This window comes from Paramisgurnus dabryanus, chromosome 2 (assembly GCF_030506205.2).
Source record: "Paramisgurnus dabryanus chromosome 2, PD_genome_1.1, whole genome shotgun sequence".
Taxonomy (NCBI): domain Eukaryota; kingdom Metazoa; phylum Chordata; class Actinopteri; order Cypriniformes; family Cobitidae; genus Paramisgurnus; species Paramisgurnus dabryanus.
Genome location: NC_133338.1, coordinates 27,850,232 through 28,138,589, shown reverse-complemented (window position 1 = coordinate 28,138,589; position 288,358 = coordinate 27,850,232). Strand labels below are relative to the sequence as shown.

Genomic DNA, 288,358 nt, shown 5'->3' with positions numbered 1-288,358 from the left:
AGGACCTACCCTTTTCGACCATGCGCTCGGCGCAAAATCCATTTTTCCCGTCGTTAAATTAGCAAAAGTGGATTCGGACACGCCCATTTAGATGTTGCGCTGTGCGCTTTAGACAATGCGCTTAGATCGTTAAAATAGGGCCCTTATTGATGGACAGTTTCAGTTGCATATGTCTCAATGTTCAAACCTCGCCCAACCAGCATGAATTCAACATGTCATACCAAAAATGCTTAATAGCAACATCCCACAAACCTTGAGCTTCCATAAACATTCTTTTTATCTATCTCTGTTTACACAGACAGGACAGCTCATGAAACTTCACAAATGTGAGACAATTATAGGACTGAACAACAATGAAATCAATAAGACATATAAAATATGGAAATATAATGAATGAATGAATAATATAATAAAATATAGAAATAAAGGGGTGGTTTCCCAGACAGAGATTAACTTAAGCCAGGACTAGTCCTTAGTTTCATTAGGAAATATAACTAGTTTGTAGAAACATGCCTTACTAAAAACATAACTTGTGTGCATTTTGAGGCAAAACAAAGGGCACTGATGTATTTTAAGATATTTCAGTGCAAGTTGTTTTCAGTTTGGACAGCTCTTACATTTATTTTAGTACATGACTAGTCTAATCCCTGTCCGGGAAACCGCCCAATAATGAATAAACGAATGAATAAATGAAAAGAAAATATAAATTAATAAATGAATAGAATATAGAAATATAATAATAAATGAATAAACAATAATATAATGATACAATTATAATAACGAAATTGATAATAAAAATAATATTAAATAATAATAAAATCAACAATTATATGGATAACTTATGATTATAAAATGATTATGATGATTATGTAAATAAATGATTAGGAATAAACTAAAAAACACAATAATAAAAACATTCTGCATGTGAGGATCTAAAGTAGGAGGATCCTTCAACCCTTTCCTGTGTGTGGATATTCTTTAATAAAACCTGCAATTGGAACCCGTTTCACATGCATGACATTTAGCTTCAATGTAGAATCATAAGTAGTGCTATAGTAGGGCTCACTCAGAGCTCAAGCCTCTTGGAACTGAATAAGTTAAAATAATTAGCCATTAGTTTTTATTAATCTACAAATGCTACTGCACTTACCACAAACTGCAACACACTCTAATTTACCTTTGTATTCATACTTATCTTATGGCATAAACCCTAGATGTGTGTAAATATATTCACAAGACCTGACAAATGTCAATGAGTAATTAAGAGGAAGAACAAAGGGAGTTAAAGGGCAAATATGGCATGCACAATGTATTAGAAGGAAAAACAAGAAAGGAACTACAAAATAGGATTTACTTTTAACATCAATTGAAACACATTTTAAAACAAACAACAACTATTTTTCCTTGCTTTTTCTATTAAGTGTCTATTAGTCAGAAAGAAATATTTGTTTTACAGAGATTAAACTTAAGTGAGCTCTTAACAAAATTAACAGATAACATTGTTTTTACAAGACAATTGATGCTGATATTGTCCCTTTTTGGTCCTATATCCCTTACAAATAACTTAACTGATGAAGCGGTAACATATTCAACTTTATAAGTAAATCTAAAGTGACATGAATACAATCTTCCTAAAAATTTTGTTTGTTACAGCCATGTTAAGTCATGTGTCCTAAGGTGTATTGCAGGGAGCAGATGGCCATGTTGACAAACAACTTGTTTAATTTGCAAATCTTTTAACAGTATACCTAAGTTTGTCACACAGCAATATAAAATATATATTTCAGGAACTTAATCATTACCCTACTAATTAATTATATTTCAATTATATATGCATTTACACTTTTTTTCATATGTCATGTTTTTTCTCTCGTTGTCTTCTTAAAGCCTTTGAAATAGACATGAATACATTATTATGGTATACTTAAAAAAGTACTGCAGTATCTATCTACATTGTTGTCTATTATTATGTAATCATCTCATAGTACTTATACTGAATGTAAAAATACAATGAGAAAATATTCACACAGAGTGTGAAAGCATAACTTTATGAACATACTGTAACATGGCATTACTCACTGGTTTGACTTACCTTCCTCTCTAATAGCATACAAAGTTCAATGTCTTCCCACAATCTTTGTTGTCCCAACTTTGAGTCTTGTTTCGAGCTCCACAATTAGAGCAATTGGCAGGGCATGGTGGCAGCTGGACCAGGTTTCCCAAAGCTTCTCCACTCACCCAGAACCATGAGCCTGCCAGGAACCGCAGACCTGTCCACACGCTGGGGGTCTCAGCGTTAGCAATGGTTTGGTTGGCTTGAAAAAGATGTGAATATGTAGGCAGACTGGCCAGATCAGTGTAGTGAGTCCTGCAGTGTTGTAATGCGTCCTCCCAGGTCTTGTTCTCTTTAATCAGAATGAGTTTAGGTAGCCACTTGTAGCAGAAAAAAGCTTGCTGGCTTACACAGCTGTAGTCAGACAGCACGCTATACTGGAATTTAACACAACGGTTCGTGTAATAAGTGGACGTTATCCCTAAATTAGGATTGAACAACGTTCCATCACTCCACTGCCAGTTATTTATAGTAGTAGAGGTCTTGTTTAGACCAATCCAGGCTGCTGTGTTGTAATAAGGATTGTCTGTGTTCGTAGCAGGACTGCTCTGAGGGTTCATGACATCTGTTGCAGTTTTCAAGCTCCAAATTTGATCTGCACCCTCCAGACTGGACATATCATCATAATTCTCCCTGCAGTATTGTAGAGCTTCGATCCATGTCTTGGCTTGATTTATGAAATAGTGTTGCTTATACTGAGCTATTGTCAGCTCACAATGAGCTGTAAGGAAAAGAGCAAACACGACAATCTGCATCTCTTCTCTAAAGGCAAGTCAGTCAGTACTGTCTAAAGAAATGCTTATATTTTAAGGACAATTTCTAATTTGTTAGTCAGCAAAGTACGCAAATATTCACAGTGATGTAAAGTAACACTCAAACAGAAAAATGCAAAGATATTGTAATGATCCAACTCATGCAGAGATCTCAGGAAGCATTTTCATATTTTGTTGAGGCTATTTTTTTATGTCTTCATTTGGCCACAGCTTTCTCTGTGTTTCAGCAAATGGAATGATTTTTGGTGAGAAATCTTATATTGACACATATTTTGAGAAATTGCTTTGAAATTTTTCAAAAACGTAACAATATACCGTGGGCAAATTTACTACCCTTTTGGGTTGTTCGTGTACCAAAAAGCCACTAAATGAAATGGCTGTAAAAATTCATCAGATTAATATTTTTTCCAATTTTTTTCATAAATCTGTTAATCACCCTCAGTACTGATCAAAACTACCAAATCTTCACAAAAATTCCATGATTTTAACTCTTGTCACTGATTTGATGAAAAAAACACAAAAATACAGATTTTCTATATAAAAAGTGATTGTGGACTGGATTTTTTTACCATTTCACAGTCTAGGGCATGCCGAAGATTGGCAAAAACATTGGCTTTAATGTATTTTTAGTTTTTGTGCAGCATCAATTTTTTTTTTATTTCTCCCTAATTAGTTGAACATGGCTTTTTTTGCCCCATTGACTTTCATTAAAAAGACATTTTTTGATTGCAAAGCAAATACACCTCATTATCATGCATTCTTGATTGTTGGTGGTTTTTCCTTTTGCTAAGAGGTCAAATTTGTCATTCTTACTGTTGATCACCATGTGGCACCATTAACACTTTTGTAGGCCTTTGCAAAAAAACCTTATTTCTGGCTTGTACATTGAGTTATGGAGTATAACAGCATATGTGTGTGTGTGCGTGTGTGTGTGTGCGTGTGTGTGCGTGTGTGTGTTCGTGTGTGCGTGCGTGCATGCATGCCTGTGTGAAAATAATCTTCTCTGCATCAGATTTATGAACATTTATTATGAACCAAAATGCAAAACAACTTCAAATAATTTGAACAATGAAGCAAGAGTAGAGGATGGATGGAGAACTAAACAATCAAACTAACTTTTGGTATGTATATGTGTATGTGTGTGTGTTCAGTCTTTCCAGCAGGACAAGTAGCATATCACTTGGTGATCTCTGCAAGTGTGTCCACCACAACAGATGCAAGTGCTGACTGTTCTTTTTTTTGTTCTGTGCACCACTTGTATGTTCCCCTCTTTACTCCTGAGCTGCTGTTGCCTACTGGTTTCTGTGGATTTGTGTCTAGAGGGACAGCTACTGGCTGAATCTCTCACATCAGTGCAGTTGCAACAGGTGCACGAGGGAGGTGATCCTCAATACTAACCCTGCACACACATGCACACACACACACACACACACACACACAGACACACACACACACACACACACATGCGCATGCACACACTTTCTCTCTCTTTCTCTCCAATATGCTGTTATAATCCATATAACTCTATGTAAAAAGCCAGAAATTAAGCTCTGTTTTTTGCACAGGCCTACTAAAGGGGTTAATGTTGCTACATGGTTATCAAGAGTGAAAATGGCAAACAGTAAATGAGGGGGAAAAATTTAAATCTGATGCTGCACCAAAACTAAACATGCATCAAAGCCAATGTTTTTACCAATATTTGGCATGCACAAGACTGTGAAAAAGGTTAAAACAATCCAGTCCACAATCACTTTTTATATTGAAAATCGGTCAATTTGTGTGTTTTTTCCTCCAAATCAGTGACACCACTAATTAACTTGGCAATTAAAGAGTTAAAATCATGGAAATTTTGTAAACATCTGGTAGCTTAGTTCTAAGGTTGATTAACAGATTTATGAAAAAAAGTAGAAAAAAAATCTGATACATTTTTACAGCCGTTTAATTTAGTGGCCGTTTTTGTACACGAACAACCCGAAAGGGTAGTGAATTTGAACTACCAACAAGGGTTAAACGAAAGCTCCAAAAATCACAAAATGTTCTCATGAATTCACTACAAGCTTTTTTGTTACATTCTTGACACGTGTAAAAGGAGTGAAAATCTTGTGTGTATAATCCCAACATGCAGTTGTGTGTGACACAGTTGAGTTGACATCAATAAATACACTATAAGCCTAAGCAATAATAACTCTTATAATTACAATACGGTATAAACAGTGAGTTCAGTTATGCAACTGTGTTCACTGCTCTGTTTGGGGAGAGAACGGTCTCAAATCTGTTTAACCGGGATTACTGCAGTGCCCCCTTCCTAGATGGAAGTAGTGGAAACATTTTGTGGTTAGGATTGTGTCTTTGATAATTCTCAACTTTGTCAGTAAACGTTTTTCAAAAACCTACAGTGGGTCTTCTAAAGAAAAACAAAGTGTTTGTTTTAATATAAACACATCAGCAAAGTAAATTCAAAATTGTTGCATGTAGATAACTTTGAATATTATTGTTACTTCTGTGTTTGTGACTATTGTCATATGTGTGTTTCATTATGTGACCCGCAAAATCACTGATGACTGATGATTGAACACATGCAAACATTAGCTTTATGAAAAATACAAACCTCATGCAAAAACATGTAAAAAGCAAATAAGAAAAACTTTTTAGATGTATCCTTTTTTCTCCTTAACTGTAGAGAAATGATTAGCTATTTGTAAATAAGAAATATATGTTTCTTATTTACATAAGACCATCTCTTGTTTCCCCAACAAACACCACATGGCAAAGCTGAAGTCCGGCCTGTCACAACCAACCATACAACTCGGACATCGGCTCAAATTCGAATGAAAATGGCACAGTATGTGTCTGGCCATCATAGTTATTAAAGTTATTGATTAGTCCCGTCTGTTTCTAGTTTGGTTCCCTCATCCCTGTGTGTTTAACATTAATGATTCCTTTAACATTTTAGTTCTTGGTTATTCTTGTTTTGGTTTAGTGTGTGTATCAGCTGTAGTTAGCTATAGGTTCCTATTAAAAATATTTTAGTTTATCTTTTGCATTTGGATTGCACACACATTTCAATAACATTGATTATATTGTTCCAATGGCACAACTCCATATGTTGGAAACCATGTACTCTGGAGTGAATTTTGTGCCATATTTAAACAAACAAATCCAGCATGTTGCAAACAAACTCAGTCTGCTTTGCAAAGGGAAAACACGACTTGCAAACAAACAGAAAATGCTTTGCAAATACATAAGGTAATTTGAGAGAAAATGCAGAGGTGTAACAAATATGTACTGTGTTTTGCAGCATAGATTCTCTTAGCTTGATTTTCTCACAAATGTGACCATGATTTTGTTCACAAATGTGACCATAATTTTCTCACAATGTGACCATGCATTTTTAAAACAGCAGATGGCGCTATCAGGCATTTTCATTCTCTCTGAAAAGCCCTGGGGCCTCATTTATCAACAGTGCGTAGAAAATGTTCTATATTTGTACCTACGAATGAAATTTAGAATGTGCCTAAGTACAAAAAAATCGGGATTTATCAAACGTGCGCAACGGGTTCGTACGCACATCAGTAAGTAATCCTTGATGATAAATCCCACTTGTTCTTAAGCACCATGCTCGTGCACGTTCATTTGCATTCCGAAACGCCTCCAATGAACCATATATGGTGACAACACCTCCCGTTATAAGTCACGTGGTTGTGCTTTTTCCCTCATCGCAATAATGGCAAAGAGAGCGTAAAAGAGGAACTTTACAGACACAGAAATTGAGCTACTGGTGGATGAGGTTATAATAACACATCTGTTTGGTTCACTTAGTACGGGAGGATGTCTAACAAAAGAAAACAAATCTGCATGGGAACATGTTACCAGTGAGTTTAATTCCGTTGGGTATGAACAGGGCCGGATTAACATAAGGGCTAGGTGCGGCTGAAGCCCCAGGGCCCGCGGGATTTGGGGGCCCGTGATTGGCTGGAGGAAATGAGATTGTCAAATCATAGGTGGTTGATTTGTGTATAATAAAATAACAAGACGTTATTGGAAAATGTGACTTGAATGATATAATTCACCGCCCAATCAAATTAACTCCACAATTTCGCCACGAATAGATTTTTCATGATTACCATTTACATTTTTATTTTAATATTTAAAACGGCTTCATTCACTATTGCTAGGGCTCAGCGGCGCCTCTCTCGTGCGCACGCGCTCTCTCTGTCTCATGCTGTGTGCGGCACCACGACAGTGCATCTCTCACATGACACTGAGTGAAAGAATTAAAAGTTGGCGGTGTTTTCATGTCATTTTTCAATGTACTTGTATTTTCACGTAAACGACAACAGATGTTACTGACAGAGAAGACGGCTGACAGACTTTATCATAACTTAACGAAAGGTTAGTAGTGTTTTCCCACACACACATCGGTTCTCTGTGTGCGAGCTCTCTCCTTCCCTATGGTGCGGTGCGTTATGCGCGCGTGTTCTGTAGTTCTGTGTAACAGTGTATTCTCTCATATTTTTGAATTTGCGCTTAATTGTCTTCGCCATTCGCCAGATCTACAATCCAACTATCACTTGCATTTAAAATTAAAAGCGCTCATAAACACAACAAGATGAGAAGATCATCAGTAGCCTAAAGCTCTGCAATGCTTCAGAGGTAGTGTAGCCAAAATCACTTTGTATATCAGCTCTTCAAAAAACTCTTCTAAAATAACAATCATAGCATTTATGTAATTGTAAATGCAGTGTAAATATAGGCTATTAATAACCGGCTCTCCTGATTTTGCCAAGTGGTTGATGTCCTCAAGGCAACATTATGTTGACCCTGGGACAACATTTCAATCAACCAATCAGATTTCAGAAATAAGTTTACAGTTTGTTTTAAGTTTAAGCTTACAACAAGGATTAGCTGTTTCTAGACCATTGTTTTTCACTTATCATGTCCCTCTGATTTTAGGGTTTGGTTATGGTTAGGGTTTGGTTATCTGTGCAGTTGAGGGTTACTGTGTTAAATAGCCTGAACTCTTTAGTGTGCAAAAATAATAATAAATAATGTTAAAGAAAAACACTAATTAAATACATTGATTAATAACAATAAAAAATATGTAGGCTATTGCGGTAGAAGACTGGCTTGGCAATCAGATGAAGGGGGGCCTTTGGTGTTTGCTATAGCCCCAGGGCCCAAAGTCCTCTTAATCCGCGCCTGTTATGAACACTTCTAGAAATAAAAAAGTGGTTTGACATTAAATTATCAGCCAAAAAAAAAAAAAAAAAACGCGTCACAGCACACCGACGTGAAATCTGTAGGAGGACTGACAATGACAGAACTTTCCTTGGACAGCCGCATAACCAGCATCATCAGCGCGATCTCTGAAAATGCGCTCCCGGCGGAATGGATGATTTGCCAAGTCTTCCAATAATGCAAGATAAGCCAGTGTGTCAAGCATTTGATGGAGCTTTCTAATATAGGGTTAGACACTAATTTCATGAATTAACTTCAACACTGATTTGCAGTTACTTTATTAACAGTAATCATTTTTAACACCTTGGGGTGGATAATAAATAGGCAAAGTGTTCTTTTAACGCTGGGGATGGACGGTCCTGTGTAGTATCGCTATTCTACCACTAGATGCTCTGCGTACGCATACTCCCGAGGTGTGCGTTTATTTACACACATTTCTACGTATAAGTTCAATTTGATAAATTCCACACTTTGCGTAAAACTGTTCCTACGCACACTTTACGCACACTTCTGTCCGTACGCACGCTTGATAAATGAGGCCCCTGAATTTTACCTTACATACCACCCCTGCCACCAGACGAGACACTAAGATTGGGTTCACGAGAACGAGGCAAGATTTTTAAACTTTTTAAGAAACCCTCAATGATAAATTAAATGAATGGAAAACTGAAATCACATTATTTTGAAATGTTTTACCTAATCTAGGACTGTCCCTAACAATTATTTTGCTAATTTATAATGAAAGTATTTGATTTTTTTGGTAATAAAAATAGACCCAAGTGAGCAATAACCTTAAAAATTACATAATAATGACGATGCATTAATAATTGGTTCAAATAAACAAGTAAACATTACAGTAATATGTAGGTATCCTTTGTAATAAAATCAGCATTATGTATTATAACAAATGCCTGCAAGGGGGCACTAAAGGACCCGCTTCTGTTAGTTTTACTCTAGAATCTAAAGTTTAGTTGCTTACTTTTAGCCAAACAACTTTAAATGCATTTACATCTTTAATTTTTGTCCAATTCTTTACGATAGAAATGATACAGCCACTGTTATTCTTGAGCAAGAACATGCAGACATTAAATCATGTAAACTGAACTCCAAGTGAGACTCCAAGTGAGGTTTATTGACACTGATCAACAGACATCACAACGCATTTCAGATGAACATTATTGGAAACCCAAACAAAAAAGCACACGCAGTAAAAAAAAGCTGCATCCTGCCCCGTATACATTTGCAATAAACAATCCTAAGAGAATCTTCGCTGCAAAACACAGTAGGCTACATATTTGTTACACCTCTGCATGTTTTACACAAACTCCTTTTGCAAAGCGTTTTCTGTTTGTTTGGGAGTTAAGTTTTCCCTTTGCAAAGCAGATTGAGTTTGTTTGCAACAAGCTGGATTTGTTTGTTTAATTATGGCACAAAATTCACTATATATCATGTTTTCTAAAGAAAAACAAAGTGTTTGTTAAGGTAAACACATCAGCAAAGTAAATTCAAAATGGTTGCATGTAGATAACTTTGAATATTATTGTTTCTTCTGTGTTTGTGACTATTGTCATATATGTGTTTCATTATGTGACCCGCAAAAAACCAGGGAGATTCAACTTTATCACATTTAGCAGCTCCAATCACTGATGACTGATGATTGAACAAATGCAAACATTAGCTTTATGAAAATACAAACCTCACGCAAAAACATGTAAAAAGCACAAAAGCAACTTTTTAGATGTATCCTTTTGTCTCCTTAACTGTAGAACAATAATAGCTATTTGTAAATAAGAAATATATTTTTTATTTACATAAGACCATCTCTTGTTTCCCCAATAAAAACCATACAACAAAGCTGCAATCTGGCCCGTCACAACAAAGGAGAATATGACTCGGATATCGGCTCACTTCCGATGAAAATGGCACAGTGCGTGTCCAGTGGTAGTGTGTTTAACATTAATGATTCCTTTATCATTTTAGTTCTTGGTTGTTCTTCTTTTGGATTAGTTTATGTATCAGCTGTTGTTCTTCAATTGGTTACTAAGCACCTGTTCCTATTAAAAACTATTTTAGTTTATCATTTGCATTTGTCTTTTGGATTGCACACACATTTCAATACTGATTATATTGTTCCAATGTTTGTTGGAAACAAGAAAAATTGGTTAGCAAAAAATATAAGTGACTCACAAATAGTTACGGCTATCACAGTAGAAAAGCAATAGCACTAGAGAGTTTGATCCCGGTCCACCACCAAAAGCATCTACCATTGAGCAGCTGAAAGGGTTGTCTGGTCTAGTGAATCACCTTTAAGATCAGGTGCATGTGATGGCAACATAATGTACTATGGGAAGACTCCAGGCTAGCTGAGGTAGTTTAATGCTTTTTTCAGCTGGGAAGCCTGGCATTCATGTAGTTACTTTCATACATAATACCTACCTGAAGTAAAAATTTAATTACACCCCTTCATGACAATGGTGCTGCCTGATGGTAATGGTCTTTTTTTCAACAGGATAGTTCACCATGCCATACTTCAAAAATGTAGAAATGGGTTATAGAACAATGAATATTGTTCCCACTCAAAATTCCCAGATGTCAACCTGATTTACCTCTATGGGATGGGCTGGGCCAACAAATCCACTGATTCACTCAAAATTTGCAGGCCTTAAAATAACATTTACAGGACTTCAAAGGGCAGTTTTTGCATGATTCATGATGCATCTGAAACAAACAACTTTTCCACTACACTATCCAATCAGTACACATTTAGTGAAAAGTGCAAAAATGCAAAGCTTAATTTTATACAAACAAATACAAACTTTATGCAGAACATGTCATTGCAAGCAAATGCAACTTCCCCAGGTCGGGTAAGTAAACTCAGAGTGCATAACCTCAACTTTAAAGGTAACACATTTGATCCTGAAACAATTTTAGTTATGCTGGTTAAAAGTCTCCTCACATCCAAGACTAGGCCTTAGTTATTTTAGGACATTTACATAGTTTTACAAATATACCCTCCAAAAAAACACTGGCTATGCATATTATAATTTTAAAGCATTATTATGGTTACAGTCATGCCCAACTTGAATCAGCTTTAAAAACTTTTATGATTTGTACAATTTTTAAACACAATAATCTTAATAAAATAATATAAATAAGTTGTTCACAATGAAGTAGTCTGAGGCTTTATGTGTTTAGATTAAATATGCATACTTTTAAATGTTTAATATTAAACATAAATGCATATAACACACGTTACAGTACTGTAAAAATATAATGTATTGTTCTTAATCAGTAATGTAACTGCAGGAACAATATTTCTCTCAGTGTAGCTTAAACAATAAATGCACTGCTCTTACAGGTGATATGTGATTCATTGCAGATGTTTCCATGTTTGTAGTTCTGTTATTTTATTGGTTCTTGTCTGATTGTCTTCCTAGGTGTTTCTCGTTTCCTTGTTACCCTTTTGATAGGTCTATATTGTCACGGCTGTGATTAGACCAGAGGCACGATGCCGCAGGCCGAGTACCCAAAAAGGTACATCGACATTTTAAGCTTACAGTGGAGTGGCCAAAGACTCCGACTCCTGCAAGGACAACAGTTAAAGAATTGCAGAAACTTGTTGAATCTTGGAGTTATCTTGTTCAGATACATAGCATTATGGAATCAATCAAATACTAACACACATACAGATGCTCCAAAACAAACATCAAGATCAGCACAAGTTGGGGTGACTGAGCACAAAATTAATGGGTCTCATTCACTATGCATTCACTAACATTTAAGATACATTTTAGTATGAAAGTTTTTGCTTAATCATGATTTGTAAGTTAAAACGTCCGTACGCACATTTTACAAACACATTTGTGAGTATGCATGCTTAGTGAATGACACGGCACCCAATATCCTGCTATGGTCATCTCAGTGTCTTACCTGAAAAAGGTAGTAGTCCTAGTCTTAAAAGCACTAGTCCTTTGCAATAATTGTAAATGTAGTAATTAGATGCTACAGTATCTATACTTTATGTTGGCAGATACTATTTCTACCTCAGTATTTTTGTACATTAACAGGATGCCATAATAACATAGAGTGAGTATGATAAATTATTGTATTTATTAAAATTATTAAATGGATGCTGCATCATTGGGATAATAAAAGCCCTTCCGGCACTGACCCCTAACCCTCCAATAGGTTATTTTGCAAAGTATTTTTTATTCACACATTATAAATGTATTGCTTAAACACATAGTAAAAACAATGGAGTACGGAATTGTGGAGTTACACAGTTCAGTTTCTATAAATTTCTGAGTGTGTTAAGGATTATTTGGCTTGCATAACACAATCGCAAGCATCCATTCAGGTTGTAGCAATATTTCAAAGTTGAGAGACAGGCTGCTTTCACGCGAGTGGGTGTGGTTTTAGCAGACACGCCCCCAGCGTTTGAAAGCAGAGAATGATTATTCTCTCACAATGTTTATTATTTTACCAGAATATAGTATATGTCAGAGCCATTTAATTCTCAGTATATAAATGTTTCATTTAAAAAAAAAAACACGAACATAATAAACATTCATAAAGGTAATCTATTGTATTGATACAAATGGCTCGCAAACTATATAGCAAAACATTGAATTTAAGCGTCAGACTTATGGCTTTGTATTGTTTCTGATTCAATAAAATTTTTGTATATCAATATTATTAATATACACTTATGAGATGAAATAATATGACCAAATACAGGTGACGTGAATATCGCTGGTCATTTCCAGGTATTTTTTATCTGTGTAGATCAGATGGTAAGCAAATAATCAGTTCTTGTAATTGTGATTGGACAGGAATGAAGATCTGATATGCCACTTTAATAAGAGCCAAACTGTTAAAAGGCGACTGGGTCAGAGTATCTCTAAAATGGCAACGTTTATGGGCTGAAAAGACCGAAATCACACATGGTCTCAAACAGTAGGTGTATTATTTCACAAACAAAACAAAATTTTAATGCTGATAGTATTAGGCATGTTTCACAACAGCACATTTCATGTAATGTAGGGCTGCACAGCTGCAAACCGGTCATGACACCTCTTACCACAATCAAAAGTGCTTACAATGAGCATGGAAATGGAGCACAGAGCAGTGGAAGAAGGTAATCTGGTCCATTGAGTCACGTTTTCTTTTACATCACATGGACGTAATATTTAGTTTTAGTGTACTGACTCAATTCATATTAGTTTCATGTCCATATCTGCTTAATTTCACTTGATGGGAAGGGATGCAGTATGAGGAGAGGGGGATCTCTGTTTTGCTATGAGATTTTAGTTAAGTAAGTTCCAGGGACCATCCCACATAATCCATTTTTCCATGCTGTCCACCACCCGTCTTCACCTTGCTCAGTTACTATGACAGTGTCTCCTTTATTAATAGACAGCTCATCTGCTTCCTAAAAATAAGACAGGAAGTAAAATGCACAAAAATGTTACAATTAACCACTACCCAACTTTGAATTGTATGTATTTATTGTATTGTAATTATCTACATAGAGAAGTATTCATAAGTATTCAATGACTAGGTTAAGAGACGTAACTAAATTAACTGCTTATCACCACCTGACTGCTCTTATCATCATCTTTGTACAGTGTTTCTCTGTACTGTATAAGTTGTCTAAACGTTTAGAGGAATGCTCCCATCTATCCATCAACCCTTCTGATTGCGGGGATGCAAACACTTGAGAAAAATGTGTGCCATTTTTGCGGGGGATCGCTCTGAATGTATTTTCATGCTTATATAAAAATGCTTCTAGTATTTTTAATGCTTTAAATAAAAAAATTTAAATATATAAAATGAATGCCTTTAAAGAAAACGTTAATGTAAATGTTAAAAATCTATTTACCTGAGCTCTGAAACTATACAACACCATGTACTTCTCAGATACGCCTCCTCTTTCTTCAGCAGGGGTAAATGGTCCCCCCGAATTCCTGCTTGCTTCTTGGTTGTCTGTGATGTACAGATAAATACAGCAATGCTTAAGAGTCCTTCATAAAATAAATCAGTGTAGTAATAATTCTGAATGCTACTGAACTTTAAACATGTAATGTAGTTTAACTGCAGTAATACTGACCACAAAAGGGCGCCCTCACCGGCAGCACGACAGATAATCTACAGAGATATCAAAATTCACAACAGTTCCAGAGTCAAAGTCAAGTAAACTTTATTTTTACCATAATACTGTGGGTGGTTTAGATGTTTACCTGTTTGTTTCAAACCTCCTGGCACTTTGATTAGAATTCACTTCGCTGTAACACTGAAACTCGGTGAGTGCTAAATAAACATGGAGGAAAGTAAAATTATTATAAAATCAATTCATGCATGTTTTATACTTTTACATGGTATTTTGACAGTCCCTCAAAGACACCAGTGAATTTTAATGATGATGAAGTTAAATGTACCTGGTGGACGACAGCTGGTCTTTTTCATCTCAATGAAGCAGTTGTTGTCAGCAATGATGTCACACAACTCTAAAACCTTCCTTACTTCTTCATAGCACTGCCAAAGAAGAAATCTGTGTACTCAACTAGTTTAAGGTTATATAAGTAGTTGTTGCAGTCGGTGTAAATAACCGAATTGCATAAGCTTTGAATTATACAGAGATACAATGGGCAAAGGCTGACATTTACATTTACCTCATCGTCATTCACACACTGAACAGACAGCAGATTGCAGTGATCCCATAACACACAGCGTAAGATATTAATGCGTTCAGACTCCTGCTGCTGAAACACCTGCAACCACATGCATAAAAATACAAATAATTTCTTTTGTAAATGATTTTCAGCACATACATTTTGACTTATTTAAAACTTGCTGTGACTGCTTTAAAGGGCACCTATTATGCAAAATCAACTTTAACAAGGTGTTTGGACATACAGTTATGTGTGTTGGCAGTGTGTACAGTCCTGCATTACCATAGTTTCCACCCTGAGCGAGTTGGACTCTGTCCACTAAATACTATTGTCTCAGACTGTTTTAATCAGATCTATTTTAACTGAAAGCGCTCACTGTCTGTTTGTAAGGAAGTGAGGAGCTTTAGCTCATTTGCATTTAAAGGTACAGACATTAATAACTCTTTCGCCGCCATTGACCAGATATCTCGTCAATCAAGAGAAAACACTTCCCTGCCAATGACGAGATTTTCTGTCTTTCCGCAATACCGCTATTATCCACCATCCACCGCAACTTTTTAAACCCGGAAGTATTGCCCTATGGCAAGCTGCTGCATGTCCGTGTCTGTTTTAAAGATCGCTCTGAATGTGATCCGTGAGTCCGTCACAAAAATGGAATTATCTCTGCATTTTGCTCAAAATGTGGTGTTTTTGCAGAAACCTACCCATATTCAAAAGCTGATTACAAAAGAACCACTGAAGGTAGGATGAAATATTTTTTGTTGTTTGAAAGCAGAGGGTCTGTACTTTCATTTGGTATATTGTATGTTTATATATTTAAAGAAGAACATTTTCTGGAAGGCATTAAACTTTGGTGAAAATCATGAAAAACGCTGGCGCTGGCTGGCAACTTTATTTAAAAACGCTGGCGGTGAAAGAGTTAAAACACATTTTTGCTCCTACCCAAACAGTAGGGTATTTTGAGCTGAAACTTCACAGACACATTCTGGGCACTCCTAAGACGTATATTACATCTTGTAAAAAGGCCATTATAGGTGCTCTTTAATACATGCCTATTTATTTAGCGTTCTCTTTAAATAAATATTGAAGCTTTGCTGATTATTAATTCCTGATACACATTATTGGCTTTGTTTGAGTAAAATTTTAATGGCTTATTCAATTGCATGTTTTGTTTTATCATGCGTGTTTGTGTGTATTTGTGCTCTGTACCTCACATGCACTCCTATATGTGCTTTCCCAGTCCCGAAGAGATCTTTCTAGCTGTTCAGCATTCCATGTGTACTGCTTTTCTGAATCAGCAAAATTAAATTATTATTTGTCACTGTGCCAAGTTGTATTACTTATGAAGCCTATTTTAGCCAGATTTATGTTGTTTAAATCTAATTTAATTAAAAAAAAAATCACAAAGCTCTTTAAACAAGCTCTCAAGTTGAATATCTCTCCATACATAATAATTTCATTATTTTGAATCTGTTCTCCTGCTAACATGATTATAACAAAAACACGTTTTAAGCACAAACCTGCTAAATTGGCTGATTGCCTGCATATTCGGGCCCTGTTCAGCACCTACAACATAGTACAACATAATGATAAATTAAATATACATTGTATCTGAAATGTTAAAAGAATCTGATCATCAGAAATGAAACTATGAATGGCTAAATTTGCTCTAAGAGCAACATGAATAAAAGCAAAATGTGCAGAATTGTTTAGGATGATTTCAGTGTTACCAATCTTTTTTCTATTCCCCCCAAAAAGTGAATAAAAGTGACTATTTCTTTTAGTGACCATTTAACACTTTTTATAATTTAAATATGCTAAGGGTCACAAAAAGGAAATTGTCTTTTTGCAATGATGTCTAGTCATACTGAAACACACTAGCATTGCTTTAATCCTTTTTTGGCCATACGGTGACCACACACCTGCCAGAGGTCATTTTTTACAATAAGATTTTTATGTGTATATATATATATATATATATATATATATATATATATATATATATATGATGATGATATATATGTATATGTATATATATATATAGTATATAAATAACGAAAATTATATCGTTATATAGAGATACAAATTTTTGTGCTAATATAGCAGAATTGAATCTTATAATTCAGTATTTTTTAATGCTTTAACAAAACAGCTTTTGCATTATCTGCCCAAATGATTTGGAGCACAGCAAGAAATTACAGTTTAATTTCCACTTGAGCACAGCACGAACTGTTCATGGACAGTTAAGCTGATTGCACTGCTACACAAATAGGGATGGGACAACCAAGTGGAAAATTGCATTTCAGGCCACCACACCTTTTCTGATTGCCGGTGGGTAGAGGTGGTCACATTTGTCTTCTTCCCTATTGCTTGCTCAGCTTCATCAGCCTCTTTACATCTCTGCTCATGTAACCTTTTTGACTGAAACATAAATAGTGCAAAGTTTAAAATGACTGAAACTTCAAAGTGAGTGAGTGGAAAAAGACAACAGATCTAATCATATACACATGACTGTGGTATTTCTGTGCTGTAAAGCACAGGAAGTTCAGGTCTTAATATATCTAGGGTTACTATAGCTGTTAATACACAAACAAACCCTTCTTTGTCTGTTTCTATTTTCCTTTTTAGCTTTCACTGTCCCGTCTCTGTAAATATGTTATTCTCTTTAATGTTTTATGTTTTTGTAGTCAAAATAATTATTTAAACCCTAAACAAATAATAAACTCTGCAGTTATTTTTAAGTGTGATATGTTAATCATATCCAAGAACATTCTGCAAATACAGTCAATACATAGCCAGTGCCTTCTGCTTTCAGTTTCTGCCTATCTTCCTCTTTTGGCTAATACTGAAATTTGGAGTCTGAGAAAAATGTGTCATTAAGGCCTTGAACCTCTACGGCTAAAGGGGAAGTCAAGTGACCTCAAGTGGCTATAGAGTATCCTACAGTGTCTTACCTCCATGGTCTTCTTGTGCAATGCCATCTTAGACTTCTGAAGTTTTTCAATAATCTCTTCAAGCTATTTGGGGCAGAAAAGACACACTACATTCATGTAATTATTCATTTCATTCATTAAAAATCTTTACTTATAAAAACACATTCATTAACCACAGTTAATGCTTGTGGTTCATGAACTTGCCCCTGAGCAAAGCTATATGTGCACCATAATAAAACCACACAAAAAATGACAGTTTCCTTCCTCTTGCACATAGACCAAAACGCTAAAGTGTAAGAAAACTGCATCATTTAATTTGATACATATTTTCTACCTTTTTTCTCTGTTCCCTCTGGTGTTCTCGAAACGCTTCGACTTTCTGGACATCCTCCCTTATCTTTTCAGATAGTTGGATGTGCAGATTACCTGACTTTTCCATCTCTGAAAAAAAAAAACTCAATTTAAGTACATGACAGTAGCTTATTTTGTATAAATGCCATATGGTTTGTAAAAGGGATTATATGATTTCACATACCAGTTTTCATCCTGTCAAATGATGCTTTTAATGTTCTAAGTGTAAAAATAAATAGATATTAAAACTAAATGACAAAAAGATGCAGGGTATAAATACATAGTTTGCATATTTCTGGGTATGTACATCAATTATTATGCAGCGATTAACGGATTTACGTAAATTCAATAAACAATGCATACCTTTCCTTTCTGGACTACTTTAATGCTACGTGATGCACTTTGAGAGAGTATTAGGAGTAACGTGATGGTCCTGTATAATAGTTGTATTGATACTGCATACACTATAGATTAGGTTTTTTTCTACCCAAATGCTGGGTTTAAAGCAAACAATGTGGTGTAAAAATGTGACAGTGTTAATTTCATGTAAACATAGAGCACATTTTTCCATTACATAGGTCTACACCACTTAAGCAGCTCTCACAATACATGTCTGACACTTTTTTTTGTCCAGGTCAACAATCAAAATTACTCATCCTCCACCTCAAGTGTGCATACAGCAGTGCTAGGCCAAGTTACTTGTCGTGAGTCATTTTGGACCATTATTAGAGGACCATTAAAATAGCTTGAGTCAGCAATTTTCAAACAGATACACTTAAAGGGACACTTCACCGATTTGCATTTACCTTTGTATCGGTAGAAACCCAGTCATGTTTTTAAATGGTCGTGCATCATTCTCTCAGTTTCCCCTGAGACGGGAGAAATACAGATTTCAATGTTGCACTTCCTTCTTTCAATGATGGGGGGCTATTTGTGGGACCCACTCCCGCTACAGACCTATTACAGATCAGCATCTGCCTCTGTTGCATAGAGGAGCCCAGACTGGCGCGAGCTTGGACGGACTAGTAGTGCCTGTACTCTCGCTGTGTTCCTTCTGTACGAAATTTCTGCATCACATCAGAATATGGACGTTTGTGTGGTGAATGGTCCCGAGGAAGAGAGGTACTTTGTTTGGTTCACAGATGCGTTTCGGCTCACGAGCAAAGGGACTGAGCCGGTGCGTCTGTGGAGTAAACATATTGTGCGGTGGACGCGTTTGTGTGCATTATTTACACGTTTGGCCATGCACTCTCAAAAATAAATAAGAAACTGACACAATTAGTTTGTGTGGTGAACCAACCACCCAAGCTTCGTACCGTATATATATACACAGTGGCGTCATGGATGCATATTTTAGAATCCTAAACTGGAAGTGACAGGACGGATGTCTGACTATAAAGTGAGTGTTTCTATTTTCTTTCTATACTAATGTGGCATGTATGTACACAATAGCATACAGCTGAGCGGTGTTCTGGATTAGTGGGAATGGCTTGCAGAGTTTTGCATTGTGGGAGTTGTAGACTACGTTTACATGTGGGTGGCTATTTTCATACTGTAAACAGACATTTCAACCTCTCCGGTTTCAAAAATAACTTTGTGCACACATGTCAGTTTTCAGAAAAGTGTTCATTGACACGTACCCGTTTATATATGGTGTAACAAGAAGCTCAAGCCCACGTAAGCCAATGGCCCTGTCCCAAATGGCACACTCAGGACTTGTGGTCCTCCTCAGAGTCCACACTTTGATGACATCATGTAGTCCACACTTTGGGGACACTTGATGCGAGTCCACGTAGGTGCACCGGAGTCGTGTTTTGGGACAGACTCGAGCGTCACGCCATATATGCTGTAGGAAGAGATGTTGCCCGTCAGTGTGAACTTCTCCCTTCCATCGTCTGATTGGTCTGATTACTCTTTCGCAAGGACTTCTGGGTTGGTAAAGTGGGCAAAGCCTGTTGCAGCTGCGAAGCCCGCATCAAGGGGGCGCTGATGAGCACACTTCAAAGCGTAAAAATGACAGATGGGACACCCTACAGACTCGTAGACTAAGCGAGCATGCGCAATTTAAGGCCACAAGACCGAAAGTCCACATGAAGTGCGCTATTTGGGACAGGGCCAATCAGAATCCTGAAAACAGCGACAAATCACTTCCTGTTCCCCTTTTGAACAAGGTCGCACTTTTGACATAGGTGCAAGCTCTGGTGCATCCTGTGAAGTTGGCTGCCTAAACATCCGTCTGTCTCAGTTTACGTGCAACCAGAGATTTTCAAAATGTCCACTCTGGCCGGAGTTTTTAGAAAGAATTGGTTTCAGAGGCAAGAAATGTCTCAGTTTTTCAAAATAACCATAAATGTGTAAACAGGGCCGTAGCTTTCCATACAAATGCGTTCTCAGTCAAATAGGCACCATATTCTAAATGTATGTTACATTTCTACTGCAAAATGACCCACTTTCAATAAAGATTAATGTTTCTACCGGTGAAATGTCCCTTTAAATCATATCTATTTATTCTGGTGAAATGTTTATAAGTGTAATTTTATGTCAGCAATAAGGCAAAAGAGGCTGTGATGTATCGGAGGATAAAGAGTTGTTAGGGATGAAGGGCCATGACTTTTTCTTGATACAACACAATACAAATATTAAAATAAAAATATGGTGCTATGGTGCTTTATTTATGTATATATTAACCCAGCGTTTTAATAACAATGAAGCCATCTTTTAGTTTAAAAACCAAAAGGACCTTTTAGTTCAAATGTGTTTTGTGATATATTTATTATGCCTTTGGCCTAAAAACCCAGTTTGGGTTGCTTTAAACCCAGTGTTTTAATATTGTATATTTGCACTTGTTGAGCAATGATCTGTTCAAAAACCAACTTACCCAATTTCGGTTAGACCTTCTGCTTTCCGAGCAATGGCTACCAGCTCTCTTCCGTACCTCTCCTCAGCCATTGCTCTGCGGGTGAGAGTAGAAGTCACACAGAGACTTTCATAGACACGCACACTGACAGATTTCTTTCATACCTCATTTTAAACAGCTCTTCCACATCTTTGCACATGTGTCTGCCATCCTGTAACCTCTGCAAAATGGCTTCATAACCTGATTGGTCAGTAAAGTCAGCACCCTGGAAGACACCACACATTAGAAGCATATACAGCTAGACACCCACTGGAGAATAGTGACATAACTTTATTTAACTGGCGAGTACAGAAGATCGTGCGGTGAACTCTGCTATGTTATAAAAACACAATGTAACGTTATTCACTTTAAACGGGCAGCGATATTAGTACATATCAAACTGGTAACACTTAATGAATTATAATGAACTAAGACTTGAATTCCTTCATGTTTTACTTAATGATGACTCTTCATTAATGGTACATGCCTTAATTCATCATTAGTTCATATATATAAGTAAGAATTGCTTTAGGCTAGTTCATTACACTATCAATGTGAGATACTTAACTTATAGACTTACCCAAAAAGCATCGCAAAACTTTAAAGCCATCGTGTAAAATATTTTGTACGTCAAATTAGTCCTTAAACGCTATCTTCGTAAGGCGTATACAGACACCGCTGGGAAAGATTAAGTGTGTTTTAAAAAGTTGTGAAGTAAGCACACAAAGTCGCGCTGCAAATCAAAAGGCAAATGAAGAGTTTGAATTGAGGAAGAAACTGAACGACGCTTCAGCTTTGACGTCCTCCTGACGGCTACTTTTTAAACTTAGAAAGAGGAAGAATAAAAATGATGTCGGCGACACAATGCTTCATTTTCTGAAAAGATGTAAAGGTTTTATTTTAATATGTTATCTATATTATTTCTACTTACATCTAGGTTCGAAGTGGAACATTTCAAGCTTAACTAGAGATGTTTTATTACAACACTTAACAACTGTTAAAAATGGATATCTGGTATGTCTGTGAATATTTTAACCTTTATTATATTAACTTCTTTCTATTTATTGCTGTAATACACTTTAGCCAAAAGGGGGGGACAAAACACTGTGCAGAACAGCGTTTTTTACAATGTTGCATCAAAGCATGCAATCACAGGAATTTTTTCAATATATAGCATACATATATATTACATCCTTGCAAATGTTATTAATTTATTTATCCCTTTAGTAATTCACTAAAGGGGTTATACTGTTTTTGAGACTATTATACATTAAATCATTCATTTGAGTAAATAACAAAACCAGTCATGCCTTTCCAGCTTACAAGGAAATGGCCTTTTAAAATAGAGAATTATATAAGAAAGAAGTGTTACATAGAGAGAATTCGCAATAATACCATGGAATGAACCGATGAGATTGTAGATCATTGTAATAAAAAGCAATAGCAGAATTTACCAAACACTAATCTAGGGCGACAGTGACAAAGAACCAAAACTCCAAATGATGTACAAATGCAGAAATGGGTGAAGTATCGCACATATTCTGTTGTGTGGTAAAAGGTCCCACCCCACATGAAAAATCATTAAGTGTGAATGGGAATTTTGATGAATGATGACAATCATATTGTTGACGGTACCATTGACTTCCATTGTATTTGTTTTTCCTGCTATAGAAGTCAGTGGGGACCATCAACTGTGTGCCTACCATCATTTATAAAAAATATCCTCTTTTGTGTTCAACAACTAAATTTTCGGTGAACTCTCTCTTTAAAAAAAAAAAGGAGATTTACACATGAAAAACATTGACTGGGTCTGTATTGGCTGTGAGTACATGTGTGTGTAAAGCTCACATTCACATGCTCTTTTTAGTTTGTTAGTGGTGTGTTTAAGTGGAGACCAGTTTGCAGACAATTGGTGTAACCTGTTCACTGACTGACAGATCTGCAGTTTAATTCTCTGCAGTACTGCTAATGACTTGAACCAGCTGGATCTTAAAACTTGGGCTAGGGATGTTCATATACAGTATATATATGTGTGTGTGTGTATAACATTTGTTTTTTATATTTGTGGTCGTCTCACTTTTAACACTACAAATGAGATAGGAAATGTAAACCACCAGAAAGCACAATGGTAGCCTGATAAATGGGTCAAAACACAAAACTGATCTAGGTCTGTTGATAACACGGACAAGTAATTCGTTTTATAGACAGCACTATACCACTACTAGTTTTTTACAGACAACACCACTACTAGTTATTTTAAAGATTTGTCATTTTAATTCTTCAGATTCACAACTTTTCTAACATAATTGTGAGAAATAATACTAAGTTGTGGTGTGTTGGTAACATCTACCTAAATCTGGTGTTTTTCTCAAATGGACATAGGCCTACTGTTGTTTTCACGGTGGTTCAGTTGCTTATTATAACTGGGTGATATCTATACTTTTTCAGAAGATATGTTCTTAAACTCATACACTCTGTGGTACCTAGTGCACATTGCATAATGTTGCCTATAGTACATCATTTGGGACACAATCTGGGTTTTCCCCTTTTTGCATGGGAAAATACGTCATCATCTTTATCATTTTGTCTCATAATCTAAAGGGCTGCTCGATCAGTTGTATTTTCAATCATTTACTTTTTTTATGTCATACAGTAAATGAGCTTCTGTATGTGTGAAGCCCCACTGTGTATATTTCAAATGCTAAAATGTGTTAAGGATATACAAATTACAAAAGGGCCAACAGATCACATCAAGGGTTTGGGAAGTCATGAACAAAAAAAAAAATGGAGTTGACTTGAGAACTTCCTCATTAATCATCCACAAGACTCGACACCCTTCAGTGTGTGCTGAGTTATTAACCCTCCATATTCACTTGGTCTGTTGAACCATCTGCAGTGCCAGTGGTAGATGACTGGATCACCTCTCCATTTCCTGTGGAAACCACAGATAAACATTTGTTTCTGTTGTTGTCGCTGAAACCGTCTATATAATGACTTCTTGAGCATCAAAATTCTCTATCAGTAAGGGTTTCATTGTTATTTTTACTAATAAGAAGTACAAAAGACGAGTAATTTACCACAAAGTTTGCATATCCTCTTGTTTTAGGTTTTATGATAGACTGACTTAACCATCAGAAAAACTTGAACAAAGTCATGTGACCCAAATACTGTAACCCACACTGTAAAAATGCAGCATAGAGTTAAAAAAAATAACTTGCTTATGCAAGTCAATTCAACCTTCTATTTTAAGTTTTGACTTGTGATAAGTTGGCATAACTTATTGAAATTGTTTAAGTTGAAATTGTGAACAAAACAAGTTGAAATTGATTAATTAATTTGTTAAGGTAAAGTAAAATAAAAATATATTTTGATTTAAAATAATATTTTTCAATGCAGCTATGGTAAAAATAATATTATTAAAAATATATTAAAATAAATAACAGGATTGCGGGTAAAACTTTATTCTAATACTTTCTACAAGAAACTAAAAAGTATGTATCTTTTGCACAGTAAAAGTTACGTGTTTAAAGAGTTGAATCAAGAATATATATTTTAAACATAAGACAGTTTTTGAAATAAACACAACTGCTATGTTGATCTATGTGGTGGTGTACATAACTATTGATCGATGTGATGAACAGTGTGGTGGTGGTTTGTGTGTGTGTGTGTGTGTGTGTGTGTGTGTGTGTATTGATTGCTCTGTTATACAGTATGATGCTGAGCGTGGCATTGTTGACTGCTTGCGGTCACCTCAGCAAGCAAGAGGATTGTGGTTAAGATGCAGACATACTGACGTACTGTAGTGTGTGTGTATATATATATGTGTGTGTACTGTGAAAGTCCGCTTTGAAGCAGTTAGGCTCTCTCATGGTTGAAAGGAATAATATATAGGTACTCAAGTCATATAGTAGTTTTGAAATAAAGAGAGAGCTTCATATTGCAAAATGGCAAATCAATAAAGAAAAATATATTTGACTACAATATCATCAGCACATATCTGTTGACTGTGTTATTAGATTTAGATCATTAGATAAAATTTCTCAATATTGCTGCTTCCTTATTACAAGGCACTCTGGAACAATAGGAACAATCTGAGGTTTGTTATACCTAAATAACGGCTATCTGAAACTGATAACACAGCCCCCTATCCAGGTACTTTGAGTCATCTTGACAGGTGCAATTTAATACTCAAATAAATTCAATAGTTTTACGACGTTTATGGAGAAGGAGCAGGCATTAGACTCTTTAAGTGAAACAAAATGATAAACTTTAATTGTAAATACAAAGGTTAAGAGACAGAAAGTAAACATAGAGAATAAATACAATGATCAAAGGACAAGGGGTGGGGGGAACAGGAGCATATACATAGGGTGGAGATAATGAGGATTATGGCTGGCAGGTGAGGATGATGACCAGCACAAAACAGGTGAGGAAACGCGGAGGATAATGGATAATGTAGTCCAGAGGACGATAACGGGTAAAAAACTGGCAGGAAACAGACAGGGAGTGACAAATATAAACACAGTAGCTATGTATAGTTGATAACATATAGAAGATTTTATTTACAAATGATTAAAGGTGCCTGAGAATGCACTGAATTAATGTGTTACATTTTTCTTTGATATTCACGTAGATAGAGGGTTTGTAACTTTATTAAAGGCAGGGTCTATGATCTCTGAAAGCCAATGTTGATATTTGAAACCACCTAAACAAACAAGCCCCTAACCCAATAGAATCTGGACCTTCATTTGATAGACCCGCCCCATACATACGCAACCCAGGCAATGATGTCGTTTAGTAGGCACGCCCCATTCTGTTAATTGGCTACAAATGTGTTTTGGTAGTCGGCCCGACTCCCTTTTCCAAAGTGTTTTTCAAAAAACACGCACCCCGCCTTGAAGTACAAAAATTATACAGAAATGTTTTTACATGTCCATACAACCCTAGAATTTGTCTTTTGAATGAAATGGTCTAATTTTGCCCTATTTGGAAGGGTCATGAATAATAATATTGAGCTCTGCTCTCTGCTCTGCGGCTCATTCCAGCTTACATTAGTAAACAGACCTTATATGTTTGAGTCTGTATCAGACGAAAATACTGATTTTGAGAGACAACAAAATCTTGTTGAGAGATTGTTAATGGATGTTTCTGAGTGGTAAGTTTGTGTTACGTAAATGCCTAAATGCTAGCATACAGCATTAATTATGCGACTGCTGAGCTTTGTTTGTAGCATTTTAACAACTTTGTAATTAATTTATTGTGTAATTTAATTTTGGGGGCATAGATCTCCACTGTGACATCACAGTCGGTGATATGTTGAGATTGGACTATTTTCTAGCAGTCTCTTGCATGCACAAAGTTTACATAAAATGAGGAATCAAACACGTTTGACGCTCACAATATGTTATTACCATGTACAGAGCTCTTTTCATCTATGCCTAAATACAGTTTTTTTATGCAATGACACCTTTAAACTTAATGCATATTCATCCTTTAATTAATTAATATTAATATTCGTGACCCTGGACTTAAACCCTGCCTAAAAAACAGCATACCAGGAAGACCAGCATATGTTGTGTTTTGGTTTGCTGGTGGTCACCAGCATACCAGCATCTCATGCTGGTCATACCAGCAAGGTTTTTTCAGCAGGAAAATGGGTCATATGGGTACATTTTTTGAAATTGAGATTTATACATTATCTGAAAGCTGAATTAATAAGCTTTTCATTAATGTATGGTTTGTTAACATGACATTGTTAGCAGAATTTTGTCGAGATACAACCAGCGGCGGCTGGTGATTGCTTTTCCGAGGTTTGCAAATTCAAAATATGTGTTCGGAGGGTCATGTCTGTGAACCATGTGCATCGCATGTTTTGTAAAAATAAGTGCCTGATGCACACGCGTCAAAACCATTTATGATAAAAGAGACGCTCACGTTCACAAAATACATGCAAGAGACTCCCTTAACAGTAAACTCATGATTACACATAAGATTATGCGAGTATCTGGCAAACACAAGTGCCTCTTTTATCATAAACCCTTTAGACGCGTCTGCAGCAGGCACTTATTTTGACAAGACACGTGATGCACACTTGATGCGCAGAACACATATTTTGAAATGACGAACCACACACATGACGGGCTACACACATGATGTGATGAACTTCTCATCGTACGCCTTGGATACAAGTCACCACAAGGAATCTGAGGGTGCAAAAATGTAAATATTAAGAAAATTACCTTTACTGCATCTAATAAGAAAATTTGTTGTTTTGATATATTTAGAAAATTCACAAAATATCTTCATGGACATTGATCTTATGAATATCCTAATAATTTTAGCATAACATTTTTTAATTTTGACCCATGCAATGTATCTGTGGCTTTTTCTACAAATATACGTGGTACTTATGACTGGTGTTGTGGTCCAGGGTCACATTTTGTCATACATACTCATGTGGCAAGTAGCTTTGTGATAAGTGAGATAATCTCCAGCCAGCTGGTTGATATCAGAAATAAATCTCTTTAGTGTAATACAAGACCCCTCCACTTCGAATATTCTGTGATAACAACCTGGCTGTACATTATCCCTTACTTATTCCTAGAAAGCTGTATCATTATACACAATGTTAGCGCTTCTCAGTATGTGGGTGTGTCTATGCCCTTTGCAGGTGTATTTTTATCAGTATCGATCTGACATTCCTCACTTCTAATGGTTGAGGGATGACCTTCAGAGCAGTAGGGGCCAACAAACCACGCACAAATACATGCAAGTTCAGTGCCAGCAGTAAGGGAAATAATCTGCTACTTGCTAAAACCTCAAAACCGTAATATAAACATTTATACAAGCACGCACACAACCTTCTTGTTCCCTGCCTGTCACATTAATATACATTTACTTGCAATGATTACCATTAACCCCCCTCTCAGATGATTTTGGGTTTTCAGCTGGCCTGCAGGTGCTCTGTGTATGGATGTGCGTGTGTGTGTGTGTGTGTGTGTGTGTGTGCGTGCGTGCGTGCGTGCGTGTGTGTGTGTGTGTGTATTGACGCGGGTGCTTCCCTTGGGCTCTGTTTGCTGGTGTAGTGTATCAGTCGGCCAGCAGCATGGCGCCATCCGTCCTGCTCCTGCTGACAGTCCCTCGAATGCATTACACACCAATCGAACACAGCCAGTTGGGATAGCTCCAGTTTTACCTACAGGACAGCACTGCTGTTAGGGGCTTTTGTCCTGCCTCTTGCTCTTTCTGGTTCCCTCTGACTTGTTCCCCCCTTCTCTTGTGTATTTTCTGTTAAAGGGATCATGTATCACAAGCTGTAGTGGCCACCTTAGTGACATGTTGTGAGGGATCTGCATACTAACACACACACACAAACATTTATTATTTGCAAAATAACAAATAATCAACAAATAAGCCATTGTTATTATGGTTGTCATGGGCCGTTTCTCAAGTGCATCCTTCGGAGGTCGCATTTGTAGGCTGCATATTCATTATCTTATTTCAAAATTTTAGCATTTATAAAGTTTACTTTTACACTTATTTAATCATAAATTGTGTAATATGCTTATAGCTTGCGAATGTAATGCTCAGTTAATTGAAATAAACCAGGCTTAATCACGACACCCTGAGGATGAAGCCTACGTTGTCCATGTACTCCAGCACATCACAGGGGAATATGCATGCCGTTTTAACAGAGTTGTGTTTTCGGAAAAGATAAAGTCATTGTTTTCAAAAACGTGCATTTTGAAACCATTTTCAAAAATTTTCACTTACAGGACACCAAAAGCTGTTGTTATGTAGACGAAGAGCCAAAATAAAAAATGTTAAACATAAATTTCCCGCTTTTGGTTGAAAATGTGTAAAGAGACCCTAAGGCCATGTCAGTTGATTTGTAAACAAATGATGGCTATACTTAGTGGAAATATAGCTGTATAATTTTGTAACATTGTAAGATCATTTTGTCTGTGTCCATCGCATATCACAACGTTTTACTTCCTCCCCAGTGTTTCGTGTAAATGGTGATATCGGATACAAGTCGCTTTTAAAGGTGATGTAAGCAGGTCGTCAAAAAATCGGATATAGTCAACAAATCTGAGTTGGGCATCAAGATCTGCAATGTAAATCCAGCCTAAGTGTTTTAGATAAGCAGCGGTGTGCTATGACCTTTGCTGCCAGTATGCTTGTGCCCTGCTGCAGACAAGGAGCTTGAGATATCTAATGCCTCAGTCACACCAGGAAGCAGACCAGAATAGCTCTCAAAGTGTGAATGAGACTGATGAGTGTGTTCCGGACTGTTGTGTGTGTGTATTGCGTGAGTAGGTGCATAAGTGTGTATTTGTGTCAAAAAGATTATAAACAGGGCTTAGCATTGTTCTGTGAATTACAACGATGCAGATAGGCATTTAATATCCTTTCATTGATCAATGATTTGAAAATTACTCTGTTGTACCCAGTTTAATATGTTTTTGTTTATATTCAGCATTTAATCGCCATGGAAATATTCCAGCAACCATGCCTGCACTGTCAGCATCCATTGACATTTTAGGACATAAATGATGCCTGACTGTCGAATTATTCACTCTTCCCCAAAGGGACAATGGCTTAAAAATAGAAACCAATACATAAAATGACACAAATGTATGCCTTAAAGGACTGGCGTATAATATGCACGCAAAATAGGACTTTGGTGTATGCACTGCACAATTTTTTAAAAGTTGTGTTATTTATACTGATGAGACTGGGTAGGCTGTACATATTGTATATCATGTAAGGAATAATTGATGACGGGCTGTTGAATTATTTGAAAATAATGCACGCCCAAGGTGATAATGCAACACAACGGAGGTGGTTATTTTAAGACATTTGACAGGTCAGGTGTGCGTTAAACGAAAAATAAGTCATACACGTGGAACATTTCTCAACCAATCAGAATAGAGCATTAAACGTCCTCATGGTATGATATTATTTCCTGCATTGTTATGTATAGATTTTTTTTTGTATGTCAGTGTGGTTTTTAGTAAACAACTCGTGTTTTATATTAATATCCTTATGAAAACCAACCCCTCAGTATAGATATTGATCAGGGCGACCCTTGTATTCGATTGTGCCAAGATTGCCAGCTGGGATCTGTATGTGATCTTATGGTCTTGTGTTTGTTGTGAGTTGGATTTATTTAGAATGACGACATTTAGAATTCATTTGAATTAGTGCTGGGCAAAGATAAACCGCAATTAATCGCATATATACACTGTCAGAAAAAAAGGTACAACACTGTACTTTTTTGTCGCTGGGGTGGTACCCCAAGGTACCGTTTTGTACCTTTACAGGTGTATAAACATAACAATGTTGTACCTTTTGAGGTAGATTTCTGTTCCTTAAGGATCGATTGTGTACCTTTAAAGGTACAGTTAACTGTTTTGTACCCCTAAAATTTAACTGGTACAAAATTGTTCCTTAAGGTACACAATTGGTCCTTAGGATATAATATTGTACCCCAGAAGGTACAACATTTCAATGTGTTTTATACCCATAAAGGTACAAAAAGGTACCTTTTAGGGTACCACCCCAGCGACAGAAAAAGGAACAACTTTGTACCTTTTTTTTCTGACAGTGTAAATAAAAGTGATTTTTTGCATAATATATGAGTGTGTGCTTTGTGTAATTATTATATAAATACACACACATTCATGATATGTATTTAAGAAACATTTACATGTGTGTGTATCTATCTATCTATCTATATATCTATCTATCTATCTATCTATCTATCTATCTATCTATCTATCTATCTATTTATCTATCTATCTATCTAATTATTTACTAAATTATTTTATTATTATTTATTTATTTATTTATTTTATTATTTATTTATTTTTTTATTTTTTTATTCTTTTATCTTATTCTTTATTTATTTTATTATTTATTTATTCTATTATTTTATTATCTTTTAATTCTATTATTTTATAATATTTTTTCTATTATTTTATTATTTATTTATTCTATTATTTATTTATTCTATTTATTAAACCTCTGAAATTGATATATGTATGTATGTGTGGTTATATATACGTAATAATTACACTCAGTACACATATATTATGCAAAAAAATCACTTTTATGTTGTATAAGATTAATCGAGATTAATCTTTGCCCAGCACTAAAAATGTTTAGGTATTGGTTAGAAAAGAAATGGTAATTTTTTTTGTGTAATAATGTTGTGGTAAACATAAAACAGTTAAAAAGAATCAAAAATAAATAGCCAAATGTCAAAAACTGCCCTATTAAAAATCCTTTCAGAGATATACACACAGACACTGTCAGGTTGTGTATGAATAATTCAGTTGATGATAGATGGATGGGTTTGACTGATATCCTGAAGGCTATGTGATCATTGATTACTCTGTTAGAAGGCATAAGATTACCTCACCTCTCAACAAGTGTGTGTATTTGTTTGTGTATGTCTGTGCTTATATCTTCTTGCCTTTGTGTCTCTTTGTTCATTCTTTGTAGGCAAATTATTTTCCAAATCATTATGTTTTGTGCATATACTCTTCCTACACTGTAAAAAAAAATGCAGCATGAAGTTAAAACAACTTGGTTTTGCAAGTGAATTCAACCTACTATTTTAAGTTGACATAACTTAAAAAATCAAGTTGAAAGTTACATAAAAATATATGTTGATTTGACAAAAATGCTGCATATTTTTTACAGTGTATGATTAGGTTATCATGTGTCAGATGGTCAAATCCTCTCTGGATCGAGTTTCTCGTCATGTGATGTAAAGCTCCATGGATCAATAACTCCACTGGGAGTGCCATGAAAGTGTGTGTTTGTGCACTGCCTAACTCTACAGTATCTATTGCTTATACCACTGCTTTGAAATCCTAAGTATTTCATGAAATATTTAATGCATGTTGTGTAGAAATAAATGATATCTCAAACTGGGTGGCTTGTTGAGGGTTGGTACTTTTTAGATGTGCCTATTTCATCTAGCAGATTGGTAAATAATAGACTTTTCACAAACTTAGACAATATCAATGAGCCACAGCATCAGAGGCAACGTTTGGATCAGTAAGCAACCACCCAGAATACCTTGGCAACCATTTACAACATCCAAAGATCGTGCCAATCCCTAACAATTGAGCTACTGGAGCAGGAGGATGGCTACAAATGATTTTTGTGATCAACACCCACTGTGTGAAATTGTTCCTGATTCCTTTCAACTGTTTCTTTCATCTCTATCTGCGCAGGGATCTGTAACATGTTCCCGTCTGTGTGACAGGTCACAAAATGCTAGCAGACTCAATGATTCTTCAGAACTGTCTGTTGACTGAAGCACTTAATGACATGTCAGTCTGTGGTCTACGATGTCTCTTTCGCTCCCTGCCACAGGTATTCATATTTCACCTTCTTAAACCACTATGTCATCATTTACTGCTCACTGAGCTAATCACACCTAATGTGTTTTCATATATTCCCCATGTCCACCTAAATCTGACAATGGAAGGGAAATACAAGATAATGCAGGGATTTAAAGTTTATTTCAGAAACCGTTAACAGATAAACAAATTGCTTCCAGTTGCAGTAAAACTGATAAAGAGGTCAAAACCAATAGATTTGTCTAACTAATAGCTTTTAACTGTAGAGAAGGCAATTGAAGCACTAGACAGCAGATGACTTCCCCGCACAGTCTTTCTTTTCATCACAGAAGCACTGATCTGAAAAATCCAGTTTGCTAATGTGTTTCACTTTAGCAGTGAAGCAGATAATCTGGCGTCTCAGAGAGACAAAGTTCACTTCTTTTTCCTCTTTAGCTTTGCTTTCCATTCTCTTTCTGCTTTCAGTTCACAAGTCTGCATTCACATAAGTCTTTATTGCTTTAGCCAAATCCAAAATTAAATGATTGGAAACTTGCTTGAATTTAAATTGTGCTTAAATACAGTAGGGCTATAGTGTCACTTTGTGAAGATTGGGCTATTATGTTTATAACTAGTAATGTCTAACAATCATTTTGAGTAGTTGTAGATTTCTTTATTTATCCATTTATTTTTATTTTTATTTTTTTGGAAATCACATTGTGGCTTATTATGTTTGGAACATAATATAGTAATACAGTGTTTTTTTTTCTAGACACTCTCTGTATCTACGATGAGTCCGTGTCTACAAAAGAGTTGGGTTTCAGTCTTGAGTTTTGTTGGTTCAATTAGATTATCTAAATTATTAATCTGTGTGTATGTAGAAATTACAGCGCTTGACGTAGCGATAACCTTTAAATCTAGAGATTACAAGAAGTATGAAATGTCAAATGTTTGGTGCTATAACTTAGTTTTGTTAAAGGAATAGTTCACCGAAAACTGAAAATTCTGTCTTAATTTTCTCACCCTCATGTAGTTCTGGGCATGTATGAATTTATTTTATCTGATGAACACAAAAGAAGACATTTTTATAAATGATGATATTAAGAACAGATAAACCATTGACTTCCATCTCTTCCGAGCGGCGCGAATTCAAAACATCTACAGTATTTAGCCCGTCATGTGTGTGGCTCGTCATGTCAAAATATGTGTTCGTTGCGTCATGTGAACCATGTACATCATGCGTCTTGTCAAAATACGTGCCTGTTGCACGTGCGTTGAAAGGGTTTATCATAAAAAAGACAAATAGTGACACTAGGCAGTGCAGTCGCCTGTCAATGACGTTATTTCCACGTGATCCTTTGTTACTGCCTTTACTGACGTAAAAACCACATGACAACAGTGTCTTGGACAAATGCGGAAGTATGCGTTAGGGCCTGTCGAGTTCTGGTGCTTGTTTACGGCAAACGATTTCTCTTTACAGTCTGCCACTGGTTGTGCAGCAAAGACAGCTCCCGTTAGCGTACGGGCCAACCAAATGACCTGAAGACCAGAAGAGAGAATAAAGATCAATACTGGTGTTGCATTATCATTTTGGCCAGGTCACTCCAGGAAAAAAGATGTTTAATTTCAGAGAGTCCATCTGGTTAAATAAAGGTTAAATCTGGATGGAGGGAGCTTCATGACAACCTTTAACTAGATAGAGATGCTGATCTTGCTTGTGTTTTATTCGACAGGTAATTTGTATTGATTTGTAACCCTTCAAAAATCTTATGTTATTATATCGATCACAAGATTACGTGTGTAATCAGTGCGTCTTCCCGCGGACAATTTAATGCACATCAAGAGGTATTGTATTGCAATATAACATAACGCAACATTCAATGGTGTCATGTCAAATTGGTCATTTTCAGACACTTACTAAATATAGTAGAATTTGATACTGTACAGTGTAGCTTTTACATTATAACCTCACAATAAGATTTGTACTATTCAACATTATGTGAAAATTAATTTTAGATTGTAAGTTTGAACACTTAATTCATTGCTGTGTTAACACACCATCATATTGGACTAATATTGTAACAACTATGACTAACAATTTAGTTTTGAACATAACATGAAACCTTTTATAATGAAATTAAACGATGTCATCAAACGCAACATTTATAAAACTTGATTACTTTACCATATCCATCAACATGATTTCTCGTTCCCGTCTGATTGATGGCCATAAGCGTTTGAGTTAAAGACAACAAATCTCATAATTTCACGCTGCTTCAGAGCGTCATTAATCTACGTCATTGTTATTGTTTTAATTGTTTTGGCGCCCTGTAGCGGCAAGTTCTACATATTGTACCTTTAACCCCAGATTTCCACCGACTGCGGAACGGCTGCGGATCCGTTGTGGAACGGCGGCGGAGTCAATCGGTTTCCATTCAAGTCAATGTGTGTATTTCCACTGACTGCGCTCCAAATCCGTCACAGCTCCGGCCATCCGCAGCCCTCCGGCACAAATACGCAGAGCTTCTATTTTTGACGGATGCCGGACAGCTCCGCAGGGCGGAGCCATGACTTTATCACGTGATCATACCTGAATTCGCGAGATCTCGTGTTTTTTTCCTTTGTTAAATCTTTGCAATACAAACATTACAAAGTCATTAATATAGAAAAAACAAATAATAGACAAGAACAGAGCTAGGGGTAGTTAAATGATAAAGTATATGGTATAATAAATACATTAAAGACAGAGCATAAATAAATGGTTTTAGCAGCTTTCTTAATTTTTGAATTTTGGATGGATTTGATGTACTGCTCTGTCTACGCGAGATCTCGTGTTGTGATCTGGGCTGGTTTGTTAAAACGTCATAATTCAAGTCATAATTGGCGGAGACAGAACTAGGTATCGCGCGATCATCACGTGAATTTGCGAGACCTCATGGGTCCTCGTCACTTCAGCACGCAGCCGCTCTGCAACCAATACGGAACTGGTGGGTATTGGCGGACGGCCGAGTGCGGAGCCGTAACGCAGCGGAGCAGATCTGCAGCCGCTCCGCAGTCGGTGGAAATCCGGCGTAAGAGGGTATCTGGCAAACACGAGCATTACTTTATCATAAACCCTTTAGACGTGTGTGCAGCTGGCACTTATTTTGACAAGAGGCATGATGCACATGGTTCACATGACGTGCCAAACACATATTTTGACATGACGAGTCACACACATGACGGGCTAAATACATGTTGTGACGGGCTTCGCATTGTGCGCCCTCGAAACAGAAGTCACCGGCCGCCACGGTTCCATAGTTTAAAAAACAAATCCTATGGCTTCCATCAGCTTTGTGCTTACCATCATTTATCAAAGTTTCTTTTTGTGTTTATTAGGAAAAAATTATTTAATATCTAAAATCTAAAAAAGATCTAAAACAACATGAGAGTGAGTAAATGATGGGTGAATTATCCCTTTAAGGGACGTTAAGTGCCTGTTTTTTATAAATTAAAATGTTTGGCTTGAATGTGCTGTAATATTAGATCTTTTTTGGTACACACTGTTTATTGATTGTACCCGCTGCAGCTTTTATCTTGTTCTTCCACACAGTCCCTTAGCTATACACAACAATTATTACTAATTGCTATTAATACTCCTAAATTATAGGCAATTTGAAATGATTAAAATTACAAATTATGTCCAAAAGTATGATGTCATCTGAGATACCAGCGTCACTGGCCTCAACTGGAATGGCAATGAATCTTGATAGAAGAGAGGTTAACAGCTGCCTGTCTGCTGCAGTCAAAACAACCTAGAGCTAAATATGCTCAAGAGAGTGGTGATGAAAGTGGATTTTACGAGAAACACAGCACACACCAGGTCCAGGAAAGGTCGTACTTTCCTCATCACCATGGAAGTTCAAGCCTGCACTGTAAAGTGGCTGTCTATCCAGTATGTCTTAATGTTGTATTTGGATGTATGTAAGCTTCTATTACAAAGATATTTCCCAGGGTGTGCATACAAACTTGACATTCTGATAATAGCACCGTTAGGGTTCACTTCTGAACATAGAATTTTGTGTTACTGTAATTAATCACATCTGTAATAGAACAACACGTCACAGATGTACTCTCCTATATCAAGTGCTGACCTCAGACTCAAATGCTTTAAATTTTAGCATAGTTGCACATGAGTCATATCATCCTTGCGGTCTGTCTCAGTTATAATGACGCAGTTAGGGGTCAGCTGGCTCCTAGTCACCTCCTGTAACACTAACAAACCTCATTTCAGGAACAACAGTCAGTTTATGAATGTAGGTAACTCACTGTACATCTGAACTCGACTCCATGTGATTCAGGTAGACAAGTCTGACCCCTGTCTGACACCATAGGCATAGTTGACAGGCTCACTGGTAAAGGCGCCATGAAGAAAGCTTTATTAATGATTGCGATTTATAGGACCAGCTCAATAACTTCAATGAGTCACGCCACACAGAGTTTTTTAACATTCTCTTCTTTAGGGTTAGATTTGTTAAATGTTCATTTTTCTGATAATTTCATGATTTATTATAAACATGAGACATTGAATTCAAGCTGTTTATAAAGTATTTCAGAAAGAAACAGAACAGAAAACAGGTAAGAAAAACAGTTCAACACTAAAAGGTTGTGAAAGTGAATCTTTGCTCTGTTTGAACCTGCGTCACCAAGTATAATGCAACCAAGATAATCTTTCACATCTATAAACACCCCTTACCATAACTTCCCTACCATAAATAAAGCATGACACAACTATTATTTCTTGTAAGTAAATTAAAAGGAATGACTTCCCATGCAGGTTTTTTAAGTGTTGAGTATTTTTGTTAAGCAACATCTCTGTCGGAGATGGGAAATATCGTGGGGATGATTCACATGGATTTCAAAAGGGAATTGAAACAGATGGTATAGAGTTTCAAGAGGCTACAGTGTATAATTCTTGTGCAATTCTCTTGTTGCAGACGATGAGGCATGGTGTGGTATGGTTGATGATGTGGTTGCCTAAAAAGCAGTGGGGGGAGGTAAATGATCAGAGAAATGATGCTGTTAAAGGGGACAGAGAATGAAAAACCATTTTTACCTTGTCTTTGTTGAATAATGGTAGTCTACCCGCATTCACAAACATACAAAAAGTTCTAGACATGCTAAACATCTCAGTCTCATAGAAATTCCTCTTTTAGAAATGTCAGCCATAAAACGGCCCAATCTGAAAAACTGATGCTTATGACATCACAGGCATCTCCCTGCCCCTCTACTTTAAAATAATTGGCTACATTTTTTGAGTGGCAGCCAAGTCAGCCAATCAGTAATGAGATTGCAAGTTAAGCCAGTAGGGGGAGCCAAAGAGGTGCAAAACCACTTGTTTAAAATCCCCCACCCTAATAGAGCTATCTGAGAGAGGTTTTTAGGAAGCTTCTAAGGCATTACAGACCCAAACAAAAACATTTTTGTCTACATGTCACATCACAGAACAAGGATAAATACCCTGTTCAATCATTCTATGTCACCTTTAAACGCCATTCTGATCTCATTGTTTTATTTGTTCTGTAATTTTATTTTTTGCATGGATGGCCACTGACATGGTTATGGCATTAACTCCACCTTGGATTTAACAACATTCAAACAAGTTTTTTTTAAACCCTCTCTTTCGTTGTGTTATGTTTCTGTAATGCAGTCAGATCAAGTCGGATCAAGTCAGATTTTCGCGATATGTCCCCTTTAAGGGTCAATTGATGTACAAAACAGCATCATAGGTGAACAATACAAAAACCTCTGCTACATGTAAAGGGCATATGAGCTTTATGATATAAAACACAAGGGACACATCTCTGTTTTGCACTTATCGAATATTCCTCAAAGTATAAAATACTGTTTCCAAAGCCAGAAAGTTGATATTGGTGGTTGATTTAGATAAGTATTTTTTACCTATAATATTAAACAATTAGCTGTCCTAATAAAAATACACATCTTTTGTAAGCTTTACATTCCTTTCATTTTCAAAGTAACATATGTATTACCACCTATACATCTATTAAAGTTGTCAGCATGAATTGTATTCTTTAAAAATATATATAAACATTATGTCCATTTTAGTTGCAACAATGTCCATTGTGGCTGTCTGTACAATCTTTTAACATAAAACACAAAGCCAATTCAAGTGTTTGGAAGTAAGCAATGCAATAAATTACACTGTGCCATTAGTGCACAAAGCCATCATTGTCAGAGTCTTAAGTGTTAAGTTGTTAAATGATGGTTAAATGACACTGTGTGTGTTTGTGTGTGTGCTTGTGTATGCGTTCACAAACTTACAGATGAGACTCTCAGATGAGATTCATAGCCACTCTATGTGATTGAAGCATAAAGCTTGTGATCGATCCATCTGTTTCACACCTTTTAGGAGCTTTTCTGCTAATTGTTTGCCACCATCCCACTGTAACCACGCTGACTTCAGCCAGCATATGATGAAACACGAGGTGATGTCTATCATTAAATTGCTGTTTCTTAAACATAAGAACATATTTCAAATATAATAACTATATTGATATAATATAATATAATCTGTATAATATTCTTATCAGTTTTTAACAATGTATATCTATATTTTGTATAAACCTTGTTTAGAGCTCCATCAAGTAAAGAGGGTAAATGCAACACAAGTCATTTTCTATAACTGTCACTGATGCACACATAAACAAGCCACAAATGTCAAGTGCACCCAGCTAAAGTCATGTTTTGTGATTTACAGTTTCTACATAAATCCATCCTACATAATGCAAAGAGTACTCTGTGTAAACATAACCTTGATATTTAAAAAAAATGTAATAAATTAAATCAAACTCTAATTAGATTATGACTATTTAGCCTGTATTTCACAGACAGGGTCATATATGTCTGACTAAAGTGGAACAAAAAATTATTGCTCTGTCAGAATTAAATATTAAAAATAATGCACATTTTCAAAGTGTTGAAACAAGGCTGTTATTTCCTAAACTCTCTTGTGATGCAGGCTCTGCTATGTTCATCTGTCGAGGATGCTGAATGACTGATCTCTGGTCAGTGGTGTCACCTGGCGTCTGTCTGCCTCCTGTTAGCGGAGGGCAATTCATCAGTCACATCAGCCCCATACTTTTAAGCTGACTCTCTTTCACACAGACAAGAGCATTCTGCTAATATAGGACAAACAACGCTGTGGGCCTGAAATACTATTCTTTCTTCATGAATGCTTTGGTGATTCATAAAAATTGTGATTTAAGGAGTGTTAATAATTCTGATTGAGTCAAGTGTTGTCAGTTTGGCTGATTGAGGAGTATAACATATGTGAGCAGAAGTTCACAGTGTTGGCGCCAAAGCCCTATAAACATTCAACACGTGCACACCCATTCTGTCTTCTCCCACATCCTTGTGACATTGTGAGAAATAAATGCTGATATGTGAGTGAGCCTGGAGGAAGCCCAGCTGTTTGGCTGTCAGAGAGAGAGAGAGAGAGAGAGAGAGAGAGAGCAAAAAAGAGAATGGGGGAGACAAAAAAAGTCTAACGATAAATGTTTGGTTTGAGTTCTTTGGATCAATGCCTCTGTTTGGATTATACTGTTTCTCTCTCTATATATAAATAAATAAATAGCATTTTTTAAAGTTTAAAAGGCTCTCTAGGACGCATGCAAGCCCACATTTTGTGTTTTATATACTTCACATGGAACTGGATCAAATAAAGCAGATAAAGTAAAAAACGCTCGCTTTAAACAGGAATGCAATGGCACTATGTAGTTATTAGCATCTCCATTGTTCAAAAAAACAAATACATCAGCCTTTATGGGTTAACCAGTGATGTATTTGGCAGATACATCAAAGGCCATTTCCAGGTTGTTTAGGGGATAGACGAGAATGAGTTGAATCCTGAACAGGCAGGAAATCATAGACAGGGTAAAATAAACAGACCAGCATCGCTTGACCTTTCCTATTACTCACCCGACCTCTGCTGACCCTTCCTCCTCTCTTATCTCTTATCTACCCCTTATTCCGACACTGAGGGTGGAGGACAAGTCGTCTGTCCTTCATTCTCACATACACACACAGGCAGACACACAGATCAATCAATCGCTTCTTTGGCTCTAGCTGATGTGCTCGGTTCGAAAGCCAGTGTCTAAAGAGTAAAGCATGGTAATAGCAGGTAAAATTACAGCTTCACTGAATTAAATTCAATTAAATGTGACAGATCAGATGTGATCCACAGACCCATTATAGAGAGCATGTCACCTATTAAAGTGATGTCAGTCACTAAGAGTGACTCGCAGGTGTGATGATAAAAGAGAACAATTGGAAAAATTGCCAATAAATGTGTAACGATAGCGCTGTGATTTGGGAACACTTGAATAAAATAAAATAAAATGGGAGGCAGGATTGGAGACGGTGCAAGCAGAAGGACCTTTGTGTAATAGGAGAAGAGAAATGGGGGATATTGAGGCACCACAAGCTGTCATCCAGTTGGAGAGGGTCAAAGGTGAAGGGTATCGTATAGTGCACTGCTCTCGACCGCAAGAATTTATAGAAAGATGGAAAAGGGACAAACATAAAATGTTTAATTTTAATAACAATTTTTTTAATGTTATTAGCATTCAAAAAGGCTTGCAATTTGTTGTTTAAATCTAAGGCATCCAGTTGGAAAGGGTCAAAGGTGAAGGGTATCGTATAGTGCACTGCTCTCGACCGCAAGAATTTATAGAAAGATGGAAAAGGGACAAACATAAAATGTTTAATATTAATAAAAAAAATTTTTTATGTTATTAGCATTCAAAAAGGCTTGCAATTTGTTGTTTAAGTCTAAGGCATCCATTTAAACTCAAAATCACTCAGTAAAAGCCATTCGAAACAATTAGGTGCCAATAACAAACTAAATGAAAGGACTTTGCAAGATAAAAGAGAAAAATATGTCTCAAGACAAACCATGCACAATTTGGAACACAACTGCTGACATAGTACAGGCGTACACATAAAAAGATGTAGCTTTCAAAATGTTTATTTTGAAACCTTGCATCCATCCACATGTTTCACAATATTATGTTATTAGTTGTGTAACAGAGCTGTAACTTTATTACTGTTATGGGAACTGATTGCTATCCACTAGGTGGCAGCGACACTGTGAGTCGTGTGTTTATTCCCTAGTGGCTGAGAATCTTAAATCTCACCAGTTTGGAGAGTCTTAATGTAGTATTTGTTACAAGAATTTATTTTCACAGAATCAACATTGTGCATAGATGAAGGTGCTGTATGGTTTATGGTTTCTTGTGGTCGAAACATTTTAGCTCCCTCAAACAGGCTTGCTATCACTTCCATTGACACACAAACCAAAAGTCATTTGATTTTTATTATAGTAAGCTGTGGGGTGTTATTGATTAGTTGTCTGTGTTCTATCGAGTCCTTCTCGTCTCTCTGTTGTGTCAAATTACTGAACAATAAGAACAAGTAAAGGAACCTGCGCTCGGGCACACGCTCATTCAGAAGCCATTCATGCAGCTATCACTCTGTGGTCTGCACTTTTGAAGCAAAGCCGTGTCATGATCTCATTCATAATTCTGTTTTACAGTCAGATTCAGGTGTGATTTGAAACCTTATGATGATTCAGATTGTGAGGACCACTGACAAGATGTTATTTGATACAGTATGTTTCACTGACACTTTCATAATCCCTGATCATCAAATAAAAACATGTATGATATGTGAGCATCTGTCTTTTTTTCTTTCAACAAACCATAAATGATAAAACATCTCATTGCCAGGAAGTGTTTATGAATGATTATACAAGCTTTATATGTTCTGTGTTGAGCATTTGGCAGATCTTTAGAGACACTTGCAGTGTTTCATGAGAATGAGTTTTTTAATTCATTTGAGAATGAGGGGTAGCAACGAAACAAAAAGAAAAAACTAATAACAAGTGAGAGAGGCAGACAGAGAAGGCCAGTGATGGAGTGAAAGAGAGATGCCATGGGTAAATCTCTTCTCTCTGTTGGGGCAATGTGATCCCCTTCTCTGCTTGGCTGCTTTTGACTAGAACTCCTGTTCTTCCCTCCCAGAACAATGCAGGTCAGCTTAACTTTCAGAAGAGAGGTGCACACTATCTGCTTTATCCGCACACACATACACACCTATGTGGCATTACCTGAGGTTTTTACAAATGCAGATACAGTCTGTCCTTCTTGCTCTTCTTCTTACACACACAAATACATAAAAAATCACTTTAGGAAACTATAATGTTTAAACTGAAATGAGATTATACAGTAGATTCCTTTTAGCATGATTAAAAATGTAAAAATGTTTATTTGAGAGGCTTATGTCACATTACAAAACATTGTGTTTATGTGTGTGATATTTGTAAAACTCCACTCCACCTATAGATAAGTCATTTTTTTAGTGTATGTATTAATGTACTTACACCAGCTGGAAGCAGCACTGAGCAAGAAAAATCTGCTGACAGGAAACAGTAAATATTTACTTAACACTTTACAAACACAAATTTACCTTAATGTAACCTGAAGTGACAGTAGCTCTAACATTAATGCTTGAGTATTAAAGCCGTCTTAATACAGAACAGAAAGCACATAACACAAAAATGTCAAATTAAGTCATTCAAGAAACACAAAATTACCAAAAAGATAATTTATTTAACATAATATATACAGTATAAAATAAAATTTTGTAAGATCTGCTACTAAAAAGTCACAAAGGATCACTAAGGACATTTGAACGTGACGAATTACAATGTACATTTAAAGAGTTTGGTTCCGAAAACCAGATCTAGTTTTTGATTGTGCATTAAAATGTTAATGTTAATCAAACTGCAGTTGGTTTGTTTTGATTTAAAGGGATAGTTCGGCCAAAAATGATATTAAACCCATGATTTACTCACCCCCAAGCTGTCCGAGTTGCATGTGTCCATCGTTTTTCAGACAAACACATTTTTGGATATTTTAGAAAATGTTTTAGATCTTTCAGTTGATTAAATGTAATGTTATGGAGTCCACGACCTTCAAGTCCAAAAAAAGTGCGTCCATCCTTCACAAAATAAATCCAAACGGCTCCAGGATGATAAACAAAGGTCTTCTGAGGGTAATCCACGCGGTGGTGTTGTAGAAATATCCACATTTAAAACTTTATAAACTAAAATAACTACCTTCTGGTAGCACCGCCATAGTCGCATCCGCATTCAGGATGAGAGCTTACGCAGCCTATGGAGGCTACTCTGCTGCTGCTCTGTGCCCCCGCCCTCCGAATTTGTTATACGTCACTAAGAAAAGTGCGTACACTACGCTAATACTCTCTTCTCCTGAATACAGAGGAGTCTAAGATGGCGGCGCTACCGGAAGGTAGTTATTTACGTTAATAAAGTTTTAATATGGATATTTCTACAAAAACACCGCGCGGATTACCCTCAGAAGACCTTTGTTTATCATCCTGGAGCCGTTTGGATTTATTATTTTGTGAAGGATGGATGCACTTTTTTTGGACTTGAAGGTCGTGGACCCCGTAACATTACATTTAATCAACTGAAAGATCTAAAACATTTTCTAAAATATCCGAAAATGTGTTTGTCTGAAAAACGACGGACATATTCAACTCGGACAGCTTGGGGGTGAGTAAATCATGGGTTGAATATCATTTTTGGCCGAACTATCCCTTATAAGTAGCACATTAAAACACAATAAAAACATGATAACATAATAATAAACATGTTTTGACAAAACATAAAAAACTGAGTTATAATTTTTGAACCAAAGTCTTCATTTTGACGACTTATACATTGTAAAATAGGGTATATGGTTGTGTTCATCAAAGGCAAAGCAGCCCTTAACTGCTATGGGATTGAAAGCTTCTTTTTATTTAATTAATTTATTTGTGTCCATGGCACAAAATTCAGCTTTTTCGTGCCTTGAGCACGAATCTCTTTTTCGTGTCACTTGCACAAATTTCTATAAATTGGTTTTCATGTCCGTGGCACGACTTTCTTTTTCGTGTCATTTTATGCATTGTTTTCTCATTGTTTTTTCCTATGTTCTTACCATTGTCACTTGGGGTTGGGGTTAGAATCACGTTCTGTTACATTTTTAGACATCTTAATCCAAACCCCAACTCCAGGCGAGAATAGTTTTAAAAGCAGAAGAAAAACTTGTAGAAATCAATACATTAAAATACATCCTTACCCAAACCCCAAGCGACAATGGTAAGAAAATTAGAAAACAGTACATAAAATGACATGAAAAAGAAAGTCGTGCCGCAGACATGAAAAACTATTTATAGAAATTCATGCTGAGTGACACAAAAAAGACATTCGTGTTCATGGCACGAAAAAAGCAGAATTTCATGCCATGGACACAAATAAATTAATCACATTTTTCGTGACTTTAACACGACTTGCCATGAGATCATTTTGGAAAGGTTCCTTATAGGTGGCTATTTAATCTTGTCAGCACTCCATTTTTCACAATTCATATTAATCTCATCCCTTAACACATACATAAACACACTGGCTTCCTCTCAGCCTCTCTTACACATACAAACATGCACAGTCTTTCAGTCAGGAGCCACTCTGAAACTGAATCCCACCACTACAAGATAAGGCAGAATTACTGGAAGATGAACAATATGGCTGTTGTTCAATGGCTGCCAGCCATAAGAGCTACACCCACCGAAGACAGAGAGAGTCCAAGGAAGAGTCCGCTTGAGTGAGCCTAACACTATCGGATGTGAACTCTGACAGCAGGTCTGGAAGAATGCAGCAGACTGTGTGAGCGCATTTGTGTGCTTTTGCACATTTGGAGCTGCACCAAGTCAACTGCGCATAGTTGACCTGTAACAAGAGAAGGAGAGGCCTGTCACTTTCCCAAATTGCTACTCAAAAGCTTTGACATGTCAGGTCAGAAACGGTGTTGAGGTACAGGCTGTGGTTAGGTGGGTTTGGTCCCACATAACAATCATCAGCCTGAACTGCCATTCTGCTGTTTAGACGTGTCTACGCTATTTTGTGCCAGAGATTAGTGTTAGCTTTGGTCTCAGTGTTATGCGACTAATATCTTAATTTGCTGACCGACAACTGATGTTTTTGGGGACGCTGCCTATGAGACATTGCACTTGAAATCTGTGTTTACTTGATTTTGAGAATTTTTAGGTACATTACAAACTTAAATGTATTTCTTCTGTTGTTACTGTATTTCCCATTTAAAAATGCAGGAGCCGTGAACGGACGTTCTGAGATGTCTGTTGCTGTAGGACAGTGGGAGAGTGAACGACTAACTAATAACCCAATTAGCTGTGATTTGTTACATGGTGGGTGGAGAGCAAATGAGCTCCCATGACCTGTCATTCAAAGACAAATTAACCGTTGCTCCCATGATGCACTACTGCAGTTGGCTTATGCTGAAAGGGAAGCTATCAGATGTCTACTTCTCTATTGTACGACAATTCCCATGAATTCCTTTGTAAATGTTTCAGAGGTCACATCCTACCCTGAGAATCTAAGCTTTGTCTAAAATTATAGAGTGACTAGAAGTGGTTTTGGAAGGTTTAATACTCCAATACATCAGTTGCCTTTGTAATGGAAGGTGTTTACACACTTAAAAAACATTTCTGTATAAAATATTGTCTGTGAAGTCTCAAAATCTTATGAGATTAGGAGCATCAAAGTTTGATTTTACTCATTGATTTCAATTTGTGACATGGCCTTACTCAGTCAATGTTAAATATACAGGAGTTATATTTTCACAGAATAGTCTTTACTTTTCAGGATAATGGAAAATATTAAATGACTTTAGCTGGGTTTTTAAAAGTTTGTGAGGTATTGTAGGCCTAGCAGTGCAAGTGTATTGAGTGTGTTTTTAATGTATTACAGTAACTGCATGCTGATGTAGCCTATGTTGATGTGATGTCATCAAACAAATAATATGTCATTGACAGCTTCTTCTTGTTGCTGACATTTTTATTAAATCCCTTTTCAATGTTTTGTAGCTGTCAACCATGATATAATTTTAAGAATCTGTCAAGATAAAACAGGATTGCATAATTGTAGGGCTATAGTAATTGCATGTATATGAAGAATTCAGATGCAACATGATTGTAACCGAATGCTTTCTGCGTTCATCAAATACTTTTGTGTCAAATCCGCTTAATCCCGCCCTCAGTCCAGTCTGAAATACCGGGTTTCGGGCAGACTCCATTAAAAGGGTTAGTTCACCCAAAAATTACAATTATGTTATAATTCACTCACTCTCATGTTGTTACAAACCCGCATACATTCTTTGTTCTGATGAACACAAAGGAAGCTATTTTGAGAAATGTTTGTAACCAAACCCTTTGTGGACCCCATTCACTTATATAGTAGGACAAAAGAATACTATGGAAGTAAATGGGGTCCACAAATGGTTTGGTTAGAAACATTTCTCAAATAGCTTCCTTTGTGTTCATCAGAACAAAGAAATGTATGCGGGTTTGTAAAAACATGAGAGTGAGTAAATACACTAATGACAGAATTTTCATTTTTAGGTGAACTATCCCTTTAAGAGTTTGATAAAAAAAAATGCTAATTAACACGAAATCCACTTAAAAATAAAAGGGAGGCTACTGTATACTGTTATTTAAAAATTTAATTTTACTATATTCAAAATCTACCAAACAAACATTGCAGAGTGAACACAAAATTTGTCTACAACAAATATCTACATTTTTATATATTTAAATTGAAGGGTTTTTTTTACTTTTAAAATTGATTAAAATTCAGGTGTAAGCCAGTTTAATCACGTCAGAACTGCTTACACATTACCTAAAACTGTCAAATATTAGAATCGTAAAATTGTAATGGTTTAGAGACAAATCTTGAATATACTGTACACTGTAAAATGGCCGGGTTATTTTTGACCCATAATGGGTAGATATTGGACAGAACACACTGCTGGGTTAAGATTTTCTCAATGCTGGGTTGTTTTAAGACAATTGCTGGATTATTGTACTCCAATGTTGCATGACATCAACTAAACATTTGGGTCATTTTTAACCCAGCACGGGGTAATTTTTAACCAAGCATGTGTTCTGTCCAATATTTATCCATTATGGGTCAAAAATAACCCAGACATTTTTAGAGTGATGTTAATTTAAAACGTCAATTTAAAAGTTAATCTCTAGATGCATCACTATTATATTTTATTTTAAAAAAGCCAAACTTTATAAAGCACAATTCCACACAAGCATAGTTGCATAGTAGCAAAGTGCTTTAATGAAAGATATACTAATTTAAAAAGTACCTATGTATTAACACAATTATTTAAAAGAAAGATTTCATTAGCTTTAAAATGAAATAAAATACACAGGAGAAGTTGTTCTTGTTAAGTCTGTATATATGAGTGCTGCATTTATTCCGCTGAGGTTCTTGGTAAAAAGTAAAATCTTTATGTTTCTAGCGTTCTTAATCTTTATATAAAGAGCACCCTGTCCACGGCTAGCCATGCAGTACCGGCGGGTACTTGGCAGTGACACGTTATCTAATACCAGTCTCAGTGAGCCTAGCAAAGCATGAAGTGTGACCAGAAAGCTCTCCCAGCATCCCGTTCACTTACAGTATCAACACTTAGTTCCTTTCCTCAGGGCGCTGCACTCGGCTGGGTAATACATACCTATGGCATTTAGAAGAGGAAGTGGGTATTAGTGGTGGAAGCTTGCTCACAGCTGAAATCAAAGGCTGGTATTAAAGCGCTACATATTGGCCTTGCATTTGACTTGCTTCTTTAAACAGTGAGTAAACACGTCTGTGTTTATGTATGCTGAGTGTCTGCCTCAAGCTACATCAGCAGGTTTTGGGTTTTAATGGCTCAGACTAATTACTTGATTAGTTTATTAGAGTAAAGTATCTGGGCTTTGGAAAGGGTGTTTAGCTTTCACCCGGAGAACAAGAAGGTCTCTTATCTAATAACCTTCTGAAGTCTGCAGCAGAGAGGCAGTTAGTTAATAAGCTCTCATTTTTGGATCTCCGGTTTGGCTTGGAATAAGATTTTGACAGCATATGGATGCTGATGTTCTCCCATGATGCCCAGCAGAACAGCATGGGAAGGGGGCTTTAGCACATCCTAAACTAACCAGTTTTTTAAGTGGAGGATTCCACTCTTCAAGTATTCTGGTCAAACAGAATGGGACTTCAGCAGAATTGTAGAGATTACTATTTGGCTAAAGGAACACTGTAATACTGTACAAAGCTAAAACTTTTTAAAGGCAAATAAAGATTTTACCAATGTTCGGCTATAAATTTTTGCCTATACACACTATGTGCTGTGTTTTGATGTTTCATGTCACAACTGAGACGTCTTCACACATACAACATACCTGAGGAATATAGTACAAGTGTATGCATCTGCTGTAAATTATTAAACATGTCCCAATGCATCAGTATGTATATTTTCAATTAGTTCATGTTTGCATGCGCCATTTGACTCTGTCCTTCCATGTTCCAATAAAAGAGATGTCCTCATGAGACCCAGCATCACTTAGCAACTTACAGTCAGGTTACAGCTTCAAATAAAATCGCTTGACCCGTATTAAAGAATATGTTGTCATTTTTATGACATTTAATGGCTTTCCTCAAGGTTTTAGCTAGTTTCATAGTTTTTAATTTATATAAGCTGATTGAAATGATAAAAATTAAATGAGATATTATACTCAACTGGGGAATGATGATTAAATGATGATAGATTATTCACACACCTTTTGTTCCATAATTATGCATCCATAAAAAACTGACAACATTTTGACATATACAAAATGTATACCAAATATCTACAAATATGTTACATATGTTATATTAATCTTTTGTTTATGTAATGTTTCATATGAAAATATATTTCTTATATTCGTATTTTTAGATTTTCTGCATCTATTATTGTATATTTATTTATTTATTTTATATTATTTTATTTTTTAATAAAATGATATAATTCAAGACAGTATATAAAAGACATGAAAACAACATCCTCTTCCAATGATACATGCCTGATTCCTCTCTGATGTTTGCAATACCATGTAGCAGTTAGTTGCATTCACATCTGTCTCCATTCTGGTAATTTTTTAGTTTTGAATCGCCATTTCTCTCAGAAAAATGTCACAATATGGAAGTTAAAATACAATTTCTAAATCACATTAACTTCAAATGAAGGAAATATATGCAATGTGTATTAATAAACCTCTAAACTTTCAGATTCTGCATTGAGTCTATTTTGTACAAATTTAACAATTAATCTGGAAAAACATAGACCATATGCTGTCATTATGGAGAGCTTACCTGTCGATTACTCTTGCAGAATCTCTTACACCTTCCAACCAAGTGTTTTAGAGTATGCCCCACTGCTGATCTACAATACTACTCTGTTTTCTTTCCTTGAGTTTTGTTATTGGTGAAGTTCATCACAGAGCCATTTTTACGAGTACCCATCTCCTATGTTTGATGTTAAGGGCAGTATCGGTCAGTTTAGGCTCCTGGAATGTGTTGGCTTGCAGGCTTGAGACTGGATAAATGTTTGGCAGGGAACATGTTCGGCTTCTTTCTTCTCTCCCAGGATAACATAAACAGTCTTGGCACAAGAAAGCAACGCTGACCTCAAGGCCAGCTTCTGACACAACCCATTCATTCAGTACTTGCCTGTATGTGTGTGTGTGTGTGTGTGTGTGTCTGTGTGTAATATCAGAGGACCGTGATAGGAGGAAGATGTGCTCTGTTGCAAAGTATACACGTATTTTGAGGCTTTATGCTTGTCCTTACTTACATCCACAGTACAAATACATGTTCCAACATCACACACAACTTCATGTATGCAGCAAAAAAAATTGGCATAATGGATATCTACATGTAATTATATTATATTAGAAATGCTTGCATTTTTAAAAAGTTGGTGTGGACGCAGTGCCAATTGTATTAATTATAAATTAATATCATCTAAATGGTTTATTTTTAAGCAGACGGCCAGTATAGCAAAGACAAAAGAAAGTTTTTAGAGTTGAAAGGCAGTAAAATTCGCAAGCAAAACCCTGGCTTTACATTTTCAAGTGCAAGCCACAGGTCTCTGGGCAAGATTTAACCTTTAAAGTATGTGAAGTGCATAATATCTTGCCCCTAATGCACCACTAATTTGATATTATCCCTATATATTATATATTATTATATATTTTTAGAAATGATTGCTTTGTGTCAGCCAGTATGATCATACTATACATACACTGTAAAACTTAAAAAAATTTTGTTGAATCAACTCAGATTTACAAGTCATTTCAACTTACTATTATTTATCTTGACTAGAGATTAGTTGTTATAACTACAGGTGAGTTGTTATAACTTATAAAATATAGTTGAGAAAAGTGAACTTAATTTTATAAGTTGTGACAACTCATCTCTGTTGACATGACTTGTAAATCTGAGTTGATTTAACAAAAAATTTTAAGGCAGCAAAGTATTTTTTACAGTGTATGATTTAGTCACAGATTTGTCTTTAAGATTCACATGAAACAATCAATCACTCAAATTACACCCACTGTGGCAAAAGTATATTAAATATATTACTATTTTTATACTATTTATACTGTTAATACTGTATGTTCATCTACAGTGAAGTGACATTGGTAATTTTCCTTAAATTCCTGGTAATTTTGTAAAATAATGATTACATGGTTGTATTTGTTAACATTAGTTAATGCATTAACTAACATGAACTAACAGTGAGTAATATCTCTTTTTCAGCATTTATTCATCTTTGTTAATGTTAGTTAATGTCAATTGTTATTCATGTTAGTTCATTATGCATTGGCTAATGTAAATAGTTACAGCATTTGTTTTTAAAAATGTTTTAGTAAATTCTTAAATTAACAAGAATAATAAATGCTGTAGAAGTACTGTTTATTGTCAGTTCATGTTAGCTAATGCATTTACTAATGTTAACAAATACCACCTTATTGAAAAATACTACCGAAATAACGTAAATATAAGGTTGCTATAAGGTTAAATTCCCACATGTTCAATATAATTCTTGTTGTCATTTTTCTTTTGCTAACATCTATTACAGACATTTACAAACATTAAACAATTTCATGTTAAAGGGATGGCTCCAATTTGAGAATGGTTTGTTTGCTTTGACAGTAGCCATTAATGTGAAAGCAATATTGCAGTGACCCTTTGAACGCCGCTGTAGAACATTCTGAGTTCTCCCCATGCTGGAATGATAAAAAACATGAGTTATGGGTGTGTTTATCCCGCTCTTAAGACCCTGAGTGCATTATCAAACACAGAATGCATTAAGGTCGGTATTGTTAAAAGTGTTTTTAGAATCTAATAAATCCTGGTTATTTATGAAGCCATGGTTTTGCCACTTCACCCCCCACCCACTTCTTTAATTTGGCTTGAGCTCTGTACCTATGTGGGACTAAAATCACACTAATTTCAGAGTGAATGTGTGTGAGTGTGTGTGTGGGTTGGGGGGGGGGGTTATACATGTTTTACATTTACTTATTTTGTCTGATCTTATCTATCCATTTATTAGGAACCTTAAACTAATTTGTGTCTTGAAAAGGAATTACATATTGTCACAAAATTTGATATTCACTTAAACAGCAGATGTTTGTATTTCTGCTTGTAAAATGAATGCTTAAGTGATTGTGGACTGTGTTTTATAGTCTGTTATTGTAGAGTGGGTGGCTTTAACCTCCCTTTATGCCGCTAATGGCACTGTGTGTGTGTGCGTGCGTGCGTGTGTGTGTGTGTATCCTTGTAAGTGTTTTTTCTCCTTATGGGAATTCATGGTTGTATTTTAATGTCATGGGTGGGGTTACTTTATTTATAAAAAACGTTGCTGTAAGATCTGGGTGAACATTAACACACATTGCTATTTAAAGCCATAACACAATGCGTAAACTGAATTCAGTTGTGAAACAAGCAGCAGTGCCAGCATTTGACTTATTTCAACTTGTTATTAATATCCATTTTAGGTGATCTGATCACAAATACTCAGTCGTAAGTGAAACATTTTGAGGTCTTATCACCACATTAATAGTCAGAATATCACTTGATGAGCATACAGATTTATCCTAAATGCTTCTCTTGAATTTCCAATTTATCTTCCAATCAGTGTCTTCCTACCTTTCTGTTTCTGGCTGATTGATTACATCACTTAAAAAAACAGAGTAAAGATCTGCTAATCCTTGTCTTGTGCTTGTGCTGGCCTGTGTTAGTTTTCATCTGTTGCATGTATAATAGCATCAGTCTGCTTTGCAACTTTAATTCCACCTTCTGTTATCCATTTTCACGTATCTTATTGTGGCATCAGGTTTGAAATACCACTTTTCTGTTTGTGGTAAGAATGATTTGATTCATTTTTTGTTCACAAAACTTAATAAATGCTTGCCCTTACTTAATTCTAATATCAATACTGTACATAAACGCTTATGACCTAGATTTGGTGTGTATTAATGTATTGTTAGCATATCTTTGCCTTGCACTTTAAAAATGCTGGGGTTTTTTTTCAAAAAAGCAAACACTCCAGCATTTTGAGTTAAAATAAACCAGCAATTTCAACCTAATGGCTTGGATTCATCCCTTTTGTGACCCAACCCTTGGTTGAAAATAACCCAGCATGTTTAGGAGCTCTAACAATTTTGGAAGTACTTAGTTTTGATCTACTGTAACAACATTTTTCGTTTCAATCTGATTCATTAGCCTTATTTTATAATCTTTTAGTTTATTGTTGTGATATAGGCCTGTTTTGAATTTGGGTGTAAACTAACTCTCCTTAAAAAACACGATTTTTTGAGGTTTTTTTAAAAATCAGTTTTAAATTTAAATTGCTGAATGGCGCTTTTAATCTTATTTTATATTTAAAATGTTAAATCTCCAAAAAACTGTTTTACAAAATTTAGATAACAAATGTAGGTCCCTATAGCATTTCTTGCATATATTTATTCCATGTTTGTCATATGTTTAATATGTTTTTAAATTCCTTTATTTAGCCTAAAGCATCTGCACGTTTTTAATGACTTAATGAAAAAGATACGTAATATAAAAATAAACGAAATGTGCCCAGATTTTATTTTAAAAAAATGCAATATTGCAACAATAATTAAGTATTATTATTAACCGTCTGTAACGCAACCTACTTCTTCTCTCGGTTTGTCTACACAAATAAAACTTTTTGATTAGAGTAATTTGAATTTACTTTCAAATCAAAAATGTAAGTATAATAATTGTGCTGATGTTTTTTTATTTTCTGCAAATTCGTGTGACAATAAATAACAATAATTTAATTTTGTTCAGAGACTGCATCTACTAGTACATTTCACAGGGGAAAAATCCCATCTTCTGAAACTGAGTCTTTCGAAAAGATATTTTTCAAAAATCCAGAAACCACAAATAATAACGCTCATAACGAATATCCATTTGGAATGAGTTTGGTCCCTCATTTACCGAAGGTCTACTTTCCATAATCTTATTCCAGACACACCATTTGGTGACGTATAAATGGTTCCTCTGCCCTCAGTAGAGCTGGTTGCAAGACGTTTGATGAAGCAGTCCGGTGATAGGCTACTAATATCATTTCCCACGTCCGTGATGAGGATTACGGAGAGTTTGATTTGCAGTAAAACCGACGACCAGTCGTTCTCACGTCTCTACCGGGCTCGGTACCATGCTGTTCGGTGTGTCTGGTAATTGTGACGAAAGAGAGGTCACATCGCTGCCCGAGGAGTTTCCTAAAGAACCGGTTTCTGAGAAAGAGACCTGCAAGTGAGATATTTTTTTTGTATTATTATGTATGCATTTGGCAGATATCCAAACCGACTTAAAATACATTCAAAATATATGTATGTTCCCTAGGCATCGAAGCCTAACCATGGACAATAACACAGTACCAATTAAGCTACATAAACACCTAGAATTTTCTTCTCAAGTAAATATATAGCTTAAATACTTATTTTTATTATTTATTTATTTTTATTATTATTACAGTCATTCAGTAAATATAAGTAAGATTATAAAACTGGGCAACCCTAAAAAGGAAAATGCCAAAAGCGACGTTAGAATATATCTGAGTCTTCACTTACTAGCTGTTGAAAGACAGGCTGATCTAAGTCACTCTGGAGTGCAAATTCACTGAGAGCTTTCCAGGGTGGATGATAAGTTTGCAATTCCACCTGGTGTCCCGGCACTGAAGGGTTATGTCTTATTGGGCTGCCTGCAACCAGCGACGTACCCGTTATACCCTGCAGATTCTGAACCAAAAACACTGTCAAGCACAGAACTAAACAAACCTGTTAATATTGTTTATATTTATATAATAGGTGGGCTAGTCGCAAATATAAAAGAAAGACACTTACACATTTATCGCCATGTTGCTGTTGTAACTGTTTCATGAGAATTGATCTTTTTTTGTCCTTGCAGCGTTTGTTTTGGAACCAAACTCGAATGACCCGCGGGCTCAGGCCTGTCATCTCCACCAGCTGCTCCTTCATGAGCGCATCTGGACGCGGGTTTGCGTTATAGCACGTCCGTAAAGTGTGCAGCTGTTTTTCGTTTAGCACAGTCCTTACCCGTGTGGTCTTCTCTGACTGCTTATGCATGTGGTTCCGTCGGACTGACACTGGGTCAGCTGAAAAAGTCAAAAAAAGTTTAGTTTGATGAGAAAATTCATAAATAATTATTGTTATTGTCATTATTATTATTGTCATTATTATTATTATTATTATTATGTTTTGTTGTTGTTATATTACAGTGTGTATATATATATATATATATATATATATATATATATATATATATATATATATATATATATATATATATATATATATATATATATATATATATATATATATATATATATATATAATAGTTATTAGTATTTTTATAAAGGCTATAGTGATTTGTATTTAATTAAATGTATTTAGAAACATTACACATTATTTTTTAAACATTACTGAACTTTTTACAAACCAACCAAGCTGACAAAAAGCTTTTCAAAAATAATTTGTAATGTTTTGTATATTATTGAGTGTAAATATTTAAATGCAATTTAAAAAATAATTTTAAACTGATTATAAACTGTATAACCTACTAACTCAATGGCCTTAAAACCTTTAAACACCATTGTGAGTATAGTAGCTTACAGCTCTCCGTCTTTAGGGCTCTCCTGCTCAAGCTTATCAGCAGTTCACTAAACAAAGTTATCAAGCGCATCGGACTGTAATTAGCCATTATGTAACAACAGTACAGGATTCCTCCCACAGCAGCTTTAATTACATATCAGTTTACCCTGTTATGACGGGGGAAGCTTTAAAAAATAATTATTGCAAAATAATCTCCAGTTTCGATATTTCTGAATATCACTTTTTTTCGTTAGGTTAATAGTTTTTTATATAAGCTACGCATTGTTTATACCCGACAAAGATATGACAATAGTAGGCCTAATATCTACATTTACAGGAATCCCAAAAAATTAAATTTTACTACTAACCTGCCATATGTAAGGATCTGCTGTTGATGTTTCCCGGACTAAGAGGACTGCCGTGGTCCAGAGATATACCGTGGTCTGCTCGACACAACAGTTCATCATCCCGGACAGAGAACTCATCCCCGGGTAAAAGCTGCCGGCTACACACCGAGCAGCGAAAGCATTCGATGTGATAAACACTGTCCCGAGCTCTCATGACCAAATCACTGCTGCTAAAGCCCAAACTGCATTTTGCGCATTTTATGCCGAACAACCTGTATTAAAGAAATTACATTTAGTCTGTGCAATTACTAAACTCGTGCCTGTTTCATTTTAATTGTAAAAAAAAAGTTTCGTCGTATAGAAATTGTCGATTGTTAGATTATTTAATTGCTTAAATAATTTCTTAAAACCATGTTCAATATTTGGTACTCATGAAAATGCTTTGCAAATAATTCCAGATTTATACAATAACTTTTGAATACAAATTTATACAAATGATTCATGTTTAGTCCGAACCACCAAACAAAAACCTACCTTACATAATCTCTTTTGCAGTATGTTTTTCCGTCCCGTACAAAGCACGTGCATGTCTCATCCAGGTATTGACTGCACTCTACACATTTTAAACAAGCTGCATGCCACTCCAGATCAGGGGAGACCCGCAGGATGTACTGATCATGAATCTGACTGCCACAGCCAACACACATCGCAAGTCCGGACTTCTCTGTAGGTACATCAGTACACCAGATTGAGTTAGAGCCTTAAGTTATTTAGGATTTAATTAAATTGCAATTGCATCTTTAGGTATTTTACTCCATTAACAGCAATATCACAGAAAATAAAGTAAACATATTTTGCTTTTTAAATTTTTTAATTGGGCAAGTGTAAAATGAAGATATAAAAAAGAGCAGATACATATTTTTAAGAAACTTATCCGAATGACTGGAATCAGGAAAATGGTGATATTACAATGGCAACAGCAATAACTGATACTTTAAAACAGACACATTCCTTAGCAAAGGATCATTTGTAAACACTTACTTTTGGAGCGATCCCCCATATCATCCAAAAAAGAAGAGCTGAATATTATATCCACCATACAGGTTGGCTGTGAAGACTGCGTGTAGACTATAGAAATAAAGAGAAAAGGTACTGCTCGCTCCCGGCTGTCCCGCAACTTCAGTCCAGAGTGAGGAGAGATGGAGAAGGGGGTAAACGCGGGGGGGGGGGGTTGGGGGGGGCAGAAAGCGCTGTCTACCACACGAGACGTGACGTCAGGCGCAAAGCCAACTAAAATGCGCCAGTAGGGGGCAACATGTTACAGTGTACTAGTTAGCTTTTAATTCATACAGTATCCTACCACTACCCAGACATAATCACATGACAGCCTGATGTTTCATAATAATCTGAAAACATTTAAATTCATAGCGCTGTGAGGTGGGCTGTGTGAGACACACGTTAGACACACATTTTTTATTTTGGGTATTTAAATAGATTTATTTCATGTTTTTGGGGGGCAATGCGACATTATGCTTGCCATGTGGCTGATTGGCCAAATCAAAGCACCAATACGGTGACATCTGCTGGTTGAAAAGCTTAAGTACATAGCCGAAACAACCTTAACAGTAAAAATTAAAGTTTAAACCTGACCTGTCCAGCAAACCGCAAGCAAAACGCTATGCAAGGTTATTGTTGCTAAATTAGGCTACTTGATTTAAAAAATCTGAAAAGACAAATCATTGTAGTACGCCATTTTTATCTCAATAATAATTTCGAGCAACATTATTTCCAGTGTGCATCACGGAGAACAGTAAACTGTTTATGACGAAAGAGAATTGTTTTTGATCTGCCAGCGGCCTGTTTGGTTCCGTTTATTGTTTTAGGATGATACAACACCGTTTTAATTTACACAGCTTTCGTTATTCTTTCCTTACAAAGAATTCAAATAAAATGCATCGAAACAGCATAAAAATATGGCTTTTAATTATTGAGAATGAGGACATGCGTCACGGTAGCTTGCTGTCACGTGACAAATTGAGCCCGTCCACCATTTTGGGAGGGCACGCTAACGGTTGCCAGGAGCAACAGTGTATGAGCAATTCAAAGAGGGAGCGGGAAAGAGCAGAAATTGTAATATAAATTTCGAGGAAAATTTAGCAGAAATGGAGAAGAATGCGGCAAAAGGGTCCTTACAGGGAGAAGCTTACAACCAATGCCAAACAGAGGTATTTAGAGAAGCTTTGCGGATATTAAAAACGTTGATCCATACGAGGTGCCTGCAGCTGAATGGAAGAGAGACCTAGACTCTATACCACTGCACGTATTTGGAAATTGTTAATTACTTGGTTTTCGGCATCAGTTATTACACTATGCAAGAATTTAAAAGCCTGAAGTCATTGGAAAGCTACGAAACATTCTGCTGCGGCTGGGTGCGCGACTTGGTCATCTTACGTTAAGCCTCAAATTGGGAAAAATAACATTGTACTGGCAAAGGTAAGTTGCTTCACCTTTAGTTAAGTCACTTTTATTTATATAGTGCTTTTTACAATCCAGATTGTATCAAAGCAGCTTAACAGTAATAACAGGAAAATAACAAAGTTTGCTTCTGTGGATCAAACAGTGATGTATCATCCAGCTCAGTTAAGTTCAAATGAAGTAGTGATATATATATATATAATGTTTGTTAATGTATTACATGCAGTGATGTACATTGTATGTCTTTGTAAAAGAGTACAAAAATAGTGTCAATGCAGGCAGATTAAATTTTTTTTTATTGAATATAAGGTGAATATTATTTTGTATGTTAATGAGTTTTAACACACTCTCATCGACTCGGAGATGCGGTCAAAAGTAATGTCCTTTCTTCTTACTGCAGCCACCCAAGAAATCCGACGTCATCTTGTCACATCGGAGACATGCTCTCCTTGAAACTTTTTCCATTTAGGGAAACGAAAAAAACGTAACAAATGGTTCCTAGACTTTCGACGACAATCGTGGGAGACACTGGTGCAAATTTTTTACACAACAGTGTTTTCCAGGCATTCTAAAATAGCGCGACAAACTCCTCTACTACCAATACAAACAATGAACGAGTTTGGCAGGTTACCACCCAAAATGGTGGAAAGGGGAGGATGACGCGGTCTCTGGGGGCGGGGCACTGTGTCGTGACGACATCTCCTCATTCTCAATAGCCTACTTACAATGAGTAAAAACGCTTTAATTTAAACGTTTGGCAATGTAGCGATGTATTTTTCCTACTTTTGTTAGTTTTTTTTAGCTCCGTATGTAACATTAATGATTAAACAAGATATCGTTGACATTTAAACTAATTCACATACTGACATTTCTCATGCTTATGGTTTTCATATGTAAGTTTATTTGATCTGTGTGGTCAAGCAATAGAATTGTAAAAATGTGTATTGTTTTGCATTAATAGAAAGCTTTCTTCACTGTGTCATGAACATGCATGCATGTGTGTGCAGATGAAAGTATAGAGTTAAATTGGTGTTTGGCCTTTCTAGTAAATTTAGTAAGATTATTTAGAACAAATGTATTGAAGATGGCTGTGATTGCTGAACACAAGGAATATTTAAATAAATCTGTCAGCACACTTGTACTTTCTTCTGTAAAAAAGTGACATTGAAATGGATGCATGGAATGATATTGACATTAGTTATGTATTATAAACTTGCAAAATTTTCTATTGTAAATTAAAGCTATACATTTTTGCAGGTGCACCCTTCCACCTTTCTTTACAACCTTCACTAGTTATTTCAAATTAGGTGCTAAAGAGGGATCTTTGCAGTGATGCCATTGAAGCATTTTTGGTTCCCCAAAGAACCTTTTAGTCAAAGGTTCCCAAACGACCATTTGTTCTTACCTTTTGTAATCATAAGTATACTACAAAGAATCTTTTGAGCAACAGAACAAAATTGTGTATATTAAAGTATTTTTAAACCATAATGCCAGAAAATATTTAAGAAAACATTTATTTTTGTGAGTGTGGCACCGCTTGACTGACAATGTCTTTGGTAAAGACTCCACATATTTATCCACTCTCTACTAGCAAAGTCCAGAAAAAATACAAAATTATACAATAAAAATAAAATTATGCAAAATGTAATTGGTACAATACATTTGCTGACAACTACTTTTGTCAGCATAATGCCCAGTAGCATATGAGATGGCAATTTTGGAACTTGCACTCTAACTCTGCTTATAGGAAAGATTAATAACACTTTTTACTAAAAAATTACAATAATGTACATTTACTTGAGATGAAGACTCCAGCTTAGTGGACTAATTAAAGCCATTTTCTTGTGGGTCATCTCATAGGGGCTGCTTTGTTGAGATCACAGTAACCCTTTTACAGATTACAATAATGGGCACAACCACTTTTGCATTATGGTGAACTTCACACGGTATCATATACTGTAAAGCAATACTTTAATTTCATATGTTTTTATGTGATTACCGTGTACAGTTAAAGTAATCATTGTGACAACTATCCCTGATCTTTTTTATGGATGTAAAGGATGGGAATCTGTCAAAGAGTATAAGCAGGACAGAAAATATCATTAGAGACTTCGTTGTTTACTGTATTAAGATTTGTCCTAATCATCCTTCTCAAAGACCAGGGATTAAAAATGATGATACTTTCTAATATTTGTTTAAAACACATAATATTCTATTCATGCTATGCACAGTGCCTGTTACTCTATATGTCATTCTAAACATATATACTGCTCTAATGCTATGTTCTTTGTAACATGTAGTGTGAGAGCATGCATGGTTGCAAATGTATGATGGATTTGTTTCCCATGACATCCAGGTCAATCAGAGTGAGTCTGTATCACCTATTAATAATTATGAAATACTGAAATGCTAAATGCAAGGATTAGAACTAAATAATTACATTTTAAGACACCTTGTCATAACATGTATGCCATGGGAGCCCCCCCCCCCCCCCAAAAAAAACTTTATTCTCAGTCCCCCTATAATGTTGCTATGTTAGCTCGTAAACTGTACACGGACTCGTGATCTCTTTAAATTTCAATTGAAAACGGCAGCAGGGCAGACTTCGTACCTTCCCTCTTTAGCCCATCTACAATACTCCAATGGGTGGCGGAGCTAGAGGGGTGTCTGGGTTGTCCAAATTGAATGCGCTACTTTCACTCCCTCCAGTAATATAATCGTTAATTTCGACCTGCGGCAAATTGTTAAAAACAAATATTAAGAAAATATATACGTTGAAAAGTTAAGGCTACGTATAATTTCACCTAGGCTATTGAAGAGGGTGCAGTTTGTCTCTTTCTGAATAAAGTCAATGCTGATTGTTCTTTCATTTTCTCTTGGCTACTGTTTTACAACAAAACTTTACGGCATGTTTTTATTCTTGAAGTGATCTTTTTATTGTATGAGATTAGAGAAACTGTGTGGACTGGACTGCCGTCTTGAACTTGAATACGCGTCGACCATCGTGTGCGCAGCACGCAGCTTCCTACCCAACAATAGCGCGCGTGCACATATCTAAATTCTTGTCAGAGTCTTTTTGGTTTACAGACAAAAACACATGAACATCTCTCAAAATATCTGTCTTAGTGAGTATGATAGTAAACAATTCATTATTTTAACCGAATGTAAACATTTAGTTGTCTCTGTCATTAAAGTAAACTAAATAAGAAGAAGAGAAATCACTCACTGTTATGACTGGTTAACTTTGTAACAAAAATTAATCCATATTAATTTTAAATAGTTTTAATTACTTTTTTGCCCAAAAATCTTAGTGTTAAGTTTAAGTTTTATCGTTGAGTTTAGATTTCCTCAACAACTTTTAAGAAAGTTACTGCAGTTAACATGAGATCGTTTGTTTCATTAACAGACAGACAGTAAATCAGATGTGAGAAATATAAGTTTAAAATTCTGCCTAACATTGCAACACAGACTGGGTTGAACATTATGCAGTCCTAATCCATGCATGCAGTGCAGTAATCTATAATTGTCTAATGTGGGGTAATATGACGTAATCCGTAATCATGAAATTCATTCTTGCTTTTTTGATAAAGGCTGCACATCATTTTCTTTCATGGACTATGGACCCTAAAGTACACTGTAAAAGATTTACAAGGCATTTTAACTTACTATTATTTATCTTGACTAGAGTTATTTAACTTATATTCAAACATTTCAACTTCATTTTATAAGTTGTAGCAACTCATCTCTTGTCAAGATAAATCATAGAAAGTTGAAATGACTCTAAAATCTGAAGGCAGCAAAGCATTATTACAGCCATAGGCCATCCACTGGCCAACCAATTTAATTCTAGCTCTGCCACTGTCCGTATACACGCCTAACCTGCATTAGAATTTTTTTTATTTTTTTTATTTGTTCTATTTTATTGAGCACCCCCCCCCCCCCAAAATGAAAGTCATATAATCCCTCCTGATGTACACCCTCTAGAATTGTTTTTGTACATTGAACGGGTCTTAATTTGTGCATGTGTCTATTTAAGCATAAAGTACTGTAAAAATTTTAACCCATGTTACTTTTTGCAACGGTAAAACCAGTAAAACGAGCAAAAAAAACCCACTCTGAATGGTACTTTATTATTTCATGCAGAACCGTTTGATCTGTGGTCCCATCCAATAGTAGGACATAGGGCATCTGTCAGGGGTCTGCATTAACAGAGTTAAAGTGGTTAATAGCAGTTTTAAGCCCTAAATTATTTACTGCTCTCATTAGAAATGAGACTTAAAGTGCTGTGTGTTCAGCCAGCCCAATGGTTACATGTGCCAAAACCACAGTCAAGATTCACAGCACATAGCCTACAGTATTTTCAAAAGAAAATTACCCTGTGCATATAAGCATATAAGCAGCACTGATAAGGATCACCCAAGCCTGTTCATGTTTTATTTTATTTTCAATTTCAAAAATGCATGTGAATCTCTCTCTTTAGTTTCCCTTCCATATAAAGAAACCTTTTAATACTTGCAGTATATTAATAAGGCTTCTTATAAGATTTCCATAGCTTCTCAGAATAACAGAGACATGATAAAAAAACAACAGGTCCTCATGCACACTTCTCTAAAAGTAGAATCATGTTGCTTATGATTAATTCAGAAGATGTCTGATTTAATGCAGCATTCACAAAATAATTACTATTAATTTTTGATTGTCGCTTCAGGGCCTTTCGGCTTTGTTGGCAGTGGAAGAAATTAAATTATCATCATAACAGTGTTGCTGTCATTCTGGTCTTTTATTTTACAAATGTGGAGCTTGTATCTCTGCTCCATCCAACAGACAACAGCTCTTGTAATTTCATTAAGAGTTGTTACAAATGTGTCTGTCACTCTAATGAAGGTAACAGCTCCTTTGCATACTGTCACAATACAGTGTGCAGCATTGTTGGTTCTCCAGCGGTTTTAAGGGGTTCTTCATAAAGTCTTGTAGACAAGAATTGAACCTTTATAGTTAGAAAAATGTATTGTGTTTAACTTTATTGTCTAATTACTATCTGATTCTATCATGTCCTCAATACATTGTAGTGTAGGTCAATGTATTTATGTAGTATTCATAATTAATATAGTAAATAAAAATGTTAGAATTCAATTTACATTTTAGTAATTATTGTGATTATTTGGAAATCAGTTCTATTCCAATACCGACTACCGGCTGTGTACATTCCCCGACACTCAATGGTTTCTTTTAATATGGTATGGTGACATTGAGACCAATACGCTATAATAAAGTGTCATTAATATTAAGAAAATGCATGGATTTCTTTGTGCCATTACATCATTATTTTAACTTAGTCTGCACTTACTTACACTAAAAAAATATGTTGAGTTGTCTGAACCCATGGTTGGGTCAATTATGGACATTTTCTAGGTTTATTTGCTGGGTTTTTCAATATTTTACTCAACCATTGGTTGAAACAATCCAGCATTTTAAGAGTGTAATAAATTCATTAACTGAGTACTTTTAGTTTCTGATCAAATGTTTGACTTTTATCCTTAGATCTTTGTTATGTATTCACTAACAAGCACTGATTAGGACAGGTTAATAATTATTGCCATGTGAAAAGCCTGGGATGCTAATGTTTTTACATTTGGTTGAATGGGGTATGTATATCTCTACAGTAGCAGTTTCCCACGGGACCAACAGGCGGTGTCTTTTATATTCCCTGTTCTGTACCATGTGCGTGTTTTAGCAGCACCATGGGGCCAGAATATGAACACACTATCACTGCCCTCTCCACCGCCTAACAGACGGCAGACTGCACAGCAACAAGCGCTCTGGGAAAAAATGACCAACCAGAGATAAACTGCCAGGCCATTTGTCCATTTCTGTACTCAGATATACTATATTTTTTAGCTGGGGTGGGGGTGGTCGGAAGAGTTTGTGCAGGAGAAACTTGCCAAAGCTATCTGTTAGTAGCTGGGGACTGAGGGTCTGGTGGGAAGAGAAGCAGCTCTCACTCTGGATTATACGTCCTGGCTTTTAACGGCATGTTCACAAATTGATGCCGGGCTCCTCAGGGGCTGCAGCAGGGGCATTAAGTGGCACTGAAATATTAATATGTGAGTGCATTTAGAAGTGCACAGCTGATGGGGTGGCTCCCAGGAGGGGTTACAGGGAAGTGCTGCTGGGCTCTGATCCCTGCGCCGTCCCCCACCTCCCCCCCTGCCCCTGCCACCCTCAGACTCATGTGCCTATGGAGAGCATCTGCTGTCAAAGACCTGGTTTGGTTGGAGGTCCATAACCATAAGGCAAGATCTGTAAAGTTCAATCTCTATTTTTTTGCTTCACTTTATTATTGTAGTTTGTATTTGCAATCTTGTCTGTGAAATCCAGCATAATAATGAGATCCATAATATCCATAAATAATTTTGAGATTAGGAGCATCAAAGATTGATTTCACTCATTGATTTCAATCTTTGATATGGTCTTACTCAGTCAGTATCAATGTTATATTTTCAAAGAATGTTGTTTTGTTTATGGTTTTATGCAGAATAAAGCACACAAATTACTTTTCACAGACTGTGACACATATATTCTTTTCAAGAAGGTTTATTTTGTTGAAATATATTGTCTGCAGAGTAGTTAACCCTATATAAGATGTAATGATTTTATAAAACGCAACCTTCATCACAAGAAATTTGATTAGCATAAATCCAAAATGAATACACAAGCTAGAACAGAAGTGAAATGCAGAAGTTTTTTTAAGATTAGATATATTCCTTTGTTTGTGTATTAGTCAAAGGTTTGCTCTTGACACAATGTGTCCTTGGCAGTTTCTTGAAAGTTGTATAGTGGTTTCAGAGTTTGACAGGTTATTGTACCAAAGAGGACAGGTGAATGTTTTGGAAAGTGATTTTGTGTATAGGCCCAACCGGTTTGTTTATTGACTATGAATGTCAGAATAAGGGTGTGCAGAGCCAGTGACCATCCTGAGCTCCACTGACAAGGCCTTGAATTTGAGAAATCAAAATCTAATGTACTGTCATGTTAGTTTACCTACAAAATTAAATTATGTCATTCACTTACCCTCAGGTTGTTTCAAATTTAGTCTTGAGTTACTTTCTTTCATGGACAACAAAAAAGTAACATTACAGACATTACATTTTCAGTGAAAATGAATGGCGACTAAAACTTTTAGTCACTAAGATCTTATTTTGTACTTCACAAAAGAAAGAAAGTAAGTTTGGAAGTCTGGAAATGATGACAGAACTCTAATCTCTTTTCTGCACAAGAGGTAATTTTTTTCTTGTCTTCCATAAAGACGTTTTTTAATGTAGTTGTGGTGAATGTTAGTAATGTAAATCAAAAGTTGATAATTTATAAATTGATAAAAATAAAAAATAAATGTTTTAACAATTTATTAAAAAGTTCCAAATTATTCAAAATAATTGTATTATATAATTTGGTAACCGTCTACTATAAAGTTGCATTTTGATAAAGGGGTCGTTACTATAAAAAAACATTGTTTTGTGTTTTTGGTCCAATGCAGTGTGTTTACAAAGTTTAAGGTTCACTTACCATACTTGGAAAATCAGCTCCCAAAGCACAGCGTCTCCAAGACATGCCGGTGGCGTCAACAATACTACAGCGAGAATAAAAGTTATGCCTTTTTTCTTTGCATGTACATTTGGGCAGTGCAAAACCTGACAAACCAGAACAAAACCTACCTTTGTGGACATCCTCATTTGTGAATATGCTAAATAGAGTTTTTTTTTATTGTAAAAGTGCTTAAAGTTTTCTGTTAGGGTAGAGGTCTGTGTAATGTCCTGATGTAGACATATATGTATTTATTTAGACACAAATTTTCAGTTAAAGCTCACATAACAGACATTTTTGCCAATCTAATAATAATCTTGGTTACCTATAGAGCAGTATTTCATCCTTCATATGTCCAAAGAGTCTTTCGTGTTGTTAGATTATTAAAAGACAGAACGGCCATTCTGTTTTTTCTGGAGAAAGACGAACAATTGAAGGCGTACAGTGGGCGGAGCTAAAGAGTTGCAGCCTTTGGATACTTATCTAACAGCTGTGATATCGATGGAAATCAAACTTAAATAAAAACATTTTACAGTCAGATACAGCCTTACATACAGAATCGGATACTGAGTCAGTAATTGATCAACAGGAACAACAGCAGCAACGATTACAGCAGGGAATTTCTATCTGGTAATTAATCCTTGTTTGTTTATCCTATTTTTTAAAAAAAACGACGTAAATCTTCATGTGTTTTTTCTGCATTTGCCCAGGTTAAAAGGTGTCAACACAAGTGCAGTACAATGCCAACTAAGGTGGAAAATGCTTGTTGTTGTTAGTGTTGCACATGAGATTTGAGCTCCATCAGTTGTAAACAAGTGGCAAATCTGCCATCAAACTGAGCCTTGTTTGTAAAGCAATCCTCTCCGAAATGCTGCTGAGGAACAAACATACAGTAAACCCCTTCGCAATTATGTTGCTGTCCGGGAAAAATGAACTGCATCCTTAAGACATGGAAAACTAAATAAGGGTTTCTTCTCCTTACATCCAAAAACACACTTCTTTTGTCAAACCATCTTGATAAAACAAAGTTGTTGCGTGTTGTGCAGTGATACGATACTCGACGGAGAAATGCTAATGCGGGTTCTCGCTCTCACTTGACATGCAGGCACGCTTTTCTGGTGGGTAAAGGCCCATAAAAGGAATATTTGGTCAATCTGTCATAACGGATACCCCGTTCAAAAAAAAAAACTTTACGAAACTTGTAGGCAAACGGAGACTTGAGTTTCGCCCAGAAATACTCAGTCACAAGCTTAACTGCTTTGCTTATGTTAAGCATGTTTAGAGGGTTACAACTCTTAAACTGTGTTAAGAAGTCTGAATGCATGAAATAGCATTAACCCCCCTCCCCCTTTAATGTCATCCAGAACAAACACAATAAAATAACAATTGAAATGGATAGGATGTACATCACTGAAGTTTTCCATCAAGTCTCACAGTAATCTGATCAAAATCAAAACAATTCACTAGTGTACAAACAATGTCCTGCCCTTTCACGCTGTTCAGTTTTATAGCCTATGGTGTGTCACTGAATTCTTATATCTTGAGATATGGGTTAGGGTTAGCCCCTATTCCTCCAGCTCAATCCAGCTTTCCTACATAAATCTCTCAGCTTCACTTTATTTGACTGACCCACTTCTTTAACAGAAAGTGTGGAGGATAAAGTCCTCCTCCACCCAGCGGAAAACTTTTATGTAAATGTAAAATGTAAAAACTCCCATGTAGCCATGCTAACAGTCTCTGGAGTAGCTGTCTTCTACAGGGCAATTTCACTTTGCTGGGATGTGGTGCACTTAAGAAGAATGTTTTAAAAGGAAACCTGAGAAGCTTTTTAAAATATGTATAATTTATTTGCATTTCCTCCTGGTTCAGATCTCTTCGGAAGACTCTTTGGAATTAGATGTGATGGCCACCACTGTGTGCTACAACATACGGTATATTCTTGTCTAGGTAACTTGTACATTAATTTGCTATGAATCCAGATTTTTAAAAATACTTTAAGGTGTTTAGCAAAATCATTGACTACAAAGTAATTTAGAATTGCTTTTTAAAAATTTGAAAAAGGTCCCAAAGTGATTTTCTATATTGTTAAAAACAGCCTTGTGACAGATCCAGGTTTTGTTCACGTACATCCCATAAAATATAAACAGCATGCAAAAGTCTTAAGCCACCATTAATTGGATTGTTTTCAGTCTCTTTATTAGAAACACAACCAGAAAATACAGGAAATGTGTAAGTATCACTTACTGCAGACTCTTTTTAACATAAAAGTGTGAGTATAGGACTTCCGTCTCCTCAAAAGAATTCAAGATGTGTTTATAGTGCCAAGAGAGGTCACACTTAAACCAAACCTTTGGCTGAAAAAGCCATTATGTTCAGAAAATTGTGGGTTCTGTTTACATTTCGTCTACATTACTCCTGTATTTTCTGTACTGTATCCTAATAAAGAGATCGAAAAACATGTTCATTAAAATGTTGCTAAAACAATAAGGCTAAGGTACAATATACTGTTAAAAACTTTTAAATGTAGTCATGCAATGTTAATGTGAGTGGAGTCACAGTTCAGGTGTGTCTGTTATAAAAGGTCTGAATTATTGAGCTCTTTGTACAATGGTCAGATCAGCAGCACTTGACTGCTTCTGATTGTGATGTCACATATCCACCCTCAATCTTTTTGATGTGTGATTTACTGTCTTTCTTTGTCAATGTCAAAGTATCTCAGAGGTGTTAAGGCCTGGTTTACTTTAGCTAAAAAAGGTGGTTCGAAGCAATGCTATATAGAACAATCATTTTTGGTTTCCCACAGAACCTTTAGTTGACCTTTCATGCTTTCTTTCTTATATTATTCTGAACCCTTTTTCCACCACAGATAAACTTTGATGCAACAGAAAGGCTTTTTATAGAACCCTACAGCCCAACAAAAAAACCTTAAGTGTAGAACTTCAATCAAACAGAAAAGACACTTAAAATGATATCAATATCTATAAAGAATCTGTTTAATACTTAAAGGCAGGATAGGCAGGAATTATCTAAAAAACTTTTTTACAAATTTGTTTAAACTGTCTTTATATACAAATACATAATTAAAATGTAAGTACTCTGAAAAAGAGAGTATAAAACTCGAGTGTCTGTAGACCTCTCACCACTGTTTTAAACACAGCTCATTATTTCCATTCGGGACGAAACAAATGATTGGCTTGCGCGACTATCACTCTCTCGCGCGACCATGGCACCACCCCTGTTGCTATGGGATCTGCCCACACATGCGTACACCCAAATGATTTGAACGTGCACGAGGCACTCTAGGACGGGCAAAAGTATGGCAGAGAAAGAGCATTCAGAACTCACAGTACCTGCATATGCAGTCAGCGAAGGCAAACAAGGCAAACAAAGGAATAAACAAAGCAATCAAACGAGAAAAAATATCGCCAGGCTTTTCCTCGAGTCGACGATGCAGTAGCGGTATTGTCTCCGGAGTGTAGTCCTCATCAGAGTCAACAATGCTTTCATCACGGAAACTCTTCCATGCAAAACACTGGCTTAATAGTGAGTTCTAAAAGCCATCCTATTTGTTTATATTCATAGTGATAAAGTTAGGTGTATTATTACATGTGATTCTGACATGATGTTACTACATGCACCGCGCTCCCAGTAGAGCCGGTCAGCGTCGCACGTTCATGTGTTTTGGGGGCGTGGCTTTAGAAGAAACCCAGAAGGGAGGGGGTGGAGTGAATGGAAAAATGAGCTGTGTTTAAAACAGTGGTGAGAGGTCTACAGACACTCGATTTTTATACTCTCTTTTTCAGAGTACTTACATTTTAATTATGTATTGGTATATAAAGACAGTTTAAACAAATTTGTAAAAAAGTTTTTTTAGATAATTCCTGCCTATCCTGCCTTTAATTCTTAAAATCAGTTATACTTACAGTTAAATATATATATACACACATTAAAGCTACACTGTGTACTCTTTTGAGTTAATTCTTAGCAAAAACCCATGTTTTCTTTCAAAAGTATACTCATTCATGTGTAATTACTTCCACCCACTAATCAAAGTATTCTCGTAAGTGTAGAATCTGCTATTTAGAATACATACGGTCAAGTCGCTCGACTGGCTGAATCCATGTTGTGCCTCCATCTTTGAAATACATTCGCTGATGAGGGACATTCCGGAAATTCAAGCTCTGCCTTTCGCGCTTTCAGACTACACTCATGCTGGTCGCTAGCTGAAAAACACGTCGCCAAGGGGATTTAAAATGACAACGTGACAGGAAAAACAACAAGACCAAAGTCAATATTGGAGTAATGTTAGATTTCCAAGATGGGGCTCAAGGGACACCGAAGTTGCTACTTTCTATCTTCTCCACAGGTAATTCAGCATATTCGTTTACATCTATACAGTCTGTGTTGTAAACTTGAAGTTTTATAGTTCTTTGGCTAACTATAGCATGATTATGCATAACACTTAGTGTAAACACGCATGTGGTTTAATGTGTTCGAACAGCCACACGCCGTCTCTCCGCCCATTTATGTAATCTGAGGTACTGAGAGAAATGTTTTTCATCTTTTCTGACCTCTAGCACAAACACACGGTGACAGCCCTATTTTTAGCCTTTCATTGATAAAACTAACGCCGCTGATCTGCGCGTCTTTCGTTTCATTTTACAAGCGTGTGAAAGTTGAGCGATCCTTTTTCACCAATAACAGAGAAAGCTCTTACATATACACGGACATGTAACATTTACTTAAAACATAAGCATTGGACTCTGACATAATATTAGTTCGCGTCCATTTAAACCCGTCATTACTCCCGCTCATGATTAAATGACAGGAGAGGGACTCGTCCACACACCATCCCCTCAGTTATCTGGAGAGAAGCGGTCGAAAATGGACAAAAAGAGACGGATTTAAACACAAAGTGTAAACGTGATGTGTCTCTGTCGTCCACTTGTGATCCGATCGACGAAAACACATCTTATACCAAGTGTAACAGCCCCAGGGATATTTTTCCTCGCGTCGATGAAAAAGGAGTGTCTAAGCTATGTTTATGGTTGCTTTTTGTATGTGATTTTAAGCGGACATATCATGACAATCAGACTTTTTCCATGTTTAACATAAATCTGTGTGCTTTGACGGATCACAGGCAAAGGACATTGCAAATTGTTCATTTTTTTCATTGCTTTTGCTTTGTAGCTACTGAAGGCCATGTTAACCTTGGCATGACACGGCCACCGTACAGGTCAAAACGCGTTCCGAATGGGGGGGGGGGGCTAGAATGTAAAATTCAGTTGGTTGTCATATAGAATTTCACCGCTAGATGGGAGTAGATCCTACACAGTGGAGCTTTAACAGTTATATCCACTTTTAAAATATATTGTAGGAATATAATACAATATAAAATATACCCACAAAAGGGAATAGTTTATGTCATGAAAAAAGTGTCTTTGCTAATTTAATGCTGTGTCTGCATTGTGAATACACGTATGATTTTAGGCTAGTTCACTTAAACTTTTATGGGGTACATGAGCAGGCCTGCAAGAAAAAGTTTGATCTGTAACCACAATCACTTGACTGACCCAGAGTTAGTCAGATGAAACATGTACATACATCCCCTGTGAAATCTCAACTGTCCATTATTCCACCCAATGGTAATGTAACTCTGCTAAATTATTAAGATCTTGGATTCATCCATTTAAAGAACTGAATTTTGGGTACACATATAAGTAGGGCTGGAACGACGCGTCGACGAAGTCGATTACGTAATTACGTCGATTTGCCGGAAATGCGTCGATGCGTCGCATTGTTTACGTTTTCAAATGAAGGCGGCTTCAGCTCCGACCGGATAATACAAGTCTCAAGTCTCACGCATTCACCGTGAGAATCACGCAATTCAGTCAGTTCACACGCTCACACGCCACACCTTGTATTTCTCACGCTGAAAAAATAAGAAAACTTTTCCCACTCTATACAATTAATGAACGAGGCACAGGAGATAAGTTCTCTGCCGAGTTCATATCTGTCGAGCCGCGGACACGGTCACACTAGACATCCTGATATAATTGTCACCTACCAGCCAATCAGAAATCAGAATTTGTTGTTTCTGGGTAAATTTCGTGATCCTGCTGCAAGCACATTCGTTACTAGGCAACATAGATTCTCACGTCACACAGACGAAGTGGCAGTTGGAAGAGAAGAATCCGATGAAAGCGGTAGGTAACGCATTCTTTTTTATAGCAATTTGATTTTACGATTCTTGGATGACATCACAAAAATGTGATCAAAGATAATAAAAACTGCTGTTGGGAAATATAGCCGAGGTAAATTATTATTGATTAAAAAAATCGAACTGCTTTGCAATCAGAATTAGCTTTAACTTTAGGAAAGTACTAAACACTAGAGGCTACCTGAAACAATCCCAGGTGAAAAATATTATAGGAAATACTATAGTGTTTTTGAACCATACTAATACTGCCGTCCAAAGCGAAAGCGCAGTAACTACACACTTGGTCGAAATTGAGTTAAGGCTTGAAATGAGCTTTATGACATCTGTTCTGTCTTGTGACAAAGTCTCCTGGTTCAATTTTGTCCCGTTTCAGAGAAATGAGGGTGTCAAAATTGCAGTAACTACAAAATCCATGCTAATACCAAGGCAAACCGCAGTAAGTGATGTTACTGCGTTCTGGCTTTGTTTTTCCAGCTTTGATACCGCAGATACTGCGGTTTCCCCCGATCGTAACACACAGAAACAACAAACCATGGCACAATCCCGCGGCCAAATGATGGTTGAACTCGCGTTAAAACGCAAAAAAACAAATACTGGTAAGGAAGATAGCTAAATAATACCTCATGCTAAGGCAAATTACAGCTTTATAAGTAGTTAACATTGACTAGCCAGCTGCTAGCAAGTTTTGACCTACCTGTGCTCGTCCATTGAAGGCAATATCCTCTGACAATAATGATATAATCCGATTCAAGCGCATTGGTGTTTGTTGATTCGAACATCTCTCCACTTTTTAGGCAGCTAATCAAATTGTATTGACAGGGGTTACTCCTTCAAAAGTTTGATAAGAGTCTGGTAAAGTTTTATTGTTAGGCAAAGATAGCGGAGCCCAGTCAAACTGACGAGCGCAGCCGGGCCAGCAGAAAGCACACTATGTGAAAAAGTACACTTCCATAATAAGTGCTCTTTCTCCACGAACTAATTTTGTAGGCTACTTACTATTAAAACATTTAGTTTAGTACTTCTTAAGCAAATCTTAAAAATATCTAAGTTTACATAACTGTGCTACTTTGAGATGAAAATTAACTAAAATGCTCAGGGCAAGTTCTGCAATGTTGCTGTTCAGTTGGCTCATTTGGGGCAATTTTTTATATATTTGTATTTTTGAAATAAAACAATGTATTTAATTTCTATGACTTTGTCTTTAATTAGATTTCCCAACTGTTATAATTTCTATTTGTGCTAATCAATTATAAACAATATATTAAATTTAACTGCTACCAAAAACCTGAGAGAATTGGTTGGGGCCGAGGGGTCGCTGCTGCAAATATTTAAGTGGCTCCTCCCCTAACAGATGAAATCTCACTCCAAACTTTTGATAAAACTTGAGAGCCCTGCAAGTGTTATACACCAAACAGCCAGAACGTGATCAAAAGTGTGGGAATACTTTAAGCAGAGACCAAATAAAACACATACTGTGTAAAACTGAAATGTGCATGATCATCTTAAAAGAAAACAACCTGGAGCTCTCCGACCTCAGAATGACGCGACGGCAGCGTAAGTATTTGAATTTTTACAGAAAGTTTTTATACAACAATAGAATCAATGCAGGAATATATGGTGCTTAATACAGCTGTGTTTACATCTTAGTTTAATACGAGCTGCGAGACGCCTGACAGACACGACATTGCATCGCGTCTGGGCAGTATGTTGAAACAGTAAATAAAGAGCGGGACAAGTTTAACTTTTTATATTAAGAAGTTATGAAATAATAAGTTACTGTGTTACACTGAGATAGGCATGTGCCCGCGTGCACTGAAAGCCAGCTGGCAGCGCGGAGTTCCCATAGCTTATTTTTTTGCTATGTGCGCAGATATTATAAAAGCTCGTCTCGTTAGGGGTCAGGGGATCTTTGGATAATCCGTAATTCGTTTGTAATTATAAAACGAAAATACCGCTTTTCTGTTTTTTGTTTCAAAACGAAAAACCAAATAACCGTTTTTGGTGTCAGAATCAAAAAAAGAAAAACCAATTAAAAACGTCCCGTTTTTCGTTATTTGTCGATCATTTTATCGTTATTCCTTTTTGAACAAAAAATGAAGAGTGTCTTTGAACTTCAGTCAATTCGTTTTTCGTTTATTGCAAGTGGTGCCTGCTGCAGAGCCAAATGGGCGGAGCTGGAGCTCTAGCGAGGCGGGGCACCCTCGCTGGATCTAGTGGGCGTGGCAGCATCAAGTGCGCAGGCGCAGATAGAGTTTGTTTAAACTTCATGTACAGCCTGTATCAAGTACTCCGGAGTATTGCACGGTAATTTAAAGATAAACTGAGCTTTAATATGTATATTAAATCTTAATCTTACAATTATCGCTGTCTCGACGTGATTTTCGGGAGTATATTGAGTTTCGCGTTTAACACTCGATGTGCTAACATTCTCCCGTCCACCACAAGTGGCACGTAGTGTTTTTATTGTAGTTTTTATTTTTTTTATTTAAATATTTGTTGAACCTGCACAGGTGCACCAGACAATACTTTTGCGAGGACAGGATCTTCTGCTCTCTATATCACGGTGCCTACTGTAAATAAGCATTTACACGAGCTCTGAAATCATGCAGTTCAACTAAAAGGTATGTGTGTGTGAATTAAATATTTTAATTATACTGTGTGTGATAAACATCATGTTTGTTGAACCTTTCTGTTTGTGCATGTCATAGTAATTTCTTTCTTGCATTTAAATCTAAAAACATATTGTTCATTTAATATTTTCTGGTGTTGTGAAACCTTTGGGATGTCTGAATTTAAACTACTTTATTTCAGTTGTTATAATAGTTTTTCTGCGTTACATTACTTATGACAAGTTAAAAACATGTATAGAAATACTCTTTATGTTGTGCTCTTGAGCAAGGTGATTCATCACAAAAGCTGTTTATATGCAATGCACTGTACAAAACATGTAAACAAGACAATGATGCTAATTTATGCTTTCTATGTTTTAGATTTTATCATCAAGCATGGTCTCAAGTGCAGACGATCCCACACTTTCACTGCTGTTACTGTACATCAACATTTTAAAATGTGTAAAAATCCAGCCTCTGGACAACCTTCCATTGGCTGCAACACCACCTTCATCCCCAGCATCAGCATCCCCACCTTTATTTCCCCTCGACATTGGAACATGTCTGTACTGATTTTGAGGTACAGCTTTTTAACTTCTTGCTGCTTGTAAACTTGTTTAAATATCTTTAGTGGAGTATTAAGAAAGAACAAAGTACACAGTTGTCACAAATAACCCACTGAGGGTCAGTTAAGTAAACCAAGTACACATTTTTAACAAAACTGTAAACAAAGAGAAAGACTTAACTTAAAAAAAAAACAATCCCTAGATGTGACCGCTATTTACTGTATTAATTGTATATCTAATTGTATTGTCTATAATTAACAGGGTGCCCCTCTACAGCTAGGAGGAATTGATTGTGGGGTATTTATGTTGATGGTAAGTGGTCTTTTATTTGCTGTACACCTGTCTCTGTGTACTAAACACAGCATTTGGGAATATTGTTTTGTTTTTTCTATGCACTCTATGTTATGACTGTGAGAAAACATAAAAAAGAACTATTCAGATTTTCGATTGCTATCTTTTGCCAGTCTGACACACCAATAATCATAAAGTGGTGGTGCTCAGTTAATTTAGACATTTCCTCTGACAAAGTATGATATTAATAACTATACTTCTGATAAAACCTCCATTATGTGCATTTCCAGTATGCAGACAATATATATAAATTAAGCAATGCATGCCTAAAAACATTCTAATGTTTGTCTCTTCTTACAGTCAAGTCCCACAACTACTCACCCAGAAAGTAACATATGCAGATAACATGAAATTCACACCACCTGAGTCAGATGTCATGGAGATCATCCAGACAACAGAAGTAGATGTATGTAGCGGGAATGTTTATGTACTGATTGACTTGTTTAACTTGTTAATGTGTGTATTAACCTTTCCTGTTTCATGAATTTGTTTATGAGCAGCACATCATTTTAAATTATATTATTATTGGAATTCTTATATAGCACACAGGACTCAGCGGTGATGAGAAACATTCAGCTGACCTGTGAGTGGGTAAAGGAGATCACTTGCTGGGAAGATGAGCTGGAAAAGATCTAAAGGATGATGTCCTGTTGGCTATAACAATGTTGGACTTGTTTATAAACACCGTGTTTTATGAGGGTGAAAGGAATGAAGAAGAAATGTCGACTCCCTTCCCTTTTATATTTTAGAGAAGAGCAGGAGATATATGAGACAAAAGAGTTATTCGTGGGTTTTGTTTACACAAAAAAACCCTGTCTTGTGAATCTACTAGTGGGGATAGACTAATGTAAAAATTTATTTTTTTGATTGGTTTTGTAAAATACCATTAAACGTTTGTGTGAACTGTAAAGTGATGTGTTCTTGAAATAAATGTATAATATTTATTATTGTATCTTATTATACCATTAAAGTGTTCTTGAAATATTCATGATATTATTTTATATCTTCTTATTATAACATTTTATATAGATTTCTTTTATGTTAGATGCATATTTTGCTAAATTTGGGTTAATAGAAACCAATAAATCCACTTGTAGGACACTGGAGTATGTGACTATTAAATTACATTAATCTTCTACAAAAATGTAGTTGAATCGAATGCTTCACTAATGTCAAAGCACATCGTATATCCTCTACTATGAGAAGTCACATGGTTGGTTTTAGACTACTTGTCTGCTTATTCGTTAAAAATAGCATAATGCATAGCCTATCACATAAAGGTTGAATCTTTTCAAAGTTACAGTCAATATTCCATTTAAATTTGCAATATCATTTTTACACCATATGCTTTCACATTTACATACAATAAGGGCAGATTAGGTAACCTAGTCTTATTTATTATTGTATTTATTTATTGAATTAATAAGATGATTTCGTAATACAACAAAGTTGTATTAAACATTAGTAAATGCATTAATGGCCTTGTTGTCACTTTCAGATATTTACATCATGGTTTATGGTAAGCCACAGGAACTAGCATAAATGTATAAAAGTATAATATAACCTTAACATTATAACATTTACAGAAGGTTTTAGTCTTCACTCATCCACTATGCTTGTAAATCATTTAAGGGCATATATGCAAGTGAAAGAGTTGCAATGCAGAGCCCTGCTTCACTGTACTGTTGTACATTTGTATTTAAAGACATCATTTGACATCATCCAATTCCACAAAGTAACACAATTCAGAAATGTGGCTTACCATAAACCATGATGTAAATATCTGAAAGTGACAACAAGGCCCTTTTATGGAGGAAAGAGTTGTGTGCTGCTTTGCCAGTGAAAGCTTACTCTCTGTGCACCCCTCTTTATTTGTGTCCACCGCAACGTGTGGGTTGTGAACTAATCTAAATGATCGATAACACTTTACAACAAGATTGTATTTGTTTAGATTAGTTAATGCATTAGCTAACATGAAGTATCAAATAACAATACTTCTACAGCATTTATGAATCTTAGTTCATGTTAATTTCAGCATTTACTAATACATTTATCAAGCGTTGTAACTGTTAACATTAGTTAATGCATGAACTAAATAACTGTATTGACATTAACTAACATTAACAAGAATTAGTACTTGCTGAAAAGCTATATTGTTAATTATTTTTCATGTTAATGCATTTACTAATGTTTAATACAACTTTGTTGTATTACGAAATCATCTGATTAATTCAATAAATAAATACAATAATAAATAAGACTAGGTTACCTAATCTGCCCTTATTGTATGTAAATGTGAAAGCATATGGTGTAAAAATGATATTGCAAATTTAAATGGAATATTGACTGTAACTTTGAAAAGATTCAACCTTTATGTGATAGGCTATGCATTATGCTATTTTTAACGAATAAGCAGACAAGTAGTCTAAAACCAACCATGTGACTTCTCATAGTAGAGGATATACGATGTGCTTTGACATTAGTGAAGCATTCGATTCAACTACATTTTTGTAGAAGATTAATGTAATTTAATAGTCACATACTCCAGTGTCCTACAAGTGGATTTATTGGTTTCTATTAACCCAAATTTAGCAAAATATGCATCTAACATAAAAGAAATCTATATAAAATGTTATAATAAGAAGATATAAAATAATATCATGAATATTTCAAGAACACTTTAATGGTATAATAAGATACAATAATAAATATTATACATTTATTTCAAGAACACATCACTTTACAGTTCACACAAACGTTTAATGGTATTTTACAAAACCAATCAAAAAAATAAATTTTTACATTAGTCTATCCCCACTAGTAGATTCACAAGACAGGGTTTTTTTTGTGTAAACAAAACCCACGAATAACTCTTTTGTCTCATATATCTCCTGCTCTTCTCTAAAATATAAAAGGGAAGGGAGTCGACATTTCTTCTTCATTCCTTTCACCCTCATAAAACACGGTGTTTATAAACAAGTCCAACATTGTTATAGCCAACAGGACATCATCCTTTAGATCTTTTCCAGCTCATCTTCCCAGCAAGTGATCTCCTTTACCCACTCACAGGTCAGCTGAATGTTTCTCATCACCGCTGAGTCCTGTGTGCTATATAAGAATTCCAATAATAATATAATTAATAATGATGTGCTGCTCTTAAACAAATTCATGAAACAGGAAAGGTTAATACACACATTAACAAGTTAAACAAGTCAATCAGTACATAAACATTCCCGCTACATACATCTACTTCTGTTGTCTGGATGATCTCCATGACATCTGACTCAGGTGGTGTGAATTTCATGTTATCTGCATATGTTACTTTCTGGGTGAGTAGTTGTGGGACTTGACTGTAAGAAGAGACAAACATTAGAATGTTTTTAGGCATGCATTGCTTAATTTATATATATTGTCTGCATACTGGAAATGCACATAATGGAGGTTTTATCAGAAGTATAGTTATTAATATCATACTTTGTCAGAGGAAATGTCTAAATTAACTGAGCACCACCACTTTATGATTATTGGTGTGTCAGACTGGCAAAAGATAGCAATCGAAAATCTGAATAGTTCTTTTTTATGTTTTCTCACAGTCATAACATAGAGTGCATAGAAAAAACAAAACAATATTCCCAAATGCTGTGTTTAGTACACAGAGACAGGTGTACAGCAAATAAAAGACCACTTACCATCAACATAAATACCCCACAATCAATTCCTCCTAGCTGTAGAGGGGCACCCTGTTAATTATAGACAATACAATTAGATATACAATTAATACAGTAAATAGCGGTCACATCTAGGGATTGTTTTTTTTTTAAGTTAAGTCTTTCTCTTTGTTTACAGTTTTGTTAAAAATGTGTACTTGGTTTACTTAACTGACCCTCAGTGGGTTATTTGTGACAACTGTGTACTTTGTTCTTTCTTAATACTCCACTAAAGATATTTAAACAAGTTTACAAGCAGCAAGAAGTTAAAAAGCTGTACCTCAAAATCAGTACAGACACGTTCCAATGTCGAGGGGAAATAAAGGTGGGGATGCTGATGCTGGGGATGAAGGTGGTGTTGCAGCCAATGGAAGGTTGTCCAGAGGCTGGATTTTTACACATTTTAAAATGTTGATGTACAGTAACAGCAGTGAAAGTGTGGGATCGTCTGCACTTGAGACCATGCTTGATGATAAAATCTAAAACATAGAAAGCATAAATTAGCATCATTGTCTTGTTTACATGTTTTGTACAGTGCATTGCATATAAACAGCTTTTGTGATGAATCACCTTGCTCAAGAGCACAACATAAAGAGTATTTCTATACATGTTTTTAACTTGTCATAAGTAATGTAACGCAGAAAAACTATTATAACAACTGAAATAAAGTAGTTTAAATTCAGACATCCCAAAGGTTTCACAACACCAGAAAATATTAAATGAACAATATGTTTTTAGATTTAAATGCAAGAAAGAAATTACTATGACATGCACAAACAGAAAGGTTCAACAAACATGATGTTTATCACACACAGTATAATTAAAATATTTAATTCACACACACATACCTTTTAGTTGAACTGCATGATTTCAGAGCTCGTGTAAATGCTTATTTACAGTAGGCACCGTGATATAGAGAGCAGAAGATCCTGTCCTCGCAAAAGTATTGTCTGGTGCACCTGTGCAGGTTCAACAAATATTTAAATAAAAAAAATAAAAACTACAATAAAAACACTACGTGCCACTTGTGGTGGACGGGAGAATGTTAGCACATCGAGTGTTAAACGCGAAACTCAATATACTCCCGAAAATCACGTCGAGACAGCGATAATTGTAAGATTAAGATTTAATATACATATTAAAGCTCAGTTTATCTTTAAATTACCGTGCAATACTCCGGAGTACTTGATACAGGCTGTACATGAAGTTTAAACAAACTCTATCTGCGCCTGCGCACTTGATGCTGCCACGCCCACTAGATCCAGCGAGGGTGCCCCGCCTCGCTAGAGCTCCAGCTCCGCCCATTTGGCTCTGCAGCAGGCACCACTTGCAATAAACGAAAAACGAATTGACTGAAGTTCAAAGACACTCTTCATTTTTTGTTCAAAAAGGAATAACGATAAAATGATCGACAAATAACGAAAAACGGGACGTTTTTAATTGGTTTTTCTTTTTTTGATTCTGACACCAAAAACGGTTATTTGGTTTTTCGTTTTGAAACAAAAAACAGAAAAGCGGTATTTTCGTTTTATAATTACAAACGAATTACGGATTATCCAGAGATCCCCTGACCGTTAGGTATTCCTGACATGCGTTTATTTAAAGTAACAGCAGCGTAAACGCCGTTTATAAAATATTAGAAGATCATGCTAACTAAATTTGTATTTACCCGAGACTTAAGAAAAGTTAAATGTTAAAGTTGATGCTAAATGAGAATGCAGTAACGTTACTACTGATAGTAATAATATTAACAGTAATAATATAATGGTTACATTTTATAATAAGGGTTCATGAATCACAATGAACTTATTTTTACTTCAGTCTGAACTAATGCTGAGTAAATGCATGTACTAATCATAAACGAAGTGAAGAGTCATCATTGAGTACAACATGACATGTTTTTTAGTTAATGTATTAATAAACAATGATTTCATGTGAGTCATTTTGTAGTTAATGATGACTCTTCATTAGTTTATGATTAGCACTAGGGCTGGAACAATAAAGAGCAGGACATGTTTTTATATTAATAAGGAGTTATTATTCAGTTTGATTTATTTTTATTTTACTTCTTTAATATTAATATATTTTATTTGTTTAAGTGAATAATGCCCCTTTTGCACTGTTTATGTTAGGCTGAATTAATGTTGGACTTGTTTTTATGTGATTTGTTATATTTTCCTTGGCACTGGCACTGTTTGTGTATTTGTTTAATTGAGAAAATGCTTCAATAAAATGTTGGCATTAATAGCAGATGTTACATTTATTATTTGTAAAAAAAAATCTTTATTTAGACTATTCGATTAATCGAAAAAATAATCGATAGACTAATCGGTTGAAAAAATAGTCGAAATTTGCAGCTCTACATATAAGCATATGGGTGTGTGTGTGTGTGTGTGTGTGTCCTTGTGTGTGGCTCTTATCGTATTTTAGTTATTTTGATGATTATAGTTGGTGACACCATATTAGCCAAAATGCTGGGTTTTACATAGACTTCTCCAAAAATGATACTGAACCTCCAAGACTACATCATGGCACTTTGTAAATATTTTACGAGGGGGCTAATATCTGTATATTTTTGTACAATTTGCCTTTGCCCCTCTGCTGTTGGGGTTAGGGGGAGGGTTAGGGATTTTTGGTTGTTTTTTTATGATAATCGTATGAATTCTGGTGAGAGCGGGGTAAGTTGTCACACTAGAGGCTCTATCTCAAAAATGAAATATCCACTTTGTGTGACGACTTCTATAGTCAACTTCGTGTTCACATGTGGTCACTCTTATCGGACATTCGTACAATTTCTTATTTTTTGGCTTAAAACTTTGTTATGAATGTTAAAAATTATTATTTTGCACAAAATAGAGGAGACAATAACGTGTCTTTTGATACTTTAGCTGACGTGCTATGTTGAGCTAACCCTGAGATTTAGCCAACATACAGTATAGCACACATGTCAGTTTGGGGCAAGTTGTCTCAATGACTTTGGGGCAAGTCGTCACATGCTTTTCACACTGGAAATAGTTAACCCCAGTTTATTCTAAACCGCGGGTTAACAGAATCCTGGGTTATCTGTTTCACGTTTCACACTGTTCGCACTTAACCAGGGGTTAAGAGATAACCCTGGGTATTCATAATCTGACGTTTCACACTGTGTATTCCTAATCCCTAGGTCAGGTGTCTGTAACACTTCTCCTACACCTGTCTGTAATTATCAAGCAAACCTGAGCACCTTGCTTAGCTGCTTCAGCTGTGTTTATTTGGGGTTAGAACATTCTAACAAATGCAAGGCTAACCCTGGGTTCATTTCAGAGATAACACCGCTTCTAAATTACAAGTGTGAAATGATCCTTAACCTAGGTTTAAAAGTGAGGTTTAGAATGAAGATAACCCAGGGTTAAGCACAGTGTGAAAAGCCCTAGAGATAATATTTCCAGCTCTGGTTTGAATTTAAAATACAATAATTACAATTAAGTTGTGCTCTTCTTTTCATAGGATAGTGTGACAACTTACCCGCTGATGGGACAAATTGTCACAAGTGAACATTCTCTATTCACCAGTCTCCGTAATGAGATAAGATATGACAATATAATGAATACAACATATGTGCCCAAGACTTCCTTTTTTCATTTGGTATGAGATTTAAAGCATTGTAATGTATGGTGCTCAGTAAATGTTAGACAATGTGAAAAATGTGACAACTTACCCCACTCTCCCCTACATTATATTCATAATCACTGAATGTCTGCCTTTTTTAAAAATACAGCTGTGCATCTAGAGAGTGCATAGTACTTTAGACATATATTAGTATCTCAAAGGTACATGCTGTTACCAAATGTATACATATCTGTACCTATATGGTAGGATGTTTTTAAAGGTTACTGCCCCAGTGACAGCTGGGGTACATATTTTGACAATTTGCTCTAACAGTGACATACTAAGGAAATGATTGTTAAAGGTTTTGTAATATATTGTTTCCATTACTCGCAAGACGTTTTCCCAAATTTCTTTATTCCTGTAAATGCCTGACTAAATTGTGCACATGAGATGTGTAACTCTGAAAAACATGGCCCACCATCTGTGCGTGACCTATAAAACACTGGCCTTCATGACGGTCCCAAAGCTCAGGTCAGTCTGTCTTGTTTCTGAGGCTGCTCTCAACAGGGAAAGAGTCTTAAAGTGAGGCTCAAAGAGCCCTGGGGCGATAACGTACATGTTTAAAAAAACACCTGCACTCTAACCACACTTTTAGTGCACACGGAAATGTTGTGTTCCTGAAAAATGCCACATTTGTTTCTGCAAGCCAGATTTACCACAATTCCTTGGGGATCCCCCTGAGTGGCAGAAGTGTCTGAGGCAAATGTCTGTGGAATGTGGACAAGAGAAACCGTTAGGTGGAAAAACAGGTGTTTTGACTCTTTTGGTGGTGAAGGGACTGCAAAACAATCCATTCTTCACCTGTGGGAGACTTTCATTTGCTACGGCAGTGCAGTCATGGGACATGAGAATTAGTGAAACACAATGGTTTTGGCTTGTATTAGTCTTGGGGCAATACACTATTTGACCACTGCTCTGACTGAGACCCGCTCCAGGCTACCTAACCACAGGAATCCATCTGCTACCACTGACCTGACCTTTTGGTGGTGAACTCTGCGCATTGTCAAGGTATAAAGTCCTAATATAAAATGTTACCCTGCTTGTGAAATCCATGCTAAAGTGTTCAATCTAATTATGAGATTAGGAGCATCAAATTTTGATTTTGTTAATTGATTTCATATTGGTTTAAATCTTTGAGATGGCCTTATTTATTAAGTAGGGGAGAACCGGGGCAAATGTAACGTCGGACGAAAGTAACAAAGCGATTTTCTCAGGGCCCTGATAACATTTGCATTCCAAACTATGACGGCATCCACACACACAAACCCTTGACAGAGCTGACAAATGTCGCGTTATTTACTCACCGTTTTCCGCGTAGATCCAGAAATGTGTTTTCAACCATGATAAGTTAATTTCTAAAGCGGTCATTTTTTTCTTATAACGCGTTGTGTTTCTCGTTTAATATGTTAAAGTACTGATCAATGAATCTACATGTTATTAGTGCTCTATCCTGAAGTTTGCCTTCTCAGAGTTTTTCAAAATAAAAGTAAATCGAGTTTAAATGTTTTTCTGTCAGGACGAAAGTAACGTACTTTTGTCCCGCTGCTAATACTGTTGTATTATGTTGAAAATGTATATTATTCTAATTTCATAGTGTTCAAACTGTATTCTCAACCATTTAAGTTTGTACTGTTGGTTGCTTTTGAAACATTTGATAAAACTGAAATTTAAAATAAAAATGTAATTTCATTATTTTTTACAAAGATAAATGACAAAATATGTTTGCAGTTACATATTAAAGAGGTCATAGTCATCTATATTTAATACAAACAAGTGTAATACAAAAAATTTACTTTTGACCCACATATGTGTAACTTTCATCCCAGCTGCAGGGTCAAAAGTAACAATTCACTACTTATGTTCAAAGTGAAATTCTACTGAAGTCGTTTTACATATTTTTTAATTCCACCTGGTATTGATAGACCACACTTGTGAGTTATTGACCACAGCAAAAATATATATCTGTCTAAAATATTATCTTTTAAAATTAAGTTTTTCTGAAAAATTGTACTTTCGCCCCTGTTCTCCCCATTACATATCAAGATTAATTTTGGAGTAGAAAAAAGCAGATCACTAAAACCTAACTTTAGCTGTAATTTCACCTTCTGGGAACCAAATATACTGATCACTATTTAAATTAATGAAGATATAAAAAAACTGATGAATTATGTTTTAATACTCTAGAGCAGGGGTGCCTAACCCTGCTCCTGGAGGGCTACCATCCTGCAGACATCAGTTCCAACCCAGCTCCAACACACCTGTCTGTAATTATCAAGCAACCTTGAGTTGAACACCTTGATTAGCTGCTTCAGCTGTGTTTGATTGGGGTTGGAGCTAAAATCTGCAGGACTGTAGCCCTCCAGGAACAGGGTTGGGCACCCCTGCTCTAGAGTCTAGACTCTAGACCAGGGCTATTCAAATCTTACCCTGGAGGGCCGGAGCACTGCATATTTTAGCTCCAACCCTAATCAAACTTAACCACCTGTGATTGTCTAGTGATCATGAAGACCTTGATTAGCTTGCTCAGGTGTGTTTAATCAGGGTTGGAGCTAAACTATGCAGTGCTCCGGCCCTCCAGGGTAAGATTTGAATAGCCCTGCTCTAGACTGTGTTTACAGATTATTTAGGCTGGACTTAGAGGGCCATCTACTGGAGATATAAAACAGGATTGTAATTGTATTCATGCAAAAACCAAATGACCACACTGATTGACAGATACCATCATTGTTTTTATTTTGTACAGTTGATCACATAATTCAAGACAGGAGATAAAACAGGTTGACTCAAAAATGTGCAGCACATGTAAAAAATGAGATATATTACAGTATACAGATAACAAACCATATGACCGCAGTAAAGCTCTCTCAAATCACAGTGAACAATAAAAAACTAAATATCTGATCAACACAGGAAAAATAAAAAATTTGCAAAAGAAACTAACTAAACTGACCTTGAACATGTTCAACATCTCAGGCAGGTGGCCTTTAGAGATTTTACTAATCTGTAATCAAGAGAATGTTAGGTAAGTGCACAGAGGTTTAATGCTTTAATGAAGTGTTTATCTCCTAACCACTGTTCAAATGATAAACACAGAAATAAAGAATTATTACCTGGTTGTTATTATAGCAATATTTTTTTTCCATTTTAATAATCAATGGAAAATTATCAATTGACAATTGGAGGGGTTTTAGTGAGGGTATTTTGTTCTGGGTGCAGAAGATACATTTAATAAAACAAGTTTCTTTCTTCTGCGCTTTTTCACGCTGTTTACACAGTTACTACATGAAGATATTAGACTGAAATTTCTTCATTCTGTCTTTAAAACTCTCAGTGCAAACCCATCTTCCATTAGCCTGGTTACATTTCTAGGCTAATCTTCCATAACATTTCTGCTGAAGTTGATTTTAAATGGTTAACAGCACTTACAGAATCCTCCATTTGCCATTTTGAACAGTCTGTATAACTCAGACTACGTTTAACAGGACAATGACTTACTAATACATGTATATATACAAGAAATGAACCTGAAACCGATTTGGAATGAGTATTAATGCAGATAAAATCTATCTAGCAGTAAAGGACCAGAAGTGAAAACAGTAGAATTTCAGGAAGTCCCAACCTCAGTAAAGAGGTCTATGAATGACTGCTTAATTAGCCATTCAATCACATTTAACTTTTCATCCTAAAAGTGCCAGAATTTCTATTTAAAGGCATTAGTGAGCCATACAGACAAAAAAAACTCTCCAGACGTGTTAACATTTCAATTCTGCTGTACATGAACAGTGATGAGTACAAAGAAAAAATGTCAGAGGAAAACGAGCGTTCTATACAAATAACACCTACGAACAAGACTTTTTGGTTCCGAAGCTCAATTTTTTTTCATGCCGAAACTGCAATGACCTTACTCAATTTTACATAAATGGCATCTCTAATTATACAGCTTGTGCATGTCATGTAAATAAACAGCAAAATATCCCTCTGACATCTCGTAAGAAACCGTCAAGGCATAAAACCTGGAAGAATTGGACCCAATTAACAGACCTTCTGTACTCAAAGTCTGCCCTGAAACACAAAGGAAACCATCATCTGCATTGCATCACAATCCGTTCACGTCAGCCAAAATGCACCAGACTCATGACTGTAGTAAAAGAGTGCTGCAGTCCATCAACTTCAGTCTCACTCAACGTGTAGTTCTCTTTGACGATACGGTCGCAGCCGATCTCTCCGTTTCCGAAAAATCCTAAGAGTGGAACGTTGGAAAAGACCTTGCGGAAAGCGTCAGCCTCCACATTAAGCTGGTTTTTATAGCTGTTGCGGCCACGTCCCACACAGGCAAACATAAAGCCAATGGTGTTTCTCTCTGGGATATTGGCAGCCTTCAGGCGCTGGATAGTTGCTTCGGCTGCTTTGGGGCTGCTTACATACTGCTCCACCAGTACTGAGGCACCCTGGATCTTAGAGCCACTGAAGGTCAGTCCCACTGCTCCATAAGAACCTGGAGAACAGCTGCAAAAAGAATACAGAAGGAAAGTTTCATTTATTTATATAGCACATTTAATATCGACAGAGTCGACCAAAGTGACAAAAACCCTAAATACATGTCGAAAATAATGGAATTAAGTTGTCTGATCTATGTTTACCATGGTGAACCTCTAATGGTCACTATAGTATGCAATCCGTTTTTAAGAATGCATAACACCAAACATTTTTGACTGCACTGCCAATACCATCAAAGTGATAAGTTATTTTACATACCAGGTTGCATCACTGGAAAACACTTTTTCCACTTGTCCTCCAACAATAAGTACATTACTTTGGGAAAGGGGTTCCAGTAGCGTGTTAAGAAAGCGCCCACCTCCAGGTTTATAGGTTTCATAGTCAAACATCAGCACCACCTTTAGATCGGGGTTATTTATCAACCCTGAGCATAATACAGAACATTGTAACATGACTTACAACAATAAGTCAATGCTGACAAAAGTATTAATAAAAAAACATAAGTTTAATCCAAGAATGCTAGCAACTTCACCATTTTATTAGGTGTTCAAAATGTATAATTCCCTGATTCCATTAAAACTAGAAATAAAGTGTTGCTTTGCTATCTAAAGTGACCTTAATGAGTATGAAACCTCACTCACCTGCTTCCTCCATTGCCATTTCACTAAGGCACTTCTTGCAGAAGTGAAAAGGGCGAATGCTGACCCCATCTATCGCAGGGAAAAGCAGACTGAAACCAGCTTCCCCTTCCTCATGCTCCTGCGGTGGGCTGCTAGGTGAACCACTAGGGGTCACTACAGTATGAAATGTAAGAAGTGACTTTTTTGTAAACATTTAACAGTTATCATAGATCATGTATGCCAAATACCAAAAAAAATTTGTATGTGCTGCCAACACCATCAAAGGGATAAGTAAAAGATCCCTACCCACAATTCCTGGTGCAAGAAGGCCTACTATGTCACAACTGCTAGGCAACAAGCGTTTTAACTTTTCACCAGGATCTGACACAATTTCATTCTCACACTTCCTGGCTGCAGCAAAAGATAAAGCACCCAGGTAAAACTTTTCATCATGATTGAGAGTTGTTGTTTTTTTTTACCAAAGGAAAGAAACTTTAGTATCTTACCCTTTTTGTGTCTGAAACTAACACTCTTATTAAAGTTTTCCCCATCTACCATTAACAGAGCTGTCTGGGGCAGTAGATAGATATTCTGCAGGAACAAGATCGGAAAGATTTAAAAGTGCACTCTATCTATCAAGGCACATTGTGGTATTACAATGAAATGTTCAGCCACATGTGGCAAATACCAAGCCATCAGACCTCCAAGTCTTCTGCCATTGTTCTAAGTAAAACATGCTCCTCATATATGGATGAGCCAGAGGCTGAGAGCCAGGTCAGTCTCTGCTGTGTCCTCAAGACTCGCCGTGCACAGTTCCTCCATAGTCTGCAAACACTAAAGAGATAAACACTTCTGTAAGTGTAACTCAGATATTAAAAAAAACAGGGAATTTGCTATTCCAGTAAACGATCAAGACTTGTGACATTAAACATTTATGATTACTGACTAGATAAGTTACTTCAAAAAAGTTGTGACTCTATACCCTCATGATTTCACTACATTAAATGATAACCGACTAACAGAAATAAACTGATCTTTACAAGGGCTGCACATCATTATATCGAAATATCGCTGTCGTGCACATAAAAGTGCTTGTGTTTGTTATATAATAATTTACATTTTTTTTTTAAATAAGTTCAAATAGATTTTGCAAACGTAAAGCATTATCCTATTTCATATCTTATGTCGCATAATTTTGAGAGTTATCACATATCGCCTTTTCCCTTTAATATCGTTCTGCCCTAATTTACAGTGAAAACACAATTATGTGTTAACAGGTTAAACTCTGCGTCTAACTTAAACAAAACAAGATATCAAGCTGACAGCTTAAGAAGACAATTCAAAACTAACCCTCTTAATAGTCCAACAGTTTTTAGTTAACATACGGTTTCATTTTTTGTAACACAAAAAACTGTAACTGAATGTTTTGATTAGCCACATGCTAACACAGACAAAAAAAGCATTTAGCGAGTGCATTTTACCTTGCTATTTTAAAGAGAGTTTTAGTTGGAACAAATGTTAAAATCCTCTCCACGACTTCGGCAACATTACTCAAGATATATCCCGCTTTACTCCCAGCCAGGATGTTTGGAGCAGCTTCATCCACTTCCATTTTCACTTCTTACATTTGACCGTACGCACTCAACGCAAGTGGAACCGGAAGTAAGATAAAAGTCTGGCGTTTTTATTGTATTTATTTATTTACCTTTTCTCTTCCCTTCTCTTATTTTATTTGTGAAACTTTACATGGATACATTTTTTATTTTTATTCCTGTAGAGGTTCTATTTGTTCACTGTTCATGTTTTGTCTGTTTAATGTATTAATAAAATAAATAAATAAAAGTCTGACGGTCGAAAAACGTGAACTGTCAATAAATATTATTTACACATGAAAAAAAAATTAATGGAGCTGTCCACATTTTTTTAACATTTATAATATGATTAAAAACACACACAAAAAAAATAACAGACATTTTTATTAAATCGATTTTATTTTCCTAAATGTTAAATTAATAATAATTTAGTTTAAAAAATGTAAACATTTTATTTGTGTACCTAAGGGTTATGCATTACATTCACATGTTACAAACTGGAGATTTTAAATGTGATAAATGTGGACTGTTCTTTGGACATTATTTATAGAAGACAACACATCCTTGGTAATATACATAATCGAGTTATAAAGCTGAGGCCACTTACTACTTTTTATATGAATTAAATTCTGGGTACATACATTAAAAGGCAAAAACATTTTCCTTAAAAGTAAAGGTTATATAAGCATACTAGAATAGAACTGTTTGCCATGACTTCAGAAAATCAAGCCAAATGATATGAATAGAAGAGAAGGATAAATGGTTATTAAAGTTTATTTGTATTACAGACTTATTAGTATTATATGGCTACATATAATACACTATTAGTATTTTTTGTCTTTGGATCTACTTTTTAGAATACACTAGACTACATCTCACTGATAGAGCCTGAAAATTTTTATGAAATTTACATGATACCTTAAAAATGTACATGAATGTAAAAAGAGAAAAGCAACATGAGGTGGTGGGGGAAGCGTCTAAAGATTTTATTCAAGCTTCTCAAAAATAAATTAAGAACATATGAAATCAAAAGAATTAAGACATAATAAAGAGAGGAAGGAGTGGAGGAAGGAGCTTACAGAGATGAGAGGAAGTTTATTTTACAGAAAGCAAAAAAATTTCTGTACAAATAATAGGACCATAGAGCTAAGCGCTCCATCCCCATTGAGGAACAGAAGGTGATGCCGTTAAGATGGTGCCCGGAGCCAGTGATCAGTTGTACAAAATTTAACTGTGCAAAAAGGAAAAAGGAAAAAGAAGTTGAAAGAAATATAGATGGTGCTATAAAATAACAAATAGTCATAATTCAAATGCCAGAAATTGTGTATTTGTGTGTGTTTATGGGTGAACTTAAGATAATTTTTAACTTTGATTAAAAAGCCTTGTGTGCTGCAGGCTACTCACTATATATTACATTCAGCCTAAATATAAGATACTTTGCATTAAAAAGAAAATTCTGTCAATTTTTCCTAAACTTCAAACCTTTAGGACTGCCTTGGTGAAACTTTCAAAGGCTGTCAGTCACTAACATTCTGCCTAAAGTCTTTTATTTTTTGTTCAATCAAAGACAGTCATGCAAGTATAAAACATCACGTGAATGATGACAAAATGCTGACTGCTCTAGAACAGGTTTGTGTGTCAATCATAATGTATAATCATAAAGCATATATGTGCAGTATCTAGCAGGTTGTGATAGTTACATTGAGGTCATGTCGTTGAGAGCGTGGTCCAGCTCCTCGCTGATGGATTTGTACTTGAGTTTCTGGGCATACAACTCATCTATGTCAGCCAATTAAAGGCGGAGTGATGAAGGGTGGTTGTGTGGAAAGAAATGGAAAAGAAAGATATAAGAAAATATTGAAAAATAAGCAGTGCAATGATGGATTGAACAGTGACAAGTGGCCAGAGAGAGAGAGAGAGAGAGAGAAAGTGAGAGATAAAATAAAGCGAAGTAACAGTGCCATCATCATAAAAATGACATGCTTTAAACAGATTATAACTGCAAAAGACCTAATACTCTTCACACAAAACCAGGGTACCATCTCTTCATGATATTACAAATAGTATTTTTTTAATGCATGACAAAGTCATATTATTTAACTTCTGTCTACCAGCATGTAAATTGACATACCCTCCAGATCATCAATGGTCTTCTCAAGTTTGGCGACTGATCTCTCAGCAAACTCAGCACGAGTCTCGGCCTACAACACAGAGTTTTCCTTTATAGCTTATCACACACACAAAAATATCATGTTATGAAGTATGGTGAAGTACTCACCTCCTTCAGCTTGTCTGTCAGGACCTTAATCTCCTCCTCATACTTGTCTTCCTTCTGGGAGTACTGTTGATGGAAAACATAGGAGACATTAGACGACTGTCTGTTAACATCAACACACTGATCTGTGAAAATACACAAAGGATCACTCATACTAACAAACACAAGTGTCTCTCACTACACAAGTGACGACACCAATTAAAAGTTTAAACCTTTTATTATAATACCAGCTAATGATATTTTCAATCCCCCAAACATAAACATATACATTAGACACCCCATTGACATTATTTTATTTTAAAGTAAAACATTCATGTGATTAAACTGTTTATAAGTGATTGCCGTTTGCTTACAAGTCGGATATTTTTTTCTGTTTTTGAAAAATTATATAATATAAAAATATAGCTAAACCGCTACACACCAAACCTTTGCACATGAGCACATAAACACATCGTGTAAGTTTACCTTCTCTGCCTGGGCCTCTAGAGACTTCATGTTGTTGGTCACAGTTTTCAGCTCCTCCTCCAGCTCAGAGCACTTACTGAAGACAAACATTGACAAGTAGAGAATTGGTTGGAAAAATAAACAGCACTCTCAGATTGCTTCGACAAGTTTCTTAGGAGTACACTATGTATTTATCAGTAGCTACCCTGCCTATATGTAGACTACCATTGTAATTACACACGAAGAGTTAATGTAAGTTCTCTTACCCCTCATTAAGCTCAGCACGCTCCTCTGTACGTTCCAACTCACCCTCAACAATCACCAGCTTACGGGCCACCTGTGTACCATCACAAATAAAATCAATGTACATGTTTGTGCAAAAGTACTGGAAAATAAAATTTCCAAAGTATAATTTATGTATATAAAAAGAGAATAAAAGAAAGCTGACCTCCTCATACTTGCGATCAGCCTCCTCAGCAATGTGCTTGGCCTCTTTCAATTGGATCTCCTGAATCTCCATCTTTTCTTCATCTTTCAAAGCCCTGTTTTCAACAACCTTCATTCCTCTGGGAGAGAGATGGACAGATTTCATTTGTTATTATCACTACTGAAGTTACAATCTCAGATGCATTTCATACGACTCTACAGTGAAGAATACCTATGATGGTTTCATACACACCTCTCACTCTCATCAGCAGCCTTCTCGGCCTCCTCCAGCTTCTGCAGAGCAGTGGCCAGACGTTCCTGTGCGCGGTCCAACTCCTCCTCAACCAGCTGGATGCGTCTGTTCAGGGAAGCCACATCAGCCTCAGCCTGCACATACAGAATAAGCAGTGAGTTCATTAAGAATAACAAAAGGTTAAATACTAAGCATATAAATCCACATTGATATAATGTGATGCATTAAGCGTCAAAGAGAAATCTTTCAAACAAAAAAATCTATCAAACGGATATAAATTTAGTCATGATTTACTGGTATCGAACCCATGACATTCGTGTTGCTAACGCAATGCTCTGACAAATTGAACTACAGGAACACCATCTGGGCACAAGATGTGTTGTGTTGACCAATAACACAATACATAATACAAAGGGTAACTTCTACGAATATACTTAATTTTGAAGTAATGTGTTGTTAAAAGACAAGGCAAGGGGGGCCAACCTGTCAAAAATCATTATTGCCCTCTTATCTATTCAGACCGCACCTGTTCTCATATTATAAAGCAAACTTTCTAACACAACAAAATCACTGCTGTTTACAAACAATTTTGATCTATCCTGGATGTTGGTAAGATCCGATACGAGTCTGTCTTCGAATGCACTTACAGTAATTGATTATGTAAGCTCTCATATTGTTTGGCTAAACGATTAGACTCGAGCTTCTCCTGCAGTGTCAATATTTTGCTTTCAGCATCGTCATATATTACATTATTGTTTTGTTGTTGTTTTTTAGAAGGACTACTTTTGGCCACCTGCTTTTTTATTAATAACTAGAAAGATTTGAATGCTTTAACTGTGACATTATCAGTAATGTGATCAAAAATTATAAAGAGATGTAACAAAATTATAAATACAATGTTAAAATCCTTTATTAAACTACAATGCTCTGTAATACGAATTTTTTTTTATTTTGTATTATTAGTGAATCTCTCCGTCCACTGGTTTCACTTTGTAGCCATAACAGATTTAGTACTTGTATACAAAACGAATACGGCGCAACATGCGCGTTGTGTGAGCTTCCAGCGCCATCTAGTGGTTTACATTCATAAAACTTAAAGCGCACAATTTCTCCGCAAGAGCAGAATTAAGATTTAGTGAATCTGGCCTTGGCATTTAATTTGATTATGTTTATATTTTAACTGATAAACAACCTTAAGGCGAAATACAACAATGACCCTCTATTTAACTTACATAACGATATTAATATTAATTTATAGGCGCATTTTATTATCTTGACTTCTTATTTACTGTTATGTATCTATTCATATTTTTTCTTTTAAATTGTTGTACTGTTAACTAGATTGAAGAAGGGTCGCTTGGTGAAACTCTACACGGACCCTCATTAAAACGCTTGTAGGTGGGCATAAACGAACCTCTAGACGCCAACCTTGCCTTATAAAGCGCACTGCTAAATTTGACTCACCGTTTACATACACTGCTTTACGACTGTGCATATGGCAGTCTATTTATTCATCTGTCTCGGTATTTGTTAACCAGGTGGTGGTGTTACTACAAGTAAGAACAGCATTTAATCATTTATGACGACGCTGTGTAGTTTCTAATAAGGCAGGCTAATTGAAAACAATTTCAGAACCACCAGGTGGTAATTATGAAACCACTAGTATGTAAGTTAAGTGGAATATAAGACCAGTAGGCCTAACTAAGTGGGCACAGGATGCATGACATCAGGAGGAACCCTGCATGCCAGTGAATGCTCTTACATCAGCAGCTTTCTTCTCAGCCAGCTCCAGTTTTTCCTGAGCATCCTTCACAGCCTCCAAGTATTTGTCCAACTCATCCTCTGTTGCCTTCAACTTCTTCTGCAGGGCGACCAGGTCATCCTCGAGCTGCAGGAAGAGCACGTGTCAATATAAACGGAGAGAGACGTGAACAGCTGCATAAGAGCACACGTGCGTTTGTTTTGGAATACAATACATTCAATGTTGTTAAGCATTATTCATTCAAAAGTAACATTTTATTTAGCAATGAGTCATGTGGACCTATAGGTAGATATCAATTTTATGCTACAATATCATTGAAACATTTCGGACGAAAATCAATAGATACTTATTTTTTATCAAATTCTCAAGGTAGTAAATAAATATATAATCCACATGATTGTCAAAAGCAGCGTTGTCTCGTCTATAAACCAAAATGTTGTGAATGGGATTATCCCCATGGCCTGTTTCATGTCCGACCTGCTTGCTTCTGTCCTCTGCTCCCTTCTTGTCAGCCTCAGCCTGCTCTGCTCTGTCCAAGGCATTTTCCTTGTCGAGCTTGAGCATCTGCATCTTCTTCTTAATGGCATCCATGTCTGCGTTAGTGGGTACGGGTGCTGGCACCAAACACTGGACTGAGAGCGGTGATGAGCGTCTGTGCTGTACTGTACGCTGAGCTGGAGTGCGAGCTCGTCACACTGTACCCTGTCAAATATGTGCCTTCACAGGAACCTAACAAGTTCCGCTGGACACCCAACACTTTTTTGGGTACGGCCCATATAGCGCATCCCCCGCGTCGCCCCTGTTTCAAAAGATCTTGTTGGCGATTCGCTACCCTCAGACATTTGACCGTTCATATGGCTATATATGGGATCTGAAGGCCAAGACGTCTTGCGAGGGGCCACGTTCCTATTTCTAACTCACTATTAAAAACGGAGGAAGAAAAGTAAAACTGTTCAGAAAGCAGTTTACGCCGTGTCCAGTTCTAAAAGCCAAATTTCAGGATATAGGCCTAGTATTTATTTTATTTTTATTACGAATGGATTTTTTTATATTTAGGCTACATGAATGATTCACATATTTCTACAAAAAGAAAAAGAGCCTTTAGTGACAGAATTGTTTTATTTATTTTACATCACGTGGGGGACACATAAGATGTCTTCAGGAAAAGCGTTAATGGGTCAGTGATAAAGTAGATAAGCATGTCAACGAGTCCCTCATGTGTTGTTCATAATCTGAAGAGCATAAGATATGGTGGCTGTTGGACAACAATCTCTCAGCACGCTTGTAGGGTTGATGCACGGCGTTCATTCATTGGCAAACACTATGTTGTTTTAATCAGCAGGACCCCCCCCCCAAACCCCCAAAGCTGGTATCGCAACGATGTGTTGCGGCAAAGCTACTACAGCTGTCAGCCATGCCGCGAAACAAACTATCAGACTTGGCGTGTAGCGTAACGCCACATTATTCTGTCGTCGCTACGCTATTAAATACCTTTATGTCATTACATCCCATATGGATAAGAAACATATGTCTACGTTCAGGCACGTGCACAGATAGGGCTCAACCTGTGCAGAACACATGCCCTTTTTGTCCTTACACTCCGAAGTGCCCTTTTTTGGAGGTGTTTTATTTTTTTATTTTTTATATATATAAATTAATGCTATTGTTAAACATTTACGTCTGTCTGTGTGTTTTACAAATATATTTATCAAATAAAATTATTAAAAAACCAAATATTTTTGGATCCGCTCAAACTGTCTGTCAAACCTCTTAACTCCGCCCCCTGAGTGCAGCGAGCTGAAGTTCCACAGCAGTCAGAGGCAGCTGAACGTCTTGCAACGGTAAATAAGTATCTTGTTGTTGTACAATGCTGTCTCATTACGAAAGAAACACTAGTATGTATATAACGGCCCATGTTTAATACATTTGAGCAGAGCCGAATTATCCATAGACGGGATTGGTCGAGTGGGCAATCAGGGGGCACTAAGGGCTCCAAACTGCGACCAAATTGAGTTTTTGACAAAGCGCGAGCAGTTTTTAAACAAGTGTTCACCCATGTGAAAGGCACCCGTGACAACAATACGGAATGCACGGTCGGTTTTTACCGCTTTTTTGCATGACGCGTCTAAATCGTTAAACTAAAGTCAACACATCTCACGCGAGAAGACGCGCCCGCGCGGGTAAATGTCTAGCCTACATTAACACCAAAAACATATCAGATTAGAAAGGTCTTTAGACATCAGATGCCCAGTTGGGAAAACTGGATAGAGACGAAAAACATGTAAAGGATACAAGTATGTACATTATATTGCCCTGTCACTCATTACAGTGTGCAATCTGGATATAAGTTATTGTATATGCATGTATCTTATGCCTTGAATTTGTCAAGGGAGTTGTATGATTATTTGGTTCATAACTTTTTATTCTGAAATCAACTGCATAGAGTTAAGTCTATTTAGTATTTAGTATATTTTTCAGTAAAGCAGTTATTTGCACCTTCAAAAGACCAAGGTTCCTGGTCAGCACAGTTTTTGCCAGGTAGGCAGATACATGTTGAATATGCTAATGGTATGGCTATAGTATAGTATAATCTCCTATTTTGATCTTTAATCTCCTATTTCCCACTCTTCTCAATCACATACATAAACATGTTAACCAAATAATAAAAATTAGCTTATAAAACCAAACAGAATACCTTTTTTTCTTCAAACATATTTTTATGTACAGGTAACTTTATGTATGTAAGCAAAGAAAAAAATTAAAATTAATATATTCTACAATTAAATAAGAGCGAGTACACAAGAGCACTTCACAAACACATGACTACAAATAGGCCTAATACAGACAAACACCCAGGATGTAAATTGTTAAAGCCCACTTACAAGAGCAGATATCCTTTGCACTGTATAATGCCAAGCTATCATCAAATGTAATTTTTCATTCATTATTAGTGATTTTTTTCAATCATTAATAGCGAATAAATATAAAGCTATTAAGATGATTATTAAGTAATATTTATTTGGAGGGGGTGCCCTTTTTCAGTTTCAGCACATGCCCCTCAAAAGGTCTGTGCACGGCCCTGTCTACGTTATATTGTACACATTAGCCTATTAACTGGGTCCAAACCTTTTAGAGAAAATAGCGACTTTATTTGTGCATGTAAAGAATGTGGCTGTCCTAACACCCATAATCTGATAATCTCATCATATGTTAAGTGTTTGTAGTTTAGTTTACTCTTTTTGTAGTGTTGAAGTGTTTATCCTCTCATTCCCACCACTTCCACGAACATTTCTGAAGGAGGTTATTTTTACACTTGCCCTCCTCAAAGAAAGCACCTGCCACAGTCTCTTTTTGGCTGTTACAAGAGTGTCTTTACAACACACACACACCAGCACTTTTCCATTAAGCACCTTTTAACTTTCAAATGCAATACAAAAGCAACTTTTGCACTCACTTTTAAAGGGATAGGCCTAGTTGACCCACTCATGCCTCATCCTTGTGTTCTAAACCTGTATGAAGTAAACCTGTGCGCTAACAACCATTTATCAAAATATCTTCAAATTTAGTGCAAGTTATTCTACACCACTCAACCAAATTTGTTTTGCTATTTCCTTATGCTTTTTCACTCAAGTCTTAATTGCCAAATACATGCAGGCGCATGAGGTCTCCTCAAGGAGTAAAGCTTTCAACAATGCATTTTAGTTCTGGTAACTCAACCTGTTAAATGCCTTTGATTAACTTCCACATTTTCTGGATGCTGCAGACCATTAACTGGATTTAACTGAATTGCTGACAGTTTACACAACAAAAACACTAACAAAACAGTATTTTGGCAATCTGAGGGGGTGCAGTTGCCGTTTAAGGAAAAAGAATAGGGGCAACAATATGAAAAAATCTCCTGACGGCTTTTTTGTATAATTTAAAATATGACTTGAAATATGATTTGAGCTGGATGCAAAATGAACAATATGAAAAGAGTTGGACTTAACAACACACAAACACCTGCTGAAAAAATGAATTTTTTGTAAATTTGGGTGCTGCAAGGGAAGTAATTGTGTATCAATGCACTGTAAAAACAATGCTGCAGTTTTGTCTAATCAACGTTTATGTTGCTTTAACTTAAAAAATTAAGTTAAACAATTTCAACTTGTTTTTATTATTTATGTTAACTTATCACAGGTCAAAAATAGAAGGTTGAATTGATTACCAAGTTGTTTTAACTTCATGCTGCATTTGTTTTTTACAGTTTGGATCTAAACAACTATAAGGTTATGAGACACATGTGCAAGCACACATATTCACAATGTGTTCAGTTTTCACTATGCACTAAATTTTTGTCAAATCAACACGTAACGTTACTTTAACATAAAAAAATAATTTAACAATTTCAATTTGAATTTATAAGTTATCAACAGCCAAATTTTAAAATAGTAGGTTGAATTGACTTGCAAAACCAAGCTGTTTTAACTTTGTCCTGCATTTTTTTACAGTGTGTATTTAATCTGAGGAAATTGCACATCTGTAATCATTAAACATATTCATTCATCATTAAACCTCTTATGAAACTGAAAAGTACAGTGTAAAAAAATCTTTGCTGCCTTAAATTTTGTTGAATAAATTTAGATTTACAAGTCAATTAAAATTACTATTATTTATCTTGACTAGAGATGAGTTGCTACAACTTATAAAATAAATTATTTTCTAAGTTATAACAACTCATCTCTAAGTTGAAATGACTTGTAAATCTGAGTTGATTCAACAAAAAATTTAAGGCAGCAAATAATTTTTTACAGTGTAGTTAAACACAAAGTTCAAACCTCCAAGTTTCTCTTTCCACCCTGTTCACAGATCTGCCTAATTCCCATTGCCTAGCAATTGAGATCAAACTGACTAATACTTTTAATTCACCTGATATTTGCCATTACCTTATATTTGATTGAGTCAAACAGTTTTTGGTGTTAAGCCAATTGTAAATCTAATTGTAACAACTGTTAATGTGTCTCTTCCCTCAGGGCACTAAAATTAACATGCACTGACTCCCTCCCAATATAGCACTATAGGTGCTGACTAAAGACATACCACCCCAGTCCCACCCCCATACCAGAAACCATATAACTTAAAGGGGCAGTCAGCCTGAGCTCAGAGCAGATCAATGTGTTTTGAGTTGATTTAGGATCAGCTAGTAGAACAACAGCAAAACCGAGGAAATGAAAGTTACAAGACAAGTACACGATTTGAAAGATATAGTGTTTGAATCAGTCTAAACACACCTACATCCCTGGGGGTGTGTATTAATAATAACAATAAAAAATGAACTAGCTAATGTAAACAAATAAAAAGCAGTATAGATTTCACCATTTATTAATCTGATCATGTTAGTTCCTTATGTATATTAACACAATTATCTGTTAACAGTTACACCTTTTTTATTAAAAATGTATTGTGCTGAACCTAGATTAATAAATGCTAAAAGTATTGTCCATTAAGTAATGCTTGGATTAAGACTTTGTTTCAGAATTACATACCTTTGCATAAAACATGTATTTCAAATAAGGCTGTGGTTCCAAAATTTTTCATTTTGGGACCCTCTCAAATAGGTATAATCTATCCCAGGACCCACCAAATTTTTTATGAAAATATAAAAAACATGTTTTATAATCAAGTAGTTTTTTCCTTGTCATTTTATAAATGAAATGTAAGTGTAAATGAAATATAAAAATTATTTATGGTAGCCTATATATCATATCAAAATCATTGTCTTGCTAGTCATTAATCTGATAAAACTGTATTTTGTGTCATTCACCACAACAGCAAAGTGACTTTGCGTGACCCACTTTATAACACGGACAAGTGGTTCCCAACCCCTGTTGTAAGGTACAAGTAAGATGCTGTATCATATGAAAATGCACTAATTTTTTAAACCCTTTATTTTTTTCTTATTGGTGGATGCGTTACATACACATCACATCAAATCTTGCATTTACAGCAATGCTCTTACAGGCAATTCGAAAACACCTTCATGTCCAGTAAAATGTATCAAAATGATGAGTCAATGACAAACTTTCCTCAGCACCTTCTGAAGATCAGAGACTTTTCTGAATGTCATTTACACAATGCATTAGATTGCAGACAGACTTCGATCATTCAGAGCTATATGGCCTGGTTTTAGGGAGCATGCACAAGAAATGCTGTACAAAAATGTGCCGTCTTAACATACATAGCAATACACACGTATAAGCCATATACATTTACAGCATCATTTAGCTAACTGACACACATATCTTTAGGGGCAATGCTGAAAATAGGAGAAACAAGAGCCACATAATGAGAATACTTTTAAGTACAACAACTTGTTACGATGATCAGTCCAAAACCAAACCTTTTACAGAGTGTAAAGGTAGTTATGGATAAGCAGCATGTTTAAGCATCTTCTACATGCAATGCATGTGTAACCAAGGTCTAATTTGTCCTCTATAGACAGAGAAACTAAGGCACTAAAACTAAATGCACGTGAAATCAGCAGGATTAATATACATGATAGAAGTGATGCTGGCAAGGAAATAAAGTACTGAATGGATACAGAATTTCCATAGGGTTGAGTAGGATTTCCAAGAGTTGCCATGTGAGGAAAACATGGATTAGAGGAAAAGTGAAATCAGGATAAGAATTTACAGGATCTCACACAAATATCAAATGTTTAACAAAAACAAGCACGGCAGATAAATAAAGCACCATTTTGAGAGTTGAAGTATATGATGAAAAATAAGAGATGGAGAGCAGTTTCACATTAAGCAGCTAGAAACGGCACAACTCTTAAAAGACTGCGGTAGTCTAAGTTAACGTTACAGCATGTCTGGTTTAGAAAAAGGTGCAATATATTTAGCCCCGTTTATCAAACAACAGAGAAGAGCCATTCTGGTATATTTATTAACCACATACACTCAGTATTTGGGTTTATTCTTGGAGAAAGGTAAAGCTGAAACTTCAGTACATCTAAAGATGAATTATATTCTCCATATACAGTCTATGAAGCACTGTATTCTCACATTGTAGGGGAATATTTCATTTTAAAGGCAATGGGCAGCAAGAAACCAATCAATGGTGAAAATGCAATTTATAATCTTAGCATTGCACAATTACACACATTACGTTGTCTACATATAAATATCTTTTATTTGTATACTTTGTGAATGAATGAAAGCAAAGCATAAAAAATGTATTTTACCCTTACAAATTTACAAAGGTTAAACATTCAACTGAGTTTAAAGAGGCTTTTTCTTCATCTTGACAAGAAGTAAACCAAACACTGAAGACTATTCCATATTTTAACCCTCAAAAATGTTAATGCTTTATTTTAATGACAGAGATGAACCATCTCATCTTCATTGCATTTGCTCAACACTCCAAACATGCCATTCCTGCTGTGTTGCAGGCACAGTAATTCACCTCCAAAAATAACAATTTCTGAAAACTTCATGCACACGTCTTATGCCAGAAATATTTCTGTGGTGGAGGAGGCATCCAAGGTTCGAATGTCTTCAGTTTAAATACTTAAAAATGTACGATCCGGCTCAGTAGGTGTTGTACGGACTGTAAAAGAGATTTTCTTCTGTGCTCTGCTGGCAAACATCATTGTGGAAAACTTCCCGTTATCAGGTGAAATAGGACATTTATGTTTATTTATGGTCATCTTCTCGGAGTTCACTTGGGAGGAACTTGTACTGCTGTTGTCTGATCTGTGCCAGCTTCTTTCGGGCCTCCTCCAGCTCTCTTTCCTTCCTCAACATCTCTTCCTGAGCAGCAATAATCTGGACCAAAGAGACAGTGGAGAGAAACAACTTTAAGAACTGAATACCCATTGTGAAATAGCATAATATAAAATTATTATTTACCCTTTTATCCATTTTATCAGTATGTGTTACCTAGATTTGAACCCACAACCTTTTGCACTGCTATTGCAATGCTCTAACATTAAGCTACATAATCTGTATAACAAAGTATTTAATTGTTACGGTCTGTAAATCTTACCTGAGCAATTCCTCCAACAAACCTGGTCTTGACCACTACATTATCATCATCAGCTTTGTTGAAAGCTGCTTTCTGGGCTGCTCGAACCAGATGGTCAGATGCGCGTTTCACAGCATTTCCTGCAGCCTGCACATAACAAGAAGTTCAAAAAAGCTGCATGTAAAATGCTTGATCAATGGTGACAATAAAACTTCATTCACACAGCACTTTGGTCCCAGAAAATTTCAGTTACATTTTCAAAGAGGCTTTTGTTTGAAAGCAAACGCGTTCTGTAAATGTTCTGGGATCGCTCCCGTAAAGCGGACCTAGTACAGGGTTCCTACACCTTTGTTATCTTCAAATTCAAAGACCTTTCAAAGACTTTCCAGGTCCAATACCCTCAAATTCAAGGACTAAATGTGGGGACACATTTCAAGGGAGAGCAAGGTTACATCGCGTTACATTTTAAGATACATTGTTACAATTCCCTTATGAGGGAATTCGCGCTGCATCACTGCGTTGACATTTTGGGGACGACTCCAAGGGTAAGTGCGTCTTAATGTGTATATCAAATTCAACCAATGGTGAGGCTTAACAATAAAGACAGGGTGACGAGGGAGCCAGGAAGTATATCGCAAAGTATATCTGAAATATTGCCAAAGATGGCGTAACAGGGACGCATGAAGTATGGCAAGGGAGACGCAGCGTCTCGTTCCCTTCTCAGGGAACAACAGTTACATATGTAACCTGAGACATTTTCATGTGTCAAACACAACTATCGAAAAAAGCATTTTGGTATGAATCAACATTTGCATACAGAAGATATAAGCATTTAAAGCGAACAGTTTTGCATGTGTGCTTAAAGTCCTACACTACACAGAAAATAATATGGATTTTTTTCCAGAAAACTTCTTGCATAAAATAGATTTAAGCACTTTCAATGACCTGTATCTATGTAGGTATATTTTCAAAAACTTTCCAGGGCCTTGAATTTTTCCCCAGATTCACAAACTTTCAAGGATTTCAAGTACCCGTTGGAAACCTGCTAGTAACACTGCCGTAACATTCATGGAAAACATTCAGTGTGAACAAGATGCAGAAACAATGCAATAAGGGGCGGGCCGTAGTAATGTCATCACGTGTCATTGCAACCAGAAGTTATGGTTAAGCACTTTAACACAGGGATTTAAACACAGATCAACATTCATGACGAGAAATGTTGGCAAACTGGACTGAAGCAGAGATCAGGGAGCTCGTCAATATCCAGCTGGGATCACCAGTATGATAGAACAGCGCATCACCTGCTCCTTATGATCTTGTCATTATCTAAAATGCACCTGCATGGTTTCTAGAGAGAAATCACAAATAGCTAGTAAATTTCAGACGCTGTGGGAAAAAACGTCAGGTGTCTTTTTTACGGGCAATATGTATGTAAATGCACGCCAAGATTCCAGAAAATCATTGGCAGTGTGCATGAACCAAAAATCAAATGATCCCAGACAAATTACGGATGCATTTCTGTGTATTTTCCGTAATCTCTGTGTGAAAATGGTTTTAGATGAACATGAAGAGTTCAGATGCAAAATCCTCTAAGTGCGTCTACGCTTATTGGATTCTGCCAACAAACTGGTATTTAAGAATGGCCTGAGGCAAGTTTAAGTGAATTTCAGTGAAAGTACTTAATGAACGTATAACATGTGCCAAGGGCATTTGGTTAATATCGGCGCTTAACAGCTTCTGCATCTGAGCTCACAATTACAATGCATCTTTGCAAATGGATTTTGTATTTTTAAGTCTTGTTCTTTCCATTCAGAAAAGTCAAATCCTTCTCCAGAAGGGCCACAGTACTGCATAGTTTAGTTTCAACCATGCCCCAGCACACCTGTCTGTAATTTTTAAGCAAGCTAAAAAGCTGCTTCATTAAGCTAGCTGGAGCTAAACTCCAGCAGCCCTCTGGAACCGGCATTTGACATCTCTAATGTATTTGAAGATGTACCTGCAGCCTCCTCATCGCCTCTGAATCCTGATCGGCTTTGACCTTGCATGCCACCAGCAGCTGTGCAGTGGAGGCAGCCACCTGTTTGGCAGAGGAGATGAGCTTCTCTTCACTGGCATGGCCCTGAACCGATGCATTCGCCGCCTCACAGAGGTTACTGGTGGCTGCAGCAACCATCCGAGCCTGTACCAAAAAAAAGTTTCATTTTGACAATGAGAAAACAGGAGACATATAACAACATGACAAATAAACCTTTGAGAACTTACAGCTGAAATCAGTCCTTGAGACCACTGACCATCATCTACAGCATTAGCAGGGATAGCTCCAACCTTTACAAAAGAGAAATGTGTGAAGATTATGAAGATGTATGCATGTACAGACTGCTGTTCTTGATAAACCATTAACTGGCCAATCGGGTGTATTGTGGCTTAGTTTGCATGGATGTCTCACCTTGCCCTGGGCTACGAGTTCCCTCTGAGCAGCTGAAGCTGATTTGACCAAGGCGCTGGTCGCTGCAGCTATAGATTTGGCTGCCTCGAGAATCTGCGCTTCAAAGTCCAAACTCTCATCAGCTTGCTGTAAGAAGAGATCATGACAATTTCTGGTTAGGTCATTATATCATTCAAGTTTGCTCTGCCATTTTCTAGCCTTCTGTGTAACTGCATACACTGAGCTGAGGCTGTATAGTAGTATACTCGAAGCATGTATGATAGCATGTTACCTTTGGTTTGGCTCTTGGTTTGAGCTGCTCAAGTTTCTTGGCTGCCGCTTCGATCGAGGCAGCCGCTCCCAACAGTTCTGTTTCTGCAATCACTGTGGGATCCTCAGGATCAACCCACTCAGTGCCTAAAAAACACAATATACAATGAAGTGTTGTACGGCAAAGCATGTATATGTATGTAATATAATATAAATATATATGGCATGCTCCGTGAAATGAGTGAGGCGGAACTTCAGCAATCACGCATGCTATGAATTGTGTAACATAGAGAATAGAGAGGAAATAATTCAGCCACTACAGTGTACAGAGAGATATTGCAAAGCTGTGGTAACACCAAGCAAACAAGTCACAAATAGGAACAGGAATTATGAGAAGTTTGACTATTTTTGTTCCAAATCTGCTTACTTTTAGCTATACCCTAATCCAGAGGTAAGCAACGTTGGTCCTGGAGTGCCGATATCCTGCAGAGATTAGCTCCAGCTCTAATAAAGCACACCTGAAATAGCTAATCAAGGTCTAAGAGCCTGTCCCAAAAGGCGCACTTCATGTGGACTTTCGGTCTAGTGGCCTTAAATTGTGCGTGCTCGCTCAGTCTATGAGTCCGTAGGGTGTCCCATCTGTCCTTTTTACGCTCCGAAGTGTGCTCATCCGTGCCCCCTTTTCACCCTTGATGCGGTCTTCGGCGAAGCCCGCACTGCTGCAGGCTTAACGCACTTTACTAACCCAGAAGTCCTTGCAAGAGAGCAATAAGACGAATCAGACGACGATGGGAGGAGTTCATACTGATGGGCAACTTCTCTTCCTATATCGGCGTAACGCTTGAGTCTGTCCCAAAAAAAACTCCAGTGCACCCTCGTGGACTTGCGTCAAGGGTCCCTAAGGTCTGCACTACATGATGTCATCAAAGTGTGGACTCTGAGAAAATTCACAAGTCCAGAGTGTGCCATTTGGTCTCAAGAGTCAACTGAATACTACAGATAGGCAAGGTTTCATCAGGGTTGGAGCTAAAATCTGCGGGACATCGGCACTCCAGGACCGACGTTGCCTACCCCTGCCCTAATCCTTCCTTAGCAATACTTTTAGTACTTAAAGGTCCAGTGTGTAGATTTTAAGCTGCATCTAGTGGTGATACTGTAAACTGCAACCAACGGCTGAATCCACAGCTCACCCCTCCCTTTCTTAACACATAGTGAAGCTACGGTAGCCGCCACAAGACAAACATGTCATGATCTGAGAAAACTTGCTTTACAAAACAGTTTGTCCATTTAGGGCTATTGAAGAAACATGACTGCGACTTCTGTGGTGTATGTAGATAAAAACGGCTCATTCTAAGGTAATAAAAACAATACAGCTCATTTGTACTATTCCTTATGCACCATTGATAATATAGTTATGCATGTTATAGTGCATTTCAGTCAAGAGGTCCTTCTAAAAGTTACACAGTGCACCTTTAAAAAAAAACATATATTTGGAAATAGGAACTGCCACAGTATTTTGGAAATCATTGCAGATTTCAACAGAACAGATCCAACAACTTACACTAAAAAGAACCAGCGCATAAGAGTCATGCAAGAATCTGACTACATCGGGTGCAGTAAAGGTTTCATACTTCAGATTCGGTGCGGAAGAACGCATGTACAAATACGTTAACGAAAGCAAAAGTAATGAAAATGATTTGGTACAGGGGGAAATACGGTTAAAGAAGAAAATGTTCCAAATGAAGACTGAAAAGAAGAAGAGTACTGGCATTTACTGTACTTACCCTCATCTTGAGAAAAACAGGAGAGACGGGAAGATTTATTCAGCACAATAAATCTCCAGACTACACTTAATAATAATAATAATAATGTGTGTGTTTATGAAGGTGCGTGTTTGCAGGTGGCATCTCCTACCTTTCATGGCCTCTGCTGTTTGAATCAGTTCAGTGACAGCCGCAGCGACTCTTTTAGACAAAATGACCAACTTCTGCTTCTGCTCACCTGTTGGCTTCTGTAAGACCTTTAAATAAATAGAAGCACAAACTGTGAATGAACCTGCGGCACGCTGTGCAGATGCATAACAGTTTACCCAAGTGCAAATTAATTGTGAGATTATACCTGAAGTACATGTTCCAGAAGTTCTATGTAACCGTTGGTACATTCAGTCCCATACAGCAGAGCTCTGCTCCTCACCTCCTCACTGACTTCATCATGATATGCCGCTTGCTGAAGGGAAATATCACTGCAACTCTTAATATCGGCACATAACATGTTTCCTTGTACTTAACACATAAACAAAATTATACTTGTGACCCTGGACCACAAAACCGTAAGGGTAAATTGAGATTTATACATCAAGCAACTCTAAATAAATAAGCTTGACATTGATGTATGGTTTGTTAGGATATGACAATATTTGGCTGAGATACAATTATTTGAAAGTCCGGAAACCAAGAGTGCAAAAAATCCAAATATTGAGAAAATCGCATTTAAAAGTTCAAAGTCCAAATAAAGTCTGCAGCATTTTGCTAATAAAAAGGTTTGTTTTAGAGCTCTCTACTAGCTTACCGCTGTAATAACGTTGTGAACTGAATTAAGAAATTGTAAGCTTTATAACCAAACTTGAATGGGAAATCCCCAAAGAGCAGGTAGCAACAGTGTTTGTAGGCGAGTTTCTAAAAAACATTTTGTTTGTGATTTTGCTGCATTGTGATATGCAGTATTTATGGTAGGAAACGTACAAAATATGGTCACATTTACTCATTTAGCAAACACTTTTGTCCAAATGAAATTAAGAAATTACAAACTAGCTTTATGGATAAAGCAGTAAACCTTACATACACACCTTGCATGTGTTCAGCATATCTGCTATGACTTTGCGGCTAAGGTTAGCGGTGGAGATGATATCCTCCTGTCTGGCCAAGTTTCCGGCAGCTACGGCTTTGGCGGTTGCCGTGGTGATGCCCTTGGTCATCCGTATGAACTCTTCTGGAGTTGTTGATTTCTCAGGGGCTTCCTTGGACTGGAACAACTGAGAAATGACAACATAGTTTGCAAGACATTTAGTCATGTAACAGTACTTGTTTTATCTAGTGCTTATTAAAAAATGGCCCAATTAAAGTCAGATATAAACAACGGATAGTTGCACAACAAAAAGGATGAAAAGAAATAAACAGTATACTGTAAAAGAAGTACACAATGTAGTCTTACTGTAAGTTCCTGTTTGATACACTCAATAGTGGCCTCCAGAGCTCTGGTTCCTCTCGATGCTTCATCCTCCACCGCCTTCACAGTTTTCAGTAAAGACGTCACATTGGTTACCATAACCTGAACACACAGACGGAAAGAGATCAATAACATTTGATAACACTTTTACAGTATCACACAATACTGATTGTTTTTGACAAATTGTAATTTGTAAAAAAAAAAAAACTACAAAAGTGTCTGTATCCTACAACCCTACATACATAATTATAAATAAAGTTATTATAAAGTTAAGGTTACTTTTTATTAAAGTGTAAATTAATGACAGGGTTGTGCCATTAATAGAGCGTGTAGTTCACTTTGTATTGTAGTGTAGGGGACTAAGGTTGTAATGGGATGTAAATAATGAATAACAACAGAGATTAATTTCCTTATTAATGGCACACAGCTGCTCACCAGAACACTTTTACTCATATCTGAGTTAGGAGACAATTCCAGACCACCCTCCAGCAATCTGGGGGACAACTGTGTTCAGAAACACATAATTTGGCTAAACTTTCTAGATGGAGAATTTCTTGCCAAGCTTTGTGCCATATAAATAAAAAATAATACTTAAGTTATACAGAAAAAGTTTTTTTTTTGACAGGCCATGTGATACCTTGGCTGCATTCTTGAGCTGGAACATGGAGGGATCATCCGCTGCTTTTCCAGATGCACACTTGGTGGCGCTGATGAGCTCAGCTAAAGCTTTAGCAACATCCTTCACCGCGTTGATCAGCACGACCTAGGGAAGATGAATTATAACACGTGCACATTCCAGTGTGATGACGTCTAACTGGCTGCTGGGAAATGTCTGTCGCTGACTCACTTATCGGTTCTCATCACCTTCTCCATGTCTAACACCCAGACATGTTCTCGGATTTCTGATGTACAGTCCCAGTCGAGAATTCTTTTTTGTTCAGATGGCAAGAAAAGTGCATTTACCTTATGCCTGCATAACTTTTAGCAAAGTTTTTTCTATAAATGTCTAGTGACAAGGACATTTCTCATAAGGTAGTGAATGAATAGGTATAATACTATACTGTAATATCTTGTTTACTTGTACCTAGTAAATGATGTGTTGCACTATATTGCTACCTTTATATAACATTTATTATATATATGATTCTGTTTACTAGCATACTTAATTTACAGTATATTTCTTTTGTATACCTGACTTGCATTCTGGCCCACAAAGGCAAAATTTAGAAGGATCTCTTGACAGAAATGCAATTTAATATACATAACTATAATATCAGTGGTGCATTAAAGAGACACTCCACTTTTTTCGAAAATATGCTCATTTTCCAGCTCTCCTAGAGTTAAACATTTTCTTTTTACCGTTTTGGAATCCTTTAAGCCGATCTCTGGGTCTGGTTGTACCACTTTTAGCATAGCTTAGCATAATCCATTGAATTTTATTAGACCATTAGCATTGCGCTCAAAAATAACAAAAGAGTTTCAGAATTTTTCCTATTTAAAATTTGACTCTTCTGTAGTAACATCGTGTACTAAGACCAATGGAAAAAGTTGGTCGAAAAGTTGTGATTTTCTAGACAGATATGGCTAGGAACTATACTCTCATTCTGGAGTAATAATCAAGGACTTTGCTGCCGTAACATGGCTGCAAGAGGCGTAATGATATTACGTAGTGCTTGAAAATAGTCCCCTGCTATTGAAAGATACTGAGGGGACCATTTTCAATTTCAATGTGCTTCCTGCAGCTTTTATTTTCTGTCGGTCTTAGTACAAGATGTAACTACAGAAGAGTCAAGTTTTAAATAGGAAAAATATGGAAACTCTTTGGTCATTTTTTAGCGCAACGCTAATGGTCTAATCAGATTCAATGCATTATGCTAAGTTAGGCTAAAAGTGCCAGATCCGGGGATCGGCTGAATGGATTCCAAAATGGTAAAAATCTAATATTTAACTCTAGGGGAGCTGGAAAATGAGCAACATACACTGTGGGTCTCCTTACATGGAAGTCACCATCATGTTTCTATAGTAGCCCCAAACTAACAAACTGTTCAATAGAGTGGGTTTCGTTCCTATGTTGTCTCAGATGATGACATTTTGCCTTTTGCCTTTGTAGGGCAGCATTGTTCACAAGCCTACTTCCTAAAGAGTCCCCATTCATTGTCCACCTCGGCTCTCACCTGAGTCTCTGGGTCATCTGGACCTATGCTTGCCGCTCCCAATTTCACTACATCTGTAAGCTGCGTGATGGTCTTGGCAGAGGACTGGGCTGCATGGGCCAGCTTCTCCTGACTTGACGCTGCACCTGAAACAAGGTTCTTGGTGTCCTCTACCAGAGCTTTGGCCGTCTTTAAAATATTCTCCCTGGAAATAAACAATGAGACGGTGATCAATTGTTTAAAGATGATCTATAACAATTCTGTATATTTGGATCCAGTGTCATGCATGTCTTACGTATGTGTTATACCTGTGGTCAGCGAAGGAATCAGAATCATTCTCTGTATTTAGTGTACCGGCAGAAGCGAACATTATGGTGGTGTCCAGATCAGCGATGATGCCCGAAACAGCACTGGCTGCAGTGATACAGGCTTGAGTGCCTTTATTACCCGCTTGCAATGCTGAGAGTACCATAGAAACCTAAGAAAAGACAGATTTCATAGTTTTACGTCACAATAGAGAAGGAGACAATATTCATATATAACAGATAAATTTTTTTTATGCAAATGGATTTTGTGTTTGTCTCAGCACCTTTTCAGTCACGGCTCGAGCGCACTCGATGAGTTCTCTTTTTGTGAACGAGTCAGATGGAGTGATCTGCAGAGCACCAGCTTTCTGGACGAGCACAATGCATCCATGCCCCAGCTCCTGCACGCGTGTCTTTATCTGGAAACCGATCTGCAATCACCAGCACAAGGGTCGGTGTGCGTTTAAGAAAAAGGGTGAGTTATGGTGAATCTGTGTGTTAGTTACCTCCTCTGGCTCAGCAGTAGCAGCAGCCAGACGACCCTGTACTGCCAGCTGGTTGTAGTCCGCCGTGACCTGAGAGGCGAGACTGCCCAGATCTTCTGGGGCGCTCACGGATTTAGTAATCTGGGGGAGAGGATAAATGCACAGAATGAGAAATAAATAGAGAGGAGATCCTTATCACATCTACTGCAGACGGTGTAAGTGGTGATGCTCACCATCTCTTGTGCACTGACGGCAATAGCTTTTGAATGTTTCACCATGGTGGTCTGGTATTCCACAAATGAACCTTCTGGTTCTGGTGGGGTACCTTCACCCAGCTGCAGGACAATACAACCAGTGTGCTCTTTTAAACATATATCTACTTATTGCTTCATCATAAAAATTTATTCGGGTAACTGTTCCTACCTTGCCCATGGCATCAGCGATTAAGTCCACCATACCACTAACCATCCCAACCTCACTGGCAGCTTCATTCAGGGTCACCATGAGATCGTCAACCGCTTCCCTCATGAGCTGGGCAGCTTCTGCTATCGCATCATGGGTATGAGTCGCCTAGAGACAGATTGACTATTAGATACATGTTAAAATTAATCTAGAGGAAATGTAGATAATGATATGTGGATGGTGCAATTTGACCTTTGGTGGTTCTGCAAAAAACAGCCTACGTGTGCATGCTTTCTTTTATGTGAATATTAGCCATTCATTTGAATTTGTAAGCATCCAAGGCTTTCTCTGGTGAGACGTACCTTTGGGTTTCCACCACCTTCCTTGGCAGCATAAAGCATTTGCAGAGCAGACTCAGCAAGAGTCTTGGTCTGATCCAGAAGGTTCATCTGCTGCTGGTGATCCAAGATTTTGGAGGCCATGCCCATAGAGGCTGAGACCAGAGGAGCAAAGTAACTGACCAACTGGGAGACCTGAGTCACAGCAGCAGGTTTTGAGTTAGCACTGATTAGGTTTTACTATGAAAATGAAGTTTAGTTTGAAGTTTACCTTATGTCCCAGTTGTGCTGCTTCTCCTTTAGCTGCAGTAGAGATGGGCTCAATGAGATGACCCACCTCCTGAACTGAAGATGTCAACTGCTCCTGCAAAGCCTGATGAAATGCAACAATGGTTAAACATCAACTAAAACATTCTGGGATGGGGGGCCCGAGGACTGGAGTTGAGAACCACTGATATAGACGTTTTCAGCAGTAACAACATAAACAAGCGGCTTTCGTGGTCAACACGTAACTTCCGGTTAACTCCGCTAAGAATAAATAATAGCAAAGTACTTTAAACGTAGTTTATTCATATAACAAGCAAAATAAACAACACGTAGATTACCTAGGAAACCATAACATGTGTTACGATGAGGTATTTGTTCAAAAGTTCAGTTTAGCAACTAGTCAGACCATTAAAAAAAAACTGAAACCGGAAGTAAAGTTCAGACCAGACGCGTATCGTGTCACCGGACGTGCGTCCGATGAAACCGTCTATGGTGACGTTGTTTCATAACTATACTTCTGTCATTCCACACCAAGGAAAGAATGTAAGGGACTGACAGCCTCATTCACCATTTACTTTCAATACAACTTTCAGTGAAAACCTTTTTGGAAAACGTAAATGTTGAGACTTTTCATTTTGGTGAACTTTTAAGAATCTAAAAGATGACAATTGGTCTACAACTTCAAAACAAAGCAATGCATCTCAAACAACTGTTGAAGATAAAAATACCTCTCAAAAGATCACAACACAGTGGTTATATGCATTAAAAGCAAAAAAGCTAAGAATCGAGTTTCTACTATTGATTTAAACATTTACCTCAGATGAAATTTCATCTCTACGAGAAAGATTTTGACTAACAGCTGCTAGAGAGGCTTGCTCAATATCTCTGATGCATTTATTGATATTGTCAATAGCTGAGTCACATTCTTTCTGGCCAGGAGCTTTATCCCTGTAAAAAAACATTCAAACAAAAAGACCAGTTATGGAAAAGATATAATACCAGCTTATTTAATTTAATTCTATTCTGTACTTATTAACAGACTAGACTTAAGCATGTGCATGTTACCTGATAGCAGTTATGAGACTCTTAATAGAGTCTGACACTATGCGTGAATGGCTTGCGAGTGATGACCACGTGGGTGGATCTTTAGGGTTCATAACTAATGACCGTGCGGTTTTCAGAAGGTGGGTGGAGCTGTCAAGCATGGAGCGAGCTGATTGGATGATTGGCTCCTGTGCAGCGCAACCCTAAAATGACAGAAGCGCTAAAATTAACAACATTAAGCATGAATAACACAGTTTAAAAGGGGACATTTCACAAGACTTATTAAAGGTGAAAAACAAATCGTTGGTGTCCCCAGAGTATATACTGTATGTGAAGTTTTAGCTCAAAATACTGTATAGATCATTTATTATAACATGTTAAAATAGGCATTTTGTAGGTGTGAGCAAAAATGTGCAGTTTTTGGGTGTGTCCTTTTAATTGCAAATGAGCTGATCTCTGCACTAAATGGCAGTGCCGTGGTTGGATAGTGCAGATTAAGGGGCGGTATTATCCCTTTCTGACATCACAAGGGGAGACAGATTTCAATGACCTATTTATTCACATGCTTGCAGAGAATGGTTCACCAAAACTAAGTTATTGGGTTGATCTTTTTTTACATTTTCTAGGTTGATAGAAGCATTTGGAACCCATTATAGCACTTTAACATGGAAAAATTCAGATTTTCAGGATATGTCGCCTTTAATGACAAAACATTAAACATACCTCTCTACTTATCTGCGCAGGCACACTAGCAAATTCTGGATTGGATGCAAATGTTGTCAGATTGTCAACAGCTTCAAGAAGCGGTGCTGTTGCAATGCGGCATTTCTCGCGGTTTTCCTCAGAGAAATCCCCATCCAAAGCCTACGATGGGTAAGAGAAGAACACAATTTAAAGTAATCTGATTGGTTCAAAGTTGAATTCATTTAAAAAGGGTAGCGGTTTAACCTTAATGGTTTTGACCAAATTGGCTGTGCTGTTGGCCACTTCTTTGGCTGACTGGACAAAGTGGCGTTTGGCTACAGGGTTAGCAGTCTTAGAGGAGGCGAGACGGCAAGCGTTACACAACGCTGAGGTGTGTTTGGCAACAATGGTGGCAGCTGAGAGTACCTGCAACACACATTTTGGCCACATCATATACAGCTTTAATCCAAAGCAAATTTTATTAAAATCAAGATATTTATTCTGTTAAATTTATGATCTCAGTAAATGCACTAGATGTCACTTGACTGACATTCCAAACCTCACCTGTGAAGGACTACTATCTCGGTCTACAAGATTTTGACAAGCCATCTGGATTGCCTGATTAGCTCGAGCAAACTGGATCGGATCCACCAAGCCTGGATGTCCGGCTTGGCTGCGAGGGTCAGACACACCCACTAGGTAAGAGGCCTGTGGAATCACCCAAAAACATTTAAGAATATTGATCGGTTTATTAAGTTAAAGTTTGCTGATGTTTAGTACGAATGAAGTACGAGTTTCTTACTTGTCCAGCAGCTTCTGTCAGCCCACAGAGAGCTTTCGAAGCTCCACCCACACAGTCCCCAAATGCCAAAACATCTCCTGTCTTACAGTTATGAGATATACCGGCCATAGACTCACCAAGGACCTATACATACAGGACACAGATGATTTATAGATCTTCAATTAAAGAGTCAACTGTACTGTGGTTTAGATTCATTTAAAAAGCTGACTTAATTTAGGAAAATCTGCAAAACCACAAATATTATAGGTAATGATCAATGTTACCTTAGAGTTCTCCATGACACTTTCAATGCAGTCAAAGTAAGAGAGATCATTGACTGGCTCATTCGAGTTATCCAGCAGCCCCTTAACAGCCTGTATCGCACATAAAAAGTGTTAACATTTTCTTATAAAGAAAACTTATTTGTGTACACTCAATGCAGTGCATATATAATACCTCAAGCTCTCTTAGTGCATTGTCACATTCTCTCTGTCCTGGTGCATTCTGGGTACACAGGGTAATCAACTGGTTGATGCTTTCAGTGACAGTCCTGAATAACACAAAGATGATGTTAAAAATAAAGAAAGAGGATGTATAAAACATGTATGCGCGCACGCACACACACACACACCTGGCAGCAGCAGCAAGAAGGTTCTTTGCATTTCCTGCTGCAGGGTCCACAGATAAAGACTTCGCAGCCAACAGCAGTTTACTTGAGGCCATTGAGATGTTCTTCAGATTCCCAATCACATGCATCTGATCGTCCTTACTCTAAAACAAGCAATTTTAAGGAAAGAGCAATTTTAAATGCTAAGTGCGATTCTACACTTGTCTTATAGACCTATTTGCAGATTTTACCTGAGTGTGGCCAGCCATCTCAATGCCAGCATCCAGGAACTCATCGAAGTCCTCACTGAACTTTCCTGAAGCGTCTGCAAGCTTGGTGGTGGTTCCTCTAGAGGCATGGACCACATCACCAGCAGACTGGTTCAGATCGGCTGCCGTCTGGTTGAGGTCACTCTGAGCCTCCTGGAAGGTTTTACTGCAGGGAGGAAGCTAAAATAATAGACACAAAATCAACACAGCCATATTGTGCATCAGAAATTCAATACAGGACTTTTATGCATCACAAAGTGAAAAAGAAACTTGAATCACTTTTAAGCTAAAGCGCAGATCTGAGGCGTGACTACAGCAAAATCTAAAGCTAAATTTTCTGTTCTCAAACCAATTCACAATAACATCAGAAGATACAAAATAACAAATCAATGCAAACTGGCACAGCTTAAATCATTTCAGTAACTTCATCCCATACATCTTCCACCCAATGTGTGATTTTTATAGCTTACCGTCTCTACCAGCAGTTTTTTACTGGCCTCTCCAATGCTTTTCAAAGCCATATCAACGTCCTTCTGGCCAGGTAGGCAGTTCACACAAGCGTTAAGTGAGTAAGACACGGCCTTCGCTACCTAACAACAGCAACATTAAAATATATCACAAGTTAGTAAAATACTTTACACGTTTCCAAGAAGTAAACATCATCTGATGGGAAAACACACCTGTGCCAGCCTTTGCTGCAGCTCTGCATCACCAGGGGCAACCAGCGCCTGTTTGGCTTCAGAAATCAATTTGGCCGATCCTTCCATAACCTCCCGTGCAGAATCCAGCATAGCTGCAGCGCAAGTGGGGTCGGACGTGGTAGCAGCAACGCCCCTCGCGGCCTGCGCTAAAGTCTTAAGAGCCTGGGCCGTTTCGCTTGCGGCTATACCTGTAAACAGGTAAATAACATTTTCATATTGGGTTAAGTTTTTCCCCACCATTGACGAGTTATCTTGTTAATTAAAAGAAAACATTTGCATGAAAAAAGTGTTTTTGAAGAAATTTTATGTTAATCTGCAATACCGCGATTATCCACTAGATGCAATTACCCAATTTATGGAAAAACCGAAGCCAAAACGTTATTTACTACTTTTTAACTCCAGGTATGTTTTGAAAATCATTCTGAATCTGATATGTAACAAAATTACTTCACAACAATGCAATTATTTCAGCTTTTTGCTAAAAAATAGTATTTCTGTAAAGAAAAAATACCCATATTTAAGAGTTTATAAGCAGAGAAAAAATATAGACAGGATGAAACGGTTTTTCCTCGATTTGTTTTTTTGTTTGTTTATTGTTTGTTTGAAGGCAGAGGGTCTGTTCTTTCATTTAATATATTTGTATGTTTATATATTTTTAGAAGAAAAATTTCCTGGAAGGCCTTTTGTGAAAAATCACAAAAAATGCTGACAGGCAACTTTTCAAAAAAATGGCTGGCGGGGAATGAGTTAATTGCAGGAACGTTTTAGCGTGATGTATGACAGTAGAGAAATTTATTACAAGTACAGCTTAAAAAACTTCATTAAAAATAATAACTTGGAACAATTTAGATAGGTGCTTGTAATTATTAAATATCAATATTTTGAAGTGTGCACAAAAACAATACTTTGCATGTTCATTAAATTAATAAACAATTACATAATCACCAAAAGTTTCAATTACAGCTGTCCATATATGCTCATTTCTGTGCGTTTCGGAAGTATGTTTGGGCACCAAATGCAGTGGTGAATCATAGATTTTTAAATTGATAAGATTTTTTTACTAACAACATAATTATTTGTTATTTGCATTATATTATGTAGTTTTGGAAGTTCAGGATTTACCATGTAGTTGCTTAGCAGAGAGTTATAAAATATTTTAAAAACTCAAATGTAAAAGTTGTTTAATCAGCAAGATTAATCGCAATTACGATATCAAGATAAATAATATGCAATTATGATTTTTGTCATAATCGTGCAGCCCGAATACCTACACATCTACATGTGAACAAACAAGTTGCATGTACATGTGTTTGTGCATGTGAGAAGGCACATTACCTGTGTAATGCTCATTCCCCTGTGCAGCACAGGTAAGCAGCTGGGCCATGGAGGAGCCAACAGCCTTAGAAGTACCACCCAGGTCATGAGTGCACTTATCCAACTAAAGCATTAAATGACATCACAACGTAAATGCATAACTCACATAAAAATCAGTCAATACCCACACATCACAAAGGTCTGTTATATTGACAAATAGACGTTTAAAGGAACACAACACTATTTTTCAATATTTTACTATGTAAACTTTTTTAAACTGTATTGTATGGCGTAAGAGCACTTAGTATGCAGCACTTTGACCTCGGGCGCAGTAATTTTTAAGGAAGTTTGAGTGAGAGGGGGAGTAGTCGGGAGTGATGATGTTACTGCGCGCCAATGTCGAAGTGCTGCAAACTAAGTGCTCTTTCGCTCTTATCTGTTGAAAAAAGGATAAGAGCCACCATACTTACTCATGTAAAAACTCATGTAAGAGTCTTTAAATAGGGAAAACATGGAAGTGTTTGGTGGCTTCTAAATTCTTCCCTTTTGGATCCTAAGGAGTGAATGGGGCTAGGCTAAAAGCTAACATAGTAAAATATTGAAAAACGGTGGTGTTTTCCTTTAAAATAATTACAAATCACATAAAAAATTCTGAATAAGCCTCTACTCACCGATTCACCAGGTAGAGGTTTCAGTTGTCCCTCAGAAGCAGCCATTTTAGCATCCTGGAGTTCATTTTTAAGTGTCTGCACTGCTATGAGGGCAGAGTCGATTTCCATTGGGCCACATGCCTCTTGAGCCTAAATGTCATAAGAAGGGCGTATCAGATGCTGTTGCTTTAATTATATGCATGTGGATATTGTGCTCTTTAAATGTGTTTGTGGATTGATCCAGTACCGTCTGTGCAGCCGTGCGGAGCTCGGCCAGACTGGTGGCCAGGTTTTTGGCACACTGTCCCAGCTGCATGGCTGCCGCCTGGTCAGTCACCGTGGGTACGGACGACTTTGCAGAGGACACCATCTTACTACCGGGCTGTGAAGAAAATGCAGCGGTCACTTTAATAATACCAAGGGTAATTTACAGATTGACCCTACTGAGTGACAGTAGATAACCATGAAGTATCAGTGAAACCAAATGGGGCTGTTACCTGAAGAAAGTTCTGACTGGCAATGATAAGGGCAAGTTGGGCACTATCATCCTCTGGCTGCCCTTGACTGCCCCTAATTCCCTGCACCAGCTGAGGGATGTGGTCGGCTACAGCCTAACACCATACACAAAAATAAACAATTCAATGTTAGCAAGCACATACAATACACAAAGCGAAATAATACAACAGGTTAAGATGCATATCATTACTAGGTGAATACACATGTAAACTTTTCAATAAGGTTGTATTTGTTAACATTAAAGGGGCTGAATGTAAGTTATTACTTAAAAAAATCTTTAAGATAGAGTTTTCATTTGTATATTTATGAGGCAACCATAATGTAATAGAAAGAATGAAACCTTGAGTGTCCTCCACGGTTGTCTCTATCAGCCTGTAGGCTCTTTTCTGTGTGGAAAAGTCGGGTCCGAATTGGCGCGAAATTCAAAATGTGACGTCATGCGCATGCTCGTCTACCTGGGCGTTCCATATAGACGCGTACGGCGTCATTAGTAAACAGCGCCAATCGCTAGCATGTTTCAAATGGACTCTGTAGACGGAAAGAAGCGACCAACTTCCAGCACAATCCAGACACTCACGGAAACTCCTCGTAAGTTAAAAAAAAATCCTTATCTAGTGCGGCCAAAATAGTGCGTGACCGGCGTTGGGGAAAAGACAAGAGTAAACATCGGATTGGCATTTGATTCTTGGAGGGAGCTCCGGTCAGCGCTGGGTATGAAAACAGACCTTGAGCAGGTTTCCTTTTTACTGCAAAGGTAAGACATAATATATTACAGATGCCCTGTAACTATGTTATTGTTTTTGTGGTGTAATGCTAACGATAGCATGTAGCACAGGACCATTTCAAAAGTTACTTTCTTATATGAATTATCTTTATTCAGAGCACGAGTGAATTAAGATTGTGAGTGTCGGGAGTGTGTTTTACAGTGTCGTGTTACAAAACTTTTAGAAGTAGACTTCTGTTGAAAATATAAAGTAGCACTGCAACATTTTGCTAAAATATGGTCTGTCAAACAATAACCTTACAGTACTGTAACTTTTCTTACATTTGTAAACATGCTGGTGAATATCAATGAGCTGTCTGTGGTTGCTACGGCAACTCTGGTTGTTGTGGTCGTGCTCGTACGAGTGTGCCCACCGAGAACGAGCATGAGACTGGCTGCAGTTTCTATAACGGCCACTGGTGTCAGTAACGGTTAGAAATTTCTCAACTTACGGAGAGCACCTTTAATTAATGCATTAGCTAACATTAGCAAAGATTAATACATTTTGAATATATTGCTCACTGTAAGTACATGCTGATACTACATTTGATATTAAACAGATATTAGTAAATACTGAAATGAACATGAAGATTAATAATTGTTAGTTGATGCATTAACTACTAATGTTAACAAATACAAGCTAATCATAAAGCATTACCAGTGCTACGGTGTATAAAATGTGCTACATCTTGCCTAGCCTGCTGTGTAGATATCTTTATTTAGCTTAGGTTTTCACATGGATATTTTGGGGAAAAGACATTGACCACTATTACCTAGTCTATAAGTAGCCAAACAAATTGTAGCATTAAATAAACACATACTCAGTTATTTAAACCAAAATCCAACCAAGAATGTGGTATGTTTATTTAGTAGGTTAGCTATAAACACTTGCACATGAAGGACTTCTGTATTATCAAATCAAATAATAGAAAGTGCATAAAACGTTTATGTCATGAACGTAAAGCAGAAGGAAAAGAAGAGCAAGTGGGCACCAACAACAAATGACTGAAAATTCAATATAATCTTCACAATTCAGATCCTAACACACTAAAACATGCATAAAGACAGACCTTGCAACTCTGAACCAGTTGCTGGTGGGCGGCAGTATTTTTGTTAGAGGCTGCTGCATTCTGGGCCGCCGCAATGGCTTGAGTGGCAGCAGCAGCAGCTTGTTTAGCAGCGTTCTGAGGAAATAAACACCAGATGTCCAAATGTTCATATCCATCACAGTTTCACTCAACAACTTACCATTCCTTTAAATGCCACTTCATAAATATTTACTGTACTGCATAGATTATGCCTCATTCTAAATCTCAGTGCTTTTCTAACAATTACAATCTCAACCAGTCATCACCTCCAGTCTTGTTATGAGTTTCTTCTTGATGGCGTTCTGGGCAGCTGCGTTGGTGGCCACACGCAGACCCTCTGCAGCCTCTCGCAGCTTCTGCTGCTGGTCTTCATTCTCAGGATACGCTGCAGCTCCCTGTACACATGTAACTATATTAGAGTCTGCTTCTCTTTTTACTTTCTTACTTCTAAATACCATGCCAGGTTCCACTGTATGGCCATGTTCATGGCCAGAACCAAGTTTAGGTATTCAAAAATATATACACACATAAGATTTAAGACTTTCAGGGCCCAGAAGAGTACTTAAGACATTAAAATAGACCATGTGACTACAGTGGTTGTTACTACATGTTACTACCTTTCTGGGCTTTGACAGTTTTAGTTGCATTGCTGTCAATGGGGGCTCAGAAAGGTCTCAGATTTCATCAGAAATATCCTAATTTGTGTTTCAAAGATGAACAAAGGTCTTACAGATGTGGAATGACATAAGGGCGAGTAATTCATGACACAATATTAATTTTTGTATGAACTACATGTTGGTTTTAGATATGTGACAGTCACAGAGCATTTTACTTGTTTTGATGATCAGGAGTTCTCAAACTATTTGGGTTCAGTGACCCCTTAAAGGGGAGACAATTTTTCAAGGACTCCCTTATAATTTAAGTTATAAAGCATATGCTTACCACAATTTGAAAACTTTTTCAACCTGAATACTTAAAGGGTACATTTATTTAAAATGTATACTTTTAAAATTCTTCATGTTTAAGTGCTATAATTGGGTCCCCAGTGCTTCTATCAACCTAGAAAATGTGAAAAAAAATAACCAAGTAACTTAGTTTTGGTAAACCATTCTCTGAAAGACTGTGAAACAATAGGTAATTGAAATTTGGCTCTCCTTGTGATGTGAGAAGGGGATAATACTGCATATACCTTAATCTGCACTATCCAAGCACGGCACTGCCATTTAGTGCAGAGATCAGCTCATTTGCATTAAATAGGACATGGCACATTTTTGCTCACACCTACAAAGTGGCAATTTTAACATGATATAATAAATTATCTATATGCTACTTTGAGCTAAAACTTTACATAATTAGTCTGGGGACACCAACGATTCATTTTACATCTTAAAAAAGTCTTGTGAAATGTCCCCTTTAAGACCTGTTTAATATGGATAAAGTAAAGTAAGACACATTTCAGCTTGTTAATTTCACTTATATGTTCATTCACAGGATTATTTTATATAAAAGACATTTTGACTCAAATAAGCCTTTAAGATTTAAATGTAAAAAGTTTAAGCGAACAGTAGCAAGATTTAGCAATTTTTTATAATATAGCACAATTGAGTAGTTCAAAACAAATATTTTGCAGATCCCCTTGCTAAGGATCACGGACCACCAGGGGTCCCCGGACCCCACTTTAAAAACCACTGCTGTAGATAATGCTTTTTTTTGGCAGCTGGATTTCTATCATTCCGACTTCATGCAATTTTCAAGTAACGCCAAATTTTGAATAAAAATTTCTTAATTCGCAAAAAAGTTGGGAGGTGAAAGCGCATTTGCTGAATAATGCTGTGTTCCAGGCAGGTTTTTGAGCACGTGAATTACAACTTCAAAACCACAACTTACGACTCTGAACTGGGAGTATGCGTTCCAGGCAGCCTGTAACCCGTGTTTTTACAACCTTCTACCTGTGAAAGTACTGGAACGGCAGTCAAACCTGTGACTTCCCACCCGTGAACTCGTACTAGATTGATGTACTCCCAGTTTAGAGTCGTGAGTCGTGGTTTTGAAGTCGTGATTTACGGGTTACAGGTTGCCTGGAACGCAGCATAAATTCTGATGTAGCAAATATGTATCAGCTGACATTGTCTTTACCATATGGGGCTCGGCGTGGTTCAATGCCCTTAGCAATTACAAGCTGCAATGCTAGTTAATTCATAATGTGCCCAATCGTAACTAAATGTAGGCCTTTCCTTATTTTCTATGCATGCCTTGTTTTATTTGTTGGTTACGACGTTACCAATACCACCATCATTCACTCCAACACCTTGATGGAAACGCACCTGATTCGTATCCCTGCTGGAAAAAACAGCATACCAGCACAAAACCAGCACTAACACTCATACAGTACCAGCAAGATCAGCATATGTTGTGTTTTGGTGCATAATTCACATGCTGGTTTGATGCTGTTTTTTCAGCAGGGATTTCTTTGTTTTTCTTTTTTTTGCAAATTTTGAAAAGATTCACTTCACGTTTGGATGGAAACCCCACTTCTGCCTGCTTGCACATTACTGTGACTGATTATATAAATCAATCTGCTTAATAGGAATACAGTGCATTACATCCGGTTATGTCACTGCTTAAGCTGTGAGCTTTTAATGAATGAACACAGATGAGAGAGGAGAATGACAAAAATATCAAGTGCGATAGATTTAGGATACTTCCCATCTCAACACAGAAATAATGTCTGGAACAGCACATTTACTGTTACTAAACATTTTAATTATTTTAATGTTACTAAATACTTTAAATGTTACTTAATGCAGATGTTTATTTATGGTTTTATGGTGGAAAATATCCTAAATCCAAGTCGTCCAGAAAGCAGCATTAAAGCAAGTATTACAGACCACAAGCCAGATAAAACATAATAGCACCTGTGTAATTGTATTGATTGCCAGGATCAACATTTCTCTCTTATATAAATGTAAAGTCACTGCACTATTATGTTTTTATAAGAAAACTTAAAAAACGCATACCTTTGCAGCCTCAACCATTCGAGCAGTGGCATCTGCAAGCAGTTTGGCAGCAGCGAGAAGCTTTTTAGAATTGTTGATATCCATCTCCACCTCAGCATCTGATCGCATTGCATTAACCAGGTCAGAGGTCGCCTGGGCCAGAACCCGCGCCTGTCTCACCATCTCCCCTACAGTATTAAACGTTACAATACAAAAACACAGCTTAGGTAAATAAACCCTAATGCCATCATTACAAAATTGACAGCGTATACATTGTGTATGAAAGTGTAAGCCAAAGTATGTATCTTACCAGCATCACCCATGGAGCTGAAAATACTCTCTGTAACGGTCATGATGGTGTCAGTCGCCTGGTCGTAACGTCCAATGGGCTCGCCACGTGTAGCGTAGTTCCTCACGTGCGTCAGGAGGTCACTGAGGGACTGGGTGACGATGCCAGCCGCAGCATTGACCGCCTTCAGCAGTTCCCCGTCACTGGTAGCCGACAGACAGGCCTTCACGCAACCTTCAACTGAACGATCCACCAGTTTACCAGCCTCAATCAGCTGCTCCTGACACACCGGTGAACTGATAGTGGGGCTCACAACCTGATGCACACAGTTACAGGAGTAAAAACATGGTTGCATCAGAAATACTTCATATTCAGAATCATCCACATGGCTATTTTTAAAAACTCATTAAATAGAAAAACAATTTCTGACCAACTACATACAACAGAATATATAGAATAATTTAATTTTTAAATTTGTGAATTGTTTGTACAATTTTATTAAAAATTTTGTAAAAATGTAAATGGCATTTGTGATTTACTGTCAAGATACATAAAATCATCCTTCAAAAATGTAAAGAACATTCTGTGAAATATATAACGATGAAATCAAACTTTGTTGCTTCTAGTCTCATAATTAGATGTTAGCATGGATTTCACATCCGGTCACATTTACAGACCTTGACTTTTGAAGCACATATGTATATCTGTATGGGTACACCGTGTGTAGTTTACCTTTGCACATGCTACAAGTTGTGAAGTGGAGAGGGCACATTGGGTAGCAGCAGCAATAACCCTGTTTTGCAGGACGACGTCTTCAGAAACCTGAGCCACGTTCTTGGCCTTCAGAACCATCATGGCTGCTGCATTAGCCACGGCTTTAGCCAGGTTCATCAGCACATCCTATAGCACACATGCAGATAATCTTAGGATGTGTAAGACTGACGAATGAACATTTTGGATGTACAGGAGGCAAGTGGTGTACCTGGAACCGCTCGTCCGTTTCGTTCTCTCCAATCTGCCGAAGAAGATCTCCACTGGCTTGGCCGATACTACCAGCTGCGGTCAGAACCGTCTGTCGTGGCTGAATGACAACACATACAGTTTGTTTCTACTTTATTGACCCATAAAGTAGGCAAAACCTGTACTATGAATTATAGATGATATGTACAGAAATAAAACTTCACCACAAAGTACTTGCAAGCACTTGGATGGTCTCTTACCTCCCCTGATGTGGGCTCCACGGCTTTGAGCAGGTCAGATACAGCTCCAGTTAGAGTCCTTGCGGCTCTCATCAGGTCCTGCCCGCTGCCCACTTCATCCTCCATCAGAGCAGCCAGCAGCTTTACACCCTTTGACATCTCCGTCAGATTAGAGGAGATTGTGGTGATGGCACAGCCTACTGCGGTATAATCTGTGTCTACTGGGTCACCTGGAAAAATGACGCATTCATACGCTATAGGTATGCATCCATTGTAAAAATCTTTCAGGTTTAACATTCTGATATGCATGTACGACAAAATATACAGCTTTATTCAACTGGTAAAGTAGAGTCAGTTAAAACCATACCAGCAGTGAGATTGACCACAGATGCAGTTCCAGCTGTGATGGCATCCACCTGAGAGTGAATATCATGCTTGGATTCATCCATCTTGTTTTGAATCCACATCTTAGAAGCCTGATAGAAAAATCAAACAATAGCAAAATGAAGAGGGTGACACAAACGGATTTCTAGATTACAGCTCTATACACGTTGGGCATTCATCCAAACTCATTAGGTGCCACCTGGGATGCTTTAAATATAGTATTATTGCTTTTACTTCAAAACTAATTTGAAGTATTTAGTCCACATTTCCACATTCATTAACTTACCATATCATCTCCAAGTGGTGGCAGCTCTTCGACGTCCTCCAAGTCCGACTGTGCCTGCTGCACCGCCTGCATACTGGTGTTGATGGTGCCCACTAGAGCCTGTTGGGCTGCACTCTGATCAACCAGTTACAGATGGCAAAAATTAAACATTCATTAACTGTTTAACACACAGATATCAATGATAGCCGATCCGCAAATGGGACCATTTCTTTGCATGCATCCTCACCAGGGGTGGCATATGTCCAAGATGCATCTGTCCAGTGGTGATCTGTTGTTGTGGAGATGGCATTGTTCCCATGTTCAGCGTTTCTGGACCCACAGAACCCGACCTCAAGATCCCTGGCAGAGCAACCGAGCCATGCTCTACCTGTTCAACACGGTTAAACTGCTGTTGTAATATAGTGGATCTATAGTAAAAGGAGTACGGGGGGAAAGTTAATGTTTTAGTTTTGGTTTGAATTCTAGCTAAATCTCTCCTTTTCAAGTACTATGGCATTCATGTGTTATTCGAGAGTTGCAGAATCCGGCACCAGTTAAAAAAAAAAGGTCCAGAGTATGGAAAAAGTGAGTGCAATAGGTAACCTCAGCTCCATCTAGATAACTAGAGACTGAGATAAGCTTGTTATTTTTAGCTGTGGTTTTCCTTTACTTTCTTCCCATCATCCTCCTCCTATCCCACCCTGATTACACAAGTATTCCCAAACATAATTGGCATAAAATTACAAAACCATGAAAGAAACATGTTTATCATCTCCACGGAGTATTCAAATTGCAAGTTTGTGTGTGTGTGTGTGTTCGGTCTGTCTTACTTTTTCGGAGAAACTGACTCCTCTAACATGGTGGCCTCCTCATCTCCCTCCAAACCAAATCGGTCCTTGCTTTGTTTCTGTGAGGCCAGTCACAGACAAACACTTTACATTTACACAAACCATGTTTCATCTGTTGCATTCTGCATACCTTAATACATATTGTGACAATCCAAAATAAGGCTATAAAAAGGCAATATATAAAATATTAGATATTATTGAGATAACTGTGCTGAACATGAATATCTACTAATGTTAAAAGTTAAGATTAATGTGCTGTAGACCAGTGGTTCCCAACCTTTTACACTTCAAGGTCCCCTAGTTGCCCACAACAATATTTGAAAGCACCCACTCAGTAATTTTTTTCCATAAAAAATTAACTAGAGCTTGGAATGACTAGACAAATGTATATTTGCTACTAAAATGGCCAAAAAAAGACACATCTTGATTATGTATTATTTTATTTTATCTTATTATCTTATTTCATCTTGAGGCCCCCTTGGAAATCTACTGAGGCCCACCTGTGGGCCCCGGCCCCCTGGTTGGGAAACACGGATATAGATGGCACCAATATGCAATTTCACCACTTTTCATCTGACAAGTAGTGCAAAACATCATGGGTCAGTTTCCCAGACAGAGCCTTAGATTAGTCCCAAACTAAAACGCATGTGGGGCGGTCTTAACTAAAAACAGTTTGCATTGAAATATCTTAAAATATCTCAGTGCCATTGTTTTGTCTCAAGACACACACCAGCAAATGTGAGGCATGTTTGTTAAAACTACCTAAATGTCTTAACTCTTTCCCCGCCATTGACAAGATATCTCGTCAATTAAGAGAAAACGCTTCCCCACCAATGACGAGATTTTCGGTCTTTCCGCCCTTCCGCAACTTTTTAAAACCGGAAGTATTGCCCTATGGCAAGCTGCTGCATGTCCGTGTCTGTTTTAAAGATCGCTCTGAATGGGATCTCTATGAAAAGTCCGTCACAAAAATGGAATTATCTCTGATTTTTGCTCAAAATATGGTGTTTTTGCAAAAACCTACTCATATTCAAAAGCCGATTGCAAAAGAACCACTAAAGGTAGGATGAAACGGTTTTTTTTTGTTTGAAAGCAGAGGGTCTGTTCTTTCATTTGGTATATTGTATGTTTATATATTTAAAGAAGAACATTTTCTGGAAGGCATTAAACTTTGGTGAAAATCATGAAAAACGCTGGCGCTGGCTGGCAACTTTTTTTAAAAACGCTGGCGGTGAAAGAGTTAATATAACTAATCCCTAGTCCTCTATTAAAGGGATAGTTCACAAAAAAAAAAAATCTGTCATAATTTACTGACTCTCATGTTGTTACAAACCTGTGTAAAATTATTTGTTCTTCTGAACGCAAAGTAAAATATTGTAATGAAGCAGGAAACGAAAAAACCATTGACTTCTATAGTAGAAAAAAATACTACTATGGAAGTAATTGGTGCTCAAAAATGGTTTGGTTACAGACATTGTTTAAAAAAAATCTTTGTGTTGACAGAATTTTCATTTTTGGGTGAACTATCCCTTTATTCTAAACTCTGTCTGGAATCAACCACATATCAAAACATCAAACTTGTCATTATTGAAATGGAAACGGCAAGAGATAGATTAGTGGATTATATGTAAATTAGTCCCCAAAATCAATGACAAAATTTTTTGTTGATATATATATATATATATATATATATATATATATATTTTAGCAAAAGAAAATCTTTTAATTATTATAAAGAAAATTTTGGAAAAATCACTAGTATTGAGTTCTCTCAGATCTGTAGTATATTGTTCATTTCTTTTTTTGGAAGCATAATTCAAAGATGGCACCTAAAGCTATTACTTAAATCGTTGTGAATACATCTTAATGTAAAAGCCAGTAAGTGGTTTAATACTAGCCTTCTTAAGGATGATGTCAATGTAACCAGCTATAAGTTGAGATATCTGCTCGCCCTCGGTGGTCTGAACTGAATAGTAGCTTTCCTGATACTCTCCAAAATCCTGCACGTAGACAAACACATTTTAATTACAACAGTGTAAAACAATGAAATACGGCAGCACCTGAAGCTATTTGATCAATTTAAAGATAAGTCTGAGTCTGTGGGCATGCGTGTGTGTGTGTGTGTGTGTGTGTGTGTGTGTGTGTGTGTGTGTGTGTGTGTGTGTGTGTGTGTGTGTACCAGTGTAAAGCTCTTAGGTGATGCAGCCCATCTCTTCACTGTGGTTAGCGGCCACTCTTGAACCACATCTTTGGTTCTCTCATCCACTCGCATCACCGATTCTTTGGTTATACCAAGCAGCCTTGGGACCAGTTTGTTCTTGCTTTTCATTTTCTCCTAAGAACCAAATTAAGGCAAGGAAAGCAAGTTTTAAAATACACACCATTTAGTTAACCAAGTCTGTGCAAGTTACACTTTGCCAAAAACCTGCTAGTGTGAAGCCTTGCCCTAGCCCGTATAAAATATCTTTAGGACGACCTTTTTTACAAATTTTTATTTTATCTCGCCAGGCTTTTACACTTATCTGCTTTCTCACACCATGCCTCTCTGTCTCTCTCTCGCTCGCTCTCTCTCTCAACTGTCATTAGATTGATAAGATGAGCTTTACTGTCCTGTCTGAGGTTTAGCAGTACACAGTGCTCCTCTTTCTCACTTTAATCTTCTGCACAAATGCATTTACCAATAAATCCCAAAATAAAGCAGGAAATGGTTTGAGATTACGAACACAGAGAATAACGAGAGCGAGCAATAATGGAAATCAAATCGGTAACTTCTGATCTCTAGAGCGTTTTAGCCACCAACACACATCTGCTCCACCTTAACGTCACAACTCGAGCAGAACTGAATCGCAATCCCTCCATGAGTCATGCACACACCGGAATAGATGGGGGTGGGGTGAAAAAATTCTGGAGGTGGAATGAAATATCTAAAGTTGGAGAGAGCAAAATAACCTTGACATTTACTGCAAGTGATTTTTGTGACTTAAGACTGCTGACTTTAAAACCACCTTTAAAATATCATGAGCTGACTCAAAAAGAAATATTATTCTTACAAGAAAGTATGTACATGCCACAAAGCTTTCATACTTGCATAGAGAAGTACAACATGAAGTAACACCTGCTTTACCTTCACTAAGAAAAAAGACACCCCGTATGTTCTGAGGGATCTCGCAAGCTTCACATACTTCACTTTGGCTTCAATCTCTGTCATTTCACCACAAGCCTTATGCTCCTGTCAGAATCATAAAGCACAAATATTTTCAAATTAAAAATGTGCTTATCTAATGCATATGTGAATATGTAAAATGGTAAAAACAGCCCACTCAGGGTAAATTGGCGCACCTGAAAAAGTTTCTTCTCCGCACCTCTTTGTTTGATGTACTCTTTAGGCAAAAACTCTTTCAAGCTAAATTAAATGAAGAAAAAGTGTCAAAATCCATTAAACCAGCATCTTTTTTACTTTTGAAGGCCAAGGACCCCTAAATAAATACAGAGGAAGACCAGGGACCCCGAGTACATGCATCAAATTAAGGTTGGATTCATATATTTTCTATTGTAACAATTAATATAAAGATATTAAAGTAATAATTTTTAGCCTAATACATAAAAATGTAACTAAATAGAGATTATCAAGGGCACATCATGCTCTTCATTTTAATAAAGTTTCTTTTTTATTAGCCTACTAATGCATTTAATGCACCCTTAGGGGTCTGTGGTGGTATTACTGGGGTCCTAGATAAATTGTTGGGAAACACTTAATTTAAACATTAATTTAATAAAATTAAAAAATTTAAATTAATCTTAAAATTAAGTGTTTCCCAACAATTTATCTAGGACCTCGGTAATACCACCACAGACCCCTAAGGGTCCCCAGGCCCACTGTTGAAGACCCATGCACTGTAAATCTTCTATTACAGCTATCCAATAAACATTAACAACATAAATATGCATTTGTAAAGCACACATAAAAGTTTCATGTGAGATTTCACTCATTAACCAAACATATACTGTTTTGCATATTTGTTAACATGAATAATGATTTAAAAGTGTCTTTTTACTAATGCAACTTCATAGATTTTTTTTTAAGGCAGCCAGAAAAACTGGAACGCTAACTTACTCCAGAAATCCTGACTTGTGTTTATGTTCTATATGAGGACCAAATTGGATCTGCGTTTGAATGCCACCAAATTCACAAGCCTTGTCGAACGACACCGGATGAGAACCATTCAGTATGTCATCACGTGCCTGAGGAAACAAATGCGAAAGGATTATTTAGTTATGAAAGCTAGTAAAAAAAAATAAAAATCAAAGCCCATGACAGAAGAAGAGCTTACAGAAGGTTAATGGGGCTGCACTACTTAACAGATCAATGTGATGCATGCATATAGCCACATATAGAAGAGTAGCCTTTGGCAGCATGTGTCAATAACAGATTTACAGCACACACGTTATATTGAACAGGTACAGTACAGCATCTAGGTCTACATCATCGTAGCAAGAATTACAGTGGAACTAAGTCAAGGATGATATAACAAGGACAGGGACCTGACCTGTACGTAGAGCAAATTAAGCTGCACTGGATCTCGAGAGTCCACATTTTGATCAGAGTAAAAGAACTTTCGCCTCAACAGCAAAGTTTCGCTCTCCTCAACCCCCTGTTCTCTAAATGTACGCCCGTGGTCCAACCAATTCACTGCAAGGGAGAAAACACGTAGACCAATGAGAATCAAAGATCAGTCATGAATTCTCTTCATTGTATATAACAATGTTTCTATTTTTTATCACTTCACGTGTCCAGTGTATATCCTACAGTCATCATCTGTGTGCAGTTTAGCTTTAAGTTTCTCCATCTTCCTCTCCTCCCTCAGGAGTGTTCTGTCCTTCTTAAGTGTACCCGTCCCTTCATCTTTCTTCTCTTCCACCCCCTCCTGAATGAGAGAGTACTCTTCATAGTTTGTGATTCCTGCAAGTAGAAGTGAGCAGACATTGTCTTATGTCCTGTGATTTTGCCTATGCGTGCACTGTATATTGGCAATAGAATGATGCTCATATTTTGTACTTGGCTCTTTTAAGCTTAAAGGATTAGTCCATTTTCTTAAAAGAAAAATCCAGATAATTTACTCACCACCATGTCATCCAAAATGTTGATGTCTTTGTTCAGTCGAGAAGAAATTATGTTTTTTGAGAAAAACATTGCAGGATTTTTATAATTTTAATGGACTTTAATAGAGCCCAACATTTAATACTTAACTCAACACTTAACAGTTTTTTCAACAGAGTTTCAAAGGACTATAAACAATCCCAAACGAGGCATAAGGGTCTTATCTAGCAATACGATTGTCATTTCTGACAATAAAAATAACAAATATACACTTTTAAACCACAACTTCTCGTCATGTAGATCCGGTCGTGATGAGCCAGCTGACCCCACGCAATACGTCATGACGTCAAGAGGTCACAGAGGACGAACGCGAAACTCCGCCCCAGTGTTTACAAGCGTCTTGAAAGAGGACCGTTCCTAGGTTGTTGTATGTCGACTGATACTAATTAATGTCTTTGTGGCAGTTTATTGTTTAAAATGGTCCGCAAATGTGCGTTATATATATGTAACACGTGACCTCCCTACGTCACTACGCATTAACGTTGCTGGATCGGACCTACACGAAAAGTTGTGGTTTAAAAGTACATATTTTTTATTTTTCTTGTCAAAAATGACAATCGTATTGCTAGATAAGACCCTTATGCCTCGTTTGGGATCGTTTATAGACCTTTGAAACTCCGTTGAAAAAAACTGTTAAGTGTTAAATGTTGGGCTCTATTAAAAGTCCATTAAAATGAGAAAAATCCTGCAATGTTTTCCTCAAAAAACATAATTTCTTCTGGAATGAACAAAGAAAGACATCAACATTTTGGATGACATGGTGCTGAGTAAATTATCTGGATTTTTCTTTAAAGAAAATGGAATATTCCTTTAACGAATTTAATGTTTTAGGAAAAAACATGACAAAACTTCATTTTCCATGATAATGGTTTCAAAATGTAATAATTTTTTTTTATATATTCAATTTAGTAAAGACTCAACAAGTATCACTGGCCTATTCTACTGCAGATAGTGACAAGCAGCTCTCCCACAGTTTTGGAATCGTCCACCATGATAGTTTTAACTGCCCCGTCCAGCATTTTTATCTTTTGAGGTCTTTGTTTTTTCTTATACTCCAGTATGTCCTAAAAAAGAGGAGAAGGAAATGAAACTGTGTGTGTACAAGTGAAAGAAAAGGACAGACAGACAACATAACCCCAGACAATGTTGTGTGCTGAGTATCTAGGAAAGATAGTTGAGTGTATTTACGAAAGAGACAATAAAATGCTTTGAGAGAAAAACTCCTATTCATCAAGCCTTCTTTAAACACACTAATCATCAGCTAAACACACTTATCTGTTTTATCCTTAAATAAAACACTTCATAGTACAAGTAGAGAGCCTTAACAAACACAGTCCACACAGTGCTGTGTGACCAATGCTTGTCTTCAATCATATGGCATTAGCTACTGTCAGTAAGTGTAGAGGCCAAGAGAAGCCTTTCCAGTTTCACTTATATGCACAAAACATTGAAATGACCTAGAGTGGTATTAAGATTGACCTCCAAATCCTTCTCATATTTCAGCACAAGAAAGTGTCAGTCGTGCAGAGACAGATCACAGAGCTTTTGGCATGAGTAAAATCAGCTGGAACCAACACATAAAACATCAAAGGCTGTACCCCATTTCTCAGCATGTAATAATCCAGCGCCCGGCCACCCTCCAGCCAGATGCCCTTCCTGGGGTCCTCATCTGATAGAAACAGCCCATATTCTGATGCTGAAAAACAACAGATTAGAGCATGTACTGTGTACATTTTGTGAAAAATGCATATTAATTAGGTTGTTGTAGTTGGCATGAAGCTGGTAACACACTAAGGTACACTAAATGCACCTAAGAAAATATGTCCCAATAAATGCACTACAAGTTGCTTTGTATAAGCGTCTCACAAATGCATACACGCAAATGCTGATACTGAGAAAACAATAAGGCAATTCCCACCTTGTCCTGTCTGGGCTTCTGGTACCCTCTCTCTGATGACTCTGCATGCGTCATACACAGCCGTTGACGGCTCAAACTGCATAGTCTTCACCACATTACACTGTCTCACACAGATCTTCAGAGACAGCACCACCATCCTGCCAACTCAAGTATTACAACCAGTCCACACCTGTATAGAGATGGACAAGAGGGACAAGAGAGACAGATGAGGCAAACATAAAATAAAGAGATTGTGTGTGGGTTTAGGAGACTGCAATACATTTATAAAGATAGAAATCATATTGCAATTGTTTGTCTTGCTTTAATGATTATTAAAGGCAGGGTGCATGATCTCTGAAAGCCAATGTTGACATTTTAAATCACCTAAACAAGCACGTAACTACCCCAATAGACTCTGGACCTTTATTTTGATAGACCCGCCACACAAATACGCAACAATGACGGTTACTAGACACACCACTTACTGCTGATTGGCAATTCCCTTTTCCAAAGTGTTTTTCAAAAATCACGCACCCCGCCTTTAATATGCCTCTAATATGACCAAATCAATGTATGGGGTGTGTGTGTGTTTGTATATGTGGTTTACAGGGAATAGTGAATAGTGTAACATGAATAGTGTATAATGACATGTTTACTATGCTATAAACATGGTTTCCATGTCCCCATAAACTGAACGGCTTAAAAACATAGTAAAAATTGTACTTTTCATAGATTTTTGTGATGGTTGGGGTTAGGGACTGGGGTAGGGTGGGGTTAGGGAAAACGAATATATATAGTTTGTAAGGGGTGCGCGGGGCAAAAACTAACGCCGGGTTAGTTGTAACACGGACTGTTTACAATGTTGCACAAAAAGTTGAGTGTTTCAAATTTATTTTTGTTCATATCTATATTATTGATTGAATAAGGTCACATCAAAGATTGAAATCATAATGAAATGAATGGCTAAAATCAGAATTAGATTTTTTTTAAATGTTGTATGGTTATTACAGACTGGGTCACACATAAAACATATTTTATCATAATTGTGCTGCTTTTTCTCACATATTCATACATTTTTATCCATTTATAATTGAACAATTGTTAGAAAAGGGCTGAATGAATGAATACAGTGTGGATACCCGTCTATTATAGACAGATATATAAACAATATCCACTTCAAGTATATAGACAAAATAGTATTGAAATATTTGCCTGCAAACTTAATTTCTAGCAGGTGTTACAACTAACCCCCTGCCTGTTACAATTAACCCCACCTATGGGGTAAGTTGTAACGTTTGCACTTCTCTCACGTTTGGTGTAATTTTCCAAGAACGGTAAGTACTAGAAACAAACTTCAAATGTTCATTTGTAGCAGAGATGTGTGTGTTGCTTGTGTAAAAATATAATGAATCAAACTCAAATATTTTTTGAATGATTGAGCCAAAAAGCGTTAGGTCGTGCCCTACTCTCCCCTACAGTATAAAATGCATTGCGTAATGCTTCCCCGTAAAACAAATACGCCAACGTGTGTATGTGTGTGTGCGTTTGTCCTTTTAAAGTGCATGCATTATAACTAATACTCCCGTTTGACATCTATTCTTATCATCTTGTTTTATTAACTAGACATCTGGATTCTGTCCATCAGCTCTCTCTCTCCCACACACATACACTCACAAAACACGTCTCTTTACTTTTAACACCTGAACTCTGTCAGCTGCACATACACTTTCAACACTATTCAAACTACACATTAATGAAACAAGGTCTAGTGTAACACACATACACAGAGTCACAGACACACAACATAATCCAAACAGAGGATCGAGTTTCACTGTGACAGTCTGGCTGGAACATAGAGAGAAATCTAAAGTTATAGCTTTTACAATTCAATGGTGTCACTTCAAAAATCAGCACTATAAACATGAACTTGACGGAATCTGAATTATTAGGATTTAACTGGATAAAGCTCATCTTTAGTCTGTATGTGTCCCTGGTGACGACGGAGGATGCCCTTGTACACAGTTGGCACACAGAATGTTGGCATTAGTGATCTGAACCAGTATGCCAGGGACAAGCTGTAGAGCTTTGAACTGTTTGAGAGATATATATAGACTGAGAACAGCACTGCTGGAAATGTAATAGTTGCTACAATATTTAAATGTAAATTATTTTAGATATGGTAAAGGTTACTTTGGTGGTCATCATTTTAATAAACACCCTCTTGCATGTCACCTCCTTTAAAAGTGAAGTGTGTAGTGCAGTATTTCTTAAACCTTGAGATATCTTCTATACCTGTTTAATGTGTAAAAACAACTCAAATTTGCAGGCTGACATTTCAAATGGTCCTCTGTGGTGCTTTGACCGGTCTGAAATGTTAAAGGGATAATTCACCCATTTTCTCATCCTCATGTTATTCAAAACCTGTATGAATTTCTTTTTCTGATGAACACAAAAGAAGATATTTTGAAAAATGATAGTAAGCACACATCTGATTGTAACCATTGACCCCCATAATAGGAAAAACAAATACAGTGGAAATCGTCAACTGTGTGCTTACTATCATTTATCCCAATACTTCCAAAATATTTGTTTTCCTACTATGGAAGTCAGTGGTTACAATAACCTGTGTGCTTACCACCATTTATCAAAATGTGTTCATCAGAAAAAAGAAATTCATACAGATTTAGAACAACATGAGGATGAGAAAATGACAGAATTTTCTTTTTTGGGTTAACTATCCCTTTAACATCTGCCTCAAACAGTGGCATGAGTTTTAAATAGTTTGAACATTGTCAGGCGGGAGTTAAAGGGGCAAGCAGAGAGCCATTTGAGGTGTTCAAATCCAACTATTATATCCACACAAAAAGCTGAAAAAGTTCCTGTCCTATCAGGTATAAACCGTCCAAAGCATTCTGTATTCAATGTTTCCAGCCATACAGATCATACAGCACTGAGTCAACTGTCCCACTGGTGGGTCTAGAGATCCTAAGACATTACAACACTCCGGAGAATGCTCTTCCATTTATAGACCTCCAACAAGAGAACAAGCTACATTCAGGTTAGCAGACTGACATACATGCCTGATTACTCACCCATGATCTTACGGTTATGAATATACACTCATGCAGCAGGTCAATCGACACATCTTCTGCCATATATCAGTGAGACTCAGCTGCCAAATTCCCCCATACAGTCATATTGAGTCATGTCTGCCGAAAATGTTGCTATGGGAACTAAAAGCTACTGAAATATCATTATACTGCTAAACTCCACCCATCACAAAAGTTCAAGTTTGAACAGACATGAACCGAGTGTAAAGCTTTGTCCACACGAAGCCGGTGCATTCCCTATCCGATTATTTTTTTTCCTCGTTCTAAAAAAATCATCAGTAAACACGGCGTCATCTCAAGAAATATCTGCGCACACTCGAAACCACTGAAACCGACTGAAAGCGGTGTAGTATGTATGCCAGACCAGTATGGGGCTCTGTAATTCTGCCACAGATATACACTATACACGGAGAAGAAGACTTTGAGCATGCGTATAACCTTGCGCGCTGTATACAAACCAAGAAGAAGAAGTGATGACGAACGCAACAATTTCAAGAGCAAGAGCGGAGTCTTTCTCCTGGTTGTCTTCCGTGGTGGATCTAAGAGCATGTGGCGTTTGGTGTTGTCCATTATCGCATGTTGCTCACCACAATTGCATAGAAGCAATAGATTTTGCTGTAATAAAGCTAGTAGGCTTAGTAGCTTCTGTAGCACGAACACAATCATGTAGTCCGCCATTATTGTTGTTGCTGTTACGTGTGACGCTGCCGACGCGTGATGTGATGACGTTTTCGCTTCACAAAATATATGGATTGGCTGTACACACGAAACCACAAGGGTGTCGATTTCAGATTTATCCACTTTAGGACCAGGTTTAAAAAAATAGCGGTTCCAGTCTCCCAAAACGCCGGATCCGTGTGGACGAAACGCCAAACGTCTCCGTGTGGACAGCCCCCAAGTAAATTATTGCATTGTGACCGAATCTTTCAAACATGGTAAGGAGCGTCACATTTCCAGCTGACGTCAGACGTATTCAGGCCAATCACAACGTACAGAGATTAGCTGGCCAAGTAGGGACAAAGCACTTTATAAATCGATGAGTTTTGTACAAAATCAGTGCGTTTTAAAAAGACAGGGAAATCTGGAGCTACAAAAATGTACGATATGTGGAAAATAATGCGTTTTTGAACCATAAACCACACGAACACATTGTATTTTACCAAATACACAAAATAACAATGTTATTTTTAAGCAATGAAACAGGTGCACTTTAAATATGCCATATTACAGGTAGGGTTATTACTGCAAGTGAACCTGGAGTAAAAAGCGCAAAAAAGTTTTTAAAACTTTGTTGGAAATGTTAATAAACAGTATTCTTGAGCAGCACAAACACCGTTCTGAAGGCCGCCATTTTTGTTTTGGTTATACTCGCGCATTTATTATGCGCATGACGTCACAATTATTACAGATTCCAGTTTATAAAATATACACAGATACAACAAAGCGTCCGTATCAAAAACGTGCAGTCTCAAACCCGCCTTCAAAAATTTGCATGGTTTCGTGTAAACGAAGAGTCAAACGGTAAAAAAAACTTTCTAAAGAAGAACATAGGGTTTGATCTCACCGTAATTTTGAGGCGTAAATGACTCTGAAGCCCCTGCAGATCTTCACAGCTTTGGAGAAAAAGGAAGAATGTGTCAGACAGGCAAACAGATCAACAAAGAATGAATGTTTTACAAATTACTTTATTGAAACATTTGTTTCAACTCATCAAAAGATAAATGAAACAACAGTCACAGAAAGGTCTCCTGTTTAATTTTGAAAAGGACATGACAAGGTTCATCCCCTAACCCACATAATAGCTAAACATTTCCTTTTCCATCATGCCTGCGGCCAATAGAAGAGGATTGCTAAATTGTTGGTATAGATGCTACAATCACAGAAGGCTATTCAGCGCAAATGTTATTCTCATTTGCCACATCAGACTGAAGCCAGAACAAATTAGTTTAAAAAGAGAAAGGTAAAGCGGCTTATTTAAAGTCTGTTGGTTACAGCCCCATAAGAAATTAATGGAGTAATTAACCCAAGTCCATCTACTAAAGATCTCATTACAAAGCTAAGACAAGGCCAGAAATCTATAAATGCTCTTAAAAGTCAAGAACTGACACTAAACTGCTAAGTAAGCTTATTAAAGGAATAGTTCATCAAAGCATGAAAATTATTTTATAATTAACTTACCCTCGTGTCATCCCAGATACACATGTATGACGTCAGTTACACCAAATCTAATTGGTTCTTGAAAGGAAGGAACATGCATAACTAGTCATTAAAGCCAATGAGTTGTCTCACCATAATTAAATTTACTTCACTGATCTGTATGCTTCCATGGTTGTGTGACGTGACGTCCACACTAATAAGCTAATAAGCTCAAAATATAAATTGTTGTCTCTCGCAAATAAATCATTTTACTTCAGAAGACATGTATAAACCCACTGGAGTAATTTTAAATTACTTTAATGATGATCTTTGTGCCATCCATCCATCCAATCCATCCACCCACCTATCTATTCATCTAGCCTTCTATCCATCCATCCACCTTAGCTTAAGAAAACTGTTTAAAATGTACACAAGAAAATACTCTTTTAAGAGCCTTGAAGAAACATATCAAGAAAAATGAATGTATGAAGACAGTCAGAAGATGAATCAGAAAATGAAAAAGAAGCTAGCTCTTTAAAATCCTATGGTGTGATGATTTCAGTGGGTACAGTGTGGGCAATGTAAACCATTTTGGTGTTATTTATCCATGTTTTTTCAACCACCCATCGGGGATGCAATTGGCCAGGAAACCAGAGCTGATGCCACTATATTGAATTGCATCATAAGTGCGGTAACTGACCTCATTGAGTGGTAGAAACATCTGTGCTGCAGCTGCTGTCATACAGCCACCACAGAGTTCAACAAGAGTCTAGTGGAGACTAATGTACTCGAAACTTATGAACCACATCAACCTCACACACGCAACCAGCAATGCAGACACACTATTTACATTCAAATGTATGCATTTGGGCAGACTTGTTTATCCAAAACGCATTATAAGGTATACAATTTTTGAGTGTGTGTTGAGATTAAATTAGTGTAAAAAAAGTTTACACTATGATCTACTGGTTGATCATCAAGTTATTTTGTAAATACACAGGTTTTTTATATAGTAGTAGTGCTCATAAGCATACATAGCATCTGCATACTAGTATATACCACTATACCATAGGATGCACTTTGGTACACTCTGGTGCAGGGGTCACCAACGTGGTGCTTCCAAATAATTTTGTAAAATAAAGGAACAAGTCCCATGTTTATTTCATGCAAGTGATGAGGAGAACATTACAAACCTTGGCCAAAATACAGACACAAATATGGTCCTTCAAAGCACTGCTCTGACAAGAATGCAGCAAAACCCACAAGAAATTCACTCGTAGTCTATAATCAAATCAGCTCTTTGTAATTTAAGCCAATAGAGAACTATTAAAGACCACTGAACCAAAATACTTAATTTTTTTAAGTTGATAATTCCCAAATGCAGCACTATAGAAAAACACTGGAAAATGAAATATTGAAAGATGAAATGTTCATAAACTGCTGACTGTTGCAGACAGCATTCTGATAAATAGGGACAGACGAGAAGAAAGAGAGAAATACCGATGTAGGAAATGGGAAAGTATGATGCCTAGGGAGGATTGAGAGACCAACAGCCAAGGCTGTTACTAGTACGGTTGGCATGACAATCCTCAGCCTACCCTGCTTTTAATGCATCTATTGTAAGATCCTATAAATAATAAGCCTCTGCTGTGTTTAAGCAGGATTCGCTCTGGCTAGGGATGCGCCGATACCACTTTTTTGGAATACGAGTACGAGTACGAGTACTTGCATTTCAGTACTTGCCGATACCGATACCGAGTACTTAATAAAAAACATGATTTAAATTTACAGGTAACAGCTTTAGTCATATAATTTAACAAAAAAACAAGGGACTAGTTTTCCAGTTTGTTGTAAACTCTGCCTCTTTGGACAACACAAGAGGCATTAACCCCTTACACGCCGCTCAAACATAGACATTTCTCAGACCGTGGTATCGATCCCTGGTATCGGGGGACTTTTAACGAGTACGAGTACTTTAGAAAATGTGGTATCGAGGCCGATACCCGATACCAGTATCGGTATCGCTGCATCTCTAGCTCTGGCTATCATTGATTGATAATTTATTGATCGATACAGGAACTGGGCATTACTGGTTTCTGATTGGCTTTAGGGGTGTCAAAAGTAATTGATTCGGCAATGCATAGCAATGCGAGCATGCACGATTCAGCATTGATGCAGCAAAGTGCCATAATCGAATATGTCACTGTTTATTTTCTGGCCTCAAGTGGACAATAAAGTTGTGAAGTTTCAATTACTTCCGGGGGCATAACAACAACAACAATCAAGATGGCTGAGGCGGAGAGAAATGACAGTGATAGACGGGTAAATAAAAACGCACCCTTTTCCATGGAACGTGGACATATGGGCACATATCGGATTCTACGAAGTTAATGGGAAACTAGACAAGACTTACGCTGTGTGTAAACTCTCATCTCGGGTATATAATTGGCATTGTCTTAAAGCTTCTAAGCTTCCGTTTTTGTTGAGAATAGTTGCACTTGACTAATTAAAAATTTGCCTTGTTGTGTACAATAGAATTCTGAAGCATCGTAGAATCGAATTGAATCGTTACCTGGTGAATCGTAATTGAATCGAATTGTGAGGGCAGTGCCAATGCACACCCCTAATTGGCTTCCTATGATGGTAAACACACCTATGCCCCATGTCAATCTCTTGGCCTCCCCTGCATGGGTGGACCCACTTCAGTTTGTGAACGTACACACAAAATCGAAAACTGTGATTTTTATTTAAATATTTCAAATACATTAATAAATGTTAACTAAATAACATCTCTAAATGCTTACATTTATTTAGTTGTGGGTGCCATATACGTTAAATATATCATCGCTTTCTTTTTTATTCTGCAACTCACATGGACGCCTACAGTAAGCATATAGCATACCCACCCCAATATCTCCCAATAGCTGGCTGATATGAATTCTATTCAACCATTCATAGGTGAAGGTGCTGCTGACATGGATCAGTTGACTCTTAGCAGTTAGCCAGCCTAGCAATGTAAAGACAGGCATCATTGCTGCTGGATCAGCAACTCTACTGAAAGCTTTCAGGCTTGAAAAACTGATAGTAAGGATACAGACTGAGATGCAGTTAGTAAACCATCGCCAAGCTCACAGAATCTGTGCATGGTGCAGATTTCTGCAGAATTAGAGCGCCTGCCATTCACAAATCTTTACCTAGCAACTTGAAGGTTGAGTTATTAAATATTTAAGCTAATTTAATTATGCTGTTAGTTAGCTGTTAACTACATGTTAGCAACTCTCGGTTCTGCCTGATTCAGTTTACAATATTCTGCAGAAACTCTGAACAGCCTGCAGAATGTTCTGGTTTTATAGTAGATGACGTGTGTCTTTAAGGTAATGATTCAATTTTTTACATATCGGGTGGATAAACAAATGATTCTTCTTAGCTTAAGCCGTCAAACAGCGTGATATTGTTTAAACAGGGGTAAATGCATGTGTTGCGGGAAAAAATCCTGTACAGAAACTCAAGCTATAGTGATGACTTTAGTGCTCAATTCTGAAATTAACGTTTTTGCGATTGACACTTTTCCCAAAGCCGTAAGTATTTAAAGTCCAAACAAAGGGCAGTGTAGCATTAAAACTAACATGATCCTTTTCTTGAATCTTAAAGCTCCCACAACACACTGTTTCTGCATATCTGATGTTAATCTGGAGTACCTTTCTATCTTTCCGATAACGTACAATAAAATTCAGAAGGAGGAGTCACGAGTTGTAGGAGGAGCGAGTCATGAGCCAAGCAACACTGTATACAAAACTGGATAACTTATGATTCAATACATGTTCGTGTAGTTTATATACACTTACGCGCCTATTTCCAACATAACACAGAAGTCTTACTAACCGCTTGCAACTCATGACCCGGTTGGGACTTTTCAACAAAATCCAGCGTTAAACACAGACGCAAAACTCTGCTGCTACCCCAGATAAACAAACTATCAATTGTTTCCATAATGCTGGCTTACTTTTCCTTAAGTTACATCCAAAAACACACTTCTTCTTCTTTCATGCCATTGTTGAGTCTTGATATAAAACAATGCTGTCATGTGAGGTGATGCCTGTGACTTCTAGTGTCCTTGTTTCTCGCTCTCCTGCTGATTGATGTGTGGGCATCCTTTTTTTCAGGGGAAGTGCCCCAAAAAAAGAAATTATATGTAAGGTTTACCCATGATACGCAAGAATTAACAGTGTTCAAAATACTTTCCAAAGCTTGTACGAACCCTGGCGAAGTGCATCTGGCACAGAAATACTCTGTAACATGCCCCACTGTTTTTTTTTTTTTGACACTTTGCCTATGTTAAGCATAACGAATCCAACTCTTAAACTGTGTTAATATGTCAGAATGCATGAAATACCATTGAACCCCCCCAAAGGCCTGGTTTCACAGACAAGGCTTAGCTAAAGCCAGGACTAAGCCTTAGTTAAATTATGACGTTGAAGCATTTTTTTATAAACATGCCTCAGAAAAATGTGTTACTAGTGTGTATCTTGAGGCAAATCAATGGCACAAAAACTTTGTGTGCAAGTTATTTTCAGTTGAGAAAGCTCAAACGTGTCTTAGTCTAGGACTAGCCTTAAGCCTCGTCTGTAAAACCGGGGGAAAAGGTAGTTAGAATCCAATATGCCACATACTGTAGTAGGGATGGGACTTGCGACCAATTTGGCTATTTGATTCTTTGTGTACGGTTTCGTTTTTTATTTCTATTCAATTCAATATCGATAATCCTTATTTTATTACAATTTATTTGGTGTGCTGTCACTGAGTCCGCACTGTTACACATCTGCTTTCTTTCTGAATTGTTCACATTTACACAACAGACTACAAGGTTTACAAGGATAATTGTGGAATTTTTTTATAATTTTATTTAAATATGCGGATTCAAGCACGAGGGAACGTGAACCCAGCATTAAATATTTAAATTGGCAAGGAATAAAACACATGCAGAACAATAAACTTCCATGACAATGTTGCACTGGACCAAGCATGCAAGTGATAGTTCAGTCATCGTTTTTGCTTGCCGCAGGCCATCTGGCACTCTTTACAAGCCCTCCCTAAAGTAAAGCATGCACAAACAGAATTGATTCAGGGACTTCATGAATTAATATTTAGTTTAAAGAGCACATATTGTCCGATTCACGTTTTTAGATTTCCTTTAGTGTGTAAGTGTGTATTAGTACATGTTAACAATATGCAAAAAGGTACATAACCCAAAGTAAACAATGACACAAGTTATCATCTCCAACGTAAATCTCTTTTCTTGGACTACAACAAAACGCATGGATTGTAGGCAACAGTTTACAAACACATTGGATTATACAAAATCACAAAATAACATTGTTTATTAGCAATGAAATAGGTTTTTTACCCGGCCCTAGCACATAATATTTTCTCTAAGCTATAGTTAGGAAGCAAACATGATGCATCACATGAGAAAAACTTCACAGGCAACACTATAACATTTATAAAATAAAACTCCTCCCACTGCAGCCAAGTAGGCAATCAGCACCTGGTTTAATCTGGTTTAATGACTCTATTAACACTGACACCCAACTTGTAACTAAACTCTGACTACACTACACATCAGAGACAAGGGTGAAGATTTGGTTTAAACATTGGGGGGTTGAAGTGTCAACTGTATACGTTTTCATTAAACCGTTTAAATACTGGGATGGTTTTGTAACTTAGATTTTTTTGGGGGGTTCCTCCCAATCACCCCCAGAAACTACACCCCTGCATGCCATACTCCATCAGAAACATCACAAAACAGCCTTTCAAGTGAAAAATGAACAAAACGAATCAAAGCTGTATATGAATATAAATGAGCAACTAAAACCGCCGCCTAATGAGGCCATTACTCACACCGCATGTACAACAAATTAGATCATTTAGATTCAGCATCACAAATGTTCTGCTCCAAATATACACATTTAGGCTACGAGTAGTCACTAGAACATCATTTGCATAGTTTAACAAATGACTTATATTGCCAGAAGAAACCGCCGCCGTGACGCTACCCACATCTAAGCTGATGATTATATGATTTTCGGAGCCACAACTATGACCTCAGAGCACACAGCTGTAACAGATCAAAGATCAGGTCACAGACGTCATGTCTCGTACGAGGAGGGACACCTCAGAAGATACACCGCATTCCCTTCCAGTAAACATGCCAGTCAAGAGTTATTGGCCTGGATAATTTGTTCTGGTCGGTATTATCCATCTAGCTGCATTAGGGAACTCCATGAGTATGCCGCACAAATAAAAGGCTATTTTCAACATTCGATTAGTACTACGCAGTCTACATGTAATAGAATCCAGCTGGGGCTCTCATGACTCTCTTTAAAAAAAGTCCTCCATATTTGAGAGGCAGGAGAGGGGGTAGGTGTCGCAGAGCAGGACACGGTAGGTTTTCCCTGTTAACCCAGCCATACAACACTAGATCTTAGCTGGAAACCCACTGGTGTGCCCCTAACCCATAAACAAACAGCACATCACCTTATATAGAGATTTAAGAGGTGAGGAGGTAACACCTGGCTCCAAAGTCTGCTATATGATGTATGGATTGTATGGAAACTTGAATGCTTGCAATGTCGCATAGCGGCCACAACTGTTCATTAAAGAACTTGAAATTTGGAGTTTCTCTGAAAACAATTAGTCTCAATGTGTTTGGAAAAACTTGAAACAGAAGACTCGACTGACTGAAAGTGGATTCTCATTTTTATATACGATTCCCTTTGTAAAATTAGCCAAGTACTGTTTTTTGATGCAGATGTGAACTTACTCAACAAATGAAGTTCACGTCTAAATTCAAAACATCTTCATAACTCAACACAGGGCGCTGTGAAGGTCAACTGGATGGTTGGCAAATATTAGCATCTCTTCGTCAAGGCAGATTCCAACTTTAGAAAGACAGAGAGGGGCCAAGAAAGTAGTAAGCTGAGATTCTGTCTATCTTTTAGGAGACAGATAATTTTGGACACTGCATAAAGATGAGTGTGGTAGTGTTTTGCCAGTCAAACAAACATTTATGAAAAGTGGTTTAAACTAAACTAAGCCTTGATATCCTTGATATAAGTCAAACCTAGGTCACTGCTGTTTCTTCAGAAAACCTGACTATTTATCACCATATAGGTGTCAAATAAATGTCATGCTTTCCCAACAATGCATTGTCTAATTAAACCAAATTAACCAATTAAAGTAAGTATGTTTCTAAAAGGTTATTATCATTAAAAAATCATGTGTTATTTTAAAGAATATTTCAAAAAAATTAAGACCCACGCTGTCATGTGATGAAGAAATACTCATGCAATGATCACTTTATAGACCATCCGTCATTTGGGACCAGGGAAGACATTTAAAGAACTGTGTTGCTAAGCTATATATACACTGAGCTATATTTACAGATAGATAAACGTAAGTGAACTTGTTTGCATGTTTATAATACTTGCAATGAGTTGATGGATTGGACACACAGAATAAAAGGTGAACCAGGTGAACAGAAGCTGTTCAATCTTTATTATCTCCGCCGTTAACACGATTGGGGGATTCTCACGAAATTAGACTTATGAGGTGTCATGAAACATTTTAATAAAAAACGATGCTATCAAAATAAGAAGCATACAGTTTCAAACATCTCTTCATGCACTATTTTGCACATGATTTCAAATGACATCATACAAACCAATTTTGTTGTTTTTTCCACATTTAAGGGGAACATTTTCATTACCGCAATGTGTCTATGACTGGATTTGGGTTCTTTGACATGGAAATAGTTATAATTAAAAAATTATTCAAAAAAATTAAAAGCTTCAGTGCATGTAATACTATAAACATTCACATTAAAGAAACGTGGTATTTGGTGATCTTTGGTAAATGTAGAGACAATAATAAGGAATATAAATGTGTCCGAGACCAATTTTCTCATCCTCCGCAACAATTTTCAATCATTATTTAAGCCCTTAAAGAACTAATATTAAAAAAGTTGTGGAAGGGACATAATTGACTGTGACACTCAAGATGGTTACCAGGTAAGCAGTTCTTTTTTTCTCTCCAGATTAAAGTTAAAATTTTGTTTGTCATGCCTAGACAACGGTTTAGTTCTTATTACCGAAATATAAGTTTGTAAATGCATATATTTAATGTAATAGTTGCGGTAATGATAATTTTTGATAATGATCATCTAAAATATGCAAATAATTCTACAGGAAATATTTCTTAAATCCTCTTAAAATAATGGTTATAGTAAGTTCAGAACTTGTTCAAAAAAAAAAAAATAATTGGCTTCAAGGGCTTTTAAAAATTCTGATGCTGGACACCTTCTAAATCTGGATTTCATGTGAATCACCCGATTGTGCTCTTCATCTTCTCTTTTTGCATCATAACTATTTTAAGTCACCTAAACCTATGCCTCTCCCCATATCTATCCACAGTTTAAAATTGTATGCATGCCAAAAAAGATGAAAGGAAAACATTTTATTGCCCATGAGCATTAAAGCAGCTTTCTAATCCAAATCATCACATTGCAAACTGATTCGAAGTTAGTTTATAAAAAGTTTCAGAGCTGATTGAAATGTTCAGCTCTACAATAAAAGTAATTGGGAAACATCCATGAAGCATATATACACACCACCCATGCAGGCAGCTGTAGACTGGCTCAAAAAAGCCTCCACACTCTCTGATTTCATGTCACCATATTGAGCCTTGTGTCAAAGGGCAAAATTACGCTGTATTCCCAAAGAAGAACTGTACTTAAAGAGAGAGCAGCGTATGGAATTTTACAATGCGTTTCCTCAAAATGTATGCGTTCGCCAGAACAAAATAGCGATTGACATTGCATTGAAGGTATATTTATCTGTTAATACATCTCCAAGGACTCAAACTTTGTTCTTGGCCTTGCTAGCACCATGCTATACCGTTTCATTCAAATGACCTGAGAGATGTCCTTTATGTATTAGTACAACAATCCTGGCTTAAGTCCACTGTATTTCTCTCTTTCAAGGAAGACATTCAACACATTCCTTTGATCACTCATCTACCGTTCCTGCGGAATGTGTACACGTGACAGTGGCTTCTCGAACCTTCATAGCACCTTAGCACTGGGAATAGCACCTTTTTAAAGAGCCCCTTCCAGCAAACGAAAGGGGAACATGATGATTCAGTGAACCACTCTAAAGAGAAGCAGTTGCAGAAGCTCCTGATATATCAGACTGACCTGGATCTGTTTTTTTGCAACAGCAGGCCTCAGACCTCAAGGCTTTTATAAAAACATTGTGTGTCTGCCTGAATAAATAAAATGTTATTAGGTTTGAGTCCATCAAGCTTAAAATAAAATGAGAAAGTTACAAATGAAAGGTAATGAATCTCATTTTAATAAAAATTTAAGAACACTTTGGCACCCAACCAATTTTTCAGCAAACTAGAACATAAATATTTATATATCATTACTGTATGTAGTTTAAAATAGAAACAGTTGACAATAAGATGGTTTTGGGTATTATTAGTAAATGAATTAGTTAACATGAGTCAATATAGTTTTTCAGCATATAATAATCTTTGTTAATGTTAATCGATGTCAATAAAATTGTTCATTTTAGTTAATTTTGCATTAGCTTATGTTAACAGGTGCATTTGGTTAAAATATTGCTGAAATTAACAAGAACTAGAAGAATTATAAAATGTTGTTGTATTGTTCATTTTTAGCTCATGTTTAATGCATAAATGATATTAACAAATACAATCTTACTGTGAAGCATTACCATCCTAATGGTCATACCTACAAATGCAATACACCAACAGCACTCACAAAAAAGTGCACAACAATGAGAAACAGAAAAGGACAATGAGTGACGAAGTATCCAATGATCTGAGTAAACGTATAGGTCAGAATTAAAAAAAGAATGATGACGATGTAATATCTGGAAGTATAGTATGCAATCACTCTAGTATGCCGTTGACTTCAGCTAAAGGATGTGACAACCACCACACACCCACTGACACCCCTGCTAATTATAACTGCTGCATATGGGGTGGGGGTTAAACTTAGGTTGGCATGGCAAGTTTTGTATAAACTGTGAATATTAAAACTAATATACATATGACTACCTTCAAATACTGCAAGAAACGCTTTCTGATGCTCTGGATTGTATCCTAGAAAATAGTACATTGGGCCACAGTGGGTTTGGCCATCACATGGGAGGTGTGCTGAGACAATTAAAAACCTCAAAAGTATGCACTCACATACACCTGTGTACTTGCTTCCATTCCTGTTCAGCAATAAACAAACACATGTCCCTCAATATACTAGGCCTGTAGGTGGTCCAGTGTAAGCTGTATAGGCAAATGTATATATATTATATAGGCTTGTGTTAACCCAGAATGTGCAACAAAACAAACAGTAATTAAGAGGAATACTCAAATTTAAAAAGAAAAGGGACCAAATAAATTGACTTTTTAAAGTTTAAATTCAAAATACCAGCCTGGTATCATGTAAATAGAGTTTTAAGAGATTACACTTTTCTTGTATACACTGATTCTAAGAATATTTACATTTAAGTTTATTTATTTGTGCACACACTTGCTTTATGTTTTTTACTTTTACAGTATGTAGCTACATGTAGCTATGAGAGAAAAATATGTGACTGTATTGCAGTGCAGAACGTGACAAGTGATGAGTCACTAGCAGAAAGTCAATAAGCATGTTCGCATATACAGTGTGTGTATATGCTGAATCCTGAATACAAGGATTCTTGCCAAAAGGAATGACCCATGGGCAACTACCATTAAAAGGGACAGATGTGATAAACAGCAGCTGCAGTTTATCAAAGGATAGCAGACACTACTCTACTTGATGCCTTTTCCCAAGCTACTGGGTTCATCAGCATCAGCAGTCCATCACTCCATACACAGACTTAAACAGTTAGCAGACAGTAAGACGACTGCACGATAAACGTAATACTTTAAAAGCAGAACAGAAAATCTAAAGTGCCGATAAAGATACAAGAGCATAAAACTTTATCAAGACCATGTGTCTTAAACTGCAAATCTGAGCTCTTAACAGAAAAGAGCTGGCACACTTCATTACATTAACTCATAAGTGTAAAAAAAATTGTCAAAAAAAAAAAAAATTGTTTTAACCTTCTCCAAATGATTCATCAAAAATGTCTATCACTATCTAGTCATAACAATCTGAAGATGAAATGTAAAATGTCTGCCAAATTCCCACAAAATGATAATTTGCAACGCATAAACAGCACTGCCAACGAAAATTAAATGACAACAACATAAAAGCCACAAACTGCTTAAATATAACACCACATTTCTAAAACAATGAATGAAATCATCCTCAAGGATAAATGAACACCATAATGTTTATATGGTTGTTATGCATGTGGGGTATTTAAATTTGATGACGCAAAGGGGTGTGGCTTAAGCATGGGCTGCATGTGCCTGAAGCGTCAAATAAAAACACGTAATCCCATTGAAGCTCATCCTGTGATGTTTTTGGGGGAATGTTTTCAATGTTAGTTTACAACGTTCAAACACGTTTTATCGTTAAAATGTGATTTATAGTGTAATTGGAAACATTAGTGAAACGATATATTGAGTTTAAACTGAGGGGTACAGGATTTGTATAGCGTTTGGTTAAAAACATAAACATGAGTAAGTTAAACGAATTCATTATTTTAATCATAGCCGCTACTGTCCTGTTAAAGCATATGTACCAAATGTCCCTTAAAAACTGCAATATGTTATCTGAAATAGCAAAAAAGTTTTATCAAACACACAAGCTTCTGAATTAGATGTTGAACATGGCGGCTTTCAATTTTAGTCCGCAAAAGTTAAAAATCGCTAGACCAAAAAAATAAAACTCATTAAGTTTAAAACTCGTGTAATTCATACAAAAAAAATGACGTTTTCTTTCATAGACAGCCACTAGATCTCGTGAAAAAATAAGAGCAACACAAACATGAAAATTTGCCTTAATGCAAATACAATCATCTCTTCGCATTTAAGAGGCAAAGGTCTGCTGTTAAACTTACTAAGAGCAATGCGCATAGACTGCGTTTTATCGATTCATACAATCATCTCGTCATTAACAACTGTTGAAGCATGTGTATCATGTCAGATCGGATAAGGTCTCTGAGAGCACGTCCCTGTCCAGCACACACTGCTTATTTCCACGCACCTCTAAATCCCAATCCATTCAACACAGAATGATCACATGTTAATGCGTATCACATTAAAACAAAGAGCGATCACGAAATATTTTCCACACATTTCGCAGATGACTAAAATGCGAGTACGCTGAATCTTACCGGTGAGTTTGTTTACCGCAGTTTCATTGCAAGCTCACAACACCTCGATGCACAGTAAACTACGGTCTCCTCCTGCCTCTTTAGAGTAAATCCCTTCTCGACTTACGGAATTCACCGAGCGCAGCCGATTACTAAAGTGGGGCAAGGGAGGAAATGCGTCATAAATTTTGGAATGACTGGGATTGTAGTCCTGACGTGTAGTTCTCTATCCAAAGTGTTTTGTCGTCAGTTTATATACATAATCATTTATTGCATGTATTGATTATGTATTCTATACTATTACCACATTGACCTGTCATATTTAGATAGTACTCTAAACCATGTGAAAACATTTGTAATTGGTATTGTAAAAGTGACCAATGTCAGTGTTCCTAAAAGTAAGGCCAGTATATTAATGTTTCAAAGACATCTTCTGAATGTGAAAAACTGCACACAGTAAGCATCTGCAAACACTTACATAATGTGAAAATGGCATCTTCCAGATGAAAACACATTAGGGTGGTAACCCATTTTATGTAGGTGGGCCCACCTCATAACATCAACAATCATGAAGAACATGCAATGTATTACTCCAGGCTACTTGTAGGGGGGTTAGATGTTTAAAGGGGAGGCGGCACACATTTGACACTCACTAAGTAATTCTATTGTCTCTGGAGTGAGAAACCAGAGAGCATGGGGATAAGGAGTCATTATGACTAAGCACAGAGCTCAGGTAGATCACTGACCTGCACAGATGACCTGCAAAAAGCCTGGAGGTATGCAGGGGCATATAGTGTTTGTTCATGTTTATTTTAATTTTATCTTTAGACAAAATAAAAGAAGATCTAAAAATATTTTGCTCAAGTTTCTTTATTGTGCTGAGTTAAATGCACACAACTCACCATTTTGGAAAGAGAGATTTTGTGAGGCTAATGCTTAGCAATGCTTTGAAGTGATTTAGTGATTGTCATGACCTGAGGGCACCCGGTCGGTTTGGAAACAGCACCACCTACTGGTCATAAAATCTGAAGTGAATTACAAAAATCAAGCTTCGATTGAATAGTTTCAAGGTATCTTTCCAATTTCACAGGGCTACAGCTGATTGATATTTCCTGTCTGTTGTTTTAAATGTTGTCATTAAGCTTTATTGTGGAATCGAAATGACTAAAAAGTAAATAACTCACTTCTGTCACTTTTAATAAATCACAATTCTGATATGTGAGTAAGGATTGTGCTTTTAAAGGTGTATTAATATATTTAAAACATCTGTAACAGCTACACAAAATATTTTATTGCAGCAATGTAATGAATTCAATGAGCCTTTATGAAATTAAATTTCTAACTGGCTGAGTATGAAGAAATACTAGTTTTAGCACATAAAACATGGTTACCATCAGTAACATGAATTTACATGGATTTAAAAATGTAAAGATAATGGTTTAAAAAATTACAGACTGAACAGTGTCAAAACATTGATGAGAATTCAAAATCCTACAAATATACATCTTGATATATAGGCTGCAGATTTAAGCTTGCATATGTGTAAAACAACTTTCAGTATGGTTTTAACACAGTTTATTTGTGATTTACCCATGATGCACTATAAAATTATGTAAAATAAATTCCTTGTTGCACTTAAATTTTTAAGTTTACTTTACTTGAATTAAGGATTAATTTCAACTATCTTGACTAGTATGCTATAAATTATAAAAATTAACATCTTTACATTAATTACATCTTAAGTTATTTCAACTATATTTTTATAATTTACATAAACTTCTCACTAGTCAAGAAAGTTTAAATTAATTGCAATTTCAAGTTGATTAAACTTATAAATGTTAGTTCAACAAGGCATTTCTACAGCTTTTACCTTTGGACAAGTCGGTGCGTTTAAAGGAGCATTACACCCATAGAAACATTGATCTTTATTGAAAGTGTGTCATATTTGTAGTCGAAATGTAACATACATTTTTACATCATTGAAAGAAGGAAGTGCAACACTAAAATCTGTATTTCTCCTGTCTCAGCGACAACTGAGGAAACGATGCACGACCATTCAAAAACATGACTGGGGTTCTAACTATACAAAGCTTAATGCAAATGGGTGAAATGTCCCTTTAAATTATAAATAAAAGCTGCATTTACAGCCATTTGCCTGTAGGTGAAGATGTTGCTCTTTTCTTTCACATTAATTCTTTACAGCGCAGTCTGTCGTTTGCTTTATAATGACGTGTTTGTTATTTTGGCATTCAAAGCCCATGCTTTTCTTTATAACAGATGCCATTCTTTATGAAGTTGAATACAAAACAAATATACTGCAGTTTTTGTAACTAATTTTAATATCAGACAGATTAATAATTAACACAACAGTTTGTGCATGTAATACATTTTGTCATAAAAGTTTTGTGCATGTACGCATGTTTGTATAAATTTTTTGAATGTGACAGCCTGGGGATATGTGCCCCAGCTCTGGTACTTTACAAGGTTTTGTCATCTGCTAATCTAAACACCCTAAGTCAATGTTTCTCAACCCTAGTCCTCAAGGACCCCGCCCTTCCAGAATGTTTTATATTTCTCCTTAATTAACACACCTGATTTAAATAATTAGCTTGTTAGGGAGACAATCTGGAAGGAGGCTGATGAGTTAGTTCAGGTGTTTTAAATTGGGAGACATCTAAAACTTTCTGGAAGGGGGTCCTTGAGGACCAGGGTTGAGAAACACTGCCCTAAGTTACACCTTCCCAGTTCCCTACTGTTGTCACCATGCTTAAAAAAGCTTATGAAAAATATCTGCATTGTGAAAAGCATAGTTAAAAATAAACAAATTTAATTTGAATGTAAGTGAATTGCAATAATATTGTTAAAGGTGACATAGAATGATTGAACAGAGTATTTATTCTTGTTCTGTGATGTGACATGTAGACAACAATTTTTTTGTTTGGGTCTGTAATGCCTTAGAAGCTTCCTAAAAACCTCTCTCAGATAGCTCTATAAGGGTGGGGAATTTTAAACAAGTGGTTTTGCACCTATTTGGCTCCCCCTACTGGCTTAACTTGCAATCTCATTACTGATTGGCTGACTTTGCTGGCACTCATAAAATTTGGCCAATTATTTTAAAGTGGAGGGGCAGTGAGATACCTGTGATATCTTAAGCATCAGTTTTTCAGATTGGGCTGGTTGACATTTCTAAAAGAGGAATTTCTATGAGACTGAGATGTTTAGCATGTTTAGCACTTTTTGTATGTTTGTGAATGTGGGTATACTACCACCATTATTCAACAAAGACAAGGTAAAAATGTTTTTTCATTCTCTGTCCCCTTTAATTATAATTTTTCTGTTTTCCCTTTCTTGCTCCACTGAGAGTATTTAAGAGTGTCCCAATGGCAATGTGAATAATGGGCGTGGATACTAACAGTGTCTAATTACACAAGACTTAAAGCCTATGTGTGTCCAGAAACCATAAGATAACTTTGCTTTTCAACTATAGGTTGCCTGGGGATCACACAGGAATTACACTTTATAACAGATGATATAACACAACATTTTCCACCAACAAAAACAATAATAAGCATACAACTCATATACACATTTCTGACTCAAATGTGTGCTTTTGCACTGGGCCCACTTTACACATCCTGTACTTTTTCTCTGTTGATATTTGTATATTTTTTGTAACATTTTCTAATATTTTATTTATTTATTTATCCACCAATACAACAAGACAAATTTCTTTTACATATAAACCCACAGAACTTGCCAATAAAGGTGATTCTGAAAGATACAGTAACATGCAATGCAGTGATTAAACAATGGGAGGATGTGGTGAATAAATGTGATGAGGAAAACCATCAAAGCCCTTTGTAACATATTTTATCTCATCCTACAAAGAAAAAGACTTTTGATGGGTTATCTACAACTACTGGTCTATACTTTTCACCTTGTTGACACATTGTGGATTGTGCAGTTCTGCGAGTATCAACAAAATGTACTTAAAGCAACACTATGTAGTTTTTTACCTTTAAATAATGTCTCTAAAATTATTTCAGTGATAGAACAACTTTTAACTAAACAAATTGTACTGTTTCTGCAACCTGAGCAGCAGGGCCTGAAATTAACTTTTTTGACCACCAGCCACTGTGGCAGGTGGATTTAGAAATCCACCTGCCACAGAGACTTTTTACCAGCCAGTTTTTTTTTTTCCCGAATAGTGAATTATAACACTGTCTTTATTGTATGAATTAAATATAAAAAAAATTCAGAGCTACAAAAGTGAATTTCTCTTTGTCTTAGGTTGTTTGATTAACATTAATGACACAGACTTAAGTAGGTTAATTGAGGTTACTGTCTCTTTAAGACCAGCACAGACTGGTTTTTGACTCTCTATACATACACTTAAGACATAAAGAAATGTTTTATTAGAAAATGAATACTGTTGAGATCATTTTGTTTATGTGCCCTGTCAAGAGCAGAAAGATTTTATGTTCGCATGCTTTTAGGAATGCGTCTCTCCGATGTGCCCTATTGAGTCCCCTTAAACCTGGCACGCACACAGAGACAGAGGGGGCACAAACTGCGCACATAAACGCCGCACATACGTTGTTTTTCATTACTATATTCGCAAAATGTATGTTAATGTACTACAGTATAAGGCATAGTAGCGCAACTCTCTCTAAAGTTTACACATCAAGAGTTCTGATCCGTCACAGCAGCACTATACATCTGTGCAACTGCGATTGTACAGTAGCCTATGTCAGCATTGCATTCTCTTCCCATCTCACCACCAGTTTAATACTTACTCGCACATCCAAACGTAGTCAGAGAAGTGCCTCATCTTCTTTCCAATCGCATGAACGTTGCGAAACAGCAGCCGCATCCTCTCAATGAATCACTCAATTTGCATCGGTGATATGCGCAGGTTGATAAGAAATGAGCGGGTGCCGGTTACGAGTCATCCAAAAATATTTTACTGATATTCAGGCCGCGGTCAAGTTTAAAAACTATTTTGAACAATTGCGGGCGGGGCGGGTTAGTTGAAAATGTCGGTCTGGAGTGGGTTGTTTATACAATGACCCGCGCATCTCTGATTCGCATTGGCTACCCGCCAATGTGGCTGGTAGATTGACAGTGTTACCCGCCAATTGCAAAATCCACCCGCATTTGGCGCGTGGTCGGGTGTTAATTTCATGCCCTGCTGAGCAGCCTCCTAGCTGCTACAAGCACACTCTGAAAGTGGCGATGGAGGGTAGGAAACACAGCCCCGCCCCTCCCCCTGCCTGCAGAAGAGTGTCTGATACCAGGCACTGTTGCGCTTTTCAACCACATGGGGGAGCTGTAAGTCATTTTTACATGGAAACTACATAGTGTTGCTTTAATATTTTCAAGGACTCATTAATTCAAGGAATCAATAAAGTATTTGAGAAACAGAGTTTAAGGAGTTTACACACGCAAACACATTTTCCTTTGTTTTTATACACTTCTTAAGACGGCAAAGGAGAATGATAACAGTAAACTTTTTCATTAGATTTTGCTCTCTGTAAAGGTTGTAATGTACATTGTCTTTATTTATTATCTTGCAGATAAGTTAATCAATAATCTTGGCTTCTCTCATTTGGTAAACATCAGACCACTCTACACTTTCACTTCTCACTTTCAGAATCTACGTTCTTGTATCAACTAGTCAGTCTGTTCATATTAAAGTAATCCCATGGACCACAACGCAGACCTTGTGAGTCGATCACCGATTGAGTCGCTGCTGCTGCTGCTGCTGTGTAAACGCCTGTCACACAGGGAGGGAAGTACCCTTATCAATCGCGTATGTGGCATTTTAGCGCGTTCCCTGTGACAGGGTCGCTGCTCTTCACGAGTCACAATGGTGTTTGAGTCCTTAGTCAGTGATCTCTTAAACAGATTTATAGGAGACTATGTGGAAAACCTGGACAAGTCGCAGCTGAAGATTGGGATATGGGGAGGTAAGCGCATATCATCAAACAAGCTGTCAACAAGACGCGCTCTTCTGGATTGTGTGAAAATGTTCGTTGTCTCCTATTGATATGAAGCGGAATCTTGGTGCAAATGGACTGCAATGTCCAGTAATGTCATTTATGCTGTTGGGTTGGTTTCGGTTCCGTTAGGTAGTCTGTTAAGTTGCATATTCCCCACCCACCACCACCCGTGTCATGTGAATCCTAGGCAATGGACCATAGCAATGGACACAGTACCGTAATTTAATAAAATGGTATGTGTTTTTGTGAGGAGGAGAAAGTCATTACTTAAACGCTCTGCTATTATATATATAAGTATTTGTATTTAGGACATTTGTCCAGTGAATCCTATTTTAAAAGGATAGCATTTAAGCACAAGAATAGGTTAACCGCAATGTTAGCTAATGTAAGCATACAGTACACACAGTCATTATAGCAAACATTGCTGTTTGTTTTTGCTTCTATTTTGTTGATGTTGAGCTACACTGTTTAAGTAAAGATCAAGTGGCCACACCTTTACAGACAATAAAGTGTTTGATTGTGTCATTAATTTTATTGAAACTTTCTGTTGCTTTAAGGGATTACTTCATTAGGCCTTTACACTAGGAATTCACATTTACAAGTGATATTGTTGCAGAATTAAAAACGAGATTTAATATGTTTTCTGCTTGATAGAATCGTAAATATGTATTATTTCACTAGTCTTGTAGTCTACAAAAATTGGCATGGTCCATGAGGTTTATCTTACTATAGATTTATCTGTATGGCATCTGTGTTTATCTCAACATGATGTATGCTACTGATAACCCATTCAGAGTAAATGTAAACTGTTTAGTTTACATAAGATAACACTGTTGTTTGTATCTCAGTTTTAAAATACCATAAACATTTCAAGAACAATAGTATTATTATTATTAATATGATTTGTTTTAAATGTGCAATTTTGTCTGCACATTTTGTCATAAAATGTTGCAACTAGATTTGAATTATTATCATAAAAAAATAAAAACACTATTGATTTATTTTGTGAACAAAATATTGATCCTGGTGGGAATTCCCAACTAAATCTTTTAACATGCCATTGATTGTATACTAATAGGATTGTTTTTTTTTATGACAGAGAGCATGCTTGAGATGCTGCTCATTTATGTCTATTGATTAATGTTCATTTATTTTCAAAAAGTTTAATGTTTTATTTTGTATCTTTTAGGAAATGTTGTGTTAGAAAACCTCAGGGTGAAAGAAAATGCATTGGTGAGTTTTTACTGGACAACCATTTTTAAAATCATTTTAATTCATTTATTTTAATTTATTAAAATATTGTTTAAATTATGCCATTTTAATACAGACTGAGAAAGTGGCAAAATGTTACAGTGGTGCATGACAAAGTAACACTGTGGTTAGTGGTAGTCTGTGGCATCTGTAAAATCACAGGAAGTGTCAAAGCGATTCAACATAATGATAATTTAACTATTTGTTATATGTGCATTATAACAAACTTGTGTGTATGCCTGTGTCCAACAGTGATTTGTGTTGTATAAAAATATATATATTTTTATTTTCTGCATTGCAGATGATTAAAGTAGTGAGCAGTGTTATATGTAAATTTAATTCATTGTATTTCTTTGTGCTTTAGAGTGAATTTGATGTCCCTTTTAAAATAAAAGCTGGTCAAATTGGTAAGTTTGCAACTTTCACTGTTGAAGAAAATGTAACCTTTCCAACAATCTAATATCTGTATTTGATTTATTCTTGACTAATTACTTTAGTGTGACATTCATGTAAAAAAAATCTAATATTTATGCTGTAAAAAATTTGCAAAATGACACTATTCAAACTTTTTAACCCTAACCCTAACTTTTGCCCTAGTATAGACAGTCTGTAAGAATTGCATTTTAATTGTTTAGCTTTTGATTCTGTATAAACAAATATCACAACACAGTTGTCTTGGCAATAAAAGAAAGCTTGTTAAATAGGTCATCATTTTATGTTATCACATGATCTAGTCAGATGACATTGAACAACTGTTGGAAAGTTTAAGGTTGTTAAAAATTATTAGTTAACAAGAATGGCATGCACGTCTAGATAATCTTTTAACAGTATTTTTGACTGTTGTTTAGCCAAACGTTGTATACAAACAGCCATTAACTGTAATGCAAGAACTTGCATTTTTTTCAAATGTACTGTAGTTTCACCCTTTTGCTGCTGTAACCTAAAAATGTTAGGCTAACTTTAACATTTGTGTTTCACATTTTAAAACCCATACCTTTTACTGCAGTTAATCCTGGCGTCCACACTACTCAGGCGACTATTGTAAACGCTGCAAAGCCTGTTTTAAAGTAAATTCACACATTGTAAGGTTTCATGTATTCACACTAAACTGAAAATGCCTGTTTTCTAGGTAAGCTGACCCTAAAGATCCCTTGGAAAAACCTTTACAATGAGGCAGTGGTGGCTACGTTAGATGGTTTATATCTTCTTGTGGTTCCCGGTGCAAGTGAGTTCTGTTATAACGTCTCCATTCCATTATGTCAGTATTAAATATTGCATGATTTATTTATAACACAGATAAATTCTTGTGCTTTACCAGACTTGTGAAAAATGTAGTTTCCAGTAAACAAAATGTCAATGCAAAAATGTAACAGAAACACATTCTGTAACAATGTTTTTTGACCTTGTTATTTCTACTAAAAAAATAACATTTGATTTTAAGTAGGGCTGGGAAAAGATTAATTGCGATTAATAGCATACAAAATAAAAGTGATTTTTGGCATAATATATGAGTATGTGCTGTGTGTACTTGTTATGTACATATAAATACACACACACATTCATGTATGCATTTGCATGTGTGCGTGTGTGTGTGTGTGTGTGTATATATATATATATATATATATATATATATATATATATATATATATATATAAGATAAAAATTTTTATGTATAAATAAAAAAAATCTGACATTAATATATGTATGTGTGTGTGGTTAAATATACACAATAATTACACACAGTACACACACATATATTATGCAAAATTTTATTTTGTATGCAATTAATCTTTTCCCAGCCCTAATTTTAAGTGCAGTACTTATTCCCAAAGAATCTTAACAATATTATATTATGCATTTACAGTGAATATTTTGGCTGAAATCACTTATCACTATTTAACACCCTAAAATTCACTCTATAATATGTTTGTTAATATATGCCATTTTAGAGAATTTACCCATCAAAAAATACTGGGTTATTTTCAACCTAGTCTCGCGTAGCAAGTCCTTCAATACTGAAGGTCTGGTGTTTTTCGCTGCTTTTTTGGCCAATGCCTGCCCACAAGGTCGTTTGACCTACATGTCAAACAACCAGTCACAGTTTGTTTCATCTAGCATCACGTTTCGGAGTGTGGAAATGTCTGGCAACAAGTCATTCATTTAATAACCAGCCGTCTAAATAAACATCATTACTCACCATAAAACAACGGTGTGCACCTTATCAACAGCCACTACAATGAGACGCTCTCTGTAAACATCTGTTTGAAGCATATCTCTCCACTTTTTAACACCTAATAAATTCGGCAGAACCAAACGCCAGCTGCGATCTTTTTGACTCCACCAGCTCCCTCAAGCAAAACTCTTGGACGTCTTTTAGAGAGTCTATACCAGGAACTTTTATATTTTTGAGAATGCAAAGTTTAGCTGATCATGATAACTGCTCATTTTTAGCCACGTAAACACAACTTATTCTCTTCCTTGTACAAACGTCAGAACTTTGTTTCCCGGGGGACCGTGAATAATCACGACACTCGCGTATCCCGGAATTCCGGTTTATTTTTTAACAAATCAGAAGACGACTTCGACATTCTCACAGGGTTAAGTGTACGATACACATCAGACGTTCAGCCAACATTCTGTGGGTATGATGTCTGAGGCTGAGAATATTTTCAATGTTAAGTTTTAAAGGAATGAATCCATCCTGTTGAGCAACCTATGAACCAGCGATGCTGGGTTGTTTTAACCCATTGTTGAGTCAAATATTACATTTTCTGGATTAGGAAAAAAAATTAACCCAAAGGAGTGGTCTGTCCCTTTTTGACCCAAAACATGTAGATCTGTTTATTTTTTGCTTATTGTTGCAGCAATGATAGAAAATACTTTGCAATAGAACATATATATATATTATTAGTGCATATATTATATTCAGTTTAAATTGGACATCTTTGTCTGATATTGTTTTTTACATGTTGCAGCTCAGTTTGAGTTATTAACCTCACCATACAATGGTAAGCAAGGTTCAGTGTGGTGGGTAGCAGGGTGTCAGGTTGGGACATGGACCAATGACTCTTATGTTTATCTAATTGTAAGCCCTTTTTGGTATGGTTAACTATTTCTACCTATATATTTTTTACCTCTATTCCAATGTTTATGGATAGAATGGTTAATCATAAAATTGGTGGGTTTACTGGTGATGCCCCAATCAAGTACATAATATGTATGCTCTTCATCAAATTTTAGAATAATTTTATGTTGTGTTGGGCATTTCTTTGGGGCTCTGCTTTATCGTCATCAAAACTTATTGCTATTGCAACATATGTAAAATCATTCAACTTGTGCATTTCTCCTTTGCGTCTTTTGGAATGTAGACGGTCAACTTACACATGCCAGTGGAGCATGCCACTGATGCCAGAGAGTTACAGGCTTTTCTTTTCCCTGAGCTGGGGAAATACATCTCAGCTACATGCACTTAACAGTGTGCTATAGTGTTTTAGTCAAGATAATGGCATGAATGTTTTCAGTTTATGGACAGAATTGCCTTGAAAATGAAATTTATTTTATAGGAATTTCTTTAATTGCCATTGTTGCTTGAGTGGTTCTACAACGTAGTTGTATCTACAGTATGAGCAGAAAAGGAAACAGTGCTAGGACACACCATAGCAGGCATTAGAGGTTTTCTTCCTCATGTAGTTTGACTGAACCGGTTCTAAGAGAGTGGTAGGTGCCAGAGGTGGTTGCCAGATAGTTGCTTTAAAAATTCAAGTCTACTTGACTAAGGTTGCCATTTTTATGTGCATTTTCATGTGAATCAAATGATCAGTGAATGATCTGTGGCTGTGTCGTCTAAAAGGTGGTGGCAGGTCTATGTTATCAATGTCTTCTGAATAACTTTTGTGACTAAGTGTTTTTTGTGTGTTTAAAGCGATTAAGTATGACCCAGCCAAAGAGGAGCGTTACTTGCAGGAGGCCAAGCAGAAGGAGCTGCAACGCATTGAGCAAACCTTGCAAATGGTTGCACACAGAGGTGAGTTAGCTTTGTCAATATTACACCATACATCCACACACAACGCCATCTATCCATATTTATCCACAACCAAACCATCCATCCATCTATCCCCACACCAAACCATTTATCCGTCTGTCCACACACTAAACTATCTAACTCTTTGTCTCTAACGGTTGTGTGTATTTGCTTTGTGCTGCATCTGATGGACCACAGGCTCTCAGGATGGAGAGCTTGTGTTTAATCTGGAGAATTATGTGTATAAGAACTCACCACGGGGTACGTACAGAACCCACTGCAGTAGCAGAGCAGTCAAATGTCCATCTTCTGTTTTGAGAGACGTTCGTTGATTTATGTGATGTGTTGAGAGTTTGGAAAACATTTTGAGGGACCAACTTTTTGACTCCTTTTTCTTTGTGCGCCTCTGTGCATTATTTGTTGAAGTCTGTCTATGACTGCATGTGTGTGCATTCATTTAAATAATTCTCGTTTCTTTTCTTAGTCGTGCATGCGTGTTTACTGGTATGCACTGTAATTTTATTCTTCTTGACTGGCTTTTCTCTTTCTCCCAATGCTGCGTTTTATAAGACAAAGGACGTAAACTTAAAAAGCATAAAAAACCCTTTAGGAGATCTAAAAAGCATGAACATAAAGCAGGTGGGTGGCTGCAGATGAGCCCCAAACATGAGCAGATATTTTCAAAAACTGCATTTGTTGACTGTGAATGCTAGAAAAGGTATTTGATTGGTTAATAGGATGGAGTTACAGTAAGCTTTTTTTATTTGCAGAAAAGCCACATGAGGAAAAGAAAGACACATTCACTGAAAAACTGGCTACACAAGTTATTAAAAACCTTCAAGTAAAAATCACCAGTATCCACATCAGATATGAGGATGATGTGAGTATTGACTCTAAATGCATGTGTGCTCTGTTTTGTGCACATTTATGACTGATGTAAGCATGGCTGTTGACAGCAGGAAACAACTGGTAATGTTCATCCTGGGCCATGTGATGAAGATGGGCCCACTATAATATGGTCTCAGAAAGAGATTATTATTTTTTTTTAAATAATAATATTATGACAAATGTGTTTTATCTGTGCTTTAGGTGTCGGACCCTCAGAGACCCCTTGCTATGGGCATGACTCTTTCTGAACTCAGTTTACAGGTGATCTCTTATTATAAATAGGCCACATAAAGTGAAGTTTAGTTGCAATCGGTATCGATTTACTAAACCAAGCATCGCAATTCACACAGTTTTTTTTCTCTTCCAGACAACAGATGAAAACTGGAAGACATGTATTCTAAATGAAGCAGCCAAGATCATCTACAAGGTATAATTCTTATGCTTCTCTTATTTGCTATTGTAAGATTTGTGCCAACAATAGTACAGTTTTGATTTTGTGTCTATGTGTATTTGCATTTTCTTTTTTAGCTGGGGCGCCTGGATTGTTTTTGTGCTTATTGGAACGTCAACAGCCCGATCTTCTACAGGGACTCCTGGGAGGAGATAGTGGTAATGTGCCCTTAATATTTTTCTGTATTTAGTATTTTTTTAAAGACCTATAATGTGTCATGGTTTTTATGTTGGATTTCTATTGTATTCATTTTGTTTTCTGTGCAGCATATTTCATCAGATTAAACTGTTCAAACCTTTTATAAAAGCTCTATCATGCACACACAGGAAGCATGCATTGCATTGTACCGGCCACCATATGTTAAGTGCCTTTAAGGTTTTCTGTTGTATGCCATTGCATGGGGATGTATGCTGTCCTTGTAATGAGTGCACTAATGAGGCGGCCATTTCTATCCTATTTTTCTGATGTTTAGCAAAGTGTCTTTTCTTCAGTTTGTTTGCACTCGCCCCTTTACATGTTTGTAGAGTGTGTGTTTGTGCAAACACATCTATGAGCGAGACCACTCATCGCTTCCTTTTTTTAATTATTTTTGTTTTATCTGGGCACACTTTTCCACCCTTTGCTGAGTGTTACAAATTTTTCATCATGACTCAAACCAGTTATGCAAGACACACATGCTTCTGCGTGTAAGTTTACTGGTTTAGTGTGTAGTAGTCATTAGAAAATATTTGAACTGGTTACTGGTTTTATGCACATTATTCAACCATTAGGGTTAAGAAACAAACTACATCTTGTAATGAAGCCTGTAGGCATGCACGGTAATTTGCATGCGATATCATGCGCATCTTGTCAGTATCCTTGATAAGTATTAAATCGCCATCACCTGCTTTCAGATGGAGCAGCATTTACTACACAAAGCCTATATATTGCATACATATCGCAGGCGATACATCCCCGATAATCAATGCGAAATTGCCCCGACTGTCAGTGAACTAAGGCTTTGTATAGTAAATGCCTCTCCATCTGAAAGCAGGTGATGGTGATTTAATACTAATCAAGAAACCAGCTTTACTGAAAAGATGCGCAATGACAATGACATGCAAATTATCACGCATCCCTAGAAGCGTGACATGCCTTTACTAAGTAAAGTTCAGATTTAATTTATTTTTAGTGGGTTAATCAGAAACATAATCAGAGAAAATAATCTATATATTTTGTGGTTTGATTATTGTTTGTATTTTATAAAAACAGAAAGCAAAACTGGTACAGCATAGTTCTTTCATGTTATATACTTAATACCTTTGTTTTCAGTAGCTGATAAAGGGGCATGTTAATAAACTGTGTTTATTCACTGTGCTTGTGGGTCACTGTCTGAAGACCTTGTATTGTAGGAAGGGAACCAGCTTCACGGTACAACAATGGCTCATCATTCAAGCTTTTGTAATATTTATGTAGAAGTGATAATGACCGTGCTTTTGCTCTTAGCTTTTCTATTTTCTTTCTCAGAGATGCAAAAGGAAATGTTTCATGTTGCTGACAGTGGTTTATGTAATCAGCACAACACAGAAAACCGCTTCATCAAGATAACACAGTCTGTACATGCTGTCTGTCTAACAGTTGTGATCCTTTTTCACTGCCCAACTTTTATAAAACTTTTGCTTTATTGCAGCATATGAGAGCCGAACTGTGGGAATTTTTATAGCTGCATTTTTTCTGTATTTTAAATTTTTTTTATTATTTCACTTACTATAGAGACTAATTTCTTTAAACTGCCAGTATCACCCATGAGCTTTGTTTTTCTTAAATGTGACCCATGCTGGCATAATAAGTCAGAATGCGCACTGTCTAATTTTAAGCTATAGGCGAAAGTATAAATATTGATTTTGGTTATAATTGAGGTATTCATAAAAATAAGTACATTAAGCATTCGTCTAGCGATCCCAATTCTCTAAAAAGTCATTAAACATCTAAAATCTTTATTTGTACGTTTTCTGAGAGGTGTACCATCCTAAATGCTCAATCTAATACAAAGATATGTGCATTCACATGCGTGTCTCACATTTTGGTTTTAAAACATGCAGGAATTAAAAAAGAAATGCAGGACATGCTTGATGTTAGTTATTATTGGTTTCTGCGTCTTGTTCACACAGAGGTATTTCCGGGAATGTTACGGGAATGCTGCTAGGTCCTCTTTCCGTGAGCGATCCCAGAACATTTATGGGACGTGTTTGTGTTCACACAGAAATCTGTCTGGCAATTTTACGATTATTTACTATGACCAAAGTGCTGTGTGAATGAGGTTTAGTAAAGCTGTCTGACTCGGTGTCAATTAAACAATAAAAAAGAAAAAAAGTTGAATATATATTTTTCCCTATAGAATTGTTTTTGACTTTGTGTGTGCCAAATCTATTAGTTTTACCAGTGATTGTAACGCATGGATGCGATGATTTTGTTTTTAAACCTTCAAAAATCTTTAACTCGATTTTATCGAAATTGACTTTGCTGACTCTATCAACTTCAAACACGTGTAGCTCTGTCATTTTTTGTCGGATTCCAACAAATTTTCCAAGTTTTTTTTTATCGAGAATGTCAAAATATTAAATTAGCTAATTCCGACTCAGTTTGCTAACACGGGTCACAAATATCACTTTAAAGGGGACCTGTTTTTTTTTTCAAGATGTAATTTAAGTCTCATGTGTGCTCAAAATGTGTCTGAAGTTTCAGCTCAAAATATCCTACAGATTGTTTATTATAACATTTCCAAAATGCCCCTATTTGGGTGGGGCCAAAACTCTGTGTTTTCATGTTTGTATCTTTAACTTCAAATGAGCTACTGCTCTTCTCTTATCAAAAGACACAGTGATTGCTTACAGTTAAAATATATCTGATTACTGTAGATACAGTCTGAGACAATAGTATCTCACTATTGAGATATGGCAGACACTGTACAACTCGTTGAGGGCTGAAACTATGGTAATGCAGGACTGTCAGTCAGTGACCACTGGCGGGGTTTTATCAGTGTGACATCACATTGGTAAGAGAATCAAAACCGCATGTCTAATGAGACTGCTTTTTAATTTAATGGGAAATAAAAAAGTAGTAGTGGGTGGATTTTTTTCATTGTATGAGCTGTGTGGATTTAATATTTACCTATACAACAGTGGTAACCAGTTGCCATAATACAAAATAGTGTCTATCAATCATGCTTGTGTTTTCTGATGCCCTGTGTGTTTAAAGTCGCAATGAAATTGAAATGAAAAACTATATATGTATTTTTTATATTGTGGTATTATTAACAAATGACTTATCTGTGAGCTTCATTATTTTTTAAAAATTCGTGTGTGCTCATAATCTTTAATCAAAAATGCAAATCTCCTCCCCTCCTCAAAACGATCTCTCTTCACTTCCGGTCAAAAGTATGGCAGGTGGGCGGGGTCCGGGAGAAGATCGCAGTGATTAGCAATTAGCAGCACGACCCAACTTCAAACGATCCAATCAGATCTCGATGGACAAATTCAAATCCAGCCCTGCCTTATTTCATCTCAAAAGCCGTTTCATTCGGATATACGTCACCACGGAGAAAATAAGGCAATCGCTACTTCCGTTTCATGGCGACTTTAAGGGTGTGGTGTGTATAATCAGTGTGGAGGATATTATGCTTTGTGTGGTCAAGAGGATAAACTTCTATTCATAAAAGTTCCTAGTATATTCTGAAATAATGTGACTTAGCTGCAAAGTAAACTGAAAGATTTCTTAACACTTTTTCCTGTGTTGTGCAGGGACGCTTTTTGCAATGCCTTTTTGTATGTGCAGTTAATAAGATTTTCAAAATTGTATTAAGATTAGCATTTTCAATATTTTTGTGAAAAAATTAAAGACATTTGAACCACATAATTTTATCACATTTATCACATTTTATCTAAATATATATTTTTTATTTAGAGCAAACTGAAAGCAGGAATCAGCACAAGAAATGAGGAACTGCAAGGTTATCAATACAGTATGTATTTTATTATATATTGGAAATATTTAACTGTATTCATTATTATTATCCTGATTTTATCAATTAATGGCCAGGAGTTAGGATTAATGTAGTTCTAGTCAACAGTTCAGTTTAGTTTACACCATAAATTGTTCATTTATCTGAATACTACTTTAACATAGGTGTGTCTGCTCGACATATATTGTTTTTCATGCTTTGTTTGAACAAACTGTATGATTAAAACCATGCACACACAGCACGCTCCTCTAGTACATAAACACAGCTAAACATAATGTGAACTTAATTTAAATTTAACATTCAGGTCTATACCTCTTTTAACCCTATAGACATCTGATATCTCATTTGTTTCCTTGTTCAGTTTTCAAACCCATTTTTGCCTCTGCAAAGATGTGCATCAACCCCAATGCTGAAGTTGAGCTCAAATCACCCAAAGCAAATCTGCACCTTGAGGTTCAGAACATTGCAATTGAGATGACTAAACCTCAGGTACAACTGCAGTCACCATCATGTATGAGTTTACATAGCATGCTGTCTAACTGTGCATTCACACAAGACGCAGGAGAGGTGGGAAAAACGAGATATTCGCTTGAACATTTTGACGCTTAAAATTTTTGAGTTAACTCTCTTCATTGGCGCGTGAAAATCATGCATCATTGGAGGGGCTTGTATAGCTCAAATTGAGTAAACTTACCAGATTGTTCGACCTCCTCGCTTACTTTCTTTCAAACAAGATCCTTTTAATTCCTGTAAAAGTACGAAGATGTCTCGTGTAGCCATGATGATTGTCCTCCATTGTTGTTTTGTTTTTCTGCCTCCGTTCGCTTCTTGTAAACACGTCACTGCTAGAGCAAGCTCCTGGTTAACGCGCCGCGAAAATCCGCCAAAGTTGAGATTTTTCAACTCGCGCAGATCATGCATCAATGCTCACTCATTCTTGCTTACCGCGCCGCAGGATGCCTATTCGCATCTTTGCATTGACTTAACATGTAAATCACTCGCGCTTGCCACCTCTTCAGCATCTGGTGTGAACGCAGCATAATTTGCAGACCTCAATAAAAACTCTGAGCTTAAATTAATCTATTGTATTCAAATTTCAGTTCTGATATACTGCCTAAGGTAACCAATAATAATGTTTTTGGCTAATATTCTTAGTACCTGTCTATGGTGGATCTTCTGGAGTCTATAGACTTTATGGTGAAGAACATCCCATACAGAAAGTTCAGGCCTGATGTTCCGGTCCACAAAAACGCAAAGGATTGGTAAGTACAGATAGATCTTACGGTAGACATCACTTTGCTTCTCTTTTGTGTTACTAATGTGACTTTTCTGAATGGTCAATAGGTGGAAATACAGTATCAGCAGTATAATGGAGGTGCATATCAAACGCTTCAACAAGATGTGGAGCTGGAAAAACATCAAGAAGCACAGGGACACGCTTAAAGCCTACAAAGCTGCGTACAAATGCAAACTTACACAGGGCAAAGTCAAAGAGGACACAGAGAAACAGATCCAGGTATTGACTACAGATGTGGTCCAATGGTCTGGCACAATCTTACACTTTTTATTCTTATTCAAAAAATGATTAAGTTAAATTCAGATAGTACATCTGTACATGTGTGTTTTATTGTCTGTCTCTTTCCTCTTCTCAGGAGCTGGAGAAGGCTCTGGATGTGTTCAATATTGTTTTAGCCAGACAGCAAACTCAGATGGAGGTATGAAAACACTTACCGAAACAGGAGATTACTAATGTTTCTTGAATTGTGGTCCAGTGTAGTAATCATACTTTCTACTTTCAGGTGGGACAGAAGCTTGTGGCTAAAAAGTCTGCCACCCCGAAACAGAGCGGAGGAGGCTTCTTCAGTAGCTTTTTTGGCAAGAAAGAAGGAAAGAAAAAGGAGGAAGAAGAAGATAAAGAGCAAGAGAGTTAGTGTTTTATCTCATATACATTTGCCTCTCTGTCTGTAATAACACAGATGTAAATGAAATAGATTTGCATTTATTTACATAAAGCGCATGTGTGTTGACAGGTATAGATTCTATCATGACCTCTGAGGAGAAGGCCAAACTCTACACAGCCATTGGCTACAGTGAGAGCTCACATAACCTTGCCTTACCAAAGCACGTGAGTGAAAACTATAACCGCTACAATGTAGTGAAACGTGTTGTGTATGTAACACACATTTTCACAAGTATATTTCCTTCAATCTGGATGCACACTGATTTTATTTTTATTTCTATGTGCACATGTGTAGTATGTAGCAATAGTCGTCACCTTTAAGCTGTTGAGCACCTCGGTAACCCTCAGAGAGAGGCCCGGCGTTCCCGAGATACTCAAAGTGCAAATAATCGACCTCAGTACGGCCATCTCACAGAGACCTGGAGCCCAGGCCATCAAGTATGTCTGTTATGTATACACAAAAAAGCTTTAGCATTGGCAAAGAAATATTGGGGCGGTTTCCCGGACAGGGATTAGATAAATGCACCTATTTGGCTCCCCCTACTGGCTTAACTTACAATCTCATTACTGATTGGCTGACTTTGCTGCCACTCAAAAAATTTAGCCAATTATTTTAAAGTGGAGGGGCAGTGAGATGCCTGTGATGTCATAAGCATCAGTTTTTCAGATTGGGCCGTTTTCTGGCTGACATTTCTAAAAGAGGAATTTCTATGAGACTGAGATGTTAAGCATGTGAATTTGGGTAGACTACCATTATTCAACAAAGACAAGGTAAAAGTGATTTTTCATTCTCTGTCCCCTTTAAAATAAATCAGGGCCCTACATCAGTAATGTTTTAGTAAGGCATGTTTGTTAAAATTAGATATATTTCCTAATTATACTAAGGCCTAGTCCTGTCTTAAGCTTATCCCTGTCTGTGAAACCACCCCATTATTGTTTTATTGGTTGGATAGGATAAAAAAGTACAGTATACTAAATTACAGTCTCTATATATCATTAAGTGTACATAATATTTGTTATGTTTTTGTGTGTTGTGTAGAGTGGAGGCTAAGCTGGAGCACTGGTATGTGACTGGTCTGCAGCAGCAGGGCGAGGTGCCATCTCTCATAGCGTCTGTGGGAGGCTCAGACTCCTCGTTGCTCAGTGTGCTTTTTGAGCTCAACCCGGAGAACAGCACTGCCGACCAGCTCCTCAGAGTCCATTCACAGCCTGTGGAGATCATCTATGATGCTGTGAGCAATAGAGACTAATGTTGAATGTTACCTGTCAATGCCCTTGATGGCAAAAATCACATCACATTTGGGTTGATTGATTCAAATGTTTATTGGTAGGCAAGGGTTTTGAGGGAGGGCATGTGGTTAAAGTGATGGTGTTATAAATAATAAATGTGTGGTTTGCTTTGTAGCTGACTGTCATCAGCATCACAGAATTCTTTAAGACGGGTAAAGGAGTTGACCTGGAGGTCATCACCTCAGCAACACTCAGCAAACTTGAGGAGATCAAAGAGAAGACGGCTGCCGGTAACCCTCTCCTCATTACCCATCATCCCCACAGATATGATCACTGTAAAATCCCAATGATAGTTCAATAGAAGCTGCCAATAATACTTTGACATTCTCTTCATCTGAACCCAGGTTTGTCTCACATTATTGAGACACGCAAGGTGTTGGACTTGAGGATTGATCTTAAACCCTCCTACCTGCTGCTGCCCAAGTCTGGCTTCTATGACAGCAAATCAGACCTCATGATCGTTGATTTTGGTTACCTGCAGGTAAGGAAGTGAACTAGGTACATTTAAAATAAAACACAAAGACTTACTGATATTGACTGTATTGTGTATATATATGTAGTTAAACAGCATAGATCAAGGCAGTCATCAGCAGGTATCTACCAGTTTCTCATCTCTAGAGGAAATCATGGATCGAGCATATGAAAGATATTCCTTGGAGCTTCGCAGTGTCCAGATACTGTACAGCAAGTCAGGTGAACACAGTAAATAAAATAAAAAACAAACATTACTGGCATTTTATTTATAGTAAAAGTAAAAAAAGTATATGCAAAACTAAACAAATAAAAAGTGACCTTTGAGATATCTGCTCAGCTAATAAGCCAATGTTTTAGTTGTAATTACAAAAATGATTTCCAATGATTTATGTGTGTTGAAGGAGAGAAATGGAAAAATGCTCGTCTTCAGGGTTCCTCCCATCAGCACATTCTTCAGCCAATGGACTTCACTCTTCAGCTGGCTAAATGTATGGTAGACAATGATTCACGTATGCCCAGGTCAGCTCTCTCTCTTTCTCTCTCTAACTGTGCTTATCAGCTCATAATCCTTGTACGTGCACTAAAGTCTGGTATTGTCCAGGTTCAAAGTGTCTGGAGAGTTGCCCTTGCTGCATGTCAAGATCTCTGATCAGAAGATTAAAGATGTTCTGCAGCTCGTGGACAGCGTTCCTCTCCCACAGACTAACTCAAGCCCACCTACCACGCCTACAGGAAAGGTCAGAAAACACGTAAAACAAAATGACAGGCGCACAGTATAAAATGTACATTCATTCTGTATTGACTAGAGTTACTCACCCTCAAGCAATCCAGATACAGTACATAGGTCCATCATCTTTCAGACTAACACATTTGGAGTTGTTTTAGTAAATGTCCTTGCTCTTCCAAGCTCAATGATGGTGCTAAACAGGGATCAGTGAATCAAGTTTGACTTTAAACACCAAAAATTGAATTCATCCTTCACAAAGGTAATCTACATGGCTCCAATGGTTTAATAAAGGTCTTCTGTGGGTAATAAATGTGATTGTGTAAGAAAAATATTAATATTTCAAACTTTATTAGTAAGGAATAATTGACAACGAGTCTGTTGAATTATTAGAAAAATAATATTTCATGTGCATTATTTTTCAATAATTCAAGGGCCCGGAGTCAATTATTCTGCTTATACTACGGTTACCACACCTCAAGACATATTTCACATGATATATTTAAAGGGATTTGTCCAGTTTTTGTACTTTAATCGCTATTGTAAGTAGGATTATTTCTTCCGCGTCTCATCCAACGGCTCTTTTGCTTGTTCCAAAACGTCATTTTAAAGCTGGCATTGGAGGCTTGAGCTGTTAATAGCATTCTAGTGCAGTTATTAATTAAGTTATTAATTAGAAAGAGAGCGACTGAGACACAGAGAGAGAAAGAAAGAAAGAAAGAAAGAAAGGGAGAGAGAGAGAGAGAGAGAGAGAGAGAGAGAGAGAGAGAGAGAGAGAGAGAGAGAGATTGTGTGAACGAGGCAACCTCTGTGCGTCTCTAAACAGCGCTGTTATTGCCTCGGAAAACCGTCTGTCATGTTGTTTTTGTTAGTCTGTTATTAAAGTTAACTATGCGCAGTGATATGGAACTGAGAGCTGCCTGAAACTACGTTCGCTGTGCATTTCCCAGAAAATAATTGCACACCTCAGAACGTTCATCAGCCAATCAGATTCAAGCATTAAACGGACCTGTAGTATAAACTTTAATAACTAGCTTCCGGTAACTGCACCATCCTGGAGGATAGGTCAGTAAGCTTTTGTTGCCATGGGTATGTTGGGTCCAAGATGGCATTGTTACCGGAAGCTGGTTTTAAAATATGGATTTTTTTCTTACAATATCTCATCAATAACATGCAAAAGATCTTTATTGACACCTTGGAGTCGAGTTGAATACTTTTGTGATGGATAGATGTATTTTTATGCTTCAAAAACAGAAGTTGTTCCCTGATCCCTGTTTCTACCATTATAAGCATGGACAAGCAAGGACTAAAATAAATCCAAATGTGTTCGTCTCTTTGACATGACCTTATTTATCATTAAAAATAACAAGGTTATATTTTAACAGAATATTCTTTACATTGTGTAGGATGATTTTCACGTAAAAACTTAGCGATGTTTGATGCTTGTCGTTGCTGTTGTTTTTCTGAAAGCCATTTATATTTCAAGCCTCTAAAACAAACTGCAGCCTGCCTACTGGGATTCATGTGCCAAATCTGAAACAAAGAGCTTCTTGCTTTTATATTTATCTCCTGAATTTTCTCTGTGAGCATCACAAGGCAGCATCGGGTTTCACACATTACACAATCAGCATCACTGTTTGCAATAAACCAATGAGCTGTGTGATGATCTTATTTCCAGACAACAAAAAAGCCTGTAGTAGTGAACAATGCAGAATGAATTATGAAAAACATTTCTGTATCTTATGTTTGAATAAGTATAAATAAGTAAATAAATGTATATGTGATTTTTGGAAGATAAATAGTTACTTTAGCTTTACATTAGCATAACTCCTATGTTTCTGCCTTAGCAAAACTTAAGTAAAAGTAAAACATATAAACATTCATTATTCACCAAATTTTTAATCATCTATAGCCATATGGATCACTTGAAATGCACATGTACAAATCTTGAACTCATGGATAATATGTTATATGTATTTTTGTTTTGGTCACGAATTTGACGTTGTTTGGATAATAATTATGATCTTCTTTTGAAGGTGTTGGGGATGCCCCTATCTGATGTCAGGCCAAATGTGTTAGGCTTAGACCCTGCAGTTTTGTCCTATACTGTTGAGTCAGGTTAGAATCCATCTTTTCTTAATAATAGATATGCACTTACTATCACCTAGAGGAAATCATTACTTTCATTTACATGCAATGTGTTGAATAATTCTCAGTCAAAGGCTGCTCTCTGTTTATGTGACGATGTGTAGTATCTTCATATATCTCTGTAATTGTGTATGTGTGTGTGTGTGTGTGTGTTTAGACTCTGAAGGAGACACCAGTGAGAGGTCTGTGGATGAAGACACTCTCAGATCGACCCAGGAAGAGCTTACAGAAGTGCAGTTTCAGTTTGAAGTCAAGGCGGTATGATCTGCTTCATCATTCTTCTCCGTGTGTGTTTTCATTTAGATAGCTTACAAAGTCAGCTTCGTTATCAGTGGCTTCCGGTTTTTTTGAAAGATGTCATTGTAACAAGTAATACCAATTATTTTGTGTAGATCAGTGTGTGTGTTTTTTGGTGTGATGTATTTGTGTGTGTACATATGTGTGTAGGTGTTGTTGGAGCTGACCAGGCAGGCCGCCCAAGAGGACGTGGTGTTGGCATTGAACGTGTCTCAACTGGGTGCAGAGGGCAAGATAAGAACTTTTGATCTCACTGCCACCGCTTACCTCCGCAAGATCAGCCTCGACTACTGTGAGATTAGAGGTTTGCATAAGCCCATATTACATAAAATGCAGCATACTTGAGACCTTGTAGCACTGTTTCAGTGCATTTAGCTCCTGGTTACACTGAATTGCGTGTGATTACAGTATCAGCTGTTTTTTCTGTTTAAAGTATTTTATGCAATTTAACTTTTGTTTTCTTGACTGGTTGTCTGTGTGTTTCAGATGCACAAAATCAGCCCCTTCATTTAATTACCTCTTCAGACAAGCACGGCTCTGATCTATTGAAAGTGGAGTTCATCAAAGTGAGCACAAACATCCCACTGATCAAACCCTTTATAAAAGACTCTTGACTGTGCTTTGTGGGCTGAATGGTTTAATTTGTGTGGGTGTGTACAGACATGCTAATGAGGGTCTGTGAATGATTCTGTTTCTTTTTAATTTTTTAGGCTGATATGAATGGACCCAGTTTCCACACATCCTTTAACAACACAGAACAAACACTGAAGGTATCTGCATGTTTTGTAGTGACAGAAATATTGCATCGTATTGATACAGTAGTTTTATCTTTAAACATTTCCGCTTTATGGATTTATCTAGCTGATGTTAAAAGGGATAAGTTCACCCCAGAATGAAAATTTTGTCAGTAATTACTCACCTCCATGTTGTTTAATCTTTGGAACACAAATTAAGATATTTTTGATGGAATACGAGATCCCCCCATTGTCAGCAATGCACCTACCATAAAGTAGAGGTCTTCACAGGTCCAAACATTTGTACCCTGAACCTGAAGAGACCTGTGAATGTGCTACACAGAACGACCCGGACCCTTCTAATATAAAAAAGTTGAACCCTGTGCAGAACTAAGACATGTAAGAACTTTAATACCCAAACCCTATGCGGACTCGACTATTATTTGATAGCTGGACCTGAACCCGGGCAGAAAGACAAAGAAGGGGCTGGACCCGGGTCCGCACATAGGCCTTTTTTACAGCCCAATAAACAAGTTTTTGAACCACCAGACTGGATCAAAAGGAGAGAGACGTCAATTGCACAACTACTCACCTTCATCTGCCTTCGTAAAAACCTTAAGATGCACGCAGCAGGGTTATATGAAGGTCTGAGCTGCACACGCGAGAGATCAATTCAGCAATATGATAGGCATGTGAGAGGGCTGTGTGTCATCGTGCACCAAATGACTCAGATAAAAAACACATACTAACATTACGATGGGTTCCAGTCTTAAGAAAGCGCTTTACTTCCTGTTTTCTTAAAAACAATCACATCCTAATGACAAAACCGTGCCCGTGCTTGAATCGTTCAAAGTACAGTGTGGTGCGGGCTTCTGGGGGAATAGGGAGGGGGACAATCTCGTTCGGGCACGGTTCGGTTGGGTTAGGTATAATATGAGCGCGCCCTAAAACCACTTATAAGTCTACTTGCTGTCAAGGTGACGGGTGACTTTACATTGCAGATTTGTGTTTTTTATATCTCTGGTCAGCTAACATAATAAGGACTGTTTGACGGTAATAATTCGTTCAGTGCAATGGGTTTGACATTAGCATTGCTTATTTGCTATCATCTTTGTGCTCTATGTGCAAACATTTAAGATATAACAACGTTTATTCAGTCCTCGGTCAGGACCTCTATCATAAAGGCAATAAGACAGTGGGTTTTATTCAAATTAGTTTGTGAAATTTGTAACCACTGCAATTGATACGTACGCAATAATCAAATACTATAATATATAATATATTGTTGATTTTTTTTTACCATGTCTTAACTGCCTTTCTGGGACTTTAAAGTGGCAGTTGCTGTAAATGGGAGTCTCAGAAAGCTCTTGTTTTTTATAAAAAATATCTTAATTTGTGTTCTAAAGAGGAATGAACCTCTTACAGGTATTTAAAGGTGCTCTAAGCGAATTCACTATCTGCTAGCTGCCTGTCCCCTGAACACACTGTAAAAAAGCGCGTTCTCTGTAGACAGCCCAGGCTTCACAAACTGCAACAAAAGCAAAGTGGTCAAACCTACCACCACGAAACATAACAAACGTGTTCCAGCCAATAAACGACAAGAAGGATTTGGGAGTGGGGGTTGGGTGCGTTCATGACTCTTTCAGAAAGCACAGAAGGGAGGGGGAGAGGAGGCGTTAGCTACGCTCCGTTTTGTTTGAAAACACTTCGAACGTCAACAAGAAGTGACATCACACAGATTCGCTTAGAGCGCCTTTAATGACAAAATTTTTATTCTGGAGTGAGCTATTTCTTTAAGGTTACAAAAATGTTTAGAGTTTAAAGTTATTGTTATTATATAGAACATATTTTATTTACAAATAAAGAAATGGTACAATAGCCTTGTTAGAAAATATTTTTTTGCCAGTTGGTGGTGAAATTGGTCTATTTTGTTGAGTTGTTGGGAGTTTATCTGTTGTGTTGATTTGTTAATCTGGTTGGTTTTTACAGGTGGAGTTTTCCTCTTTGGACTTTCTGTTGCACACTAAAGCTTTGCTTTCAACCATCAACTACATGAACTCAGCATTACCAGATGAGATTACAGCCTCCAAAGAGAAAGAAACCAAGAGACAGACTGAGAAAGCAGCAGGGAAAACAGGTGATCATACACACATTGTATTTTATATTGTGAAACAAAATGTGTTTTGTTTTGATGTGAATTATTAATATAATGTCATTAGGTAGGCCCTAAATGTTGCTTATGTGTCCATGCTGTCTTTGTCTCTGCTTTGTAGGTTTTTTCATGGGTAACTAAAATTTTATTTTATTCTCTTAGACTGCATTTGTCTTGACATGCACTAACAGCAGTTTGAAAATGTATCGATTTTGCTTGTGTACACGCATGATGCAGACTCTACTGGTTTCAGGTTATCAAACTAATGTGTTGTTTGAGTAATTCTGGTTTTCTTTATCTTTTAGTGTCCAAGGGCTCGAAGGATTCTGGTGTTGTGAACTTTAAGCTGTCTGCCATGCTTGGTTCCTTCAGAGTGTCTGTCTGTGATGACAGAAGCAACATTGCTGACATCCGAGTCCAAGGTAGAAACATCGAGAGTATTGGAAGTCTGGATTCCCAGTCAACATTTAGCCATTGCTGTAAAGTTGGAATATCTTAAAATGATGTAACATTATAGTATTGCTGTAGGGGTCTATGGCATCTTTGAGGGATATATTTTATTTCAGAGAGGTTATCCTGGTTAAAAATATTATTGTCTGTTCACCTTGAGAACGTTTCTGCCAGTTAACCTGTATCTGTATGCATTAGGCATTGATGCATCTGTGGTGGTCCAGGCCAAAGAAACTGAGGTCTTTGCTCGTCTGCGTGATATTGTGGTTCTTGATGTGGATCCAAAGACCATTCATAAAAAGGTGAGAGATCTGTCATTTACAGTGACGCTAAGCATTGTTAGGTTATTATAGGCATGTTTGTAAGCTCCATGTGTGTTTTCAATAACACCAGGCGGTGTCAATTGTTGGAGAGGAGGTGTTCAGCTTTAAGATGACTCTCTATCCCGGAGCCACAGAAGGTGATGGTTACTCTGACACATCCAGAGTGGATGGAAAAGTCATCCTGAGGCTGGGCTGCATTCAGATCGTCTACCTACACAAGTTCCTCATGTCTTTATTGGTGAGTTTAAATTCACACCTTAAATGTTCATATTTGTAATATTTGTACCTGCATGCATGTCCGTAGTCTAAAGTTACAAGGATTTGTAATGACAAGGATTTCTTTTACCTATAGAGCACAGGCACTGTTTTCTTATTGCAAGACAAATGGGAACATAAACAATCTATGTTTGTCAGTTTCTGTCTATTTCCTTACCTGTTTGTGTCTTTCCCTTTGTTAGTTTTTGTTCCCGAACTTTCCTCCCTCTTATTTTGCGTTAATTGTGTCTTCCCTTTTCCAGGACTCTTTTAGCTATCAGTATCCCTCTGCTGATGAGGTACAGGCTTGGGCATGCTGCATTCAAATCTTTTGCTTTGCAGCTTAACTTGAAATGCACCTGTGCACATTCTCACACACTGAGATTATGTCCAAACCCAAAACTAAACCTCAGCTGGGTTTTGTGTATTTTTTTATGTATAATTTTAAAGGACATTTTCATTTAGGTACTATACTGAGAGCAATGTTTATGACTGCCTTTGTCTTATTTTTAATTTTACTACACTTAAAAAGTGATATTGTTTTGCAAAAAATACAAAATAATTGTCATATATTGTCACTGTCAAGTGGAAACCTTTTATCGCCATAATTCAGCATTTTGTTTATATCTATGTCTGTCTGTGGGTTTTGCAGGTTGTTTTTAAAGTATTTAAACTGCTTGTGACTAAACATCTTAAATTTGGAGCATCTCTGATTGTTTGCAAAGTACAATGCTGTATCTATATAATACCAGAATATAATTAGTGCCCACAAAGCTAAAGTATTTACTAGGCTTAGTTCACACTGCAGGTCTTAGGGGGCATGCACACCCTTTTTACGCCTGCAGCCGGCATATGTTTTCAATTGTTTCCAATGGAAGCTTAGCGTAAAAAAAACAGCAGCTAGCGTTTTTGCCATGCTGAAAGCTGGCACTCTGTGTTTTTCCGCGCTCAGCGCTAAGCACCGAGGGTTGAAAAATATGCAACTTCCGGTGAAAAGCTCATTTCGTCAATGTCAGTTCTCACACAGCCATCCAATCACAGTGGAGTAGGGGTGGGACAAATAGCACAACAACCAACCGGCATATCGTACAACAACTGATAAAAAAGCAGAAGTATCACAGCAACCGAAGTGCTCAGCTGAAGAAAGCTGGTGCGCAACTGAAAAAACAGCTGGCATTTGGCATCCTCCAGGCGTTTAAAAGCTTTGGTGTGCATGCCCTATTAATGCTCATTTTGGATTTTTTTTGCTGAAATCCGCTGTTGTTCACATTATCATTTAAATGCGACTGCCATCAGTTTCATATGTAAACCGTATCTGGCCCTGAAGTGACCCGCATGCTCAGAAGACGACGTGACGACATCTTCCCGCCTCCTACAGCTCAGCATTGTGACGTCTGTCGCATTTCAATGACATAAGAGTCTGGTCAAATGCGACATGGCCGTTCAGACTGAAGTCACATTGCAATACATAGGATTAGGGTCACATTGGGCAAAAAATTGGATTTGGGCCACTTTCTCCTGCATTTGCCTTGAAAACAATGCGATGCACATTGCACATACTGCATCTGATGTGGCCAATATCAACTTTGCAGTGTTTACAGTTGTAATAGTGTTTTTTCCATTTCATGAAAAGTAGCGGTTTTAACGTTAACGTAAAGGTTTCCACCCGACAGCGATATATTCTAAAATCTGACTATTTGTAAATCTATTGCTCTACAGAAGCAGCCTTTTCAGTGGTTTTACTAATGGAGTCAATAATATTTGTCAATAATATTTTAATATTAAACTTCTGTGCAACACTCATATATCATTTATTTGAAATACTGTAAGTTTGAATGTTTTGTTTTTCTTCTAATTTGGAAATAGATGGCATGATAGTTGCCTTCTGTGCATCTCATAAATAATCTCACCAACATATGCGATGCAAATACACTTATCAGAGCTTTGGCACAGTGGACTCTCACACAACACATGCTCAGGACCCGTAAAAGCTGTTAACTCATGTCTCAAGGATTAAAAATGACATACTGTAGCTTTAATGTTGTTTTCTCTGGTACATGGAGATCCTTGTGCTTGGATACATTAGTGTTCACATTTAAGCTTGCTATGTTCATGTTCTGTGAGATATGTTTTAAAAAAGAGATGTATCTTTACCATATAGTGTTGATTGTCAAGAATGCAGTGACGTGTAGCATATTTGAATAACTTGATCTTGAATGTATGAATTCAGTTGCATGTGTCTGCTTGTGTTCATATGATGCATACTGAACTAGAATCATAGAAATTTGGGATGAGATTTTGCACGACATGAATGCCTAATATGCCTAATATCTGTAGTAGGGGTCCACCTGCCATAACCTAACACTACTCACAACCTATTCACATCCCACTCGCAAAAAACACACCTCCTCCAGCATTGCTTATTTCACCTCAGTCTGAATTTGCAACGTTAAGTTGTAAATTTGGCTTTTAGGCAAATCTGCATGATTTCTGCTTATAATGGATCTCAAACATTTACATTAAAACCTTCTCTTACTCTACAGAACTGTAAAGTCACACAAGGCTGTATTTAACTGTTGCTTGCCCTCCATAGATGTTTGTGGATAACTTCCAGACAGCTAAAGATGCTCTGAGCGCTGCCACAGCTCAGGCCGCCGAGAAAGCAGCTTCCAGCGTGAGAGATTTTGCTCAGAAGAGTTTCAGACTCGCCATGGACATCAAACTGAAGGCTCCTCTTATCATCATCCCCCAGTCCTCCACATCCCATAATGCATTCGTGATTGACTTGGGTCTCATAACTGTTGGAAACCGCTTCTCACTGCTGGCAGCTGAGGGCTTTACCTTGCCCGCTGTTTTGGAGACCATGGATGTAAAACTCACACAACTCAAACTGTCTAGGTAAGAAACCTAAAGCAGATGTCACAGAATAATAAGCGCTTTCTCTGACACATCTCCTATGTTTTTATTCTCTCTTCAGGACCGTTCTGAAGCATGATGATGCTCATCCTAATATAGATATTCTGGAACCCATCAATTTAGAGCTACAGGTCAAGCGTAATTTGGCTGCTGCCTGGTTCAACAAGATTCCAGGAATGGAGGTGAAAGGAGTGCTGAAGTCAATGAACGTAAGTTTTTCTGACATTGTGGAAGTGTTTTCCACTTCAAGTTTTGAAGCCTTAAAAGTGTTTTTTCATCTATAGATGACTCTTAGTCAAGAGGATACTGGGGTTCTAATGAGCGTCCTAACTGAGAACATTGGTGAAGGAAGCAAAGCTGCTGCTGTGAAAGAAACTAAAGCTTTTACTAAAGGTATGAGGAGATTTATTGCTTGCGACTGTAATTTCTTCCATCCCTGTAATTTGTCAATGGGTTCATATTTAAGAGCTCATATTGACCCTGGTTTTCTTTCACAGATGAAGCTGTTACAAATGAAGGACTGGTAAATGCACTTTCTGTTGAGACGGGAAGTCAAGCTGCTATCACTAATGGCACTTTCAGTGAGAATGTCATCAACGTGCTGCTCAATTTTGAAATCAAGGAGGTAATTAAACAGACTTAAGTTGTTCATTTCAATAGTCCTCCAGATAGATATTTGTAGATGGCACTAAAGAACTCCAAGGTTGTTTATTTGGCACCTGGTGTGGACTGAGAGCCATTTTCCTTGCAGGTTATGCTGAAATTAAAGAAGTCCAAACATGTGCAGGAAGATGCCTTTCTGGTCCTGCATGTAGCTCAGCTTGGAATCGACACCAGAGTTAGAAAATATGACATGGAGGCAACAACATATATTAAAACCATCTCCATGAAGTGCCTGGAGTTTCCTGGTTTGTAATGCTATGTTTTCGACCCTCACATAAAAAAGAAACAGAATTTGCTAGATTACAAGAATTTTACACATCATGATAGCCACTTGTAAGATGATTTAAACTTTTTTTTCACAGATTCAAATGGGGAACCACTCTGTATCATCAGTTCCTCAGCAGAATCAGGAACCGATCTTCTTGAAGTCAAGTATTTTAAGGTAATCCTTTCTTCCTTCTTAATAATCTGAACTATGTATTAGTACAGGAACATGAAAATTCTATCAGGGCTCAACATGCGCACTGCAAAAAATTGTTGACTTGTTTTTAGTACAAATATCTAAAAATTCTTACATCAAGATGAATTTTCTTGATGAGCAAAATGATCTAAGAAAATATAAAATTTAAGTGAATTTGTGCTTAAAACAAGCAAAAATATCTGCCAATGGGGTGAGAAGTTTTTTCTTGAATTAAAGGAACAGTATGTAAGAAATGTATATCAATTAATCATAAAATGGCCCTGATATGTCACTAGATATTTAGAAATCATTTTCATTTCTAATACTTATATTACTGACAACAGTGGTCTGACCAGGTTATTGTCATTTGTCAAAAGTGGAGTTGCAGCACTCAACTGATGTTTATGTTGTCATTTTGTGTATTGGCCACTAGTTGGGTGATTGCAGTACCAGTTTTAGCCACAAGTTTTGTTATTGCAATACCAGTTTTGGCCACAATCCTACATACTGTTTCTTTAAGCTTTTAAGAAAAATGTAAACTTATTTTTAGATTTTTTTTTCTTACCCCATTGGCAGATATTTTTGCTTAGATATCTTTGCTTTGATATCTTTTGTCTTAAACACTAGACTTATTTTCTTAGGTCATTTTGCTCATTCTTGATTTAAGAATTTTTAGATAGTTGTACCAAAAACAAGACAAAAAACTAAGAAAGAAAGAAAAGTAAGAAAGAAAAAAGTAGGAGATTCATTTTTTGTGGTGTGAAAACGGAATGTTTTGAATGGGCAAGTGAGAGAATTTTACCCGCCACAAAATCTAAACTGACCTAAACTGCCATCGCTCCGATGCGACTCTGACTCCTCATTTAAGCCTGATTATACTTGACAGACTTTCAGTCATTTTCATAAGCAGAGGAATGTGCAAAGTTACAAAAAGGCCATGCACATCACTACACGTACATGCGTGCTTAAAGGTGCTCTAAGCGAATTGACGCGTTTTAGACCATAAAACATTTTTTTGTTACATACAGCAAACATCTCCTCACTCTCTGCTTGCTGCCTGTCCGCTGATCAAACTGTAAAAAAACGCGATCTCTGTAGACAGCCCAGGCTTCACAAACGGCAATAACAACACAGTGGCCAAACCTACAAACAGAAACCATAACAAAGTATTCCAGCCAATAAACGACAAGAAGGATTTGGGGGTGGGGGTTGGGCGCGTTCATGAAAGCATGGAAGGGAGGGGGAGGAGTTAGCTACGCTCCGTCTGTTTGAAAACAATTCAAACGTCAACAAAAACTAACGTCTCGCAGATTCGCTTAGAACGCCTTTAATGCACATGGCGGTGTCCACAGCATCCGCCTCATAGTTACACATTATTTACCCATCTGCCCCTTGGATGTGCTGCCAATAATAAACTGTTAATATGTGGATTTTGCCTTGACATTTCAGTCAAGGCAAAAAGAAATAAATAAATAATTGCTTTTAATTGTGATATAGCATTTCATTTATATCAGTCAGGTATAACCAAATTGACATGGCTGAAATTTAATTTTTATCTCTGGGCAAGTAACTTTTTTACTTGGACTGGCAAATTTACTTGACAATGTCAATGCTTAATGTCAAGCCCTACTGCTATGCATTTCACTGATGTGTATTTTACAAAGTCCCTTGCTGACGTGTGTTATTGCAACAATCCAGTGGGATGCCTATTCAGGGTTAGACAGGCTTTTAGCTCTCACATTTTAATCTTTAATTCAGATCAGCACAAGAATTTACTGCATTATCCAAGCATTGAGGCATTTAGTAAAAGCCAAATACCCATTAAGCTCTTTAGTCTTTGTGGAGTGGCTGTTTTTTTAAGTACTTAGTGCGGTTTCATTTTAAATCGGTGGCAGCGTCTATCACTTATAAGTGGACTGTTTTTAGATGCATAAAGGAAAATGCTCTGTTGTGCATTATTTTTGAAAACAGTTTGCAGTCTGCAAAAGATTATTTATTAATGCATTACTTTAGACATCTTGATTATGTTAGATGTATTGGGAAATAAATAGGAGTTGACCAGTGAATAAAAATGGTTGCCTTGATTAATTCTTGTTGTTGCAGGCTGATCGAAATGGGCCCAACTTTGCTATTGTCTACAATAATACTGAGCAGATGATCAATGTAAGCCTCTATTTTACCATTTTGGAAACTGTGCAATGTTCATTTGGATCATGATAAAAGCATTTTTGTATTTGTGTGTGTCTGCATTCAGGTGATGTTCTCCTCACTGGACTTGATGTTGCATACTGAGGCTCTTCTCTCTACTATGGACTTTCTGTCTGCCGCCCTGTCCAGCAGCAGTCTCCCTTCACCAGAGAGAGAAAGCAAAAAGGCAGACGACATAAGAACAACCTCAACCAAATCCAGTAAACACATGCAACTGCACATACTGGGCAAATTCCAACTGAAAGTGCCCTACACGCTCTGAAGGGTGGTTCACATTGGTCTTCTGCCTGAACTGCCCTTTAGAGGAATAAAAAAATTTTGTTTGGAATTTGCCCACTGTTGTAAAACTGACAAAGATTGAACTGTGTTTTGCACATGTACTGTATTAAGGATGATGTAATACGGAAATGTTTGTGTCTCAGCTGCACTGAGCTCTCCCTCTGATGGTGACATCATTGACCTAAAGGTGAACATGCAGCTGGGCGCATTTAATGTTTTGGTGTGTGACCAGAAGAGCAACATGGCAGACATCAAGATTCAGGGTGAGACTGCCAAAATACCATAGATGATACAGTTGCTAATAAAACATTACTACATGGTTACAACTATTAAACAGTTATAAATCAATATAGGGCCTTATTCAAACAATGACAGAAACTTGAATAATATTAGTTTTTTCTATTATTTGCATGTTTGTTTTTGTAATTGTGGTGGCTAATATGAAATAATACACTTTATACTAGTAACTGTAGCAACTATGTTTTTGAACTATAGTTAATTCTTGTAGAGATTCATATACTGTAAAGCAATAGCCCAAATGATGTTGTCTAACTGCTTTCATAAATCTGCTCTTCTGATACTGTAGGTTTGGATGGTTTTCTCCAAATGCAGGGAACTCAGACACACATGTCTACACGTCTGCGTGACTTCATCGTCATCAATGTGGATCCTAAAACAGTTCACAAGAAGGCGAGTTAGCTGAGCTAGCACATACATTCTTATTTTTCATTTACATTTATACATTTGGCACATGCTTTTATCCTAAGATACTTATAAAGCTGTAAATTTTTTATCAGTTTGTGGTTGTGGGATTTAAAACCATGACCTTTGCAATGCTTAAAGGATTAGTACATTTTCTTAAAAAAAAATCCTGATAATTTACTCACCCCCATGTCATCCAAAATGTTGATGTCTTTCTTTGTTCAGCCGAGAAGAAATTATGTTTTTTGAGGAAAACATTCCAGGATTTTTCTCATTTTAATGGACCCCAACACTTAACACTTAACTCAACACTTAACAGTTTTTTCAACGGAGTTAAAACTATCCCAAACGTGGCTTAAGGGTCTTATCTAGCGAAATGATTGTCATTTTTGGCAACAAAATATGCACTTTTAAACCACAGCTTCTTGTCTATCTCCGGTCCTGTGATGCCCAAGCGCGACCTCACGCAATACGTCATCACTTCAAGAGGTCACGGATGTTCAAGAGGTCACGGATGACGAATGCGAAACTACGCCCCAGTGTTTACAAGTGTGGAGAAACAGAATCGTTCCGACATTGTTGTATGTCGAATGATACTAATTAATGTCTTTGTGTCAGTTTATTGTTTAAAATGGTCCGCAAATGTGCGTTTCATATATAACACGTGACCTTTCTACGTCACTACGCAATTACGTGAGGTCGCGCTGGCGTGTCACAGGACCGGAGATAGATGAGAAGTTGTGGTTTAAAATTGCATATTTTTTTTCTTGTCAAAAATGACAATCATTTTGCTAGATAAGACCCTTAAAGAGTAACTAAACCCCTGGTCAGAGCCTGACTCCACCCACTGGCAATATTTGAAAAATGCAAGAAAAGTGGGCAGATCCCAACGAAGATAGAGGGGACGAACTAAGCTCGTATCAAGTGTGTGGTGAGATCGTAACAAGGGCGTGGTGAGCTTGAACCTGCTTACGTCACGAGTCATTTTTTGGACCCAACATCCAATAGGAAAATTCAACTGCAGTAGCCACCGTTCAACCTGAAGAGGGCAGCAATCAGACGTTTTTACACTATATATTGTAGTATTGAAACACTTTATATCCAAATGTCAAAAAAATTACTAAAATCAATGAACAGCACTAATAAAGCATCATTCTTACAGATCATTAACTAAAAAAAGTTGGTTTAGGGTTTAGTTACTCTTTAAGCCTCGTTTGGGATCTTTTAGAGTCCTTTGAAACTGTAAAGTGTTGAGTTAAGTGTTAAGTGTTGGGGTCCATTAAAGTCCATTAAAATGAGAAAAATCTTGAAATGTTTTCCTCAAAAAACATAATTTCTTCTTGACTGAACAAAGAAAGACATTAACATTTTGAATGACATGGTGGTGAGTAAAATATCTGGATTTTTTTTAAGAAAATGGACTAATCCTTTAAACAATGCTCCACATGATATATACTGTAAATACAAACTGTAGCATTTGGCATATGTACGTTTATTGGAATGCCAGAGTAAGGAGATTTTGTTTGCGTTCTACTTCATCTTTGCTCACTGAGGCAAAAAATGTGAAATTATGATTTTCCGTTAAGCCGCTTAACATGCTGCTATATTTATTGAAAATGCAAATTAAATTAAAAGCACTGTGTAATCTTTTTAGATGTTTTTTTTCACATTTATTCATGTGTTTTCTAGGCGATCTCTATCGTAGGCGATGAGGTGTTTAGCTTTAGCATGAGTCTCACACCTAAAGCCACTGAGGGGGCTGGATATGCAGATACTTCAAAGGTCGACGGCAAAGTTAAACTCAACGTGGGCTGTATTCAAGTGGTCTACCTGCACAAATTTGTCATGTCATTGCTTGTGAGTTCCGGCTGCACACATGGTATCTCTCTCTCAAAGACACTAGTGCATGTGTTGATTTTGACCGCTAACTTATTTCCCCTTGACACAGAATTTCAGTAACAACTTCCAGACAGCTAAAGAGGCTCTGAGTGCTGCCACGGCTCAAGCCGCTGAGAAAGCAGCTTCCAGTGTGAGAGATTTTGCTCAGAAGAGTTTCAGACTCGCCATGGACATCAAACTGAAGGCCCCTCTTATCATCATCCCCCAGTCCTCTACATCCCATAATGCTGTGGAGGCGGACTTGGGGCTCATTACTATAGGAAACGGCTTCTCTCTGCTCCCAGTGGAAGGTCGTCCACTGCCTGCTGTCATTGATAATATGGATATAGAGCTCACTCAGCTGAAACTGTCCAGGTACGGCCGCATGTAAAAGAAAAGAAGATTCTTTTCAAGAGTCTGAGCATAAAAATCTTCATTTAAACCCTTGATTTGAAAATTAAATTAGAGTTGCATTAAAGCATGCAGTTTTTAATACTGACATTTATTACCATGAAAGCAGTATTACGCAAAAGCTAAAAAAAATCTTTTAGTTACCAGTGCCATTATAGAAATTTGCACTGAGTGTTGATCAAGGTTTATATCTCATGCAAACGTGTTGAAAGATCAGATTTTCTTGAAAGCAACATGTGTCTGTTTTATTTTACTGTCAGAGTGAAAATTTTGGCTCGAGAGTACAGACATGCATCTGTGTTGTATCGGTGAGCTGTAAATGATGTGCTATGATGACTTGCAATCTGTACTCTCAACTTACAATTTAAGTCATCTCTTAGGTAATACACATACACTCACCTAAAGGATTATTAGGAACACCATACTAATACTGTGTTGCCCCCTTTCGCCTTCAGAACTGCCTTAATTATATGTGCCATTGATTCAACAAGGTGCTGAAAGCATTCTTTAGAAATGTTGGCCCATATTGATAGGATTGCATCTTGCAGTTGATGGAGATTTGTGGGATGCACATCCAGTGCACGAATATGCTCTATTGGGTTGAGATCTGCTGACTGTGGGGGCCATTTTAGCACAGTGAACTCATTGTCATGTTCAAGAAACCAATTTGAAATGATTCGAGCTTTGTGACATGGTGCATTATCCGCTGGAAATAGCCATCAGAGGATGGGTACATGGTGGTGATTTAGGGATGGACATGGTCAGAAACAATGCTTAGGTAGGCTGTGGCATTTAAACAATGCAAAATTGGCACTAAGGGGCCTAAAGTGTGCAAAAAAATATCCCCCACACCATTATACCACCACCACCAGCCTGCACAGTGGTAACAAGGCATGATGGATCCATGTTCTCATTCTGTTTATGCCAAATTCTGACTCTACCATCTGAATGTCTCAATAGAGACTCATCAGACCAGGCACATTTTTCCAGTCTTCAACTGTCCAATTTTGATGAGCTTGTGCAAATTGTAGCCTATTTTTCCTATTTGTAGTGGAGATGAGTGGTACTCGGTGGGGTCTTATGCTGTTGTAGCTCATCCGCCTCAAGGTGTGCATGTTCTGGCTTCACAAATGCTTTGCTGCATACCTCGGTTGTAACGAGTGGTTATTTCAGTCAAAGTTTCTCTTCTATCAGCTTAAATCAGTCGGCCCATTCTCCTCTGACCTCTAGCATCAAAAGGCATTTTTACCCACAGGACTGCCACATACCGGATGTTTTTCCCTTTTCACACCATTCTTTGTAAACCCTAGAAATGGTTGAGTGTGAAAATCCCAGTAACTAAGCAGATTGTGAAATACTCAGACCGGCCCGTCTGGCACCAACAACCATGCCACGCTCAAAATTGCTCACCTTTCTTTCCCATTCTGACATTCAGTTTGGAGTTCAGGAGATTGTCTTGACCAGGACCGCACCCCTAAATGCATTGAAGCAACTGTCATGTGATTGGTTGATCAGATAATTGCATTAATGAGAAATTGAACAGGGTTTCCTAATAATCCTTTAGGTGAGTGTCATCCAGATACCTTTTGTCTACAGTTTTTCGAATACTATGAATTTGGACATACTATTCACCTCGCCTACTGCTTTTCACCCACTATATAGTGGGAGTTTTGGCAGTTTCGGACGCATCGTGAGATTTCTAGATTCTACAGTGTCACCTGAAAAAACACTTTTATTAGATCATTAAAAAGACTAAAACATATAAATAAAAAACTAAAACACATGACAAAATAATTAACTTCTTAAGTGCACGTAAAGTTAATTTCATGAATGCCAGATTCTAGTCTGTGATAACCTAGCATACTTCATCTGTTTCCTCTTACACAGAATTTCCATGAAGCAGGACTCAAACCAACCTAGCTCCAAACTTTTGGAGCCAGTTAACCTGGTTCTCTCTGTCAAACGTAATCTGGCAGCATCGTGGTACCAGAAGATGGCTGCCATAGAGGTGGATGGAGATCTGAAACCAATGAAGGTCTGTACACATGGTGTTTGCAAGTATTCTTTGCCTTTATCTAATCTCACTTTCTGTCATTCTGTAGTGATTAATTTAGTTTTGGCTGATGATCCATATTCTCAGGGTCTGGTTATAATCAGACTTGGAGTGATTGTGAGAAAGTCCCGTTTTCTCTCTCAGCATGGAAACTGAACACTTTGTCTGTGTTCCAGATGGCCTTAAGTCAAGATGACCTGACTGTGCTCTTGCGGATTTTGATGGAGAACATTGGAGAGGCGAATGCTGTTCAACCCGATGCACAGATCGGCTCAGATGCGGCCCTCAAACAAGAGACTGTGCAGGTCAAAGCACGTACACAGACTGGTGAGATAATACAAATATACCACACACACACACAGATGTCCTGTTTAATCCTGCTGTTGAACGGCCTATTCTTAACCTGTGATGAACTCAGTGTGTTGTCTTGATTTGTTTTGCAAAGGTTCAGAGATTGTGGTAGAGAAGCTGCTTGAAATTAAACCAAAGGAGGCAGAGCTGTTGGAGAGTGTCAAGTTCAACTTTAATGTAGATTCACTTAAGCTCATGCTTTATAGTAATGACCCTGCACAGGTAAGTTTACCCAGAAATTTAAATGTATGCATAAGCGACTTCAAGCTATACATTTTTATTGCTGAATGCTTTTGATCAAAAAGATCAATGTTTTATAATAAATATTTCTTTCTTCTTTAGCCTTCTGCACATGAGGAGCAATTGTGTTTAGGGGAATTCATGCTGCGTAAATTGAATACTTCCGGCACAATGTTTAGTAATGGCAATCTGGAGGTCTCCACCACCCTCACCACCTGTACGCTGGACGACATGAGGAGTGGTACTAAAAGAGTCACATCCAGGTTATCCACACACTAACATACATCACACAGAAGCATTGATTAACATACCATGACCTCTATCCGTTTAGCTGCAAGACAAAACTTTGTATATGCCATGTCCTTCAGGATGCTGGGAAGGCGTGATGAAAAGACCTCAGAGCCGATGATTGATGTGAAATACGTTCAGAGTGCAGATGAACGCTCAGTGGTTGCTGTACTACAGAAGCTTTATCTGTGTGCTAGCGTGGAGTTTCTTTTGGCTGTTGGTGACTTTTTCGTACAAGCCATGCCCACTAGCCCACCTGCACAGCGAGACAAAACCAATCAGCTTCCTCTGAAACACGTCTTAGAACCCACAATTCAGAGTGAACCTGGAGCAGGTGTGAACAGTAAACACAATTAAATCCTAAACAATGATTACTGCAGTTTTAAAGGTCTATATTGTACTTTTTGTTTTCTGCAGTTCCTGCTCAGAAAACCACAGTGCGGGCGGTTGTAGTGGACCCAGAGGTGGTGTTTGTGGCTAATCTGATGAAGGCAGATGCTCCTGCATTGGTTGCTTCATTCCAGTGTGACTTCAGCCTCCTGTCTGAAGACATCGGTCAGACTATGAAGGCCAGCATTAGGAGCCTCAAAGTTCTTGCCTGCCCCTTTATTAGGGCAGATGGTGACAAGGCCGTGACCACAGTATGTTTACTGCTTAAAATACTATGGGAATACAGGGAGAGGGTCTTTTAAAAGAGTTTCAAGAGGTTTTGTAAATGCATTGCATAATAAATACCATGCATTTGTTTTATTGTAGGTACTGAGACCATGTTCTGTTGAACTTGAGACTAAAATGCCAACCAATGCCCCATTAACTGGTTCAGTAACTGTACAGGAGGTCGTAGTAAAAGTAAGTGCTGTTTATAATGCAAGTATGATACTGTATGCTTATTAAAATAAAATCTCAAATTTCACTACTTTAAATAGTATCAACAACTATTTTGTGCTAAATTTTGTCTCTGAAAACCCAGCTATTGAGTCATTTTTTGTTATTTACTGTTTTCCACATTAAATGATCCACAATATATAATGTGGAAATAATGAATAACCTTGTACAGTATGCCTAACCTTGTAACCTTGGTATACCTAAATTTTCCAGCTCCCCTAGAGTTAAACATTTGATTTTTACAGTTTTGGAATCCATTCAGCTGATCTCCGGGTCTGGCGGTAACACTTTTAGCATAGCTTAGCACAATCCATTGAATCTGATTAGACCATTAGCATTGAACAAAAAAATAACCAAAGAGTTTCAATATTTTTTTCCTATTTAAAACTTGACTCTTCCTAGCCATATCTGCCTAGAAAAATCGCAACTTTTAATCTTCCGTCGGTCTTAGTACACAATGTATGATGCTAATGGTCTTATCAGATTCAATGGATTGTGCTAAGCTATGCTACAAGTGGTGCCGCCAGACCCGGAGATCAGCTGAATGGATTCCAAAACGGTAAAAATCAAATGTTTAACTCTAGGGGAGGTGGAAAGTGAGCATATTTTCAAAAAAAAGTGGAGTGTCCCTTTTAATATTGAGTAAGGCCATGTCAAAGATTGAAATTAATGTGAAATCAGTGGGTCATGAATACAGGGCTGTACAAAACATATTTACGTAACCATTTGGTGATTTGTGTTAAACTAAAACATATTTTTATTTTGATCTCTCAGATCTCTCCTATCATTCTTAACACTGTCATTACCATCATGGCGGCCATGACACCCAAACCAAAGGAAGAAGCATCGCAGCAGACGACCGAAGACCTGAACAGTCTTTGGTCCGTGTTGAACGTTGCTAACGCTAACTACTGGTTCCTGGGTGTGGACAGTGCCTCTGAGGTCACTGAGAGCTTCAAGGAAGTGGTCAGCAGCAAGAATGGGGAGAGTTTTGGAGTTAACGTAAAGGTGGTGCAGGTTACACTAGAGTCCGGTTTAGGACATAGGACCGTTCCTCTGCTGCTTGCAGAATCTTCCTTCATTGGTAGCGCTCACAACTGGTCATCATTGCTCAGTGTCTCTGCAGATATGACGCTGGAGGTGCGTGCGTGCTCATACATACTCATTATTATTGTTTAATACCGATTGTATTAAATGTCGGTTTTGTTTTAGGTGAATTATTTTAATGAGACTCATGCAGTCTGGGAGCCACTGCTTGAGAGAGTTGACAATGGAAAACGAAGGTGGAACCTTAAATTAGAGGTAGAAAATCTAACTTTCTTTCTAAGGCTGCGTCTGAAATGCTGCATGCGTGGGTGTGGGAAATGTGATTGGTCAAGCCTGGTCGAATAAAAAAAATCAAATGGTGGCCAAGAAAGTGACTGGAGCACGAATTTAGTGTAAATAAGGTTAAATTTGGACTTTTTACATCTTTTGATTGCATTTCTAACAAGAAATTAGTATTATAGTTTTAAAATATGGGATTAATTATGACAAAGGCTCTCTCTGTTTATACTGTATTTCTAACAGAATTCCATTACGCTGCCTTTGAATGTTTTCCGAATGTATGATCTGACTGCCTTCATGCTGCCAAAGTCATAGCCTCATGAGGCAGCAACGCAACAAGTCAGCTGCCTTAAGCCGCATTTAGACAGCCAGCGATGTTATGGCTATGTGTCGCTCGTCTCTTTTAATGAGGTGTTTTTAAATCTGCTTGTCATAAACAAATGAGTAACATCCACGCCAGTAACTGATGAGAGAAGGATGACGTGAACTCCACTGCTTCATTCTCATTGGTAGTCGCTCCCGAAATTCGCTCAACTTTCTCGCATCGCTGGACACGCCCATATGGTCGCCAACGGTCACTTTCGCTCGTGCCGCCGGAAGTCGCCCAGTTTCCGTTTAAATGAATGAGATTGCGTCGTTCTGCTACTGCTGGTCAGTGGCTGTCTGAATGGGGCATTAGCTTTCGGACGCAATCTCAGTGTTTTTCTCTCTAAAATATAAAGCAGATTGTTGAGTTGATGTGTGTGTGTGTGTGTGTGTGTGTTTAGATGAAGAATAACCCTGTTCAAGATAAAAGTCCAGTTCCTGGGGATGATTTTATTATGCTGCCAGAACCTCGCACAGCCATCACCATATGTTCCAAAGACACCATGAACATCACCGTGTCCAAATGCTGCCTCGGTGTCTTCAACAACCTGGCTAAGGTAAAAAGAAGAACAGCATTCACAAAGATAACATTTTCTCAGTATGCAGTATGCAATATAAAGTAGCAGTAATTAAAGAAGTATACATTTTCTTGTTCATACAGTTTCAGTAATTCAGTATTTGATAAAATTTTTCGATAAATGTCATAATGAATGTGAAAAACGATGACATTCTTTTAAAATATTTTCTGCATTTCTCTTTTGTGACCCGACTTATCAGGCGTTCTCCGAGAGCACAGCCTCCACATTCGACCACTCTCTGAAAGAGAAATCTCCCTTCACTATTCGTAATGCATTAGGCATTCCTCTCATCATTCAGCACAGCTCTAATCTGCGCCTGGCTGGCTCATCCTCATCGGTTAAACTACACGAATTACCTGTGGATAAGAGTGTGGATTTTGAACATTCCACCTTTGAGCATTCATCTCGACTTTCTGCCCTGCAGAGGCAGGAAAGCTGCCTGTTCAATCTCAGCATAGGTCAGTAACAAGGCCAATTTACACCTAATAAACTGTAGACTCAAAACCTAATGAGATGCCTACCTAGACAGAGTGGATAACATCCTCTTAGAATGTTTAAACATATCAGCTCATTACGTTTTATAATACAACCTAAATATTTTCTTTATATTGAAGTTGCCTATATAAACGCAAATGAAGTCAGATCTGGATTAGCTTGTTTTTTTTACCTTTTATATACGTATTATTCACCATATTAAAGGGACACTCCACTTTTTTTCAAAATATGGTCATTTTTCAGCTCCCTTAGATTTAAACAATTGAGTTTTACCATTTTGGAATCCATTCAGCTGATCTCCGGGTCTGGCAGTACCACTTTTAGCATAGCTTAGCATAATTTATTGAATCTGAGTAGACCATTAGAATCACGCTAAAAATGACCAAAGTGTTTGGATATTTTTTCTATTTAAAACTTGACTTGACTTCTGTAGTTACATTGTGTACTAAGAACAATTCAAATTTTAAATTTGAGATTTTCTAGGCCGATATGGCTAGGAACTATACTCTACTTATATACTTACTGTAATAATCAAGGAACTGTGCAGCACCAAAACATAGTCCCCCAGCTATTGAAAGTTACCAAGGGGACTATTTTCGGGCGCTGCGTAATATAATTTTACTTTTCCGTCGGTCTTAGTACACAAGAGTCAAGGAAAAATATCAAAAGTCTTTGGTTATTTATTTTTTTTTTTTGATCAAAGTTTTTATTGTTAGAGAGTTTCACCGTACAAAAGGATTGCCAAAATACAGATAATACTCTGAACAATTTTCCCATTTTCCTTTCCCAAATTGCCCTCCCATATTCCCAGGCGACCAAACCCACCCCATCTCTCAGTGGTTAAATAAAACAATATACAGTATATATAATATATATATTTATATGTAAAATAATTTCTAGGTAGTGCAAGATAAAAGGCATATACAACTGCATGTATAAAGAAAGAAATTGAGCAGTCCTAGACCATCAGGACAAGGTTAAAGTTTTACAGCTGCTCTTTAATTTTTAAAATAACTTCTAACCAGGCTGAAATTGTCTTTTGAGAAGCACCATGTAGTCTTGCCACTGAAAGTTCCATATTGGCAATATCCAAGAAGGATTGCATCCAATGGGTCCAATTTAAAGAATGTGGGGGTTTCCAATGTAAAGCGAGCATTTTCTTGGCAGCCGTAAGTCCACAGAAGAGCATTTTTTTCTGGGTTAGCGAGAAGTTGTAAGAAGAGTCATCATTCAGCAGCAAAAGTCTGGGGCAGCATGGTATTACTACCTTCAGAATGTCCTTCAGGGTAATGGTTACTTGTTTCCAAAAAGTGTTAACTTTATTGCAGTCCCAAAACATGTGCATAAATGTGCCAAGTTCTCCAGTGGAGCAAAAGTTGCATATTGGAGAGGTGGAGGTTTTCATTAAGAAACACTTTCTAGGGGTATAATACATTCTGTGAATCATTTTGAAATGAATCAGTTGGTGATTAGGGTTTCTGGAGACATATTTAAGATTAGACCATATTGTGTCCCAGCATATGTCGTTACTCCCTCCAGAGTCCAACTCCTTAGTATCTCTATTCCAAATGTTTTTGATTGGCAGATTTTTGTAAGTGGATTCTAAAAATAACAGGTATAGGGAAGAGACCATACCCCTTGTACCCTCAAGTGAGGTCAACAACCTGTGTAAAGTAAGGCAAGGAATATTAGAGCCCCATGGGACCCCATATGCACGCATGGCAGATCTCAAACGTAAATAGAAAAAAAATGAGTTGCCTGGTAGGTTATATTCTGCACGGAGGTCATTAAACGATCGCAAACCATTGTCCCCCCAAACATCAGCCAAAACATTAATCCCTCTGGTACTCCATTGAGGAAAAACAAAAGGTTTACTGTCAGAGAGAAGTCTATGATTATGAAATAACGGGGAATTGGAATGCCATTTGAGATCGTTCTTAGAAATTTTTGAGGCGGTCCGCCATATGTAGATAAGATATGCTATTATTGGTCCAAGGCGCCGTTTAACAGACTTCATTGGAATATTACAGTATATCAAATCCTGTAATCTATAGGGCAGTGCCAAATTTAGCTCAATCGGTAGCCAAGATACTGTTGAGTCAGAATTTAGCCATACTGTTAGAGGTCGTAAAATAAATGCCCAATGATAGAGCCTAAAATCTGGTAGTCCCAGACCTCCTGCTTCTTTGCAACGCTGTAGAGTTTGATACTTTATTCTAGGGGACTTGCCGTTCCATATGAACTTGGATACAACTCTCTGTAGTTAAGACCAATAATCTAATGGTGGAGGTAAAGGTATCATGGAGGAGTAAAAATTTATGCGAGGTAAAATATCCATTTTAATAACAGCAACCCGGGCTTGTAACGATATAGGTAAATTTGACCAACGAGTTAAGTCCATTTCTACTCTGGAAATTTTTCAGTGCCGTCAAGTCTTTGGTTATTTTTGAGCGCGATGCTAAATGGTCTAATCAGATTAAAACGGTAAAAATGAAGTGTTTAACTCTAGAGGAGCTGGTAAATAAACCTATTTTCAAAGAAAGTGGAGTATCCCTTTAACAGAATTACCTTTATTGTTTTTTAAGTTTCTTGACGACGTCTTTTGTATTTAGCTTTAAAGAATGTTTTAAAGGGATATTTCAGCAAAAAATTTAAATTACTGCATGAAAACTTACTTACACAGGGCTCCAGACTGCCACCAAATGGTGGCATTTTGCCACCAAAATTTGAAAGTGTCCCACTGAATTTTCTGGTTGCTCCCCTAAAATTTTCAGTTGGGGGCCACTGTGCTCCTAATTAAAAAAGTTAGTCTGGAGCCCTGTTACATGAAAATGTACTCTCTGTCAAGCCATCCGAGAGACATTTGTCCATCATCTTTCAGACTTACACAATGTTTGTTATTTTAGTAAATGTCCCATCTCTTCCAAGCTTTATAATGGTAGAAAACGGGGTACATGACTTCTAAAGGGCAAAAAAGTTCATTCAGCCTTGTGATTGTGTAAGAAAAATAGTCATATCCAAAACTTCATTAACTATAATAACTAGCATTTGGTGACGGCCTCATGGGGTAATTTCATTTTGGCCGAACTATCCCTAAGTAAGGTGGCATCAGTCTATGTAATATCCTAACCTTAATCCTACCTAGCACCCCATTAATAATGTCTCCTGCACAGTTCCCACAGGTTACAGTGAGATGTCAAATATTCCCCTGGGTAAGCCCAGCCGCAGACTCTACAATGTTAGAAGCCCCATGAATGATGAAGCCGTGTCCATACTGCTTCAAATCGATGCCAGTGAGGGCAATAAGGTCATCACAGTTCGCTCCCCGCTGCAGGTGCGTCTGCTCAGCTTACCTGCAAAGACCATGGATCTGTCCACCTGCCTAGATAAACAAATCATCATGAAGTTGTTATTTTTATAAAAGCATGAACTTTATCAATGTTTCTTTATGTTTTCAGATAAAGAACCATTTCTTGGTGCCTTTTGCCATTCTGAAGTATTCTTCTGAGCTTGGAGTGCTGGTTAATGTGGGAGTTGCTGAGCCTGAGAAAGAGTGTCATGTTCCTTTAGAAGCTTACAGGTGTGTAGCAGTCCGAGACTTCCAACCTACTCCCACTAAAGACTCATAAACAAGTCTCTTTATACTGTGCCAATATTTTTATATTTTTTACCAAATCATGCTGCATCGGCCATATTCCTCTTGTATGTTTGACAACCATACAAAGTCCAAAACATTAATACCACATCTGCTTTTGTGGTTTATTAAATAACGTTCTGTTCTTTGTGTGTTCTTATAGGAGTCAGTTGTTTTTGCTGCCTCTCGGTCCTCTAGAAGATCAGTATCATTCGTCAACCACATACATCGCATGGAAGGAGCATGTTCACGTAAGCTCAGAAGTTCAAGCAGTGCTGCAATGTCCCGCCATGGATAGCAGCTTCCCGCCGGTGGTGGTGAACACGTTGGCTGTGCCTGATGAACTGAGTCACATTGCCAGCCATGGTGAGGAGGACTGGGACCCAGCTTATGTCATCCACCTGCACCCAACAGTTACCATCAAAAACCTGCTGCCTTACTCAATACGCTACCTGCTGGAGGTATGAAATATTACTGAATATGATATTTTATTGCTAAAACTAGCCTAGAGTTAAGAGTGGTGTCAAAACAAGATGTTTAACTCTTTCCCCGCTATTGACGAGTTAACTCGTCAATTAAGAGAAAATGCTTCCCTGCCAATGACGAGTATTTCTGGCAATCCGTAATACCGCTATCCATAATATCGCTATTATCCACCATTATCCACGCTCTTCCACAACTTATAAAACCCGGAAGTATCGCCTTAGGGCAAACAGCTGTATGTACGTGTATGTTTTGAGGATCGCTCTGAATCTGATCTCTATCAAAAGTCCTTGAGAAAAATTGAATTATAAGAGAACAAATGAAGGTAGGATGAAACGTTTTTTTTTTTTTTTTAAAGCAGATGGTCTGTTCTTTAATTTCTATATAGTTTGTTTATATATTTAAAGAAGAACATTTTCTGGAAAGCATTAAACTTTTGTGAAAATCATGAAAAATGCTTGCTGGCTGGCAACTTTTATAAAAAATGCTGGCGGGGAAAGAGTTAAAGTACCTATGAAATCAAATTCTTATTTTTATGTTTAATATAAACAATTTACAAGTCAAATAAACAAGTCATTATTCTTTTTTAAATTAATGTGCCTTGACAAACATCACTTCAAATCTGAAAATGTGCTTCCGCCGTCTTGTGGTGATCATTCTCTGATGATGTCAGCTAGACGGCTTGGGCAGGAGCATCCCTTAACTCCGCCTCTTCCAACTCTCACTGTGGGTTCACTCCAGCCGCATTTGAGGCATCAAATTCCCATCTACCGCGTCTAGTTTGCCGCTTGAACATTTTGAGTTTACTTGCTTCATTCGCGTGTGAAATTCTAGTCATTGAGACATTAACTCGGAAATTCGTGTCATGGGAGGGGCTTCTGCGACTCCGCTCGCATCCTGTAATCACGTCACTACTAGAGCAAGCTCCTGATTGGTTAACGTGGCGCGTTTTTCCATCAAAGTTCAAATTTTTCAACAAGGCAGAATTGTGTCTATCGCGCCACACTAAATGTCTCACTAGCGCCGCGAAACCTCTAGACACGTGTCAACGTGTCTTCACATTGACTTAAAATTGAAATCATTCACGCTTGACGTCTCTACCGCGGCTGGTGTGAACGCAGTATCAGTCTGCTGCCATTACCATTTCTGAATGAAACACCTACTTTTCTGTATCATTGGTTCTTGAGTGTAACGTGACTAATTGCCATAATTTCATGCAAGAGCCAGTGACATTGTTTACATTTACAGCACTGTTCTGGAATAATAAAACAAAAAAGAAACCAACAAGTCAATTATTACATTTTTCATAATTTGTTATGACAACATGTTGTGATACATTTGTGATTTGTAATTATAAACTTTGTATTAAAGACATTTTTAGACCCCACTATATGTTTTTTAATCATATTACTCCTTTCTCAGGGTTCTCCTGATTTCTGCGAGCTTCTGGAGGGCAGTACGGCAGATGTGCTAAACTCTCAGATCAGTGGCGAAATAATGGAGTTTGTGTTGAGCAAATACCAAGGGCGTAACTGGAGCGGCCGAATGAGGATTAGTAAGGACATCCCAGAGTTCTTTTCTGTCTGCCTGAGCTGTGACACCTCCGAGGAGCTGACCGTGGACGTTTGCGTCCATGTATCTCGCGTGAGTGGCAAAATGATCCTGTCCATCTACAGTCCGTACTGGATCATCAATAAGACGTCCCGCGTGCTGCAGTATCGCGCTGAAGACACGTGTGTCAAACACCCGTCTGACTTCAGAGACGTCATTCTGTTCTCCTTCAAAAAGAAGAACTTCTTCACCAAGAATAAGGTTGCATTGGTCTCTTATAATTTTGTTTATTGGAATACATCATATAATCACATAAAATCTACTTGTTTTGAGGCACCATGTAGTCACAGTACACACACTTGATGTAGTTGATGTTAAAACAGTTTCAACAGATTGGCATGTTTTAACACAAACCTTTTCATCTCAGCTGCAGCTCTGTGTGTCCACCAGCTCCTGGTCGGATGGCTTCTCGCTGGACACAGTTGGGAGTTACGGGTGTGTGCGCTGTCCAGACAGAGGCGGAGACTACCTGGTAAACCTTTTGAACATTTTTAATGCAATGAGTCTGGCTCTCTGTGTGCGTGCCGTCTGAATCCTCTTTTGATGTTCAAGGTGGGGGTCAGCATCCAGATGAGCAGCTTTAATCTGACACGGATCGTAACCATGAGTCCTTTCTACACCCTGGTCAACAAGTCCTCGTTTGAGCTGGAGGTTGGAGAGGTGCAGAATAACAATGACTTCAGCAACAAATGGCACTACATCTCCTCCACTGAGGTCAGAGCTGGACAAACCTCTTGTCAGAAGAGACTACAGTATATACACACTGTATGTGTGTGTGTTGACCATACGGTTGTGTGTGTTACAGTGTTTGCCTTTGTGGCCCGAGTCGAGCACAGGGAAGCTGTGTGTGCGAGTTGTAGGATCTGAATCGACCTCCAAATTGTTCTTCTTTAACAAGCAGGATAATGGGACTCTACTGTGCATGGATCAGGTGGGCGTGCGATGGGGAACTATTGCAAGGTTTCATGCAATAATCGTGGTGCTGTTTTACTACTAAATGCTAAACCGTGTGTTTGGTTACAGTATGGTGGTGTAATAGTGGATGTGAATATCTCAGATCACTCCACTGTCATCAGCTTTACTGATTACTATGATGGAGCTGCACCTGCTCTTCTTGTGAACCACACACCTGCTGCCACTATCAACTTCAAACAGAGGTCAGCAATACTGTACTCAGATTTAATTAATGAGTCCCATTGGTCAATTTTGAGGAGTTTTAGTCTGTTAAATGTTTTTTCTTTAGGTAGAAACTAACAACTTTGGTTGTTTTAGTCACTATAGAATACTCTCAATGCAAGATGTTTTTGGGTCTGTTTTGGACATGCAACATATGGACATGTTTTGCCATTCAGTAACATTTTTGTCTCGTACTAGAGTTGTTAGCATTAATCAACTTTATAAATATTCTATTTAATTCTATTTCATTACATTATTACTTTATTTATACTCCATTTCTTTGGGTATTTGTGTCTATCCCTTGTGGCAACCAAGAGGATCTATCTTGTTCCACATTATTGTACAGTATGCATGCATTTATGTGAATGTGTGTTTGTTCAGTGGCTGTGAAAAGTCTTGGGAACTTCAACCCGGTGAAGCTCAGCGGTTTGCATGGGATGATCCAGCAGGCGTGAGAAAGCTTTGTTGGAGCTGTCAGGACCACTCTGGAGAACTGGATCTTGTGAAGGTTAAAGAGAAATTCTAGGTAATCAAATTTGCTGGGGTTCTGACGTAACTTGAGATGTCATTCTTGTATTGTTGTTTTTTTAGGATGAATGTGGGCAGTTTTCTTACCAAAACTTAGTTGAGATACACTGGGTGTCTTTCCTGGATGGTCGACAACGGGTGCTGATCTTTACTGAGGATGTCGGCATAGTGACCAAGGCAAGGCAGGCAGAAGAGCTGGAGCAGTTTCAGCAAGAAGTCAATATCTCGTTACAGAACTTAGGCCTTTCACTCATCAACAGTGACCTCAGGCAGGAGATAGCGTATGTTGGCATTACCAGGTAGATAAACGCAAACCTAACAACCATAAGTGTTCTTGTAGCAGTAATAATGTCAAATTCCTAATACAGTAATGTATAATAAAGTGCACCATAAATGCTACACTTGTATGAATTATTATCACAGAAATGATTTGACTTAGTGGATTAAGGATGAATGGGACTCTTTTTAAGTTCTGGTGTTGTCTGGGAGATGAGACCAAAGAATCGATGGAAGTCATTTAACCACAAGAACATTGCACTGCTGGAAAAGGCCTACCAGAACTATATCAGCAAAAAGAGTGAACCAGACTGGATTAAACTGGAAACTGGCTTAGAGGTGAATAAAATGACTGGCTTTGTTGATTCTTTTTTTATTAAAACCATTTTTTAATTCCCAGTATCCTTTATATTTTAAATATACAGTTTCCATTGCAGACATAAACATTATTTTCTACTTTCTCTCTTGATGGTGTAGTGGGTGCAGTGCACCGACATACAGTATGGCGCAGATGAAGAGTTTGGTTCCTAAACGCAATAAATCCAATTTGACTAATTTCGGTAAAAACATGTTTAAAGTGCCAAGATGAAAACCACTAGGCCATTTTCTGTTACAAACTTTTACATAGCATCTTTAGGTTATAAAAACATAAAGAATTCAAATTCTTTTTTAAAAATTTTTTTAGATTTGTTATAAAAACTGATATTTTTTTCCGCAAAATGCAAAAAATCCATTTTTTTTTTTGAATGCTATAAATCTACTGAATCAATATATAAATGTGCATTCATCTGTGCCATGTTGTATTCATTAAGTTGACTAGTGGTATACACTGATTTATTGCAAGCAGATTTATTGCATTCTGCAGAGAAGGTGGACTGGCGTTAATCGCGTTTTGGGGAAAAAAGGGAGAAAAGAAGACAAAATAGCTGTGTATATTGGATTTTGCATAAAATTAAGAATTTAGAAATACTTTTTAACTCTTTCACCGCCAGCGTTTTTTTAAAAAAGTTGCCAGCCAGCCCAGCGTTTTTCGTGATTTTCACCAAAGTTTAATGCCTTCCAGAAAATGTTCTTCTTTAAATAAATAAACATACAATGTACCAAATGAAAGAACAGACCCTCTGCTTTCAAACAAAAAAAAACGTTTCATCCTTCCTTTAGTGGTTCTTTTGCAATCAGCTTTTGAATATGGGTAGGTTTTTGCAAAAACACCATATTTTGAGCAAAAAGCAAAAATAATTAAATTTTTGTGACTGACTTTTCATAGAGATCCCATCCAGAGCGATCTTTAAAACAGACACGGACATGCAGCAGCTTGCCATAGGGCAATACTTCCGGTTTTAAAAAGTTGCGGAAAAAGTTATCCACCTGGTGGATAATAATTTTCATGGCACAGTTTTTGGTACGGTTTGCTGTATTCTTGTTTATATGTCTTTGCTGAAACAGGTGAACTTTGGGAGGGTGCCCATGTTAATGAGACAGCCATTTTCGTCCACCATAAGGAGAAACTTTTTGCCCGGCATTCATGTTGAGTTGAAACAGTCGCCACATCAGAGGAGTTTACGTGCACAGCTGTACTGGCTTCAGGTGATGCCCACAATTGCAGATCTGTTACTTGTTACATGTCACACTTGTGTCATTTATTGGCAGTAGTTGAGTTGTGTGGCTTTTAATTATTGTTCAACATTTGTTCCAGGTGGATAATCAGCTGGCTGGAGCAATATTTCCCACTGTGTTTCATCCCGTTCCTCTTCCAAAATCTATTGTTCAAGACTCGGGTATGAACACCAATTACACCAGCAACACTGATTTTATATTAAAGATTTTTTATATTCTCTTATTTGGCTATAATATTCTGAAGATTGGCTTTATCTGCACACTTTATTTTCTTTAGAGCCAAAGCCATTTATTGACGTGAGCGTCATCACAAGGTTTAATGAGCACAGCCAAGTCATGCAGTTTAAGTACGTTGTCATCACACACTGATCACATGATTTACCTTTTATTTTGTAACACTCTCACATGGACTAACCCGTACATTAGCACTTAATAATTAAGTGTCCTATGTGAACTGTTGATCTCTAGGTACTTCATGGCATTAGTGCAGGAGATGGCAGTAAAGATTGATCAGGGTTTTTTGGGGGCGATCCTTGCCCTGTTTACGCCCACCACTGACTCCCAGGACAGCAAAGAGAAGGTGACCACTGCATGCCTTTAATAAGAATCACTGGAACACTTTTACAAAAAATTGAATCCATCCACTTACATCATGATTACTGTACATCACAGTATCTCAAACTTGAATATCTCAGAATAATTGTAAAGTTCAGATGCCAAATCTGGTATGATTTCTTGTTAATTCACAATTTTTTATGCTCTTAATGGATTCTGTTTAAAAACTGTATTTCTGAATGGCCTGAGGGTGGGATTTGACACAAAATCATTTTATGAATGTATATTACGTGCAGAGAGCATTCGGTTAATATCATTATCTCATTTTTGACGGAGGTGGCGTTTAGTGGCTTTTGCATCTGAACTCTTCGATTACACCTGACAAATTCTTCTACTTCATTAATTCAATCATGTACTGTATGTGGCATATCATGTGTACCTCTGCATATGCCAAGGACTAGTGTTTATGTTTTTCTGTGTGCCAGAATAAGCTGATAGAGAAGGATCTGGACGCATTACAGGCTCAGCTGATGGAGAGCTCCATGACAGACACCTCAGGCTTGAGCTTCTTCGAGCATTTCCACATCTCACCCATTAAAGTAATAAATGAGCACCACAGTTCATTAAAATTCACAGCCTGTGTTCTATTCGAGTTCACTTGTTACAGAGTTTTTTTATAGCCTTATGCTTCATATTAATGCTGTCATTTCTAGCCTCACTGAACAGAAATGCAATAATAATGAAGTTCCAAATACTCTAATGTCGTTGTCAGTCCCGCCCAAAACACACACCATTGTTTAAACCAATATTATGATGTCTGATTGAAATTCTTGTTGGTGCCACTAAAATGCACTTAGTTTTTAGCTTCAAGTCTATTTAGGGTAGATGCATTAAAAACGTGGAATTAATAGTTATAAAATACATAGTGTCACATACTTACTGTGAGCACTGTAAACTTGTTGCCTTCCAGAAAATGTTCTTCTTTAAAAATATACACATACAATATATCAACTGAAAGAACAGACCCTTTGCTTTCATCCTACCTTGATTAATTATCTTCTTATATTAGAAGGTTTTTTCAAAAACACAAAATTTTGAGCAAAAAGCTGAGATAATTCAATTTTTGTGAAGGACTTTTGATAGAGTAAGAACTCCGTGTATGTTTTGAGGATCGCTCTGAATCTGACGAGTTAACTCGTCAATGGCGGGGAAAGAGTTAATGACTGTCCTTTGATGTCATTACATTGTAGACAAAAAATCGCTTGCATAAAAGAACAGTTAGTAAATAAAATGTTATAACCGGAAGTAGGTTATGTAGGTGTTATTAACTGTATTATCTTTTAATTATAGCACATGTTAAAACAAACCACATTTTAATCTATGATCCTGTTTGTCTGATACACTCAGTATCTATTGCATTAATGTTAATACTGGCTTGTGATATATTAAATAACCTTATAGACGTAGATACTTCTATTCATTGAAGCAATTAGAGTGGCAGTTTTTTTTATAGATTTCAATGACTTTTATAGTCTAAGCTTAACATCACCTTAATGGCTTTTGAGTTTCCTGTTACAGAAAGACGCGCTTCCCCCAAAATATACATACATCCATTGTATATGTCTATTTAAGGACAGGATATAAAATACTTTGATATTGCAGTGTGAAGCTTTGAATCAGTACTAGGCTGAATTAAAATGATTGAATTCCCATAAGCTAATCTAAAATATTGCCATATATAAACATCTGTTTTAAATAGGTTTGATAACACAAATGGATTAAATGACTTAATATAAAGTGCTGTCAGAGCTTTGTTTTAAATCGTGATTGCCTCTTTTGCCGTTAAAAAAACTATTGTCAGGATTTACTAAAGACACAGTGTAAAAGTAGCACTAAAAAGCTTGGACATTATTTTCCACCTGGCTTTATTGCATATGCATTTGAAGAGTTTTGTTGCAAAATGAAATAAATCCGTTTTTTTTATTTTTCAGAAATCTCGTTTTTTGGTTGTGCATTCCAATTAATATCAATTCAACTGCAGTTGGTTTGTTTTGATTTAAACCTTCATATAACTTAAAAAGCTAAGTAGCACCATAAAACAAAATAATAACATGATAACATCATAATAAACATGTTTTGACAAAAACGTTAAAAACGGATTTATCTCGTAAATTAAACTCTTAATTTGTAGAAGTTTCCCTTTAAGACACAAAATTTATGGGACCAGAGTATTTAAAGAATGTATGCAATGCAAACATTTGTGCTCATGAATTTACAGGTTTTTGCGCCATTACTGGTATTTGCCCCCAAAAAGCATGTCTTAAAACCATTATGGAAATGAGATGTTGCACCTGTGTTCTTTAACATGCACCTTGTCAGTAAATCATCCTGCAGAAATTTCCGCCATCGGTCTTTTTTTGAAAATGCGCTCTGTAAATCTGGTTTTAAGACATCTTTATGTATGACTCAAGAAATCATATGTTTGTTTGTTTAGCTGCATCTGAGTCTGTCTTTGGGCTCCAGCGGAGATGAGTCTGGGCAGGGCGATATGGTCGCCATCCAGTCCGTCAACCTCCTGCTCAAAAGCATTGGTGCCACGCTCACTGATGTGGACGACTTGATCTTTAAGTGAGATTTTCTGCTTTGTTTTGTAAGTTTGAAATTGTAATCCACATGGGCTTCGCTTCACGCCTTTTCCTCCCACACTTTATCCAGACTGGCTTATTTTGAGGTGAAATATCAGTTTTACCGGCGAGAGAAACTGATGTGGGCAGTGATCAGACACTATTCTGAACAAGTGAGTGATCCAGATACACATTCATACACACCAAGTCTATTACATGACCAAAATGTACGCTCTCTTTACAACACATACATTTTATATCACTCTTTAAAAGTTCAAATGGTCATGTTTTTCTATTTGAAGTTCCTGAAACAAATGTACGTGCTGGTTTTGGGTTTGGATGTTCTTGGAAATCCATTCGGACTGATCCGTGGGTTGTCAGAAGGAGTTGAGGCTTTCTTTTACGAGCCCTTCCAGGTCAGAAAAATATTTTGCATTTATCCATCCATTCAGGCTTTTTCCTTCGATTCAGTATAAACAGAGTCTTTGTTTCAAGTGTTAGACATACGTTAGGTATTCATACTGTGGGCTCCATAAAAGGGAGCTTGAATGATCTTCATGTGGATGAGGTATTGGTGCCAGAGCAGGACTGTAACATCATTGACTGTCTGGCTTGAGACAAACCATTTAGCTGCCCTATCTACACTTATGCTTTGAAGTTCACAGTAGCACAGTCATAAATAACTGACTAGATCCAAGCTTATAACTCCTCTCTACAATTGTGGAGTTTTTTATCAAGTTGTATTTGATGTGGTCTGCTCAAGTTTGGTCCCATTTGTGCTGTTTATGCAGGGGGCTGTTCAAGGACCTGAAGAATTTGCAGAAGGTTTTGTTATTGGTGTCCGTAGTTTACTGGGACACACAGTTGGTAAGGCTACTTACCCTTTCTCCCTTAAACATACTCATGTTAAACATCCTTACTTTATTAACTTGTTCCTTACCAGGGGGCGCAGCTGGGATGGTGTCTCGGATAACAGGCTCTGTAGGCAAAGGTTTGGCTGCTATCACTATGGACAAAGAGTATCAGCAAAAGAGGAGAGAGGAGATGAACAGACCCACTAAAGATTTTGGAGAGAGTCTGGCTAAAGGAGGCAAAGGCTTTCTCAAGGTACTAAGCTCAAATTTCTCATTTCTCATTGACAAATATATGTATTAAAACCTTAATGGCATGATAGAGATAAATACTTACTTTACATGACTTTACATTCTGTTTTCTGCATTTGAGATAAGGCTGTTACGAGGTGTCTGATAGTAATGGAATCTCTTTATTCTCTTTCAGGGAGTGGTTGGTGGAGTAACAGGAATTGTGACCAAACCGGTGGAAGGTATGGTGGTTTATGGTTTATTATTGATATAACACTTGCCAGATTTATCTGTATCAGTACATATACCTATGTTTTCTAAATGTGACCCAGTCTGTTAAACCCATCTGAAATAATTGTATTGATTTACTGTTTTCTACATAATTAGGGCTGCAAACCGATTAATCGCGACTTATCGTTTGCAGAATAAAAGTTTTTGTTTACATTATATATGTGTACATATGCAAGTATATATTTAAGAAATATTTACATTTTATTTTATATGAAGGGAATAATTAACGACGGCCCGTTGAATTATAAGAAAATAATGCACACCCAAGGTGGTAATGTAGCACAACGCAAAGACGCACAACGCTTATGCCACAGTTACCACAAACATCGCTCCTGTGCCTATTTTTAAGACATGACAAGTTAGGTGTGCGGTTAACAGAAAAATAATTATATTATATATAATTATAAATACTTAACATATAAATAGATATAAATATATAATTATAAATACTTAACATATAAATAGATTTTTTTCTTGAAATTATACATGCATGTGTGTGTATTTATATAAACATAATTATTATACATAATAAACACACATATATGATGTAAACAAAATTTTTTATTCTACAAATGATTAGTCACGATTAATCGTTTTGCAACCCTAGTGAAAATAAAACCAATATATTTGGAAATAAAATTATTATATTTCATATTTACCTAGTAAGACCGTGTCAAAAATTGAAATTAAAGTGAAATCAATGATCAAAGTCTAATTTTGAGGCTCCTAATCTCATAGTTAGATTGTGAGACTTTATCCTAGATTTTACACACAGGGTCACAGATATGTATTATTTCAACTATTTATTTGTGGCACTTTTATAAATCTATAAATATAATATGCTAAACATTTACGGCTAGACTTGCATATACAATGATTATACAATAGTGGTCAGACCTTTAGATTAGATATTTTTGTCATGATTTTAGATACTTAAATGTTTGAAATTAGTTTTGTAGACAATTGTGCTAATATAAAATTATAAAATGTTAGATTTATCTACTGTTAGATCCTAAGATTCTTCAGTCCCTACATAATATATTTGATTACAAAATTATTATTTACCTTTTTTTAATGAATGACTTAATTGGAAAAATATTTTTAATGGTAGCATCTACACTGTACTAGAACATATAAAAATAATGTGCCGTGGGTTTAGGGGCAAAGAAAGAGGGGGCTGCAGGCTTCTTCAAGGGCATTGGGAAAGGCCTAGTTGGAGTGGTTGCCAGGCCTACAGGGGGCATCGTAGACATGGCAAGCAGCACTTTTCAAGGCATTCAGAGGTGAGATACATGCAAAAACATACAGTATGTACAGTATATGCATACACACAAAAGATTTTACTTGCTTTAAATTTGACCCGTACTCTCATATTGTCCACCAGCAGTTTTTATAGGGCGTCTGGTCCTACAGTACCTAAATTGGTCTAAATTAAAAATCGTTTTATCTTTCATTATCAAGAATAAAAGCAGAATGATAGGAAAATATGAATTTTATGCACATTTTTAATTTTGTCTATGTCATATTTTATGTGTCTTTGTCTTTTCTGTCTTTATAGTCATGTTTTATGTTCATTGTGTAGTGTTGCTTTTGTTTTCCTCTGTGTCTGTCTACTAATTTTGTGACTCTTTCTTTCATGTTTTTCATGAGTTTATTCCTGGATGTGTTTGTGCTTTTAGTTCAGTGAGTATTTGTATGGACATGTGTGTGTGTATGTGTATAGAGGAAGATCTGGATGACTGAAGACTGAGTGTCTGTCTATCTATCCGTCTATCTATCTGTCTATGTGTATCTATGTAATCCAGATAGAAAACAGTGAATGTTGAATGATCCCTCAGCATTAACTCAGTCAGGTTTGTCCTTCAAAAACAGAATTTAGTAGCATGAATGAATTTGTAATCTACAGGGTGTGATTGGTTCGAAGGTAAGTATTGCATCGTGGGAAGCAACGGATTTGAGCTGTGGTGCAAAGTACAGTTCAAGAATCCCCTTATACCTGGATTAATCAACATGTGCCTATTTTCCATCATTGTAACATTGCTTCTGATCTTCCACACCCCTTTTCACTGGTGCATTTTGGGGACGACGGAAAGTCTAATGAGCAGAGCAGCACAGAGTACAATATGTGACTGTAGGCAACAATGCCTGCACATGCTCACATAGTACGAAATGTGTGACTTCTATTTTTTAAATTATGCTTTTTAACCTAATTTAGTATGTATTGTTGGTTTTTAGGCATAAAAATTGATCTGCAAAGTTACAAAGCTTATAGTCTAAAAAACATGTTGCAGTTTCTGTAATACAGCCACCAATTTATGTCTGAGCAAAGTTTTTGTCTCTCTTTCTCCGACTGCTCTGCTTGTCAGACCAAGTTCACTGCACGAGCGCACTGCACTGCTGATACACTGGACTCTATAATTCAGCACTGCAAAGTTGCCTGGACAGCCAATGGCAAAGAAGCATCATGCTTTCAATGGCAGTCAGTGACCAGGCTAACCAAGCACATTGTCCACCCATGCCATTAATTCTGCTCTTGAAAGATGAGTGGCCAATCTGTCGTGTTTGACAGTGTTCACACCCTTGGCTTATTCATGCCAGTAACTTTCAAAACAAGCTGGAACAGCGTTGAGCCCCCCTCCTGCCCACTTATTCTGTAGCATAAACAGTATGCTTTATCATCCATCCATTCATCGCACACTCATCTCATACACCTGACCTGATCAACACTGTAGAGTCTATATAAACTTATCACATTGCTTTTTCACGCTTGCACTGTAGAAGTAACCAAAGGTGAGACAGGGCTTAAGAAATCAAGACACTGCATGCAATAGCACAAAGAGACTTTGTTGTAAGCTTTAGATTTTTGCTGATAATGACTGTTGAGATGCGTTAAGTTCAAGGTGGTTTAGGCATGCTCTGACAAACTTTAATTGCGTACTTTAATTCACTATTTGTTTTTAAGGATGACTCACCCATTGCCTATGTTTTACACACAGATAATCACTTGATATGTGTTATCTTTGGGAAAGTAATCTAATGCATTTAGTTGCTGACTGTTGATTTGCAGAGTGGCTGAATCAACTGAAGAGGTGACTAAATTACGGCCAGTACGTCTGATACGAGAGGATGGCATTATACGACCATATGACCACCATGAATCTGAGGGCTATGACCTCTTTCAGGTGAGGTCATTGGACTAGATTGAAACTCGTCATAATAAGGCATTGAGACCAAACGAAAGTAATATTATTGCTGTTTTATGGGTTTGAGCTTAATTAATTTCAATTGGTTAAAATTGCTGTTTTATTAAAACTGACCTTATTTTCATTAATCTGTCCTTGCTAAATTTATTTGTGGATAAATTAATCTTGTTCTTAACGTACTCCTGCATGTTGTTTCACTAATATTTGTGTCATTTAACATCTCTTATTTTTCTCTGCGCTTTCCCAAATGCAGCCTGAGGAAGTGTAAAATATGGGTGTGGGGGGGTGATATTATCTTATCAATTTATGTTTTTAAGACTGTTGATAACACAATGCTTGTAGCATTGAAATTAACTAACGAATATCTCATGCCAAGTCCAGCAGAATGTCACATTGTTTTGTTTAGGAAGTAATGTAATATCCTAAGTCTGCATCTGAAGCTGTCTGTCTTGTGCATCTTTACAGCTTTGCTGTTTTTCCAATCTACTGTTTATTCTTTTGTCTCTAATATTATTATTTTTTTCATACTGATTTAGTTTGTGTATTATACCTCAGCAATTAATTTTTTTATCAGTTAATATTTATTATATATTTTTCCAGTGTATTATACATATTATTTGAAATTTAGAGAAACAAAGTAGTAGCCACATGGCAGCAAACAATAATTTTCATTAGTAATATAAGTAAGCATGTGGATCTGGCAAAGTTTGTCTATTTTTCTACAGCTCAGTTTAATTTCTTTACATTTGTGTCTGTAAATATTAAATCTGACAATATTAAGATCTATACAAAATTGTAATATATTAACAAAATGTTTATGCTTTACCATTGTGAATACAATTATTTATACCCAACTAAATCAGCATTTTACAGTGCATGCTAACATTAATGTTTGATGTATTTCCTAATATGTCTCATATAGGATATAGATGTTCTTCAATGATATGTAATCACATGTTTAAATTTAATTGTATTAATTAAAAAACTTGCTCGGGTTCTGTGATTTGTCAAAAATAACCATGTGATCTGGAATAAATCCATACCTTCCAATGATCAGTTTGTTACCTTTTTGATTACATGCTAATTGTTTCTTTGATTGATTTTTCTAATTGCTGAATATGAACACAGTCACCATGAGTGTCCATGGGCTGGTTAGACTGAGTATGTATATTTTTCAGAGGTCTGAGATTAAAATACTGGATGGAGAGATCTTCAGAGAACATTATGAGTATCCAGGGCACAGAAAAACAAACATCGTTATAACCAACAGGTACTCCAAAAAGCTCTCAACAGGAAAAAAAGCATTCTTTTTGCCAATTTATATATGTGTGTTTATATATATATATATATATATATATATATATATATATATATATATATTCAAATATTTCACTGCATCTTGCTGTGTGCTCATTTATGTATCATGCAGGAGGGTGATGTGTGTGAAGGAAATCGATGTAATTGGGCATTTTAATAAAGAATGGGAATGCCAGTTTGAGAATTTCCTAAAGCGACCATGTGCCGAGGGAGAAGATTTGAAGATTTATTACCGGGTATTAATGCTATAATTAACATTATTAGATCAATTTTATAAATTTATTTGGTAGACTTATTTTACTGGCTTTGCATTGCTTAACACAACTCTGGGTGTTGGTGCAGGAACAGAACAAACTCAACATCCTTAGAAAGGATGGACAGGAATCAATAAGAGTGATACACTTGAAAAATGCACAAATGGCCGAGGTAAACTCATCACACAAAACATAACCTTTCAAAACTGCTGTTTAAAGATGTTATGTTGCTTTTTAAGTGTCATTTAATTATAAAGGAAAATACCAATGCAAACATGAAAGTGCCCAGTATACACTGGGCATTTTTTTATTTACACCACAGCTAGTTACACAGGTTTCTTGTTCTTTTATGCCCTTTTAACTCTTGAGTAAGAATACACTGCATTAAAATGTAAGAATAGATTTTTTTTGTGGAGAACAAATTGTGCCATGTTTGAACTCTTTTGCTTTACATCCTACAGAAAATGCAAGAAGGTATCGAGAAAGCCCAGACTGCACGCCAGCTGCATCAGATGGTGCGACAGAAGTCACAGCGATTTATCAAAATGGGCAACAACTAAATCAGTCAGTCTAGTTACATAAACTTGCTGCTGCCTGAACTATATACCCAAAATATGATTCATGTACTGCCTAGCACTCGAAGTATCAAATAAAGTATGTATATGTTTTGTTTAAAAATAATTTCATAAAATTCCCTACTTTTTTTGATTTATCACTGAATTTTTGATTTGTTGATGTGTATCGCTTGATTTGTTGAGGTTTTTGTACGTATAACAGGATTATGCAAATTCTCATATAATTTTTTTTTGTTTTGTTTTTTGGTCAGTCTGGAAGCTTAGAATATAGAAAACAAATAAGATGTTATTTTGTTAATAGGATTTGTTACAAATAATAAAGTAGGAATGTAATGATGTTGCAATTCAGGTCAGATAGTTCACCCAAAAATGAAAATTCTGTTCTCATTTACTTGCCCTCTTTTTTTGCAAACCTGTGGTTGTATTTTTCCATGGGACACAAGAGGAGATGCCCAGAATATTAGGGACTGACTTCCCCAATGCACTTTCACTGTAAAAAAAAATAAGACTGACAGTATTCATCAGTTTCTCTTCTTGTGTTCAATTGAAGAATGAATGTTATGAGGGAGAGTAAATGATAACAGTATAATCTTTAAAAAAATTAAAGATCCTTTTGCACTAAAAACTAAATTCTGTAAAGTATGTGTTTGATACAGTACAATTACACAATAAATAAATACACAAATGCTGATATACTGCACTTTTTGGTCGCTCCTTTATTAATTAACGATATAATGATTTTGTTTTTCTGCTTAAGCCCTCTACAGAAATACAAATATAAGAGATCCACGTTTGTCTTTTATGTTTGTTACACAGCAGTGCACCAGAGAGATACTGTATGGAAATTCTGTATTTGTGTCACTGCAGCAAGATTATTGATGCCTTGGCTTAGGAGAACCATTTTTAGTCAAAGAATCATTTCATTCTTTCCTTTCTATAGTTTGAAGAATCTTTATCCATTACAAAGAACCGTACGTGCAACAGAAAGATTCTGTGGACATAAAGTTCTTTATAGAACCATACAGCTCAACACCGTCAGAAAGAAGGTACAAAACTGAAGGGTGGTACCCTCAAATGTTCATTTTTGTACCTTTATGGGTATACAACACTTTGAAATATACCTTTTTGGGTATATGGGTGATTCTCGTGAAATTAGACTTATGAGGTGTCATGAAACATTTTGATAAAAAAGTAAATGCAAAGTAAGAGTATTAAAATAAGAAGCATACAGTTACAAACATCTCTTCACATACAATTTTGCACATGATTTCAAAAGACATCATACAAACCAATTTTGTTGTTTTTTCCACATTTAAGGGGAACATTTTCATTACCGCAACATGTCCATGACTGGATTTGGGTCTTTTGACATGGAAATATTTATTAATTAAATTTATAATTAAATATATATATTTGGTATTTGGTCATCATTCGTAAATGTAGAGACAATAATAAGTAGGGCTGGGTATCGATTCAGATTTTCCAGATCGATTCGATTTCGATTCACAAGCCACTAAATCGATTCGATTTCGATTCAATTTTCGGTTCTGGTTCTCGGAACGGTTTCTATACTCTATTCAACTCAATGAATATAGCTTTAATACAAATACTATATTAATAAAAAGAACAGTGAACAGCAGGTTACAAGTGGGTAATTAATAAAATCGACGAAGCACCTGAAACCGCCATTTTAAGCACTGAATGAATGAATGACAGGCTTGCCTCTTGCTCCTTGGTAACATGCGCTAGGCAAAAAAGAGGGTGACATCTAGTAAAGAAGACAAGTAATTCGATTAATGTTAATCTTTCGTTCAATGTTTGCAGAAATAAATATGAAAGAAAAAAATCGATTCTGCTCTTTGAGAATCGATTCGGATCGAACACGTTTAAAAAAAACGATTAATCGAAAACCCCTAATAATAAGGAATATAAATGTTTCCAGGACCAATTTTCTCATTCTCCGCAGCAATTTTCAATCATTGTTTAAGCCCTCAAGGAACTAACATTTTAAAAAAAATTGTTGCAAGAGACATGATTGACTTTGACACTCAAGATGGCTACCAGATAAGCAGTTCTTATTTTCTCTCTCCAGATACAAGTAAAAAAATTTGAGAACTTTTTAGTTCTCATTACCGAAACATGAGTTTGTAAATGCATATATTTAATGTAATATCATGTCGCGGTAATGATAATTTTTGATATTGATAATCTAACAAATGTAAATAATTCTATAGGACATATTTTTTAAATCCTCTAAAATGAATGGTTATAGTAAGTGCAGACCTTAATCTTATATGTGCAAAAAATTGTCTTCAAGGGCTTTTTAAAAATTCTGATGCTGGACACCTTTTAAATCCGGAATTCGTGAGAATCACATAAACCTTTTTGTACCAGTAAAATTTTAGGGGTAAAAATCCTTAAAGAGCACCTATTGTCCGATTCACATTTTTACATTTCCTTTGGTGTGTAAGTGTGTATTAGTACATGTTAACGATATGCAAAAGGTACAAACCCAAAGGGACGATGACGCGAGTTAACATCTCCAACGTAAATCTCTTTTCTTGGACTACAGCAAACACACGGATTGTAGGCAACAGTTTAATTCCTGGGATTGGTGACGTAGAAAAGACCGACATTATAATAACGCTTACGCCCCGTGTGAATGTACCGTAAGGGACACAAAGCTTTTCAAATCCGTGCATTTCAGGAGAGTTTCAAGAGAGTGAAATCTGAAGCTACAAAAATGTATGGTATGTGGAATATGTGTTTTTTTTAAGCATAAACCACGCAAACACATTTTATTATATCAAATACACAAAATTAAGTTGTTTTTTGCAATGCAATAGGTGCTCTTTGTAATGTTTCTTTCTGAGTGTGAAGAATGTTTAAGGAACATGTATTTTACTCGGTGTGCTATTCTGCAGTCTGTTTGAATGGTTGGACACACCTGCTATTTGATATTGAATCTATGAGAGCTGAACTTTACCTTTCTGGTTGTTTGTTTGGGAGTTACCAAGACAGTAATAAAGGGTGTGTGAGTCTATGGCAAGTTCTTTGAATTGATGGCACTGTACAGTAAATGTAAGGTCAAAGCACCTGGCATTAGATTCTCTTCATGTTGCTAAGTAACTGTGCTTCCTGTATGTGGGTGCAGATGACCACTTTAACCTCTGGTGTGGGCAGGAAATGAAAGATTGGTTGATTATCCCATGCCCTTTACTGTGGGTCTTTCCATGTCCTCCTAGAGTACTACTTCTATAGGCTACAAAAGTAGACCAGACACTACAGGCCGATACATTTGTGTGTAGACGGTAAGCACACAGCTGGAGACATAATTATTTTGTCTCTTCAGCTGTGTGAAAATGTCGTCACTCTCAAGCTTCATACAGACTGTGCTGCTTCCCAACAGAGACAACATACATTTGGTTTGTAAGTGATTCTGTTTTTGAAACCTTGTGATGGTAAATACTATAATGTATCTCATTCTTGTGTGTGAATCATCTCCAGACATTTTGTCCTTTATAAGACTTCTCTTATGTCATCATCAGACACTAGATAAAAGCTCTTTGCAGAAACATGTAGTGTGCTGTAGCTGTAATTACACCCTCTCTTACAGTAGTTCAAGGCTTATGTGCAGCACAGTAAACTTATGTACTGTAATATGTCTTAAAGTTTACTCGAAGGAATGTTTAACTTTATGAATGCTAGGCTATTAAATGTAATGCACTGTAGGTACTGCAATTCTGATAGAATTTTGCTCAATTATAATTGCATTTTACAAAAGAAAATGTCTTCTATATGAATAAAATAATACACATATCAGAGAATAATAACAATTTGGAAAATATGAAACCAAGTTTCACGTTTGTAATAAAGCTGTTGTTTTTTGACTACATTAAATAATTTCTTAAATACAATAATATTGCACGCATTGCACCTCGGCAGACTGCGTTTAGCGGAAGTACGTCAGCAGCATATTCGCTTGACACATACAGCATGCGTGTGTGAGAGAAACCTGAGCAGATTCAGAGGATATTTATAAAGTAAATTTAATTATTAACTAACCCTCATGCACTTTGACGAACTGGCCTACTGGAAATAGCCATCAAAATCTCAGCACAACAACAGACCAAATATAAAATTAATATAATGCATAATTTTAAAAATGTTTTTGACCAAACAGTCCTGAAACACTGACGACCTGCTTTTTTCCACATTATGACTATACAATTTAAACTGTAACATACTTACTGCGAATGAATATACATGATTTATAGTAGATTTTATAGATGATCTTACTTCAATGTGAAACGATCGTTGTAATGCGTGTGTGGTGTGTGACCATGAGCTCAACAGCGCTGCCTGTGGACAGAACGGCCACACCCGCTCTCATGAACACTAACAGATCTGTCATAGACTCAAGTGCAACCCGCACCAATAGACGATGTAATCGGAATTGTTTAACAAATCAATCATATTGTACTAGTAATTGATAACCGCATACAAATATGGAGTCCCCGCCAGAGCCTGTCACGCTGTCGGACAAGAGCGTTTCTGAAGCGGGCGCTTCGGTGGAGGACAGCCCGGTGAAACCGGACAGCAAGGCTGAAACCGACAAACCAGCAGCAGTTAAGCGGCAGAGTTGCTCAAGTACAAACAAGGGTAAGCTTAAAGCAAAGCAAAAAACTTGATGGTAAATGATTTCAATGCTTTATCAAGTTAACAGAGAACAAATTTGACTTTGTAGCGGAGCGTAATGTTGAACTCCAAAGTCCTTGCTTGCGAGTGCGATATGTTTCACATTATCCTTAAATGCACAGTGAATTTAAGAGATGAAATCATTCTGTTTAACATACAGTAGATGTAGGCCTGGTCATAGTAAAACGCGTGTAAATGCTCACTGAACATTAACCAATGTGGTCTCGGACATAATGGAGAAATATGGGCGAGTCAGGATTGCTGGCAATTGGTATCTGTCATTTCTGATCTTTAGTCACATGTTATTTGCTAGTGAATGAAGCAGTGTTGTTTTCACGTCTGTCACTGCTTTATCCTCTCGATCGCTTGCTCGACAGACAGCGCTGTGACCAAAATGGCACTGTAAACTGTTCAATGCAATGCTCGCATTCGTCCTTTTCCCATATATTTGAAGCTAGTAGACATCACAGACGGGCTATATTTGCATAGCAAAGTAGTGATTTCATGTGTAAATGAGCAGAAAGCCGTTTGTGCTGCACGGGACAGCCACACCCCTTTGTCTGTCTTTGATTTGGGGATATTAAGTCAAATAAATGTCGGTTAACGTGTCATTCGGCTGACTAGCATAGTTGACACAATGTAGACCGAGCAGATTTTAGCTCCGCTTGGCTTGGCAGAAATGTCTGTGGTAGTGTCTCTAATACACAGTTAGATCTCACCATTTACCATTTATCATAAATGGTAAGGCATAATGTTGCCTGCAATGCTGTCTAGATAGGCAGTTTACTCGGTTTTGGACACCGCCTGTGTGTTTGGCAGGCGTTGCGCTCAGTTTGTGCGCGCGCGTGTGTGTGCGTAGCTGTTATGTAACAGGTCACACACAGAAGGAGAAGAAATGAAGGGGTATTTTGCAAGTCTTTTTTGTTCATGTACACGAATCGACGTTTATGTTAAAACACTGAGATAGAGTAATCTGTTTATGAGCAGTGTAAAGCATTATTTACCCATGTGTTGTTGACACGCGTTTTTTTTCACGCGGTTGCTGTCTCGTTCTGCGGTTACGTAAGCAGGTAATAGCTGATGGATCCGCGCGCTTGAGAAGTTTCACTTTAGTAGGGCTCGGTGAAAGGGTCTGACACTCCTAACCTGCTAACCTATTTTCTCTAGTGTTTCTGCTAGGTTAAGATTAGTTTACCCCAAACTTGCCAACTGATTCGCTTGGTATCAAAAAGTAATACATTGTGAGGAAAGCATGTTGGAAGTACAGCTTTTATGCGTCAGACGTGTCCTCTCTTATGTCTGTTTCACGGAGGACATAGCAGTGTTTTATGATGTGTTTATCAGTTTTATCGTAAATTACTGTTAGACAACTTAATTAAACAATCATTTGTGCACTTATTTATTTGGTGCACACTGTGGTCAATTAAGGAATACTGGCAATAATCCATCATGTTGGTTTGGTTAATTATTTTTAATTATAACTATCTAATTACCAAATAATTGTGTAATACACACTTTGCACGCAACTCTGTTATTGACGCCAAAGAAATATTTTTTTTTACAGCATGGTGGAAAAACAAGGAAATTATTGTATAAGGTTAAACAAATTACAGTTTTAGAATATAAGATATTATGAGAAATATCATTAAGGCAGGTCACTAGCTGTATTCAGATATGGTTTGTAATATCAAGGTTAAAATAGATATGTAGTAGGCTATTTTATGATTCTATGATGTAGTCCTGCATCATGTTTTGTGTGGGCCTGCTCATATGGTTAGTTCTCCTAAAATAATACTGCCATTATGTTCTCATGATTGTTCCAAACCCATAAGACGTTATATCTTTTCACTAGCACAAAGGAAGAATTTAGGTTCTGGTGATATTATTTTCCTTCGCTTTTATCTGTACATTAAAAGTGACTGAAGTTAAACATTATTCCTTATTTCTCCTTTGAGAATGGAAGATGGAATGAAAGAAAGAAAATAGGGTTTTGCAACAGAATGAGGGTGAGTTAATGATAATTTTTGGGCAGACTAGTCTTCTTCATCCCCAGTAGTTTTTCCTCTTCCTCTCAGCAGTGTCTCTAAAAGCTCCATATTCTACACAACACAGGGACCACATACTCTGATGATGTTACGTAAAGTGTCTGGAGGTGGTCAGCTTAAGGGTGGACAACATGACTGGCACACACACTAGCACTCAGCCAAAATTGTGCAAGGCGATATCTGAGCCTCTTATGTCCACTTCAGGCTGTTGTGCAGTGAGGCGCAAGATTCTGCCTGACTTGGTGCTCAAGTGTAAAATAAAAAATGTCTGTATTATTCCAACACACAAAATATATCTCTATAGAGGAGAATAATGAATCATCTGCTTGACTGATTAAAAGATAAATTATCAATCCAATATGTCAATGGATCTGTTCAGGGGCATTATTTACTTTAAAAATGACTTAATACACTTATGAAATGTGTTACATTATAAAACCCATATAGTTTAAATAATTTTAATAATAAATATTAAGTTATGTTTTTGTATCTCAAACTTGTAAAATGGCAGGAGGGGCAACTGTTTTTGTAAATTAACAAATTAACTGTTAAAAATGTAAAAAAAAAATAGTGTTTATTAAAAATTCAAATACTTTGGCATTATTTTATGTTTACAACCTTTACTACAAATCACAGTTTACAAATATCAGTAACTGTTGGGATAATTAAAAAACTTTTGGCCAACAATTTAGATGTTTTCAAATGTCAGGGTGGTGCAACCGCAATCATTTATTGAGAAGTTAACAAGTATAAACAGTAAACATGACATTACATCATCCAGAGGAACTCGAGTGATCATTATGGCCGAATAAAAAGATTTTCTGAAAAACAGCTAATTTAATTTAATAGATAGACTGGTATACTTTTTGTATCAGGTGTTAAACCCCATGTAAAACTAGGAATATGCTATTTCATCAATCATCTTTTAATTAATAAAAAATGATATTTATGAACTTCAGAGGTAAATTGAAATGAAAAATATTAAAATAAATAATTTTAATAAGATAACAATTTAGTTAATAATTTTAGTTGTAATCAATTTAAGATACGATTATACTTTTAAGGTTATTGTTCTAAAACTTGTAGGTCTCAAATCATGTTAGTTTTATGTTGAATTTGTTTTATACTTTCAAACCATTTTTGGATTATAATTTTAAATGCCAGGGAGCACATTACAATTTATCTGGCAAAAATAAATTGATTTGATGTACCATCTAAAATATTTGGGGTAGGGCAGTCAAAAAAAAAAACTGTGAATGCACTGAAATGTTTTTTATTTATACAACTTTACAAAACACATTATTTCTCACCCAAAATATGCATTACATCTTTTTTTAAAATATTTTTTTTAATACTTTTTTTGATGCTTGTTTCGCAGTGGCAGTTCGTGACTGCTCTTCCAAGGGGCCCAAATTCAAAATATGTGTTCGGAGTGTCGTGTGTTTTTCGTGTTTTCAAAATATGTGTTTGTTGCATCATGTGAACCATGTGCATCACGTGTTTTGTCAAAACAAATGCCTGCTGCACACGCATCAAAACCTTTTATATATTATAAAAGTACACGCAAAACATGCAAGACACTCCTTTAACAGTAAACTCTGAGATTAGGCGGATATCTGGCAAACGCAAGTGTCTCTTTTATCCTAAACCCTTTAGACGCATCTGCAGCAGGCACTTTTTTTGACAAGACACGTGATGCACATAAGTTCACTCGACGCGCCGAACACATATTTTGAAATTACGAACCACACACATTACGGGCTACATACATGTTGGGACGAACTATGCGTTGTGCGCCATTGAAAAATGCTGTCACCAGCCGCCACTGTTGTTTCCTCTGCCAAATGCATAAATGAATGTGTCTGCATTGTAATGGCTGTAAGCCACCTTACTTTCTAGTTATTGAAAATAAATTTTTAATACAAACAGGGATAAAGGGAATAAATATGGAAAAGATTGTCTTGCATTGTGTGGATGCCCAGAGACATAAGCACAAAACAGGCCAGAGTGCCTTTAAAACAAGCAAGTTTCCAGTCGAGTGGTGTTTTAGACGTGGCTATGACGCAGTCTTGTCTGGAATTGTGGAAAGACAGAAACATTAACATACACTAACACACATTTTCACAGAGGCAGAGAAAAACGCCCTGGCCTATACTGTTATTTTGTACTGCAGTAGAGTGTTATTGCAGTGTTGACAGGCATAATTGGCTACAGGTGCACCCATCACACGCTGCCAGGCAGACTCCTTTCCACAGTCGCAAAGTGGCCAGAGCGCTGACGTTTGGTGAGATGAGGTGTCTCTCTCGTACGGAGGGTATATGGGGTCTTTCAAAAGATGCACTTAATGGTTTAATTAGCCGGTTTTTACCAGGCTTTACTGTAACTTGAGAATTCCTGTGGATTTAGATGATGCAGAAGTGCAGAATATTGAAGTGATTATAAATGCAGTTGCTTAGGAGCTAGCGATAAAAGCAAGAAGAATCATTAACTGTTCGTTTTGGGTTGAGGAGAAATGCGTTGTCCATCTGGTGAAATATTTGATTACATGATATTTTGAGAATCTCATTTTACTCTCATTTACCAGTCAGTCACTTGTTCCAAGAAATCGTATGGGCTCAGTATTTATTTCAAACACTAAATGTTATTGTCTGCAATGCTGCCATTTGCAATGACTCTGAGATGAAAATTACTTTGTGAGCCATTTAAAAAATAAGATAGAGAAATACATGGATGTAAGATGAAATTAGCTCTGCAGTTTCCACCTTCTTGCTTAGTGAGATTCCAGAAGAATGCTTTCAGAGCCAGGGGGAAGTGTACAGAGCGAGTTCATCTGAATACATTGCGCTGTACTCTGTTCTCCCCGCTGGGCTGTAACCCTGGAACGCATTCCTCACCACAGCCTCCTGTTTCACCCACAGCATGCAGTGAAGAACTGCTAGACTGTTTACATTTAGATCAACCCCACATACAGGTTTCTGGGGTTAATGATCTTGGGTTATTGATTGTGCAATAGAGTGACTGAAGGCTGATTTGATTAGGAGTTAAAGATTGTGCTCCCCTCCCATAGTTTTATGAAGTGTTGCTTTCTATGAAAGAATGTTAATAATCTATAATAATTTTCTTGTGTCAAAAACGTTAGCGTTGGAATTTATGTTTAACTAGATTAACTGTCAGTGCACACACACAACTGACCTTCCAGGAAAAGACATTTGAGCTGGATGTTTTTTGCTAAGAAGTGTGCAGCAGAACAGAGTCCCAGTCTAAACAATAAGAATCTCTTTTTATCGTTTGTCACGGTGTCATGTCAAACATGCAGGGCAAAACATCCTCCTTGTGCAGCTGGAGGAATACTCAGTGTGTCTTTCTTACAAACACACAATCGCACATTCCTGGATGGATGCACATTTTGTGGCATTGATGGAAAGTTACTGTAGACTTTTGTTGAATGATGTCAGAGCAGCTGGCAGACGAGCCTTAATTTTAAACAGTGCATTGTTAATTCAGCACAGAGAAGTGAGTGAATTAAACATTTAGCAAGAGTGCAGTTTGCTTTTAATGTGGTCTGTGCAGGCATAGTGATTTAAAACGTAATTTTGCAGCATGATTAATGCAATGAAGTGGAATTCTGCTATTTTGCGTTATAAAATAATGCCCATCTTATCCGATGGTTAAAGGGATAGTTTATCCAGAAATTAAAATTCTGTCATCATTGTCTCATTGTCATGTCTGTATAAATTTCTTTGTTCTGTTGAACACGAAGGAAGATATTTTGAGACATGTTTGTAACCGAACCGATCATGAGCCCCATTCACTTCCATAGTAGGAAAAAAATTTAAACATCTTACAATAGTATTATTAATGTCATGTGCTCAAAATATGTGAACCTTTTAAATTCAGTTCAGTTAGGAACGCAGAACAGTTATCAAAATAATGTAATGTTTTTGAGTAATTATCAGGCATTGTTTTAGTCAAGAGAAGATATCTTATTCTATTTGTGTACAGAATAGGTCATTCGTGTACTACATTATATGTGGATTCTGCCAGGTAGGAGTAAACATCTAATTTATTAAGCTATTGGACTGAGGCCAGGCTATTTGTCTTTAGTGACAGTTCTCCCACTGGGAAAGGCAGGTGCTTCAACTACACAGAAACAGCACATCTGTAAATGAGCTGGGATGTGATTCTGTGTAGCAGATACCCTGAAAACAATTGTTTTTCTTGCACACGGTGGACTGATTCACTTTATCAGATGTTAAAAGGCATTGTAAATAGACCTTTTAAAGGGCTTTCTTGATGAACAAGATGACAAGCGTCAGGGGGGAATTTAGTGAAAAGGAAACCAGTAGTCATACATCTTAGTGTAGCAGTACAGGAGAGTACAGAATAATGTAGTATATTAATATGCAAAGCCCTCTTACGTGCATCTGACATGTTTTCTTGTAAATTAGCAATTGTTATCAGGCTCTTATGTTTAGTTTCATTAATTTCACTTTAATGCCAAGGAAAAGGTTATTAGTCAGTAATTGAAATGCCCTTTTTTACAAATGTCACTTTCAGTCATTTCATTGTAATTTCATTGTGACTTTCTTAAAGGTATAGGGGAAGATTTTCTTTTTCCGGGTGGATCATCTAGGCTATTGGTCATCCCAGTTGTCAATCATTCTGGTGATATGTTTACGTAAGGCCATCGTACGTGCTCGTCCCTAGGTTCGCTTTCTGCACATGCACACTTTAAGGTGTATATGTGTGGTGGTCTACGGTTTCAGCCCTTCATTGAAGCTTGCGTTCTCATTGTGTTTTTTTTTTCAAAATTTCTGAGGGTTGCAGGAGAAAAAGTGTCTATGAATTCTCTAAAGAAAGAAACAAGACCAGAGTGTTTTTGGGAGAATATTTCACAAGCGGGCGTGCGCTAAAAGCACAGGTTGGGCTTCCCACGCGAAGTTTCTACTCGACACATAAAGTTTGGCATGCTATTTGGAGAAATCCAATTAAAATCACTGCTAGTAAAAGTTGATGTAAGCTATGATTAGCGATGCTAGCCCTGGCACAAGTCACGAACCGTGCAGACACAGTAAACATGCCGACAGCAACTTGTAAACAGAGCGAAGAGAAATTAAGCACATTTAAAGCGAAGGTATTATTTGTAGGGGTGTAACGATTAACTGTGCAAATGTGCGTTTTCTCAATGAATGAATTTGAATGAATTACGGTGAAATCCAGGCACATCCGAACGCCAGGGGGCGCTCCCGTGCAGAAACTCCCTTTGTGCCACAGAAGAAGTAGCATTACGAATGCTATTCCAGGAAATGTCTGCAGGAATATTTATATCACTGTTCTTCCAATTGTTTAACTCTTTCACCCCCAGCGTTTTTAAAAAAAGTTGCCAGCCAGCGCCAGCGTTTTTTATGATTTTCATCAAAGTTTAATGCCTTCCAGAAAATGTTCTTCTTTAAATATATAAACATACAATATACCAAATGAAAGAACAGACCCTCTGCTTTCAAACAAAAAAACCCGTTTTATCCTACCTTCAGTGGTTCTTTTGTAATCAGCTTTTGAATATGGGTAGGTTTCTGCAAAAACACCAAATTTTGAGCAAAAAGCAGAGATAATTCCACTTTTGTGACGGACTTTTTATAGAGATCCCATTCAGAGCGATCTTTAAAACAGACACGGACATGCAGCCGCTTGCCATAGGGCAATACTTCCGGGTTTTAAAAGTTGCGGAAGGGCGCCACCTGGTGGATAATAGCGGTATTGCGGAAAATCTCTTCATTGGCGGGGAAGCGTTTTCCCTTAATTGACAATGGCGGTGAAAGAGTTAAGGTATTTTCATGATAATAAAGAATATTTAAAATGATTTTGTTTAACGAGTGTTGCTTTTTAAATGCACGTTATAAACGACGCCGACTCGTAATGATTTTAGATTGATAAGGACTTCCTACTGACCAAATGCCGTAGTACACGCACAAGCTGTGCATGAAACAAAGAATCGCAGCCTTGCGATTCAGAATCGATTTCAGACAGGCATTTTTAATGGGACACACGGTTGAATCGTTACATCCCTAATTATTTGATGTACATATAATAGATATTATACATATACTACATATAATAGTACCGCGTATTCTTAGGTGGCATGTAGATTCGTTTGCATTCTAGCACTTCATATGTAGAGTAGAAGAATTTAAGCTATTTACACCATTCTCCTGGTTATAAACCCAGACCTAGTTATACTATAAACACAGTGGCCATAGTGAAGTGCTAGTTCATTTTGTTAATGTTTGTATGTTCTGTTTTTTAACCATGGGGAATATATTATAAAATGCAGTTCAAGGTGCCCTTGAACTTTTGTGTCAACATGCCCCAATAGCAAACCTTTGTCATAAAATGGAACCCAACATCTATTATTACAAAAACATTAGACTTACAGTAACACGGTATTGAATTAAGATCTTTTTGAACATGACATACGAAACCACTGCTAGAGAATTTGTGCTTTATTTGTGCATTTAAGTTACCGAAATACTCCTTGTCTAGTCTTGCCTAAATAATGCATATGCATTTGGTGAAAAGGTATGTCTGGATACAAAAAAAGCTAATTTTACTTTCTCTCTTTTTGTCTCTATCAGCACATTACATAAGTCTGTGTTTAGAGTAAAGGTGGAGACAAGAAGAGAGGTTAAGGCGTGACGTTGGCCACCTCCAAACAGGGCAAACCTGTTGTCTTAACCAGTGCATCAGTTAAAACTAGATGCATAAGCACTGCCCTGAGTCTGTTGTGTCAGATGTTCAAAATTGAAAAGGCACTCATTCAATTTTGTTAATGAGCAAAAACCGAGAGCGAACAATGAGATAACATTTGCTGGCTCAGATTGCCGTTTCTCTGCGTGACTGCATTAGTCTTCTGGATCGGTCTTTGATGAATTTGAGATGGTGAGAGCGAGCAGCAGTGTAGGAAGCACGGAGAAATGACTGTGGCCCAGGGAAATCTGCATCCAAAGAAAGACTGATGTGGAATTTTAAAACGGAGATGACGTCAATAAAGCGGTTCCATTTTTCCATTGAACTCAGACTGGGTCCTTTTAAGCACAGCAGCCTGAAGCTGAGCCTAGTAACTCTCTTCAAACAATTCAGTCTCTCTCTCTGTGTGTTTGAATCATGTGCTGTAGTTATAAACACATATGCTTCCACCTTTGCTGACTAGTTTGTCAGATAAACATCTGTCAAGTGTGATTGAGAAGAAGATGCGTATTAATGGTTTTTTGGCACTGATAGGTGTCTGCTTGAAGTGAGGGATGTTATGGCTGACTGTGTGATTTGGTGACTCAGATGCATTAGCTGCTCTCAATCGCACCCCACAGTGGGTGAAAGACAGACTCAGGTTATTTAGCTGATATCTCACTCTTAGAGCCGCTTTCTGAGTGCTATTAATAATAGAATGTATGACTGACTAAAGCGTTGGTACACATTTATTTTTAAGCAGCAGGTTTTCAGCTTGATGTGAAAAAGCGGCAGATTCTCAAATGCATTCAAACATTCACCTTTTCTAGTGTTTTTATAAAAGAGTGGGTGAAACAGTTACACAAACACAGTGCTAAAATGTTTTATTTGGTGCAGATAATGAAATGTACACTAAAGATTTCTGCTGGGATGAAGTGAGCATGTGCACCGAGAAGAGATACTAGTGAGGTTGTTGTTAGTGGAAACCTGGCAGTGGCTAAAATGAGTAATTTGACAGATGCAGTATCCGGATGGGAGGGAGCAGCGAGTTGAGCCGTGGGCTTATGTAAGATGAAGCTAATCCTTAGTGATTGGGATTATATAAAGTCTATATTCAAAGTGTATTTTATTCTCTCTCTCTCTCTCTCTCTCTCTCTCTCTCTCTCTCTCTCTCTCTCTCTCTCTCTCTCTCTCTCTCTCTCTCTCTCTCTCTCTCTCTCTCTATCTCTCTCTCTCTGTCTCTGTCTCTCTCTCGCCTTTCTGCGTATTCACCTTTTGTGCTTGTAAATAAAAAACAGACACATTCTCCTTTTAAAAGTGTTTTTAGGCTATAAAGGAAACATTATTTACAAACATCAAATTTACTACTAATTTTAATAGCATGACACCTACTCATATACTTGAAACTAATCCTATAAGCCAAGTGAGGGCAGTTAACTTCACTGTGACCTTTTCTTTTGCCGTAAAATGAGATAAAATCTCAAAGTGCTGTTGTGATAACATGTCATGGGAGAGCAACATATTGCGTAAGCATCCATGCTTACATCTTCCCACAATGCATCTGTACATCACCAGATGGTTTAATAAACATATTATTGACAGAACAGCAGTTACTCCTATTTGTAGTAGCTATTCATTCTGTTCATCTGACGTACATGATACTAATAAATGCATATGAGTGAATTTCATGAAATACAGATTTAGAAGTTGTCTCAGAATATTTAAAAAGCACTTGAAGCCAATTTTTTTTGCACAATTTTTTTTGTTGTTGTTGTTCATACACTTGAAACAGGGTGAATGGCACTTTCACATTTGCTTGCAGCCTTCTATCGGCCAAAACAGCACTAAAGAAGTTTCCAACCGTCGGGTCCCGGTCCTGTAGTTCGAGTGAAACCTACAAAAACTCGCTTTACGGGAAGTTACAATCCAATCAGAGCCAGCTTTGCTCCAGTAGGCTAAATTATTTACGACAGTGGTAATTGACAATTCCGCTTCCAACCTGTAGGGGGAGCAAAGAGCAAAAACTCTTTAGTGTTGCTTTACATTTTTTTTAGATTATCATTATCAAAAATTATCATTACTGCAACATGATATTACATTAAATATATGAATTTACAACTCATGTTTCGGTTAAGAGAACTAAAAAGTTGTCTAGGTACTATGACAAACAAAATTTCAACTTTTATCTGGAGAGAAAAAATAAGAACTGCTTACCTGGTAGCCATCTTGAGTGTTACAGTCAATTATTTCCCTTGTTGCCCCCAATTACATTTTTTAATTAACATAGATTGAAAATTGTTGTAGATGAGAAAATTGGTTTTGGACATGTTTATATTCCTTATTAGTGTCTCTCTACATTTACCAATGATCACCAAATACCACATGTTTCTTTACTGTTAATGTTTATAGTATAACATGCACTGAAGCTTTTTATTTTTTACATTTTTTAATTATAAATATTTATAAATATAATAAAAACAACCAAATTGGTTTGTATGATGCCATTTGAAATCATGTGCAAAAAAGTACGTGAAGAGATGTTTGTAACTGTATGCTTCCGTGTGATACTCTTACTTTGCATTTACTTTTTTTTTTTATCAAAATGTTTCATGACACCTCAAGTCTAATTTCGCGAGAATCACCCATACATGTTTCCCTTGTTTTTTCTTGCTGTTTGCACATAGATCTCTAAATTCATATATTCCCTGGAAACTAGATTTTAATAATCCCTTTGGAGGTTTAAGCCCTGTTATCCTGCTGCTAACTCAACCTCTGTGATCTCTTTATGTGATCTCCCGCTCTCTCCCTCCCTTTGGTGCACAACCATCGTTTTCCTGTCTCGCAGTAGGGTCCAATAGCCTCCTCATTATGCCCGGCAGGGGCACATCAACATGCTTCAGATTTTGTTCAGATTAATATGTTGTGAATGTTTATGAAATGTTGTGCAGTGTGGTGAACTGGGCTGGGTTTTGTCTGCCTTTTCCTCTTTCATTTTATTTTCCTTCCCCTGTATTTGTTGTTCTTTGTAACCCGGGACTGCTCCACTAACCTAATTTGGCATAATCTCTGTGCTGTGCTGTAATACACAGTGGGAGTGTTTGTAAAAGTGCTGTCTGGATCTCTGTGGGTGTGTGTCTGTGTGTGTGCTCGCTCGCGTGTGTGTGTGTGTGCCTGTTACGTAAATGTGATCATCATCTCTTTTAAGCTTGTCAGCCATTGCCAGAAATAGACTGATGGAAAAATACAAAGAAAGAGTGTGAAGAGGGATCGGATAGACGATTAGATATGATGTGAAACTCTACCTGCCATCACACTGATTGATTTTTAGTCGTCTCCGTTTCCTCTGGCCTGCGCTCAGCTGCCAACAGATTTTAATTTAGCACTGATGCTTTATCTTAGCAGTGATGCTTTAATTTGACGTGTTCAAGTGTGTTTTTATCAAACACACCTGAAAAATCTAATCAAAGTCTTCAGGATTAATTGGAAATTAAGTTCAGGTTAGAGTTTGAACTAAACTCTGCAGAACAGGGGCCCCCCAGGACCCAGGGATTAAATCATTGTCGGTTGGGGTGGGAGAAATGACGTGAGAAATGACGCGTTTAAACGGATGCGCAGTCGTGCACTAATACAGTATGTGAGAGTAGAGCTGCTTGTGTTGTTACTAAACATTTGCAGAGCTATTGATTAAGTAAGCTCGAGCATCTTTTTACACCCTCACAAAATGAAAGGCGGAGAGCAGACGGTTTAGTATAAAGTCCATGCAGAACACATATAATTCAAGTTATATGTATGTATTATGCCACCGTTTTTCAATATTTTACTATGTTCTTACCTCAAATTAATACATCCGTATCTTTTTTCAATGCGTGCACTTTTAATCTTTGTACAGGACCTCGTGAATGTGTTAGCATTTAGGCTAACCCCATTTATTCCTATGGCTCCAAACAGGGATGAATTTAGAAGCCACCATACACTTCCACGATTTCCCTATTTAAAGACAGTAGTTACACAAATAAGTATGGTGGCACAAAATAAAACTTTTGTTAAAGAATGAATGGGGCTAGGCTAAATGCTAACACATTCAAGAAGGGCTGTACAAAGATTAAAAGTAAAAGATAGGTATGTATTAATTCATCTAAGTTGAGGTAAGAACATAGTAAAATATTAAAAAACGGTGTTGTTTTACTTTAAATCGACACTGATCCTTTAATGCTATGTTTACCAACCGCGTTTCAGGCTAAAAATCATGTCTACCACACCTAGTTTGCCGCTTAAACAGTTTGAATGCATTCCCGTGTGTATAGCGAAGTAGACGCGCGGAAAAAGCAAGCATTTGACGCGTGTCAGAGGCAAAATCCGCTTCTTGTGGGAGGGGCAAGTGCTATGTGGTTGTCTGTTTGCAGGATGGCTGATGTTGATTGTGCATTTGTCTAGAGAGTTACCGGTTTGTATTTAATCACCTTACTATAGGGGGAAAATAAACGGCACGGGTCAATAAATGTCACTTGACTCAAAAGTGAAATGTGTATTTTCAACTTACCAGGTTGCCCAATGTCCTCACTGACACTCTTCCAAGCGGATCCTTTTGCTGAATGAGTGACTCCGGGTGGGGCTGCTGCCACAGCAGCAAGCAGTCTCTTGATTGGTTAACGTGGCGCGAAAATCCACCAAAGTTAAAAATTTTCAAATTGGATGTCAGCCGCAAATTCAAGTCAAACGCAAAATGCAAAAAAAGCACCATTTGCGCGTACCGCGCCGTACACTTAATAGGCGTCTAGTTCGCGCGAATGAGGTTCAAACGCGGCTTCTGCGCCACGCTAAATGCCTCATCCGCGCTGCGGGCCCTCCGGATGCGCGTCTACGGGTCTTCACATTGACTTAACATTGAAATCACTCGCATCCATAGCAGGAATTTTGAGAGGTGTTTTGAAAAGAAAGCACACTGCAAAAAAATTCTGTAGAAATTACTGGCAGCTGTTTGCAAGCCTTTAGGTGTGTTCAAGTTCATGTTGCGCGGCGCAGAGCGATCGGCGAGGTTTGCCGCTTGCAGTCGGAGGAGGAGTTGAAAACGGAGCCGTCAAGTTGGACACCTGCAGCTTGCCGTAGTGACATGCGTGCCATTATTCGCGAAAAACGAAGAGGAAATAAGTAAATTTGATTGTGATTTTTTTTTTAAACGACCCTTTTAAGAAAAAAGCTGCATAAAAAAAGCAATTTTCTTACAATGCATGCAACCAAGCACACAATATATTTCTGTCATTTTCTATAATTTATATAGCCCATTATTTTTATTAGTTTACTATTATCTAGTGTAAATTCAACATTTACATTAAGAGGATTTTGGACTAAAATTATTAATGTGAAACTTTGAGTCGGGTCAGATTGTCAGCTGAGTGGCCAGAAAATGTATTGGCAAGTATATACTGTACAGTCAGTGTGCAAAATACATGCAAGAACAAAATCAGTTCTCTTCAGTTTCAGCTAAATTGAAGCAGCAGAAATGCAAAAGTTGTGAGGTTATCATATTATTTCTTTTCTGTTTAATTCGTTACAGTACACATTCTCTTGTGGCTCATATCTTACAGCGACAACAGCAATATTAACAAAGGGAATAATCATTATAAACATTTCTTCCACCAGTTTATATAGTTGGAGCCAGTTTTATTAGAGTAATTGAAGACTGTCACCTGGCTGGAAAGTTACCAAGCAACATAGCAACTTGGCAGATTAATAAAGAATTTGGTGACAGGTGCATTTTACAACAGCTTCAAAACAGTTTGTCTATGTGTTTCATCATTTTTGTTTGACACTGCTCCATTTGTGTTTGACATTGATGAATTCAAGGGTTTATTAGTGTGTGTGTGTTTGTGCTCCAGGGTGAAGGGGGGGGGGTGTATAGCCAATACTAGAGCTCTGTTTGTGTAAAGCTTGCCAGTGATATAAGTGTGATCTTTAAACTGGAGATAGTATCAGTCATCATTATAACTGACAGTCACTGATGCCGGTGGAGTTAAGAGTTTAAAGAGTCAAGTATAGGAGAAAGAGAGAGATGATAACAACATTGTGGCTTGTCTAATTCACCGTCCACTGCATTCCTGTCTCATAGTCTAAATTGCGTTGTGAAACTTTGACACCGGTTGGCCTCTATGGCCCCCAGTGTTAAAACAATGAGGCACCTCTTTTGTTTAGATGAGAAAAAGCAGCAGAACAGAAAGATCTACATCAGAAGATGAGTGTTTTCCCACCAAAGTAGAATAAAAAGGATAAGTTAATTAAAAATATGAAAATCTGTTTATTCCCCTCATGTCATCCCAAATATAAATGACTTCTTAAGTTAAACAGAAAAAAATATTTTTATATTAAAATGTTTTCTTTGTTTTATATCAAAGCCTATGTGGTAAAGCTACAAAATGCAAATACTTCCATCATTAAAAAATAGTTCTTTTTAATTAAAATTATTTATAATTATAATTTATGCACCCTTATGCCATTGGATGTAGACTTTCCTCTTTTAGCTCAATACTTATGTAAGGAATAATTGATGATGGGCCATTGAATTATAAGAAAATAATGCACACCCAAGGTGGTAATACGGCATGACGCACAGCTTTTTTAAAATAATTCAAAGGACCGGAGTCAATTATTCTTCTTATTTACCACAAACATTGCTCTGGTGCCTATTTTTAAGACATTTAAAAGGTTAGGTGTGCGGTTTACAGAAAAATAATCAACACCCCTGGAACATTTCTCAGCCAATCAGAATAAAGCATTCAACAGGCCTGTGGTATAAGTAAAAAATATATTGCCTCTTTCTAGCTTTGTATTATATTTATTAAATGAACTATATTTCATATAATGTCTTAAAATGATTTTTATTATTAATATAAATAAAATGATTTTATTAGATAATAATTTATATTTATTGCGTAACATAAAGCATGTCACAAACACAGGGCATTTCTGTTACTGCATGATTTTATGTCAACTACTCTAGTTTCATGTCAGTTTACTTAATAAATCAATCCCTTTCTTGCATAATAACTTTGACAGCAAAGTGATATATGAGCAGTATAAGCTTGTTTGATTAGTTTTTTCTGGTCATGAAATGAATCTGTTTTGGATTGTGGGTTTGGTGCTTTGATGTGATTAAGTATTTATAGCCCTAAATCAATAGATTTCACAGTCAAATTTACAGTTGGGAAGAGCGGGGCACAAAAGTAGCACTTTTTGGTTTTGGCTCTATCATTCAGAAAATATTTAATTTAGATTAATTCTAACACACAAATTTCTGCTACAAATGAACACTTAAAGTTTGATCGTAGAACTTACTGTTATCGTACAATTACACCGAAAGTGACAGGAGTGCAAACGTTACAACTTACCCCATGTGGTAAATTGTAACAGAGGGTTTGTTTTTACACCTACTAAAAAATTTATTTCAACACAAATAATTCAATAAAATTCTGTCTATATACTAAAGATGGATATTGTTTATATATCAGCCAATAATAAATAGATAAACACACATTCGTCCATCTGTGATCTGTATGTAAAGTAGCCGTGTTACAATTAATTTTGTAACACAAAATTAGTTTTAATTTTTTTGTTAAAGATATTTCAACTTGGTAAAGATAATAACAATAAATAATAAAAATGCTTTAATTTAGGCCTGACTATAATAAAACATTGAAAATAAATCTAACCCCTTACAGAGTCACCTAAATGATGATATCTCTATGAAAAGATAGTCCAAGCACTTAAATCGGTTTATAAGGTCACTATGTCAACCTCTTATTAGTTTTCTGACACCAACTGACTTTGACAGTCTATTATTGCCTCTGATAGCGAGCAGGGGGCCTGAAAGCTTCAGTGTCTAGAAGTGAACCCAACCAACCTCACATGAACCCTTTCAACTCACAATCACATGGGTTCACATTATAGATGAGTTTGGCCTTGCTTGAAATCAGTGAGTTAAGTAATCAGGCCCCTGGGGTGTGAACTGAAGATTTGAAGAATCATCTGTATTGTTTCACTTTGAGAAGACTACAAGCATTTATTATGCATTTGGCAGACAGTATCCAACGTGACTTACAGCGAATTTCATCTATATATGTTTAATCAGTAAATGTGCTCCCTGGGATCAGTGACCTTTTGCGCTGCTAACAGAGTGCAATCGTTAAGGCGTATTGTTATGGATAAAATTGATAAACAAATTAATGTAACATTGAATGACCACATGGCTCCCTAAATATATACACACAAGCTTAATTCAATGCATTGTGTTGCCCTCCTGAACCTCTGGTTTAAATAGGAATGTGTGATTCACCATGTGATCTGTTTTACCTTCATCCTGAGGGCAGTTTTCATGCCATCCCACACTGACTAATCTCTCGAAAAGACAGAAAGCACACATGTTCTGCTCTAAAAGCCGTCCTCAAAAATTTAATAACCCAGTATGTTACCCCCTCCCCGATTACCGACAACTGACACACATTTTTTAATTCATTGAGCTGTGTCTTCTCAACCTGAGGATACCAAATCCGATCAAAAATTTGTTTAATGTGCTGGTACACTGTAAAAAATAAGCAGCATTTTTGACAAATCAACATACATTTTATGTTACTTTAAATAAAAAAATAATTTAAACAATTTAAACTTGATTTTATAAGTTATGTCAACAATTTAACACTGATGTTTTTAACACTGATGTTTTTAACACTGATATTTTAACACTGATGTTTTAACACTGATGTTTTAACACTGATGTTTTAAACACTGATAATTTAACACTGCTGTTTTAACACTGATAATTAAATCCTGTTTTCAGATTGTTTATGATGAAATAGAAAGGTTTTGACTGAAATTTGGACAGTGTTTTAACACTGATAATTTTAACACTGATGTTTTTAACACTGATAATTTTAACACTGATGTTTTAACACTGATAATTTAACACTGATAATTTAACACTGATGTTTTAACACTGATAATTTAACACTGATAATTCAACACTGATGTTTTAACACTGATAATTTAACACTGATAATTTAACACTGCTGTTTTAACACTGATAATTTAATCCTGTTTTCAGATTGTTTATGATGAAATAGAAAGGTTTTTACTGAAATTTGCAAAAGATAAGCAGCATTTTTGTCAAATCAACACATATTTTTATGTTACTTTAACTTAAAAAAGTTAAACAATTAAAAAAAGTTATATTAAAGTTTTAACACTGATAATTTAACACTGATGTTTTAACACTGATAATTTAACACTGATGTTTTAACACTGATAATTTAACACTGCTGTTTTAACACTGATAATTTAACACTGATAATTTAACACTGATAATTTAACACTGATGTTTTAACACTGCTGTTTTAACACTGATAATTAAATCCTGTTTTCAGATTGTTTATGATGAAATAGAAAGGTTTTGACTGAAATTTGGACATATTATGCTGGCCAGAGAATTTTCAATTTCTGTGGCAGCATAGGTGCACTGGAAAGCATCTTTTGCAACGATTTTTGTGTGAGCATATCAGTTAACACCCCTGACCACTCTGTGAGTTTCACGTCTTTGTAAACGAAATTTTGATGCATTTTAGGAAGGATTGTTCCAGTGCACCTATGCAGCCATTGTGGGGTGGGGGGGGGGGGTGATACCACAGAAACCGAAAATTCTCGGGCCAGCATCATATGTCCAAAGTTTTGTCAAAACCGTTCTATTTCATCATAAACAATCTGAACACAGGGCTTTAAGTGTAAAATACCGAACTTGTCCTTTAACATGGACATGGTCAGAAACAATGCTCAGGTAGGCCATGGCATTTAAACGATGCCCAATTGGCACTAAGGGGCCTGCACAGCCTGCACAGTGATAACAAGGCATGATGGTACACTGTAAAAAAATAAGGAGCATTTTTGTCAAATCAACATATATTTTTATGTTACTTTAACTTAAAAAAGTTAAACAATTTAAAAAAGTTATATTAAAGTTTTAACACTGATAATTTAACACTGTTGTTTTAACACTGATAATTTTAACACTGATAATTTAACACTGATAATTTAACACTGATAATTTAACACTGATGTTTTGACACTGATAATTAAATCCTGTTTTCAGATTGTTTATGATGAAATAGAAAGGTTTTGACTGAAATTTGGACATATTATGCTGGCCAGAGAATTTTCAATTTCTGTGGCAGCATAGGTGCACTGGAAAGCATCTTTTGCAACGATTTTTGTGTGAGCATATCAGTTAACACCCCTGACCACTCTGTGAGTTTCACGTCTTTGTAAACGAAATTTTGATGCATTTTAGGAAGGATTGTTCCAGTGCACCTATGCAGCCATTGTGGGGGTGGGGGGGTGATACCACAGAAACCGAAAATTCTCGGGCCAGCATAATATGTCCAAAGTTTTGTCAAAACCGTTTTATTTCATCATAAACAATCTGATACAGGGCTTTAAGTGTAAAATACCGAACTTGTCCTTTAACATGGACATGGTCAGAAACAATGCTCAGGTAGGCCATGGCATTTAAACGATGCCCAATTGGCACTAAGGGGCCTGCACAGTGATAACAAGGCATGATGGTACACTGTAAAAAAAATAAGGAGCATTTTTGTCAAATCAACATATATTTTTATGTTACTTTAACTTAAAAAAGTTAAACAATTTAAAAAAGTTATATTAAAGTTTTAACACTGATAATTTAACACTGTTGTTTTAACACTGATAATTTTAACACTGATGTTTTAACACTGATAATTTAACACTGATAATTTAACACTGATAATTTAACACTGATGTTTTAACACTGATGTTTTAACACTGATAATTAAATCCTGTTTTCAGATTGTTTATGATGAAAGGTGCATTTTTGTCAAATCAACATATATTTTTATGTTACTTTAACTTAAAAAAGTTAAACAATTTAAAAAAGTTATAATAAAGTTTTAACACTGATAATTTAACACTGATAATTTAACACTGCTGTTTTAACACTGATGTTTTTAACACTGATGTTTTTAACACTGATATTTTAACACTGATATTTTAACACTGATATTTTAACACTGATGTTTTTAACACTGATAATTTAACACTGATGTTTTAACACTGATAATTTAACACTGATGTTTTAACACTGATGTTTTAACACTGATAATTTAACACTGATGTTTTTAACACTGATATTTTAACACTGATATTTTAACACTGATGTTTTTAACACTGATAATTTAACACTGATGTTTTAACACTGATAATTTTAACACTGATAATTTTAACACTGCTTTAACTCAACACTGATTAGGCCTGTTGCGATAATGACTATCGAACATGATGTCGGTAGTTATAAGTAATGTCAACAATTTTAAAATGTTTTTACACTAATGTTTTTAACACCTGACCTTTCAAAGGTGCTCTAAGCGAATTGAAGCGTTTTAGACCATAAAACATTTTTTGTTACATACAGCAAACATCTCCTCACTATCTGCTTGCTGCCTGTCCGCTGATCAAACTGTAAAAAAACGCGATCTCTGTAGACAGCCCAGGCTTCACAAACGGCAATATCAGCATAGTGGCCAAACCTAGCATCACAAAACAAAACAAAGTATTCCAGCCAATAAACGACAAAAAGGATTTGGGGGTGGGGGTTGGGCGCGTTCATGAAAGCACGGAAGGGGGGGGAGGAGTTAGCTGCGCTCCGTCTGTTTGAAAACAGTTTCAAACGTCAACAATAACTAACGTCTCGCAGATTCGCTTAGAGAGCCTTTAACACTGATGTTTTAACACTGATAATTTAACACTGATAATTTAACACTTATACTTTAACACTGATTAGCCCTGTTGCAATATTGACTATATCGACTTATCGAAGGTTAGGTGAACATGATGTGGGTATAATGAGGTGCTATATTACCATAGTGTTTACATGTGTGTTTGTGTGCAAAAAAATATAATTAGCATTTTAGATGAACGTGATTGCCTCCTGTCTGGCTCATGCACACACACAGAAAGAGAGAGAGAGAGAGAGAGAGAGAGAGAGAGAGAGAGAGAGAGAGAGAGCTGACAGTGATAGACGAAGAGAAAGCTACTCACAGTGTATTTAGTTTGTAGTGAGAGTTACAAAATAAGCATGTACTATGTCTCTAAATATATAAATATCTAAATCTAAAGGTAGTCATTTAATAATCTATACTAGTGAAGCACACAATTTTTGCTCCCGGAAATGGCATTATTGAAGAACCAGCCATATTCGGCCAAGCGTATTCAGAACTTTTGGTTTAGGTTTTGGTCCAGAATTTTCATTTAGGGGCATCACTAAATATGCATACAGTAATATATACAGTAGAGTAAGACGCTTTCATCACAATCACGTCCATTGTCACAGGTCTGGCAGGAAGTTAACTGCTTGTTTAATTTGACTAGTGGCTAAACTGACCTTTTCTGTGGAACATAAATAGTGTTTTGGTTTCCTAAAGACCATGGATCACCAGAGGTTTGGCAGCCGATCTGTAGTTAACATTGGTATACATTAATTTTACACAGTAATGTTACCTAAGTGTAATGGTTATACACTTGAACTTTGATTTGAATTAAGGTAAATTGATATTTATTTTGCTTGTTGAAATAATCTACTCTAGAAGGACTCTGTTGTTACTGATTCAAGGCGGAAGTTTACCAGAAGTTTGGGCCACGTAAGCTATTTGCTACCAAAACGATCTATATATACAGTAATTTTTTCAAAGTAGAGACTGTCTGACCTTTGCTTTGTGTAAGGTTTCAGCATTATTACAGTCTAATCCGCTCAACCCACAGCCATTTTTCATACGCGTTCACATGCTCTCTGTTCTCAGGAGCTAAACTCAGCATGGAAGGAGAATTACAGGGAAATTTCAATGTGAACAGACAGAAACAAAGACACTCAGGGGGACGCTGCTCGACACTAAGATCGAGAAGTTAAACCAATTAGAAATGGGTGGAAAGAACAACGGTCAGAGATCTCCTGTCATTTCGCTGCTGAGCAACATCAGATCTGAAGCTTCTTCTCACTTAACATTGTAGAGATGAGAGGGAGACAAAGAGAGAAGGCTTTCTTCACGCCTCTCCTGTTTCATTTCATAAATAGATGGATAAATAAAGGTTCGCAGTCAGGTCCTTTCTTTGCATCATTCCTGTTTCAGCTGCAAAGGAATAATAAATGTGCCTCCTTAAAAGCAGCAAACCAGAGTGTTTGTTCTGTTCAGCTGAAAATAAAAAGGGGTCTTTTCATTGGTTTCATGAATATACAACTATCAAACCGTTATATTACCACCTGATGTTAAATCAGTTAATGCGTATAACTTATTTGTTCTAGGTTGGAAATTAATTTTTACAAACAGATGAAAATTGCCTTGGCACATAGTTAATATTTTGTTGATTGTTATTTGCCATTTATCGATTCTAATACTATCGCAAGTCATGAGAGATGTTATTTCTCTCAGATGGACACTTTGCATTACAATAGCCGCCTTGGCTGTAGTACAGTAGCCCTGATTAAAGGCAGTGGGTGGATTAATGGTGATTGACTGTGCTGGACGGAGTTACACTGAATGTAAAGGCCTCTGATGACTTGGGATTAAAGAGAGCCCTCAGCTCATTCACTTGACTGCATTATGCACGATGTGCTATTTCATTATTAGTGGTTGAGCTGTATATCAGTCTGGCTCATAAATCTGCTGATATTTGGCATTTTGAGATTATCGCAACTATAAGCCAACCACAGATTTTTAGGATTATTGCTTGGGTTGAACTATGCTATAAACTGGACCCATGTGGTCACAGATTTTTTATTATTTTGCATTTAAATGTTAATTAATTTTGGTTATCCAAAGAAATTTTTATCAGATCTTTTAAATAGTAGCGCAATATTTTTTCATTTCTCATTTGAGGAAAGAGATGAAAACCAACACACAAGTTTTGTCTTGTGTGATGTTTAACCCTTTATGATTTTCTTTCTTCAGTGGAAGATACTGAAAGCTTCATTGTGGAAGAAACATACAGTAATAAGAATAATGTTAAGCATTCATTGTTGACAGTTTGTCCTTGTTGATAAACTTCTTAAAAAAATGGTTTTTATGTACAGATCTGAAAAAAATATTTTATATATATATATATATATATATATATATATATATATAATCATTATTTTGTGGTCAGGGGAAAGGTACTGTAAACAGTCGCATGCTCTGTTTAATGTTATTTATTTCATTTCTTATCTCTTACAGATGTGTCCTCAGCAAAGAAAGCACACACATGTAAGTACTGTTAAAACATTCCTGTGGCAAAAGTTGTTTAAATGCAAATGAAAGGTATTTATAAAATTTTAAAATGGCTTGAGACCCTAAAGTTTCAAAGAGGATGTTGACGCTCATTTTGAAAACCATCTTCACCTCATTCTTTTTTCGGTTTAATCACATTGTTTGGTTTAATGTGGGAAAGTGACAAGAAGCATGCTTTGATCTTCGCAAAAGCACGTATCAGATGACTACGATCATTACCTCAGTATAAACAGTGCTGTTTCCCACCATTCCCATCACATTTTCAGTGAAAATGATAAGGATATTATAGATGCTACAACTATGATCCTTATAAGATATGCTTTGCTGTATCTTCATATACTACACTTTAGAGATGTGTTTACCAGATTTTGAGGAGATTTTTCTTACCTCGTTTCACACTACACAAACCATGTTTACATTCACACTCTCAACACACACACACCCAACATAAGAGATAAACCTGGGTCAAGGTGAGAGGAGCTGCTTAAAAGTATCTGCACACCAGTGGGAAGCTTCTGCGGTTTACCCACAGACGCTTCCTGTTTGTGCACTCAATCATATGAAATCCCCTTTACTGGCTGAGAGGTCCCGTGTGGGCTTAAATATACTGGAAGCGAAGTGTTAAAAAGCATATTAAAAGAAGTGTGAAACCATTCAAACTAGAAAAAGTCCTGGGCTGCTCATTAGTTTCATATTGCGCATTCAGATTCACTTTGGCTCTTCTGAAATAAAATAAATTTCCATGCATACTGTTGTGTAAAGAGTCACCGTGGGTGTTTGCACATGTGTGTTTGTGCATGTCTGTGTGTGTGTGTGTGTGTGTGTGTGTGTGTGTGTGTGTGTGTGTGTGTGTTTTGGTGTTTGCGTTGGAGACGCCAGGCAAACAAGCAGCAGCTGGGCGCGTGTATTAGCATGTTTTGCTAAGTTAAACCCAAACCCTGCCCTGTGAAAGCTTGGGCTCAGGACCGCACCGGGATTTATTTCTCCATAAGAATCTCCCCAGACACCACAACCCCATCCTCACACTGCTGTCATGCCAGTGAAACATGAGACTTGCAGAAACAGCTCCAGCATCACTATTTCAACTATTCAGTCCTCAGTTGGATAGCATGTGGGCGATCTTTCTCGAAGCTGGGAGCTTTGGAGGTTAACGTTTAGACTGCGCACAGCGAGTGCTCTCAGGTCAAAAGTTTTGGTCACTTGAGCAGCTTCTTTGATGGACTTGAAAATTGCTTGAATTTTTAAAACGTGGCATGACGCTGTGCTGCGCTTCCCACCCAGTGTGCGATAGGCAGGTAACAAGACCGATGGGAAAAGTGGGAAGCTCTTATAAATAGCAAGATCAAGCCTATTTATAAGCTTGTGACACAAAAACATGCACATCAACCCAATCACTTTATTTACCATTTATGTAAACACTATATTCAGATTCATTAATCATCTGAATCATTTCATTTTGATGGAAAAATGTGTAAACATAGCTAGTGACTTGGCTCAGTTTGGCTTTTTCTTGGAGACCGTTTCATTATAGCGGATTGGAGAAGTATGAGTTGTGCTGGGTCTTGGCCAGGTCATTAGCATTCATATGGCCCTGTTCCCATCAGATTCACCCAGAGTGTATAAGGCTACATGCACACATGTGTCCATAGCGCATACACATATGGGTAGAATTCAAAATAAGCCAGTTATCCTGTAGGCAAACACATGCGATTTGAAATCACTGCTGTGTTCCTGATGGCTTTTTTATTTACCCTATGGTTGTATACTAGAGATAAAACAATAATGATTAACTAGTGGTTGATACATTTGAGCATCTATAGGCTGTTGGCAATTCTAAAATACATTATGTTCATATCTGTCTCAGTCATATCTTGCCAATCTTTAAAAAATGTAACATACCATTTATGAAATGACATATGCGTGACAGCATTTAAAAAGCTGACACCTGAAAGATAGCTTTGCTGATTATAATCAGTGCAATTTAGTTGGAACTTGTCAAAACATGCACCTCATGTCCGGCGTGTAACTGTAGGTGGTTGTTCAAAATTTCTGCAACCTGCCACATTACAAAACAAAATTTAATTGATCGGACTCTGTACAGTCACAGGTGTGTGCGTACTGGCTATTTTACAATGGCTTAAAACATTGTAATGATTTACCGTCTTTTGTTACATATTGAAACACTGTTTATGCACCTTACCTTAATTTGTTTTAAATAATGTTATCTTTTGGTTTATGTCTTTCGTATAAAAAATTAAAACCATCAAATGACATGAAATACCTTTCATTTGATTAGATTAATCAAAAATAGGCATTATTTTATGCTTATGTAATACACTTTTAATTTGAAAGTAAATCATTGTGACTTAAATATTAGTGGTTATATGACATTTCATGTGAGATTTTGGACATACCACCTCCAAAATTGTATTGATTCAAGCAGTCTTTTGTAGTTTAGACTTCTGCTGTTTATCTCCATCACTATTATTGATTAATTGTTTATTACTAATTTCATATTAAACACTTGCACTAAGTTACTTACAGTCAAACAGAACTGAACCTTTACTCTTATACATCTTTTTATTTAACGTTTGATAAGGGGGCAGTTTCCCAGACAGGGTTTAGATCAATCCAGGACTAGGCCTTAGTTATATTAGGACTAGGTATGTTCATTTATGTCATTTTTTCATTCGATTAATCCATAGGTCTGAAAAACAAGTACTCGATTAACTGGGGGCAGGGCAATCAAAGTGGCGGGGCGTATACGTCATTGTGAAAATGAAAAAAATATTTTTATTAAAAACACTCAAATAAAACTTTATTTTGAAGAAACTATGACAGAAAAATGAACACATATATAGATTATTAATTAATTAAATGTTTTTAACAGAAAACTCTAACAGTAAAAGCTGTGTGATGAAGTGAAACTAAAGGGTTAAAACTTAATTATCACAAACTAAAGCGCTTTCTATATGAGTCACTCTACATAATATTAAGCCTTATAAACAACATAAATGTATTATACAACGTGCATCTATTTGCACAAAATGCAATACTTCAACTAAGTTATGTACTGGAGAGAGAAAGTTTAACTTCGGTTGTGGATGTGCACAAAAACAGATCGCTTTAAAAAACACGTCCAGTCAAAGCACAAGCTTCATAACATTAAGCAGCTTTTGTTATCATTTTAGCGATTAGCTGTGTCGTGTCATCCTCTTTCCTGTTCTCAGTCAAGATTTAATGCTCGTATGGCTCTCTGGTATCTCTTGACATTTAAAATATGAGATGATATGAGGGAACTTGTGAAGGCGCTGTACATTTTGCATCTTATTGACTGTATCAAAATCACGGCATCCTTTTAAACCATAGTGCCTCAGTGATATGAGGCGTGTTCAGCTCCACAGCATTGCAGTCACGAGTTTTTGCGGCGCGGGTGCTGCGCGGACTTCATTTGTTTGTTTTTGAATCATGCATGTTAACGTTACTGATGTGATGTCATTCGGCGGTAGACGTAGCTCAACACAACGTCAAATACACACACAGTCTTTACTACCAAAGGTGCTTGTAACCACAAAAAAATAACCCCATATGATCATCGTTTTCGTGATCGATCATCGATACCATCGATGCCACGTAAGGATTTGCCCTTACTTATATTGAAGTGGTCTATTATTACCTTATTTGAAAGGGTCATGAATAATAATGTTGAGCTCTGATTGGCTGTTTCACAGAGTAATTCAGTTCAGTAGCTCTGTGTGTGTGTAAAAAGACCATATATGTTTGAGCATGTATCAGAATAAGAAACAGATTTTGAGGAATAATCAATGATTCTGAGATTATTAATGGACGTACCTGAGCGGTAGGTTTGTGTTTTTTAGTATGGACCTGCAAAGCGTAACTTTAACGTCAGTAGTAAAACTTCAGCGTAAACATATAGCATATAGCATTAACTAGCATATAGCGCTAACTCAGCAGTCACAGCTTTGTTTTTAGCATTTTAACAACATTGTAATTAATTTAATGTTGGGGCGTATCATGACTGTAACGTCAGTCGACAGTTACAGTCTTGATACCAACGACAGTTGGTGTTATGTTGAGATTGGCTTGTTTACCATCGTTTTTTTGCATGCACCAGGTTTATAGGAAGGAGGAAACAGTAGTGTTTGAGGCTCACACTATGTCATTACCATGTACAGAACTCTTATTATTCATTTATGCCTAAATACATTTTTACATTACACGGCACATTTAAGATATGTTAGCACAAGGTGTTTTTAAATTAAGGCATTTTAGTCTGGGACTAGTTAAATCGCCCTTAGTGAAATAAACTAATACTAAAAAAGTACTGCTTTTCCAGGATTTTCCAAGCTGATCAATATAAACATGTATTCATGACATTGTATATCTTCATTTGAATGTTTTTTAATTTTAAATCCTCAGTGATGTGTAATAGGAGTGTTTACTGATGGTGTACAACACGCTTATTAAAGAGGAAGAGGAAACAAAAATACTTTGTCTGAACTCACACTGTGAACATTACACGCAGGCTTTACATTTTCACCTCCTGTAGCTTCCTGTAAATAGGCTAATAAAATATCATGTTGCAATGCAAAGTGAAACAGCACCAGCCCTTTAAAACTAACACTCAGTCAACTGAAAACTCGCTCACTGATCCACTGATTGGCTGAAACGGCTGTCCCTCAAAGCAACATGAGGGGGCGGGATGAAAGCGTCTGAGTCCTTATGTCACGGTCACATGGATTCTCATGCGGTAGAGACGAGAGGCAGGAGGCAGAGTGCCGCTCTAGTCAGCAACACAAGACACACACGCTGCATTCGAACCTACACATGATCTGCAGACTAGCGAGTTGACCTTTCATCTGCGTGGCCATAGAGCCTCAGGATGTACTTAATGGTCACAGCCATGAAAGGTAGGATAAGTTAGGATTAGGGATGGGCACGAGTACTCGATTGCTCGAGTACTCGAACGTGGCATCGATGATCGATCACGAAAACGATGATCATGTGGGTTAATTTTTTTTTTATTGTGGATATGGCGGCATTTGGGTGTCTGGTTAGCATTACAAGCGCATGTGGTAGTAAAGAATGGGTCTGGAGATGCGTGTTTGACGTCGTGTCGAGCTACGCAGACCGACGTATGACATCAGTAGCATTACCATGCGTGATTCAAAAACAAACAGATAATTCCGCGCGACCGCGCATCAGCAACCCGCCCGTCCGCGTATGCGCGGCAGCCCGTGAGCCCGCGAAGCCGGTCCCATCTCACATCACTGAGGCACTATGGTTTAAAAGGATGCCGTGATTTTCGGAAATACAGTCAGTCAGTTGCAAAATGTACAGCGCCGTCAAAAGTTCAATGGGTTATCATCTCATATTTAAACATCAAATTTCAAGAGATACCAGAGATCCATACGAGCATTACCATTACATCTTGACTGAGGTAAGAGGACGACACGACACAGCTAAATGCTAAAATGATAGCAAAAGACTTAAAGCTGCTTAATGTTATGAAGCTTGTGCTTTGACTGGCCGTGTTTAAAAGTCCGCTGTTTATGATGCACATCCACAAAGGGAGTTAAACTTTCTTTTTTTTAGATAACTTAGTTGAAAACTTAGTTGAAGTCTTGCATTTATGCAGATAGATCGACGTTGTACATTTATGTTGTATAAAGGCTTTATATTATGCAGAGAGCGTCATATAGAAAGTGCTTCGGTTTGTGTTTGTTAACCCTTTAGTTTCACTTCAACAGGCAGCTTTTCCTGTTAGAGGTTTCTGTTAAAACACATTTGATTAATTAGGAATCTAGTATGTGTTCATTGTTCTGTCATAGTTTTTTCGAAATTAAGTTTTATTTGAGTGTTTTTAATAAAAATATTTTCATTTTCACCATGACGTGTACGCCCCGCCCCTTTGATTGCCCCGCCCCCAGTTAATCGAGTACTCGTTCTTCAGACCTATGGATTAATCGAAATGAAAAAATGACATAAATGCACATCCCTAGTTAGGATAATGTGTGTGTGCATGTGTGAGATGAGTCTTAATGTTGCCTTTCTTTATGTTTTTAATGTTGTTCATGTTTCTGGCTCGCATGTTAAATGTGTTTGTTTTGCTTTTGAATCGACTTGTGGGCTGCCTGGATCCCTCTTTTGCATATTCATTTACATGCTTTGTTTGAATTTGAATTGCAAAGTGAATATTGGACATTTTGTGATTTATAGTAGAACATAAATGCCATCAAAGACCGTGTGGGAATATTTGAGACTGCATGAATGTAAAAATAAGTTAACAAGTCAGTGCGTGTATTGAGTGCCCAGTCAAGTGATGTGCTGGGATGCCGTTCGTCTGACAGCTCATACCCGGGCGGCCATGTTGGCTGTTTGGAACGACATGGGAATGTTGCTACGATGATTGGGGAATGTTGTTCCACTGACCTATTTATGGCAGAAGTGGACTGCCATAGGACCGCCCGGTTGTTTATTCCACCAACGGCTGTGTTTTGCTTAATCCCCCCACCCCCACTTTGAATCACCATACACACATATACACACACTTATGCACACACATATACACACACATACACGAGCAATGCAAAGTCTTGCTGGCAGCTGTCATTATCTATTAGCGATAAGGCTGGGCCTCTGAAAGGACTCTAATATAAAAGTCTGCTGCTGTTTCACACACACATTATTTGATGTGTCCTCCTACAGTGTTTTCGGATGGAAGTTTTGTTATCAGTGATCATTTGTGTGTTTGTGTTTGAGAGAAGGTTGTGAAAGTAAATCTCTCGGCCGATCTGCTGACATTGTTGTGTGAAGAGGTTGACAAGACCGAGCTTCAAGTTAATCCGACACGTCAGGAACAAACCAAACTCACGCACTGGGCTAATTAAAAGGTTCAGACATAATTTGGTTATAGCAAATCATTTGTTCTTTTTTTTTTAATGGTTTCTTTTACTCTAATGGCAGATAATGGGAGTGATGAGTGAACACATGATGATCTGTGGATAAGTAAATAATGACACAGTGTTTACAGAAAGCTTTTGTTTGATGGCGGCTTAAGGTGCGCTTCTGTTTCAGACTGTGTTGACATAATGTTCCTTTCTCTTTGTTATGATGGAGCGTTTGTCTTAAATCTATGTGAGTCAGTGTTATCAACAGATTACAGCAGACCCCAAACGCTGGGAGGAAGGGTGGGAACACGTGTGTTTATGTGTGTCCGTCTGCAGCCTTTGGCTTTCATTTTTTCCTACATAGACAGACCATCAGCACTTTCACAACAGGAGAGAAACCCAACATGTTAAACCACAACATCTCATGAGGAGGAAGCGGCATATGCAAACAGAACGGCTGTATGTTTGTGTGTGAGAGTTCTTATTACCTGTGCGTGTTTGTGGTTGCGCACACACACTAAATTTTGGTTGATTTATAAGCATGTTTCTGTAAAACCGACTAAAATATTATTTGTGGCCCATGTCTGTGTCTGTGAAATCCAGGCTAAAGTGTCATAATTTTCTTATAAGATTTGGAGCATCAAAGTCATTGATTTCATTCTTTGACATGATCTTACTCACAAAAATGATTTTAGCCGGGGTTTCACTGACTGGGTTACAACTGGTTGACTAATAATGTTTAATTAATGTTTGTAATTTCAAAATATGTGTTCGGCACATAGAGTGAACCTGTGTGCATCACATGTTTTGTCAAAATAAGCGCCTGCTGCAGTCGCATCTAAGGGATTATGATAAAAGAGACGCTCATGTTTGCCAGATACTCACATAATCTCATTCGTAATCAGAGTTTACTGTTAAGGGAGTGTCTTGCATGTATTTTGTGAATGTGGGTGTCTCTTTTATTAAAAACTTTTTGATGAGTGTGCAGCAGGCATTTATTTTGACAAAACATGTGATGCACATGGTTTACGGAATAAACACATATTGAACACACGAGCACCACACGACTCTCCGAACACATATTTTGAATTTGCGCCCCTCCGAAGAGCCGCCACTGGTGTTCTTTTTTTTTTATAATTTAAAGGTTTAGAGTTAATAATATCACGGACGGTTACCACAGACATTGCTAAGACATTACTCTGAAGGTTATTTTAAGACATTTGACAGGTTAGGTGCATGTTATAAAAAAATAATGCATACTCAAGGAACATTTCTCAACCAATCAGCATAAAGCATTTTACAGCCCCGTGATATAACATCGAATAAAACTTTTGATTTTACTTCTCTGGATGTTAAAGGTTTTATACATACATTTAGACAAAAAGTGGTGGTTTCCAGGACGGGGATTATCTTAAGACAGGACTAGGATGTTTTTAAAGATATGTCAGTGCAAGTTGTTTTCAGTTTGGACCGCTCTTGCATTTAATTTAGTGTAGGACTAGTCTAATCCCTGTCCGGGAAACCGGCCCAAAAAGTTTCAGTAGCGGAACACGACATCCAGGGGGCGGGGCTGGATTCAGATCCAGGGGCGGGGCTGGATCCAGAGATCTCTTCCCACTGCATTTTGATTGGTCGGCAGTTTTACCACAAGACACATCATACACGTGTTGTTGCGTTACCATTTCCGCATTGAGTCGTAACTAAATTAAGTTATTCTTTTGAGAGAAAAACAAACTATGACTACAATAAAAGTAGTGCCTTTAAGGTGAAATGTAAGTTTTTTTTGCTATAATGTTTTGGAGTAAAAAAATTCGGGTACTATGAGTAATCTTAATGCAGTATACATGCAGTATAATACCTATGAATGTATACTGTATAAATATGCATAATTATTAACATATGTATGGCAAGTTATTTAGAAATTCATAAATTTAATTTTTATCTTGTAGGGACTTTGAACTTGTTTTATTGTGTCTTTGCTTACAGCCATTAGGAAACAGGTTCCCCTCGTAAATGGTTTACGTTTTTATTTTAAATGTGCTAATAAAAGATATCAAATAAATTTGTGTTTTAATATTTACTCGTATAGGAATAGCCGGGTAATAAGTGTAATAATGTACAATGTAAGTATATCCCTTCATATCACCCTGTCGGGAACGTGTCCCTTACCTCCCCTTACACCTAACTGTGATCATTACTTACTGAAATATGAATCATTCTCGACTATATTATTCATCAAACGTAGACTTAAACTGATAAGAGCAAACGTTGGCGACCACAGGTTGCAACTAATTGCGGGCTGCAACAACGCAAATATACTGGTACATTTGGCGGAGCAAAGTATATAAAGTGGGAGGAGTTGGATCTAGATCCAAACTCGCCCCCTGGATGTCTTATTCTGCAGTGAGGACCATGTGGCATCATCAAGCACCTTTATTTTTAAGAGTTGCAAAAAGACATTTCTGACAAATGCTGGATTTGAAAATGGACAAACATCGGCCTGTGCAGTCACTTCTGTGACATCTGTTTGTGTACTATAGACTCGTATGTTTTGCACAAATCATGCGTTTCCTAATCAATAGCAACAGAAGAGCAAAGGGAAAGGGAAAGATTTCCATTTATTTGCCTAAAAACAGTTCTCTTTATCTACCTACTATATGGCTTTTTTTAAAAACATTTATTTTTAATAATCTGAAACATCAGCTCGGTAAAAGCTGTGCACTTGCATGAGAGCTGAAACCACTGCTGTAAGACTTCAGCAGTTGCTCGGGGAGAATCCTGTGCCTTTGATGTATTAATCCATAATTCAAACTAGATTAGTGTCTTGTGCTTCAGAGTAACTAATTATTGCCGATTGGTTTTACATATCTAATGAGAGAAAGTGAGGATGCTCTTAATGAACACGCCAAGCAGAACCAAAGGGGATTAAAGGCCTTTCTGTAATCATGAGAAAATAGTCGATCTCAAACAGCCCTGATGCCTTCGCAAATAGAGTCTCCGTCTGAAAAATGCACGAAACGGAGCGATTGCGCCGAGAGAGAGAAAAGGAAAGCGTTCTGATGGTGATGAGATGTGTTTTACTTTTTCATCCTGAGCTGCATGCGCCTCGGGGCTGCCAGAAAGACTGCATCTCCTCTCTAAATGGATTTCTCCTCAGCTCTATTCCCCCAGCACTCCTCTCGACATCCTCTCGCACCATCTCTGCGCTCTCCTCCACAGCCAACCGCAGCGGAGCCGCTGAGGGGCTTACGCACCACTACAGCGCACAATCCAACACACACACACACACATCCGCCATCTCCAACTAGGAGTGCATTTTGACTTTGATATTTACCGAAACGCACCACAGTGCTGTCATGAGCGAGCTTTTGACTCGAGGGAGGATGGCATTGTCATGCTGTAGCTACACAAATGAATCTTAGATGTTAGTAGTGCAGATTGCACTTACAGATGATGCAAGTCCCGCGGGCGATTTCAGCAGTCAAAGCCAATTTTTTTATAGCTTGGATAAAGTGTTTTATGTGCTGCAAGCCTTGTTTCGTTTTTACTCTTGTTCTTTTAGCTTAAGTCTGCGGTTAAAGTCCTCATTTAACAAGCCCTGGCATTGTTTTCTGCAGTGGTGATCTCAAAGGTCAGATTTGCTGTAAAATTAGTCTGTATGTGATTATGGGCTCTTTCTGTTTATCACTTGAAAGGAGTTAAAGGTTACTAAAGGGCCTTTACCAAAGGAGCAGAAGTGCTGTATCTAATGTGTCCTATTGATTTAAGAATTATAAAAGCATTTCTGTAGTCTGAGACTATAGATGTGCCGTTTAATCTCTCGACTAAATCTGCAGTGTCATTTCTGCACCAGATGGAATAGAAAGGCACTCCACCTGTTTTCGGCTGTTTGGACAGTCCCACCTTAAAGTCTCTTTGTTCGAGACAATGTTTCTGTGTTTGGCTGATGTAAGAATGACTCACAGTTGTTCTCAGATTAAGCTTCTATACTTTAGGTTAGGGCTAGTCAACGGGCGGCCCGCAGGCCAAATGCGGCCCTCCAATCGTCTTTATACGGCACGCCAGTATAAAGCTTCTTTGTCTGATTTACAATCAGCATGGTTACTTTAAAGCTGCATTTCCGCTCTACATGAGGAAGGGCGGCCAATAAACCGATTTATGATTAAACTGCCACTAGAGGGCGAACTACGACAGTTGTGTCCAAATGTAGTATACATTGGAAAGGCAGTTTTGGAAAGCCTTTTTATCTTTAAAGTATTTAAAAATGAAAACTATTAAAGTCATTAGGAGAAGATTGGATGTACAGTATGTTGTGAATACTTGAAATATAACGATTTATGAAGAGCTCTGCATTACAGTTACTGCTACAAAAAAAATACATGTGTAGATTATTTACACTTAATATGTTTTTGTGCAATGTTCAAAGTTGAACTATTAGTTTTCAGTAATTAAAAGGCAAAATACTGGATACAAAATGTGTGCACTTTTGAAAATGCTTGTTTTTAAAGGGGACATTTCACAAGATTTTTTAAGAAGTTAAATAAGTCTTTGGTGTCCCCAGAGTGCGTATGTGAAGTTTTAGCTCAAAATACCCCACAGATAATTTATTATAACATGTTAAAATTGCCACTTTGTAGATCTGAGCAAAAATGTGCCGTTTTTTGGTATGTCCTTTTAAATGCAAATGAGCTGATCTCTGGACTAAATGGCAGTGCTGTGGTTGGATAGTGCAGATTAAGGGGCTGTATAATCTCCTTCTGACATCACAAGGGGAGCCAAATTTCAATGGCCAATTTTTTCACATGCTTGCAGAGAATGTTTTACAAATCAAAGTTACTGTTTTTTTTTTCAAATTGTATGGTTGATAGAAGCACTGGGGACCCAATTATTAGGGATGCACCGAATCCAGGATTCGGATTCAGCCGAATACTGGGCTTTTTGACGGGGTTCGGGTTCGGCCGAATCCTAGATTTTTTTCCACCGAACCCTAGGCTTGCACTACGCTGGTCGACGTCACGCGGCCGTTGATAACACACATAGGGTGCTGACTTGGTGATAAGCTTTTTCTTTCGGTGTGCCTTAGTGGCGGTTCACATTTCGCGGACGCACCGCATCGCTTTCATTATGCATAGGCTTATGGTAATTGTCAAAATAGTTTTTCCCACTTGTCATCCAGCATAATGTTGCCTATCCTTTTTTTTACAGTTAAAATTAAAAAAATGAAAAATACACTGCTGTGGAGTGGACATTGTTTACTTCATTAATGTGTTTTTACTGTGTTAATGGAATAAGGATGCGAATAGGATTCAGTATTCGGACGAACCCAAAAATTTGGATTCGGTGCATCCCTACCAATTATAGCACTAGAAAGTCAGATTTTCATGATATGTCCCCTTTAATACATCACTTATAACAAAACGTAACAAAAACAACATAAGTTACAACATATATAATAATATATATAATATATAGATTTTTAAATCTAAAAAGAGTAGTTGAAGACTACTAGTTGTGTAGTTGTGTGCTAAAGGCTTGTTGTTTTGGATAGTTTTTTCATTGTGTCTCAGTGTTCTTCGTGTCATTTTACGTCACAGTTATCTCCTTGCTCAACCTCTGTAATGTCCTTGTAAACTCAGTTGTTTCTCTCTCTCTGCCTGCAGCTCAGATCGAGAGTATTCCCTGTAAAATCTGTGGAGATAAATCATCAGGGATTCATTACGGAGTCATCACCTGTGAGGGATGCAAGGTACAACAGTCAGGGGAATTACAGTCATGTGCCTTATCTCTCAGATGCAAATGCATTTTGATATGTATACATTTTGGAATAATAACAAATCAATCTGAACTGTGTCATACTAACTGCACAGATGCAAGCTAAAGGTGACCTGCTTCTCTCTCTCTCTTTCTCAGGGTTTCTTCAGGAGGAGTCAGCAGGGCACTGTGTCATATTCTTGTCCTCGGCAGAAGAGCTGTCTGATCGACCGCACCAGCAGAAACCGCTGCCAACACTGTCGCCTGCAGAAATGCTTAGCAGTGGGGATGTCGAGAGATGGTATGTTTTCACTTCGCAGTGTGCATGCGGCTGGACGTTTAGGATTATGAGCTTTACTTTTTTTAATGGAGCGACTGACCTGTGACTACAGACTTAACATTACTTTAATGATGGTATATTCTTCTGTAGAAGCAAGAAATCCACCAATCAGATAAATCGCTGTTACCATGGAAACTGGAATAGTGGAATTAAAGCTCCCGTACAGTAAACGGCATAATGAACATTTCAACAATTTTAATCAGCTTCTGTATACTTTAATATTATTTTTTATTTAACTCTTTCCCCGCCATTGACGAGATTTCTCGTCAATTAAGAGAAAACGCTTCCCCGCCAATGACGAGATATTCCGTCTTTCCGCAATACCGCTATTACCCACCAGGTGGCGCCCTTCCGCAACTTTTTAAAACCGGAAGTATTTCCCTATGCCAAGCTGCTGCATGTCCGTGTCTGTTTTAAAGATCGCTCTGAATCGGATCTCTATGAAAAGTCCGTCATAAAAATGGAATTATTTCTGCTTTTTGCTCAAAATATGGTGTTTTTGCAAAAACCTACCCATATTCAAAAGCTGATTGCAAAAGAACCACTAAAGGTAGGATGAAACGGTTTTTTTTGTTTGAAAGCAGAGGGTCTGTTCTTTCATTTGGTATATTGTACGTTTATATATTTAAAGAAGAACATTTTCTGGAAGGCATTAAACTTTGGTGAAAATCATGAAAAACGCTGGCGCTGGCTGGCAACTTTTTTTAAAAACGCTGGCGGTGAAAGAGTTAATATTATATGAAATTACTCAGGAAAGAGGGTGTAGACCGTTTTTAAATGGCTTTAGGCCACACATTGTACTATCCGTATAAGTATTTTTTCATTTGCACACACTCAGGGCCAGAGGGATTTCTTGTAACACTTTAACATAATTTCACCAAAGATCGGCACCCTAAAATAATCACAGTTAAAACCCTCCTGAAATTCACACTTTGTGAGGGATTGAGCCTTCAATTTTGCCTTTATCAGTTATCAGCTTTAACCCCTACACCACCCACTATTATACTGTATGTACCCCAGCACACCTGTATATATCTATGGCCACTTACAGTATTTGATAAAGTTTTATTTTATCTAAAGTGAAAGTATACATTAGGTGTTTTTCCTGGGATTCGAACCCATGACCTTTGCGCTGCTAATACAACCTTGTTGCTTATTTCATAAAAAACCCTCTTTTAGGCACTCTGTTATTTATGTCATCAATTGTAAATGCATTGATGTGATTGTACTCCCTCACAGCTGTGAAGTTTGGCCGCATGTCTAAGAAGCAGAGGGACAGTCTGTTTGCAGAGGTTCAGAAACACCGTCAACAGCAGCAGCAAGACAAAGTTGGTAAAGATACAGACGACGGACGGGAACCACAGCCTCCCGGAGAAGCGGAACCACTCACGCCCACTTACACCCACTCTGCCAATGGGGTCACAGAGCTCCCAGATGACCTCGGCGGATACGTGAACGGTCAGACCCCGGAGACGGGTAAGGCAGATTCAGCGATCGGTGGATTTTACCTGGACATTCAGCCCTCTCCAGACCAATCGGGTCTAGACATGGATGGCATTAAACTAGAACCTGTGTGCGACCTCAGCTCAGACTCTGGCCTGGATCAATATTGTTGCTATAGCAATGAAGACTCTTCTCCCTCTGAAAGTGATCTGGGTAAGAGTTTTAAGCTTTTATCAGACGGCTCAAATGCAATCTCAACACTTTCTACTTAGCATTGATTTTAACACGATCAGATGTTTTAAACTGAGCTGGAAGTGTTACACTTTTATTGGTTGCTGATTTTAGTGCAGATACTGGGTGAGCCTGCTAATAGCACAGAAAATATGAATAGGATTACACTAAGTAAAACCATTTTTAGTTCATTTTTGAGTTATTACATTGCTTTAAATGATGAAGGACTGAAATATGTTTGCAGTTTTATCACAATCGAGCTATCATTTTTGTTTGCATCATTTCATAAGCAATTACAAAAAAGAAAACATTATTATATTAAATTGCATAGTGCCATCGTAAATAATTATAAAGGATGCTGCCGAAACAAGAATGATTGACAGCTGTGGGGTTTGAAACAGCAGGAGTCTGTGAACTCCCCTCCACAGTCCATTTAACACGACATTAGTAGGAAGTGCCTCGTTTACACAGACGAGTAAAAGAGTCACAGAAACCTCTGGCGTCTTTTTCACAAAAAAAATTGTTTCTTATTGCGAAACGCTGTACTTCTCATTTTTAAACGGACAGTTAAATTTGTCATTTTTGCATTTCCCAAACCCGGGAATGAAGTTTGTGTGTCAGCTCCAGCTGTTTGACTCTATTTGTGTGTTTCTGACACAGACCATCTGTCAGAGAACATCTGCAAGTCTCACCTGGAGACGTGCCAGTATCTCAGAGAAGAGCTAAAACCAAGCAACTGGCAGACAGTCCTACAGGCCGACCTGGACGCCTACCAGAAAAAGGTGTTTGGCTATAGTTGTTTGGCTTTGTTTACACCTGGTATTTATTAACAGTTGTCTTTGGTGATCTGAATGGTTCGGCCAGCAGAGACGAACTGCTGTTCACACCTGGATTTATTGCACAACTTCTGTGTCAAAGGACAATAAACATTGTTAATTTTGTTAATTGTCTGTAAATGCATTTCTATAATAATTGTCTGATTGAATCGAAAGCAGACACTTATTCAATCCAATTTGGCAAGATGAGAATCTTTATAAAAAGCTTGTTTTAAAAGCATGCATCATGTTTATTTCAATGCACATAATGTATTTATATTGATTTTATACAATAAAAAATTACATTTGCACACCATTTTTTATAAAAGTTAAGACTGAATGGACCTGAAAATGTCAAATGGTGTAAACGCTAATTGCGCCAAAGAATGAGAAATATTAAATATTTGATCCACCTTGATGGCATGTAAGCGTAATCATCAAAAAATCATTTTAAAATATAATTGTATTATTTTTTTTAATGTAAATTTGAATGCGTTTTTGTAATACTTGTCCTGACATAATGAAATCAGTTTTCTAAATAATCTTTGACAAATTATGTAAAAATAATATTATATAGTAGCGTCTCGTGACTGCTCATCCGAGGGGGCAAATACAAAATAAGTGTTCGGAGTGTCGTGTGTTGCTCGTGTTTTTAAAATATGTGTTTGTGATCCATGCGCATCACGTGTTTTGTCAAAATAAGTGCCTACTGCACACGCGTCAAAACCGCTCACATTCACAAAATACACGCAAGACACTCCCTTAACAGTTAATTCTGATTATGCATGAGATTATGCGAGTATCTGGCAAACGCGAGCGTCTCTTTTATCATAAACCCTTTAGAAGCGTCTGCAGCAGGAATTTATTTTGACAAGACGCATGATGCACATAGGTTCACTGGATGCGCCAAACATATATTTTGAAATTACAAACCACCCACATGACGGGCTACATACATGTTGTGACGAACTTCGCATTGAGCGCCCTCGAAAAAAGAAGTCACCGGCCGCCACTGATATTACACTTAAATAGATGATTATATATTTTTCCACATTTTTATGAATATATTTATATTTTAATTTTAAAAAATACTAGTTACACCACATTGACATTATTGCAATTATCCCCCAAATATTCTTTTAAAATGAAATAAAACCAGAAATTTTAGACTTGGTCCTCAAAAAAGACAATGTATGCAAATAATCTGCAAATTTATTTTGAAATTTTAACCCTTTTACATTTAATTGAACCATACGGACACAAAATAATTAACGTCACGTCATTGACTTTTTATGTTTTTGCATTATTGCAATGCAGCTTTAAAAATGTAGCATAAAGAGTAAATAAATTATAAAAAAGGAAAATTATAAAATGTAACCCTGCCTTGAAAACTCAGCTAAAGTCTTTTTTATTTACTGTTTCTACATAAAATCATCCAACATACTGTAAAGATTATTCTGTGAAAAATAACCTCGATATCTTTAATATTGACGGAGTAAGATCATGCCAAAGACCAAAATCAATGGGTAAAATTGATGCTCCTTATGTACAGTACCTCAATTTAAACAAATTCTGCTGGCGTTTCCTAAATAATGTCCTTTGTCTCTTTATCGTTTGATTAAAGGTCATACATGGTTTTCTTTAATGTATGAATGGATGGGTGGACTGATGGATGGGCATTTATTGATCCCTGTAACATACAGTCTCTCTGCACTCTGTCTAGTCTCAGGAGGACATGTGGCAGCTGTGTGCGGTTAAAGTCACTGAGGCCGTGCAGTACGTGGTTGAGTTTGCCAAGCGCATTGATGGATTCATGGAGCTCTGTCAGAACGATCAGATCGTGCTGCTCAAAGCAGGTAAGCCACAGATGAATGTCTGTACCGCTTCACACATACCAACAGCAACACATCAGTGAAGTGACAAACTGTGCCAGAGCCGCTAAATGCTAATAATAAGCGTGGTTTTCTGTTCCCCAGGTTCTTTAGAAGTTGTGTTTGTGAGGATGTGTCGGGCGTATAACTCCCAAAACAACACAGTCTTTTTCGACAGCAAATACGCGGGGCCAGAGGTCTTCAAAGCCCTGGGTGAGCATTAAGAGCTGTTATTTCTTTTATACAGACGGAAATAGCACATAGAAATGTGAAGCACTTGCTGAATTTTTTTTTCGTGTTTTTTTAGGCTGTGATGATCTTATCAGCTCGGTGTTTGAGTTTGCTAAGAGTCTGAGCTCTCTGCAGCTCACCGAAGATGAGATCGGCCTCTTTTCAGCATACGTGCTGATGTCTGCAGGTGAGAGAGGAACAATAAAGACAATGTGCTTCCTTCATGAAACACAAGCTGAATGATTTTTTTGGTGTACAGAGTTCATAAACACTTACTCTTGTGCAAATTGTTGGGGATAGATCATGAAAATAATTTTTTTCCTGTTGTTTAAGTGCTATAATTGGGTCCCCAGTAGGGTTGTGCGTCGATGCATCGCGTCCCCCATTAAAAATACCTGTCTAAAATCGATTCTGAATCGCAAGGCTTCGATTCTGTGTTTAATGCACAGCTTGTGCGTGTACTACGGCTCTGTGATCAGAAGGACGTCTTAATCAATCTAAAATCATTATGAGTTTGAATCATTTATAATGTGCATTTAAAAAAGCAACACTCGTCCAAAATCATTCAAAATATTCTTTATTATCATGAAAATAACTGCGATATAAATATTCCTCTATATATTTCCTGGGCTGCGTCCGAAACTGCATACTGTATAGTAGGTACTGAATAAGATGAAGTACCTACTTACTTGCCGTTAAAACAGTAGGTACTGTATAGTATGAATCCTGGTAGTATGAATGAGATTAGGACGTACTACATCCGCCATGTTGCTACATCACGTGACAAACGTCGTCATGACGTCATGTCATTTCAGCGCGAAAACAGCCGCATGCCTCTTCTTTGTTGTTGGATAACTCCTCTCCCAGGGCATCATGGGATAGTGAAGTGTCCATCGTATGCACACTGCAAAATCTAACCGGAAGTAGTAGGTCATCCGGGTACTTTTCGCATACCGTTTTTCGAATACTATGTATTCGCACATACTACTCGTCTCGCCTACTACTATATAGTTTGAAGTAGGCGGTTTTGGACGCAGCACTGAAATAGCTTTGTAATGATAGGCTACTTCTTCTGTGGCACAAATGGAGTTTCTGTACAAGAGCGCCCTCTGGCTTTTGGATGTGGCGGCATTTCACCGTAATTCATTCAGATTCATTCATTGAGAAAACGCGCATTTGCACGATTAATTGTCACAGCCCTAGTCCCCAGTGCTTCTATCAACCTAGAAAATGCGAAAAGATCAACCCAGTGACTTAGTTTTGGTAAACCATTCTCTGCAAGCATGTGAAAAAATAGCTCATTGAAATTTGGCTCCCCTTGTGATGTCAAAAGGGGATAATACCTCCCATTAATCTGCACTATCCAGCCACAGCACTGCCATTTAGTGCAGAGATCAGCTCATTTGCATTTAAAGAAACACACCCCCCAAAAATTTGCTCCAAATTTTAACATGCTATAATAAATTATCTATATGATATTGAGCTAAAACTTACTCTGGGGACACTAAAGATTTATTTGACATCTTAAAAAATGTCATTAGACATGCTGTTTTGATTCTCTTGTTAATGTGACATTAATAAATGAATGGTTTTACGAATTATTAGTGGAAAATTTGATCATTTTGTGTTTCATGAATGAAGCCAAATGTGAAAGGGATGATCAGTTGAGATTAGAGCACTGTGGTTTTGCGGTGGCTGAATTACGTAGACATTAACATGTGAAGATGTTGAACTCTGTGTGTTTACTGTAGATCGCTGCTGGGTGCAGGAAAAGACCAGGGTGGAGAAACTCCAGCAGAAGATCAAGGTCGCCCTGCAGAATTTACTACAGATGAACCAAAGGGACGAGGGAATTCTCACAAAGGTACGACTTCCTCCTTAAAAGCAAGCATAACCTTCGCGTATACTTATCTGACCTCTCGTATTTTTAATCCCATGTAGCTGGTCTGTAAAGTATCCACTGTCCGGATGCTGTGCCGTCGTCACATGGAGAAACTGAGCGCGTTCAGAGCTCTGTACCCAGAAATGGTGCACACGCGCTTCCCTCCGCTCTATAAAGAGCTGTTCGGTTCGGACTTTGAACAGGCTCTGCCTCAGGAGGCCTGAACGAGAGAAAGACTCGTCTTGATGCTGCACGAATCCATAAAGAGAGACTAAGAGAAAGAAAGAGAGATAATACTAACATGCTGACAAGAACTCTAAGCTCACTTCAGCCTCGGATCATGTACACTGCATTCTCACAAAGCACTTCTTAGAGTCCAGCTGCACTTTGAACTCGTCCCTCTGGCCATGCGCCCGACAGCTGGGTGATCTGAAGAACAGGAAACATCAGAAGGCTGACAGAAACTGTCCTCGGGGTGCAGGCCCGTATTTAGAGTGTTACTCTATCTTTTAGCGTCCCGTTCCAACTGCATGACATCTCAGTGTTGAGAGCGAGCAGACACGCCCACTGCGTGTCTTTAAATACCCCAGCGGTGCCCTCTACTGGTTATAGAGGGTAAATCAGAGACAGGAAATGAACGTCTGATGCTGAAATCCCTGTCTTTCTCCACAATGTACAGCCCATGTTGGTGCTAATATGACAGCACTGCCCTTTTCTGACCTCTTCCACTATACGGACATTCAGCAGGGACATCACAGGCATTAACACTGCCACGGCCCCTGGAGAAAACAGCGGAGATGCACAAGGCATGACGTGGGACTCGAACCTGAGACCTGAATCACTATTGTAGTGAAACGTTGACTGTTGTGTTTTCATGATCAAATGGCGAATTCGGAGGCAGTGAGTTCAACTACACGCATATATATATATATGTACTTGCTAAATGGTTAGTTAAATCATGCAATGTATGATGTATAGAACCTAACAAAAGGTAGCACTTTGTGTTTTTCCCAGCAATAAACAATTTGAATTGTGTGAGAGAGAAAAATCTGAAGGAACGTGCTGTTGTTTTAGGTCGGTGAGATCTAAAATGTTTTTTTTTCCTGTGTTTTGTTACATTTCTGTCGTTTAAAGCCAGCTCTCTGTGTCTCTAGATGGTGAAGTGACACCCTGTTGTGCCATAGTGATTGTGTAATTAGATTTTCATCAAAGAGAGTTGTGTTAAGAGATGATTGACAGTTAAGGGGCATGTGTTGACATTCCAGGAAATCTTGCCGTTTATATTAAATGTTAGAAAAAATGTATTTTATGCACCCGGTACTGCAGCTGATCAGAGCAAAGGAGAGACAGGAACGATTGTCTTTCTTATCTTTGTAGCTTTGTGCGCAGGCTATTTCTAAACCCAACAAGATGTCAGATCTTTGTGTCAACACTTTTGTGCCCTCGACCAACAAACACGCAAACCAAATTTGATGCATTTAGCACAGAGCCAACATAACAAGGACAGCAATAACCTTAGTAAAGGTGTTCCAATCTAACATTTGTGTTAAATGTTTTTTGTAAGGGCTGGCACTGCTTTACTTGTAGTATTGTTGATAGTATCTGATGTCGTGAAAGACAATCCATTAAATATCTGACCTCATTAAAGGGTATATTGGAACTGCTCAGGGAAACTATTGTTTTATAGCCGAGGCGGCCAATGAACGTGTCGGAGACTGCGATGGTGTATGAAAAATAAGTGTGCAAAATTTACTATAAAATCTTGTGAAATTGTTTCGTCCTCTTTTAGCATCAGGGTCAGCCGTGTAAATGAAGAATTATCCCAAAAAAATACTGAGCAGAAAGCAATAATAATGGCATAATCGCATTTTGAGAACGGCATTTACATGTGAATAAAGAAACACGGAACGTCGTTTTTGTTCGGGTTTTAAATTTGCTTGTTTTGGATCTCCATGATATCATTATTTCCTTCCTGTTTCTTCAGAGACCTTATTTTGCCTGTGTAATCTCTGTGAATATCTTTTCAATCACACTGTTGTTTGTGTTGGTAATATCTAACTTTTATAGCACTTAAATGGTTAGTTAACTGATTTCTTTTACGTCATCAAATACATTGATTTCTGACATTGTCAAGGTTCAGTATGACTTATTAACTGTTTATTATTATTATTATGACACGTGTAGTGTTTGGTGTTATTTGTGTGCTAGTCCAGAGACCTGGAATGTTTCTTTCATTTGCCAATTATCTTTTAAACGTCCATCACTAAGGCAGTATTGTATTTTCTCTTTGCTTTGGTTTGGGGGCATGGGCACTTAATCTTCTATGTACATGTTTTAAAAAAAAGATGATCACAGTCCCTTTTTCAGTTGTCATATTTTCACTGACAAATGACCAAATGTTTTGTACACAGTAATATACACACCATAATGTGCTAATTTGTGAGTAATGCTAATTGTTTGAGTAAATCACGGTTTGTATAAAAACTTCCTTTTGTTTAGAAAACTCTCCATGGTTTTTCCCCATGTACATTTTTCCCATCCTTAATTTTAAGCAGGTTAACAAATGGTCTTTGTTTGGATGTAATCCACCAAGCTCCAGTAAATCTCTAGACTTTGCCTGTTTCCTCCTGTTTGTTTGTTTGTTTTGAGGTATTCCGCCTTTGTTTTGTATATACACCTGTACAAAAATGCAAAAGTATTGTTTTCCTTGAAATACAGTTTTCATCTAATGTTGTGATTTTGTATTTAGAGGTTTTCCCCCTAAATTTTATTAAAGGCGCATGTCACACATTGAGAAATAGTGTGTTGAACGTGCTGATGACAATAAAAAATCCCACCGCTTGTGATGGAAATAACAGTTGTCATCTCTTGTTTAATGGTGGGTTGGTTTAATTAGAGTCATGTCGTCTTTGATCTGTTGGATATTTTTAAATGTTAACTATAGCATTTTAATATATAGTTAGTTAAGTTAGTGTCTCACACTTAAAAAGAATAACAATACTACTGCCAAGTAAGATTTGTGATTGCTTGTTTGCTCCACTAGAGGGAGCTAAGTGCTCACCTCAGTTTTTACAGGTATAATCTTGTTTTGTTCTTTTCAACAGAGGTGAAACAATGTTTGCATTGTGTGATACAGTACAGATAATCTTTATGTGCTGTGTCATACACAGCTTGGAAAAAATGCATGTAACTCTTAGAAGTAGTTGAGCGGATAATCACTTCTGTAATGTTTTAGTATTAAAATAGGCTTTATGTACATAGTTCTGGTTAATTTCTAACCAATTATGAGCTATCATCGAAAGTGCATTTTTCATGAGTTCAAAATTGTCTAAGCACTAGTTAAAGGTGCTATGCAACTTTTAGAAGGAGCCCTTGACAGAAATGCAGTATAGTAACTACACTCACCTAAAGGATTATTAGGAACACCATACTAATACTGTGTTTGACCGCCTTTCGCCTTCAAAACTGCCTTAATTCTACGTGGCATTGATTCAACAAGGTGCTGAAAGCATTCTTTAGAAATGTTGGCCCATATTGATAGGATAGCATCTTGCAGTTGATGGAGAATTGTGGGATGCACATCCAGGGCACGAAGCTCCCGTTCCACCACATCCAATAGATGCTCTATTGGGTTGAGATCTGGTGACTGTGGGGGCCATTTTAGTACAGTGAACTCATTGTCATGTTCAAGAAACCAATTTGAAATGATTCAAGCTTTGTGACATGGTGCATTATCCTGCTGGAAGTAGCCATCAGAGGATGGGTACATGCCATGGTGGTCATAAATGGATGGACATGGTCAGAAACAATGCTCAGGTAGGCCGTGGCATTTAAATGATGCCCAATTGGCACTAAGGGGCCTAAAGTGTGCCAAGAAAACATCCCCCACACCATTACACCACCAGCCTGCACAGTGGTAACAAGGCATGATGGATGCATGTTCTCAATCTGTTTATGCCAAATTCTGACTCATTTTTCCAGTCTTCAACTGTCCAATTTTGGTGAGCTCGTTCAAATTGTAGCCCCTTTTTCCTATTTGTAGTGGAGATGAGTGGTACCCGGTGGGGTCTTCTGCTGTTGTAGCCCATCCACCTTAAGGTTGTGCGTGTTGTGGCTTCACAAATGCTTTGCTGCATACCTCGGTTGTAACGAGTGGTTATTTCAGTCAAAGTTGCTCTTCTATCAGCTTGAATCAGTCGATCCATTCTCCTCTGACCTCTAGCATCAACAAGGCATTTTCGCCCACAGGACTGCCGCATACTGGATGTTTTTCCCTTTTCACACCATTCTTTGTAAACCCTAGAAATGGTTGTGCGTGAAAATTCCAGTAACTGAGCAGATTGTGAAATACTCAGACCGGCCCGTCTGGACCAACAACCATGCCACTCTCAAAATTGCTTAAATCATTTTTTTTTTGCCATTCTGACATTCAGTTTGGAGTTCAGGAGATTGTCTTCACCAGGACCACACCCCTAAATGCATTGAAGCCATGTGATTGGTTGATTATATAATTGCATTAATGATAAATTAAACAGGTGTTCCTAATAATCCTTTAGGTGAGTAAACCGCTGATCCACTTACTGTACATGGAAGTCGCCGCCATGTTTCTACAGTAGCCCTTAACGGAAAAATGTTTTACAAAGGCTGTGTTTTCCCCTACGTTGTCTCATGCGACGACTGTAGCTTCGAAATTGAGGTTGGTTGCAATTCGCCATCTCGCTGCTTAACACATTACTCCTATAATAAATATTTGGTGTTAGTTTAGTCCAACTCAGTTTAAAATACAAATATTTACATGGAGTTTGCTCTCAACAGGCAGATGGTCTAATATTTTATGTGAATAAGATCACCTTATAGGGCTGTGATACTTGGCTTTTACTTTTAGCCTATAGTGAGATACAGTACATGATGTATGTGTGTGCGCTGGCTGCTCTTATAAAACCCATCCCACATCTTTATCGCTATGACTGCGAGCACAGGACACTGGTTGTGACTCTGGTGGGGTCATCACAGGAATGATTTGTGCTTCTCCACCTTCAGCAAACTTCCTGTGAATCCCACAGTGAGCCCTTGTTATCCTAATACCACACACACACCTACAGATAACTTTTCAGCTTGTAAATCTAATACATTTGATACATTGTAACAAAGTCCCTATGTTCATTTTTTTCTTTCAATCCTGTTATAACTAATATTCAAAAGGCATAGCTCACCCCTTCCCCATGTATTGTGCTTTAGCCTCTCCCTCTGAGACAACAAAACTATTTACTTTCTGACTCTCTTTTATTGAACATTTAATCTGCATGGTGCACTGTCATTCCTGTTTCATAGTTAGTGGGCATGTCTGGAGAATATTGAGTAAAAAAATAGTTGAGGAGTTTTAAACTGGGATATGTCCTTGAATGCAGCATGGGTTTCATTCCGGTTCAGGTACTGATAGCATTTGCAGATTGAATCCACTGTTAGAGTAAAATGTACATTACATAAAAAAAAGAATCATGTTAAAATCAGTTTATGTATATGCATGTCATTGTTCAATTTCTTAAATGATAATTAAGGTTTGGATTAAAACAGACCCTTCATATTTGTTTTAAAAATGGCATATGACAAAACAGCAGATGTTATATGGACTGCTGTGAACTAATAAATAATTGATATGGTGTCCATATTGTAAAAATGTCTTTCTGTTTCTGATCATGAATTCATTTTTACTTATTGCCAAACCAAATATACTATTGCTGTGGAAACAATAATCTATAGAAACTTTGAATTGTTGGTTGGAAAATGTGGTTGCCATAGTAAAGTTTCATAAAGTATGTGTAGCCTAGTAAATGAGTAATTGTTTAATGACTTTGTACAGTAGGTGAGTGAGTGTGTGTGGGTTTGATAGGAGGAGTCATTTGCTGACAGCATTAAAGAGGTAAATCCTATCCTGAGAGACACAGCTGGATCTGTAGAGCTGCTCTTTATCACTTCATCACATCCTCATCTGTCTCAGGTGAGATTTATACCTTTCTCTCTTGTGATTCACAGTTCATAAACTTAAGATGGGGACACATCTAAGGCTTTTTGCACAGATTATGAATGTAATTTGGTCATATCAACTGATCAGGCCCAGTCTTTTCCTGTTGTGCACAGTCTTTGTTTACAGTTACAAGAAACAATCCTAAAGTGTGTGTCCAGTACTAGAATGCTTTAACAAGTCCTTATGTGTGTCCCCATTGTAAAAAAAAAACACACACTTAATCTACACTGTAAAAAAATTCAGTAGAAATGACAATGTTATTGCAGCTGGGTTGCCGGTAATTTACCGTAGATTTAAATTTATGTTATTAACTGGCAAGAGTTTGTTCAAAGTTAAATAAATTTTAAATATTAACAAGTCTTTACAGAATAAAACTATACAATAACAGCCTCATGCAAAGGATTCTGGGAACCAGAAATCATCATCAACCTTTTTCTGTTTTTTGCTTCAGATTTTGTTTCCCAGAATGTTTTGCTTGATGCTGTTTTTTAAGTTTTACTCTGTAAAGACAAAGACTTGTAAATGTTTAATGTTCATTTAACTTTGAACAAAATTTTGCCAGTAAAAAACATAAATGTAAATCTACGGTAAATTACCGGCAACCCAGCTGCAATTTCTACGGAATTTTTTTACAGTGTAGCTCTACTTATTTACTGTAATTTTACAGTAAGATTGATGAAGTATTGTGAACTTTATTAAAAGATGACGTTAACATATAGAAATAGTGTGTTTAGAAAATGTGTGTGTGTGGGGGGGGGGTGCATGCGTGCGTGCATGAGTGTGTGTGCGTGTGTGTGTGTGTGATGGTCAGAGGTTTATCTGTGGAATGTGTACTGGGTGCGGATCTGGGTGCGTCTGAACAAACTTTGAGCAAACCCTCCTCTCTCATTTGAAAATCAAACTTACCTCATAATTTATACTGCAGAGAAAATGATTTTCTGTTATCACTGCTATCAGTGCATGGGTAGGTTTACCGGCTGTTATATTGCTAGAGAAAACAGGCCAACAACAGGCTGTTAGTCTCTTTATGTTTGCAATATGCATTCTTTTAGAGAGAAGTGAAATGCATGCATAGTTGCCTGTGAAGTAACCAAACTAATTCAGTCTCTTACTCGTAGGGAAATGCCCCATAATCTAATTTATGACAACCATCACATAGACCTTTGATACTAAGGGTGAGGTTGCACACGGGTTAGGTTGTACAACGTTATAAAACACTGTGTTTGTCTTTTATTTCATCTTCAGTACTAGTTTCTCACCAGTTGTGGATCATTGCATGTATCGTCGATCAACTGCAGGAAAATGGCCTTAGTGTCTCAGATTTTGAGTCAGCTCACACTGAGTTATGGAGGGGTAAGACGATTGTAATGACACATATGCAATTATTTATTGTTTGGTTTGACATACTGGTTTAAATATAATATAAATGTATTATATACAAACAGTGTAAAAGCTGATATCAAATCAACACATATTTTTTATGTTACTTAAACTTAACAAATAACGTTAAACAATTTCAACTTGTTTTTATAAGTTGTGTAAACTTATCACAAATCAAAACTTAAAATAGTACACTATAAAAAAATGCTGCATGAAGGTAAAACAGTTTGGTTATGCAAGTCAATTTAACCTACTATTTTATTCAATTGTTTCACATAATTTGTTAAGTTAAAGTAACATAAAAATATATGTTGATTTGATATAATGTTTTACACTGAATTGACTTGCAAAACCAAGATTTAACATAATGCTGCATTTTTTAAAAGTGTACCATATTTATATATTCTGTGTTATGTTATATATTTTTTATAGTGCATATCCTTTCTATTGCATTTCTAATGTATGTATTTATATGATTATTTTGTGTTTTCAGGAGAAAGAACCTAAATGTCCTACACTACTGCCAGTTTTCGATTTTAATCCAGACATGGATGCGGCCAGAATAGAGACTGCCATTAAAACCAAAGGTAAGGGATGGCACCATAAACATTTATATATTGTGCACAATATTTGCTCTAAGCAGGATGTGTGGTTATTTAACATTTGAGACTTAGCTACCATTGCCTTCAGCTACAATGGGTGGAGAGTACTTCCCTGTAGATATAACTTGATCTGGTGTCACATAGGAACCAGTGTCTTAATGTTTGCCAGCTTCTGTGAATCTTTTCTGCATCCATACACATAGAAGAATAATGGCACGTGTAATTTTAAAGTCTACTTAATAACTCTTCATTGCAGTGCTACAATAATAAATGTTATTATGTTTCTAAGTGTGTGAGTGGGATTGTAATAAATATGTGCTAGGAATGCTTTATTCTGTTTATTGATGTTAAAATAAAAAGAGGCGAAAAGGTTTAAATCTGTCATTTAGCCAGAAGATGAACCCTTAGCTAAATTATGCTGTATGTGTTTTATAGCTTTCTTTTTTTTAGTCCATCTCCTCCTCTCAGTCATTCATTCATATTTTACTTCTTTCACTCAGGTGTGGATGAGCAGACAATCATTGATATTCTAACAAGACGCAGTTACTTACAAAGGACTGAAATTGCGTTTGTGTATGAGAAAAGAGCAAAAAAGGTAGACACTGTCATTATCTGCATTATCATACCTAACGAAGTTACTAAAAAAAAATATAGAAAACTATAAAAAGGATAAATTATCCTTTGTGTACGTTTGTGTTGTAGGATTTACTGAGTGCCCTGAAGGGGGCGCTTTCTGGTCCTCTGGAGAATTTGATTCTGGGGATGATGAAGAGCACACCACAGTTTGATGCCTCTGAACTAAAAGTTTCAGTGAAAGTGTGTTTGATTGACACTCTTGTCAGAATGATGCAGCCTTACTGCTGAAGAATCAGCATTCAGCTCATTTAAGTCTGTAATGTGACATGCATAGGCTTTACAGTGGTTTTACAAATGTTATCTTTTGAATTAAAATAACTTTAATATCATTTCTGTAGTTATATAACAGTGTGTTTTGCAGGGGTTAGGCACTGATGAGGAGAGTCTCATTGAAATTTTGTGCTCTCGCAATTCTGAGGAGCTGGCGGAGATCAAGAAGGTTTATAAAGAAAGTGAGTGGCACCATGTGAGTAAGTGAGTGGCCTTCGCATATACAAATATAAACCTTATATTCTTCTCTCCATCTCAGTGTTTAAGAAGGACTTGGATAAGGATGTAGCTGGAGACACATCTGGAGATTTTGCTAAACTGCTGTTGGCCCTTGTACAGGTAAAATAAATTCAAATAATTTTTACCGGAATTATTTGTAATACATATTTGTGCTAAAATTATTTGTAATTTTACTTTATTAAATATGCAAATAATACTCGGGTTACAAGCCTGACTCTCTTACCACTAGACCACAACTGCCCCTATGCCAAATTCATGACTGTAAAAGTAATTAGTAAATTATGACATATGGATGTATAGTGTACTGTACACTCTTATAAATGAAGGTGCTATAAGAAACATTTTTTGTTCCCCAAAGAACATTAAAGTTGAAGGTGCCTAAAAGAACCAACTTTTTAGTATATAAAACTATTTTGCTCTATTTTACTTTATTTTTACTATTTTTATTGTATACATACTGTATTTTAACATACAGTATGAGTAAAAAATGCATAAACATCACTCTATGTTTATAGGGCAAAAGGGATGAGCCAACTAGCGTGGTGGACTATGAAAAGATCGACAATGATGCAAGAGTGAGTGAACCAACCAAAGTACCAACAATGGCCCTTAATCAGTCAAGGAGAAAATATATATATATATATTCAACATGTTAAATCAAAATAGCATATAGCTTTATGTAATGCTGTGCCTTGTGGTGACGATCAGGCTCTTTATGATGCTGGAGTCAAGAGAAAAGGAACTGATGTAACCACCTGGATATCAATATTCTGTGAGAGGAGTGTCCCACACTTGCAAAAAGGTACTATTATTATTATATTAACACTCTTATTATTAAACAAATGCACCACCTAATCAAAACATCTTTTTCTAAGTGTTTGAAAGGTACAAGAGATACAGTCCATATGACATGAAGGAGAGCATTCGTAAAGAAGTGAAGGGGGATCTGGAGAAATCCTTCCTCACACTAGGTAACTCTCATCCATCTGTCACTCATTAGACTGTCACCACCAGGCTGTCAAAACACCAGCATGTAGAGATCTGTATGGCACATTTGATTATGGTTGTGCCTGCTGGCATAGTTACTCTTTAATGCTCTTTCTTTTGGGAATCACTCCATCATGTTTTATTAAACTTAATCACAAGCTGTTTGCTAAGAAACATTTTATGCCTTATAGAAATTTATTTGTGGCTGAAAGCCGCTAGGGTTGAAGTGGATTCATTTATTTATGAGGAAAATATGAAACTTTATCCTAAGATCTGTCTTTATGTTTCTGCAGTTGAGTGTTTAGAAAACAAGCATCTTTATTTTGCCAGCAGACTCAATGATGCCATGAAGGTAAGTAACTAAATGCATTTTGACATGTACAATAGGCTAAAAAAGACCATGCATCCGTTCACATTTGTATTTTGATTTAATCTTTCCTTTCTGATGTTTGCAGGGTAAAAGTGTAAAAGACAAAGTAGTGACCCGCATCATGGTCTCTCGTTGTGAGATTGATCTCATGAAAGTCCGCGCTGAGTTCAGGAGGAACTTTGGCAAATCTCTGCACCAGACAATTTCTGTAAGTATTCAGTTCTCTTTTTCCTTCTGTTTATTTATCACCCTTTTATTTTTTTTCAGTTTTTGTTCACAAAGCATATTTATCACTTTTTTACATGTCTTGTGTTTCCTCAGGAACAAACTAAAGGTGATTACCAGAGAGCTCTTCTGAATCTCTGTGGAGGAGATGACTAATTAAATTAACTTTATTTTAACCTGCAAATGTCCTGAGTTTCAAACAATACATTACAATTACTGTTACTATTACTACTAGAAATGCAGTATAGACAGATATCTTTATTACTAGTTAAACTGGTCATAGTTTTCTCAGACTAAGAAAGAGAAATAAAGAATTGTAAAATAATGATGAATCATTAAGATGTTTAAAATAGTTGTTGTTATTCATAAAAATGTATTCATAAAAAATCTAACGTCAGGTGTTGAATATTATTTTGCTGGTAAATCAAATATTTCATCTGTTCCACTAGAGGTCACTAGAGTTATTTCATCAACATCAAATGTCAAAAAAGAAAAAAAAAATGGGTAACGCTTCACAATAAGGTTGTATTTGTTAACATTAGTAAATGCATTAGCTAGCATAAAGTAACAATAAGCAATATAGTTTATCATCATGTATTAATCTTTGTTAATGTTTGTTTAGGCCAATAGTTATTCATGTTAGTTGTTAGTGCATCAACCAATGTGAACAAATACAACTTTTGATTTTAAAACGTATTAGTAAATTCTGAAATGACCAAAAACTTTAAGATTAATAAATGCTGTAGAATTGTGTAGGTTTATTGATAGCATAATGCATGTTAACAAATACAGCCTTATTTTAAATTGTTACAAAAAAAGTGTTACAAAGTGAACATAAGTTTATAACAATATCCAATTTGAATGTAATTAAAAATCATAAAAATTAATTGTACTTTGTTTTGTTTTGTTTTTTGTCAATTTCCTACCAACATTTCATTTTTACTGAACAACAATAATTACATTCTGGAGTCGATTCTGATATAAAGTAGACAACAGCCACTAGAGGGCAGTAGTTTAATTTGAACATTGTAAAGTGCCCATCATCTTTACAACGGATGAGAGCAAAACTTTAACGTTATATCTGCTCAGATTTGCGATCGTCCAAGTCCAGCGTTTTACTGAAAATATGACTTTCGTCATATTTTTGTCATGACAACTGTCATAAGTAATGTATCCCATGTATTACACGGCTGCCTGACACGTAAGTAAATAACAGGAAACGAAATATAAAAAACAGGACTAGGCCTCAGTTTAATTTTTAAATATAACTAGTTTTAAAAAACATGCCTAACTAAAAAATTACTTGTGTGCAAAACAAAGGGCACTCATGTATTTAAGATATCTCAGTGCAAGTTATTTTCAGTTTGGACAGCTCTTAAATGTATTTTAGTTTAGGACTAGTCTATCCCTGTACGGGAAACCGCCCTATATTTGTAAAAATTGGAAGATGACTCGCAGTAATTCACCCGGATGAGCTGTGTGTTATCAGTTTTAGTGGTTAGGGATAACCGACCTCCGAATTTCGTGACTGGCCAATCAGAATCAAGAAATTCTTGCAAGTAATAATAACAACAACAACAACAACAACATACAAGTGTAACACACACACACACAGAGATTATAAACAAGCACTGCAGATAAGAAATATTTCTAATGACGTCAATTTAAACGAAGGACCAACATGGCTACTGATTTTTACTAGGACTGACTGTTTTCACGTGAAATGAAAAAATAAACTAATAATCTAATGAAAATCTTGATAATTAACAATTATATTTAATATTTAAATAAGGGGACCATGTTACAAAAACTATTTGGCATCTTAATAATTAGTTGGCACTTACTGTATGTAGCTTACAAGCCATTGCTCCACATATGATTGACACTCTAACCCTTAGTTATTGTAATAGAGACCTTAAGGTCAACTACAGCGCTGTGATCACACTTTGAAAGAGCATGAGTAATAGAGACTGTGCAGTGCTGTGTGTTTTCTAAAGTAAAATGGCATTAAATTATCAGGCATGACAGTTTTTAATCTTCCAGATTAATGTCATTCCTCAGACGCAGGGAAGGAAGAGGGATCATCAGTGTATGTGTGATATTGTCATTGCTGCTCTCCTCTGTTCTTCTTCTCTTGTTTTCTCCAGCTTTTTTTTAAATCTCCTCTGTTTATTTCTTTGCACATAATAGCAGACTTGGTTATGAAATTAGCTCAGAAATCTATGTGACCCTTTGTGTGAAATCCAGGCTAAAGTCTTATGATCTAATTATGAGATGTGAAGTGTCAAACTTTAATTTCAATCTTTGACATTTACTCAGTCAGATATCAAGGTTATATTTTCACAGAATGTTTTTACTCCATGTAGGATGATTTTATGTAAAAAGCAAAAAACAAAACAAAAAAACTTCATCAACTTCACATATTTTCCAGTTTTTGTCACCTCCTGGGTGATGGTCCGATGCATACCAGCAACTTAAGGAATACCAGTTTGGTTCTGGTAAGGTTTACAATTTTACCAGAGAACACAATAAGAAAAACAATATAAAAAATATATTCTGTAAGCAAGTACAAAGTATAAGTTTCTTTTTCTGTAAATAAGGAGCTTGGATGCAAAAGCCGCTAAACACCATCTCACTCAAAAATGAGATAATGATATTAACCGAATGCCCTTGGCACGTATTATAGGTTTATCAAATAAGTTTCAATTCAAATACGCTTAATCCCCACTTCAGGCCATTCAGAAATATCTCTTTGTAGGCAGAATCCATTAAGAGTCTGATAAATTTGCATGAAAACATGTCAGACGAACTTAAAGGGTTTAGCATCCAAGCTCTTCAAATATTAAGTTTTATTTTAACTTTTATCCTTTAAAGTTTCAATTTAATGTTTTACCTAAACACTGTAAATCAGAAAGCTCATCATAGGGGACATTTTTTTTTGTCAGTGAGCAAAAATACTGGTTTACAATAGCCACAGGCTAGTGCTCTGGGCCAGTGTCTTGAAAAGCCCGCCAGCACACCCACACAGCACTAAACACATATTTGTATTACAAAGCAAACTCAATTGTGCCCATACAGCAACCCTGATCAATCAGTCATGTGCTCCGAGACAAACCAATCGCATGTCGCAGTTGGACTAATGGACTGGAAGGGCAGAGCAGACCAAACTCTGCAGGTCACGTATAAAGTAAGCGTTAGACGTCTCATTGAATTAGTTTCACAGTGTGAAAGACAAAGCGCTACCAAATGTAAATGAGGCCAGACATGCAATACTGCTGATTGGACTGATATAATTAGAATCATATTGCCAAGAGTCTTATTAAGAAGCAGGGGACATAAATAACCGGAGAGATGAGTTAATAGCAGCCCCATCTAAAGTAGCTCTTAAATATGCTAAGGCCAGCTATTTCTGTTTATCCATGGCCCACTGATAATCTGATTATTGATGCGAGTGTGCTATCAGAGGTGAACGATCCCATCCTTGACGTTGTTGGATGCAGTGGCTATTTTAATTTCAATTATTTAGCTGAGTAATTAGGGTGAAGACAGCCAGGGGGTGTCATCTCTCTCTGGTCCCTCTGGTAAAGCTCTGTAACCACGCGACTGACTGTACATACCAGTCGGAAGATACTAGATTGTATAAAGAGAAAATATATATATATATATATATATATCAATATATGTCTGAATTTTTATCTGTGACTGAGTAGATAGATAGGTCAGTCAGGCAGACAGGTTGGGGGAGATGCATCTCATTATGCACACTTTGGAGTGATGCAGCCAGCTCATTGTTTTGGCCTCTGCTGTTTTACATATAGATGCTGTGATTCTGTCATGGACCCCTATGCTGGTGACATGTAGCCCTTTGCTAGATTGCATGTATAATTTATAGACAAGGTTGCCTTGAGCTCATGTGGGGTTGTTTATATAAAATTTCGACTTTTCTTAGTTGTTGATTCCTCTTGAGCGTGTCAAACTCTCAGTGGTAATAATTGATTTGGAGACTGCAATATCTGCACAAGCTATTCTGTACATAAACATATACCTAAAGTGCTCTTGGATGAATATTGTATATGATTTCCTTGATGCCTTAATAACAAGCTTCAAAAATGCCTGGGAAGGAACAAAAAGGAAACAAACAACTTATTGTTGTCAGATCTTGATTTTTTACATTTGGTTAGAGATGGTTGCAAAATAAGAATGGGTAGTTAATAAAGAAAGTGTCTGTGCTTGAAGTTAGTCTGTGTATTGACAAAATGTCAAGTCAAGAATATGAAGAAAGTCCTCAGGCCTTTGTGACTCACAGGGTTGTGTGTTAAACTGCTCATCACTGTCATTTATAAGGTGCATTTACCAGAAGGTTGAAGGGTTTTAGTTAATATTTGCTAAAAGGCACATTCCAGGAATACAGAAAACTGGTGTCCTGTGATGTTATTTAATATCATTAAAGGTATGGCTACAAATCTTATTTCTTTTGTCACACCTGATGGACAATCTAAAGTAAAATTAACCTATGTTTAATAAACTATTAACTATTGACAAACTGTTATTTCACATTTTACCCTTTAAGGATTAGTCAATTTTCTTAAAAAAAAAAAAAAAATCCAGATAATTTACTCACCACCATGTCATCCAAAATGTTGATGTCTTTCTTTGTTCAGTCAAGAAGAAATTGTGTTTTTTGAGGAAAACATTTCCAGGATTTTTCTCATTTTAATGGACTTTAACACTTAAAATTGCAGTTTCAAAGGACTCTAAATGATCCCAAACGAGGCATAAGGGTCTTATCTAGCAAAACGATTGTCATTTTTGGCAAGAAAAATAAAAAATATGCACTTTTAAACCACAACAACTCGTCTTCCTCCAGTCCTGTGACGCGCCAGCGCGACCTCACGTAAAATGTCATCACGTTAAGAGGTCACGTATGACGTATGCGAAACTCCGCCCCAGTGTTTACAAGTGTGGAGAAAGAGGACCGTTCCAACGTTGTTGTATGTTGAATGATACTAATTAATGTCTTTGTGTCAGTTTATTGTTTAAAATTGTCCGCAAATGTTCAATTCACATAACATGTGATCTTTCGACGTCATTACACAATTATGTGAGGTCGCGCTGGCGCATCACAGGAACGGAGGAAGACGAGAAGTTGTCGTTTAAAAGTACACATTTTTTATTTTTCTTGCCAAAAATGACACTCGTTGTGCTCGATAAGACCCTTATGCCTCGTTTGGGATCGTTTAGAGTCCTTTGAAACTGCAATTTTAAACTGCATTAAAACTGTTATGTGTTGAGGTCCATTCAAATTAGAAAAATCCTGGAATGTTTTCCTCAAAAAACATAATTTCTTCCCGACTGAACAAAGAAAGACTTCAACATTTTGGATAACATGATGGTGAGTAAATAATCTGGATTTTTTTTAAGAAAATGGAATATTCCTTTAAATGGCAGCTTGACCTTCTTGACTATAACAAACAATTAAAACCATACAACAGTTTTTTTTCTTTGTCAAACTCTATCAATATACCATGTTTCCCAATATATTGTAATAAAAGAAAAATGTTTAATATTCTGAAATCAAAGTGTAACATTTTCAGATGGTAAAGTAGGCTACTTACTTTTACTGATTATGTGTTAAAAATATAAATTCAAGTCGTAATTTGTACCTTGTGCTTAGTGAACTGAACAGTGTTTATATGCATCTAATCTCAGATCATGTACCATTCTGGCTTCATCTTTATTTACTCTCTCATCTCAGATGGCATGTTTGATGCTCGTCTGTCAGGAGATGATGTGTTGGGTGCTCGTTGGGGACTTGCGTTTGCCCTGTGGCCACAAAAACTCTCCGTCTCTCTCTGCCTGCAAACTGAGACGCTTCCATTTCCGTGCCAAGCGCTTCCGCCCTAGGTGAGTTTCGCTCGCTTTATCTCTCTCTCCAAACACACTCGGTGCATCGGTGCCGTAACATACACACTATCAGTAAACAACAGATTTAGGCCTAAAACAATATTACTCCCTCATGACTTCAATTATTTATACAATCAAACACGTAGGGCTGTTTGTTATGTGGGCGGCCTTTGATGAATATAAGATAAATGCCCTGCCACACTGAACAATCCTGCTTTCTTCATAAAACTAAAACAAAGTAAACTTATAAGGAGACGGTGCATACAATCCTTTTCCCAGACTAACTCTTCATACAGCAGGTTACATCTCACTCTCCCAGTCAAATAATGAGTGATCTGCTTTTTTAAATGATATTCTTTTCAGATATAATTTGTGTTTAAAAATATTTAATATGGTATAACACAGAGGTTCTCAACCTTTTTCAATTCAATTGTCCACTACAACGACCCACTGACTCATAATTTCTATCCAATAAAATATATTAGAGCTTGGCCTAACTAGACAGATCAAATATTTTTTACTAATCAAAATATCTTGATTTTTAGTTGCTTCAGTTTATTTAAATTTGAAATAAGCTGAAGCAACTAAAAATCAAGATATAATGTTTGCTTTGTCTTATTCAGAATAATTTTAGGTTATCTAAAGGGCCCTTGGAAGTTTATTGAGGCCCTCAATTGGGCCCCAGCCCCCTGGTTGAGAAACACTGGTATAAAACAAAACGTAACTAATGTTTTAGAGAAAGTAATGTAAATACATTTTGTGTGGTGCTATAAAACTTTAATACACTTTTATTAATCTGTTGATTAATGTGGCTCCTCATCCATAATAGTAGCTCCCTAAATTCTTTAATTTGGTACCTTAAGTATTTAGTACAGCAAAAATTATTATTTCTATACTATATACTTAACAGACAGCATGTAAGCACAGTCTGAATGGGCTTTACCTGCCGGATTGAGGGATCTCAGTAGACAGGATGTTATCGATGTTCCTTAATGTTTCCCTACATCTATAAACTGACTGTAAACGTAAACACAGGGCTAGTTACTCTCACCCACTAGTTTAACCATATAAGGGTTTATTAAGAGTTAAGAGGATGGCATTGACTGTATTGAATATTATTGTATATTTAAACAGATTGCTGAATCTGCAAATGAAATAAACAGTTAGACCTGTTTATAAGCATCTGATTGGATGAAGAGTGTGCGTGAGTGCTGGAGTAATTGATGGAGTCCGATGGACATTTAATGTTGCGTGTTATGATGCTTGAGATTTTATTGCTGCACTTAATTACTTTTTCGTCCTTTGTTTTCTTTACGAAACCGTCTTGCCACAACAAACAGAATAACATCTCAGGAAATGCTTAGGTGAACATTAAACTTTCCGTGAATGGAGTTTAGAAAGGTCCATTATTGAGTGCAATTATTATAATTGCATAATATACACGTAATTTGTAAAGTTAATAAGTTACCAAACTTAAGGAACGAACTTGGATGAATGATAACTGAATGAAAAGGATGTGTGGAGGAGAGAAGTTAATTTAGATTAAATCAACTGTATAGAGTGCCAATTAAATTTCACTTTTCAGAGTAACGTATTTTCCGGAGTATAAGTCGCATCAGTCAAAATGGCGTTTTAAAGAGGAAAAAAACATGTATAAAAGTTGCACTGGACTATATGTCGCGTTTATTTAGAAAATAATTTCACAAAATCCAAGCCGAAGAACAGACATTTAATCTGGAAAGGCAAGTTATTCAACTAAACAATAGCACAGCAGGCTGAATAGATGTCCGTACATGTTAAAGTAACACAAACAGTTATTTACATTAGCATACAGAACAAACCTGGGAGGCTGAATAGGCTAAATTAACACGACAAGCCAAATCAAGTTCAAAAAGGTCCCAATGTCATTCCGCATCACTGAATCCATTGAATTACACTGTAAAAAATTAGCTGTAATTATGCAGCTGGTTGCCAGTAACTTACTGTAGAGCATAAAGACTGAAAATGTTTAATGTTCATTTAACTTTGAAGAAACTGTTGCCAGTAAATAACATAAATGTAAAACCTACAGTAAGTTACTGGCAGCTAGTTGCCAGTAATACCCGGTAATACTGTAATTTCTACAGAAATGTTTTACAGTGTACATAAATACAGGAGCAGCATGAAGCGGACTCTCACAGCTGTAGATGGTAATGGTTTCTCTTGGTTCATATGAAATAATTTTGACGTATAAATCGCACCTGACTAGAAGTTCCAGGAACCGCCACACTATGAAAAAAGTGCAACTTCTAGTCCGGAAAATACGGTATCTCAATGTGAGAAAAAAATTGCCTGGAAAAGCTGCAAAGTTTTGAGACTCCATTGGATGAGAAGTAAGATAACTCTACAACAAACATTTAACATGTTTAAGGTGCTGCTCTTTCACAGAAACGTAAATTTGTGTATATGTTTATATATGAAAGTTTATGTGTAACATTTATCATAAAGCTTAGAATTTAATTTAATAAAATGTGCTTTCCCAACAGGGCTCAACGCAAAAAAAAATGTTATACTGGCCTGGTCGGGCCAGTGGTTCAGGTTTTCACTTGCCCTGCCAAAATTTTCACTGGCCCCAATAAAAAAAAATGTCAATGTCACATATTTAAAAATAATAATTCAAAAGTCAAATATTGTATACATATACAACAGACATGTTCCAACGAAAAAAGGTTCCCAACTTTTCTGCTTTACCTGTAAACTGACTGCAAACTGTGCAAAATATTGCATTGTTTCTTTCGTCGTGTTTTACCCAAGTAAATGTCTGCTTCCAAGATGTTAAATAATATACATTGATGAAAATATATTTTAGTAGCTGAGGGTGAAGCACTGGCCCGATCGGGCAAGTGACAATACTTTTTATTGGCCCGAACGTCTCTCACGCTTGCCCCGGGCCACCGGGCAGTCCTTTATGTTTAGCCCTGCCCAACATACCCGTATACTTTAAAAAATACACTTTTTTACCTAAACAGTGCATGTTAGTAGTACTTCAAAAGGACAAATTGGTACCAAATTTACACTCCAAAAAATGCTGGGTTATTTTCAACAAGGGACGAGCCCAGCCTGCTAGATAATTTAACCAGCTTGATCTCACGAGAATTCGTACATATTTTACGAGTTGGATAATTCGTATGAATTCATACGAAGTGAATCGTGCAAAAACGATTCTCATGAAAAAAAAAACAACGAAACCAAACCCCTAACCCCAACGTCACATGGAGGGGTCAAGGCAATTCCTACAAAAACGTACAAATGTGGTCCTATGAATTAATACGAAATTAGCCAACTCGTAAAATATGTACGAATTCTCGTGAGATAGCATTGATTTAACCCATGCTGGGTTGTTTAAACCCAAAATGCTGGGTTGTTTTAACCTATTGTTGGGTCAAATATACAAAAATTGGGGTTAATTTTAACCCAGCTGCTGGGCTTGTGCCTTTCTGACCCAACGCTGGGTTGAAGATAACCCAGCATTTTTTTAATCGTACATATCTGTACCTGAATCATACTTAATTTTTAAAGGGTACCATCCTTGTGACAGCCTTTGTGACTTTATTTTTAAGAGTGCAAGGAATCCTGGAAAGATTCTTTAACCCTCAACAATCTTAATCTCTGATGTGTGTTTTCTGTTCTGAACAATGAAGATATATCAATAAGCTCTTTGGCCTTTGTCACTTCTCCCATCCTCTCGTCTTCTGCATGCTAATCAGTAAGCTGCTGCTCAGCCCTGCTAGATTATTATAAATGCTGTTTATGGTCCTGCCACGACAACTGTGAAGGGCACGGCAAAGAATTTATCATGGGACGATTCCCCTAGCGTCAAAATGCGTTATGGTATTGTAAATGACCCTTGATAATGAAAGAAGATCCTCTTGTTTCCTGCAGCAGGAGTGAATAAAACATCAGACACTCAAAACAAGGCCCATTGTTAGGTTATGGCACATTGCGATTTGAATTCTCACATTTTTGTAGAAGTAATATCTACAAATAAAACATAATAAACAGTTCAACGTTACACACTGCACCAAGCAGTTAAATTAGGCCACCGTGAGAATAATATCTTGTCCTGCCAAATGACTAATGATACATGCTAACGGAGCCAAACAGGGTGCTAAGCTCATATGTTTGTGTAAGTATGCAAACATATGGCAGTGATGGAAAAGTAGGCATGGCCTGAGGGATCCCTCAACAGGCATGGCACCCTCTGTATCATGGCTCCTCTACAAAGGCAGTCGGAGAGGCTTCACAGACCTATGGGGCGTCGTCCATCTGTCAGTTATTTGCTAACCAAGCAAGTTTTGAAATAAAAATGCTGAATACATTAAAATGCTGCTGATGATATTTTTAAATAGTCTGAGGGATGATCTTACAAAAAGCTTTTTATACTCAAACCACAAAAACACTGGAGATTGAACATTAATTTATAAAAAAAAATTCTAGGCATAAAAAATATTAGTTGGCTAGTTTGGTTCCTTTATGATCTTTTTACGATAAACGTAGTAAAAAATTATACAACTAAAACTGTTAAATAATTATATGCAAAATCTGTTAAAATGTTTCCAGCAGTGTCTAATGAAAACCTAGCTTAGTCACAACCCGTCTTGTTCTCTTTGCTTTGCAGCCAACAGTAAAGGATTTTTGTGCAGAAGAAATTTGGGTGTGTTGAAATACTGGCCCCGGTGTTGTCATGGATGACATACGGTTATTTTTGTGCGGCTGAGACATATTTTATCATAATCAGTATATGACGAGAGAGTGGGGCCTTGCACACATCATTGGCTTTTCGTGCTTAGTTAGATGGTGAAGGTCAGAGTTCTTAGCCTTTATGGTTGTTTAACTTTAAAGAATTATGGCATGTAAAGAACACACCCCATTTATTTTCCCCTTACTTGGAGGTTGGTGTGTTTAAAGGAAGAAATAAAATACTTTAAGATTTTGAGGCAGTGCTGATTAACTAAATATGACGTCTTATTTAATTGTATATGGGTGATTCTCACGAAATCCAGATATAAAAGGTGTCCAGCATCAGAATTTTTAAAAAGCCCTTGAATATTTTTTATTTTTTTGCACATATAGGATTAAGGTCTGAATTTACTATAATCATTATTTTTAGAGGATTAAAAAAATATTTCCTATAGAATTATTTACATTTTTTAGATGATCATTATCAAAAATTATTATTACCGCTACATGATATAACATTAAATATATGCATTTACAAACTCATGTTTCGGTAATGAGAGCTCAAAAGTTGTACTATGACAAACAAAATTTTTACTTTTATCTGGAGAGACAAAATAAGAACTGCTTACATGGTAGCCATCTTGGGTGTCACAGTCAGTTTTGTCCCTTCCAACAATTTTTTTTAAATGTTAGTTCCTTGAGGGCTTAAACAATGATTGAAAATTGTTGCAGAAGGTGAGAAAATTGGACACATTTATATTCCTTATTATTTTCTTTACATTTACCAATGATCACCAAATACCACATGTTTCTTTACTGTAAATGTTTATAGTATAACATGCACTGAAGCTTTTTATTTTTTTATATTTTAATTATAAATATTTCCATGTCAAAGAACCCAAATCCAGTCATGGACACATTGCGGTAATGAAAATTTTCCTCTTCAATGTTTAAAAAACAAAAAATATGGTTTGTGTGATGTCATTTAAAATCATGTGCAAAGTAGTACATAAAGAGATGTTTGTTACTGTATGCTTCTTATTTTGATACTCTTACTTTGCATTTACTTTTTTATTCAACATGTTTCATGACACCTCATAAGTCTAATTTCGCGAGAATCACCCATATGTGAATATGCTTATGATTTTACACAGAGATGTTTAGTTAATACATATGTAATTTGTAAAATATAAATATAAATTAGCACTCACAGGGTTGTGTTTTCAATAATAATTGTTTACTATTTTGTAATGTTGCCCTGCTTTTATATATTACCGTGAAGCATTTATCAAGATACCCAGTTTTGTTAGTTTTGTGTTGGCTGAAAAATTCAGGCAGCATTTATGACCACTAGAGGGAGAGGCAGGCCATAGTGTTCAGTGCAGATCTGCTCAAGTACTGTAGCTTCACGTGTGCATCACAATGAATTTTATAATAATATGTGTGTTTACCTAAAAGAGTGAAATATATATTGTGCATTAGTTATATTAGCAATAAAAAAAAAAATCAATTTAATAATAATAAAAAAATTCAAACAAGTTAAAACAGAGAGACAAATTCATTAAACATGTTTCAAACCCAGTTATTTCCAACAACTTTTGATCCACCTTCATACTTCAACATACAGCTGCAAACATTAAAAGGTTTTTTACTTGATTAAGAAAAAACAGGAAAGTTCCATTTTCGTTTTTTCTCCGCAGTGGTCAGACATTAGAAAGTGAATTCGAGATCTCTTGTATACTTCAAAGCTACCTGTGAAGAAAAGCTACCCGTTGTTCCTTTCAAACGCAAACTTGGGAAAATTAAAAGTTCTTCACTAGCGCATTAGACCACCAAGCTCTGAATTACCACTCCAATACACAATGTGATGTTGACACCGCCCCCTCTTCAATCCTGCAGAGCTCAATGGTCTCAGTCTTTCTCTTTTTCAATAAGAGGCTTTCCTCCAGTCTTATCTTATAGCGTTGTAACAGTTTCTTGTTGTGCTGAGTTTTGGTCTTTCTGGGTGTTTCAATGAGTCAGGAGTGGGTGTCATAACCCAGATGCATAAATCAAAAAAATTTTTGAGTAATGATGATGTGTGTGGGTACAGTATTAAAAACACTAACCTCCGGTTTTATGAACAAGGCTTAAGGCTAGACCTAGACTAAAACACATGTTTGAGCTTTCTCAACTGAAAATAACTTGCTCCGACAAATCCTAAAGGTCACGTTTTTCCTGATCCCATTTTTCAAACATTAGTTAGTGTGTAATGTTGCTGTTAGAGCATAAATAATACCTGTAAATTGATAAAGCTCAAAGTTCACTGCCAGGCGATATATTTTCTTTAACAGAATTTCCCTTTCAAAGTAGTTTGGACTACAGCCCTCTACATCCTGCTTTAATGACGTCACTAGAACAGTTTTTTGATTAAACTCCGCCCACAGGAATACTTCAGTCGCCATCTTTGGCTCAAACGGCTCATCAGCCTGTTTTGAGGACAGTGAAAACAAAGGTGTAGAGATAAGTCAATTGTGTGATATACCACATTTTTTTACACGTGAAACATGAACACTTTATATTGCCCACTGTAAACACAATCAAAGCTTCAAAAACACAGGAAATATGCCATTGATTTATCTCAAGATAGTAACGTCCTTTTCTAAGGCATGTTAATAAATGCTTAAACATCTAATTTAACCAAGGCCTAGTCCTGTCTTTAGATAATTTTGACTGTGAAACCAGGCCTAAATTGAAAGTTGGATATAAAAAATGTAAATACTTAAAAGAATACTTAAAGGGCACCATTTCATTGCTAAAAACAGTTATTTTGTGTATTTGGTATAATACAATGTGCTATTGTGGTTTATGGTTTAAAAAACACATTATTTTCTACATACCGTAAATTTTTGTATCTCCAGATTTCACTCTCTTCCTGAAATGCCCAGATTTAAAAAGCTCTGTGTCCCTGATTGGCCAGCTAATCTGTACGTTGTGATTGGCCTGAATACCTCTGACGTCAGCTGGAAATGTGATGCTCCTTACCATGTTTGAAAGATTCGCTCACAATCCAATGCTGACAGGAGTTAGCGTACAGGCTGAGTACGAAACGGGAGGAATTATTATAATGTCGGTCTTGCCTACATCACCAATCCCAGGAATTGTTGCCTACAATCCGTGTGTTTGTTGTAGTCCAAGAATAAGGATTTATGTTGGAGACGATAACTCGCGTCATAGTTTATTTTGGGGTATTTACCTTTTGCATATCGTTAACATGTACTAACACACACTTTCACACCAAAGGAAATGTAAAATTGTGAATCGGACCATATAGGTGCCCTTTAAGTTAATTCAACTTTCACTTTTTACAGTTTAAGTAGGTGCAACAATTTTGCTTCTTTTGCACTTTTCTTCAACAATAATTTAGTGTTCTAACAAAAAATGGGCTTTTTTAAAGGAAGCTTATGACTTTATTTTTATATAGTGTATGTTAGTATCTCTTTTCTAATTACAAAACTGATTTTAAATGAAAGACCAAAAACTAATACCATACCCAATAATAAAAGAGCTCTGTGGCATTTTAATGCTAAAACAGCGTCTCCCTTCTGAAACAAGCAGGGTTCAATAGCAGCGGCCCAGCTTTCACATTGATGGTCAAAAGTGTAAACTTTAATAACGAGCGTATAATTAAACCGTCAGAAGTTTATACAAACACTGTGCCATGAATCAGATGCTTTATGAGTTCCAGAAAGCTTTGTTTGTTGTACTGGAACTTTACCAGGAGGCAATCTGTTGTCACTGCAATCAGCTGCCACTGCCTGAATAAATCATTCTGTTCAGCTTGAGCTCGTTCTGTTTGATTTAGTTTGGCCTAAATAGTACAGCTAGCATCGAGGTACAGTTACCTTTTGTGTCCTTCTGTACCTCTCTTGAGTTTTGTAGGAAAAATTAAGCCTTGTGTTTGCTTGTGAAGTTAAATGATTGGCACTGGACGGCTCGAATGTACAGTACATCCTGCAGTCACGAATCACTAACAAGAAAAGTTAAACAAAAGATTTAAGGTCTAAAGCTTTATCAGTTAGTGGACGTTCCTTTGAAATTACAGGGATGATGAACACACGATTTTACGTAATTGTAACCTATTCAAAGTCTGCCTAATGTATTACAGAGGTGGGTAGAGTACCCAAAAGTACTTATACAAAAATTTACTCAAGTAAATTGTACTCAATTGTTAATCTAATTATTTACTTGAGTAAGAGTAAAAAAGTATTAGATGAAAAAACTACTCAAGTACTTAGTTACTCGTTACTTCCGATCTAATAGAGAAGAAGTGTAAAAGCACTGAATTTCAGACTACTTAGAGGGCTTTCCTCTCCTTGAAAGTCTCATTGTTCCTGCTTATATACGTAAAACCTATATAAATATGTAGCCGTATTCCTGAGAGTGGGAGCTTTCATTTGATATAAGACTTGCCCATGTTTGTCATACTTGAAAAATATGAAATATGTAAATATTAAATGATATAAAAAATATGGGGGGGTGATAGTGTAAATTAAGTGTAAATAAATTTCTTACAGTAAAATATATCGGATGCATATCTGCAGAAAGTAGAGATTATAAGCTTACAAACAGTATCTCATATGTGGTACTGGGTCCATGACAGACCATTAAAAATTAAAGGAATATTTTATATTAAGTCATAATAGTGCATTTTGTACCCAGTACAGGGTCCACAGACTTGAAGAAGTTAAATGAACATTTTCAGTCTTTATCTTCTACTGTAAGTTACTGGCAACCAGTTGCACAATTACAGCTATTTTTTTTACAGTGTACAGTAACCTATTTCATGACTGAACTGAAACTGTTTTACTTTAATTTAAAAATGCATATTTAATTTATATACTGAAGACTGTACAGTGTTTTATTTATTTTCATGACTAAGTTTCAACAGACATAAGCCTTTTAATGTGCATATTAAATTGCTCTTTGTAGAATGAAAAGTTGTTGTGCTTATTTATTTGATTCTTTAAAAAACTATAAAATACCTGATGAATAATATAACAAAGGCAACATCTGTGCTATTACTTTATCTAGTAAAAAGGTTAACAGTTACAGTCATCCAAGAGCTGCATATCAGCTTGAAGAATCAGTGTCGAGCATTGGTATCGGCGATCATGACGACAAGAAATTTGTACTTTGTATCGGATGCAAAAATCCTGATCGGAGCATCCC

The 288,358-nt window shown here is 36.9% G+C and overlaps 8 protein-coding genes and 2 long non-coding RNA genes across 20 annotated transcripts; 4 read left to right on the top strand and 6 right to left on the bottom strand.

Annotated features, from left to right (window-relative positions):
* Nucleotides 1-13,087: 13,087 nt before the first annotated feature.
* On the bottom strand, nucleotides 13,088-21,773 carry pstpip1b (proline-serine-threonine phosphatase interacting protein 1b). Its single transcript, XM_065267813.2, has 15 exons — nucleotides 21,556-21,773; nucleotides 21,101-21,201; nucleotides 20,958-21,032; nucleotides 18,264-18,298; nucleotides 18,063-18,169; nucleotides 17,750-17,812; nucleotides 17,112-17,216; nucleotides 16,316-16,361; nucleotides 16,005-16,084; nucleotides 14,796-14,894; nucleotides 14,562-14,658; nucleotides 14,364-14,433; nucleotides 14,234-14,271; nucleotides 14,006-14,109; nucleotides 13,088-13,555 (listed from the first exon to the last, which is right to left on the bottom strand). Exons 1-15 carry the CDS (start codon nucleotides 21,583-21,585, stop codon nucleotides 13,421-13,423), a joined length of 1,185 nt encoding a protein of 394 aa, XP_065123885.1. The 5' UTR covers nucleotides 21,586-21,773; the 3' UTR covers nucleotides 13,088-13,420.
* Nucleotides 21,774-53,642: 31,869 nt separating this feature from the next.
* On the bottom strand, nucleotides 53,643-57,009 carry isl2b (ISL LIM homeobox 2b). Its single transcript, XM_065267792.2, has 6 exons — nucleotides 56,878-57,009; nucleotides 56,371-56,560; nucleotides 55,858-56,108; nucleotides 54,722-54,993; nucleotides 54,449-54,616; nucleotides 53,643-54,125 (listed from the first exon to the last, which is right to left on the bottom strand). The coding sequence occupies exons 1-6, from the start codon at nucleotides 56,933-56,935 to the stop codon at nucleotides 54,009-54,011; spliced, it is 1,056 nt and encodes a 351-aa protein (XP_065123864.1). The 5' UTR covers nucleotides 56,936-57,009; the 3' UTR covers nucleotides 53,643-54,008.
* Nucleotides 57,010-73,641: 16,632 nt separating this feature from the next.
* LOC135749298 (uncharacterized) lies at nucleotides 73,642-76,624 on the top strand. 2 transcript variants are annotated; one of them, XR_012336217.1, is made up of 6 exons: nucleotides 73,642-73,666; nucleotides 74,623-74,733; nucleotides 75,103-75,301; nucleotides 75,549-75,599; nucleotides 75,939-76,044; nucleotides 76,181-76,624. It is a non-coding gene; the product is annotated as an uncharacterized lncRNA (long non-coding RNA). The 2 variants fall into 2 exon arrangements; XR_010532336.2 differs by lacking the exon at nucleotides 73,642-73,666 and adding an exon at nucleotides 74,238-74,416.
* A 1,701-nt stretch (nucleotides 76,625-78,325) lies between these two features.
* On the bottom strand, nucleotides 78,326-80,919 carry LOC135749301 (uncharacterized). Its single transcript, XR_010532337.2, has 6 exons — nucleotides 80,511-80,919; nucleotides 80,194-80,304; nucleotides 79,626-79,824; nucleotides 79,328-79,378; nucleotides 78,883-78,988; nucleotides 78,326-78,746 (listed from the first exon to the last, which is right to left on the bottom strand). It is a non-coding gene; the product is annotated as an uncharacterized lncRNA (long non-coding RNA).
* Nucleotides 80,920-85,701: 4,782 nt separating this feature from the next.
* On the bottom strand, nucleotides 85,702-89,755 carry fbxo22 (F-box protein 22). Its single transcript, XM_065267550.2, has 7 exons — nucleotides 89,592-89,755; nucleotides 88,812-88,944; nucleotides 88,617-88,701; nucleotides 88,417-88,521; nucleotides 88,132-88,284; nucleotides 87,749-87,914; nucleotides 85,702-87,499 (listed from the first exon to the last, which is right to left on the bottom strand). The coding sequence occupies exons 1-7, from the start codon at nucleotides 89,720-89,722 to the stop codon at nucleotides 87,106-87,108; spliced, it is 1,167 nt and encodes a 388-aa protein (XP_065123622.1). The 5' UTR covers nucleotides 89,723-89,755; the 3' UTR covers nucleotides 85,702-87,105.
* A 909-nt stretch (nucleotides 89,756-90,664) lies between these two features.
* Nucleotides 90,665-95,591, bottom strand: tpma (alpha-tropomyosin). The gene is made up of 10 exons (XM_065267551.2): nucleotides 95,340-95,591; nucleotides 94,863-94,988; nucleotides 93,101-93,234; nucleotides 92,870-92,987; nucleotides 92,688-92,758; nucleotides 92,443-92,518; nucleotides 91,981-92,043; nucleotides 91,834-91,903; nucleotides 91,403-91,481; nucleotides 90,665-90,933 (listed from the first exon to the last, which is right to left on the bottom strand). Exons 1-10 carry the CDS (start codon nucleotides 95,451-95,453, stop codon nucleotides 90,930-90,932), a joined length of 855 nt encoding a protein of 284 aa, XP_065123623.1. The 5' UTR covers nucleotides 95,454-95,591; the 3' UTR covers nucleotides 90,665-90,929.
* A 5,119-nt stretch (nucleotides 95,592-100,710) lies between these two features.
* On the bottom strand, nucleotides 100,711-151,914 carry tln2a (talin 2a). Of its 2 annotated transcripts, XM_065267766.2 has the most exons (59): nucleotides 151,792-151,914; nucleotides 138,867-138,915; nucleotides 134,214-134,382; nucleotides 133,894-133,991; nucleotides 133,230-133,359; nucleotides 131,945-132,097; nucleotides 131,685-131,827; nucleotides 131,252-131,379; nucleotides 130,477-130,540; nucleotides 130,262-130,366; nucleotides 129,317-129,472; nucleotides 129,036-129,137; nucleotides 127,120-127,196; nucleotides 126,537-126,717; nucleotides 126,311-126,424; nucleotides 126,008-126,116; nucleotides 125,662-125,870; nucleotides 125,424-125,522; nucleotides 125,174-125,341; nucleotides 124,463-124,757; nucleotides 124,174-124,340; nucleotides 121,423-121,551; nucleotides 121,139-121,252; nucleotides 119,287-119,400; nucleotides 119,037-119,171; nucleotides 118,811-118,939; nucleotides 118,161-118,263; nucleotides 116,805-117,013; nucleotides 116,595-116,714; nucleotides 116,107-116,304; nucleotides 115,880-116,019; nucleotides 115,705-115,798; nucleotides 115,533-115,622; nucleotides 115,270-115,392; nucleotides 115,032-115,175; nucleotides 114,732-114,893; nucleotides 114,507-114,647; nucleotides 113,805-113,986; nucleotides 113,555-113,687; nucleotides 112,744-112,845; nucleotides 112,497-112,667; nucleotides 112,156-112,302; nucleotides 111,966-112,067; nucleotides 111,754-111,873; nucleotides 111,532-111,678; nucleotides 111,251-111,420; nucleotides 110,964-111,147; nucleotides 109,427-109,552; nucleotides 109,225-109,293; nucleotides 108,775-108,891; nucleotides 108,410-108,595; nucleotides 107,683-107,790; nucleotides 107,479-107,584; nucleotides 105,587-105,711; nucleotides 105,316-105,441; nucleotides 105,132-105,194; nucleotides 104,866-105,048; nucleotides 102,891-103,016; nucleotides 100,711-102,670 (listed from the first exon to the last, which is right to left on the bottom strand). In XM_065267766.2, exons 3-59 carry the CDS (start codon nucleotides 134,347-134,349, stop codon nucleotides 102,539-102,541), a joined length of 7,704 nt encoding a protein of 2,567 aa, XP_065123838.1. In that variant the 5' UTR covers nucleotides 134,350-134,382; nucleotides 138,867-138,915; nucleotides 151,792-151,914; the 3' UTR covers nucleotides 100,711-102,538. The 2 variants fall into 2 exon arrangements, with proteins under 2 accessions (XP_065123838.1, XP_065123839.1); XM_065267767.2 differs by lacking the exon at nucleotides 109,225-109,293 and having other exon boundaries at nucleotides 100,713-102,670.
* Nucleotides 151,915-157,517: 5,603 nt separating this feature from the next.
* On the top strand, nucleotides 157,518-215,215 carry vps13c (vacuolar protein sorting 13 homolog C). Of its 6 annotated transcripts, XM_065267755.2 has the most exons (87): nucleotides 157,518-157,739; nucleotides 158,962-159,005; nucleotides 159,388-159,430; nucleotides 160,153-160,248; nucleotides 161,999-162,031; nucleotides 162,946-163,047; nucleotides 163,243-163,305; nucleotides 163,615-163,683; nucleotides 163,815-163,924; nucleotides 164,134-164,193; nucleotides 164,300-164,359; nucleotides 164,461-164,541; nucleotides 168,326-168,383; nucleotides 168,745-168,872; nucleotides 169,539-169,645; nucleotides 169,728-169,899; nucleotides 170,036-170,098; nucleotides 170,183-170,309; nucleotides 170,414-170,508; nucleotides 170,639-170,781; nucleotides 171,383-171,575; nucleotides 171,749-171,863; nucleotides 171,978-172,114; nucleotides 172,194-172,326; nucleotides 172,509-172,626; nucleotides 172,709-172,844; nucleotides 174,868-174,949; nucleotides 175,137-175,237; nucleotides 175,427-175,580; nucleotides 175,763-175,842; nucleotides 175,987-176,046; nucleotides 178,000-178,147; nucleotides 178,468-178,584; nucleotides 178,811-178,914; nucleotides 179,006-179,173; nucleotides 179,454-179,489; nucleotides 181,784-182,088; nucleotides 182,168-182,315; nucleotides 182,391-182,499; nucleotides 182,604-182,731; nucleotides 182,858-183,014; nucleotides 183,132-183,211; nucleotides 185,333-185,392; nucleotides 185,484-185,637; nucleotides 185,860-185,979; nucleotides 186,303-186,406; nucleotides 188,108-188,275; nucleotides 188,367-188,671; nucleotides 190,595-190,742; nucleotides 190,937-191,087; nucleotides 191,206-191,333; nucleotides 191,454-191,614; nucleotides 191,720-191,973; nucleotides 192,057-192,280; nucleotides 192,396-192,488; nucleotides 193,299-193,664; nucleotides 193,737-193,826; nucleotides 194,618-194,773; nucleotides 194,994-195,252; nucleotides 198,463-198,623; nucleotides 198,748-198,869; nucleotides 199,087-199,384; nucleotides 200,829-201,218; nucleotides 201,385-201,489; nucleotides 201,570-201,731; nucleotides 201,823-201,948; nucleotides 202,041-202,174; nucleotides 202,575-202,701; nucleotides 202,785-203,020; nucleotides 203,192-203,336; nucleotides 204,444-204,584; nucleotides 204,694-204,775; nucleotides 204,892-204,961; nucleotides 205,083-205,194; nucleotides 205,655-205,768; nucleotides 207,664-207,797; nucleotides 207,885-207,966; nucleotides 208,096-208,209; nucleotides 208,585-208,660; nucleotides 208,737-208,900; nucleotides 209,072-209,117; nucleotides 210,326-210,449; nucleotides 212,234-212,348; nucleotides 213,548-213,639; nucleotides 213,799-213,922; nucleotides 214,029-214,112; nucleotides 214,402-215,215. In XM_065267755.2, exons 1-87 carry the CDS (start codon nucleotides 157,640-157,642, stop codon nucleotides 214,498-214,500), a joined length of 11,283 nt encoding a protein of 3,760 aa, XP_065123827.1. In that variant the 5' UTR covers nucleotides 157,518-157,639; the 3' UTR covers nucleotides 214,501-215,215. The 6 variants fall into 6 exon arrangements, with proteins under 6 accessions (XP_065123827.1, XP_065123828.1, XP_065123832.1 ...); XM_065267756.2 differs by lacking the exon at nucleotides 161,999-162,031; XM_065267760.2 differs by lacking the exons at nucleotides 161,999-162,031; nucleotides 179,454-179,489.
* A 3,678-nt stretch (nucleotides 215,216-218,893) lies between these two features.
* On the top strand, nucleotides 218,894-264,680 carry rorab (RAR-related orphan receptor A, paralog b). Of its 2 annotated transcripts, XM_065267547.2 has the most exons (11): nucleotides 218,894-219,177; nucleotides 242,261-242,290; nucleotides 254,886-254,971; nucleotides 255,136-255,277; nucleotides 256,556-256,972; nucleotides 257,651-257,772; nucleotides 259,529-259,661; nucleotides 259,782-259,889; nucleotides 259,984-260,094; nucleotides 261,659-261,771; nucleotides 261,849-264,680. In XM_065267547.2, exons 1-11 carry the CDS (start codon nucleotides 219,024-219,026, stop codon nucleotides 262,011-262,013), a joined length of 1,581 nt encoding a protein of 526 aa, XP_065123619.1. In that variant the 5' UTR covers nucleotides 218,894-219,023; the 3' UTR covers nucleotides 262,014-264,680. The 2 variants fall into 2 exon arrangements, with proteins under 2 accessions (XP_065123619.1, XP_065123620.1); XM_065267548.2 differs by lacking the exons at nucleotides 218,894-219,177; nucleotides 242,261-242,290 and adding an exon at nucleotides 247,079-247,245.
* Nucleotides 264,681-267,183: 2,503 nt separating this feature from the next.
* On the top strand, nucleotides 267,184-273,411 carry anxa2b (annexin A2b). Of its 3 annotated transcripts, XM_065267782.1 has the most exons (14): nucleotides 267,184-267,219; nucleotides 267,680-267,787; nucleotides 269,066-269,167; nucleotides 269,688-269,781; nucleotides 270,297-270,391; nucleotides 270,499-270,612; nucleotides 270,794-270,884; nucleotides 270,962-271,041; nucleotides 271,458-271,517; nucleotides 271,651-271,744; nucleotides 271,818-271,913; nucleotides 272,223-272,281; nucleotides 272,385-272,507; nucleotides 272,621-273,411. In XM_065267782.1, exons 1-14 carry the CDS (start codon nucleotides 267,199-267,201, stop codon nucleotides 272,678-272,680), a joined length of 1,197 nt encoding a protein of 398 aa, XP_065123854.1. In that variant the 5' UTR covers nucleotides 267,184-267,198; the 3' UTR covers nucleotides 272,681-273,411. The 3 variants fall into 3 exon arrangements, with proteins under 3 accessions (XP_065123854.1, XP_065123855.1, XP_065123856.1); XM_065267783.1 differs by lacking the exon at nucleotides 267,184-267,219 and having other exon boundaries at nucleotides 267,665-267,787; nucleotides 269,060-269,167; XM_065267784.1 differs by lacking the exon at nucleotides 267,184-267,219 and having other exon boundaries at nucleotides 267,725-267,787; nucleotides 269,063-269,167.
* Nucleotides 273,412-288,358: the final 14,947 nt, after the last annotated feature.

Coding starts and splice junctions, on each gene's coding strand:
- pstpip1b (XM_065267813.2), bottom strand. CDS start 21,585: ATGGCTTTAAAGTTTTGCGATGCTTTTTGG. Junction 16,085..16,315: donor GCAATCAGCCAATTTAGCAG/GTTTGTGCTTAA, acceptor TTGCTGATTCAG/AAAAGCAGTACACATGGAAT. Junction 14,272..14,363: donor AGGAGGTTTGAAACAAACAG/GTAAACATCTAA, acceptor ATATCTCTGTAG/ATTATCTGTCGTGCTGCCGG.
- isl2b (XM_065267792.2), bottom strand. CDS start 56,935: ATGGTGGATATAATATTCAGCTCTTCTTTTTTGGATGATATGGGGGAT. Junction 54,617..54,721: donor AGCAACATGGCGATAAATGT/GTAAGTGTCTTT, acceptor TTTTTGGTTCAG/AATCTGCAGGGTATAACGGG. Junction 54,126..54,448: donor AGCCTGTCTTTCAACAGCTA/GTAAGTGAAGAC, acceptor TCTCACTTGCAG/GTCTCTTTCTCAGAAACCGG.
- fbxo22 (XM_065267550.2), bottom strand. CDS start 89,722: ATGGAAGTGGATGAAGCTGCTCCAAACATCCTGGCTGGGAGTAAAGCG. Junction 88,945..89,591: donor ACTCTCTTTAAAATAGCAAG/GTAAAATGCACT, acceptor TTATCTCTTTAG/TGTTTGCAGACTATGGAGGA. Junction 87,915..88,131: donor AATGGCAATGGAGGAAGCAG/GTGAGTGAGGTT, acceptor TATTATGCTCAG/GGTTGATAAATAACCCCGAT.
- tpma (XM_065267551.2), bottom strand. CDS start 95,453: ATGGATGCCATTAAGAAGAAGATGCAGATGCTCAAGCTCGACAAGGAA. Junction 93,235..94,862: donor CTGAGAAGAAAGCTGCTGAT/GTAAGAGCATTC, acceptor CTGTATGTGCAG/GCTGAGGCTGATGTGGCTTC. Junction 92,519..92,687: donor CGTGCTGAGCTTAATGAGGG/GTAAGAGAACTT, acceptor GTTTGTCTTCAG/TAAGTGCTCTGAGCTGGAGG.
- tln2a (XM_065267766.2), bottom strand. CDS start 134,349: ATGGTGGTGCTGTCTCTGAAGATCTGTGTGAGACAGTGTAATGTGGTG. Junction 116,020..116,106: donor AGATGGCTGGCCACACTCAG/GTAAAATCTGCA, acceptor TGCTTGTTTTAG/AGTAAGGACGATCAGATGCA. Junction 114,648..114,731: donor ATTTGGTCAAAACCATTAAG/GTTAAACCGCTA, acceptor TACCCATCGTAG/GCTTTGGATGGGGATTTCTC.
- vps13c (XM_065267755.2), top strand. CDS start 157,640: ATGGTGTTTGAGTCCTTAGTCAGTGATCTCTTAAACAGATTTATAGGA. Junction 162,032..162,945: donor ATTAACCTCACCATACAATG/GTAAGCAAGGTT, acceptor GTGTGTTTAAAG/CGATTAAGTATGACCCAGCC. Junction 168,384..168,744: donor ACTGCAAGGTTATCAATACA/GTATGTATTTTA, acceptor TTCCTTGTTCAG/TTTTCAAACCCATTTTTGCC.
- rorab (XM_065267547.2), top strand. CDS start 219,024: ATGGAGTCCCCGCCAGAGCCTGTCACGCTGTCGGACAAGAGCGTTTCT. Junction 242,291..254,885: donor AGCAAAGAAAGCACACACAT/GTAAGTACTGTT, acceptor CTCTGCCTGCAG/CTCAGATCGAGAGTATTCCC. Junction 255,278..256,555: donor AGTGGGGATGTCGAGAGATG/GTATGTTTTCAC, acceptor ACTCCCTCACAG/CTGTGAAGTTTGGCCGCATG.
- anxa2b (XM_065267782.1), top strand. CDS start 267,199: ATGGGTTTCATTCCGGTTCAG. Junction 270,613..270,793: donor AACTAAAAGTTTCAGTGAAA/GTGTGTTTGATT, acceptor TGTGTTTTGCAG/GGGTTAGGCACTGATGAGGA. Junction 271,914..272,222: donor GAAATCCTTCCTCACACTAG/GTAACTCTCATC, acceptor ATGTTTCTGCAG/TTGAGTGTTTAGAAAACAAG.